This window comes from Argopecten irradians, chromosome 8 (assembly GCF_041381155.1).
Source record: "Argopecten irradians isolate NY chromosome 8, Ai_NY, whole genome shotgun sequence".
In the NCBI taxonomy this organism is placed as follows: Eukaryota; Metazoa; Mollusca; class Bivalvia; order Pectinida; family Pectinidae; genus Argopecten; species Argopecten irradians.
In genome coordinates, this window is record NC_091141.1 from 12934101 (window position 1) to 13222458 (window position 288358).

General features: G+C 35.6%; 12 protein-coding genes across 29 annotated transcripts in view; 7 read left to right on the top strand and 5 right to left on the bottom strand.

The window, feature by feature from the left end:
* Window positions 1-10063: 10063 nt before the first annotated feature.
* LOC138329013 (E3 ubiquitin-protein ligase RNF6-like) lies at window positions 10064-36446 on the bottom strand. Its single transcript, XM_069275713.1, has 11 exons — window positions 36356-36446; window positions 32745-32937; window positions 28968-30274; window positions 28076-28218; window positions 21471-21513; window positions 20106-20167; window positions 19756-19828; window positions 19088-19146; window positions 17919-18020; window positions 17122-17343; window positions 10064-14479 (listed from the first exon to the last, which is right to left on the bottom strand). The coding sequence occupies exons 2-11, from the start codon at window positions 32933-32935 to the stop codon at window positions 14417-14419; spliced, it is 2265 nt and encodes a 754-aa protein (XP_069131814.1). The 5' UTR covers window positions 32936-32937; window positions 36356-36446; the 3' UTR covers window positions 10064-14416.
* An 8841-nt stretch (window positions 36447-45287) lies between these two features.
* LOC138329412 (uncharacterized) lies at window positions 45288-93643 on the top strand. Of its 12 annotated transcripts, XM_069276389.1 has the most exons (19): window positions 45289-45474; window positions 49515-50438; window positions 52200-52289; window positions 53238-53426; window positions 57590-57869; window positions 58905-59030; window positions 59401-59621; window positions 62935-63311; window positions 64324-64458; window positions 65470-65659; window positions 67685-67753; window positions 72274-72349; window positions 74263-74493; window positions 74869-74956; window positions 75096-75365; window positions 75873-75979; window positions 77497-77532; window positions 79752-79867; window positions 91319-91457. In XM_069276389.1, exons 1-18 carry the CDS (start codon window positions 45455-45457, stop codon window positions 79848-79850), a joined length of 3528 nt encoding a protein of 1175 aa, XP_069132490.1. In that variant the 5' UTR covers window positions 45289-45454; the 3' UTR covers window positions 79851-79867; window positions 91319-91457. The 12 variants fall into 12 exon arrangements, with proteins under 12 accessions (XP_069132485.1, XP_069132484.1, XP_069132487.1 ...); XM_069276384.1 differs by lacking the exons at window positions 67685-67753; window positions 77497-77532; window positions 79752-79867 and adding exons at window positions 66745-66804; window positions 76800-76895 and having other exon boundaries at window positions 45288-45474; window positions 91319-93643; XM_069276383.1 differs by lacking the exons at window positions 77497-77532; window positions 79752-79867 and adding an exon at window positions 76800-76895 and having other exon boundaries at window positions 45288-45474; window positions 91319-93643.
* A 571-nt stretch (window positions 93644-94214) lies between these two features.
* On the bottom strand, window positions 94215-103731 carry LOC138329415 (RING finger protein 141-like). Of its 2 annotated transcripts, none has more exons than XM_069276403.1 (6): window positions 103654-103731; window positions 101592-101779; window positions 101154-101262; window positions 100182-100360; window positions 99178-99291; window positions 94215-98741 (listed from the first exon to the last, which is right to left on the bottom strand). In XM_069276403.1, exons 2-6 carry the CDS (start codon window positions 101735-101737, stop codon window positions 98579-98581), a joined length of 711 nt encoding a protein of 236 aa, XP_069132504.1. In that variant the 5' UTR covers window positions 101738-101779; window positions 103654-103731; the 3' UTR covers window positions 94215-98578. The 2 variants fall into 2 exon arrangements, with proteins under 2 accessions (XP_069132504.1, XP_069132505.1); XM_069276404.1 differs by having other exon boundaries at window positions 103628-103711.
* A 51-nt stretch (window positions 103732-103782) lies between these two features.
* On the top strand, window positions 103783-129652 carry LOC138329414 (uncharacterized). 6 transcript variants are annotated; one of them, XM_069276396.1, is made up of 4 exons: window positions 103783-103890; window positions 123060-124465; window positions 124868-125428; window positions 125771-129652. In XM_069276396.1, the coding sequence occupies exons 2-4, from the start codon at window positions 123157-123159 to the stop codon at window positions 125893-125895; spliced, it is 1995 nt and encodes a 664-aa protein (XP_069132497.1). In that variant the 5' UTR covers window positions 103783-103890; window positions 123060-123156; the 3' UTR covers window positions 125896-129652. The 6 variants fall into 6 exon arrangements, with proteins under 6 accessions (XP_069132497.1, XP_069132498.1, XP_069132503.1 ...); XM_069276397.1 differs by lacking the exon at window positions 103783-103890 and adding an exon at window positions 113089-113409; XM_069276402.1 differs by lacking the exon at window positions 103783-103890 and adding an exon at window positions 113479-113589.
* Window positions 129653-132058: 2406 nt separating this feature from the next.
* On the top strand, window positions 132059-175325 carry LOC138329416 (RNA polymerase-associated protein CTR9 homolog). The gene is made up of 24 exons (XM_069276405.1): window positions 132059-132115; window positions 132873-132971; window positions 133235-133474; window positions 133767-133856; window positions 134133-134311; window positions 134839-135034; window positions 135534-135641; window positions 136078-136197; window positions 136870-136986; window positions 137244-137333; window positions 137611-137739; window positions 138268-138451; window positions 138823-138911; window positions 139362-139547; window positions 140041-140128; window positions 161484-161632; window positions 163609-163725; window positions 165975-166120; window positions 169533-169604; window positions 170064-170199; window positions 170479-170610; window positions 171096-171244; window positions 174058-174270; window positions 174541-175325. Exons 1-24 carry the CDS (start codon window positions 132071-132073, stop codon window positions 174899-174901), a joined length of 3435 nt encoding a protein of 1144 aa, XP_069132506.1. The 5' UTR covers window positions 132059-132070; the 3' UTR covers window positions 174902-175325.
* Window positions 141625-143666, bottom strand: LOC138328781 (uncharacterized). The gene has a single exon (XM_069275520.1). The coding sequence runs from the start codon at window positions 142795-142797 to the stop codon at window positions 141709-141711; it is 1089 nt and encodes a 362-aa protein (XP_069131621.1). The 5' UTR covers window positions 142798-143666; the 3' UTR covers window positions 141625-141708.
* A 4719-nt stretch (window positions 175326-180044) lies between the features above and the next one.
* Window positions 180045-184026, bottom strand: LOC138329014 (uncharacterized). Its single transcript, XM_069275714.1, has 4 exons — window positions 184008-184026; window positions 183343-183582; window positions 180735-180815; window positions 180045-180549 (listed from the first exon to the last, which is right to left on the bottom strand). Exons 1-4 carry the CDS (start codon window positions 184024-184026, stop codon window positions 180068-180070), a joined length of 822 nt encoding a protein of 273 aa, XP_069131815.1. The 3' UTR covers window positions 180045-180067.
* Window positions 184027-204660: 20634 nt separating this feature from the next.
* Window positions 204661-207576, top strand: LOC138328782 (uncharacterized). Its single transcript, XM_069275522.1, has 2 exons — window positions 204661-204715; window positions 206112-207576. Exon 2 carries the CDS (start codon window positions 206112-206114, stop codon window positions 206922-206924), a length of 813 nt encoding a protein of 270 aa, XP_069131623.1. The 5' UTR covers window positions 204661-204715; the 3' UTR covers window positions 206925-207576.
* Window positions 207577-212771: 5195 nt separating this feature from the next.
* LOC138328783 (uncharacterized) lies at window positions 212772-215613 on the top strand. The gene is made up of 2 exons (XM_069275523.1): window positions 212772-212826; window positions 214147-215613. Exon 2 carries the CDS (start codon window positions 214147-214149, stop codon window positions 214957-214959), a length of 813 nt encoding a protein of 270 aa, XP_069131624.1. The 5' UTR covers window positions 212772-212826; the 3' UTR covers window positions 214960-215613.
* A 6923-nt stretch (window positions 215614-222536) lies between these two features.
* LOC138328784 (uncharacterized) lies at window positions 222537-224039 on the top strand. Its single transcript, XM_069275524.1, has one exon. The coding sequence runs from the start codon at window positions 222578-222580 to the stop codon at window positions 223388-223390; it is 813 nt and encodes a 270-aa protein (XP_069131625.1). The 5' UTR covers window positions 222537-222577; the 3' UTR covers window positions 223391-224039.
* Window positions 224040-229092: 5053 nt separating this feature from the next.
* Window positions 229093-243652, bottom strand: LOC138329418 (DNA-directed RNA polymerase I subunit RPA43-like). The gene is made up of 3 exons (XM_069276407.1): window positions 243348-243652; window positions 238747-239091; window positions 229093-230253 (listed from the first exon to the last, which is right to left on the bottom strand). The coding sequence occupies exons 1-3, from the start codon at window positions 243518-243520 to the stop codon at window positions 229563-229565; spliced, it is 1209 nt and encodes a 402-aa protein (XP_069132508.1). The 5' UTR covers window positions 243521-243652; the 3' UTR covers window positions 229093-229562.
* An 82-nt stretch (window positions 243653-243734) lies between these two features.
* The window catches only part of LOC138329417 (cytoskeleton-associated protein 5-like), a 45709-nt gene continuing 1085 nt past the window's right edge, over window positions 243735-288358 (top strand). The window contains exons 1-46 of the mRNA XM_069276406.1: window positions 243735-243879; window positions 248399-248507; window positions 248931-249124; window positions 251439-251565; window positions 252119-252198; window positions 252592-252763; window positions 253278-253413; window positions 253804-253898; window positions 257538-257651; window positions 258091-258195; window positions 258587-258676; window positions 259056-259220; window positions 259502-259630; window positions 260287-260430; window positions 260779-260814; window positions 261893-261994; window positions 267365-267475; window positions 267825-267917; window positions 268265-268450; window positions 268689-268780; window positions 269400-269457; window positions 269912-270037; window positions 270656-270795; window positions 271176-271350; window positions 271745-271858; window positions 272365-272493; window positions 272880-273074; window positions 273394-273621; window positions 273983-274087; window positions 274652-274801; window positions 275151-275354; window positions 276018-276153; window positions 276886-277079; window positions 277403-277533; window positions 277911-278081; window positions 278374-278500; window positions 278611-278790; window positions 279321-279508; window positions 281345-281420; window positions 281647-281835; window positions 283210-283332; window positions 285248-285340; window positions 285679-285835; window positions 286133-286263; window positions 286830-286898; window positions 288114-288358. The exon at window positions 288114-288358 is cut by the window's right edge and continues 1085 nt beyond it. Of these exons, the coding sequence (XP_069132507.1) occupies window positions 248451-248507; window positions 248931-249124; window positions 251439-251565; window positions 252119-252198; window positions 252592-252763; window positions 253278-253413; window positions 253804-253898; window positions 257538-257651; window positions 258091-258195; window positions 258587-258676; window positions 259056-259220; window positions 259502-259630; window positions 260287-260430; window positions 260779-260814; window positions 261893-261994; window positions 267365-267475; window positions 267825-267917; window positions 268265-268450; window positions 268689-268780; window positions 269400-269457; window positions 269912-270037; window positions 270656-270795; window positions 271176-271350; window positions 271745-271858; window positions 272365-272493; window positions 272880-273074; window positions 273394-273621; window positions 273983-274087; window positions 274652-274801; window positions 275151-275354; window positions 276018-276153; window positions 276886-277079; window positions 277403-277533; window positions 277911-278081; window positions 278374-278500; window positions 278611-278790; window positions 279321-279508; window positions 281345-281420; window positions 281647-281835; window positions 283210-283332; window positions 285248-285340; window positions 285679-285835; window positions 286133-286263; window positions 286830-286898; window positions 288114-288236 (5940 nt within the window). The 5' untranslated portion in view covers window positions 243735-243879; window positions 248399-248450 and the 3' untranslated portion in view covers window positions 288237-288358. The remainder of the gene's footprint in view (window positions 243880-248398; window positions 248508-248930; window positions 249125-251438; window positions 251566-252118; window positions 252199-252591; window positions 252764-253277; window positions 253414-253803; window positions 253899-257537; window positions 257652-258090; window positions 258196-258586; window positions 258677-259055; window positions 259221-259501; window positions 259631-260286; window positions 260431-260778; window positions 260815-261892; window positions 261995-267364; window positions 267476-267824; window positions 267918-268264; window positions 268451-268688; window positions 268781-269399; window positions 269458-269911; window positions 270038-270655; window positions 270796-271175; window positions 271351-271744; window positions 271859-272364; window positions 272494-272879; window positions 273075-273393; window positions 273622-273982; window positions 274088-274651; window positions 274802-275150; window positions 275355-276017; window positions 276154-276885; window positions 277080-277402; window positions 277534-277910; window positions 278082-278373; window positions 278501-278610; window positions 278791-279320; window positions 279509-281344; window positions 281421-281646; window positions 281836-283209; window positions 283333-285247; window positions 285341-285678; window positions 285836-286132; window positions 286264-286829; window positions 286899-288113) is intronic.

Sequence of the window (288358 nt, forward strand, 5' to 3'; positions counted from 1 at the left end):
TTGTACATGCAAATCGACATGTCTACAACAATGCATGACATATGTAAAATATAGCAGAAAAAAAACGAACTTAAAAAAACAGTCTAGACTACTGAAGTACAATACATGTATATGGAGATTCCCGCAATATATATATTTCATAAAATAACACTGATTTTAAAGTACTCTATAGCTTACATGTATGTAACGTTAAAAAATCTTTAAAGGCCCACTACCTTTCCGAAACAGCTTTTAATTTTTAAAATGGGAAAGTAAAACGAGATCGATATTTTTGTATAGTCGCTAAAGTTATTAACTTACCGTTAACGCTACACGTGTCATCACATTCTGAACAATTTGATTGAAATAAATAAAATGTTAATTTTCATAACGCGGGTCGTCTTATGTTTCCCGCCGTCGTCCTAAATACCGCGCGGTAGTTAAATATCACTGCGCCAGACGGCAAAACAGCGAAATGAATACTCCACAGTAATCATATATTACGCAGAAAATCTTGCATATGTTTGGTGTGTTTACCTCATCTTAGGCGATCGATATGTATTTTCTTATGTTATTAATGTCTTTAAGATACCTTTAGATTTTGCTTCGAAAAGGTAGTGGACCTTTAATGTAGATATATCTATTTTGGTGACAATTCGGTACGCGAATGCTTACTAGTAATTTGATCTATGTGATTTAATCCACTTGTTGCTAATTCCATTAATAGCCAAGAGACAGATTGATATACATACCAAAGAACATAAGCAGACGATCAAAAAGTCTTTCAGAGACAATATCAACAGTCTTGGATTCCTTGGATAACATTTGTCCGGATGATCCTCTGGCTACGATTCAGTTAGAAATGGAGAATGACCCGTTACGATTCGTCAGTTAAAAATGCAGGACGTTCTACTTATTAATAATAACAACACAGGAAAAAAACTAATGTTACATGTTATATAACACCTCAAAACAATTCAACAATCATTCATGCATATCATTCAAAGTTATGTGTATTGGTCATGCTATTCATCAAACATTTCACGCATCATATCAATCCACCATAGTGAAATCACATGCTGACAGTCACGTGGAGAACATAAACGTGTGTGGTGAGGTAAGTTTGTAACTTTTACTACATATACATTCTATATCCAACTAAAGACAGTATTCGTCTTGTATTACTGTAGTGTTCAATTTTCTATCTTCTCGATTAACAAATGTTCAGAAATTTAATTAAAATATTTAAATAATAATGAAAAAAAGGGGGGGGGGCTAGTGCCATATCATTTGATTTTGACTTTAATAAGAAATACTACTTATATACTCATAGACGATTTTATGGCCGAATATCGAGCACTGATTTGTGCAAATCTACAAGAAATGCATGTAAGCTATGCAAAGGACAAAACATATAAATGGCAACTCAGTGATTATTCAAGGGTTGAACTATACTATCCAAACGCATTATCAAAATGTTCGGAAGGCTTGGTGGTATGGTTTACATTATCAAGATGTTCGGAAGGCTTGGTTGTATGGTTTACATTATCAAGGATGTTCGGAAGACTTGGTGATATAGTTTACATTATCAAGGATGTTCGGAAGGCTTGGTTGTATGGTTTACATTATCAAGGATGTTCGGAAGGCTTGGTGGTATGGTTTACATTATCAAGGATGTTCGGAAGGCTTGGTGGTATGGTTTACATTATCAAGGATGTTCGGAAGGCTTGGTTGTATGGTTTACATGATCAAGGCAGTTCGGAAGACTTGGTGATATAGTTTACATGATCAAGGCAGTTCGGAAGGCTTGGTTGTATGGTTTACATTATCAAGGATGTTCGGAAGGCTTGGTGGTATGGTTTACATTATCAAGGATGTTCGGAAGGCTTGGTTGTATGGTTTACATTATCAAGGATGTTCGGAAGACTTGGTGATATAGTTTACATGATCAAGGCAGTTCGGAAGGCTTGGTTGTATGGTTTACATTATCAAGGATGTTCGGAAGGCTTGGTTGTATGGTTTACATTATCAAGGATGTTCGGAAGGCTTGGTTGTATGGTTTACATTATCAAGGATGTTCAGAAGGCTTGGTGGTATGGTTTACATTATCAAGGATGTTCGGAAGGCTTGGTTGTATGGTTTACATTATCAAGGATGTTCGGAAGGCTTGGTGGTATGGTTTACATTATCAAGGATGTTCGGAAGACTTGGTTGTATGGTTTACATTATCGAGGATGTTCGGAAGGCTCGGTGGTATGGTTTACATTATCAAGGATGTTCGGAAGGCTTGATGATATAGTTTACATGATCAAGGCAGTTCGGAAGGCTTGGTTGTATGGTTTACATGATCAAGGCAGTTCGGAAGGCTTGGTTGTATGGTTTACATGATCAAGGCAGTTCGGAAGGCTTGGTGATATAGTTTACATGATCAAGGCAGTTCGGAAGGCTTGGTTGTATGGTTTACATGATCAAGGCAGTTCGGAAGACTTGGTGATATAGTTTACATGATCAAGGCAGTTCGGAAGGCTTGGTGATATAGTTTACATGATCAAGGCAGTTCGGAAGGCGTGGTGATATAGTTTACATGATCAAGGCAGTTCGGAAGGCTTGGTTGTATGGTTTACATTATGAAGGATGTTCGGAAGGCTTGGTGGTATGGTTTACATGATCAAGGCAGTTCGGAAGGCTTGGTGGTATGGTTTACATGATCAAGGCAGTTCGGAAGGCTTGGTTGTATGGTTTACATGATCAAGGCAGTTCGGAAGGCTTGGTGATATAGTTTGCATGATCAAGGATGTTCGGAAGGCTTGGTGGTATGGTTTACATTATCAAGGATATTCGGAAGGCTTGGTGGTATGGTTTACATTATCAAGGATGTTCGGAAGGCTTGGTGGTATGGTTTACATTATCAAAATGTTCGGAAGGCTTGGTTGTATGGTTTACATTATGAAGGATGTTCGGAAGGCTTGGTGATATGGTTTACATGATCAAGGCAGTTCGGAAGGCTTGGTTGTATGGTTTACATTATCAAGGATGTTCGGAAGGCTTGGTTGTACGGTTTACATTATCAAGGATGTTCGGAAGGCTTGGTTGTATGGTTTACATTTTCCAGGATGTTCGGAAGGCTTGGTTGTATGGTTCACATTATCAAGGATGTTCGGAAGGCTTGGTTGTATGGTTTACATGATCAAGGCAGTTCGGAAGGCTTGGTTGTATGGTTTACATTATCAAGGCAGTTCGGAAGGCTTGGTTGTATGGTTTACATTATCAAGGATGTTCGGAAGGCTTGGTTGTATGGTTTACATTATCCAGGATGTTCGGAAGGCTTGGTTGTATGGTTTACATTATCCAGGATGTTCGGAAGGCTTGGTGGTATGGTTTACATTATCAAGGATGTTCGGAAGGCTTGGTGGTATGGTTTACATTATCAAGGATGTTCGGAAGGCTTGGTTGTATGGTTTACATTATGGTTGTATGGTTTACATTATCAAGTATGTTCGGAAGGCTTGGTGGTATGGTTTACATTATCAAGGATGTTCAGAAGGCTTGGTTGTATGGTTTACATTATCAAGGATGTTCGGAAGGCTTGGTGGTATGGTTTACATTATCGAGGATGTTCGGAAGGCTTGGTGGTATGGTTTACATTATCGAGGATGTTCGGAAGGCCTGGTGATATAGTTTACATGATCAAGGCAGTTCGGAAGGCTTGGTTGTATGGTTTACATTATCGAGGATGTTCGGAAGGCTTGGTTGTATGGTTTACATTATCAAGGATGTTCGGAAGGCTTGGTTGTATGGTTTACATTATCAAGGATGTTCGGAAGGCTTGGTGGTATGGTTTACATTATCAAGGATGTTCGGAAGGCTTGGTTGTATGGTTTACATTATCAAGGATGTTCGGAAGGCTTGGTGGTATGGTTTACATTATCAAGGATGTTCGGAAGGCTTGGTGGTATGGTTTACATTATCAAGGATGTTCGGAAGGCTTGGTGGTATGGTTTACATTATCAAGGATGTTCGGAAGGCTTGGTGGTATGGTTTACATTATCAAGGGTGTTCGGAAGGCTTGATGGTATGGTTTACATTATCAAGGATGTTCGGAAGGCTTGGTGGTATGGTTTACATTATCCAGGATGTTCGGAAGGCTTGGTTGTATGGTTTACATTATCAAGGATGTTCGGAAGGCTTGGTGGTATGGTTTACATTATCAAGGATGTTCGGAAGGCTTGGTGGTATGGTTTACATGATCAAGGATGTTCGGAAGGCTTGGTGGTATGGTTTACATTATCAAGGATGTTCGGAAGGCTTGGTTGTATGGTTTACATTATCAAGGATGTTCGGAAGGCTTGGTGGTATGGTTTACATTATCAAGGATATTCGGAAGGCTTAAAGGCCCACTACCTTTCAGGAGGAAAACATAAAGGTTTCTTAAAAACATTAACAACATCAGAAAATATATACCAATGGCCTAAGCTGAGGTTAGAAAACCAAACATATGCAAGATTTCCTGCGTAATGTTTGATAACAGTGGAGAGTTATTTCGCTGTTTTGCCGTCTGGCGCAGTGATATTCAACTACTGCGCGGTATTTAGGACGACGGCGGGAAACATAAGACGACCCGCGTTATGAAAATTAACATTTTATTTATTTCAATCAAATTGTTCAGAATGTGATGACACGTGTAGCGTTAACGGTAAGTTAATAACTTTAGCGACTATACAAAAATATCGATCTCGTTTTACTTTCCCATTTTAAAAATTAAAAGCCGTTTCGGAAAGGTAGTGGGCCTTTAATGGTATGGTTGGTTTAACGTCTTACGTCAGGGTCATTATAATAATGATAAGAATATAAACTTTATTTATTTCACATCGATTGCTAAACAGGTTATACAACTTATACAAATCACTTTCGATGGCCCGGATGAAAGCGCGCGAGGGATAATGTTGCGTGTGTGAATTTGCCTTTGTTTTGGAAGGCTGCGGTATATTCGTGTTGCGAAATAAGTGACTTTGTGTCAAGGAAGACGTTTTGAAGAAGACATTAATTTAGAAAGTAGAGAACTTAGATCAGATCCTAAATGACCAAAAACATTGTTTGATATGGTCAAAAGCATTACTGACGGTCTAAGGCGAACTTTATGGCCGATACCATCAGTGGAGATCTAAAGTATTTAGATCTTTTAACTTTAAAAAGTAGAACTCAGATCAGATCCTAATGGTCAAAAGCATTGTTTGATATGGACATTATAGGCGAACTGTATATGGTCGATACCATCATCGGTGATATAAGTATATCGAACTTTTAACTTTATAAAGTTTAATAGAGATCCAGATCGTATGGAAGGCCTGATTAAATATATGACATGAATAACTATAGTCAAAAGCATTGATTGTGATGTGCTGTTTGGAATTACCAAAAACACTACTATTTGCAATCAGTCTATACGATATGGACATTGAGATACAATGGAAATATGAGGCGTGTAAAGTTGGTTAAAATGATCTAAAAAATTAAACATTGTGAATTTCCGGTAGACAGAAGGTTTGGTGAAATGGTCAAAGACGTTAGTGGTCAACGAAGACTTATGGATTATGGACACAATAATCGAACGTATCATTGAGGACCCAAGATGACCAGAATGATATGGTTAAAGACATCGTAATATGTGTTTGGATACTAAAATTTCTAGAGATCTAGATGCGTTATCAAGTTGGAATCGTTTGGAATCTTAGTACATGCATACGAAAGACAATGGCGAAAGAATCTTTTGTGATCTTAGAACATGTATACAAAAGAGCAATGGCGAAAGAATCTTACTATACAAAGCATAAGAATTTTGGATCTAGTACTTTGCAAAGAACTTTGGATCTTAACATGTATACAAAAGGCAATGGCGAAGAATTAATTTGTTTGGGATCTTTAGTACCTGTATACAAAAGACAATGACTGAAGAAACTTTTGGAATCTTAGTACATGAATACGAAAGACATGGTGAATTGATTGAAAGTGTTGTTTGATAAGATACCGAGACAGTTAGTGGAACTATATAATATACAAAAGGCCGGATAAAATTGTTAAGGACTATAAGCGTTATAAGAGATTCAGGACGTATGGAGGCTTCAGAAATGCAAGCTGAAGTGGTCGAAAGCATTATTGTCAATCTCAAGTATACAAAGACTTGGTGAATGATCAAATGCTTAGTCGGGCAACGAAAGCGAAAATTCCTGGACACAGTAACCGAATGTATCGTTGTAGACACAGGACACACATATATGGAAGACTGAAAATCTATTGTGTACAGACGTCTGAAAACAATGTGTGACCTTTGGCGTACGTAACGGTGAGAAATATTGTTTGGGGTCTTGTTTTGTAATCTTTAGTAAAAGAGACATTGGTCACGTACATTGTTTTAGATCTCGAAGGCCGAATGAGTTGATCAAAATTGTTTCGAATCTTCGGCATAGTGAAAGGACAAATGTTCAAATGTATTGTTTGGGATATCCTGTAAACGAAAGGCCGGAGGAAGTGTTGGCGTTGTTTGGGATCTCTTGTATACGAAAGGCCGGAGATTGAGTGTTGGCGTTGTTTGGGATCTCTTGTATACGAAAGGCCGGAGATTGAGTGTTGGCGTTGTTTGGGATCTCTTGTATACGAAAGGCCGGAGATTGAGTGTTGGCGTTGTTTGGGATCTCTTGAATACGAAAGGTGGAGGAAGTGTTGGCGTTTAAAGGCCGTATACGACCTGGTCAAAGGTAGTGTTTCGGATACTTAGTATACGAAATGCCGTATAAATTGGTCGAAATTCTTTGTTATGAAAGACCGGATGAATTGATCGAAAGTTTTGTTTTGGATTTTTGGTTTTACGTTATCAAAGTACAGATGAATGGCTTAAATTTTTAACGTTGCTTGGGATCTGAGTAATGAAAAGCCGGATGTCGCAAGTATTGTTTGGGATCTTTGACATACGAAAAGCCGGATGCATTTTTTGAAAGTATTATTGTAGAACTTGGGAGTACTAATATATGTTCACGAAACTTCTATCACACTGAGTAATAGACAAAAGGCGTAAAACATGCTGAGTCATGGTGATTGTCAACAGTAAATGGACTCGTATATATTTTAAGTGCTGTGTGGAAACACTCAGGTTTTGGTGCTCTTTGCGATGACTACAAAGCATTGTTGAAAAAAACACACGAGGATCTGGGAATTAGTTATAAATCATATGTACATTCTACATGTACGATACTCCAGGGGTTAGTATAAATGACGTTATATCCACCCCTGGACTATCTCATAGTAAAACTGGAAGCTCATGAGAACCAGGGGTCCATATGCACAGTATACAGTAATGGCTAACAATTAAGGCAATACAAGGAACTCCTTAGTTGAATCGGTAAGTTTCTGAAATATTTTTGATGAAAATTTGATGACTTTGTCCTTAAAAGTAGGTAAAGTTAATTCACTTGAACAAACCTGGTAGCCATTCATCCTAGTATGCTGAACAGCCAATATCTGGGCCCGGTACCATAAAACTTACTCAAACAAATTTTTTACTCAAGCCTATGGAAAATCATATACTTGAGTTAAAAAAATCTGTCTGAGAATAGTTTTATGGTGCCGGGCCCAGGTCTCTAGGCCTCTTAATTATTCAGAAGAACTCGTTTAAAGATTTTATTCTATTTGGCCCGTTATCTTGAACGGCGATCAAGGTCATTCATTTAAACACTTTGCAGCACTTTGAACATCCCAGTATGTTACAGTCCAAATATTCGGTCTCTAGGCCTCCGAGTTATTCACAAGAAGTTGTTTTCAACATTTTAGCCATTTTGACCCACGTGACCTTGAATGTAGGTCATGGTCATTCATTCGAATAATTTGTTCCCACAAATGTGTTCCACAACAAATATGATTGTAACACATTCAAGGATAAAGACTGAGTTAGATTTAAAAGCCTTTCAGAAAGATTTCTTTTTGGAGCCCCGTCACTTTGTCCCTAGGGGTTGGACCAGGCTCATTTATAGAAAATATTATTGTCTTCTCCCAATGATGCCAAATTTCATCAAAGTTCCCCCTTCTGAGCCCTGCCCCTCTGTCCCCAGGGATCAGACCTAACTCATGTAAAATATGATTGTCCTTCCACAATGATGTTTCATACCAAATATGGTTGTTATCCATCCAAGGGTGGATCAGATGACCTAAAATAACTAACAAATCACAAGGCTGCAGAGACTTCCTTTGAAGATTACTGAGAAAGTGACACCCAACTTAAAGTAACAGTCAATCAGTGTACACAATTCCTTTTATTTACATCAAAGAATCAAATTACCTGTGTCTTCTGTTGCCTCCAGTTTTTCTATGATATCATAATTTCAGTGATAGTAACCTCTGGACTATTGAGGATGATATGAACTGTAACTTATTATCAAATCCCTATGGATGAAAGTAAAGGCTTTGGAGAATAACATCGTCAAAAGCAAGATTTGGTATCTATGGCTTTTGAAACTTTGATTCTAAATGTTGGATGAAACACACACACACAAAAAAACAAAAACCAATTTGGAAATACCATATTTATTTCAATAAAGTTCTATGCATATGAATGAAAATAGTTTTGTAGAATACATTCATTCCCTGATCATGTACAAGGTACAAAAACAAACCAATTCCAGTGGCACAGATTCATTTTGACCTACCAGAATTACTTCTCTAGGTTTCGCTTGTCATTATACACTCCAGTACTGACAAGAGTGGAATGAAGGGAAGTAACTCTGGTCATTACACACTCCAGTCCTGACAAAAGTGAAACGAAGGGAAGTAACTCTGGTCATTACACACTCCAGTACTGACAAAAGTGAAACGAAGGGAAGTAACTCTGGTCATTACACACTCCAGTACTGACGACAGAGTGAAACGAAGGGAAGTAACTCTGGTAGATCAAAATGAAGTCAATGGATCCGATACATACATTTATATAAATTAGTGGTCAGGTCAATACACTCATACCAACAATGGATAAGAAATCTACAGGACACAAACACCCATACAGATATATAGCAAACCAGAAACAGATAACATAGATTGCAACTCCATCTCTTATAATCAGCTAAGGATTTAGACAACAACAAAAAACGGAGGTCTCTCTGCTGCTATCAGCAAAGACAAGGAAGCAAGTAATGCACTAGATACAGGGTACATTTACAGGTATACCATTTACCTGGTAATGCACCAGATACAGGGTACATTTACGGGTATACCATTTACCTGGTAATGCACCAGATACAGGGTACATTCACGGGTATACCATTTACCTGGTAATGCACCAGATACAGGGTACATTTACGGGTATACCATTTACCTGGTAATGCACCAGATACAGGGTACATTTACGGGTATACCATTTACCTGGTAATGCACCAGATACAGGGTACATTTACGGGTATACCATTTACCTGGTAATGCACCAGATACAGGGTACATTTACGGGTATACCATTTACCTGGTAATGCACCAGATAAGAGGGTACATTACGGGTATACCATTTACCTGGTAATGCACTAGATACAGGGTACATTTACGGGTATACTATTTACCATTTGGTAATGCACCAGATACAGGGTACATTTACGGGTATACCATTTACCTGGTAATGCACCAGGAATTTAGGTTACATGGGTAATCACTAAGTCATTTACGGGTATACATTTACCTGTAATGCACCAGATAAAGGGTACATTTACGGGTATACTATTTACCTGGTAATGCACCAGATACAGGGTACATTTACGGGTATACCATTTACCTGGTAATGCACCAGATACAGGGTACATTTACGGGTGTACTATTTACCTGGTAATGCACCAGATAGAGGGTACATTTATGGATATACCATTTACCTGGTAATGCACCAGATACAGGGTACATTTACGGGTATACTATTTACCTGGTAATGCACCAGATACAGGGTACATTTACGGGTATACCATTTACCTGGTAATGCACCAGATACAGGGTACATTTACGGGTATACCATTTACCTGGTAATGCACCAGATACAGGGTACAATTTACGGGTATACCATACCATTTACCTGGTAATGCACCAGATACAGGGTACATTTAGGGTATACCATTTACCTGGTAATGCACCAGATACAGGGTACATTTACGGGTATACCATTTACCTGGTAATGCACCAGATACAGGGTACATTTACAGGTATACCATTTACCTGGTAATGCACCAGATACAGGGTACTTGTGCTTGAATTTTATAAACAGTATAATTCAATTAACTTTTCTTTGATTTAATTGGTTTAACGTCCTACTAACATCCAGGTTCATTAAGAAGGCTGAGTACCCAAAGTAAAACCACCAACCTGCAGTCAGTATAAGGCAACTGTCTCACATGGGATTAAAACCCACGATCCAGAGGTGATGGGCATGTGATAATATATCAGGATATCTTACCATAAGTCTTCCAACTCTAGGTCGTGAGTTTGAATACCATGTGGGGCAGGCTGGACAGTTGCCGTTAACTCATTATTCAAAACATTACATATTGCAGTACCAGTAGCAGTACTTTCTATGTCCTCTCAACACTATATACTCTGCTATGTCCCTTGTAGACAGGTTTGACTATACAATATACAGTACACCAGGAACCAAAATTACAAAATCATTGTTGGCTGGCTGAGAAGAAAATTTGTTTGATGATCCGAGAGCCAGCATCAGTGGATTAACCTCACATAATATACTAATTAGATGTTATTTTATAAATCCAAGAAATGACAGGTACAGGCATTGTAAAATAACCAAAAACATAAGACGTAACTAAATGATCTCTCCTCCATATAAAATCTAGTTATGTGGGGTGCAATATGTCAGATTCGATATACATACCAATATGAAAGGTTGGTAAATTAAAATTTACTTTTGATTAGTCTCACCTTCCGGTAATTACAACATCATATTATGACCGAATCACTGAAAGGTGGGACAAAGCAGCACTTAACTATACTTTACCAACGTCATTTTGGTAATTTGAAACCCAAGTATTGAAAACAATGAGGCAGGATGAATAAAAATAATACAATCCCACCTCCCATCCCATAAGCAAATACCTCAACAAATTAAAAATTAGCCTCTTTAACAAATAACGTCAAATTCCAAATTGTAACATGATTGCACAAAAGATCAATTAGAGCAAAGAGTCTGGTTTTGCTCCAAATTCCACGTTTTGGTGGTAGAGGAAAGCCAAAGGATCAGCATAACAAAGGCACATAAATCTGTACCCTAAATAATCGGAAAGGGACATAACTCTTGATAAACTGAAGAGAAATACAGTATGAAAGTTTGTCAATGTTAATTTGTTATGTTACATTTAGAATTTTAGTGTTTTTCAGCTAAATATAACATGGTCATACTATGTTCTGTATCACAAAACAGATTACACAACATAACAAGAGGCCCAAGAGGCCTTGACGGTCACCTGAGTGCTGCTACAGAAAGAGTATTGCAAAGTTGGTTCAAATCTGTAAAAAGTATTTACAAATCAGAATAAACTTTAAAGTTGAACCTTCTTATTAGAATTTTTAATTTTTTTTGTATTTCATTTTGATAGTTAGTGTATTATGTTACCAAACCTTATGCTTAAAATTCCAATTTCTTTGCCAACGATAAACAACAAAATCAAACTAGAAGTCAGTCAGTGTCAGTGATTTTATAAATTTCACTTTTTAATCTATAAAGATTATTTGGTTCCATCAAACCTGTGAATTCAGAAGCAGATTTTTGAAATTTTAGCCATTTTGACCCATTTTGGCCCCACCCCTCTGGTCCCTGGGGGTCAGCCAGGACCAATATGGATACGGTGTTAAAATGGTATCTCAGGCTAATAATTTTAACCCAGATTAGCTAATTTTCTATGAAAACTAAGCAAATAATGTTTATAAATGTGTTTTTTCCTATATAAACTATAGAAAATTTGACCCCCTCCCCAGGGGAAAATCTGAGATCCCAGGGCCATGAAATTCACAATTTTTGTAAAGGGTTTTATGACCTTCCAATCTATGAAGAGTATCTGGTTCCATCAAATCTCTGAATTCAGAAGATTTTTGAAGTTTTAGCCTATTTGACCCCTTTAGGCCCCGCCCCTAACGCCCCTGGGGGTCGACCAGGACCAATATGGATATGACGATAAAATGCTATCTCAGGCTAAAAATTCTAACCCAGTTTGACTACTTTCCTATAAAAAATAAGCAAATAGCATTCATAAATGTGTTTTTCCTCTATAAACTATAGTAAACTTGACCCCCTCCCTAGGGGGAAACATGAAACCCCAGGGTCATTTAATTCACAATTTTTGTAAAGGACCTTAAGACCTCTCCATCTATGAAGAGTATTTGATTCTACCAGTTCCAGAATTTCAGAAGAATGTTTTAGCCTTTTTGACCCCTTTTGGCCCCGCCCCTTAGGCCCATGGGAGTCAGTAATGGAAAATTTGTTAATAGGATTCAATGGCCATTTCATAGGGATAATTCTGACATTTAACTAATTTTCTATTATAAATGACCAAATAATGCTCAAAAATGTGTTTTCACTATAAAAACTATAGTAAACTTAACCCCCTCCCCAGGGGGAAACCTGAGATCCAGGGTCATATAATTCACAATTTTTGTAGAGGGCCTTAAGACCTTTCAATCTATGAAGAGTAATTGATTCAGCCATTTCTGAAATTTCAGAAGAAGATTTTTGAAGTTTTAGCCTATTTGACCCCTTTTGACCCCACCCTTAGGCCCCTGGGGGTCTGGGACCATATAATTCACAATTTTGGTTGACCTTTGCCAAAAATGCGAGAAATGCCGCGTGCAATGCTACCGCTTTTGAGTCAAAAATCTACCTCTTTTATGTCACCAAAGGTTAAAAGCCAAAGGCTTTGGCTATGGAAGATTTCTGCAAAATTTCAACAAATTTGGTTCAGCAGTTTTGGAGAAGAAGTCGAAAAAGTAAATTGTTTATCGCTTTATCGCACAATTTGATTAAAATACAGATCCCCATTATACACTACGTTATAGTGTATAATGGGGATCTGTATTTTAATCAGATTGTACGACGCACGACTGACGACGGACGATAACGGACAAAAGGCAATTAGAATAGGTCACCTGAGAAATTGTCTCAGGTGACCTAAAACACTTGGTCACACGATATGTTTATTACAGGTAACTTATGACTAAATTAAATTTTTTACAGCTTATTTTAACAAAATATACGTACTCTAGACCATCCACAAACAACTAGTAAAATGTGAGTTATAAAAATACTAGTTTCTCTTATATATCTGTGCACTATTAAATAACAAATAAATTCATTCTTTTTATAATATATATTTTTTTGTATTCAAGTAAGAATCTCAAATTAAAGCCTGCATCATTCAATTTAAGATTTCAATTAATTAAATATTACTGATTTATATCCACTCCAGTGGTAATTAAGTGAGACTGGAGAATATGTTACAGCACTAAAACTGAAACTAATGAGATCATATTCCTGATTTTTTAATCATCATCAACCTTTAGTTTGACAATTTGTGGCAAAGTGGAATTTTTAGCAACAGATATCTCCATTGATATGAAAACAGGACATTACAAAATGGGTAGATCATAGGTTACTATATTTTATGCCCACTGTTCCGGGGGCGACTCCCCTTTACGTTGATCGTGTATTAGTATATACGACTGACAGTAAAACCCCCTTGATCGTAAAGTTACATATTTGTAAATAATTTTGAAAACAACCAAGACACAAAATATTGTGTAGGTGAAGTTAAAATGGTTTACAGTACAGAAATGGGGCTGCACATAAACTTGGATTGGTCTACTGATAGATTTGGTTCAGATCACAACAAGGGTTGTCCTAGGACAAACAGATCACGACAAGAGTTGTCCTAGGACAAACAGATCACGACAAAGCTTGTCCTAGGACAAACAGATCACAACAAGGGTTGTCCTAGGACAAAAAGATATTTTTTGGAAATAAAATTAATATTAGCAGCATATGAAATCCTATCAATGAATCACAGTAGACCAGGAGCAACATTACCAATACAGTACTGTTTCCATGGAGATCAAAGTCTGTTTGGTTGACTTGGTTTTATTAGCTTAATGTCCTATTAACACCTGGGGTCATGTAAGGACGTGCCAGGTTTGTTGGTGGAGGAAAGCCGGAGTACGCGTCGAAAAACCACCGACCAGCGGTCAGTACCTGGCAACTGCCCCACATGGAATTTGAACCCAGTGGTGGAGGGCTTGTGGTTATATGTCTTGACATCTTAACCACTCGGCCACCATAGCCCCCTTTTTGGTTGGCACAGCCATTCTGAGGGATTTAAAGCCAAGCACTTCAACAAAGATTATCTGGTCTAGTATCACAGATAGACCGTCAATCGATACCAGGAACTGTTAATTGGACCTCGACACGACACACAGGACAGCTGGCATTCCCCTATAAATGTAAATGATTACAAGATCATAAAGGTATAATGATAAAAACATTTTAAAACTATAATTCCTAATTGCACAGTTCAAAGTTATATGATACGAATAAGGACCTAAATCCTAACTGTTTGTTGCAATGTTCCTACAGAAATATCTAAAAACTTAAAAACTGACATCACACATGCATGGAGATAACATTAAGAAAATCCTATGATTTACATTTCTCCTATTATCATGCTTAACTCCCAATACTTGTACAGTCAAATCTGCTGTAAAGGACATCTCTATGTAAAGGACACCTGTCTATAAAGGACTTTTACCCATTTGGAAGGACTTACCATAAGATTGACCTCTGTAAAAAGGACACCTGTCCATAAAGGACTTTTACCCATTTGGAAGGACTTACCATAAGATTGACCTCTGTAAAAAGGACACCTGTCTATAAAGGACTTTTACCCATTTGGAACAACTTACCATATAATTGACCTTTGTAAAAAGGACACCTGTCTATAAAGGACTTTTACTCATTTGGAGCGACTTACCATATAATTGACCTCTGTAAAAAGGACACCAGTCTATAAAGGACTTTTACCCATTTGGAGCGACTTACCATATAATTGACCTCTGTAAAAAGGACACCAGTCTATAAAGGACTTTTACCCATTTGGAGCGACTTACCATATAATTGACCTCTGTAAAAAGGACACCAGTCTATAAAGGGCTTTAACCTGTTTGGAGCGACTTACTATATAATTGACCTCTGTACAACTTGGAAACCTGTCTATAGAGGATAAGTTTCCGTTGGTGTCCTTTATAGTCCAGTAAAGATAGGGTGTTACCCCGAAATAATTGCAACAGAATTTTGTCTTTGTTTTTCATACAGATCTGACTTTGTTTTATACAAGAAAAAAAGTTGCCACAAATAAAAATTTGGGAAAGCGTTTTTCTTGACCCCCAAAAAATCAGAAAAAATAGGGATATTTGCATAATTCGCCAACTTTGAAGCCAAATATAAACTTACATGGTTATCATGAGATACTATAAAATTAATGTATGGCAATAACGTTATAAGGACAGCACAGATTGCCAAAAACATAAATTGTAATCAACACAGGGAAACAGTATGACAGCATGAAAATTGCATTGTTATGTCCTTTTAACAGCCAAATATGCTTTTGTTGGATTGTTAAGATAAACAAATTGTTATTATCAACAATACCATTGATACTCATTTTGATGGAATCTTTTTAAATAAAACTTGTTGATTAAAGGCTTTAAAAGTAAAACATTTTACTTTCACTACCTCAGATAACATGGTTGCTCAAAGTTGGTCTTTTGGCCTTTTCCAAGGACATCTTGAAGTCAAAATTGAATAATATGTCTTTTTCATTCAAGAATTATTCAGTAAGTACCGTGTCAAGTGTTTAGATAGTTATTAATTCAGATTTTATGTAGGCTATATTCACTTAAAAGAGACAACTATATCAATATATCCCCAAATATAAAAGACGTAAGGTCGATCAAATTCTCATTTAGTGTCAATTTGACGAAACTTCTCTAATTGGCTAAGTCCTTAAGTGGAAATGTCAAAAATGTGAATATCTATTTTGTGACTAATCAGATTGCAAAATCCTTTGGCAGATATCACCACCATAATGGAGCGTTCTTTATAAAGTGAGATTAAAGTTTCTTTCTGATCAAATATTAGCACAGGTCAGTTTTTCATTTTTCCATAATGGAACCGGATGGGGGTTATATAATTTTCAATGAGATAAAGGATTTAAATAAAAGTTCAAGTTCAATTTTATAGCTGAAAATCATCACAGCTCTGATTTATTTACTGGCAAAATTTTATGACAAACAAATAAAGAATATTCGAAAAATTAAGATTTTTGTATTGCAGATTTATGGACTTAGACATATTTTGGTATTCAGCCAAATTAACGTTTTTACAACAAATGATCAAAATTATAAGTACAAAATATACAAAAAAGGATATAACATATTAGGAAGCATTTGCTTTTTTATTTTCCGAAATATACCAAAATGGGTGTTTTGCCAAAAATCTAATTATAAAAACACTTCAAATTGGCACGATCAGTCAACTTGACATGTTGATATTTAGTTTTTTTTCTAGCTAAAGTATTATCAATCATGCATTAATACCAAAGAAAATGTAATTCTTTAAGACATAAAACATAAACTGATATTGTTCAGGGTAAGATTTTATAAATGTTTGCATCTAAAAAGAACAAAAACGGTAATGCTAGCTAAATTCAAAAGGTTTTGAGTCGTTTTCATCCTTCTTTATTTCTTGGATTAACTGAAATTATTATGGCATTTCAACTTGTTTGTACTAACCTAAAGTTTGTCTTACTATATACCCGATTTCATATTTCAAGTATTGCAAAAATAGCAGATATTGTACTTTAAAGTGTGATTTCTATTTATTTTCTTATTTTTCGGGTGTTGAAAAAATGACTTTCCGAACATATGATTTTAGGCGACTTTTTTCATGGTAAAATACTAAGATCCTCCAACCCAAAAAGCAGAAAACAAATTCTGTTGCAATTATTTGGAGGTTAGGCCTCAATTTTTTGTACTTTTACTGGACTATTATAGACAGGTTTCACTTTATATCAAACTCACCGTAATCCACTTGTCTATACACTGGGAATGGAACTCGTGGAAACATGGAAGCATTTTAAGCCTGTCTCCCTGGTCATACTCGGACATACAGATGAGACATTCCTCGGAGCTCTGTTTCTCACCGTTTGTTTGGTATGTACGTATCGGAAGGCGAGAACTCTGTGCCTCTGTCAGACCCTTATTCTTAACATCACCCAGCATTTCTGCCAGATTTAACAGATCCTGAAGTAACAGATAAAGCAAATTTATTGCACAGTTGAGGTTAAGACATTTTTTTCTCTATTATTTAATGGTAAACTGAAATAGCTCTATCAGAAAACACTAAGTCTTGTGATACACTGGTAGTTTAATGGTTTAACCATAACATTTATCAATGAACTAATATGACTGAATGACTGCAAACTGTACAGCATATAAAAGTTTAGACAAGAATTTAGCAATTCTGAACATTACATGCCTATCAGATGTCCAAATGCTAAAATTGTGTAGCTATACTTAGCGAAAAAATAGCCAATATTGACAAAACTTTCATAATGTATGCATGTTTAGGATAGTTACCATGGCAACTGCAATGACATACAACCATCCTATTGTATCACTAAACAACAGGTTTGAAAATATGTTGGATTTGGGGGCCAAAAAGTGCACAAACCATACATAGTCCTCTTGCAATTGCAAAACATTCTATAAATCTTGCAATCAGACATATTTGATGACCAAACTGGAATACCAACATGATGTGTCACCAGGAATCAAGCTGTATGTATTGGTAAAAAGTAATAGTGTTAGTAGCATACCTCATAGTCATTGCCATCTGCTGGATTGCCCATGTCAAATCCACGTGGATTGGCATTCCGTCTTTGTCCTCTTCGACGAGACCTTGAATTTCGTGCTACAGGCTGTAATATAGATAAGAGGGAATAGAAAAGAATTATTTAAAATAACCTTCCGAACATAATTATGATGGTAATCCTCTCTCTTTAAAGTGAAAAGTCGGGCAAAGAAAACCAGTCTAAATGAGTTCATTGGCCTTCCAAAAGTTCTCACATATTAATACGACGGTCAAGTTCTGCTCACGTTTCCCAGTTCTGACCATTGGAAAAAAGAAAGTTGAAAGCATTGAAAGCGAGGCTGCGTGGAAATGTAACCACGGACATAGTCAGCCGGGAGGACGTTTTAGGATTCCTACACTTTAAATTAATTTCTTCGTACGCAGACAATTTTTGAGGAGAGATTTTATTTTTCTATTTCATAAGAAATTATACTGGATACATTCACACCATTTTTACCGACTTTAGCTATCCTTGCCCGACTGTTCACTTTAAATAAAAAAAAAAGCAAATTTGTGGAATTTATATCCCCCGCTTTCGTTAATCAAAGGCCCATAATTCTGCCAAATAGGATCTGAGGAAAGTGCTGATCGAACTTGGCCAAGGCCCTGAGACATTTAACTATGTTATCAAGTTTGAAGAAAATCTGGTAATATTTGCGAGAGTTATTAAACATAAAAAGAAAAGATAAATGTCTTGACAATGCATACAAAACTACTGTCTATATCCTATTTGGCCCAGGCAATCCTAAAATGGGTTGTTGTTTGTGTTGACCAATATATATACATGTGCATATCATCCTGTCACCTGTCATGGTTCAAAGGCCCCCTAAATCTTGGTATACACCATTTATCACTTGTATCTTTGGTGTAAATCTGGGTATTCACCATTCCTCAATTAATATACAGATATGTGACCTAATTAATGGAGTTACAGGTATGTGACCTAATTAATGGAGGTACAGGTATGTGACCTAATTAATGGAGTTACAGGTATGTGACCTAATTAATGGAGTTACAGGTATGTGACCTAATTAATGGAGTTACAGGTATGTGACCTAATTAATGGAGTTACAGGTAGGTGACCTAATTAATGGAGTTACAAGTATGTGACCTTATTACAGGTACAACACTTACTGGAGATATAAAATGAGTGTCTCCTCCCAACATTGACAGCAGACTGCTGTTGAAATGAGCTGTAACAACACAATAACATATCAAATTAACACAATTAATTAAGCAAACCAGAACAGAGGCCCAGATGGCCTGTATCGCTCACCTGGTTTGTAATGCAAAGTAATGTTCTGGATACAAGTTCGCTGTTCTTTTCTAAAGGAATTTAAATATATACCTCCAATTCCCCTATTGGGCCCCGCCCCTCCTGCCCCAAGGGGATCAGAGCCAAAATTTATACAAGTTCTGTTCCCCTTCCCCTAAGGATGTTTGTGGCCAAATTTGGTTACAATCCATGCAGAACTCTATGACACATAACAATATAGATGTTGTTTATCATATGGGACTATTATTTGAATAGCCCCTTAGGGAAAATACGGTATGCCCATTGTTGGGGACTCATGTTTGATGGTAGTTTTATGCTGCACTTATTGTCCATTGGTCAACTCTGCTGAAAATCTTGACAGATTCAATATGATTGGCTCTGTTACCTTTTTCCAATTAGGGTTTTAGCCAATGAGATTGAAGTTTACATATAATAGATGGCAGGTACATATGAGCAATAATACGTCAAATAATGTACATTGTAAAATATATTTGAGATTCATATTATTAACACCAGTTTTATTTACCAAATTCATCCCGGAAATGTTGACCTTGTTGTGAGCGGACTCCATTCCGTGTCGTTCGTGTTGGCGGTGAATTCTGTAACATTACATGACCACATGATGTTATAAGAATGATTAATCATGTCGTTCAGCTAATTCAAAGAAAAGGTGTAATAGCGACATTATAGAGTAGCATTCTCTTCAACAGCTGTAGTAATTCTGAAGGATGGTTGTGTTCAAACATATTTCAAGTCATGACATTAATACCAGATAACACTCAATAGTAATATGTATACATAATCATTGTATAAGGTATTGTAGAACACTTCATTTACATGTGTTACAGATGTGAAACATATCCCAAACCTACACACCTGAAGTAATCGTTCCTCTGGTTCATCAAGGTCACGAAGCAGAGCCTCCACTTCGTCTAAATCTGAAACATAAATGATATAAATTCAGCTTCTGAATGAACACAGATAGACTGTAAATGCCATATTAACTGATGACATTGGAGCATAAACGATTGATTCTGAACACGCCATCCCATCCCCACATTTGGCCAATCCTGTAATATAGCTAGATCTCCAATAATATGTATCTAACTGGTGACACTTTTCTAAATCAATACTCATCCTACATTGGTATGTATCCTCGGCATTGTAACTCGTCATCTTTATCCCTCAACCAAAATGTTTGATAAAGTAGAATAGAGCGAGTATAGTTAGTCGGCGTGGTAGCATGGGCTGACCCACTATCTATACCTACCAGGATAGCGTGAGGTAGTTAGTCGCCATGGTGGGCTGACCCACTATCTATACCTACCAGGATAGCGTGAGGTAGTTAGTCGCCATGGTGGGCTGACCCACTATCTATACCTACCAGGCTAGCGTGAGGTAGTTAGTCACCATGGTGGGCTGACCCACTATCTATACCTACCAGGATAGCGTGAGGTAGTTAGTCACATTGGTGGGCTGACCCACTATCTATACCTACCAGGATAGCGTGAGGTAGTTAGTCGCCATGGTGGGCTGACCCACTATCTATACCTACCAGGATAGCGTGAGGTAGTTAGTCGACGTGATGGGCTGACCCACTATCTATACCTACCAGGCTAGCGTGAGGTAGTTAGTCACATTGGTGGGCTGACCCACTATCTATACCTTCCAGGATACCGTGAGGTAGTAGTTAGTCACCGTGGTGAGCTGACCCCCTATTTATACCTACCAGGATAGCGTGAGGTAGTTAGTAACCATGGTGGGCTGACCCACTATCTATACCTACCAGGATAGCGTGAGGTAGTTAGTAACCATGGTGGGCTGACCCACTATCTATACCTACCAGGATAGCGTGAGGTAGTTAGTAACCATGGTGGGCTGACCCACTATCTATACCTACCAGGATAGCGTGAGGTAGTTAGTAACCATGGTGGGCTGACCCACTATCTATACCTACCAGGATAGCGTGAGGTAGTTAGTAACCATGGTGGGCTGACCCACTATCTATACCTACCAGGATAGCTGAGGTAGTTAGTAACCATGGTGGGCTGACCCACTATCTATACCTACCAGGATAGCGTGAGGTAGTTAGTCACCATGGTGGGCTGACCCACTATCTATACCTACCAGGATAGCGTGAGGTAGTTAGTCACCGTGGTGGGCTGACCCACTATCTATACCTACCAGGATAGCGTGAGGTATTTAGTCGCCGTGGCGGACTGATCCCCTATCTATACCTACCAGGATAGCGTGAGGTAGTTAGTCGACGTGGCGGACTGACCCCCTATCTATACCTACCAGGATAGCGTGAGGTAGTTAGTCACCATGGTGGGCTGACCCACTATCTATACCTACCAGGATAGCGTGAGGTAGTTAGTCACCATGGTGGGCTGACCCACTATCTATACCTACCAGGATAGCGTGAGGTAGTTAGTCACCATGGTGGGCTGACCCACTATCTATACCTACCAGGATAGCGTGAGGTAGTTAGTAACCATGGTGGGCTGACCCACTATCTATACCTACCAGGATAGCGTGAGGTAGTTAGTCACCATGGTGGGCTGACCCACTATCTATACCTACCAGGATAGCGTGAGGTAGTTAGTCACCATGGTGGGCTGACCCACTATCTATACCTACCAGGATAGCGTGAGGTAGTTTAGTAACCACGATGGTGGGTACTGACCCACTATCTATACCTACCAGGATAGCGTGAGGTAGTAGTTAGTAACCATGGTGGGCTGACCCACTATCTATACCTACCAGGATAGCGATGAGGTAGTTAGTCACATTGGTGGGCTGACCCACTATCTATACCTACCAGGATAGCGTGAGGTAGTTAGTCACCATGGTGGGCTGACCCCCTATCTATACCTACCAGGATAGCGTGAGGTAGTTAGTCACGTGGCGGACTGACCCCCTATCTATACCTACCAGGCTAGCGTGAGGTAGTTAGTCACATTGGTGGGCTGACCCACTATCTATACCTACCAGGATAGCGTGAGGTTAGTTAGTTGACCCCATCATGAGGCTGACCACTATTATCTACCAGGGTGAGGTAGTAGCTGACTGACCCACTATCTATACCTACCAGGATAGCGTGAGGTATTTAGTCACATTGGCGGACTGACCCACTATCTATACCTACCAGGATAGCATGAGGTAGTTAGTCACATTGGCGGACTGACCCACTATCTATACCTACCAGGATAGCGTGAGGTAGTTAGTCACATTGGCGGACTGACCCCCTATCTATACCTACCAGGATAGCGTGAGGTAATTAGTCACATTGGCGGACTGACCCCCTATCTATACCTACCAGGATAGCGTGAGGTAGTTAGTCACATTGGTGGGCTGACCCCCTAGTTATCTATACCTATTATACTACCAGGATAGCGTGAGGTAGTTAGTAACCATGGTGGGCTGACCCACTATCTATACCTACCAGGATAGCGTGAGGTAGTTAGTCACATTGGGGCTGACCCACTATCTATACCTACCAGGATAGCGTGAGGTAGTTAGTCGACGTGGTGGGCTGACCCACTATCTATACCTACCAGGATACATGAGGTATACGTGGCTGACCTATCTATACCTCCAGGATAGCGTGAGGTAGTTAGTCACATGGTGGGCTGACCCACTATCTATACCTTCCAGGATAGCGTGAGGTAGTTAGTCACCGTGATGGGCTGACCCACTATCTATACCTACCAGGATAGCGTGAGGTAGTTAGTCACATTGGTGGGCTGACCCACTATCTATACCTACCAGGATAGCGTGAGGTAGTTAGTCACCGTGGTGGGCTGACCCACTATCTATACCTACCAGGATAGCGTGAGGTAGTTAGTCACATTGGTGATGGGCTGACCCACTATTCTATACCTACCAGGATAGCGTGAGGTAGTTAGTCACCGTGGTGGGCTGACCCACTATCTATACCTACCAGGATAGCGTGAGGTAGTTAGTCACGTGGTGGTGGGCTGACCCACTATCTATACCTACCAGGATAGCGTGAGGTAGTTAGTCACCAGGATGGTGGGCTGACCCTGACCCACTATCTATACCTACCAGGATAGCGTGAGGTAGTTAGTCACCATGGTGGGCTGACCCACTATCTATACCTACCAGGATAGCGTGAGGTAGTTAGTCACCGTGGTGGGCTGACCCACTATCTATACCTACCAGGATAGCGTGAGGTAGTTAGTCGACGTGGTGGGCTGACCCACTATCACTAGAAAGAGTACTTTTGTAAGGGAAGGCATTTACACTTACATCTACAATCTTAAATGATTAGGTTTTCGGCTCAACCCAAATAAATTTAATTTATGGCTTATTGTTAATGTGTCTTTAGTACGATCTATTTGTTATCAATGGACTGAACAGGTTATATGTTGTATAAAGATGCAAGAATATTATAAAATATTATCATAGTATTCTATGGTATTTTCTTTGTATGTGAGATGTATGTGAGGATTGAACTAATTGTGTCTTGTAATTACAAAAATTGTAGGTATTCTTTGATTTTATTTACGATGTCAGGACTGACTGGATTAGTTTGGATTTATGAAGCTTGCGATGGATAGGGTTGTTCAATGTTTTGTGCCATGCGGGGCATATGACGCTAGTTTCATACTTAAAAGTAATAAAAAATAGGCTGAACAAAGTGGTGTGAGAAAAAAATGTATCTGAATCGGCAACAAAGAGGAGGAAATTAGAATGGAATCGGCAGCACCCTAGGATATCTCTAGGAAATGAAAGTCAGGCATGTCATGTAGCAAAAGAGAAGAAAGAGGAGCAACATCTCATGCAGAGCTTGCCCGGATTCTGTTGGGACTCGTGTTGCACATGCCAGTGGACATGCAGTGGCAGACTTTTACTACATATAATGTTTGATGTACAAAGCTAGCGAGTGTATGTCAGTAACATGAAGTGTTGTTGATTATATGATATTATAACAATCCATCACACTTTGAGTTGTTGTTTTTTTTCAATATTTTATTTAACATATACCGTATCAGGACTGTCACTGCTATCTGGGACATTCTGTTGCAGTTGCAAGCTTTCGATGTGACCTCATTTTGGAAACAAGAGGCCCAGAGGGCCGGTATTGCTCACCTGGTTTGTAATGCCAAGCAGTGTTCTGAATACAGGTTTATTGTTTCTTTTCTGAAGGAATTTGAATATTTACCTCTCATGCCCTTATTGGGCCCCAACCCTCCTGCTCCCAGAGTCAGAGCCAAAATTTATAAAAGTTCTGTTCTCCCTTCCCCCAAGGATGTTTCTGGCCAAATTTGGTCACAATCCATGCAAAACTCTAGGGCAAGTAGCGATTTATAGGATTTACCTCTATTTCACCTATTGGGCTCCACCCCTCCTTCCTTGGGGGGTCAAAGCCAAAATTTATGCAAGTTCTGTTCCCATTCTCCCAATGATGTTTGTGGCCAAATTTGGTTACAATCTATGTATAACTCTAGGACAAAAATTTATAGGATTTACCTCTAATGCCCCTATTGGGCCCCACCCCTCTTGCTCCCAGGGGGTCAGAGCCAAAATTTATACAAGTTCTGTTCCCCTTCTCCAAAGGATGTTTGTGGCCAAATTTGGTCACAATCCATGCAGAATTCTAGGACAAGTAGCGATATATAGGATTTACCTCTAATTCCCCTATTGGGCCCCACCCCTCCAGTCCCCGGGGTGTCAGAGCCAAAATTTATTCAAGTTCTATTTCTCTTCCCCCAAGGATGTTTGAGGCCAAATTTTGTTACAATCCATGCAGAACTCTATGACACATAACAATAAAGATGTTGTTTATCATATGGGACTATTATTTGAATAGCCCCTTAAAATCACAATATGCCCATTGTTGGGGACTCATGTTTGATGGGTAGTTTTATGCTGCAATTATCGTCCGTTGGTCAACTCTGCTGAAAAAGTAACAATGTAAGGAAATGTTGACGGACGGATGATGGACGAACCGCCATGACATAAACAAGAGGCCCAGAGGGCCTGTATCGCTCATCTGGTTTGTAATATCAAGTAATATTACTGAATATAGGTTCATTGTTCTTTCCTGAATGAAAATTGAATATTTACTACCTCTACTTCCCCTATTGGGCAACACCCCTCCTGCCCCTGGGGGGTCAGAGCCAAAATTTATACAAACTCTGTTCCCCTTAACCTAAGGATGTTTTTGTCCAATTTGGTTTCAGTTCATGCAGAACTCTATGACTAGTAGCGATTTAAAGGATTTACCTCTATTTCCCCTATTGGGATATGCCCCTCCTACCCCCTTGCGGGGTCAGAGCCAAAATTTATACAAGCTCTGTTCCCTTTCCCCCAAGGATGTTCCTGGTCAAATTTAGTTACAATCTATGCAGAAATCTATGACTGGTAGTGATTTATAGGATTTACCTCTATTTCTCCTATTAGGCCCTGCCTCTCCTGCCCCAGGGGGGTCAGAGCCAAAATTTATACAAACTCTGTTCCCCCAAGGATGTTTCTGGCCAAATTTGGTGTCAATCCATGCAGAACACTAGGACAAGTAGCGATTTATAGGATTAACCTCTATTTCCACTATTGGGCCATGTCCTTCCTGCCCCTAGGGGGTCAGAGCCAAAATTTATACAAACTCTGTTCCCCAAAGGATGTTTCTGGCCAAATTTGGTTTCAATCCATGCAGAACACTAGGACAAGTAGCAATTTATAGGATTAACCTCTCTTTCCTCTATTGGGCCACGCCCTTCCTGTACCGATTAAATTTTGTATCTGTAGATTTTTGGCCCCTGAATCTCATTAAATTTTGTACCTGTATAATGATTAACCTCTAGTGTGTACATTTAAGGATACTGCAGCATTCTGATGTGTGCATTACCATTGTCTTATAACAATACCTGTACCTTTACTTCAATAAATTTTGTATCTGTAGTTTTTAGGCCCCTGTACTACCTCATTAAATTTTGTATCTGTATAATTTTTTGGCATCTGTACTATGTCATTAAATTGTGTACCTATTGTTTTTTTGGTCCCTGTAACCAATTAAATTTTGTACCTGTAGTTTTTTTGCCCCTGTATCTCATTAAATTTTTATACCTGTATTTTTTTTGGCCCCTGTACCTGATTAAAAATTGTACCTGTACCTTTACTTCATTAAAAATTGTACCTGTAGTTTTTTGGTCCCTGTACCTGATTAAAAATTTTGTACCTGTAGTGTTTTTTGGCCCTGTATCAGATTAAATTTTGTACCTGTCAACCTGTTCTAATCTTTGTCTCTTGAGGAGTTGACCCACCTGGATGTTTGAGGCCAAATTTTGTTACAATCCATGCAGAACTCTATGACACATAACAATAAAGATGTTGTTTATCATATGGGACTATTATTTGAATAGCCCCTTAAAATCACAATATGCCCATTGTTGGGGACTCATGTTTGATGGGTAGTTTTATGCTGCAATTATCGTCCGTTGGTCAACTCTGCTGAAAAAGTAACAATGTAAGGAAATGTTGACGGACGGATGATGGACGAACCGCCATGACATAAACAAGAGGCCCAGAGGGCCTGTATGGCTCATCTGGTTTGTAATATCAAGTAATATTATGAATATAGGTTCATTGTTCTTTCCTGAATGAAAATTGAATATTTACCTCTACTTCCCCTATTGGGCAACACCCCTCCTGCCCCTGGGGGGTCAGAGCCAAAATTTATACAAACTCTGTTCCCCTTAACCTAAGGATGTTTTTGTCCAATTTGGTTTCAGTTCATGCAGAACTCTATGACTAGTAGCGATTTAAAGGATTTACCTCTATTTCCCCTATTGGGATATGCCCCTCCTACCCCCTTGCGGGGTCAGAGCCAAAATTTATACAAGCTCTGTTCCCTTTCCCCCAAGGATGTTCCTGGTCAAATTTAGTTACAATCTATGCAGAAATCTATGACTGGTAGTGATTTATAGGATTTACCTCTATTTCTCCTATTAGGCCCTGCCTCTCCTGCCCCAGGGGGGTCAGAGCCAAAATTTATACAAACTCTGTTCCCCCAAGGATGTTTCTGGCCAAATTTGGTGTCAATCCATGCAGAACACTAGGACAAGTAGCGATTTATAGGATTAACCTCTATTTCCACTATTGGGCCATGTCCTTCCTGCCCCTAGGGGGTCAGAGCCAAAATTTATACAAACTCTGTTCCCCAAAGGATGTTTCTGGCCAAATTTGGTTTCAATCCATGCAGAACACTAGGACAAGTAGCAATTTATAGGATTAACCTCTCTTTCCTCTATTGGGCCACGCCCTTCCTGTACCGATTAAATTTTGTATCTGTAGATTTTTGGCCCCTGAATCTCATTAAATTTTGTACCTGTATAATGATTAACCTCTAGTGTGTACATTTAAGGATACTGCAGCATTCTGATGTGTGCATTACCATTGTCTTATAACAATACCTGTACCTTTACTTCAATAAATTTTGTATCTGTAGTTTTTAGGCCCCTGTACTACCTCATTAAATTTTGTATCTGTATAATTTTTTGGCATCTGTACTATGTCATTAAATTGTGTACCTATTGTTTTTTTGGTCCGTGTAACCGATTAAATTTTGTACCTGTAGTTTTTTGGCCCCTGTATCTCATTAAATTTTATACCTGTATTTTTTTTGGCCCCTGTACCTGATTAAAAATTGTACCTGTACCTTTACTTCATTAAAAATTGTACCTGTAGTTTTTTGGTCCCTGTACCAGATTAAATTTTGTACCTGTAGTTTTTTGGCCCCTGTACCAGATTAAATTTTGTACCTGTACCAGATTAAATTTTGTACCTGTAGTTTTTTGGCCCCTGTACCAGATTAAATTTTGTACCTGTAGTTTTTTGGCTAACTCTTCGTCCCCCTCAACCTGTTCTATCTGTCTTTGAGGAGTTGACACATCATCACACACAATAGGCTGGCCAGCACTTCCGTCTGGGGTTTTCTGTCTCTGGTCTAATCCAGCACCTAAGTGTGCTGTAACAAAGTTATTCTAGTGTAAGATCACCATCAGCATTACTCCTTTTTTGTTTTTCGTCTTGGCATATTACAGAGTTACCTCCCTTGCGGGTAGGTATTGATTGTGACTGGTTGTTTTGTGAGTGAAGTTCACATTATTTCCTCTGAAAAGAATATGATGTTACATTTGCAAATATATGACATCACAATCAATGTCTACCTTAGGGGCAGATAACTCTGTAATATGCAAAATACAGATACAGAATATTATACACTTAATTGCCTTAAACTATTAAATCTTATCAAATCTTAATAAGTAATTAACACAGAAAAATTATCTCTTTAATTTGTTCAGTCAACATCTTATAATTAATGTAATTCTGATCTTGATAAAACTTCTTGCTATGAGAATTTTTTTCCCCAATACATCAAGCATTTCAATGATTAAGAGCCTGAAATATCTCATTTCAGAATGTTTCAGCATCAGCTACGTATAAAGGTATGAATTTTAATAACTCAAAAATAGCTCTTTTTAATTGATTTTGCTCAAATTAGTTTCAACATATTAAATTTGGAGAAAATTAAAAGCAATACTCACTAAACAGTGGAAAGAACCAAAAAAAAATCAGAAATTGTCGAAATACATTTAGTGTCCTTCTTGGTATCCATATTTACACAGACTAGATGTTAAGCTTTCGGTAACTTCCTGTAATTGTTTATAATCAATATTTAATTGCCTACAAAGCATGCAAAATTAAATCACTTACTTCTTTTGTTCTTATGGGGTTTCCCCTCTAACGCTGCATGGGGGGTTAGCCTTCTTCTTTCTCCAGACACCTGTCTTGAATGTGACCTTGACTCCTCCATTGGTGGTTCTGTCACTCGGGTAAAGCCATCGTCAAACCAGCTGGACATCTTTTCTGTTTGATCACTTTTCTTTCTTATACGTGAGCTCTGTGCTTTATTTCCTTCTATGTTTTCTGTTATCTTTCTCGCTCCAGTACTGACATTGTACACATGGCCCTGAAGATTATGATTAACTGATTCTGAGGAAGTAATATCATGTAAAGACGATGCATGTGATGAATGGGGTTTGGATGGAGCATACTTATTGCTCTCAGTGTTATTGGCACATTTTATAGACTCATCCTGGAGCTTTCTATCTTGATCATGCCTTAAGTTTTTCGGAAGGGTGAGGTCTTGATTTGGAGCACTACTACAATCTATCATAGCCTTTAATGTCTGAGAGCTTATGGCTTCAAAGTCGCTATCATCTGAACCACTGTCTGACGATTCCGACGGCAAACCAATACGATGATATCCAGTATAAAATCTCTTTGATGAAAATCCACCATCCAAACGAGCACGTTTGCTTTTACCTGGAGAATTGAAATCCTCAGATTTTCTTCTCCCGGTAGTACATTTAATCTCCTTCTGAACTCCGTCCTCACTTCCCTGAGTTGTTTTCTCTGCTCTCTGTCTGATAACAGGTATCACAGAATACTGATGGTTGTCTGCTTTGGCACTGTCATTTAAATCATCACTTGTCGATGGCAAAGATTCCCTGTGAGTCCTAGAATGTTCTGAAGATCGGGACACTGATTTAACACTTCTTTCTGATTTCTTACTCCGATGATTTGATTCGTTTCTCGAGTTGTCACTTTTTCTTTCCATCATTTCTTGGAGAGCTGTTTTAAAATGGACACCGTGGGACGGAATATATGGACTAATTTTTACCTTTCCAGGACTAAGTGCAATCTTTGATTGAGCATCTAAAAATTTCTTTCTAAAACTTGATACTTTCGGCGAAACACATCTTCCATTTGCATTTGTTTCTTCAAAGTGATTTTGTCTCCATGACGATGACTGTTTTTCTGGTGTTAACATTGGCTCTCTAGGCGGTTGTGCCCTATTATGAGAACTAATCCCCGATGATCCTAGGCTGTCAGTGAACTCTGATGATTTACTCTTATTTGTTTTTGAATCTGCATATCCCCGACTGTCATTACTTATCTCATCATTTCTCCCTGCAGGATGTTTTCCTCTTTTACCAATAAATCTTGAAAAAATAGGACTGAAACAAATTATTTCAAAACTTTATCAACAGAGACTAAAAAATTTTTTTCTCTCTCACAGGAACATTTCATGTGTAACATAGTCTTATGAACTTTACTATGTATAATTTTCAAGTTATTCTTTCTTTTTACATGGACATATTACTTACCTTTGTGAAATGTATGCCAACCATTTTGCCTTCTACAAACACATGCAAAGATTTTTCCTTTTTAAATGCACAAAATAGTGCAGCATTTTTACAACTTCCTTATAATTTTCTTCTATTATTTCAAGCATAATATCAATATAGAAAACAATAACAGAAATTGACTATGAATGTTAACCATAATATAGCTTCATATTTCTCTGGGAAAGTAAATTTATTTAATCTATGACTTTGATAAGGAAAACTCAAACAATGTAACTAAATCACATACCATGTTATATCTTTTTAAGGTTTGTGTGAGATTATTGTTTCTATTGGCGATGAAATGATGCTAAAACATGATATCCCATGCTGAAGTCATTTCAGCAGGAAGATTACAATGAGTTACATTCCATCAGCACTTGAAATACTAGTACCGTACAAATGTTATAGAGTATTGCGTGGTAAATAAATTAATCCAAATCAATATTCTGACAAAAAAATAACAAAAATTATGTCATAGAGTTGAGAAAACACTATTATTAACGACTATAAGAAGATCACAATAGGGATAGCTAACCTTGGTACGTGTGAAATGAGAAGATTACAATAGGGATAGCTAACCTTTGTATGTGTGGAATGAGAAGATCACAATAGGGATAGCTAACCTTGGTATGTGTGGAATGAGAAGATTACAATAGGGATCGCTAACCTAGGTATATCGCTCTGAAATGAAAAGATTACAATAGGGATAGCTAACCTTTGTATGTGTGGAATGAGAAGATTACAATAGGGATAGCTAACCTTGGTATGTGTGGAATGAAAAGATTACAATAGGGATAGCTAACCTTGGTATGTGTGGAATGAGAAGATTACAATAGGGATAGCTAACCTTTGTATGTTAGGAATGAGAAGATTTCAATAGGGATAGCTAACCTTGGTATGTGTGAAATGAGAAGATTACAATAGGGATAGCTAACCTTGGTATGTGTGGAATGAGAAGATTTCAATAGGGATAGCTAACCTTGGTATGTGTGGAATGAAAAGATTACAATAGGGATAGCTAACCTTGGTATGTGTGGAATGAGAAGATTACAATAGGGATAGCTAACCTTGGTATGTGTGGAATGAGAAGGTTACGATAGGGATAGCTAACCTTGGTATGTGTGGAATGAGAAGATTTCAATAGGGATAGCTAACCTTGGTATGTGTGGAATGAGAAGAATTTCAATAGGGATAGCTAACCTTGGTATGTGTGGAATGAGAAGATTACAATAGGGATAGCTAACCTTGGTATGTGTGGAATGAGAAGATTACAATAGGGATAGCTAACCTTGGTATGTGTGGAATGAAAAGATTACAATAGGGATGGCTAACCTTTGTATGTGTGGATGAGAAGATTACAATAGGGATAGCTAACCTTGGTATGTGTGGAATGAGAAGATTACAATAGGGATAGCTAACCTTGGTACGTGTGGAATGAAAAGATTACAATAGGGATAGCTAACCTTGGTATGTGTGGAATGAGAAGGTTACAATAGGGATAGCTAACCTTGGTATGTGTGGAATGAGAAGGTTACAATAGGGATAGCTAACCTTGGTATGTGTGGAATGAGAAGGTTACAATAGGGATAGCTAACCACAGTGTATCTGGAATGAGAAGGTTACAATAGGGATAGCTAACCTTGGTATGTGTGGAATGAGAAGGTTACAATAGGACTAGCTAACCTTGGTATATCTGGAATGAGAAGGTTACAATAGGACTAGCTAACCTTGGTGTATCTGGAAGGAGAAGATTACAAAAGGAATAGCTAACCTTGGTATGTGTGGAATGAGAAGATTACAATAGGACTAGCTAACCTTGGTATATCTGGAATGAGAAGGTTACAATAGGACTAGCTAACCTTGGTATATCTGGAATGAGAAGGTTACAATAGGACTAGCTAACCTTGGTATATCTGGAATGAGAAGGTTACAATAGGACTAGCTAACCTTGGTATATCTGGAATGAGAAGGTTACAATAGGACTAGCTAACCTTGGTGTATCTGGAATGAGAAGGTTACAATAGGACTAGCTAACCTTGGTATATCTGGAATGAGAAGGTTACAATAGGACTAGCTAACCTTGGTATATCTGGAATGAGAAGGTTACAATAGGACTAGCTAACCTTGGTATATCTGGAATGAGAAGGTTACAATAGGACTAGCTAACCTTGGTATATCTGGAATGAGAAGGTTACAATAGGACTAGCTAACCTTGGTGTATCTGGAAGGAGAAGATTACAAAAGGAATAGCTAACCTTGGTGTATCTGGAAGGAGAAGATTACAAAAGGAATAGCTAACCTTGGTGTATCTGGAATGATAATCAAGCTATCATTTCCACTTGATGTCCCCTGAGCCTGCTCGGTTGGTTTTGTTGTAGTTGTCTCCCTTGTTTGCTGACGTCCATGGTTCATGGTTCCATCATCTTCTCCTTTACTTCCTGTTTTTATTTTTGGTTTGACTTTCAAATAAAGATTGCCATTTGGATCCATTTCTATAGTAAATAAAAAAGCAAAATTTGTTCTAATCTATATTCAACAAAATATCTATTATAGCTTTAACAAGAGATTCTAGGGGATCTTATTGGCATCCACTATTAAATGATCTATTTTGACGCTGGTAATAGGATAGAGCGATCTTTTCTCTGCTTTTCCATTCTTTCCCTCTTCCTTAAATCATTTGATACACACAGGGAATATATATACATACAAAGTCAATGACAAAGTGCTTCAATTATCAAAATGCTTCTTTTCCAATTGGTCCCAGATTGTGATATATGCAATGAATTATGCATAACTTTGTTTTTAACTACATATAACAGTAAAGTGAACCCTGACTTAGGTATCTGCCACCTCTGTATGAAGATCAACTGCTAAATAAAACTACTTTTTAGGATCCCAAATGGCCATTTCTAGTATTGCAAGAAAAGAAACTTAAACAACCAGAAATGTTTACACAGCTGGGCATTGAACCTACTACCGATGACCTCCAAACAATACTTTATTAAGTTACAAATTATCAGCAATGATGAACTCGGCCTTTTCTTTTCTTCTTTATCAAAGTCGTTGCTACTGAAGACAACTAAAGTACAAGCCCCTGTGTTTGCGTCTGGCACCATATCATTATTAAGCATAGAAAATGAAAAGGACTGCAATATTCTTTCTGAAAGTCCATTTTAATACAGGGGTTTTGAAATCCCAAAATGACGTGATAAAGTACAATTTATCGTTGATTTATCCCACCTCCTGGTGATTATAATGGCACAAAATTCATGTCACATAAAAAGTCACTATCACCAAAAGGTGGGATAATTGACAGTAAATTATACTTTACCCTCATCGTTTTGGAATATTGAAACCCCCATATTATACCAAGGGACCCCATTTTATCTGAAAAGGACTCCATTTCTGAAACACCCAGCACAACCCTCGAGATCTGCAGATATGTACCTTCGATGCTCAATTTGGAACGATGTAAAAATCAAGAGGAGGAAGTGAAGGCATCCATTTAAGGTTCATTAAAATCCAAGACCTCCCAAAGTAACATTACCAATAAAGCAAGCTTCCTTTAGCTAGCAAACAATTACATCAAAAATGTTAGAGGTATAGCATGACGAGACACTTTTGATCATTACGTCGTGTCAACCTCTAACAATCGAAGCAGGATTCACATGGCGCAGAAATTAGTGTTGGGAATCGGTTAAGATTTCATCATCGATGATCAGTTAAAATCGGTTGGTGTCAACCGATCGATTTTCGATTATTAATCGGTTGCTCTTTTGTCACATAATTTTCTTAGAAATTTTAGTTATTTTTAACGATGTCATGATTTTTTCTATATCATTTATCAAAATGACATATTCTTTTAGTTTTTTTTTTTTTAAACCTTTTCATGTTTTCAGTTGCTTATGATGTTACCTAATAAAAGAACTATTAACAAAATTCTTGACAAAAAGAAAAAAATATTAATCTTCAAAGTCAATTTACAAAGTTTGATAACGTTGACTTTTAAAATTCAATATCAGTTAAACAATATAAATATGGGCCTATATGAAGTGAAAAGCTTCAAGATTATGATGGCTGCCATTAAGGTATTCTGTTTTCACACTGGCTTTGTTCTGTATAGTTTCGTATCCAAATTTATTACCAGATTGACTCAAGTCAATGTTACATATAACAATCTTCATTAATGAACTAATTAGGCTTATAATGTTTATTTTGTTATCATATTTGTTTTAACAGCAGGTTTGGTAAGAAGTCATTGCTAAAGAGAAAAAGGCATAAACTCTGGACTCTCTAAGGGAAAATGAAAGTAGAATTCCCACTTCCTTGAAAGTAGAATTCCCACTTCCTGTTTTGATACCGATCATCGATGTTGATATTTCATTATCGATTACTCGAAATCAGTTGTCTTTTCGATTAGACATCAATTATAATCGATCATTGGGACAACACTAGCAGAAATGGGCTCGATACAAATTCAAAATTTCAAGTTGTGTTTACACTAACCTTTCACATCCTGAAAGAATTAACTCAAATCATGTTAATTCCAAAATACAAAACGTCACTATTGCACTTTTATACTGAATTTAGACATTTCTTTACCCCCACCACTCTTTGTACGTCTACCAGCTGGTCGCCATTTTTGCTTGGTAATTACAACTTACGGAATGATGACAGAAAGTAAAATTATCATTATCTACAAAATCAGTCTGTGACTTTAAGCACTAGTCCGATGCCCATATGCATGATTAGTAATTTTACGGCCGGACTATAGTGCCAATTATTATTAACTAATTGGACTAGTGGCTCCCCATGCCACCTGATTAAAATTGGTAAATACTATATTTACAAATTTTGTGGTCAATTGCATTTTTCAACACATTTTGAGTGCATTATAATGTATGCAATTATTTCAGTACAGATGCATCATTTTGTGAGAACTTGCGTTTGTAATTTAATTGGGTCAAACATTGTAAACTGATCATTACAGAAGTGCTGAAGCAAATCAACTGTATATTTAATTTTGACTAGTGATTGAATAGTCAGACTAATTAAATTTAGGGGTTTACTAGTCCAAATGAAGAGCAGCAAAAAATATTGACTTCACAGACTGCAAAATTCTTGCAATATTTCGACTATAATGTATTATTGTATTAAAATATCTCCAGAATTCATCAGAACTCATAAAAATACTTTTTTTATGCATTTAAATTGGATACCATTGTTAATATTATCTTTTCACCTTATACACTGTGCTATATTTTTGTGAAGTGATGAAAATTGGAATGTGATTTAACCTACCTGGTAGATTGTACAGCGCTGGACATGATTGCTATGGGTCACCTACAAAATGTGTGATTATTCTGTGGATTTATATTTTGGGGTCCATGGATAACTACTGATTCAAGCTATACATACTTTTTGGACATTCTGGTAAGTTTACACTTAGTAATTAAGCGTCAAACTTATGCCCCTAGTTCGAGGACAGAACTTGCGAAGACTCATAAAGGGGTCGGGAATTAGAAGCCGATATTGCCCATCAGAAGTTTCTCAATATTGACGTCTAATAGGCCTATTATTGGATTAGTAAACAATGTGTTTCGGGACTACAATTTGATTGATTATTCTGATGTAGCATTAAATGACAATCAGGAAATATTTACTTCTCAATGTAGACATCTCGCAACCAAATCCTGGACTTCACACTAATAAGTGTATCAACTTCAAATATTATTGTATCAACTTCAAATATTATTGGTGACTTTAGTCAATGTGACCCACTAAACCAAAATAGGTTAAATCGCGATTTTTGTTGCCTTCGATGTCTTATTACGTCGATATTAACGAAAATAACCTAAAACGCATACTGCAATAATGGTTCTGTAAAATAAAATCCCATAATATACTTACTATCGCTCCTAAATCTATTAAATTTGAGATTCGATCACTCTTGATCGAACAGTTGCCGCCATTGATACTTGACCTTTGACCTTCTGATATGCTGGTAGTGATCAATAAGATGTTTGAAACAAATGACTTCACCAACAAAGCGTTTTGGGGACAGCGATCTTTGAAAACGAAAGCAGATGGGGTTCCTGACTTGGATATGTTTGCTTTGTTTAAAGAAATACGCGATATTTTAAACATACTAGGCCTACTTGTTTTAAGTTACAACAAACGACTCTTTTTAAGTATCAACTAGTTATGTAGCTGACATATCATTGATTATCTTCGAATACCTGGGAAAATTGTAGACAGTCTGTTGTTCAACTTGTTGTAGCTAACGTAATAACCCCTTTCAAACACTAACTAGCCTAACATTGATATCCCCCTTTTTGCAGCAGATTAAATTAAACAAAAAATAATCTCTACTTTAAATTAACAAACAACAATGATTAATTTGTCAAGCTGAAGGTTTGATAGCGGTTTTCATTCGATACTTTGAAACTTCCCGCCGTCTTGTCAATCATGTACTGGTTACACCCCCTTGACTCTACATAGCAACAAGGCAACAAACGGTGGCCACGATGTTCTAATGATGGGCGGTGTGTTATGGTGATCTGTGACGGACCATACTTAGCAACTTTAGTCTGTCTTTTCTGTGTGTCACCTGTCCTTGTCACCTGGCCCAGTCAAACATCTGGTAAGGTAAGTTTTATTACTGCAATATTATCTTTTATACAGAATAGTCAAGATAGTCAAGATCTAGGACAATATAATAAAACAGGCAGTCGTTGATTGTAACATTTAAATGCATTGAATTATATCACTTCATTTGTACGTATATGGCTGTGTGTATAGAATTTCATGGCCGGCAGTGTGATAAACAGCGACTTGTCACCACGTATAGGAAAATTAGAGCCACCTTGTCATCAGGCCATGGCTACTTCCTCAATCCTATTGACATATTAAATATGGCTTGTACAGGTAGAGAAAGCTACATTCTTGTAATTGTTACGTTTGTAATGGTGTCAGAAAAAAGCCAGTGCCATATAGTATATGAATTGAATTGTATTTAACAATAGTTTGGTTCACTGATCATAATGTACATAGGATATGTATTGTTATGACTGTGTATAGGTGTTAGGTTGTCAAATAAGATACAGTCAGCACTATAAGTTTGTAGGTTAATATATACTTATTAAAGGTTATGGTTATTTATCATGAGGATTTAAAGTTAACTTTATGTGTGTCTGTTTGAAAGGTTAATGGATACTGCTTCCTATTATGATATTATATAGATCTTTATTATTTTTTAAAAATGATTCATATTTTCATGTATCACAAGCATTTAAAGTTAACTGTGCCTCTGTTTGATGTCATTAACTGTGCCTCTGTTTGATGTCATATGGATGCTTATTATTTTGTACGAATGAAAAAAAAAAATTCATGAACAATACCGGTATATGTGTATGCATCAGTGTCATACAGGTGACATACAAAGGTATATATATATATGCAATCATTTATGTCTAATCACACCTCCTTTTGAAATGCTTGATGATTGTCTTTAAGTGCATGTAGTCATGTACAATGAAGATTAACAGAAAGTGTATGTGTTTTCACAACTACCTGGAAGATGTATCATGGATTCATGTGACACCTGACCACAGCATTATTGTTGACTTTCATATATTTCCCTAGCAAGAATGTATGCTTAAGGATTTATTACTAAAGTTAATTTCACATTTTAACTCCTGATATTTTCTTTGATACTCTTATTTTGATTTTGGATTACAATACCTTTCCTAAGCTAAAATGAAAATAAACAAGCTTCAGAAATTTGTTTAGTGATTTAAGTTGTAAATATAAGACTGTAATAATTTTCCTAATTACATATATCACAATCAAATTATCATAGATGTCGAAAATGATCTATATGACTGAATTAGATCATTGACAGTGACTAGGTAGCTTAATTTTTGCACAACTCTGTAGAATTCAGTGGCTATGGAGAGTGTTTGAACTGATGTCTGGCATTTTACACTCATGTTTAACATACAGTCAGAATGACAATTTAAAAAAGATGGAGTTTACAGTTTACATGCTAGTCATTATATCACAGGTGCTCGTGCACCGGTGATATATAGTAATATTTTGTTTGATTTCACTGGTTTATAGAAATTACATCCAATAAACAGGCAGGGTCATAATTGATTAATTCATTTAAGAGTGTGCCAGCTGGTTCAGGAGGTGGGAAAATCAGAGTACGAGGAGAAAAGTCAAAGACCTGCAGTCAGTACCTAGCATCTGCTCCACATGGGATTCAAATTTGTGACTAAATGGTGGAGAGCGTGTGGTACTATTTTGGAACAACCTCAACACTCAACCACTGTGGCCCCTGTACTAATAGTAACTGTCTTTCTAACAAATTGTTAATAAGATAATCTTGCATTAAATGTTGCTGTAGCTAGTGTAGTTTTTTATATGAATTAAAGATAAATTCACTGGTATGCTACCATAGAAACAATAACTGAGGTATACAGTGTATTCTGTGGTAAACTTATGGTTGTCAAGACTAACACTCTAATGTATCATATAACATTTCTCGTGATAAGGTATAAAGAAATAATGGTTTGCCTGTGTAAGTTTGGAATTAGTACAGCGGTTAATCTACTTCATCAAAGATTGCATGCTGAAGTTTATGCAGTCTGAACAAGTTAAGATTTATTTAGAGTAATAGATTAAGTTTACATAAGGCTGTGTAAGTGCAGTGGGCAGGATATGTACTAAAACAATATTTATTCGTTGCTATAACCTCTCTTACACGTTGGAAAAACAACAGGTAAAGTCATTGTGTAGTTTTACCTTCAAAGTGAAATTAAATCCCCCTTGTTTCTCTATATGTATACACCTAATACCAACCTAGACTTGACTTCTGTTGATTTACTCACCAGAATTTTAATAATTAGGCTTTTGTTAGAATATCAACTGTTCCTTGTTGTATTACATTTTGTATTTTGGTTTCCACCCCTTATAACCATTTGAGCTGTTGACAGTGGTATTCGACGGCCGCTTGGCTATGGATTTCGTTGTGGAAGTGTAAACTTATTGGAAAGTTTTGGTTTATGTCGGACATTGGTTTTCTTCAAAGTTTGGATACAAACTGTTTACTTTGAGATCCGAGGCTGACCAAAGATATTGATTTTTCAGGTAAACACATTTCCTTTCAGTGTCTGAAAAGGAATGCCTGAATTATAGATCATACAGTAGTACATGGTTCTGTGGCCATGGATCTGTTAGCCTTTTGTAGTTTGGTTGTAATTTTTATTGAATAGTTGTGTTCATTTTCTGTCTGTGAAAGATTACATTGTAGAAAATGAAGATCTGAATGGACTTTACATATATATATTGAAGGTCAAAAAACAGGCCATCAATTTTCATTTTCATGATTAAAGATGAATGATTTTAAAAAGCTTTTCAGTTGATGCATTATAATTGTGTACTTGATTATTGACATCAGAGTGTCATTTTGAATTAATTAATGTATACATATAAAGTAACAAATATTGACAGAGTTTAGGTGTTGCTACAACAATTTGGTGGGAGGGGCTAACTAAAACTTTACCTGTTTACATACTGTAAGACATCTCATTTATAATTTTGTCTTTTTCTCAGATACTTGCACAGTGTATATACAGTAATAATGATTTTATTACATCTAAATCACTGTCTATACCAGAGATATAAATTATTTGGTGGGAGGGCTAGCTGAAATACATCTCATTTATAAAATATAATATCTGTCTCAGAAATCGTATTCGACCCAATAAGTGCCCAGGGCGCTTAAAAAAAATATAAAAATGAAAAGGTGCTAATAAGTCAAAATTATTGCAAATCTATACAGTTTTATGTAATTTTGGTCCTTATTTATGCCTTGGCAATTGAAATTGAGGCCTCAAAAAGGGGGAGCGGTGCTTATAGGGATATGGGCGCTTATTGGGTCAAATACGGTACTTGTACAATATATATTATAAGGATTTTATTACATCTAAATCAATGTCTTTACCAGAGATATAAATTTGGTGGTCTATACCAGAGATTTAGATTTTGTGGGAGGACTAGCTGAAAGACATCTCATTTATAATATCTGTCTATTTCTCAGATACTTGTATGTAACATATATGGTACCAGTATATAATTTTATTAAATCTAAATCACTGTCTTTACTAGGGATAAAGTGTAAGACCTCTGGATTATTCCTCTTTCCGTGTGGAATCAATAACATGCCAGTTTTGGTACTATAGATAATCAAATCACCAGGCTAATGATTTCTTGACTCCCCATATCCATATACATATACAATATATCTGTATAAAGGTATATATGTGTCTGAAGTCATGATTTATTTAGTTTCTTCGTACACAAAAAAGCAGGAAACCTTTGAATCACCATCCTTTTTATTTAATCATTGAAAACAGGTACTTCTAGAGTCAAGATCTGTAGTAAATATGAAGCAGGCATTGGGAAGGTTTGTTTGTATAAGCTAGTTTAATTTTGCTGTCATTATTCCTAGCAAGTAATATACCGTAATCGACCCAATAAGCGCCCAGGGCGTTTAAAAAAATTGAAAAAAAATGAAAAGGTGCTAATAAGACGAAATTATTGCAACGCTATCCAGTTTTGTGTAGTTTTAGTCTTTATTTAGGCATGGATATTTGAAATCGAGGCCTCATAAAGGGGGAGGGGCGGGTGCTTATAGGGACATGGGCACTTATTGGGTCGAATACGGTATGTATACTACCAATACCAATAATGCAAGATATCAACAGTTTAGAATTTTTTTAAAGTTATTTGAAAACTTTTTAAAAGTGTATTTCAAGCTCAATACCTGTTACAGGTATGACTGTCCCTACTATATCTAGGTTCCCAGACTGTTTAAACAGATTTTAAATGGTAGCAGCCAATTACATCTATATGTTGACAAGGCCACTACACCACTACAGTAAATGGTTAATAGACATTCTAAGGTTAAATAAACCAATTACTAGGTATACATACCTGTACATATAGGTATCAGCATGCAGGCATCTGATCTGCGATACTTCGTTTTAGCTTCCTTGTGTAGTAACTAGGACTGCAGTACAATTATCAAATTGAAAATTTTATTTCCTTTGGATAATTGATCAGCTTATTTCCTTATTGAATTTCAAAAGAGGGCTATTAAAATATGCATAGAATATGAATTGTGGTATCAGAACTGTAACATATGCATACAGTTTATGAAGTGATTATTATGACGGACAAAGAAAAAGAATGAAATTTTATTACAGATCTAAAGCTATTGCGTTCATAGAAGTTGAGCTTTCAATCTTTGATAGTTATTATGATTGATAGTTCCATAAAAGTTATACATGTATATGTGCCATAATGTCAATGAGGAAAAATTTTGACATGGTGTTTTTTCTTCAGTTATATTGAACAGTAGAACAGTATTGTAATGTCACAATATTGGCAACGTTTGGAATAACATAGTAACAGTTCTTCTTGATTCATGAGTATAACAATAACAGCACATATAGCTTTGATAACTCCGCGTTTTGGTGTTACCTTGACAACCATCCTTGTATGGTTACTGTTGTTGGTGTTACCTTGACACCCATCCTTGTATGGTTACTGTTGTTGGTATTACCTTGAAACCCATCCTTGTATGGTTACTGTTGTTGGTATTACCTTGAAACCCATCCTTGTACGGTTACTGTTGTTGGTGTTACCTTGACACCAATCCTTGTATGGTTACTGTTGTTGGTGTTACCTTGACACCCATCCTTGTATGGTTACTGTTGTTGGTGTTACCTTGACACCCATCCTTGTATGGTTACTGTTGTTGGTGTTACCTTGACACCCATCCTTGTATGGTTACTGTTGTTGGTGTTACCTTGACACCCATCCTTGTATGGTTACTGTTGTTGGTGTTACCTTGACACCAATCCTTGTATGTGTATTGCTGTTGGTGTTACCTTGACACCCATCCTTGTATGGTTACTGTTGTTGGTGTTACCTTGACACCGATCCTTGTATGTGTATTGCTGTTGGTGTTACCTTGACACCCATCCTTGTATGGTTACTGTTGTTGGTGTTACCTTGACACCCATCCTTGTATGGTTACTGTTGTTGGTGTTACCTTGACACCAATCCTTGTATGTGTATTGCTGTTGGTGTTACCTTGACACCCATCCTTGTATGGTTACTGTTGTTGGTGTTACCTTGACACCCATCCTTGTATGGTTACTGTTGTTGGTGTTACCTTGACACACATCCTTGTATATGTACTGTTGTTGGTGTTACCTCGACACCAATCCTTGTATGGTTACTGTTGTTGGTGTTACCTTGGCACCTATCCTTGTATGGTTACTGTTATTGGTGTAACCTTGACACCCATCCTTGTATGGTTACTGTTGTTGGTGTTACCTTGACACCCATCCTTGTATGGTTACTGTTGTTGGTGTTACCTTGACACCCATCCTTGTATGGTTACTGTTGTTGGTGTTACCTTGACACCCATCCTTGTATGGTTACTGTTGTTGGTGTTACCTTGACACCCATCCTTGTATGGTTACTGTTGTTGGTGTTACCTTGACACTCATCCTTGTGTAGTTACAGTTGTTGGTGTTACCTTGACACCCATCCTTGTATGGTTACTGTTGCTGGTTATTGGTTTTCCCTTGACTTTGACTGAATTTTTGGTTACTGGAAGGCATAGCTCTTTAAATGATCCAGGCAGTTGGTGTCTGCTGTACATCTTGTCTTTTATGACTTTGGTCATGGAAATGATTCAATCCCCAAAAACACACGAGGATACATCTTGGTTTTGATATTTGTGTTACTTCCCTTTGTACACTCCATCTTGTCATGCTGTGATTGATTTAGTCTTTCAGACATTTCTATATGGGTATAAAGGTATTACTCTAACACTGTTTAGTGCTGATGTTATCGACAAGATAAGATGTGTGAAAAGTGTTATCTGTTCAGTAATCTATACCTACTTATACAGAGGAGAGCAGGGATTTAAAACCAGTTTAAAAACTCACATAATGACAAAACAGTATAGCTCTATTGAATATCTGTTAACCTGTCATTTAAACAATTTAAAATGCAATTTGGAAAACACTACATTTCATCTTTCTTGAAAAAAATACATTTTAGAGACTTTCTTTATTTGGGAAAATATTTCCATGAAATTGGGAAAATACAGCAAAATTTCTCTAGGGGAAGGGCCTTTATTCGGCACCAAATGTAACTAAAAAAATCGGTAAATGTTATACGATATCATTGATAATGTCTTCTTGTAATTGTTTATGAGATCTAAACTTTTTAAATAGGGGTGTGGGGCGCTGTAAAATTTACATATTTAGGTGTAAATATAGTGTAAAGGTTCTAGATCTGATTGATCAGCAGTAACCAGCTATTTCTCCCACCATTCACTGATTTGTCACTAGTTTTAGCCATTTGAGAATTCTCTGTCAACCCCTAGGGTATGACATATTGCGCGTGCTAACCTTTTGAACCTGAAGACAAGTACGTGACGTCATGACTTCATGCGATGATCGTGGCGTGCATTGTCGATGACGTCATCAATATTGATGCGCAAACGACGGAATCATATTGCAGTGAAAATGCTTCTTTTTCCGCTTTTATCTCTTCGTTTTCTTTTGTATATGGGGGAAAAAGAATCATTCCCCACCTTTAAGGGTGTGACAACAAAATCACAACACTCAGGTTAGACGTTTATGAAATACCCCTCGGGTTGTGATTTCGTTGCCAAACCCTATAGGTAGGGAAAGATTCTTTTAGTCAATTGGTAGGGTTTCTGACTAGTATTTGGAGGAACCTATGTTCGAACTCCAGTCTAGCTGCTATTATTACAATTCTTATGCCCGAGTAACTTTTACCCCTGATAAAGTGACCAGTATATCATCATGATTATTCTCATCATCATCATCATTATCATTTATATCATCATCATCATCATCATCATCATCATCATCATCATCATCATCATCATCATCATCATCATCATCATCATCATCATCATCATCATCATCATCATCATCATCATCATCATCATCATCATCATCATTTATTATATTATCATCATCATCATATTCATCATTATCATCATCAAAACCATCCTTCTACTTATCATCATCATCATTATTATAATCATCATCATCGTTATTATAATCATCATCATCATTATTATTATGATTATCATCCTTTTCATTTACATCTTTTGAATACTTACACTTTAGTTCCACCTGTATTTCCTGTTTACCTGTTGGTATTTATCACAGAATTTTGTGTACCTGTACAGTACACATAGTACCTTTAATGCACTGAACCAAATTGTCAGATAAATTGATAAGTTAAGGCAGTGAACAGGGATGACATTACTGATGGGTGGATGGGTTTGAATGTGTTGAGTGTAAAGAAAAGTTAATCAATCTCCACTTTAAATGCAGTTAATTTTGAACGACTATATATGGTGTTCGCTTCCCACAGGGACGTTCTAATTAAACGTGATTGGTACTTGATCACCTATGTACTAGATTTACGATTGAATTTTAAATGGTCTGTATAAGTAATAAGGTTATAGTATTACAAATTTCTCACAGTAGGTTAATAGCTATTAATTAAAATATAAAATTTGATCACAGGTATTAAATGTGTTAGAGCCAGCTCAGTAGTGTGAGAAGGCACACCTATAATATAACACATGTAATGAAGACCCCCCTAGAACAATAGCCATGTAGGGTCAAAGGATTTAAAGTCCCAGATAGTTTGGCAGGTAGAAACGGTAGGCCGTGTTTGTTTGTACCGATATCTTCCGTTACTAGCCTGTGTTGACGGAGAGCTCGCGATAGGTTGAGGGCGGTTTCGTGATCAATGATCAGCATAATTGTACAACCCTCGAGACTCTCAACCTGTCTGTGTGTAATAATGAAAGTGGATTGTAACAACAGACACGTGTGTTTTTGTTCCCATTTTCTGTCCATTGTTCAAATGTAAATGGAAACACTAATCCAAAGGTAAGTAGTTGAACATTGATGTTCATCTCGTCGCCGACAGCTACTAAAGTGGTTGACTAATTACCTGTAAGGTAAAATGTCTTTTTGGTCCAAGTTCAAAAGTAGGAAACATATGTCAAGGAAATGGGAATATGCCAAGAGTTTTAGTCTGGTTATCAAAATCATGTCATGGATTGGAAATGTAGTGTGAGAATATTTTAGTAAGAGGTTTAAATGATGATTGAAGACTGTTGTAGTCAAACAGAAAGAATATTTGAAGTTATGTATTATTGTTAAAGATTGAACATTAGTATGGTGAATTTGCTGAACATTAAAGTTTTAGAGAGAAAAAATGATGCACTAAGAAATTTGTTGGTAAAAAAACCCCAAAAAAACAGTTTGTTGACATATATATATGCACTAGATATTTGGTTAGACTGTCAGTGCAATGAGATCTAGCAAAAGTTTGGGTACTTTAAGTTTCAGATGTTTAGAAGAATTATCCTAAATGAAGTGACTGCATAAGAGAAACCAAATTGTCATGTAATATGATGCAAAATTGGATCTAGAACAATACTTATCATTCATGGCAAAGGAGATATATGATAAAATGACAAAGGAAATTTTTATTTACTTACATAAATTTCAAAAAATCTTAAAGGATCATGAAAAGGTTTAGAAATAATTCTGAACAAGTTAGCGCAATCATAGGTGTATAAGTGGCTTTCAGATAGTGTAATTGGTGTTATCATGTTTTAGTGTATTTTTTTTGACGTGAAAAAGTACAAGTTAAAATAAGAAAACTGCTAAAGTTTGTATGTTTACATTAAGTTAAAACTTATGAGAGCTAGACCCAATATTGTATACTGATATATATCGTCCAGTGATCTTATATTGATCTTCTACCCTCTAACTCCAGGTCTAAGTCAACAAATACACCTGAAATCTATAGGGTCTACCACTTGACAAACGCTCCCCAAGTACAGTCAAATGACCAATAAAATATGTATAACAAGTAATCAGGAACCGGAAGGACGAAATCACAAGTACTGAATTTAAACAAACTTGGCATGTATAATTTGTATTAATTTGTTCCTCGATTGGAGGTAAATCATTCATTTTGACAAAGTGACCAAGTTTTTGACAGGTATGTAACAGGCCTTCTACCTGACCTTGCAGGATTTCTCTAGGTACATTAATATGGTTTTATCTCATGGTAAGACTTATCATGTTTCCATTAGGGTCAACAGATATTGATGTACTTTCTTATAGGCTTGTCTTTGAAATGAGGTTTGAAATGAACGTGAACTTTCACCATCTATGAAATAAGTTTTGAAATGAATGTGAACAGAGGATAAAAAAGTGAATTGTTTTAGAGGAAATAATTAATGACATATTCTTCCCTAAGGTTTTCAAGGAATATTCCTTTTACAGATTCAACCTGTTGTCCATAATTCTGTCAGGCAGATGAGGTTTATTTTCTGTCAAGGATGTACAAAAGTATTTGTTGTTCCCTTTCACTAATAAATGTGGTATTGCACAATATCCCTCTCTTTCAAACTATAGGTGCATTTAGAGATTTAAACATTTAGAATGTCTTCTATATCATTGATAAACTCTAGTAAATCTGATATATCAACTCTCTACACTAAAGCTCTGTCTTATTCTTTGAGACTTGTATTGTCAGCTATGTAAAAGACCCTACCTCAATACAGTACTAGAAATAAAAAAAAAAAGTTCAATATTGACTTGAACACCTTAAACCATTGATTAATTCTATACAAAAGGAAATGGTCTTTTGGTTTGCTGTTAGATTATCTTATGTGTACCAGTTTTGAAAACAGAGTTTGTTTTGAATGGAGATTTATTCTGGTGTAAGGCAGACTTCCACTGTATTGAATAAAATGTACAAGGTGCTTAATAAAACATTACAGATGAAGCTATATATAGGAGCTCTCGTATGATATTTCATAATGTCAGGATACCAGTAGAGTTTATGTATACTTTATTCATTTAAAGTAATTTAAAAAAAAAATCTAGGTTACTGGAAATGTATAAAATTACAGTGACTACCACCACCTCTCTTTTGGCCTTCAGTTGAGCACTAACCCCTGTGAGGAAGGCTCTGGGTTAGCTCACATGGCCGAAACACACCAAAGTCTATAAAAGTGATAGTTTCTGCTTCTGTTTAGTGCCCTGCATCAAGAAAGTGGACTAGTTTACCTGTTTTCAGTATATTTTGATATATGATTGGATGGGGTATGCAAGTCTTTGACAGTATGATTCAATGGCCTATTGGGATTGTGTTTTATAAAGGACAACAATTGCACTATTCTGTATTTGCATATTACAATGTTATCTGCCCTTACAGGTAGGTATTGATTGTGACATCACATGTTTACGAGCGTAATGTCATACTTTTCAGAGAAAACGACATGAATTGCACCCATAAAATAATAACGTCACAATGGATACCTACCTCCAAGGGAGCTAACTCTGTAATATGCAAAGACAGATTCAGTATTACAAGGGGACACAACGTAAATCTACTACAGCCTCCTTAAACATACATGCATTCATCACATTGTATACAGAGGGGATCCTAAAATGACCATAGCTGTTATTAGGAAGTTAAGCCAAATCAACAACATCCTATATTACAATCATAAAAAAAAGTATCGGATCCCTGTACAACACTCATGATTTCCTTGGCGAGATTTCCCCTGCTTCTGGTACGGGCCCTCTCCGGCCTATTTCATTGGAGATTAAAAGCCTATATAGCTATAGCTATCTATTAGAAGCTAGAAATGGAAACTTCTGGTTATTGTTATGGGAGAGTAAACTTTATAAATGCCAATAAAACAGGAAGTCAACATGGCTGGTGTAAGCTTTATGAATTAAGGATTATATTAGAAGTTCGAATACACAACACCATACCTTTGTGACATTAGACACTGCTGAGTTTACCTGTACCGTGAATACCTGAATACTGACGTTTGTAGACAGGGATCAGTTGGTTTATATATCTAATCTCCCCATATCTAAATTGGATTTGTATCATTACATTGTGGTAGTAGAATTCAATAAAACCACTGAGGTGTGACGATTATTCTAATATTTACGGTACTTATTTTTCAGTAAATATTTGATTTTTATTATAACATCCTTGCAAAGAATGTTAATTGGTTTTCGGAAAATATATGTTAAATAATTAATACCAGTAAGGACATTAATCAGCATTTAAGATCATTGAATTAATACATTAATTAAATTGCTAGTAATTAAGCTAATTGCTATTAAGTGAATTGGCCATGGATATTTGGTGACATGTCCTTGGTGCTTAGGTGTGTTTAGGATGGCTTTCCATGGCCTAGTTGTTTTGTATGTTTCAACTTTCTTTTCCCCAAATCTATATATTACTTGTCCCTGTGTGGCACTGTACTCCCCCAAATCTATTTTACATGCCCCTGTGCCTATACAAAGTATTAACCAGTTACTGCCTGTAGATTATTTTTCGCTGAGTGCTCTCCCCTCCACATTAAACCTAGCTTATCCTGAAATGACCAAACCAGTTGAAGAGACATAAAACAAAAACAAACCACTTGATATAAATAGACTTCTGTATTACTGTAGTCAAATAAATTATACAGAATGGCACCAAACCTAGCATATGTAATGTAGATGGGAACCAGTAACCACATGTATGGCTAAAACCACATATGGAGTTCAACGAGAATGTTTGGATGAAATTATCTATGTTCAAACACTTCTGGTAAATAGATGTTAATGATTGGTAAAACCCGGGACTGACCATGTCCAAAAATGTTTGTTTCTCATGTGAATCAATGATTGAATGCAAGATTGTATTTTATTGGTTGATAAATACTAAGGGTCATCACTGATGACCTAACCAGATGGCCTTGAGTTGTGACCTTGAACTTATTAAGAAAATAATAACAATAAGAAAACAACAAAATAAATAACTTTACCAGCCTATATTTATTTTCATTTGAATATCAGAATACAGAAGAATTCATCGAAATTTATTTTTTACATTACAGACTCGCGGGGAACTACAAAACTAGCAGCCCCCGTTACCTGGGCGACGATGACCCACAAATTCAGGCTTACTTGAGTAATCAAGCAACAAGCCCAGAGCCTGTGGAGGATATTTTTGATGAGGAAGGTGAGATACGTCTGTACATTCCAGAGTTAGACAATTACGGAGCTGAGGAAACAGAAAGGAGTGATCCACATATCCCCAGTAGTGACCCCTCTGACCCTGGTATCCTTGACGATCAAATCTCAGTTGACGAAGTTGTACATCAAGGAACTTTAGATCGCCGTGTAAAGTCAGCTCCCTCTGGTGGACGTAAAGATAATCAAAACTTTAGTGATAATTCTCCTACTTGTTCTCCAAAGGAAACAGGAAGAGCTTACATAACAGCTCATAACTATTTACAGAATTTATATCCAAAACAACAACGATACATTCATAAAACTGTATACGAAGTTACCTCCCCAAACAAGAGTGATCTGACCGATAACGTTCGAGGAAGGTGTACAAATGTTACTGCTGTTTTAAACAAACCAATAGCTTCACCTTCAGAAACAGTATTTAAAAAACGAACAAAACCATTTCGTCCCAGCTATAGTGCAAATACAATTCGAAAATTAGGAAAGCAAAAGGAAGCAAGAAAGATGAATTACATCGGCAGTCAACAGTATGCGTCCAATGGGATGACAGGAAATATGATGACAACACAATTTACAACGACGTCATCAAGTCATATGAACCGTGTTCAAGAAAAGGAAGAGTTACAACGTTTAAACGATAGATTTAGTGCTTATGTGCAGCGTGTACGACAGTTACGTGAACAAAGTGGACAAATAGACTCCTCATCATTCCTTAAGACCACAAAACAGTTAGAGGATGAAGTGGCCAATCTTAAAAACTTATACGAACATGAACTCAACAACATCAGGTAAGGTTTGTGAAAGTTACATCCAGGCCCATGGTGATTAAATAACTTAGATAGAGTGTCAGTATATAAATACTATAGCCATTTTGGCATTTCGCTATGAGCACTGTAAAAGATTTCTCTCTTGAGCCTTAGGGTTTGCAGATTGTGCCAATAAAATTGCGAGCCTGGGGGGAATTCACGAATGTCAAACCCTTGCCAAGCCTTGTGTTGGAAGTTCATGAATTACCCCATGGGTTGTGATTTCATTGTCAAACCTTCATGGTAGGAAAAGTTTCTTTTATCCATGCACTGATCATACAAACGTGTCTTAGATTCTGTACCTATAGTTGTTATCAGGATTTATAGAGAGTGTATGTTGTCATTGGTCGAGTATGGGTTCCAATACAAGATTTAACAAGCCATGCCTATATCAGTGTTAGCCATATTCAAATCACGAATGTAATAATGAAATGATACTGTATATCCTTAAGTTATATGTAGATTGTTGTTCCTAGCTACAACAGAATTTTCAGGCCTACGATAGATTAAACTAATGCTTTATTCATGAGTATTAAAAAGCACCAAGTTTGAGACTTTTGTGTATTGAGAGATATTTAAAACCTATATGGCAGCAGACAGATTTGTTTATTTATTATCAGTAAAGTTGACTTAGGTTACAGCATGTGTAATGTGCGTGCTTTATCAAAAGAATACATAATGAATTTAAAACATTTTACAAGGTACATGTAATTAATTTTCCAATGACACTGCCTTAATTCATTGGTCTGACAGAACTTTTGTAAAACGTACAGATCTTGGTTGGAGATTATTGCAAGGTTTAGCGAATGCTCATCGTAATATTGATCTTAATGAATGAACTAATACAACTAAATAGAAATAATGCACTTGTATGTTTATAGAAGCTTCTGATTTATCTACGCTGTAGTATACATGTAAAATTTAGCATTTTAAAACCATTTTCCAGATATAATAAATTTCTGTCAAGTTCCATTATTGACTCAAACAGAAGCTTTAAAGGCCCATTACCTTTCCGGAGCAAAATATAAAGGTTTCTTAAAAAACATTAATAACACCAGAAAATGCATACCGATGATCTAAAATAAGGTTATGACACCAAACATATGCAAGATTGCCTGCGTAATATATGAAAACAGTGGAGAGTCAATTCGCTGTTTTGCTGTCTGGCGCAGTGATAGTCGACTACCGCGCGGTATTTAGGACGACGGCGGGAAACATAATACGACCCATGTTATGAAAATAAACATTTTATTTATTTTAATCAAATCGTGCAGAAGGTGATGATAAATGTAGTATTAACGGTAAGTTAATAATTTTTAGGACTCTACAAAATTATCGATCTTGTTTTAAATTCCCATTTTAAAAATTAAAAGCCATTTCGGAAAGGTAGTGGGCCTTTAATGACCAAGTTTTCTAGTAAAAACTAGGAGACTTTCAGACTCTTGTAATATTAAATTTAACAAAGATTAAGTTTAAAAAATGTTCATGTTTTTAATCTGCATCCCCATCTTAATCAATTAACTGGTCAAACATACCAAGGAAAAAACTGGTTACAAAAAAAAGAGTAAGGCTAAATGTCTGACATTGGAGTTTCAGACACATGTGAGTCAAAGGACACTTGATTGATATTTTTTTCTAAAGGGATGCAAACTAAAATGAACCCAAATCAATGGAATACATAAACATGTGGTATTGTATGTTTGCAGCTTAATGGGTAGTTGATACAAATTTGAACCTTTTCAGGTGTCAATTAGATGAAGTAACGAAAGAGAAGAACTCGTACCATCTTCAGTTTAACAAGAGTAACCAAACTGCAGCAGACCTTCAGGACAGGTAAACATTTTAATGGGATTTCAGACAGGTAAATAGTTTAATGGGATTATATAGGACAGGTAAACATTTTAATGGGATTATTTAGGACAGGTAAATAGTTTAATGGGATTATTTAGGACAGGTAAATAGTTTAATGGGATTATTTAGGACAGGTAAACATTTTAATGGGATTATTCAGGACATGTAAATAGTTTAATGGGATTATTCAGGACATGTAACTAGTTTAATGGGATTATTCAGGACATGTAACTAGTTTAATGAGATTATTTATGACAGGTAAATAGTTTAATGGGATTATTCAGGACATGTAACTAGTTTAATGAGATTATTTATGACAGGTAAACATTTTAATGGGATTATTCAGGACATGTAAATAGTTTAATGGGATTATTCAGGACATGTAAATAGTTTAATGGGATTATTCAGGACAGGTAAATAGTTTAATGGGATTATTTAGGACAGGTAAATAGTTTAATGAGATTATATAGGACAGGTAAAAAGTTTAATTGGATTATTTAGGACAGGTAAATAGTTTAATAGGATTATTTAGGACAGGTAAATAGTTTAATGGAATTATTTATGACAGGTTAATAGTTTAATGAGAATATTTAGGACTGGTAAATATATTTACATGGTCATTTAGGACAGGTAAATAGTTTAATTTAATCTGAAACTTTAATGGGGTCACTTCAAGTTTAATGGTAGCTTGGATTTTAACAGCATTGGAGTTAAATGTCATCTATAAGACTTGAATGATATTTGAAAAATCATGAAAATATATGACATAATGACCTACAGTACTCACTTGTTAGTGGTAACATAATACTGTAATACTCTGTAACATGCAGAGCCGGAATAGTAATCTGGTTGTTCAGGCTATTCTGATGACAATGCATTGTACTATTGCTAGAACGATTGATTAAATTGTTGGCCTTGTTTTTTTCTCAGACTCTCAGTTGAAGTGGACAAGAACAGAAAGATAACAGACGACATAAATGTATGTCAGCGAAGGATTGCGGCTCTGCAAGCAGAACTAGACGATGCCAAGATGTCCTCAAATCAACCGTATGAGGATATTAACCGTCTACAGCGAGATATAGATAACCTTGTACGGGAAAACGAAAACTACAAGAGAAGGTAAGATCCTATTAACCGTCTACAGCGAGATATAGATAACCTTGTACGGGAAAACGAAAACTACAAGAGAAGGTAAGATCCTCATAATTAATTGTGTGTGTCCCCAGGTCTCCTGTTATGGTTATTTAACATGCAGCATTTTCTGTTGTATTGGAAATATGGTAATTAATGTCACCTTTATGAGTTTTACATTACATGATTTTTTGAACGAATGTTTTGTTTCTAACAGTGCGGTGAAATAGCTGCAATGTTTTTTTACTAGAAGGTTTTAGCTTTGTACTACATGTTGTATATTTGGTAACAGTTGCGTTTTTGGAGTAAAGTCTTTTTATAGTGATAAAGCCATGTAAAAGCTACTGTTTGCATTTGTGATAGACATTATTAATAGAGCAGCAGTATGCCTTTACACTGTCCACATAATTTTGACATGGCTGTCATCTCAGTCGCTTCCTTACATTTGCCAGGGGACATCATCAATACTATACATTGTATTGGAATGGGAAGGTTGTTATTTTGGCCAAACTATCTAGTGCTCTGCCACTTTAGTGTTTGTTAAAAAAATCAGGAAAAACAAATTTGGTCCAGTTTTGGATTAACTAACTCAGTTTTGGTTCATTCAGTTTGATAAAGGCCACGTGGGATGAACTAAAATCAATTTAGGCTATTAATTTTGTTAAACAATTAACCAGGCCTTTATATTTAGATGACCAGACCAAAACGTTAGTTTTGTAATACTATTACAACTGTACATAATTGTGATAGATATTCTTTATCATCGTTAGCTACTTTGTTATGATATTTTAATAAAGGCTTAAGTAGTCTGTGAATTTCCAGAGTATCAATATTTTCTGCTATCCTAGCTCCAAACCAATACATGTTATGACAAAGGAAGGGAAAATGTACAATAAAAGTAAAAACAATGAAGTTAAATAATTAATAATAGACCAAGTCTAGTATTGATTTTGATAATAGCTGATATTTGAATTGGATACATAAACAGTATTCGGGTCAATAAACTTTCCCATCTATATACAACCACCCCTCTCCATTTTGAGGCAAAAATTTCACCTACCTCAACTTAAATACTTCGTGCAGTAATTTTGTGAAAGATTAGTCCAAATTCTGGTCCTATTACTGGTAAGTTTTTTTAGGTCACCTGAGACAAAGTCTCAAAAGGGATAAAATTGACTAAAATTTCAAAAATCTTCTTTTCTACTCATAGATGTGGTAGAATCAAATAGTATTCATAGATGGAAAGGTCTTAAGGCCTTTTAGAAAAATTGTGAATTATGTGACCTTGGGATCTTACATTCCCCCCTTGGGAAGGGGTCAATTTTACTATAGTTTTATTTAGGGAAAACACATTTATGAGCATTTTTTGCTAAATTTTCAAAGGAAATGAGTCAAACTTGGTTAGAAGTATTAGCCTGAGGAAGCATTTTAACATCATATCAATATTGGTCCTGGTCGACCCCCTGAGGGCAGAGGGGCGGGGCTAAAATAGGTCAAATAAGCTAAAACTAAAAGCCTTCTGCTAAAATTCTGAAATTGTGAATTAAATGACCATTAGGTCTCACCTTACCCCTGGGGAGGGGGTCAAGTTTTTAGCTCACCTGGCCCGAAGGGCCGGTGAGCTTATGTCATGGCGCGGCGTCCGTCGTCCGTCCGTCCGTCCGTCCGTCCGTCCGTCGTCCGTCCGTCGTCCGTCCGTCCGTCAACATTTCCTTTAAATCGCTACTTGTCCTAGAGTTCTGCATGGATTGTAACCAAATTTGGCCAGAAACATCCTTGGGGGAAGGGGAACAGAACTTGTATAAATTTTGGCTCTGACCCCCTGGGGGCAGGAGGAGCGGGGCCCAATAGGGGTAATAGAGGTAAATCCTATAAATCGCTACTTGTCCTAGAGTTCTGCATGGGTTGTAACCAAATTTGGCCAGAAACATCCTTGGGGGAAGGGGAACAGAACTTGTATAAATTTTGGCTCTGACCCCCAGGGGGCAAGATGGGCGGGGCCCAATAGGGGTAATAGAGGTAAATCCTATAAATCGCTACTTGTCCTAGAGTTCTGCATGGATTGTAACCAAATTTGGCCACAAACATCCTTGGGGGAAGGGGAACAGAACTTGTATAAATTTTGGCTCTGACCCCCCGGGGGCAGGAGGGGCGGGGCCCAATAGGGGTAATAGAGGTAAATCCTTTAAATCGCTACTTGTCATAGAGCTCTGAATGGAATGTAACCAAATTTGGCCACAAACATCCTTTGGGGAAGGGGAACAGAACTTGTATAAATTTTGGCTCTGGTCCCCCGGGGGCAGGAGGGGCGGGGCCCAATAGGGGAAATAGAGGTAAATCCTTTAAATCGCTACTAGTCATAGAGTTCTACATGAATTGTAACCAAATTCGGCCACAAACATCCTTGGGGGAAGGGGAACAGAACTTGTATAAATTTTGACTCTGGTTCCCCTGGGGGCAGGAGGGGCGGGGCCCAATAGGGGAAATAGAGGTAAATCCTTTAAATCGCTACTAGTCATAGAGTTCTGAATGGAATGTAACCAAATTTGGCCACAAACATCCTTGGGGGAAGGGGAACAGAACTTGTATAAATTTTGGCTCTGGTCCCCCGGGGGCAGGAGGGGCGGGGCCCAATAGGGGTAATAGAGGTAAATCCTTTAAATCGCTACTAGTCATAGAGTTCTACATGAATTGTAACCAAATTCGGCCACAAACATCCTTGGGGGAAGGGGAACAGAACTTGTATAAATTTTGGCTCTGGTCCCCCGGGGGCAGGAGGGGCGGGGCCCAATAGGGGAAATAGAGGTAAATCCTTTAAATCGCTACTTGTCATAGAGTTCTGAATGGAATGTAACTAAATTTGGCCACAAACATCCTTGGGGGAAGGGGAACAGAACTTGTATAAAATTTGGCTCTGATCATCCGGGGGCAGGAGGGGCGGGGCCCAATAGGGGAAATAGAGGTAAATCCTTTAAATCGCTACTTGTCATAGAGTTCTGAATGGAATGTAACTAAATTTGGCCACAAACATCCTTGGGGGAAGGGGAACAGAACTTGTATAAATTTTGGCTCTGACCCCCCGGGGGCAGGAGGGGCGGGGCCCAATAGGGGTAATAGAGGTAAATCCTTTAAATCGCTACTTGTCATAGAGTTCTGCATGGTTTGTAACCAAATTTGGCAACAAACATCCTTGGGGGAAGGGGAACAGAAGTCGTATAAATTTTGACTCTGGCCCCCCGAGGGCAGGACGGGTGGGGCCCAATAGGGTAAATAGAGGTAAATCCTATAAATCACTTCTTGTCCTAGAGTTTCGTTTGGATTGTAACCAAATTTGGCCATCAACATCCTTGGAAGAAGGGGAACAGAACTTGTATAAATTTTGGCTCTGACCCCCTGGGGGCAGGAGGGGTGGGGCCCAATAGGGGATTTAGAGGTTAATATTAAAATTCCTTCAGAAATGAAACAATGAACCTGTATTCAGAACATTACTTGGCATTAAAAACCAGGTGAACGATACAGGCCCTCTGGGCCTCTTGTCTTTAGTATATATAGGAAAAACACATTTATGAACATTATTTGCTGAATTTTCATAGGAAATGAGTCAAACTTGATTAGAATTATTAGCCTGAGATATAGCATTTTAACATTCATATTGGTCTTTGCTGACCCCCTGGGGGATCAAAGGGGTGGGACCATATGGGGTCAAAATGACTAAAATTTAAAAAAATCTTTTTCCGAGTTCATAGTTTTGATGGAAGCAAATGCTCTTCATAGATTAAAGAGTTTAATTTATGAAAAAATCACTGACCGACTTCAAGGGCCAGTATATACTGTTTATATGTCTTTGTTTCATTCTATATCCAAACTCAGGTGACCATTCAGGCCCATGGGCCTCTTGTCTTCAACTTCAAATGCCCTGAGCGCTTATTGGGTTGAATACTGTACATGTATGTGGAAAAAAATATGCAATGGAATTAACTTCACAACAAGAATTGGGCTATGGTTTGTGACACAATGAACATTGATGTTACTGAATTTTATCGTTGTCATGATTTTTATACTGCCCTTTATCAAGTCTGATAGACTTATCAGATATAGATTGATATATTATTTCACAGCTGTTAAACATGTGACAAACATTTCTTTCACAGATCGGAGAAGGAACAGTTGATGAGGCAGGAATGTGAAGACAAACTCACACAGTGCATCAAAAAGGCTGAGTTCAGTGAGCAGGTGTTTAACCAACAAATGAACGAGGCCCGTGAACGACTGAACGTATCCACGGCAACCATTTTATCACTGGAGGGCCGTGTGCGGGACCTGAGTAAGACTGACACCACTGTGCCTGAAATGATACGTCAAGTGCGTGAGGCTGCAGAGGAGGAACTTACCCAGTATAAAATGAATTCTGAAAACGAATTTGCCCGCAATGTAAGTACATGATGACATGCTGTTTGTTAAACCTTAATTATTTAAGCATTTTTATTGTCACATCAATATGTAGCATTTCTTTAAGGTTGACTTTGGAATTATCTAGACAATTACACACACTAGCTGAAAAAAAAATGCATTTGGATTCAAATTTCTTGCACATTTACCCAGTGGTTTGAGCAGTCATGGACTGGAGTACATATAAGTTACTGTAAACATGTTTATTTTAGTAATGAATTTGCATACTAAGAGACTGCTTCATCAAAGTTTTTGTGCGGGATTATTGTTTCAATTGGTGAAGGAATGACGTCAAAAGATGATATTCTGCACTATCGTCATTTTAGCAGGAAAATTACGAATATATGTAGTTATGTTCCATCACCCCTGGAGATACTAGTCCCACACAAACGTTATCGGTTATCACGTGGTACACATCGTCGAAGACCCATGGGTGATCGCACTTCACTACGCTACACTTATCACGTATTAACATTAGTGTATATATCGCCTGGGTTACTGAGGATGTGTGGTACACGAAGTGGTCCCATTTAAGTGTAAAGCTAATGACATGAAATGTTCTAAAATATAATTACATGGATATGTACAACTAAAATATGTACATTTACTGTAGATAAAATATAGACTATAAATGGCACCATGAAGTCTTTATAGTTTTTATTTATGTTGATGGTGATAGACTACTTTTAATATACTTCAACAGAGCATAAACGATACCAATCATTTGAACAATAATTAGTGTTTAATCATGTACATAGATGTCCATTTGAAATAATATAAAACAAGTTATTTTGCTTTTGGTACATGCTGAATTAGTACTTCATTCCATACAGGACATATAGTGTCTGGAAATTTTTCGGGACACAATTAATTATTCTTAATGTTTTATCTTGATGTAAAAATTTTTAATAGAAGCTCAAACTTTTCAATGGTGGTAATGGTGTAAAGTAAGTAGCATTACTGCTAAAAAAACATTTTTTACAGTTTGTGTAAGTAATTATAAATCTTTGTGTGCAGATTAACTCTCTGAAGGCCCAGATGGAAAGTGACGCCCAGACAGTGGAGAGGATCAATCGGGAGAAGTCCGATCTGTTAGGTAGTACAGGAGAGTTAAAGGCTAGGATTACCTCCCTTGAAGGACAGGTACGTCTGCTCAGTGTAAAATGTGATCAGAAGTTTCCTAAGGATAATAAATCAATAATCTTCTTCGCTCATTATGCTTTATTTGTTGTGTTTGATTTCAAAAGAAGGCAGGCCATTTAAGTCTTATAGACATTTTGATTTTACTTTTTTTTTTATTTATTATACATTATATACTGAAAATGCTTTTAGAAACATTACACTATTATTTTTGGTAATAAAATAATTTTCATGCTTTTCAAATTCTCCTGGTATGACACAAAAATGATTACAAAGGTGTAATGCATTTCTGAAATATCAATATTCATCCCCCTATTGATTTTGTTGTGATTAAATCTATTCATGGAATCATAACTGTCTTCTCTGTTAACAGATACAAATGCTGGAACACCAGAAGAGATCTGCTGATGAAATGTTACAGCAAGAAAGACAACGGTCTGCTGAACAAATCCGAATCATGGAAAAGAAGTTCCGAGAAGTCCAGGATATACTTATCGTGAAAATGAGGGAAGTGAATGTATCACGTGACACAAATCTGCCACTGAAGGCCGAGATTGAGGCCATGAAAGTACTACTGGAGGAGGAGGAGCGCAGGTATACACGATATACACTCATCATTATACATTGTAACATATATACACTCATCATTATACTTTGTTATATATACACTCATCATAATACTTTGTAATATATACACTCATCATAATACTTTGTTATATATACACTCATCATTATACTTTGTTATATATATACACTCATCATTATACTTTGTTATATATACACTCATCATTATACTTTGTAATATATATATACACTCATCATTATACTTTGATATATATACACTCATCATTATACTTTGTTATATATATACACTCATCATTATACTTTGTAATATATATACACTCATCATTATACTTTGTTATATATATACACTCTCATCATTATACTTTGTTATATATACACTCATCATTATACTTTGTTATATATACACTCATCATTATACTTTGTTATATATACACTCATCATTATACTTTGTTATATATATACACTCATCATTATACTTTGTTATATATATACACTCATCATTATACTTTGTTATATATACACTCATCATACATACATCATCATACTTTGTGTATATATATACACTCATCATTATACTTTGTTATATATATATACACTCATCATTATACTTTGTTATATATATACACTCATCATTATACTTTTGTTATATATACACTCATCATTATACTTTGTAATATATATACACTCATCATTATACTTTGTATATATATATACACTCATCATTATACTTTGTAATATATATACACTCATCATTATACTTTGTTATATATATACACTCATCATTATACTTTGTTATATATATACACTCATCATTATACTTTGTATATATATACACTCACATTATACTTTGTTATATATATACACTCATCATTATACTTTGTATATATATACACTCATCATTATACTTTGTATATATATACACTCATCATTATACTTTGTTATATATACACTCATCATTATACTTTGTTTATATAATACACTCATCATTATACTTTGTTATATATACACTCATCATTATACTTTGTTATATATACACTCATCATTATACTTTGTTATATATACACTCATCATTATACTTTGTTATATATATACACTCATCATTATACTTTGTTATATATATACACTCATCATTATACTTTGTTATATATATACACTCATCATTATACTTTGTTATATATATACACTCATCATTATACTTTGTATATATATACACTCATCATTATACTTTTTATATATATACACTCATCATTATACTTTGTTATATATACACTCATCATTATACTTTGTATATATATATACACTCATCATTATACTTTGTTATATATATACACTCATCATTATACTTTGTTATATATATACACTCATCATTATACTTTGTATATATATACACTCATCATTATACTTTGTAATATATATACACTCATCATTATACTTTGTTATATATATACACTCATCATTATACTTTGTTATATATATACACTCATCATTATACTTTGTATATATATACACTCATCATTATACTTTGTATATATATATACACTCATCATTATACTTTGTTATATATATACACTCATCATTATACTTTGTATATATATATACACTCATCATTATACTTTGTTATATATACACTCATCATTATACTTTGTTATATATATACACTCATCATTATACTTTGTTATATATATACACTCATCATTATACTTTGTTATATATATACACTCATCATTATACTTTGTTATTATATATACACTCATCATATATACTTTGTAGTATATATATACACTCATCATTATACTTTGATATATATATACACTCATCATATTACTTTGTTATATATACACTCATCATTATACTTTGTAATATATATACACTCATCATTATACTTTGTAATATATATACACTCATCATTATACTTTGTATATATATACACTCATCATTATACTTTGTTATATATACACTCATCATTATACTTTGTTATATATATACACTCATCATTATACTTTGTAATATATATACACTCATCATTATACTTTGTAATATATATACACTCATCATTATCTTGTTATATATACTCATTTATACTTTGATTATATATACACTCATCATTATACTTTGTATATATATACACTCATCATTATACTTTGTTATATATACACTCATCATTATACTTTGTTATATATACACTCATCATTATACTTTGTTATATATATACACTCATCATTATACTTTGTAATATATATACACTCATCATTATACTTTGTTATATATACACTCATCATTATACTTTGTTTATATATACACTCATCATTATACTTTGTTATATATACACTCATCATTATACTTTGTTATATATATACACTCATCATTATACTTTGTTATATATACACTCATCATTATACTTTGTAATATATATACACTCATCATTATACTTTGTAATATATATACACTCATCATTATACTTTGTTATATATATACACTCATCATTATACTTTGTAATATATATACACTCATCATTATACTTTGTTATATATATACACTCATCATTATACTTTGTTATATATACACTCATCATTATACTTTGTTATATATATACACTCATCATTATACTTTGTTATATATACACTCATCATTATACTTTGTATATATATACACTCATCATTATACTTTGTTATATATATACACTCATCATTATACTTTGTAAAATATATACACTCATCATAATACTTTGTTATATATACACTCATCATAATACTTTGTAATATATATACACTCATCATTATACTTTGTAATATATATACACTCATCATTATACTTTGTTATATATATACACTCATCATTATACTTTGTAATATATATACACTCATCATAATACTTTGTTATATATACACTCATCATAATACTTTGTAACATATATACACTCATCATTATACTTTGTAATATATATAGACTCATCATTATACTTTGTTATATATACACTCATCATTATACTTTGTTATATATACACTTATCATTATACTTTGTTATATATACACTCATCATTATACTTTGTTATATATACACTCATCATTATACTTTGTTATATATACACTCATCATAATACTTTGTAATATATACACTCATCATTATACTTTGTAAAATATATACACTCATCATAATACTTTGTAATATATATACACTCATCATAATACTTTGTAATATATCAAACATTTATGCAGACTTTTGTTTGCATATTTATTTTGCCTAAACTTTTGAATGAAAACCTGTTTTACTTGTGATTATCTCCCCTTACTATCTCTGTGATTCAGTGTCTCTGATGTTTCAGGCTTTCTAACTCTGCTGTTTTCACTACACAACAAACCACAACTACGCCAGCTACTGTGGCCTACACGACCACCATGCGACCTTTGACTCCATCAGCTCCTCCCATGTCCCCAGCTCCACAAGCCCTGTTTTCTACCATGCAGCTGACTGATGTTGGTCCAGATTCTCTTGTGCCTCAGAATGAGCTGCTTGACCCTGTAGTGTCCTCAACTCTAGCCAAACAAGAGTACGAAACCATGGTGACCTCACCCGACATTCCTAGTGCTACACGTTATACTTACGAGGCCAGTCCTAGTATGAACCGACTTCAGATTGAACCGTCGCCACCTTGTACAGCACGACCTGTTGGTCCCATCGCCAGGGTCAAATCAGCCCCAGGTAACTAGAAATTAGGCTATATTGAAGTTTTGAGTAAGATTGAATAGCATCCCTTGGTATTGTTACAGTAACAGGGTCCCCATCTTAAATCTGTCGTAACATTTAGTTGGCTTTATTGAATGCAAAAAATTATAAGATGCATAGTTTTTGCTAAAAATTGAAAAATGCAGGTGTAAGGAAATAAAATAAAATCCAACTTTAATTGGTTGGAATTCTTTTAACCATTACATATGGCGTGCCGAACGTTGCAAAATTCAATAAGTAAAATAGAATGTGTACAGAAAAAAATGTTTTGTAATTGACGTTATAGTGTTCAATACGTTTAATTTGTGTGTAAAAACAATAAATGTTTGTGTATTTTTTTTTAATATTTATATGTAAAAATGAAATATTTGTTCAATATTTTTTTTTATGTGTGAGAAAAATATATTTGTGTGTAAATATATATAATTATGTGTGATTTTCACACAAACATAAAACAACATCACACACATATATATTTTTTACACACAAACCACTTTTTCACACACAAATATAAAAAAAATTACACACAAATGTATTTTTCACACACACAAAGAAATTTTGTTCACACAAATATAAAACAAAATCACACACAAATATATATTTTTACACACAAACCATTATTTTCACACACAAATATAAAAAACAAATACACACAAATATTTTTTCACACACACAAATAAAAATAATGAACACATATAACGATATATTACAAACACATTTTTTTCGCACAAATGTTTTTACTTCTTGAATTTTGCAACGTTCGGCAATAATTACATGTATTATTATTTTTTAACTTTGCCCATTTTGTTATACAGACTTTCTTTTTCTTTCAATTTTTTCTTATATTTTTTTCTTTTGCGATGTTAGAATTATATTGGTATATATTTTCTGTGATTGATTTTGTCCTTTATGATATATTGCTATTGTAGTTTTGTATCAATTAATTTTGTATGTTAGTTATATCATCTATTGAATGTTTATATTTCAGATAATTTTAATGTATATCCGAGGTATAAGCCAACTGTGTATACATTTAAACCCCGCTATGTGAATCCCAGCTATAAGCGTTACCTTGGTAACAGTAGTGTGAATCCGAGTTATTCACGTTACCTAGGCAACAGTGGTACGTCTTGGAATGTCATAGATAGAATTCCACACAGCAGTTTATTTTAGAAAAGTCAAATTTAATTTAAAAGGAAAAAGAATAAAATTCCATTATGAAATATTTTGATAATAAGAATAAGCTGGAAACACAAAAGCTAATAAGTGATATCAATGTTCAGAGTCTAGGATCATGAACAGTCTTAGATTTAAGTTTTTGCTTAGCCAATCAAATATGATGTCATGCTTTGTAACATCATTTATTATTGGCTAAATATCAACTGTTTCGTGATTTTTGGGGCCTGATCGTTAAAAAAATTTCCTCCTATCATATGAACTACATGTATATTTGGAAGCAGAAAAAATGAGAGGGTCACGCTTTTCCCTTGAACATTCACACTGGTATGAAGCTATCACTAGTTTGTTAAATGCATGATGACCAGTAAAATTGACTCCATATCTGTGATTCGATCCAATCTCTCTACAGTTATGATCTTTGATTTGAATAAAAGATCTGAAAGTACACAATGTATTATGTACAATTGAAAGTGTCCGTTTCCCTATTTTTACCCATTAATATTGCATGCAATAGACTAAATGCTACAAATGCATATGCATGTTAGATTAGACTTTTATCAACATTGGTTCGTAAAAAATCTAATTTCATGAAATATTTTAAAGTGTTATTATAAATGTGCAGGTACTACTAAAAATATTTAAGCTCCAAAATATCGAGGAAATAATAAAAGTTGTATATAAACTTTAACCTACGGCTGGTCAAAAAGGATTGCGATATAAGGGAGTTGTCCTCATGAAAAGAATTTTAAAATACCAATTATGATTTAGGGGAGGTAACTCATTTTTGTTGAAATATTTTTTCGTGTCTAATGAATGAAATATAACTGTTGAAGACTTGGTATTATTTTTCTTTCCAAATCTTTCATTTATTCTCTTAATAACATTTACAATTAATAATGTTTTGTCTGTGCTGTAATTGATCGATACATTGAACATATTTTTCTTGTGTCCCCAGCCTCCAACCAGGGTAGAATCACTGCAGCAGGCCTTGTACCAACCAGTCTCGGCCAAGGAAAGGACTACTTTGATGAAATGTTCCGCGACCTTACGCGAGAAACACTTTACACACAAGTACGCCCAAAAAGTAGTCCGACAGAACGACAACCAGCGTCAACTTACCACGATTATAACACCTCCACCTCCAGGTAAGCTGACCTAATTACAAATATTTCACTCACCTGTAAAATGTGGTCAGCTGTGTCCACCTTTGTAACTATTACTAATGACTTTGGATAAATAAGAACCATGATTTGATGAATGTTTTTTTTAAGGTGTGATTTTGTCTGCGGTTGATTCCTTTCATTTACTTTGTTGAAATGTTAGCATCAGAAACTTTTTCTTTTCTTACTGGACACCATCCATATCTTTAGGTCGTACTTAGTATCAGTAAATTATGTATTTGGATATAGAGGTTGTAGGTGTTGGTTTTTGATAATTACAAACAAACAAAATCATAGCACTGGCATTTATAGAAATGGCTAAAGGACTAGGTATGGTAGGGGTCTTATGTGACCCCCAAATCCGCTTTTTTTCAAAGTCTGTTATTTTAAGATGTTAATCTTGTATTTCAAATATTAACTACATACCTGACATATTTGATAGTGCCATTAGGTAATATAGCAGTTCTAGTTGCCATGGCAATTATTATACATAAATTATGCAAAATGTAAAATTTCATCAAAATTGGCCTTTTTTATGCAGTTTTTCATCTAGTTAACAAAGCGCATTCTAGAATAAACTTTATATTTCTCAAAATGATGTATTCTTCGTGTCTGCTAATTCCCTTAAAATATAAAGTTTGTTCTAGGTTGTTCTGTATTGCTTTAAAAAAAAACTATCAAAAATATGCCAAAATTGACCAAATTTTCAATTTGCATAACTTATGCAATGTTACCATGGTTATATAGCAAAAACATACTTTCAGTTAACAAAAATGTCATTCAGTTTTTATCAGAGGCGTATTTAATATTTCAAACGCAGCAACTTAATTTCTAAATACTTAATTTAAAATTTGGTAGATTTAGGGGCCAAAAAGAGCCATTACCATACCTAGTCCTTTACCCAAATCAATCACTAGAAAACTGGATGTACATTTTTGTAAAGCTACAGATGCATAGAATGTGCTGATAAATAATTTCTCTGAGATTCATGTAATTAACAACCATCTTAAGATAAAGACAATTATTGTTGACGAAGACACAAACATGAATTTGTGACATTTTTCCTGCAGCATAAATGAGAGTGTAGGAATCCCCGAGTGTGAATCTGCCGACAACACATTTACATTTAGGTACAACCAACACGTTTTTATACTATTACCTAGTCAGTTATTTATTTACTAATTTTGTTTTCCGTTCCTGTGAGCCAAAACTCTTTGTTTATTTTTTTCCTTCCAGTGTTTGCTTTATTTTGTTCCAGACCTGAAATATATTTTTATGCTAAAATTAATAATTAATTCTAACGAAATGGCTTGAATATCATTACTAATTAATATCTATAAAATGATAGAATTATGTTTAAATGTCATGAAATTCTTATCTAAATTAGAGATGCTTGAGCTTTTTTATATCAACTTCCTAAAAGCTGCTCTTTTCATTAATTTTGAAAAAAAAAAAAATTATAGCAAATAAATGAAAATCCTGCTTTGTTCATGTGCTTTTTTGAAATTATTGCTTTAGTTTTTTATAAACTCCAGTTATTGTTATCACCAATCGTTGTGGATATTTTATTACACACACATACTCAGTTGATGATATCATAGTAATGTAGTGCTCACTCACATCTCCTGACAAGTATTCTGTCTTTGCATGTTACTGAGTTATCTGTCCTGTCATGGCATGAATTTTGCTAAAAAAATATTGCTACAACAGATGCCTCATGCAGATAACTATCTGTAATATACAAAGACAGATTTTTTAAAAATATAAGCCATATTAGTTATCCCCATCACACACAGTCCTGTTATGTAGTACAGTGTATAATGTATTTTTTTCCCTGTATGCTGTTGTGTTGTACTGTTTACTTATTGTTTGTTAAGATTGACAGAAAAAATCAAGCTGTTAATGAAATAAGACAAATTTAAGCTAAGCCACCACCAAAAAGTAGTAGTTACGAATGAGAAGTCACTTTGGTAGTATGAATTGACCGAATTTATAATGTCTATCTCACAGCGAGAATAAGAAATCCCAGAAAGGCAAGTTAAAACGCAAATTGTGTGGTGAACAGTATTACTACGCCAGGTAAGGAGGGGTCAAGCCTGTCCACTATAGCACGCATGTCCACCTAGTCAGCCCTAACCTCAGCATGTCTGTTCTAATACCATTGTTCAGGGTCAGTGTGTAATGGGCCTATGTGAAAGTCTGCAAAAATTTTTGAAAAACAGTTATAAGCAGTATTTGTAACAATAAATATTAAAATTTCTAAACTATTTATCAAGATTTTTGTTTCAAACCTAAACATTAACTAAATTACTTGCAAGCACCGTAATCAATTCAATAAATTACTATATATGGCAAAGGGAAATAACTCCAGAGTGCTTGTATTGTGATACCTATCTACCGGAGGGTATTAGTAATTAACAAATGCTAGACAGAATGTATTGTATTTTATTGAATGCGGGCAGAGGGGTTATATCATACACATGTACATGGACATTGTGGTAGATGTATATAGTCTTTTTCTTTGGCTAGTATATTTATTTTACCCATGCTTTTAAAACTACTGGTACACAGTATAGTTATATTTGTAGCCAAGATAATATACCCTCCCCATTATTAAGGAATTTATCTTCATTGTGTATGTATTTGACTTTGAAATTATAGAAAAATTAAACATCATTAGCTTTCCAGTCGATGAAAACAGAATTCAGTGTTTCGCTTCTCTTTTTGAGAAGGTATTTATCTTTTTCACATCTACTTTCTTTAAAAAAAAAAAAATATATTAATATTACCAGAATGATGTCAATTCATCAAATAAATAATGTAGAAATTCATGCTAGGTTACTGACAAAAGTAAATAACTGAGTTTAACCATCTCTTAAGGAAAGGCAAATATAGTAGGTGTGATAACGCCGGCCCAGAGGATAGGTATAGATACAGGATATAGTTTAGATATTTTTACATAGATAAATTAGAAGGGCTTCAAAATTATAGAATCTATATACCAAATTGATAGGCTAGGTTCCTTCCTTTCCCCCTGCTCTTGATGGGTAGGGCTAGTTACTGCTAGACGATGCCACGATAGGACCTTTTAGGATCTAGGAGTCGTCTTCCAAATTAATAGATATATAGGTATAGCAAACGACTCCTCACTCTATGCGTTCTCTATATACTTTGCTCTTCCTACTCCATTTCCTATCTTTTCGCGTGCCCCGAAACGATATATATAGCGTGACGGCACGTAAAACTCTTCACTTCTTCTTCTAAGGCAAATATTTTGAAAATATAGAAGAGTTCATGGTATAGGGATACTTATAGGAAAGAAGGGAATTATGCGTGTGTTAATTTTGAATATACATATTTTGTATAGCCCAAAGTACCACATACTTATTATATAATCCATTTTCATTGAAGTGTGACACTGCCCGACTTCTGTTCACACATCACAGAACACGACCTTCACAATACTGCATGGATTCTGATTTACAAACACGACAATTCAAATCCTTCAGCCCATCCTCTCCATCTTTTCTGAAGTTAACTGTTTTGATTATCTCATTTTAATTCTGTTTATATTTAGTTTGAAAACTTAATCCTATTTAATTGTTTTATAATATAATGGATTTATATACTTACCTTTAGAAATAACTTTTTTTTCTCTTTGACTACCATAATTTATTATATAGAAATGATAAACCTAGAAACAAATATTAAAGGCATGTGTAGGTCAGGTTCTGATTAAAAAATATATATTTGTATTAATTGCTCATACATATTGAAATACATACTACCATAGGGATCTTAATTATACTCTGATCTCTAATACAGGATAAAAGTATAGATCTATCAAGCTGATATTGTGGGTGGATAATTCGGTCACATCTGTTAAAGTTGTATTGTTTTATATAAAATGACTGAGTATTAGCTATATGGTTTATAATTAAGGTAAATATAAGTCTATAGATCCCTATATCTGGTTACACTATACCTGTATAGCCTTACCTGGTCGTATCACCTTACGGTGATAGGAAATCTTTAAAACACATTATTGAGATATCAATAATCTGGCGTGTGTCAATTACGGAATGATACACTAATTTCAGATGTTAGATTTAATTTAGAAATGTTCTTTAAGTTTGGTAGGATTATCTTGAGGCATTTTGTCTTTGGTTTTGAGTTCAGCATGTTAAACAGAGTTGTTGCCCTTGTTTAACATATTACTTAGAATTTCTCTTGTGCATTACCAGTATTGCACAAAGTACATTTTAGATCTTGTACTGCATTGTATTACAGAGTATTACCTAGTTAAATACTTTGGTGTATGTGTTAATTAGCTTCAAGAGTTCTGTAACAAAAAGGCTACAAAAAGTAGGCTAAAACAGGGTTCAAACTCAGAAACCTCCAGACCCTAAACTGAGGTGCAACTATTTGAGCTACCTGGTCACCAATGATCACCTAAGTAAAAGTTTAGTCTTGTTTCAGTTCGGTTAATATGTGGTCCTCTTTCATGAAATTAATTGACCATTTGTCAATTTGTCCATGAGTCTGAAGGTCTTTGGATCAAATCCCAGCCTGGTGTCAGTCAGTTTGTAGGTTAGTTAAACAGACTTTATATATCTCTTTTGTGATAGCTATGTCATCATCCTCTTCTCACTTGTACATATATTTATTCAAATGTTCTGTTAGCATTGCTAAGCACCCATACATTCCATATAGGTATTCCAAGCAGGTACCAACATGGTGTATTATCAGGGTTATTTATACTGTGGAGGCCTATGGCCTGGACACTGCCTGGTAGAGATTAGCTGATTATAGTATTTACATTAAGAACTTTCTCCCTATTCTCCTTATATATAAAATGTCTTTGAGACAAAGCTCAGGTATAGAAATCATAGTGGGGTAAAGGTTTGCTTAACTCGATGTTCAAAAACGACAATCGGTAAGATGTACTTGGTTCTGTTTGTAATTTGTTGGTTTTCAAACGTAACTTTCAGTTTCCTGTAAGAATACATATAGAAGACTGAATAGAGGCTGACTGGCTAAGTAGTTAAGGATTCTCCCCCAACACTCACACTTTTGGGCACTGAATTTAATTTCAGGCAGTTGTTAAGTACTGTCCATAGGTTGATGGTTTTTCTCCTGGTACTCCAGCTGTCCTCTACCTCTTAGACCTAGAACATCCTTTAATGACTAGTATTACCAACCTTAGGTGAGGAAAAATCTGGTGATCACCATTGAAATCAAGAATAAAAGGTTTAAAACAAGGATCATGTGTGTAATAATATTTTTGCATCATTTTTTTACCCCTGAGTGTTAATAGGACATTAAATCTGTATCACCTGAACACCTATCCTAGACTCTCGGTAGAGTAGTTTGTCATTGTTTCCTTTATCAATTTCACTGGATACTGATTTGTCTATAATGTTTCCTTGTCATTGTCCCATTGTTACATTTTATGGATGCTAATTGTTTTGGTTTGACATATTCAATCTATTTCACTGCAAACAAAGGATCAATCAATCATGCTTATATACATATATCATATCGGTACTGGTAGTAAAACTTTAATTCTCATGTCGATGTTGTTTCAGACTCCTGTTAAGTTTAATGTAGTCAATATTATATTGGTTTTGATGTCAGGCGTTCTGTTTGGGCATTCTACTTATTGTGTTGAGTGGTTGTCAAAAGCAGCTTTAGATTCATTTATCAATAAACTACAGTAGTAGCAACCAGTTTGTCTATCAATAAACTTCAATATTACAAAAAATTTTCATTGCTGTTATGCCTGTTATTATATTTCTATATCAGTAAGTTATGTGATGGTGAAAAAATGGAACTTCTGAAAATGTAGGAGACTGTTAAATTTGTTCTTGTGGTAAATATTGATTGTAAACAATAAAATTAACCATTGTAGACAGACACATGCAGACATTAACAGACTGACAGATAGATATCTGATAAATGATATTCATATGGTCAATGTGATTTCAATTAATATCTGAATAATTTGTTGAACTTTTATTCAAATTTAAAAAAAGAAGTGATGAAACACATTGTTTACAACCAACTGGTATAATGAGATTGTAAGTTGGTATTCTCATGTCTAACAATGGTAGGGTAACAATAATGAGATAATTGTTAATTCTACTTATCTATAGAGGGTAGATTAGACTTATCAAATATCAATGGTATTTACGCTAGGTCTATAGGGAACACCTCTGATTGGCTCTATATGTAACGTCTGGGTTTTACAATCTCAATAGCACCCTGATCCGTGCATAAGACCTTCAGAATTTGAATGACATTACGATTATTAAATCATTGAGGTTTTATCCCTGTGTTACGGTATACGACAATTGTTTAAGTATTAAACTGGCCAGCAGTACTGGTGATACATATCATTGAACCGACAGGTAAATCAATACCGAAAAGTTTACATAGAAACCACCAGTATACACCTGTATATCCGTACACCCTTCACATAGCAGGAGGACGAACACACAGGTAAAACAATGTGTATGTACCTGATGTTACAGATGTGATAACAAGATTTTGTGTTAATTGTGACTTATACTTTTCTTCATGGATTATCAAATTGACAGTGCCATTGGAGACATCAAGATCCTTGAGGTGAACCAGGAGGGCAAGTACGTCCGGCTCTCTAACGATTCCGAGCAGGTAAGAGATTCATTACAGGTGTGAACTATACTCCCAGGTAGTAACTACAATAGGTGGGAATCTTCATTCACAGCCTATCATTATTGTATCTTAGGCTGCTTGACAAAATAGACACAGTCATTGACGTATATTAATTTATATTCTTTTGTTCATTTTGATTTACACAGTCATGTACTGTAGAAATAGTATATTTACCGTGTGAACATTTTAATGAATTTTACCATTGTTTTAGTGGCATTTCACAGTACTTCAACACAAAAAATAAAATCTGAAAAATGAAATCATGCTAATGCTGAAATTTTTCTCAAAATTTTCTGTTTCATATATAATTCTGTATCTACTGGGAGGAATGTGAAGAACTAAATAATTCTTTGGTTGAAAAGTTACTTTCAATGACAATTAGAGTGAAACTTTTAACAAATAAAACTATCTGAAATTAATTTGGTAAATTAAATATAGTAAAACTTATCTTAAAGGAGCAGTACCATCCATTAGAGTAGTACTTGATTATAGGGTAATCCTGTCATTTATATTAGAATTCAGAAATTCATGGTCTTGATATTGTTGTTAGATAAAATGCTAGAATTTAATATTACCTGTAGCATTATGGTATCCATTGGCCATTTAATTCAGATAAATCTCTAATAAATTTGAGTTTAAATTTCCAATACCTAGAGCTTACAAAAATGTGTATAAAACTTGACAATTGGAGCATAAGTATGACATGGACATTTTGAAGCAGACGATATTTCAATCTATTTGAAATCCATGCATGAATAGAAAATTTAAAATGGATAAATTTCAGATGTCGAGCAATTTTTTTACATGATACCTAGGTAAAATAAAATGTTCCAATGTTGGTATATTAGAGAAAGAAAGCTTATTGTTCATATGAGCTACAGTGAAACCTGTCTTAGTGACCACCTCTGTATAAAGACCACTTTGTTTGTGCTAGAGTCCCAAATGGCTATTTATAACACAATTTGACCTGTGTATAAAGACAACTATGCTATATAGACCATTTTCCCCTTGAGAGGTCTTTATAGACAGATTTGACTTTGTTCATTAGTTTAATCATTGCCCTTTCAAAACATTGATATGAAGCAGCTAGCACTTATAAATATGTTCAATATCTTGAACTGCCTGGCATGTGTGGAACATTATTCTGGCAAATGTTTACATGTGGTACATTCCCTTTTACTTACATGTACTATATGGGGATTTCTCCTTGCTGGATATGGTATTATGATAATTGAACTGACTTTATACTTTAACAGTTAACTCTGATCCACAACCACATGTTATAGTTTATTACCTGTATACAAAGCACACCTGCTATTATCAGTCTGACATGTTTAAATCTACAATTCATACAATTTCTTCCCTTTACTGTCCAATAATGAATCCTAACCCTATCTATTGTCCCGGACAATAGTGTTACAATCTGTTGGCCATATTGTATGATAGACTGCCGTCACAGTCACAGTTATAGTCGGGGTGAGATATGAACAGTTTGTACACCTAAACGTTATTGGTTTGTATAGAGACTTTATAACAGTTTACTAAATTGTTGAAATATATTTGCTTTAAGACTTTTGAATTAGTTTTATTGAATTTTGTTTTCACACGTCAGTGTAATTAAAGTTCAATATATCTCAAAATATGTTTGCTATTTTGAAGTAAATTTGACAAGGCCCCAACATCATGAAAGGGTCTTAAATTTAAAACATTCTTAAGTTTAGACATAACCAGTCACTGATGACTGATGTTGCAAAAATTAAGTCATTTTTGATTAGCTAAGCAAAAACTTATGTCTAAGACTGCTTCATGCTCCTGGGACTAGGTGTTGTTTAGAAAAATATTCTTGACCATTTTTTGAAACAATTGAAATTTTTTATACATTTATTATTCAGGAAGCAGAGTTTGGTGGGTATATGATTCAGCAGAATGTTGGAGGACACCCAGTAGCTGTCTACAGATTTCCATCACGCGCAAAATTCCCCAAACAATCCACAATTACGATTTGGTCTGGCAGTAACGAGGCTATCCTTCACCAACCCCCCACAGATTACGTGTGGAAGGAACAGAGCAAGTGGGGCACAGGACCCGAGTGTACCACCATCCTGTGTAAACCTAACGGACAGGTAAACATCTTACTTCTTATTGTAGTAATATGCATCATCGTTTATACCGGTAAATAAATTGGATTTTAGGGAGATCAGGTATAGCCATCCTATCCCTTTTTGATTCTGTGGAATCCATTGCTATTTTCAATAATGTAATTTATCAGTGATATGCCTCCAACTGTAGAAGTAATTGATGGGATTAAAGATGAGGGGTCTTGTTATTGAATGTAGCTCTAAGTTTTTTTTAAAGCACAGAGTTAGATTTCTAACAGACTTGGTAAAAAGGGGATGGGGCTTATTGAAGCTGAATTACGATAACCCCTGATGCACTAACTTAATATTTGTGTTGTATCTCATTTCTTACATTACCAAATTTCATTGCTAACATTTCAGGCTATTGCATGGACTACTGCTGCTCACAGATTCACGAGAAACGCGTTTGAAGATACACGGCCCAACTCAGACTTAGACGACTGCCAAGGTATGTACCAATAAGTACAGTTCAAATTCCAGACATATTTCTTTTACCTTTTTTCAAATTAATGTCAATGAAAAGTCTTCCAAAGTTTTAGCGGTCTTATGAGTTTTTCACGTCGATATTGTTTTTCTTTCTGTAATAGAAAACATAGAACCAGCCATGAATGCTGACCAGGAGAGTTTAACAGACATGACCGTAAACATCAACGAACCACGGCCAGATCCTGTTTACTTACGCAGAGAGAAGCAAGCTCCACCCACCCTCGCGCCACAGAAGCATCCACATGGCATCAGCCCCGGCCGAGAATCTCATCCTCATTCTGGACAGGCGCGACCTCTAACGTACGGCAATGACAATAGTACTCTAAACCGCCAGTCTAGGTCACAGACGACACGGCCAGATCCTGTCCCAGGTGAGCTAGCCATATATGGGTTTATTTTGTAGTATACTGTACATGTATTTCTCTTTAAAGTTATATCTTCCCTGTAGAATCAAATTTGAAACTGAAAGTTTGATTATACCCTCCTCTTTATACACAGGTTTTTGTTAAATAAAAAGTGTCCACATTGTGGTTGCCATGGTAACCGGATCATTATATAAAGATTTTAAAAATCAAAATGGCTAATAGCTTTTCCATCAAAGATCGCCAGCTGTCAATCAAACCGCATGTGACTTTGCATTTTGTATTGTGTATGCTACAATGTTTGCTCAGACATTGAATAGGTACATTTGCTTTTGTGGGCACAAGACGTGGCTATATTACACCTGGCGATCATGGTAATGGAATGTTTGGGTTAAGAACTGGTTTCCTTTAAATCTGTAAAAATAGGGAGCCGTCGATTGATATTATAGATATCAGTTCGGTAGTGAGTTAAGATTTATAACAATATGTAATAATTCTTTGTTTTGTGTTGGATAGGCCAACCATACGCAGGAGCTGCAGCTCAGAAGATGGGTAGTGCACCACTGCGCAAGTTTTCACCAAACCAGATGACTCGCGGCAACACCAACATGTCTAAACAATCGGTAGGTACACTGGCTTATAACAATGTTATCCTGACTGGAGTTTTATTTACAGCATGTAGTTTGATCATTGTGGTATCAATTTTGATCTAAAATTGTTAACCTTTTCAATAGAATTTCTGTATGTATTTTAATGCAGCTATATCTAAGTTTTGCCCCGATGGTATCCAACTGTGTAATGCCAATGTAAAAGTAAAGTTCTACCATTGCCTTGATGATTTTATTGTTTGTTCTTAAGTCAATTACTGCGAGAATCATATTTTCACAATTACATGGTTTCTTGCATTATTCTTATGTCAACTGTTTAATCATATATTTTAATTCACAATTACAATTTATTTCCTTCACTTTTTTATCACAGTATATTTTTTTGGTATTTTTGTGACACTAGTGTAAAGTGATATTTGGATTCCAATACTTATATACAATACTGATAACTTGTCTTATGTAGCTTTAGGGAATGTGTAACTTAAGTTATCTGTGCATGTTGCATGTCAATCTAAGCATGTCTGTATGTTGTTCACTTCCTGTTCCCATGAAAGTAAAATCTGGATCTGAGTGACTAAGGCTCTTTAACTCCTTACTGAAATACCACTACTAAAACTTTAGATTCTGAACTATTGATCTGAGTTACTCTTAAATCCCTCATAGAGCTATCCAAGTTTCTACAAAAAAAAAAACAAAAAAAAAAAGATCCTGGTTGAATTTTCTAAGAATTCTTTCATTCCATATTAGATTTTCAAGTGACTGGAATTAAAAAAAACAACCTAAATTCTACTTAACCTGTTACAATAAGCCTTCAAACTCATTAAGAAGTGTTCAGTTTGAAGGGCCTGGGGATGCCATGATAGATCTGCTGTATTTAGAGGAGGCCATTAGAAGCTGTAATCCACGGAAGAGATCAATGATTTCCTCTAAAGTATATATTTCTGTGATATTGGTGATAAGAGGCTTTAGGGTTCAGCTTGAAAGTTGTTTTGTGAATATATCAGTGTGCTATCCTTGCAGAATTTGACAAGCTAATTATATATATGATGTTTAACATTTTTAACAAATTTCTCACTTTTGAAAGCTTGAAGTTTATTTAAAACTCAACTTACATTTCCTGTGATGTGTATATTTTTCTGGTTTGGCCATTTTGCTTCATTGACAAAAAAACAACTTGATACTTTTTTGACTCTAATAAAAGATTACCTTTGATTTAATAGATTAAGTTAATATGTCAAATTTCAAAAGTCAAGGTTAAAAAGATAATTTTAGTGTTAATTCAGTAAATTTCTAGCTTTATTCTGCAAGGATACATTACTGAAATATGGTTTCTATGGTGACAGTAATCTCCATGGTTACCAGACGGTGGTCTACTGGGTACGTACTGTCTATATATAGCAACAAAATGGTGTCTTGTCCAATTTTTCATTATGAACTGCTGATAATTGTTTGACTTGGAGTTTTCACATGTTTTTAATGACAGGTTGATAATTATATATGTTGTAAATTAATTGTGCTGACTTTATCCCCAGTCGTTTTGGAACAGCTCGACAAGAAATAGAAAGACTGTGAGTTTTGCTTGATATAGCAATGCCGGACACTGTCACGGTACAGTCGTATACAGAACTAAGTAGCACAGCACCGAGTGGTTTTAGATGTGCATGTCACCTTCACAAAACAAACTAGACCTTGGATACACTGATGATAAAACATCTACATTATATTGCAATATTCCACACAAAGAGCACATATTAAGCTATTCTTTCTTTACAAAACTTTTTTGGGAAAATATATTCATGAATGCAGAAAGATACCTGGTATGCTTTTTGTTTGTTTGTACCCTATTGTCATGATCAGAGGCTGTGATTTATGAAAATTTAATGTGAAGGTTTCACTTCAGTAACAAAAAGTAAAATAGCACAATAAGGTTCATAAATTATTGGTAGAATAGTTCTTTCTCCTTTTATCCAAGGACAACAAAACGTTAGCCATTCAAACGAACACAAACAATCACCTAGACATTTATACAAGCCCTCTATAAATAGCACAGAATATATATCATGGTTTTTAGTGAAAGAAGATAAAAATAAAACAAACGTGCAAAAACCACAAAAACGAAACATACAGTTCTTTGATACATTAATTCCATGGTTACCCAATATGAGAGACTATATTTTGCTACGGTTCCATGGTTTCCATGGTAACATTTTGGAAAAGTCTATATTTTGCCTCACTTTTATGGTTTCTATGGTAACCTATTATAAGAGTCTATGTTTTACCACACTTTCAGAGGACACAGTCCAGTTTCCTGAATTTCCTGTTGGCTTCTGCACCTGAGCACTGATTCTCACTGTAAACATTTACACTATATATAGCCTTGTAACCCTGTAACCATGACAACCTGTGGTGTGATTACCCTAACAATCACATGCATGACTTGTGTGTTTATAAGAACAGTGTGCCAACCAAGACAATGATCATATATTGTGACTAACGTTAGATTTAGGGGATTAGGGTATTCTATTGCCAATGGTTACCATAATAAAAGGTCAACGTGTTGTAGAGGTCAAGGTTATTTAATATTTATGTAGTTGCACTTGTAGTAGATTGGAGTATTAGGTTGACTAGCTCCATTATCGCTTACTTACACATTAAAATTGTATATGATATTCAGCCACAAGTAAAAGAAGCTCTATTAGGTTATATCAATAACATGTTTTATATAGTTTTACATAATTTGTACGTGCAAATATCTTTTGTACCATAATTTAGCTGATACAATGCTAGGTCAGTTGTACCTTGCTTAGTATATACAGTAAAAGCTGCCAGAGTGACCACCTGTATATTATGTCCTGTCAAAACTGCTATAGTGACCACATGTATCCCCTACCGTATATATACACTTTGTTACTTAGGTCAGCCTACAATATGACCTATGTTACCTTGGATACATTTCACTATGTCCTTTAGTTCCTTAATGAACCTATGTTGCGATGCCATTTATACTCATGATTACCAATTACTAAAATGCCCTTTACATCCTTGATACCCATTGTTATATTTACATTTACTAGGATGTCTTTTGAATTCTTGTATGACCTGTAAAAATTGCCACTGCTTCCTTGGTTACTGCATGAAATCCTCGCCCTCTGGCCATGCATGAGATATTTTCACCTTGACCCTTACATTTACATAATGGTAATCCAGACCTATTGATTCTTCAGATTCTATCAGTTTGCACCAGTTTACCCTTGATCCCTTGCCTTAGATAAGCTTTTTTGATAATCTGTCGTCACATTTTAACTTGATTTAAGTTTAATTCTATTCTTCTTTAGTTTAGCCACCCTTCTTATTTAGATCTAAACTTTTTATCTATCTACCATGTTCTGTAACAAATATTTATACCAACAGTTCTCATACACTAAATATTCATTTGATTGTTCACTAATAACATGAATTAATTGATATCATGAGGATTTTGATCTCTAGTTACCTCCCTTTGGCTAATGACCTTTGTTTTGACCTTTGCTTGTTTGACCTCTGTACACAGCTATGGTATATTCACATATCCTGGAACTTAACTGTCTATCAAGGAACTTTATCCTGTATCTAAAGTTGTTTTTCAAGTATTAACATATCGATTATATACTGAATACACTGTTCGCTGTTTACAAGTCTAACATGCAACACTCGTGACTCAAAAGTCAGTTAAAGGGAGACTGTTGATCAAGTCCGAGCTCTGTCAGTGACAAAATGACAAGGCGCTGCCATTTTGTTTCTATTTTAGGCTGGTACTATCCGGTTTGGACCACCGACTCCTTTCTTATCTCCCTTGCAGCAAGAGTTCAACAGCCGTTCCACTTCACTTGTTCGCTTCACTAGTTAAATCACAATCTACCTTAGGTGTGTGTTAACAAGTTTTCATCTTAATATTGCAAATACATTCCTGTTAGAACCGCAACCCCAAACATTTTCAAAACATTCAGGTTTTGGCTGAAATTAACAACAATTGTTTTGACATTCTGAGAAATTCTAGGTAGCCATTGCTAGTTTTTTCTAGTTGGGGGGAGGGACAATCTTATATGTTTATGTATCACCATGTTACAACTTTTGCCATGAAAGGCTATAACTTTAAAGTGTATTTAGTTTGCTGTGATCCCACAATACCTAAAATTAAGTTTGAATATAAGTTTGCTGTGCTGCATCATTAAATGGTTTGATATTGTTTGTCCCGTGTGTATGTGTGTGTTGTGCTTTATTGGTAGATAATTTTGTGAATTTGAGGCTTACATTACCAGATGGTATGTTATTGTATAATCATTTGTGATTGACTTGGTTTGGGTAATTATATGTTTATATTGATGGACATCAGAATATTAATTATATTTGATTACATAGTATCACATTGTCCATACAAGAAGCATTCCCTTGTAAAACCATTGACAAATAGATACATACTATAAGGAATTTCAATGAATTATTTTGATATCTTATAGGCTAAAAAGCTAATATTTATGATTTATTAACATTATCAAGAGAAACTTTTTCTTTTTCTTGCTTTAAAGTTGATATTTCTTTTTTTTCATTTTCTTAAAATCTAAATTCTTTTAAAAAGAAAAATAAATGTACTGCTTTTCTTTTCTGCCATTTTATAGGATTAACCCCTTTTATCTTTTCTGATGGAGGAATCCATGTCTGATTATGAGTTATGTCCCTCCAGTGACCTACGGGTTTGAAGGAAAAGTTAGATCCCTGATTCATCTTTCAAAAATAACTTATGAATACCTTCTTTTTCATTTTTTGTCAAAGTTCATATTGTGCATAGTTACATTAGGGAGTGTTATACCGTCCATAGTTACAGAAGGGGTTGTTATATTGTCTATAGTTACAGTAGGGAGTGTTATACTGTCTATAGTTACAGTAGGGAGTGTTATACTGTCCATAGTTACAGTAGGGAGTGGTATACTGTGCATAGTTACTGTAGGGAGTGTTATACTGTCTATAGTTACAGTAGGGAGTGGTATACTGTCTATAGTTACAGAAGGGGTTGTTATACTGTCCATAGTTACAGTAGGGAGTGTTATACTGTGCATAGTTACTGTAGGGAGTGTTATACTGTCTATAGTTACCGTAGGGAGTGGTATACTGTTTATAGTTACAGAAGGGTGTTTATACTGTCCATAGTTACAGTAGGGAGTGTTATATTGTCCATGGTTATTGTAGGGAGTGTTATACTGTCTATAGTTACAGTAGGGAGTGTTATACTGTCTATAGTTACAGAAGGGGTTGTTATACTGTGCATAGTTACAGTAGGGAGTGTTATACTGTGCTATAGTTACAGTAGGGGTTGTTATACTGTCCATAGTTACAGTAGGGAGTGTTATACTGTCTATAGTTACAGTAGGGAGTGTTATACTGTGCATAGTTACACTAGAGAGTGTTATACTGTGCATAGTTACAGTAGGGAGTAGTATACTGTCCATAGTTACAGTAGGGAGTGGTATACTGTCCATTATGCATAGTTACATTAGGGAATGTTATACTGTCCATAGTTACAGTAGGGAGTGTTATACTGTCCATAGTTACAGTAGGGAGTGGTATACTGTCCATATGCATTTACATTAGGGAGTGTTATACTGTCCATAGTTACAGTAGGGAGTGTTATACTATGTCTATAGTTATACAGTAGGAGAGTGTTATACTGTCCATAGTTACAGTAGGAGTGTTATACTGTCATAGTTACAGTAGGGGATAGTGTTATACTGTCTATAGTTACAGTAGGGAGTGTTATACTGTCCATAGTTACAGTAGGGAGTGTTATACTGTCCATAGTTACAGTAGGGAGTGTTATACTGTCATACTGTCCATAGTTACAGTAGGGAGTGTTATACTGTCCATAGTTACAGTAGGGAGTGTTATACTGTCCATAGTTACAGTAGGGAGTGTTATACTGTCCATAGTTACAGTAGGAGTGTTATACTGTCATAGTTACAGTAGGGAGTGTTATACTGTCCATAGTTACAGTAGGGAGTGTTATACTGTCCATAGTTACAGTAGGGAGTGTTATACTGTCCATAGTTACAGTAGGGAGTGTTATACTGTCCATAGTTACAGTAGGGAGTGTTATACTGTCCATAGTTACAGTAGGGAGTGTGTTATACTGTCCATAGTTACAGTAGGGGTGTGTTATACTGTCCATAGTTACAGTAGGGAGTGTTATACTGTCCATAGTTACAGTAGGGAGTGTTATACTGTCCATAGTTACAGTAGGAGTGTTATACTGTCATAGTTACAGTAGGGAGTGTTATACTGTCATAGTTACAGTAGGAGTGTTATACTGTCATAGTTACAGTAGGGAGTGTTATGTCTATACTGTGAGTGTTTACTGTCATAGTTACAGTAGGGAGTGTTATACTGTCCATAGTTACAGTAGGGAGTGTTATACTGTCATAGTTTACATAGTATGTAGGGAGTGTTATACTGTCCATAGTTACAGTAGGGAGTGTTATACTGTCCATAGTTACAGTAGGGAGTGTTATACTGTCTTAGTTACGTAGGGAGTGTTTATACTGTCCATAGTTACAGTAGGGAGTGTTATACTGTCTATAGTTACAGTAGGGAGTGTTATACTGTCCATAGTTACTGTAGGGAGTGTTATACTGTCTATAGTTACAGTAGGAAGTGTTATACTGTCCATAGTTACAGTAGGGAGTGTTATACTGTCTATAGTTACAGTAGGGAGTGTTATACTGTCCATAGTTACAGTAGGGAGTGTTATACTGTCTATAGTTACAGTAGGGAGTGTTATACTGTCCATAGTTACAGTAGGGAGTGTTATACTGTCCATAGTTACAGTAGGGAGTGTTATACTGTCTATAGTTACAGTAGGGAGTGTTATACTGTCCATAGTTACAGTAGGGAGTGTTATACTGTCCATAGTTACAGTAGGGAGTGTTATACTGTCCATAGTTACAGTAGGGAGTGTTATACTGTCTATAGTTACAGTAGGGAGTGTTATACTGTGCATAGTTACAGTGGAGTGTTATACTGTCATAGTTACAGTAGGGAGTGTTATACTGTCCATAGTTACAGTAGGGAGTGTTATACTGTCCATAGTTACAGTAGGGAGTGTTATACTGTGTCCATAGTTACAGTAGGGGTGTTATACTGTCATAGTTACAGTAGGGAGTGTTATACTGTGCATAGTTACAGTAGGGAGTGTTATACTGTCATAGTTACAGTAGGGAGTGTTATTCATAGTTACAGTAGAAGTGTGTTATACTGTGCATAGTTACAGAAGGGATTGTTATACTGTCCATAGTTACAGAAGGGGTTGTTATACTGTCCATAGTTACTGTAGGGAGTGTTATACTGTCTATAGTTACAGTAGGGGGTGTTATACTGTGCATAGTTACAGAAGGGAGTGTTATACTGTCTATAGTTACAGTAGGGAGTGTTATACTGTGCATAGTTACAGTAGGGAGTGTTATACTGTGCATAGTTACAGTAGGGAGTGTTATACTGTCCATAGTTACAGTAGGGGTTGTTATACTGTCATAGTTACAGTAGGGAGTGTTATACTGTCTATAGTTACAGTAGGGAGTGTTATACTGTCCATAGTTACAGTAGGGAGTGTTATACTGTCTATAGTTACAGTAGAGAGTGTTATACTGTGCATAGTTACAGTAGGGAGTGTTATACTGTCCATAGTTACAGTAGGGAGTGTTATACTGTAGCATGATAGTTACAGTAGGGAGTGTTATACTGTCCATAGTTACAGTAGGGAGTGTTATACTGTCCATAGTTACAGTAGGGAGTGTTATACTGTCCATAGTACAGTTAGGGAGTGTTATACTGTCCATAGTTACAGTAGGAGTAGTTTTATACTGTCCATAGTTACAGTAGGGAGTTGTTATACTGTCCATATGCATAGTTACATTAGGGGTTGTTATACTGTCCATAGTTACTGTAGGGAGTGTTATACTGTCTATAGTTACAGTAGGAAGTGTTATACTGTCCATAGTTACTGTAGGGAGTGTTATACTGTCTATAGTTACAGTAGGGAGTGTTATACTGTCCATAGTTACAGTAGGGAGTGTTATACTGTCCATAGTTACAGTAGGGAGTGTTATACTGTCCATAGTTACAGTAGGGAGTGTTATACTGTCCATAGTTACAGTAGGGAGTGTTATACTGTGCATAGTTACAGTAGGGAGTGTTATACTGTCCATAGTTACAGTAGGGAGTGTTATACTGTCCATAGTTACAGTAGGGAGTGGTATACTGTGCATAGTTACAGTAGGGAGTGTTATACTGTCCATAGTTACAGTAGGGAGTGTTTATACTGTCCATAGTTACAGTAGGGAGTGTTATACTGTCTATAGTTACAGTAGGGAGTGTTATACTGTCATAGTTACAGAAGGGAGTTGTTATACTGTCCATAGTTACAGTAGGGAGTGTTATACTGTCCATAGTTACAGTAGGGAGTGTTATACTGTCTATAGTTACAGTAGGGGTTGTTATACTGTCATATGTTACAGTAGGGAGTGTATACTGTGCATAGTTACAGTAGGGAGTGTTATACTGTCCATAGTTACAGTAGGGAGTGTTATACTGTGCATAGTTACAGTAGGGAGTGTTATACTGTCCATAGTTACAGTAGGGAGTAGTATACTGTCCATAGTTACAGTAGGGAGTGGTATACTGTCCATTATGCATAGTTACATTAGGGAATGTTATACTGTCCATAGTTACAGTAGGGAGTAGTATACTGTCCATAGTTACAGTAGGGAGTGGTATACTGTCCATTATGCATAGTTACATTAGGGGTTGTTATACTGTCCATAGTTACAGTAGGGAGTGTTATACTGTCTATAGTTACAGTAGGGAGTGTTATACTGTCTATAGTTACAGTAGGGAGTGTTATACTGTCTATAGTTACAGTAGGGAGTGTTATACTGTCCATAGTTACAGTAGGGAGTGTTATACTGTCCATAGTTACAGTAGGGAGTGTTATACTGTCTATAGTTACAGTAGGGAGTGTTATACTGTGCATAGTTACAGTAGGGGTGTTATACTGTGCATAGTTACAGTAGGGAGTGTTATACTGTCCATAGTTACAGTAGTGGAGTGTGTTATACTACTGTCCATAGTTACAGTAGGGAGTGTTATACTGTCCATAGTTACAGTAGGGAGTGGTTATACTGTCCATAGTTACAGTAGGGAGTGTTATACTGTGCATAGTTACAGTAGGGAGTGGTATACTGTCCATAGTTACAGTAGGGAGTGTTATACTGTCCATAGTTACAGTAGGGAGTGTTATACTGTCCATAGTTACAGTAGGGAGTGTTATACTGTCCATAGTTACAGTAGGGAGTGTTATACTGTCCATAGTTACAGTAGGGAGTGTTATACTGTCCATAGTTACAGTAGGGAGTGTTATACTGTCCATAGTTACAGTAGGGTGTGTTATACTGTCCATAGTTACAGTAGGAAGTGTTATACTGTCCATAGTTACAGTAGGGAGTGTTATACTGTCCATAGTTACTGTAGGGAGTGTTATACTGTCATAGTTACAGTAGTGTTATACTGTCCTATAGTTACAGTAGGGAGTGTTATACTGTCCATAGTTACAGTAGGGAGTGTTATACTGTCTATAGTTACAGTAGGGAGTGTTATACTGTGCATAGTTACAGTAGGGAGTGTTATACTGTGCATAGTTACAGTAGGGAGTGTTATACTGTCTATAGTTACAGTAGGGAGTGTTATACTGTCTATAGTTACAGTAGGGAGTGTTATACTGTCATAGTTACAGTAGGGAGTGTTATACTGTCTATAGTTACAGTAGGGAGTGTTATACTGTCCATAGTTTACAGTAGGGAGTGTGTATACTGTCCATAGTTACAGTAGGGAGTGTTATACTGTCCATAGTTACAGTAGGGAGTGTTATACTGTCATAGTTACAGTAGGGAGTGTTATACTGTCTATAGTTACAGTAGGGAGTGTTATACTGTCTATAGTTACAGTAGGGAGTGTTATACTGTGCATAGTTACAGTAGGGAGTGTTATACTGTGCATAGTTACAGTAGGGAGTGTTATACTGTCCATAGTTACAGTAGGGAGTGTTATACTGTCTATAGTTACAGTAGGGAGTGTTATACTGTCCATAGTTACAGTAGGGAGTGTTATACTGTCCATAGTTACAGTAGGGAGTGTTATACTGTCCATAGTTACAGTAGGGAGTGTTATACTGTGCATAGTTACAGTAGGGAGTGTTATACTGTCCATAGTTACAGTAGGGAGTGTTATACTGTCCATAGTTACAGTAGGGAGTGTTATACTGTCCATAGTTACAGTAGGGAGTGTTATACTGTGCTATAGTTACAGTAGGGGAGTGTTATACTGTCCATAGTTACAGTAGGGAGTGTTATACTGTCCATAGTTACAGTAGGGAGTGTTATACTGTCCATAGTTACAGGGAGTGTTATACTGTCCATAGTTACAGTAGGGAGTGTTATACTGTCCATAGTTACAGTAGGGAGTGTTATACTGTCCATAGTTACAGTAGGGAGTGTTATACTGTCCATAGTTACAGTAGGGAGTGTTATACTGTCCATAGTTACAGTAGGGAGTGTTATACTGTCCATAGTTACAGTAGGGAGTGTTATACTGTCCATAGTTACAGTAGGGAGTGTTATACTGTCTATAGTTACAGTAGGGAGTGTTATACTGTCTATAGTTACAGTAGGGAGTGTTATACTGTCCATAGTTACAGTAGGGAGTGTTATACTGTCAATTACTGTTATAGTTACAGTAGGGAGTGTTATACTGTCTGTCATAGTTACAGTAGGGAGTGTTATACTGTCCATAGTTACAGTAGGGAGTGTTATACTGTCCATAGTTACAGTAGGGAGTGTTATACTGTCCATAGTTACAGTAGGGAGTGTTTATGTACTAGTGTAGTAGTTACAGTAGGGAGTGTTATACTGTCCATAGTTACAGTAGGGAGTGTTATACTGTCCATAGTTACAGTAGGGAGTGTTATACTGTCTATAGTTACAGTAGGGAGTGTTATACTGTCCATAGTTACATAGTGGGAGTGTTATACTGTCCATAGTTACAGTAGGGAGTGTTATACTGTCCATAGTTACAGTTAGGGAGTGTTATACTGTCCATAGTTACAGTAGGGAGTGTTATACTGTCCATAGTTACAGTAGGGGTGTGTTATACTGTCCATAGTTACAGTAGGGAGTGTTATACTGTCCATAGTTACAGTAGGGAGTGTTATACTGTCCATAGTTACAGTAGGGAGTGTTATACTGTCCATAGTTACAGTAGGGAGTGTTATACTGTCCATAGTTACAGTAGGGAGTGTTATACTGTCCATAGTTACAGTAGGGAGTGTTATACTGTCCATAGTTACAGTAGGGAGTGTTATACTGTCCATAGTTACAGTAGGGAGTGTTATACTGTCCATAGTTACAGTAGGGAGTGTTATACTGTCCATAGTTACAGTAGGGAGTGTTATACTGTCCATAGTTACAGTAGGGAGTGTTATACTGTCCATAGTTACAGTAGGGAGTGTTATACTGTCCATAGTTACAGTAGGGAGTGTTATACTGTCCATAGTTACAGTAGGGAGTGTTATACTGTCCATAGTTACAGTAGGGAGTGTTATACTGTCCATAGTTACAGTAGGGAGTGTTATACTGTCCATAGTTACAGTAGGGAGTGTTATACTGTCCATAGTTACAGTAGGGAGTGTTATACTGTCCATAGTTACAGTAGGGAGTGTTATACTGTCCATAGTTACAGTAGGGAGTGTTATACTGTGCATAGTTACAGTAGGGAGTGTTATACTGTCCATAGTTACAGTAGGGAGTGTTATACTGTCCATAGTTACAGTAGGGAGTGTTATACTGTCCATAGTTACTGTAGGGAGTGTTATACTGTCTATAGTTACAGTAGGGAGTGTTATACTGTCCATAGTTACAGTAGGGAGTGTTATACTGTCCATAGTTACAGTAGGGAGTGTTATACTGTCCATAGTTACAGTAGGGAGAGTGGTTATACTGTCTATAGTTACAGTAGGGAGTGTTATACTGTCCATAGTTACAGTAGGGAGTGTTATACTGTCCATAGTTACAGTAGGGAGTGTTATACTGTCCATAGTTACAGTAGGGAGTGGTGTTATACTGTCCATAGTTACAGTAGGGAGTGTTATACTGTCCATAGTTACAGTAGGGAGTGTTATACTGTTCCATAGTTACAGTAGGGAGTGTTATACTGTCCATAGTTACAGTAGGGAGTGTATACTGTCATAGTTACAGTAGGGAGTGTTATACTGTCCATAGTTACAGTAGGGAGTGTTATACTGTCCATAGTTACAGTAGGGAGTGTTATACTGTCCATAGTTACAGTAGGGAGTGTTATACTGTCCATAGTTACAGTAGGGAGTGTTATACTGTCCATAGTTACAGTAGGGAGTGTTATACTGTCCATAGTTACAGTAGGGAGTGTTATACTGTCCATAGTTACAGTAGGGAGTGTTATACTGTCCATAGTTACAGTAGGGAGTGTTATACTGTCCATAGTTACAGTAGGGAGTGTTATACTGTCCATAGTTACAGTAGGGAGTGTTATACTGTCCATAGTTACAGTAGGGAGTGTTATACTGTCCATAGTTACAGTAGGGAGTGTTATACTGTCCATAGTTACAGTAGGGAGTGTTATACTGTCCATAGTTACAGTAGGGAGTGTTATACTGTCCATAGTTACAGTAGGGAGTGTTATACTGTCCATAGTTACAGTAGGGAGTGTTATACTGTCCATAGTTACAGTAGGGAGTGTTATACTGTCCATAGTTACAGTAGGGAGTGTTATACTGTCCATAGTTACAGTAGGGAGTGTTATACTGTCCATATAGTTACATTGTTATACTGTCCATAGTTACAGTAGGGAGTGTTATACTGTCCATAGTTACAGTAGGGAGTAGTATACTGTCCATAGTTACAGTAGGGAGTGGTATACTGTCCATTATGCATAGTTACATTAGGGGTTGTTATACTGTCCATAGTTACTGTAGGGAGTGTTATACTGTCTATAGTTACAGTAGGGAGTGTTATACTGTCCATAGTTACAGTAGGGAGTGTTATACTGTCCATAGTTACAGTAGGGAGTGTTATACTGTCCATAGTTACAGTAGGGAGTGTTATACTGTCCATAGTTACAGTAGGGGAGTGTTTATACTGTCCATAGTTACAGTAGGGAGTGTTATACTGTCTATAGTTACAGTAGGGAGTGTTATACTGTCTATAGTTACAGTAGGGAGTGTTATACTGTGCATAGTTACAGTAGGGAGTGTTATACTGTGCATAGTTACAGTAGGGAGTGTTATACTGTCCATAGTTACAGTAGGGAGTGTTATACTGTCCATAGTTACAGTAGGGAGTGTTATACTGTGCATAGTTACAGTAGGGAGTGTTATACTGTCCATAGTTACAGTAGGGAGTGTTATACTGTCCATAGTTACAGTAGGGAGTGTGTTATACTGTTCCATAGTTACAGTAGGGAGTGTTATACTGTCCATAGTTACAGTAGGGAGTGTTATACTGTCCATAGTTACAGTAGGGAGTGTTATACTGTCCATAGTTACAGTAGGGAGTGTTATACTGTCCATAGTTACAGTAGGGAGTGTTATACTGTCCATAGTTACAGTAGGGAGTGTTATACTGTCCATAGTTACAGTAGGGAGTGTTATACTGTCCATAGTTACAGTAGGGAGTGTTATACTGTCCATAGTTACAGTAGGGAGTGTTTATACTGTCCATAGTTACAGTAGGGAGTGTTATACTGTCCATAGTTACAGTAGGGAGTGTTATACTGTCCATAGTTACAGTAGGGAGTGTTATACTGTCCATAGTTACAGTAGGGAGTGTTATACTGTCCATAGTTACAGTAGGGAGTGTTATACTGTCCATAGTTACAGTAGGGAGTGTTATACTGTCCATAGTTACAGTAGGGAGTGTTATACTGTGTCCGTAGTTACAGTAGGGAGTGTTATACTGTGCATAGTTACAGTAGGGAGTGTTATACTGTCCATAGTTACAGTAGGGAGTGTTATACTGTCCAGGGATTATATGTTACAGTAGGGAGTGTTATACTGTCCATAGTTACAGTAGGGAGTGTTATACTGTCCATAGTTACAGTAGGGAGTGTTATACTGTCCATAGTTACAGTAGGGAGTGTTATACTGTCCATAGTTACAGTAGGGAGTGTTATACTGGTAGTTACATGTATCTAGTAGTAGGGGTGTTATACTGTCAAAGTTACAGTAGGGAGTGTTATACTGTCCATAGTTACAGTAGGGAGTGTTATACTGTCATAGTTACAGTAGGAGTGTTATACTGTCCATAGTTACAGTAGGGAGTGTTATACTGTCCATAGTTACAGTAGGGAGTGGTATACTGTGCATAGTTACAGTAGGGAGTGGTATACTGTCCATAGTTACAGTAGGGAGTGGTATACTGTGCATAGTTACAGTAGGGAGTGGTATACTGTCCATAGTTACAGTAGGGAGTATAGTAAGTAGGAAGTGTTATACTGTGCATAGTTACAGTAGGGAGTGGTATACTGTCCATAGTTACAGTAGGGAGTGTTATACTGTCCATAGTTACAGTAGGGAGTGGTATACTGTGCATAGTTACAGTAGGGAGTGTTATACTGTCCATAGTTACAGTAGGGAGTGGTATACTGTGCATAGTTACAGTAGGGAGTGTTATACTGTCCATAGTTACAGTAGGGAGTGTTATATACTGTCCATAGTTACAGTAGGGAGTGGTATACTGTCCATAGTTACAGTAGGGAGTGGTATACTGTCCATAGTTACAGTAGGGAGTGGTATACTGTCCATAGTTACAGTAGGGAGTGTTATACTGTCCATAGTTACAGTAGGGAGTGTTATACTGTCCATAGTTACAGTAGGGAGTGGTATACTGTCCATAGTTACAGTAGGGAGTGTTATACTCTCTATAGTTACAGTAAGTAGTGGTATAATCGCTAGTGTTAGTGTTCGTAGATACCGTTCTACTATCAGAAACCATAGTAATTTGTACTTTACTGTTCATGGATAGAAATAGAATATAGTTAAAATTTATAGTTTAGATAGGCAGTGGTATATCTATTTTAGAGAAAGTAAATAGTGCTATACTCTCCAAAGTATTTAACTATCCATAATTTATAGCAGCTATATAGAACAAAATCAGGATACAATCATTGACATAATACTATTGACCAGAAAAACAGTTAGTTGTACACTTCATTTTACTAATAAATCCTCTTTTTTTTTTCTTTCAGGAGAATGAGCGTCCATCAACTCCTCCCAATTCCTTCATGACTCCCCACAACAGATTTGAGAAGGGGTTAAAACAGATCCAGTCCCAGCACAACATGGACTTTCTACCCCCGATGCCACGCCCCCCTCTCTTCTCCTCATGGTAGAGTCACGCCCATTATCATCATCACCGTCTCCAACAACTGGTGTCAAATTTTAATCAGAGAATGTTGCTAACTGTAACTCGTAAATGTTAGCATACCCATCTTTTGTATTCGTATCTGTCAGTGGACCATTTTGAAAAATGGAGTCTTCCCTAATCTTTCGCTCTATTTCGTGTATCCTGTATGTTGTTGGTGATGTGTAAATCGTCACTTTGAATTCTATATCCCTGCCGTTCTAAGCTATGTAATGACCAATCTGTGTCACCTGTCACTGTCAGTATACAAGTCTTTATGGAAGATTTTCCTGTGTCTAACAGGATCTTCAAAATGGTCCATTTTATCAAAATAAGGTAAATGTTCAGGCAAATGAATTGTGTATATCTAAAAGATGATGCTGTGATTAGAAGTGAAATCAAAATGGTTTTATACAACTTTACTATTTATCACATTAATGTGCTGTTACAGAATATTACTCTGTTAAATGTGAATATTGATTTAAATGGATGTCCATTATACATTATATATATACACTTATCGCCATGACAACTTGAGGATGAGTCTTACTGCCATTAGGGACTGTGTCAATTGTGATGCCGACACGACTGGATCAAGAATCATATAAATCACCAAGTGTAGTGATCACCGGTGATCAGACACAGTATTAGATCTTTGTTTTTATTGTGTATACATGATTTAGTTACATGTCAATGTATATTGTGTTTCTGTTCATTATCTTCAAATTATACCTATAAACACCTGTAATATTGGGTCAATACCATAGTATGGTATGTTATCATCATTGGCTATATTGTTACCTGGCACCACATCATATCGTACGATATATATCGTCACCATTACGTATAGTTTTACCTGGTATCATAACACCAGATAGCTAGTAAGGTATATTTTATCGCCATTACTTGTACCTTAGTCGAACACTAAAGTGGCTTATACTAGAAGATATTCAGGGAACTTTGAACACGATATTGATATGCATAATTATAAAAAATGTTATATTGGAGGTAGTTTACATATTATATCAGATATTTATTTAGATATTTTCATTTAAGAAAGTTCTATCTTTACCTTGTGTTTCCGTCCATATTTAACATCTGATATATCTGTTCATGTAGAAAGTATTTTGATATGCAGAATTTCATTCCTTATAAGGAAATATCCAATTATATTAAGCAGAATTTTATTCCTTATAAGGAAATAACCCAATTAGTTCATCTATACAATAGAGAAGCTTATTTTATATTTATAAACTTAACCTATAGACATATGAACAAAATATTGTCTATAAAGCCAAACATTCAATTTATCTGTCCAATAATCAGAAGTAATTCCTTATCAAGGGAGATAACCCAATTTGGTTTGTCCTAAGATGAACATTCTATATTTGTAATTTTTGTGAGACTTTTAGACTTTAGATATCATTTATGTTATGTAGACGTAGACGGCTATCATTTTCATCCCGTCACCAACTTTATACTGTTTATTGTGCCTGTAGATTTCATTTTATTTCATTCCATCCAAAGGAACCTGTGATATTTACATATTAATGCTGATTAGGATAGAGGAAGGATCACTCGGAGTATAGCCCTTAATCTTGTGCTATAAGTTGCTTGTTATAACAATTTTATGTTTTAAGGGAAAATTGTATCATGTATATGTAACTTGTTTCATCAAATGAATTTGATGCTTGAGGGATATTTAGGGTAACACAATTAGTAATTTTACCAAATCAAGAACACGTTATGGTATGATTTCTCACTATTAATTAATTCATGATTTTTTTTTTTTCTTTTTATAAAATTTTATGTTAACATTGTTAAAATAGTAATTATGGTGGAAATGCCGTTTAACTTGGCAAATATATTTATCAATTTTTGTTTTTTGTTTTTTATGAGTTATAAAAATATCATGTGAAAGGTTTTCTGCAGTGCTATTTGGATGGTAAATATTGAATTAATTATCTGTCAAACTGACCACTAGGTCTTATTTACAACTTCATTTTCAAGTAATCATATTTATCAAAGGGGGATAACCACATGCTTTGTAGAAATATATATATATACTTTCCGTCCAGATAGTCGAGAGTTCTGCATTGAATGATATGGAGAGGTTTATTTTTAGCATTATCTTCTATCAAATTTAAAATAAATATGGAAGCAATCCTAAGACTTGTTTTTTTGTTTGTAACTTTTGTGGAGCCAATACCTTTATGTGGTCAATGCCGGTGATTTGTTGACCTCTTGGATTAATACTACACTGAGTGAAGATAGTTCAATAAACTACTGTATTTCAGTATAACATGAAATGGGTTGGAGCTTAATCTTCATTCCTCCCATAAAAGACAACTTTCAACTCATCTTGCTCTAAGGCTAAAACATTTCATGATGTTTGTGATTGTTTGAGCTTTCAATGTTTTTTTGCCAAAAAATGAAAGAATATAAAAAGAGTGAGTTTTACCCAACAAATATTTCATGTTATGCAGTATACATCCTAGCTATGATCTAAGTAGAATGTGACTGGGTGGGGTGTGCTGTTCAGTGTCTTTGGCAGCATACTTCAGTGAGACAGCACTACAAAATAGGCAACAGTTCCACTATCACAAGGAGACACAACACGATGTTGGCTGCTGTTAGATACATATGTTCGGATATGTCAGGAACAGTATTCTACAGCATTAAATTTTGTAAGCAATGAGCTTAATGATGGATCACAAAGAAAAAATTACAAATCAAAGAAAAAGTGTTAACATTTTATTCATGTTTTTACATCAGTGTGGTATGAATAATGGTTAATGGATGACAAACATACATGTATCCATGTACATCACAACAATCCACATACGGTAAACAAGGTCTTAACTAGTTAATATAATCTAGTATAAAAGATACATATCTGAAAACAGACTTGTGTGGTCGCTATTTCACGACAACACGATGATGACCTAAACATACAGGAATTACACCTATACATGTAGTACATTCTGGTCTGTTAGAGTTACTTCCCTTTGATTCCCTCCATCGGTACTGACAGAGTGAAATGAAGGGAAGTAACTCTGGTAGATCAGAATGATAAACATATACAAAAGGGTTTTTTCTGTTTTTTCCAAATGGTAGAAACATTTATCATTAACTATAATTAACATCCTATCTGGATTATTTTGTATACATTATTAATAGTATCACAATACACTAACTGGACATAACAGTAACCACATTTCTCAAGTCTTGTGTCATAAAGAAATGTCTTCATGCACGGTAATCAGAGTGAGCTCCCCTTAGTAACATCAGGGACAAATATCTGAGAGGACATCAAAGTAATTCCACAACATCAATGTACCAAAAATATCAAATGTGCAAATACAACAAACCAAAACAAGAATAAAAAATAAAAGAGACCATCATCTAATGTGATCTCATTAATTGTCAGGACTTGTCAATTTGTTATTTTTGCCTCAAAACTGCTGATATTATATCTCTTTAAGGAACTGAGACTTCAGTGAGATGGACATGATTGTCATTTAACGCAAGACTTTGTCAAAATTATGGCATTCAGCGTAGAAAAAATAGCATGAAAAACAAAATTTGTTGATAGCCCCAGTATTAGTAAACATAGGATACTGTAGTTGTGAATGATATCTTTCTCTGATTAAACAAAGGAACTTTCTAGTGCTTCTAATTGGATGATCTATTTTCCAAAATGGTTCAATAATATTACAAATCTAAGTACAATAAATGTTTGATTTTCCATAGGAAATTGAGGAATATCCAGACATGATATCAACCACTAAACAAAAGGTAAATACTGGTCTCTTAAGTAGCAACAGGTTACTGAAACATACATGAAATAAATGACAGAAAATTACAACACAAATATACATGTACAGTGAATTACTTGTTGGACATATTTCTGTTTACAAAATTAAAGTGTAAGAACATTGCATACATACTTGCAATGAGGAAAACATTCTGGCTACACACAACAGATGATAATTAATATGATACATTTGGATTTAAATTCAAATTAGGATTACTTAATGAAACTGGTACCTATAGAAATGTCCATATCTAAATTTACCATACTCCTTCTGGTATATTGTAGTGACTTAATTGTGCATTTTCATGTCTAAGGCTTTTTATGTCATCTAACCCGAATAACTAAGTTTGTTTAACTGAATGTCCTTGACAATCATTCAAGGTCACAGAGGTCAAAAAGGCTAAAAACTAAGAGATCTTAAGTCACCTAGAGACCTGATATTGGACTTGTAGCATACTAGGATGATGTCAAGTTTGTTTAAATGAATTACCTTAACCTTCATTTAAATGATTATCAGATGACCGTTGGGCTTTTGTTCTTGATAATTTAATGTTGTCAGGCAACTTGGTCTTATATTGAAAACTAGCTTATTTCCCTCCAACTCTGGGTTGCAAGGTCAAATCCCATGAGGGGCAATTGCCAGGTACTGACTGCTGGTAAATCACTCGGCCACTATACTGCGGCCCATACCCGATATGGAAATGACATCACAAACATATGCAGTCAAAGTGAACAACAAACAACTGAAATAAAAACAGTACTATCAACATTTTAACCCTGTTTTTCCAAATCTATGTGATCAGATACCAGGTAATGGTAACTGGCTCAAAACTTACTCTAAACTAGTGTGGCCTTCATCAGCATACGAAATATGGGTCTAAAGCTATAGTAAATTGACTTTAAAGCACCCTATGTTTATGATGCAGACATTTTATACATTGTAATGACCATCAAAACCTTTCCTTTTTGATATTTACCAAGCCAATTATAGAACTTGTTAAACTTTAGAAATACATCAATCACTACATGATTCAAACACATCAGTATTTAGATGTACTGTACATTACGTTTATCACGAACATGCACATAACCAAATCACGATTATAACGTAGTACTTTCCATTCCCTGTGAAGGTTATTATAAGATTCTGTAGTGTGTATAACAAACTATACTTATAACGAAGTAATGTCATTGGTTCCTAGAGGTTCGTTATAGCTGTGTTTTACTGTATTTATATAAGCATGGACAAAAGCAGCATTTGACAATAACAAATATCATAGAATATCACTAGGTCTATGGTAAACGCCCTTTGCTAATGCCCATAGAAAATTCAATCATAAACCTTAGTATCTATCTCAAAACAGTTTTAACAAGTCTACATTTAATTTCCAAAATTGTTTTGTTTTGTCAAAAATATATTGAAATAGCTAAACCAATGAGGTCCTACTTGAAAAGTCATAAACAAGAAAGGAAAAATTTTTAAAAACAAATTTTGGTTTTAAACCACAGATGAACACTAGTAAAAGTAATTTTCCTGCGCATTAAACTTTTGTGGTACATCCTATATACTATATACATCTACACTCTCAAAATAATCCCCAAAATAATACTCAGGTTTTAATCTTGAGACAAAATCTAGTAATATGGAATATTCTGCAAATGGTAACCAAGGAAATAATTTCCCTTAGATTATCTCCATATAAATAATTTACTCAAGATAATAATACCGGTAATTGATTTAATATCACATTATCTTGCATAAGAATAAGAATAGTCAAGACATTTACACAGGTCAAAATTTTCCTGAATTTAACTAAAAGTTAGAAAATTGAATTTAAGCAGTTTTATATTTTTGCGATCTGGCTTTCAGAGTATTCTATATATATTTCAACCATTTCTAAATGTTAAAGTGGATCAAATGTTCACGATCGTAGCAATGTCCTATGAAAAATAGAAAATATCATACCTGCAAAATATTTGGCTATACGTTCAGTAACAATCTAACACCTTGATATATCAATAACATTTAAAAACATTTGTAAGATACAAATTAATAATAAACTTATCACAACTCTAGCAATGGTCACCATTTTACAATATACTGGCAAATAAGTAAACATACATATACCTGAATAATGGTACCACAGAGCGGAATCGTCGAACTAATTCATCCAAGTTTAATAATGTTATGTACAATCATCATACACCAAATACTTCTGTAGACAATGAGTATATATGATTAATTTTTAATGCCACAATATAAAATTTTTCGGAATTTTGATTAATTCTGATAATTCTACTCTTATGAAATACACATACACCCGTTATAAGCTTGAAGTAAGTCTGAACACAAAGTCAGAATTTATCCTCGAGTTCTGAAGTCATGAACTCCAGGCTTCCATAGAAGATTCGATAATTCAGAGTTTCAAACTAACTGGAATTTTAGTTCTTTGTGTAAGTTTGCCCGTTAACATTCCATTCTATTTTCATTCTATTTTGAAAAGATCATTCTTGAGCTAGTGGCAGAATCTTGGTTTAATGCTTACCGGTAGAGCCTATTATTACTGACACCTATCTGTGATATTCCGTTTTTGCATATTACAAAGTTAGCTCCCTTGCGGGTAGGTATAGATTGTTATGTCATTATTTTGTGAGCGCAATTCACATCATTTTCTCCGAAAAGTATGACGTCACGCTAGAAAACACATGACGTCACAATCAATACCTACCCGCAAGGGCAGATAACTCTGTAATATGCAAATAAGGAATACATTTTTTGAGACGTTTAAATCCAAATTTGGAAACAATAGCATTAGAATGAATTTCACATAAGACATTACTGTTTCAGTATTCATCAGTCAATATCCATAACAATTGTTGTACAGAGTGCCATATATTAATTCTTCCTCAAAAATCTGCAGAGGTGTGTTAATGTTTATTGGATTGTACCCCTGACACAGACAACACCATAATAACCTAATTATACAGATAATGTAATAAACCCACGGGAATAATTCACGTACCACGTGATACCGATAACTTTTGTGCAGTACTATTGTTTCTATTGGTGATGGAATGAAGTCAAAAGATGATATCCCGCGCTAAAGTTATTTCAGCGGAAAGATTACAAAAAGTTATATTCCATCACCACTGGAAATACTAATCCCACACAAACGTTATTGAGTATCACATGGTACATGAATTAGTCCCATTATGTATTACTCTAACAGTATCTAATCATAGCACTAATTTACATCCAGCACTGGTATTATCATAGAAGTAATATCACTAATGTGAGTCTGGATGGCCCTTATTGTCTACCATTCCCAACAGGTAATCCTTCACCTCAGACTGGAACTCGTTAGCGGAGGGCTTCTCGGTCAGCACCCAGGTATCATCTGTACTGCGTACTTTAGCACGACATATTGGACAGGTTTGACTTGAGACATTCCTATAAAACAAGTTTATAAGAAAATGTGAAAAACTAAAGCAACCCTAACCCTGATCTTCCCCAATCTCTTATCTACTTACTTTTAGTACAAGACGTTTATTCTCACTTATATTATCTAATGGCCTAAATATTAATGAAATTAATAGTTTTGGCATGTCACACATTTTCTTGCCAAGATGAGTTCTAAGGGATGGACAGAATAATGGTAGACAATATGCAAATCTATAGTTTTCCTATCTACATGTGGGAAACCGAAAACCAATTTTCATCGTCAACCAGACTCAAACCCGAGATTCTGATCTGGCCTGCCCCTCTACTTACTGTGCTAAAGGGAAAATCCCCCAACTACGGCGAAGCTATACAGTGACTGTATCATTGTACACTATTAACAAATAAAACCTACTACAATAGATGAAATATTTTATCTACAACTTACCATTGGTCGATACAACTCTCACAAAACTTATGGCTGCATGCGAGGATGATCTCGGATTTATTCTCCATACATATACAGCACTCCAATTCTTCTGGGTCAACCTTCCTCGCCGCCCTGAAACACACATTGCTTTGGAATCAATATCAATATCACAGAAATCATGTTACTATTGAAGAAGAAATAGTTTTAAGGACATGTGAAATAATAACTTCATAATGCTTTATATTTCTAAATCTTCATAGCATTACAGCCCCTCCCCTTTCCCTCGGTCAGTAGAAAGCTTTCCACTTCCATCAAAATGACTAGTATAACCATGATCTTTGTACTGTCTGATCATATACTGTAAATGTGGAAATTTACTATAGGGGGAAATTTGCACTAACTACACGAAGGTCGCTTGATCACAAAAAATTCCCTCACGCATAATATTTTGTACATATAAGGACTTTGTTGTTTAAGTATGAGAGTGTATTTTTGGAAAAAATAAGAACACAGTGAAAGGTTTATGCATGCAAATTGTGAAATTAAGCACTCACAAAAACATTCATGTTTACAGTATACAGTACAATCTGCTTCAGAGACTGTATAAAGATCACCTGTTTAATAAGATGACTTTCTCAAGGTCCCAAATGGCCACTTATAACACAATATGACATGTGTATGAAGAATACTTTTGGATGGTTTAGATCTTTATAAACAGGATTGTCAGAACATTGTAAATATCAAAATGTCAGCTATGTTTAGATGCCTCACAACTGCCATTTTCTATGCACTTCCATCAAAATTAATAAACCAGATACTGTAAACCAACTTTTTTTCGTGTGCGAATTATTGTTTCAAATATCGTGATCAATGTAAATTTGCGAAAGTTTATCTCCATGAATTGATTTCCGAGACAATCCTTGTACAATTAAATTCAAAGATATATTCATTACTTTCAAATCCATGATTGTTAATGGTAAAATCATTTGTTCCCTGGGTTAGAAGTAGTTTAAATCTCTTACTCTTCAAATATAATGGAGGCTGATATATCACTGGAGGCTGCAAGGGGCGAAGGCATGTCTGTTTGGTCTGAGGCGAGTGAGAGACTAGACACTTGGTCTGTTATCTCACTGTACACCTCAATGTACTGGCGTAGATTGAGGATCCGCGACGACTCAATGAGGTTACGTCGTGTGTTTACCTGGAAATGGAATCATACTCTTTAGTAATACAATGATGTAGATGATCATAAGTCTCCTTACACAAATCTTTCAAATCATCTTTTGGTTGAAAGAAAGATCACAATTATTTCTGAATTTAAATATTGCTTACTTATCTCCCCTTCTGAGAAGATATCAATTATTTCCCCTTCTGAGAACATTTTCATTATTTCCCCTTCTGAGAACATATTATTAACTCCCCTTCTGAAAGGATATTGATTATCTCCCCTTCTGAAAGGATATTATTAACTCCCCTTCTGAAAGGATATTGATTATCTCCCCTTCTGAAAGGATATTATTTATCTCCCCTTCAGCGCCACCTGTCTTTAACGTTGAGATAACATTGTGACCAAGCTATCGAGAGTGTACCAACAGCCTGCCAGTCAATAGCAACAGCATGCTGATGTAGTGATCAACCGAAACCGTTCACACTATTATTGCGTCGACAGTAAATGGATGGTTTAACGTTCCATTAACAGCCAGAAATTTAAGGATATGCCAGGTTTGTTGGTGGTGGAAAGCAGGAGAACCCATAGAAAAACACCAACCAGCAGTCAGTAATTGGGAACTACAGGTACCCCACATGGGATTCGAACTCTTGACCCAGAGATGGGGGACTTGTGGTAATATGTTGGGACATTTTAATTATCCACTTGCAATTGGCCACCTCAGCCTAAGGAGGTATTGATTTATGAATGTAAAACCATATACTTTTAGAGTAAATAACTCTTTAATTGAAACTCATTTATGCATATTAAACTGTTCTGCTCTTACCTTCTGACAACAGATGCGTATGGTGTGTTTCCAAAATATGGTTGTATCTGTTCCAGCTTCCACAGAAAACAAGAGCTGTTTCCCTTTGTGGTCTGTAAAGGTTGTAGTTCTGAAACAAAAGTTCTTAACTATTAAATATCTTTTCTATCAAATATTTCAATACAATTTTCATTATTTTAGATTCACAAACTAGTATTGATATATTTTATATGTTTTAGTGTTTACATAAAATCAGAAAAAATATCTAATTATATAGGATGATGTAACATTTTGTGAAGGTTTTTTCCTATAAAACTGATCATAATTAAACCACACTAATCTATTATCTAATTAGTGATCCAATATGATTAATCAGCTAGATTTTCATATATATATGTACACTACTTATTACATGACAATTGACATACTTATATTTGGGTTTGATCTAAATATACTTACAATTCATTAATATCCTTCACAGATTGTATAAGGTCATTGTATGACAATTTGGCTATCTTTGTAATGGTCCCTAAATGCAATTTCAGCTTGCCATGGAAAAGTCCCACTGTTTTCTCTGGGTCGGGAAAACTCTTTCCCTGACCCATCTCTACGTTATGACACCACGCATCCCTTTCACTAAGAAGAATCTGTAAGAGAAACAAAGCCATGTCTCCATTTCTGATGACTGGCAACTTAGCAATCCTGTAATTATTCTAAGTGAACAGATTTCACAGAAATCAAAATATGTATTAGACAGCGAGTATGACATGAATGCTGAGCATACTGTTGTCATTAGGCATGGTCAGTCTCACTCAGGGGCAAGTTACTTCACCAAACTTGGTGGCTATAATACACTGCCAGATTTATTAAATAATGCCTAATGATATATCTGGCAATCTCAGCCAAACTTTAATGAAATTAGAAGAGGAGGAGGTCAGTATGCCAGAGGATGTTCTGGGCGAGGTCAGTCAGGTGCCTATATGTATAGTCTTAAGCTTTGAGAATCTCCTCCCTTGGAGATCACAAGTCTGAAAGCAGAGCTGGTGATGGCTTCGTCGCTGCAGGAGGACATCCCAATTTTGTTAGAATATCCAGCTACTGAAGAATCCAGTCCCCCTGCTGGCCCAGGTATCCTCATCAATATTGAGGACCCTTGCTTCAACATACCAAAGGGACCCAGAGATACTAAGTCAGCATGATGTTGAAATTGCTGAGCTGCAGATTATTATCACCCGGTGATAAGTGTAGCATAGTGTATCACCCATGGGTCCATGGCGATGCAGATTATAGACCCTTTAGATTCCAGCAGGGATATCTCCACTGTGAACCAGTGTCCCCAGCACACCCTCAGTAGATAAGCCTTTCTGTCTAATTCCCATCAGACAATCCCGAAAGTGAACAACATGCACATATCTCCCAAACAATCTTGCAGATCTGCTAAGGCCTATAAATGAGCAGATTCACAGCCTCCAACAAAAAAGAAGACCTGTCAGAGACTTTGGTCCGATTGAGACTGCTCACAAAACATTACCACCGAGAAGAGTCACTTAACTTAGTCTTTTCAACAAATGAATAATTTATCTACCATCATGCAAGTTATATTATGTCAATACAATAGTTTCCTTTACGCAACTTTAAATCTTCCTCCTCGTTGTCGCAATTTTCTCATAGTATGCAAATCGTCCCTGATTTCGGAGGATCGCTATGTTTGGGTAGATAAATTATTCATTTGTTGAAAAGACCAAGGTAAGTGAGACTTCTCAGAGGTCAGTCTGAATTAGGAGATGACCTGGCCCGACACCAAATGGTGTCGGCAAGTTCCACCTTTTGATGTAGCACTGCACTCTAGCCCTACACCAGATATCTATCTGTCATTATGTCGAAGTCTGGTGTCCAGGCTAATCCCTATTGAGATTCCTCCTATAGACTCTTTTATACTCGGACGTTTGATAGATGTCTCTATCAAACGTCCGAATATAAAAGAGTCTAGAGGAGGAATCTCAATAGGGATTAGTGTCCGGGCCAGAGTATCTCGGGCTAATATTACTCGTTTGTAACAGGGCGAGAGTAGTGTGCCGCCAGTCAGGCTCTAACCTGCAACCCAGGACTATAACCGACTTAGCTAAAGGGAAATTTCCCCCTAGCACGAAGCTAGAGGCGACCGTATCACTATGTACAATTAAAACCTGCTACGCTACGTACTCCCCACTTTCAAATGTGTTCGCCCCAAACACAGACCAGCCTAGGTTCTCTTTCCAAGGAAGCATATCAATACTTCGATTTGAAGTGGTCTACGGCACCAAATGTAAAAGGGCGATAGTATATACATGGTATAAATGCAGTAGCTGTCAGTGTCACATGTGCTGTGATATTTCATAATCGTCGATTTTTCTTCGCGCTTTCACACCACACTAGACAAACATACATAGAGTTTAAACATGACATTATTTTGTTTCTGAGGATGTTATTCATGTACGGTGGTCACAACCACTTACTTGTCAATTTCTTAAAACTAACTCACATGTTGATGGTTTTGTGATCACCATGATTGTTTCGGTCTTGACTGCTTCTAACTGTTTACAGGTAAACTCTAAAGGTGTTCCTAATAAGAAGACATGTGGAACTCCTTTAGGGTTTTCGTTCATAATAATGTGTATGTGTTATACGTCATCAAATTGGGCGTAGTATTCACCGGAAGTGAAAATAATCAACAAGCCAAGCAGGTAGACGAAAGGAAAGTCTGGAGATAAGAAACCAGGTACGTATTTTTAAAATAGTTCGATATTGATTTGTTTAATCAAGTTGGATAGATCAGTGAGATAGTTTGATTGAATTATTTGAAACACATGAGTTAGAACGAAAACTGCGATTGTACTGAAACAGTCTCGTTTCATTTGACATCTGTGATTCACCTGTGTCCAGGTATGTGGGGGTTATGAGGTGGTAATATTGTGTCATAGTTTAGACAACCGCTGGTTCGCACTCAATTAAAGACGTCTAGACGTTTTAACCTACTCACCTGTTTGACATCTCTATTGAAGCAAGTGTACTAAGTCAGTATACCCAGGAGTCTTGTCGTGTAAGTAAACTGCATGCTGATCAATACTGGATCAGGTATGGTCAATTTGGTTTCATCAATTTCTCTTCTGGATTGTTTTTATGATATATTTAGAGTAACTTAGTTCAGAACTGTGTGTGACAAACACTGAAAGTAGAAAAACTCTCAACTGTTAATTACTATTTTAATGATATCTGCAATTAACAATCTTCTTACATGGTGCTGTAGCTGTAAACTTTAATTTACATAATTTTGTATCACAGTCTGATTTACGACCTACCCATTTTAATAGTTTTAGCACATATATAACCAACTGGCAAGTATCTTGTTTTATCCTGATGTCAGAAACAATGGGCCATGAAAATGATCACATTTAATCAGACATAACTATTATTGTCTTTACCATGTAGTTATGGAACCAAATACTAATAACTAGCTCAGATAAACAAATGAGACCCAAGCAAAATAAAACAACAGGTATTTGTCATTAATGCTTGGATTTTTGATGGAGTGGGTGGATCGGGTTTTTCTTTTAATCAGATTAAAAGATCCTATTTATTTTAAAGCCTCTGAAATAATTATATAATCTGCCACAATATGTGGTGAATTGTTAAAAGCCAAATACCGAATTTGAACTTATTAATAAAGATCAAATAAACGAAATGATGAAATAATGGGACAAAGGAAACATAGATAATCTTTGAAATTAATCTAGTATAATTACCAGGTAACATATTACAATATCTGTATTAATTGTACAATATTATATGTTAAATTTGAGGCCAAAGAGGAGTATTAAATACTGTACAGCAAACAAACTTATCAGTAAACTTTATTCATAAAATTGTGTGGATCTATAATTCAATGATAGATGTTGGGAATTTAATTTAGAGATACATATGTACATGTATCTGCAGTGAAAACTTGATTCTTGTTTAGTGTTTACTTAAGAATAAAAGTGTCATGGCACTATATATGCCCTTAATGAGGTTCTGATTATGCAGATAATAAAAACAAAATAAATGATTTTATAGGTACAGTATTTTTGTGTTGATCAGACATATATATATATTTACACAATTAAATATCTGCAATTATTGTACAAATGATAAATGTGTTGTTTATGCTCTATCTGTAATTAAGTGGTAGATAATTTTACATAATTATGTATTTATGACAGCTAGCATCTGTTTAATGATTTATGATTCATGTGAAGGAAATGTGGCATATTTATGTATTCATTTACAAAATTCATCAAGACTGAAATATCTCCATAATGGTACTGCCTAGTTATCAAACACAGCCCACTTGAGCCGATTGATCCCATGGTCCTAGTCCACAGATAAGGTAACCTACCCGCTCAGGTAAACAACAAGCCTAATTAGGGAACAAAGAGATTGTGTGGACATAGCATTAATGCTATCTCTAGTACACAGTTAATCCATAATTGGAGTGACCATAGGAAGACTCCAGTGTACATGTTTACTCTGTGATTTCTACCTGTGGCTGCCCACCTGTTCATCATGCATTAGTTTCAACCAGGTACATTCCTGTGTGTGTAACTGTATATACCTATCCATTACACATCTAATCGCTGGACTTTAACTTGGCACATCCTCTATAATTGCAATAGTGTGTATATTCCATGGGAAAACTGTGCTCAGATACATTAACTTTGATTTGGATCTGTCAAACCGACAGTTGCCTAAGGATATTTATTACTGCATGACCCTTTTCAGTGGTCAAGTCTTCAGCAGTCATTTATAAAATGTGATACATATACACATTCAGCTGACCACAGGCCAAACTTCATATACATGTAGGTATTCATGTTCACCGGGTTTGTATATAATATTTATATGGTGCTAAATTATCATATATCCTTAAATCAAAATAATCTTTCAATTCTTACTATATAATTACAAAGTTAAAATACCAGTATGCAAATTAAAAAAAAGAGAGCATTGCAGTTTTCATTTTTCATTTCATTATTTAAGACAAACATATAAATTTAGACTATTTTACTTGTGGCATGATTAAAGTGATATTGTTAAATGTACTCGCCCAGTATGGTTAAACATTTGAAAAAGATAGCACCAAATTTAGGCTAACATGTTATTAAATTATTGGACAGAGTAAGCCAATAATCAATTTACAAAATAAATTAAATAGAGACATCTTCACAGTTGTCATAGTTTCAGTTTGTGTTTAAGTCAATGTCAGTGAATTTGAGGCCTCAAAAGGGGATCAGGGGTGCTTATTAGATCAGGGTACTAATATTTGGGTCAAATATTGTATGTTCTGTAAATACAATGTCCTAGCTGGGAAATTCATGATCAGTATATTCAACAACACTAGGTAAATTCCTTTTTTGTGTGAAGTAAACCCTGATTAATCCTGTTTGTATACACTATGCTTGACCCAGAGTGTTTATAAAAGATTAATTAATTCAACTGAAAGGAAAATAATGATGTAAGATACAAAAGTACTTAATGTTGATCAATAGGTTTTTTATTCACTGGAATTTTTTTACTAGGGTGATTATGTCAGAACCTGTGAAATTCAAAACACTCTGACTTAGAGCTCGGTAATAATTTAAGATATATAAATAAATATAAGTAAAGGTTGAGGATTTCTCTTCCAATATAAATATAGCACTCCATTGAGTTATAGGAACCTGGCCCTTATTATCTGATTAAGTCTGAATACCCTCGTATATTTTGATGGGATTATAGGTCAACAGGTAATTGGATTCCGTTACCTGTATTTACATCTCTGTCAGTACTTCATTATCAAAATATGATGATTATAATGGGTTGTGTGATTATTTTCAGTCTGAAACGGAAATTATGCTATAGAGTTGAATGTATACTGGGAATTAATACAGATTAAATATATTGATCTAGAGATAATTAATCATTTAATAATGCAACAAGGCAAAGATATTTAGGTCATCTATTTCATTTGTTTATTTTTGGTAATTACAACATGTTTCATCTGTATTAGTGTCTGGTTACCTTGACTGCAAATCAATTCATTATTTATGTTTGTTTTCTCTATCTTGTCTGCTGAAGCATATATGCGTGACAAATATACATATATAGAAACATGCATCAATATTCATAGAAATTTGAATTGCCACACTCAATTATAATTTTGATGTGTTATCTGTGCATACTTAATTCAATTACCTGATTGCTTTAGAAAATGGAATACTCAATATAATATGTATACCCTATGTGAAGTAATCTTTCAAGGAAGTAAGATATTTTGCTAGTGTAACTGAGAGATTGTAAATCAATCAAAATATATATATATATATATATATATATATTTTATATATATCATAATTATGTATGATGATGGTATGATGGCTAGGTAGTGTTGGTGAAACAAGGGAGATAATCAAATACATGTATTTTGAAACATATTATTGGTGGGTGATGTGCATGTCATTTTGATGACGCCAAGAGAGGTATACAGTATCAGACTATAAAATTGGGAATTTTCTATTAGAATGACTAGACATTGTAGTGTCAAATGTCTGTGTGTATTGTTGGTAGCTAATGGAAATGGAAATGACAAGATCTGTCAATAAGGACGCTTATTGTTTGGTCGCTAACAGACCGGTATATAAGTATTTATAAACATAGCCCCCCAAAAAAGAGCTTTCTTTATTACTGCATGGCTATGATATAATAGATATTTAAAACACCCAGTAGATATTATCTGAATGGACTGAATCATGTTTAAATCTACTGGTGGGTGGAGTGGGATCTATAGTATACCCAATGTTATTGTACATTTATCATCAATTAGGATCTAAATTATAGACAAGAAAGTGGATCTGTGTGGGAATATATAAGAAATGGATGTACTGATATTTAAAAATGAAAGCTATTCAACTTCAGATATTTTATTGGTATATGTTTTGTAATTAAGTGATCTGTAAAAGTTGTTTTATCACCTGATCTTGCATAAACATCATAGAAACTTTAAGACCATGCAGTGTTCTAGTTTATATGAAAAAAAGAAGAAACGAAATTGAACCGTTGTAATTGTATATATGCCTTAGGACACCAAAGGCCTATGCATACAATCAGAAAAATATGCATTTATGCAATTGTATACAAATATCATTTCAATGATAATTACTGCCAATAAAAAATAATGAACATGCACTATCCAAATAATGCACATATTTTTTTTATTGTACATAGAACATTTCCTATGTGAATAATAGTTAACTAATGTAAATAGTGTATCTAAGATATAAATTAGTTATACCAGTCAGAAATACCACATTACATGTAAGATATAAATTAGTTATACCAGTCAGAAATACCACATTACATGTAAGATATATAATCTAGTTATACCAGTCAGAAATACCACATTACATGTAAGATATAAATTAGTTATACCAGTCAGAAATACCACATTACATGTAAGATATATAATCTAGTTATACCAGTCAGAAATACCACATTACATGTAAGATATAAATTAGTTATACCAGTCAGAAATACCACATTACATGTAAGATATAAATTAGTTATACCAGTCAGAAATACCACATTACATGTAAGATATAAATTAGTTATACCAGTCAGAAATACCACATTACATGTAAGATATAAATTAGTTATACCAGTCAGAAATACCACATTACATGTAAGATATATAATCTAGTTATACCAGTCAGAAATACCACATTACATGTAAGATATAAATTAGTTATACCAGTCAGAAATACCACATTACATGTAAGATATATAATCTAGTTATACCAGTCAGAAATACCACATTACATGTAAGATATAAATTAGTTATACCAGTCAGAAATACCACATTACATGTAAGATATAAATTAGTTATACCAGTCAGAAATACCACATTGCATGTAAGATATAAATTAGTTATACCAGTCAGAAATACCACATTACATGTAAGATATAAATTAGTTATACCAGTCAGAAATACCACATTACATGTAAGATATATAATCTAGTTATACCAGTCAGAAATACCACATTACATGTAAGATATAAATTAGTTATACCAGTCAGAAATACCACATTACATGTAAGATATATAATCTAGTTATACCAGTCAGAAATACCACATTACATGTAAGATATATAATCTAGTTATACCAGTCAGAAATACCACATTACATGTAAGATATAAATTAGTTATACCAGTCAGAAATACCACATTACATGTAAGATATATAATCTAGTTATACCAGTCAGAAATACCACATTACATGTAAGATATATAATCTAGTTATACCAGTCAGAAATACCACACTACATGTAAGATATATAATCTCGTTATACCAGTCAGAAATACCACATTGCATGAAACTATATAGCTTAATGAATATTACATGTTGTTGTCCTCCTAAACTTTCTGACTCATTAATAAATGTAACAACCAACTCGAGTTTCGTATGTGTAAATGACTTCCTGTAAATAAATTACTTTAATTAGAACTTGGCAGACATAACGACTGACATAGTGTGCCCTCCAATGCATAAAGTGCAAATGTATGCGCTTCTACAAGGATATGGAAGTTGCTTATAAGCTTTACTTAATATAGTTTTTGAGTGAGTATACCATATTGAGCTGTTTTCAGCTCCTAAAGAAAACAGAATCATCAAAATGTTATTGCACAGGGGGAAAAATGCAGTAAAATCTAATCTTCTGTGTTTATCTAGAATCTCAACTAAAGCACATTGAGATATTGTACATCATGATCATTGTATGTACGTAAAGACATTTGTAGTCTCGGTGGCCGAGTGGTTAAGATATCCAAATATATTACCACAAGCCCTCCATCTCTGGGTTCCGAGTTCAAATCCTATGTGGGGCAGTTGCAATTTGCTAGATACTGAATGCTGAGGACAGGTAATTGGTTTTTTCTCTGGGTACTCCAACTTTCTTCTACCATGTAAATCGATATCTGGCACATCCTCAATGTGACCCTGGCTGTTAGAATGTTAACTAAATGTAAGGCAGATAAATGTTTGTTGTACAGACATAAAATTTTGTTTGTAAAGACATAAAATTGTGTTTGTTATGTCATAAAATTTAAAGAGAAATCCCAGTCCTGTCATAAAGATGTAGTTAACACAATGCCAATATTTAGGGTTTTAGATCGTAGCATGAAAAGATAACATATTTTGATAAATTTGAAAAACAAAAACATTAATCTAATACATCTGATGTTTTATGTGTGAGCACCCTATTCACCCCTGAGGACACATTTGAACTCTTCCTATCTAAGACTGGGACAGTTCATTATGGAATTACAGGGGTGAATGAGTAAAGCAGCTTTGAGTTTGAAATTAAACAGCTAAATACAAAAGTAATATATGCAGACTCAGGGAGATGAAGATTGAAAGCATGTTGTAGTCATTTAGGATGTTTGATGATTTCCGTTTGATGTTCTATCTGCCTCATTTAGTTTTAATGCTATGTAAAACAGACAGGATGCATTCTCCTTTAATGAGTTTTTATCATGATTTAAATTCCCTTTAGTTTAACATGGTTGATTTGCATCCGGCCTTTGTAAAATGTGTTTTTATTGTTTTAGACAATGTTTGCCATGGGTTTTACCGTTTAACAATAGTGGCAATTCACCATTGTTTATAGTAACTTTGAATGACAAATACTGGTTGGCTATAAAAAAATCTGAATTTAAAAAATTCATAACTGTTTTTAAAATATTGATGGGAACACTTGTATATCATAAACATCAGTACTAGTGTTTATGTTATAGTCATGTCTATCATCGCCCATAGGTTTTCTAACTTTGACCTTCATTGTTTGTAAATCGGGTCAACTCATTGTTTAGTTGAACAACTGAATTTTTTTTGTTTGTTGAAAAGCGAAAGAATTTTTAAACATACATGTATTCCACCAAGTGAAACAATAACATGATTTCCGGGAGGTCAAAGCCTGAGAACATACATGACTGTACAACTAACCATAAAACATGCGAGTCTGCATATTGTACTAATTTTGTGCATCTGTTTCCTGTTTTATAAGTTTCCTTAGATTTCAAATTTATCAATGCATAGTAAAGCTATCTTTTTACTCTCCAGTACGTGTTATGATATTCATTAATTTGAATCTATAATTAATATTATCTGATTGCATCCTTTGTAAATTCCAGATGTGATATTTTCTCAACGGTCTAGAGAACTTTCTGTCCAAACCTGGCCATGTCTGCTTTATTAGAGTAACTCAATGAAGATTATGCTTATTGCAATAGCGTTTTGTATCCTCTATAACCTTGATAAGTTTGTTAATGTGTTATCTGCACCTACATGGCCCCGTCTATTGCCAAAATTTGATTTCACTGATCTTCAATTTATTCTGTTACATACTGTATACGTATATACTCATGCATGGTAGAATATTCTTGATGACACCATTTTTGAAAAAACAACACCTTCCAAAGTAAACTTAGTTAGAAGTCTTGTCTTCTTTAAAGGCCCACTACCTTTCCAGAGGAAAACATAAAGGTTTCTTAAAAACATTAATAACATCAGAAAATATATACCAATGGCCTAAGATGAGTTAACAACACCAAACATATGCAAGATTTCCTGCGTAATGTTTGATAACAGTGGAGAGTTATTTCGCTGTTTTGTCGTCTGGCGCAGTGATAGTCAACTACCGCACGGTATTTAGGACGATGGCAGGAAACATAAGACGACCCACGTTATGAAAATTAACATTTTATTTATTTTAATCAAATTGTTCAGAATGTGATGACATGTGTAGTATTAACGGGAAGTTAATTAATAACTTTAGCGACTATACAAAAATATCAATGTCGTTTTAATTTCCCATTTTGAAAATTAAAAGCCGTTTCGGAAAGGTAGTGGGCCTTTAAATGTGGTTCACTTTTGGCCATAAAGAATTAACCCTTGCTGAAGTTTTTTGAAGGTTTGGTCCTTGTGAGTAAATATAATGCAATAGATGGTCTTGTGCAGAATGTTTCAGTAATTATAAGATAGCATTATCAATTGAAGGTAGCTAGTTTCACTCTATCACAAGAAGACAAAGATACCACAGCCTCCCAAAACATTACCAGTTGTCTTGTATCCTACTTATAGTGTAACTTGTCCTTAAACAACCCTACTGTTAAACTAAAAGGATGTATAGCAATGTAAAACCAACAGTACGTTCCTGTCACATATGGAAAGATTATTGTACTTTAGGCTGTTAAACAAATTTTCTATTGTTTAGTTTCCTATAAACACAGTTGTTTATGGGGAGGAAGCTATAAATGTTCTTCACTAGAAAATCTCTTTAAAGTCATGTTTTCTTTCTAAACATATATAGGTGAACTTTATTAGCTGTTATCACAGTGAGTGAGCTTGTTAAGGTGAACTGACTGATACATCTATGTAACCTCACTAATTTGTTGTGACTTTTCACTATAGATATCAAACTCTTAACTTGTAACTTTTTATGTGAAGTATTTTGCTAATCCTAACAAAGAAATTAATCTTTCTCTATTTATTCTATTAAACTGATGCAAGAGTTTGAATTTGTGGTTCTGTCGAATTTGTGTGAACAAGGTTTGACGTAGGTAAGTAGGAATAAGATCAACTTGAAGGTTTTATAAAGCAGTTAGCATACAGGCCCTTTGGGCATCTTTCTGACAGCTACATGGTTCTTTTCTAATAATTGCTTGACAATTGAAAGAGAATTCTTCTAGATAAGTTTCTCTGATAATTTGTACAAGGCTTTCATATATGTAATTGACCTATTTTGTTCCGGTTGAATGACCATGCAATATTTTACTCGAGTGTATTACCTTATGTTGGTCACTTCACACAGGTAAACATGGCCATATGCTGTGCCTGTAATGATCTGTGTGTGGGGGTATAATTTATAATGGATTTATAGAGTTGGACATAAAATGTGTATCCACATCTCACACCTAAGCCTATGAAGCGGAATCTCACGGTGTCTGCTTGATTCTATTGCTGGTCGTCGAGGCGTGGAAATCATGACAGCGCGCAGGAAGCACTTGTTACATGGTGTGGAGTTTGTCATAATTTCATTGTAGTGTAGTGATTTAACAGGGATCAGAGTGTATCAGGCTGGCCGTCTTCCTATTGTTGTGTGGAGTGTTTGTTGACATGCAGGGCCAAAGAAAACTGCAGGGGGCAGGACTTAGTCCGAGTATCTATAGGTAAGGAGGTCTGTAGGGTATATATACCTATTGTTGAAGCGTCGGAAAATCTTTACAAAGACTGATATAGGTATGACTAGGGTCTGGATAGTTCACATGTGTCATACTATATACTCATACAGACAAGTGTAGGTGTCAGTACTAACACAAACTGGATGTATACATGCTGACACACACAAGGTAGGCAATTTAGAATTCATAAAAAAAAATCCATATTTGTATATATGATAATCTGTAGCATTTTGTTTAATACAAAAGCATTAGATACATTTCATGTCGTATCTATTACTTTTGTTTTAAAACAATTTCATTAATATATTTAAATTTGTCGCTGTGAGGTTACAGACATGCATGACATGCGTCATTTATAATGTTAATCAAAAGAAATATCAAATTATAAATTATGTATATGCACAGTGCCAGGGCCTTTGTATGTCTGTTGGCTATTTAAATTTACCTACGTTGATATATATATATATACCAGCAGATATATACTGGTATATTGTTAGATACAATCATTTTTAGGTCAGTCTTTTCAGAGTCTCATATGGACATAGTTTAGTCTATGTGGTGATAAACAGCTGTAGAAATGGAGCTATTGGACTTGATATAACAGAAATTCCCTGGTATATAGGTATACGGAAGGTTTGTACAAAAGTTCCAAAGACAACAACGGTAAATATAAGCCTAGAACTTGTGTTATCAAGGTTAAACGTTTATACGGTACAGGTATATATTGTGTAGCTTTACGTCACAACATTTAAATGTTTGAATGAAAATGAAGTGTTTTATGCAAACTTTATTTTGAAATGGATTTTATCTACAACAGTAAATGTGTGACTTGTTGGGATTTTCTGAACACGCTCTATATGGTAGATAAATAAAAGGAATTCTGGGCATGCTATTTATTTCTAATAAAGGCTGGTGATATTTAATCTTATTGACATTCAGGCTATGTATCCCTTTCAAAAATAACTCTGAAAATCTTCAGAGTAAATTCGCTATTTATAGCTGATTTGTTATTTCAAAACTTCTAGAGACTGCAAAAGACGTATTTACAGTCAAAACATAGGAAATATACACAGAAGAATAGGGTGAGGAATTTTGTCAGTCACGAAAACATATTTTTTTGAAAGTCATTTCAATTATACAATAACGCCATAATTAAAACAACTTGGGCATACAATATCATAGGGAACTGTTATTTTTCTATCACAAACTACTATATATCCAGTATATATATGTTAATTAAGTCTGACTCAAAATTGATATCAATAAAAACAGATCCTTAGTCTGGGATGTTGTAGCTTCAATTACTGCTTATAATTACAATTTTACAAATCGCATGCTTACAAATTTTGAATTGTATGTTACAAATGTTGACCTAAACATTTTCATATGTAGACTTGACATGCAATCACATGTACATCACATACTGACTCAAAACATATGTTACAGATGCTGACTCAAACACATGACAGATCAAGATCTTATTCAAACACATCACAGATCTTGACTCTACCATGTCACATGTTTTGATCCAAACATGATTGACGAAAACTTATTACCTGGTATGTCAGTTATACTGACTCAAATTCATCACAGTTGTTGACACAATTATGAATGTCAAAGCAGTTGACTAAAATGTGTATTACAGATGTTGTATGAATATATCAGATATGTGTCAACCAAATCACATCACATGTGCTGGTAGACTCTATATAGCTATCACAGATCACAGACAAAGACTCAAATCTGTAACTAATTAAGGCAGACCCAAATCTATAAGGGTGTTTAGCTGAATCTTACTATACATCTTGCGCAAAAGTAGGTTCATATTTGAATTTGACTTAAAATGAATAAAAGGCAAAATTTTCAGACTGTCTTTTCATCGGTTATATTTGAATACCAGAACAGGCTGGTGCGATCATTCAATAATTATAACTGTATATTAACTCAGCAGCCATTAATACTACCAGTGGGTAGAAATTGGAAATTAAATTTCCTGTACTGACAGCTTGATTGGACTGATTAATACCAGACACACAATAGCCTTAACTGTTTTAGAGCCAAGATTAGGGTCCTGCGGGACTCCACTATAGAGCCTAGTTAGGGCCATGAGTAGGGTAGGGCTTCTTGTACTAGGCACAAGCACCTGGCTGATGAAAAATTGATGGGCCTGCACGGTTCTAATGTATAGAAAAAAAACATTAGAGTTGTAACACACATCAGCATTAATATTTAACGACCCCCTCTCTTTGTTGATCGTATTAGTAAAACAACAACTTATAAATGAATGGTTTTGAAAATGAAGATTACAAAGCTGTTTATCCGTGAAAGCAAATTGAAATCATGTGATAGAGCGACTTTTTATTTAAATCTGAAAAAGACATTTATTTATGCATGTGTTTGTGTGTTATTCTTTGCCACATCATTGAACAATAGCTTAGCTAATAGAAATACTGTAACATTATTGTATTGTTTCCATGTGAATAGAGAGCACAGGGAATTAATATCATTTTACCTACAAAACGTGTGATTCTTTAAAGTTGCATGTCTGGGATGTGTTACTTATATGTTACATTACAATGCTGTACATGTGTTGATGGCGATGCTATAGACACCATAGAAGTGTGTGTTGTTATACAAGTCAACCATTGTTTCACCCCTCTGGGCCCTGATCATTCAGGCATGAAAGAGATAACATTCCGCATAGCCTCTGGACCAATCAACGCTCACTATTTCCTGTACGATATCTCCAAGGGTAAAACTACCCTATCATCTAAAGACAGGCTTGTCACCTTGGGTGTCAGGTTCTATCCTTAACTCCTCACACAATAGAAAAAGACATTTCAATGTCATTGACAGTGGTCATGCCAACCTCCATGACCTTGTGGATAATAAGGGGAGGTAACTTGATGCTGTCATGTTATTACATGGTGTTATCTTTTCTCTAGATGGAATCTATAATCTCCTTAACAGTTTGAATCCCTTGTTATTACCTTTTCATCATTGGTTCTAATGGAACTCTTGCATGCCTGGAGGTAATAAACATCGTAACATTTAGAAGTTTTCTAATGTCGTGTAGCCTTTGTCAAAGTATTCTTTTCTTTTGGATGTCTTTGGTGCTGGTGATGATAATTGAAAAGTAAAATGTGATATTTTAATCTTTGTAATATTTTCAGTTGAAGCAGTACAAATCTTTTTGGTTATAATTATGAAGTTTGTTTTCTAAGGAGAAAACAAAATAAGCTTTTTTTCTAAATGCAAACTTATAATCAAATTCAGTTCCATTTCTATTCATGTTGCAGAAGTATTTTTCAAGTGTACCATAGGTTAAATCTTTTTACAGTCATTGTAAATGGGTGGGTAATTAGTACAATGCGATAGTGAGCTTAGTTTCCACAAAAAGTCTGATATTGCTTAGTAACGTCACTATATATGGACTCATTTCACAACTATGTTGATAAGTACTGCAGTGAGCTAATTTTATATGACCAGTATAATTATTCTGTCGGCATGTTTATTCAGTCAACCATTTAAAATGAGGCATGCAACGGGTCTTTGGTACATGTAGATGTGTTTTGATAAATTTAAGCTGAAGATAGCTGACATTGTATTTTCTGTTCTCACAAAATCTAGATCACACTGTATTCGATGACAGTGATGTAGTCCAGTTGTCCTGTGCTGGGCGACTAATCTGGTCAGGATTTATTACTTTATCATGCAGTTAGGTTCTTCAGGGGACAATTACTATGTTCTCCAGGCCAGAAACGCTATGGAATTGATCTCCTGCCCAGGGATGCTCAGGGAAATGATACCTGGAAGACATTTCAGAAATTTTCTCCTGCTCCACAGATAATCATATATTCTCCAGGACAAAGTACATGGAAAATGTTCTCCCACCTAGCTTTGCACACAAAAATGTTCTAATAAAGGGACATTTTAAGGCTGTGGAGTGTTCTCTTATCCAGGGAAGGTCACCTATCTTCTGACACTTGTGGAAAAGTAATTTATTGATGTGACAGCTAAGGTCATGAATGAAAAAGTTATGGAAAGCCAGAAAAATATTCAAACTTAAAACCTAAAATGATTGAACACCTAAACCACTCAGTCACTGTTAGTGGCCCCTTTGAGCAATGTTATGAAGAAACTGAAGTTTGTGACGATAGTTGTATTATTGATAGCATTATTTCGGAAGTCTTTGAGAAAAAAATTTACTTGTCTGTTTTATGAAGTTTAAGATTATTACTTTTATATATGAATGAAGTAATGGTACAGATATCTGGTCATCCATCTGTCCACATTTAGCATTATACACTGCTTGAAATCCCCCATCGCATACCTTGTCTATGTTGAGAGTGACCTCCCTTTGGTGCCCCTTGGGCTGGTCCTGATACAGACCAGACACTGTGGTCTATAAGGACTAGATAACAATGCTAATTGACAGTGATCACCCATTGTTGTAGGCCTCCCTTATCTCTCCCTTCCGACCCAGTCTCCTTATGTTCTGATTTCTTATTAGGATACAGACTAGTACTTCATTACTGTGGTAGGTACAGCTTATTTATATTTATCCATTCATGAATATTTCATTTAAACTCTTTATAATGTTTACAAATTTTTTTGAGTAAATGATAGGTGATAGTTAATGAATTTTTCTATGGTAATTAACTGCAAAACAATTCTGTCACAAATCAAGGCTGCAATCACTGAGAGAATCAGTTTGGTCTTAACACTTATACTACAAAAAGCTTTTAACAATTACGCTTTTCTTGTTTGATATTTACTCTTTTCTTATATTAATTGTATGTTCAATCAACTGAATACGTTTAAAATCATATAAGTAGAATCTTTTAATTTGAAACATTTTAAGAAGTTAATTAATGTACTAAAATAAGTAATAAAAACCTAAAATGTTAATGAATGATAAAGGGTAAATTAACAAATAAAATACCAGCTGGCTTACTGCTGACTTTACACATATCAGGTCTAAGTTCACTTTATTAGAATCATTACTAATTAGTAGGGCTTTGCCTTATCTGAACATAAAATTCCTAGGTTTAATGGTCATAAAAGTTCTTGCCCTCAATATAAAATAATGTACCCTGGGTACTATATGCCACCTGTCACCATCTCTCTCTCCCCCCCCCCTCCCCTCCGCACTCCCATTAATAATTCAGTAATTATATCGGGATGGGGGGGGGGGGGGCACCGACCTGACCTATTTAACAGCTTTATTGATAGAATGCTATCCTTGATATAAGTTAGAAGGAATCACAATTAAAGGATTGAAGGTACCCGGGTACTACATGTGTATACACCCGATATACAAATTAGATACCCTGTACAGTATATATTACGGTACATATGATATCATTATCATATCAGAGAGAACAATGGTCAATAGATATTATGTTTTTTAATGTCACCGTGAAGGTCACATCAATAATACAATACTTCCTGCATATGTGTGCATTACATGTTAAAATGTCTCAAATGTCATTTTGTTCGTCTTCAATGATAACTATGGATTTAATAACTGCTTGAGATAGGACAACTGATCTTAGGCGTACGTTAACCCGAGATTAAGTTTGTATGCGTTCAATAATTAAATGTAAATACTATCTCACGGAGAATGATTATTCACAAAGAAGGAATTAAATCCTGTTTGGTAAAAATCACCCAAGTTTTGAATGAGTACTTTCTGTAAAATTCCAAACGGCTTTTACTCGCAGTGAAGGACTGACAAAGACTTTCGATAATGCACAGGAAGCGGAGAGTTTACTAATAATGCCTTTAATGGAAGCAATTATATAAACTAGATGGTCACTGTATTGTGAAGTTGATCTGTCACAGGAAATATTAAAGTTCTACTGTGTTTTGATCTCTAGGTTTTAGTTGTGAAGTAAATTTTGAAGTATGTCTTTGTAAATTTGTAGTAATTCAGCATATATAGGCCCCATGTTCACTAATAAGCCCCCTCCATTTAAATGTCATTTATGAGCTGTTTCCATTATACATAAGGATATAGCACAGTATTTACCATAATAGATGCCTCTTGTCAACTTTTTTCCTCTTTTTCTTGTGATTATAAAATTTCATATACAGTGTATTATAGATATATAGTTGTCCCAACTACTTACCATTAGTTAAAAATATACTTCAATACTATGTCAATTTGTATTTTAGGTTTTTTTTAATATGATTGTCCAAGTCACTATTTACTGTAGTAGTAAAATGACTGTATAGGTCAAGAAAGCTAAAATTTGGAGTTGTTAACACAAAAAAAAAAATCTGTCAATTACACTGAAAAGGACTTATTTGAAGGATTTGCCTTTACGTATATTTGTATAAAAACATGGGTGGAGACATGAAAATACCACTGATTCAAGATTCATATAAAATAGGTACTTAGGCAGATTCCTTTATAAATGAAATAGATAGATATGGGGGTGTATTCCAGATATTTTCATATAAACTTGGGGATATGAATCTCACGGAAGGTTGTTTTGTTAAGATTCCATATAGCACCTGGGTATAAAAGCTATAAGTTTGACTAGTCAGTATATATGCAGACCTATTCTAATTCTGGCAGCATGGATATTGTGTTCTGGGCTGTAAAATGCTGTACCTAGAATTCTATACCTGTGATATATTGGAGGTGTGGACATTATACCCACATGTACACCACCTGTGTGAAGTATTCCTCATTGTGGATCTCATCTCGTCAATGACTCATACAATGTTTCCTCCTGTGATAGAAGTTTCCTGTTTAAAAAACAACAACAAATATAATCAGAAGGTTTTAAGGTGTAGACTAAGTGGGTTATTCGTAGACATAGGGATTGCCTATATCCCCGAGATGATTCTATCTGTCTTAATACATTAAGGACTGTCCAAAGTAATCCTGGCCACAATATCCATTAGATGGGTCGTACTGGGCTGAGGAAAGCTTTTCCATCAAAAGGTATCTTTTTTATCTTAAATACACAAAGGGCTTCAAACTAGAGTCTATATTGACTACATATATATAGCCTGCTGAGAATGAGCATCTGTAAATATTGTAAAAATATTTTAATGGACAAATTTTTCCTTTTGTGATGTTTCACTATCATCTACATGCATCTATACAGGCAGTATTCAATCTACAGGACAGTGGCTTCATCCTCATGATATATGATCCTAATTTCCTAAATATATTAAACAGGACCGAGATGGCCGAGTGGTTGATATTTCTCCATATATAATTACCACACATGCCCTAGGCTTCCATCTCTTGGTCACAAGTTTGAACCCTGTGTAGGGTAGTTGTCTAGATCTACTACTGACTGCTGATTAGTGGTTTTAGATGTTGGACCAGGAGTAAAGCCAGAGTACCCAGAGAAAAAACACTGAACAATGGTCAGTACCTGGCAACTGTCTAACATGGGATTCAAACTCGCTACCCAGAGATAGAGGCCTTGTGGTATTATAATATATCATCTAAAGAGATAAAATTCTAGTAAAAAGACGGTCCTAAATAAGGGTATACATCTTTTGGAACTAGAACCTAATCCTAAAACATCTATGTTAAGATCTTGATCCCTACAGCTATTACGTCTGTAGATATCCTATAATCCTGATACATTCTCAAAATACTATCCATGTATATCTTTATATAGTTAGATTAATCCTATTGCTAGAGTATATCTAATATATATTGGCCCAGGTCCTAATGTAAGCTACAGAGTCCTGGCTCTCATCCTGATAGATCGGTGTAGTACACCCAGGTAAAAAAGACATTAATTATACAGCTAGTGACCGGTGACAGACCCGGTTCATCCCAGGCCAGTAAGAAGATTGTTGTCATTCCATGGAGAGACATATATGTACAGTACATTTTACCTATGTAGATATAAAGGCAATCTTTGATGTCGCTGGTGCATTGTGGTTTGAATCAATCAGCGGATTTCTGACATTAACTTTCGTAAGCTTATCAGAGTGTAACTCACAGATGTGTCACAAGACAATGAGCTCTCACCTTTACCTATACCTGTATATTGTATGTCTATAGTATCACTACCTATATACAGTGTATGTTTGATGTCACTAGCTTCCTATATATTGTATGCCTAGATATAAGTACATTTTTATGTGTTTCTTTGAGAATTTAAACCTTTTATGCAAATGTTGTTACTCAACACTAGCTATACGATACTGCGTGCGCTTAAAATCTACAAACATCAGACACGATATTAGGGGTAATTTACATAGTGTGCATGGGATCCAGGAATAATTTAAATAATGTGTATCACATAATTAGTATACAGTATCTTCTTTATATTGTTATATCTTGTTACTGACGGTTTTTTTTCTTTATTTTGGAAAAAGTATCACTGTATACTATTAGTGACACGATGTTTACCTAACTTATTACTTAGGTATTCTCTGTTGGAGTTCTGTTATAAGTGTACCTTTACTATATACATTTACATACATGACTGGTTATATTTCTGTTTTTATCATCAACATACAGTTTGTATTATACTAATTGTACTGACTCGTTGTATTTTGATTATCTATTTTGCATTAATTCTGCAACAGTACACTAATTATGCATGATTAATGTACTATTTAATGTATAACTAGTAAAATAAAGCTATTTTTAGTATTCTTGTGTAACAGAATTTTGAGTTACCATACCAAATTAAATATAATCAGTCGAATATAATGGAATAAAATGAAAAAAGACATACTTAATTACACAAGAGGAATATAGTGTTAGAAAAAAACTACAGGAAGTTAATGGAAGGAAATTTATTTCACTTAAAAAAGTGAAAATCATTATAAGGTAGAACTAAAATACTATAATAAAACAGAGTTATAACAAACCTTTAGGGACCAACAAAAATATTACAACATATCATAGACATCTTACAGGAAGATAGATGGGACAGGAAAATTTCTATGTTATTACCATGAATTTTTTGTGAGCATGTTCGTTATAAACATGTTTTATGTACTGTATAAGCAAGGAGTTTTTAGTAAGAATGGTAATACAGATTGCAGCTTGTATTATAAGCAAAATGTAAGTCCTTGAATTACAAACAAAATATGATGTATTTGGTGGATTACAAGCAGAATATGATGTATTTGGTGGATTACAAACAGAATATGATGTATTTGGTGGATTACAAACAGAATATGATGTATTTGGTGGATTACAAACAGAATATGATGTATTTGGTGGATTACAAACAGAATATGATGTATTTGGTGGATTACAAACAGAATATGATGTATTTGGTGGATTACAAACAGAATATGATGTATTTGGTGGATTACAAACAGAATATGATGTATTTGGTGGATTACAAACAGAATATGATGTATTTGGTGGATTACAAACAGAATATGATGTATTTGGTGGATTACAAACAGAATATGATGTATTTGGTGGATTACAAACAGAATATGATGTATTTGGTGGATTACAAACAGAATATGATGTATTTGGTGGATTACAAACAGAATATGATGTATTTGGTGGATTACAAACAGAATATGATGTATTTGGTGGATTACAAACAGAATATGATGTATTTGGTGGATTACAAACAGAATATGATGTATTTGGTGGATTCATATCTTACTCTTTTCTATTTCAGGTAAAGAACACAACTGGATCTCCAACATGAGAAAACAACCTACTTCCTCCAATGTTTTACAAATCTTCGATGAATTCCATGTGATTGTGTTTTCGTAATGGAGTTAAAGGTGCGTGTAGATGGAATACTTCGAGTTGTGTGTGGAGTAACAGAGAACTCTACCTGCCAGGATGTGGTGATAGCACTTGCCCATGCTATGGGCAAAACTGGCCGTTTCACACTCATAGAGAAATGGAGAGAAAATGAACGACCACTTCTACCGGATGAATGTCCAGTGAAGATTTTACAGAAATGGGGAGAATATTCCACAGAGGTCCATTTATTATTGAGACACTCTGGGAAACAAAAGACAGACATTTCACCTGCGGAAATTCAGAAGGAGAATGAAAAACCAAAAGTAAATTTCACGTCTCCTCCGCGGGATACAGCAATTCGTAGGTCATTAACATTTAGTGGTGCTCACAATGTTGTACCTGAGGGGGCAAGGCAACGACAAAGATATTTACAGACAGGAAAGAGCTTGGACAAACATGAGACAAGTTCTGTGAATTCTCAGCCAGTCTTGCCTCGACACCGGGAGGCCCAACAGAACCAAGTGTACGGAGTTGGGGTTCGCTTGAAAGCTACACATGGAGGAGAACCCCAACCGAACATTCAACCCCTTAATAACCATAATGGTTATAACCCTGACCTTGACCCTCGTGTGAAACCTGACCTTGACCCTCGTGTTCAGCATCATTCCCAAATGAAGGGGAAAAATGTGTATCCAAGGGAAAGAACTCATGTAAATCCAGATCCACATCCTTCTTATCCACAACATAATGGACCTCGCACACGGCAGGCTCAACACAGAACTGAACATCACAGAGTTGCCTCCCCTTACAACCCTCAGCAGACTGGAGGTAACCATAGCAACACAACCAGTCATTCATTTTCTCATCATCAAAAACCTGGTATCTCCAATAACCATGGAAATGTAAAACCCAGTGTAGGTAACCATAGTAACAATGGACCTAGTATTTCTATCTTGCCATTGGTGCAAAACAATGTTTCGCGACCTTCAGCATTCCAACCAGTTCCGCAAAAACAGAGGACAGACAGCCTCGATCTGACTCAGCCAGCACAGGCAATAGGCAGTCTCCCTGTGTACCATGCACGACCCGTCACTAGTGAAGTTGAGGAATACGACCTTGACAGTAACTTCCCAGATATCCTGAAGTCCTCACGTAAGGAGGTACTTATAGAGGAGTACACCATGCCTGATGAACGCCAGAGTGGCGACGGGTTCGTCGGTGTCAAAGAGGTCATTGAACCTGACCCTCAGGTGGTCAAGATGCAGAGGTTGTTATCACAGCAGAAGGAACGGATAAGGATGCAGGAGTCACAGTTACAATTAATCGATACAGGTATGACATATATATATCATTGGTACTTTTATGCAAATTAAGGAAAATGTTTATCGGTAGACAACTAGGCATTCAAATACTGTGAAGATATTTGAAAAGTATATTGAACTTATTGATAAGCAATCAATTTAAATTGCTTTTCATCAAATCTTCCTTTTCTTGCCACCACAATCCCACACATTTATATACTTCATATATACATAAAGATGTAATAATATAATAATTTTCATATCGTTTGACCAAATTAATTATGTCAGTATGAAATATCAATATCTCTAATCTTATATTTACTTTAACTATCATAAACAAGATAAACAATCATTCTGTTAAAATGCAATTTTATAATTATATAAAAGAAAATGAATAAAAGGTGATATTGTATGTGATTTTATATTATAACAGAACTGGTAACTCTAGAGGATGAGGACCGTAAGGCTTTGGACCAGAAACACAGCATTGGGGAGGAGATCACACGATTACAGCAGACGTACAATCAGAACGAGGCTGAAGTGGTCCAGCTTTCTGCAGTCAGCTGGGTCGATGTTATAAATGCTGAGCAAACTCGGGAGAAATCCTACCGGTCAGACATTCTTCTTATAAAGGGTAAAACAGATACATGTATCAAAGACTTGGCTGTGAATAATGACAGAATTTCCGAACTTGATAAACAGGTGACTTCCGAAAAACAACAACTTGAAGAGTGTAAACAGGAGCAGGAAAGGGAGATAACTCTAATAGAAAAAGAAACAGAGGAAATGAAAGGGGAAATAGAAAAGGGGGTAGAAACATTTGATACAAACACAAAATGTCTAGAGGAGGTAGAGGAGGAACTGAAGTCACTGGATGTTAAAAAGGAAAGCCAAAAGAAGGAAGTGGATTCTCTAGAGAATGAGATAAAGGAAGTAAATATACAGGAACTGAATTCTGTCAGTAAGGGAGAAAAATCAGGCAAAAATGGTAAAGGTATGTAAACTTTTTTATTAGGAAGTATCAGTCATATAATTAACAACATATTTTTTAAAAACAAGAATTTATACAATACCAACATTAACAATGGCAATTTTACTACCTGGTGCCTACATTATTCTCTTGGGCATATAGTATTATGACATTACAAAATTGGTACATGTTTATATACTCGCTTATATTTTATAAGTGCAAAGAACAGAAAAAGATCAGGATACAATATTGTTCTCATACAATGAGTTCATGCATATCTTAAGCCATTGTTTATAATTTGATGAGTTGAAAATTTGTTGAAGTTGATAATTTGTTTAAGTTGATAATGTGTTTTTCTCTTTACAGCTGTGCTACAAGCCTTAGAGGGTCGACTCTCGCCACACCCCGGTCTGGGAGGGAGGAAATATATTACAAGTCCACTCAGTAAAGTCCTGTCTGTCAGCAAGAACCCTAATGGTGTGTGGGTGTGAGGCTGTGCCACAAAAACTTCACTTGCATTTGGACCAGGACTTCACTACCAGGACCACTGTCAGATTGAATCCCTTCATGGACCAAGACAGACTCCCCCATGGCCAGGACTAACCAAACCAGCATGGAGAGAACATGTCCAACCAACCAAGCTGTTACTTCCAAAGTCATAACACCAGACCAAGTCCTAGAGGACACAATCAAACATTCTAATAGTGTGAAAGACTTTGGATTTCTGATGGGTTACCTCCCTTGTACAATTATTTCAAATGGAATATAATATACACAGTTGTGTTTTGGAAGGAAAGTAGGATTCCTACAGAATATCACACAACTTATTATGTTGTTTGTTTCTATTGTCTTGTCAATGAACATTCCAGGTTAACAGCACCTTTAAGAATTCCTTTACAATTGTGACCAAGGTTATAAGGCGAGACAAGAAAAGAGAATATAACCATAGATACAGCAGTACATTGATGTTCTTTAATCAGTTGGGAATGAGATTACGCCGGTCTTTCTCTGGCAATTATTGATAAAACATTAATTCTGCAGAAAGGGGAGGCCTAGGTAACTTTGTTAAAAATAGCAAAAGAAGAAACCAGAAAAAAATTTGCATATCAAGTTTTAATGTTGTTAGATTATAAATATGTTATTTTTTGTAATTTTTGGCTTGAATATGTCTGCTCTACACAAAACCTCATTCCAATATGTTTCTGTTAAATTTGGATTGTTGTTGTTTTCATGTTATTGTTTAATTCATGATTGTTTCATAATTTCAAGTTGATAAGCAGTTAAAACTTAACTTTCAGACACATATGTATACATGTACCAATAAATGGTAAATATCAGACACATATGTGTTCATGTACCTATGCATGGTAAATATCAAACACATATGTATTCATGTACCTTTACTGGTAAATATCAGACACACATATGTATACATGTACCTATACATGGTAAATATCAGACACATATGTATACATGTACATTTACATAGTAAATATCAGAGACATATGTATACATGTACCTTTACAAGTCTCAACATTTTGACCAAGATGAGAGAGAAATGGTGACCCTGATCAATTGTCAAAAAGATGAATTCTTTAGAGTACTATTTCCCTCTTGTTATCAACCATAGATGGCTTCCTTTTTTTACAAAGCTTTTATAACACCACATTTGTAAACCACTGTATGTGCAGGTAGATTGGGAATGAGTATACATATTATTTAAATATTATGATACTTAGTGTTTTGAATTTCACTAACTACATTGGAAAACTTCTGCTCAGTGAAAACCATTTTTGATATTTATTTAACATATTTTTTTCTGATATGACTGTTTTACGTACTTAATAATTTATCTAGTGTAAGTCAGTGACATGCCACAGCTTCTTCAGAAAAGTTAATATCTACTATCATATACTAGGTATCAGATCTATGTGATAAAAGCAGTGGTTATATGGAATTGATTCCTCATTGTTAATGGATTGGTAGAAATTTGAAATTTTCTTAATATTTGAGCAAAGTATTGTATTTTCAGTCATTTTATCACAATTTTGATAACGACATTCCTCTTTTGTTTATTTAGTATGACTATCTGTCCCTGTTACCAGGTAAATAAAAGTGTTGTCATCGATTGTGAAAAATGTCGTCCTTGCCAACAAGGACAGATAACTCGAAATAAATGTATTGCTAAATAACCAATATAATAATAATGCTGCTTAGTTAAGAGAATGTATAACACAGATGTAGAATAACTTAATAACATTATCTTTCCTAGCAAAGTTATAAAGCTTTTGCTTTTAAGGACAGAAAACCCTACTGTCTACCGGTGTTGATGAATTACTAATTATCTTATCGTTTAATTAAGTTGACTGTTATATTTAGAAACATTTTATCCAGACGTGAATGACATTGTTATGTATATTTAAAGAGTATATTCTACAAACAATTGTAAACTATATGATGATAGCTACCTATATATTTAATACAATTTAACACTTCTCATTATTGTACTATGTGAATCTGATTTGTATGAAGTGTTTTCTACATATTTTCTTATTATTTCTGATGTACCGGTCTTATTTTTAATGTATTGAAAATCAAGTCAAATTTCCATGATAACTAATAGGAACTTTATAAAATTGATACTTTATATATAGGCTTGAAAGTTCATTATCAAATTTTAGGAGCAAAGAAATTAAACTTTCATATATCAGAGACGCCAATAGATACAGTATAGACCATATAGATATTACATTGTCATAACCAAGACAAAGTATATAACCCTCTTATCCTTTATTTATAACTCAATCACGATTAATATAATGACACAACCATATATTATGAAATCCCATCAAATTTGGCGAATATGTGATGTGTAAAAAAAACTGGTAATTTTTTCAACAACAACATTTAAGAGGGCAATTTTATATCTTTCTTTTTATTAGTGTCCTAAGATCAATAAAATTGGTTGATGATGTAATCTTTGGCGTAAAGTTGAATATGATCGGTACATCATTTGTTTGTATACTAATCATTTAAGATACAATTAAAAGCAGTTGGAAAATGGTCATAGTATCCCATTCCATTTTTTTCCATTAAAAAGCAAGTACCTAAGTAAGATTATAAAATGTTTGTTAGAATCCTTTTCTATAAAATTTGTATTTTGAAATTCTGGTAAGATAATTTAAATAAATTTTCATTCTACTAACATTTTATATGTATTGCCCTTAAGACTAAGGGAGATAATCTACTTTTATTGCTCCTGGATTATCATGGCTTAGCTATTATGATGATGATATTTTAGTGTTTCCTACTATGATGGAACAAATTCGTAATTGATACTAAATGTACTTTTATTTATTTATAGTTTAAAGTATTTTTCTATCAACCAAATGTTATTATACTGTAACTATGTGGGCTTATGCAAATATACTTGTAAATCATTTGAAAATTTCTATCATCATATTTTCTATATATTCCGTACGTTGAAGTTTTCCCCAGAAGTATGTTATGTGAATTGGGGAGGGATTTAACACAGAATATCTTTGTGGTTATATCAAACCATACAAGGGAGAAAATCATATCACACCATATCTAGTCTTATCAACAGAACCAAATTGCCTTAGCTATTACCATATCGGAATATTGTAAACTAAAATTCATAATTCATACTGTACGGTTGTTAAATTTTCATGGCGTAAAATTTTGTGATTTACTGGAGGAACTTACTTGTGAAATTTTATTTTTTGAAAATCATCATTGTAACATGTTAAAGTATAATTGATGTGATTTGAATTTTGCAAGGTATTATATTTTTTTTTATTTTTGGTGAATCTGCAAATAATGAAAATTAAAACCCATAAATGTAAGAAACTGTACAGTATGTCTTTTGTCTTATTGGTAAGATTATTTTGAGATTTGTTGGATTAAATATGAAAAAAATGAGGTTACACTATTAAATTTGTAGTTTTTAAAACATCTGAAAACAAAAATTTAGTGAATTTTTGTTTTCATTCTTCAAGCAATTCATCAATCATTTTGAGACCTCTCTAAACAGATAAGAAGCAATTTGGTTTTGGCATTTGTTGATATTGTTACCATTGTTTATATAGAGTACTGTTTATAAACGGTTCATTTGTGTATGTCACTGATACATCTACGTGTTTTGGGGGCAGCAGTGCAATTGGGATATGTACCAACCCAGAGGTTGCAGCGATTACAATATTGGAATAAAATATTCATATAATTATATTCATTTGTTGTTTTATGTTTGTGAAGGAGCATTCTGATATAGCCGAAATAAATGTCAAGTAACTGTCACATTACTCTACCAATTCAAACCAGTAAATTGTTGGTATAAAAAATTTCCATCAGTCCACACGAGTCAAATTTTTCATACCAAGTACCTACTGTATAACTGGTTATTTTTGGGGGGTTATGTAATCAAGATTTCACAGGACATTGCTATCATCAGGGAAATTTGATCATCAAAATATTGAAAAATAGAATCATAAATAATATTGTTCCCTGAAAAACAGATCGCGTAATTTTAATACTCAGCTTAAAATAATTTTTTCTGTTTTATCTATTTTACCAATTTTCACCGTGTAAATTGCTGGCTATATTATTGTACTGTAATCCCTAATTGAGATGGGAAACATATATAAACACTTGCCAATAAATGACCAGATATTGTGTATGCTAACCATGATCGACATGGATCTTTCATTTCGAAAACAATTAACTTGTTCACTTTCATATACCCACATTTACAGTCTCACTAAAATGCAACCTTACCAAGCTTGCGCAATGTGCATTCATATAGTTTATGAACCACAGCCCCTTATTATTACGTTATTATCATTGTGACTTCACAATTGTCGTGCCAGGGATCATGGAAAATGACTGTTCAAATGGCTGTTCCATCCTTGATAATAACGAAAGATGTATTCATTAGAGATGCAAAATTCTTTTGGATTTCATCATAAAATTGTAACCAAATGTAAATATAAGCATTAAACGTCTTTTAGTTGGCATTTATAGAACATATGAATACCAACTGAAAGACGTTCAATGCTAATACTTATTGTAAAAATGATCATAAACAATGCTCTTTTGTCTGATGAAGGTGATACAATTTGTGACATTGTACAGATCTGGGATGCTTATAGTCATTGAAACATCACACATGAAACATCCACTGGTTGTTTGACAAATATCATTACACCATACTAAATTCCAACCTGAACAAAATAAAAAGTGAAGAGTGGATATTATGCTTGCATAATGTATATTTTCTTTTACTTTCTCATCAGCATTTCGTACAAGTCTAAAACTAGAGTCTCCAGAAGATACTGGATGTTTTGCATTTTCAGTCACAGGTGCGCTATTAACACAAGTTTTTACAGTCAATTTACACAATTAATGTGTATAACACTAGACATTATATATAACATCTGTTTGGACAATAAAGAACAAGAAAAAAGTTGTTTGTAAAAAAAACCTACATAATCTTGGTTAAAATTTATTGATTTGAACCTTAAATAAGAAAATTCTTCTTAAAGTGCACCTATATTGTTAGTATTTGTAGATGTAGTTGAAATTAAGATATATTAAAGAATATTTGTAATGATTTTTTTTAATAACTTTAGTACAGCAGTTGCTGAAAGTCGATACATGTAAACATGCCTTCATCTTAAACTGGTCGCCATAGAAGTTACGATTATTACCGAACGGAAGTCGGAAAGTTCATGACCCGTTTTCGGAAGAGTTCAGACAGACGTTACGTAGTAACGGTAGTCACATGACGTTCTCGGCAACAACGTTACAATGTCGGCTAACTTCGGCTTGTTTGACTAAGTGGGACCCACCTAGCGATGTTTAATATTTATTTGATTTTTTATCAAAGTATTCCGAATCATAGTCGCTCATCTTGACTTCGATTTAGTCCTGTCTCTGCATGATTTACAACAGGATTTTTTTTCAACATTCTCCTAAATCATGAAAAAAATAAGAAAGATGCGGATATTGGGCTTTTAAAATTTATTGATTTGAACCTTAAATAAGAAAATTCTTCTTAAAGTGCACCTTTTACAATTTTATAGAAATATTAGTATGAAAATTACTCTATAATATATAAAATACAAGATGAAAAACATGATCTTTTATGAAAGCAACTGGTGAGTATCACTTCAAAGTTTTGTAGTACTAGGCAGAACTTTAAATTTAGAATTTTTATAATGTAGATTCTACTGTAAGTTAACTATGATAAGATAATGCCATATGGTTTTAATATCTTATTATTATATTTTTACTGTCGTGTGAAAAACATTTTAGATCATTATATCTACGGTAGAAATGAATTAAAAACAAATAAAATTTTCAAATATTGCCACAGAAATAGTTTCAAAATGGGGTTGTTTTTTCTTAGTTTTATGATGCGCCTATAGATGTCGCTTTAGAATTGATCATTCATTATTTCTTCCTTATTAAATTTCAATTTTAAAACATGTGACAATATTATTGATTTTTTATTGTGTCTCTACCGATACTTAATTATTCTCTTATTTTTTTAAGAGTATAAGACATCTTTATTTTTCAATCATACGACAGATATTTGTTCGGAGATTCGTCAAAAACTAATTTCACGCACCGCTCCCAGGAAGCAGCATGGCGGCCGGCTCGATCGAAATCCCACTCCGGGATACAGATGAAGTAAGTACTCGTTCTCCTGATAAGTCTATGCACTACAATGACATTTTATCATCGCAGCTATGCATCATTTTATTGTAAAAATACATTTCACTCGCCATCGTTAATTCGAACTACGACCAGCAATGAACAAAATCCATAAACACTCTTCCTCGTTTAAAACTTAACAAACAGTGACAAAAGCAAACATCTGAATCTGAACAGACGCACTAGTCATACGCTAGGTAAAAGAAATTATATTTGTCGCAAGCTAGCTTTACATAACATTTATGAGGTTATTGTTTGTACATATTTTTGTCAAATGTCAACATTCTTGATTTTGATACAGACGCAAATAAATTTTGTACTTACATCGATCATTGTACAAACAATGCATTTGTAAGTGTCAGGTGCGGTAGCCAGATTTAGCGATGCTACCGGACCTGAGTGTTTGTTGATGAAATGATATTGGTGATGCAAGGTACCTATAGGAAAATTATGACAGACTCTTCAAAATACTGCAAATCATGAAATTAATGCATGTTATTCAGATAACATCACAAATTGTATGGGTAGTATTTTAATTTGAATTGTATTGTGTTTCCATTTTGTAGATGGAAAAGAAAAATCACTTGACATGTCACAAATTGTAATATCTACTGAGTAACTCATTGCTTGGTGACAGATCTCCAGATGACATATATATTGTGTGGAGGGGTTGACAGTGTTTACTAGGTATATACCAAATTGTAAGATCATGGCCGCTCTGTTTTTATTTTAGGTGATCGAGCTTGATCTTGACCAGCTACCAGAGGGAGATGAAGTTCTCAGTATTCTACGCCAGGAAGTGGCTCCACTTCACATCTGGGTCACACTTGCGGTAAGTTGATCAGCACTTAAATAATTAACAACAGAAATTCTAAAGTTTTGGTCAGTCGATCACTTATGTATTAATTTCAAGTTGTCTATCCAAATTTCAATAGTCTATTAATTGTAAAATTATACTTTACCAACAACATTTTCCTGGTTTAGATCTTTCACAATTACTGAATAATTGGATGTGATGTTGATTGATCTTTTCATTCTAAATGCTCACATGATTTTTCAAATCACTAAATTAAACAAGGTATTTTATTATTTCAGTTGGAATATTACAAATCCAGTTATGTAGAAGACTTTGTAAAGATCCTGGATGCCTCCCGAACAGATGCAGGGCTTGACTATCCCAACTTTGAGCGAGACCAGATGCGAGCCCTGGATACCTTAGCTGCATACTATGTACAGAAGGCCCATAAGGAGAAGAACAAGGATAAAAAAAGGGAACTCTTCACACAAGCCACGCTTCTGTACACTACAGCAGACAAAATCATCATGTACGATCAGGTAAACAGATAACTAATTGATACTTTTAATGGATCTTGTTAAACTTTTATCCTAAAAGCTAAAGATTCAAGAACATTAGCTTGCTGCAATTTGTTTATGGTTGAAATGATTTTTTTTTAAAGATAACTAATCTTTCCATCTACATGATGTATTAGTGCTAGATGAAAAGGGTCAAAATTGTATAAATTATAATTATAGTATTTATGGTAATTCTCAATATTACTGAATTTCTGCAGTTTTACAAGCATAGACTCAACTGATCCATTTTTTTTGACATTATTTATTTTTACAGAGCCATTTGTTGGGAAGAGCCTACTTTTGTCTATTGGAAGGAGACAAGATGGACCAGGCTGATGCTCAGTTTAACTTTGTGTTGGGACAGGTATAATTGGTTATCATTTTGGAATAGCATCTCATTTCATTTCAAAATATTTACTTCAAAATGAAAAATATTTAACTTGGATTGGGCAGCAGACAAAGCATATGTATGCCCTCTCCAAAAATTATAGGATAGTATCTGGTAGTTCAACATTGTTTAATACAAAAATATTATGATACAAACATTATGATACTTGTTATTTAGATGCAGTTAAGGATTTTACTTTTAAATTGTACTTTTAAAAAACTATGATTATATATTTAATGTATTTCTTTATAGACCAGTAACAATATTCCATCATTACTTGGGAAAGCTTGTATTGCTTTCAACAAGAAGGATTATCGAGGAGCACTTGCCTATTACAAGAAAGCATTGAGGACAAACCCAAGTTGTCCAGCATCTGTCCGGCTGGGAATGGGGCACTGCTTCGTCAAACTCAATAAGCTGGAGAAAGCAAGGTAGGTATCATATAGATCAATAAGCTAGAAAATGCAAGGCTAGTGTTGTATATATCAGTAAGCTAGATGTAAGTGTCATTGGGGTGTCATAAATAAAATCAAAGAACTGTTAAAGACAAATTGAAACTTGAGACCGTTTCTTAAAAATGGAACAACTCAGTCAAACTTTGGATAGTGTTAAATGAAGTATTGAAATTATTGGGTGTTGAAAATGCTGTTTTGGAAGAAACTCTTTTTCATAATTAAGCTATACATGTGTCTTCTATTGGATAAAATACATTAGTAAACACAATATGCTGAGGTCAGAGTTGCAAAATCATGTCCATTAGAAATATTTTGACTTTACAGTTCAAAAAATTTTATCTGAAAGAATTAATCTTTCATTGTGATGGTGAACTTCAAAAAATCTGGATTTTTTTGTAACAAACAAGAAGACCTATCTTTCTTGAGCATAGTTAAGTGTTCATTTCAGCAGAATGATCAATACTGTCGTTCTATTTTGACATTTTGAGTATTTGACATTTCAGAATGGCGTTTGAGCGAGCGCTCCACTTGGACCCCCAATGTGTTGGTGCCCAGGTTGGAATGGCTATCCTTGAGGTTAATGCTAAAACACAAGAGTCCATCATGGCTGGTGTCCAGCTCCTGTCCAAGGCTTACACAATAGACTCCTCCAACCCAATGGTCCTCAACCACCTTGCTAACCACTTCTTTTACAAAAAGGTTAGTACAATACATATGTACTGTCAAACCTGTCTATAAAGATCATTTCTTTTTCACCAAATGTTTTTTTTTATATACAGGCCAAATTGTGTTGAAATTGGCCATTTGGGACCATGAAAAAGTGGCTTTATTAAGCATGTGGTCTTTATGCAGAGGAGGTCACTAAGGCAGGTTTTACTGTATATTGAAAAATATCCACATAAAGCATATTTAATACTTGATTTTACTTCTAAAGCAATTTAAATATTGGTGTTGTTCCACTTCAAATATTGCAGATTCAGAATTATGTTAAGATTTTTTTAATGACACCTTCCACACAAAACAAATACTACTACTGTAAACGAAGATACTGATGTGTAAATAAATTCCCTGTGTAAATCATACCCTATCTGTTATACTCAGTTTTCTCAAAATGACAGGGTATATAAAAGGAGTGAACAGTATAGTGTTGATTTATTTTCTTGTAAAAAAATGAATATTGTATTTATTTTTTTAACAGGATTACCAGAAAGTGCAGCATCTTGCCTTACATGCCTTCCACAACACAGAAAATGAAGCCATGAGAGCAGAGAGCTGTTACCAGCTGGCACGGGCTTTCCATGTACAGGTATGTTGATTCAAAAGGTAAAACACTTGGTCTCGTACCTTCTTAAGTAGGGGAGCAGAAATTTAATTCCAAGGTGGGGAATGTAGTTACCTGCTCACACAAAAGCCTTAGGATTCTTAAATTCTTGGTTGTGTGTAACACTTTTGGATTGGGTCAAACGCTGTGACCAGGTTGCTCAATCAGTAGAGCATCTGGCTTGTGTTTGCAGGGTCCTGGGTTTAAGCCTCAGTCTGGTTGTGCATTTTTCCACTCCTGCTACACATACTTCCATTTAAACTCTAATAACTACCAGATATCTGCTAACATAAGCTGGCATACTTTATTTTGTTATTGTCATAATTCTTTGAATCTGCAAGAATAATTATTTTTATTATTCAATAAATTGTGCTGATTATAGTGTTTTGAGTTGATAACAATTTGTTATTGTTCCTTTCAGAATGATTATGACCAGGCCTTCCAGTATTACTACCAGTCTACACAGTTCTCACCCTCCAACTTTGTCCTGCCTTTCTTTGGTCTGGGACAGATGTACATCTACCGTGGAGACAATGAAAATGTAAGGATGTGTTGCTGGCAGGGATGGCAGTATTGATAAGATAAGGGAACTCAAACTGGTGGGGGTTGGGAATGTATCTTGAACTGACATATTCATGACATTGACATTGTTCTAAAGCTTAAGTCTTTAACTTTTTATGCTGATAAAATAGAGTCTGCAGGATATTTTCAAGGTCGCAAAAATTTTAACCTGGATTAAAACAAAATTTGGTTAAAACCCATGTATTCATAGTTCCCGATTACAAAATTTTGGTTCACGAACAAAAATTATTTACTGAAGTCAAAATTACTAGATCTTTTGCCAAAATAGCTGGCTATCTAATATTGACATTAATTAAAATGGTGATTTGATAATGAAGTGAAAAAGTTGAATTTCCGTTGTGAAGTCATTGTATTTTTCTGTGATCAACAATTTTAAGGTACTAGCAGAAAGCATGTATGTGTCATTTAAATCCTAGAGGGATCAAAAGTCAGAAAACTTTAAATCAATATGATTTTTTCATGTCAGTAATAATGGCGATAGAAATCAATATATTGATAATTTGTCAAGAAATTAAAAATACAGAGGAAATAATTGAAGTCCGAATTACTTCCCTTTTTGCTCTTGCTGTGAATCCTAAGCTTTATAATAAACTCCTAATAATGCATACTTGATACTTATTGATATTTTCAGGCCTCCCAGTGTTTTGAGAAAGTGCTGAAAATCCAACCTGGGAATTATGAGACAATGAAAATCCTTGGATCATTGTATGCAAATTCACAGGATCTTGGAAAAAGAGACATCGCCAAGGTAAGCTTCATGTGTAAAGAGATCCGGCTACAAAGAGGAGCTTCAATATTTATATATATTATACATCTCACTACATTATAATAAAAAAAAATCAGTTAATATTTGATTCTGTTAAAAAAAATCTCAAGATGATGGTGTGATATATCTAGAACATTTTGTCAGTCAGCTGTACAAAACAAACGTCTGGATCCTTCCCATCTGTTTCTATACATGGTTTACACCTCTTTATCTTCCAATATGCTTCATCTTGTTTGCAGCAACATTTGAAGAAAGTAACAGAGCAGTTTCCAGATGATGTGGAAGCATGGATAGAACTTGCCCAGATTTTGGAACAGACAGATGTACAGGTAAAGATGTAGTTATAACCTTATACCGTGCATTAGAGTACACTAGAAACTGCCTAAGGTCCTGTAAATGTATATGATAATATTTCTAGACCTGGTTGATATCTTGAATGTTATACACTAAATGGTTAGCATTTAAGATTTATGTGCATGATATAGAGACCTTATTTTTTCGGTAAAAGTTGATACTTTTTAGCAGTTTCTTCAAAGAAAAAAACAAAACATATTAATGGGTATCATTTCATTGCAATGAGTGAAAGTCTGTGTACACTGTTTATAGGGAGCTTTGTCTGCTTATGGTACTGCTACACGTATCCTAAAGGAGAAAGTAGAAGCAGATGTACCACCCGAGATCCTCAACAACGTAGCCGCTCTCCATTTTAGACTCGGTAATCTACAGGAAGCCAAGGTTTGTAGAACTCATTATAAGATATTCTTAATTCTTCAATCCTGTGTAAAAACTGAAAAACACTTCATACAAATCACTTTAACAATAGGACCTGTCACTGTAGTCAGAGCTTAACTGTATAGCTCTATAAAGGCTGGGTCAATTTTTGCATTTTCCCATATGGGACATGGGACATATTCGCTGAGGTTAAATTTTGCGGTTCATGTTATTTGTAAAATATACAATACTATTGTTATCTTATATGTCAATGAACTACTGAATTTTTCACTGGTGTCTCAAACTGCAAATATTGCAAAAACAAACCAGTCGTGAAATTAAGCTGCATCGTGTATATATACATGTCATAATCTTTTGTGATTAAGCTGCATCGTATATATACATGTCATAATCTGATTTTAACATTGATCGTTTATGCCAGTTTAATCAGTTTTCTGCAGATCAGGCATCATGAATGAATAATATTCACTTTAAATGATATCTGTTGTATGAGTTCAGTCCAAAAAAAGTTGTAATTTTTGTGGTTGACAGAAATGTTATGAAGCATCTTTGGAAAGATCCAAGAGTGATGCCCAGCATGATGAGACATATTACAGTGCAATATCAGTGACAACAACCTACAACTTAGCCAGATTACACGAGGCTACTCACGAGTACGACGAGGCTGAGAGACTTTACAAAAACATTCTACGAGAACATCCCAACTATGTTGATTGTAAGTACTCCTAGGTAACATAGATTCCAGTTCCATGGCTATGCTATAAAATGGGGATATATTGAGTTTTATTCATGTATGTTCGGTATTAAGGCCGGGCTTTTTGCCTAACATTTCCAATTGTATAACAAAGTTGAATTACTTGCTATTGTAGCGGGATTGGGTTGTGCCAATCATCTGTGATCTGGTAGCTCAATTGGTAGAGTATCCAGCTAGTGTTTGAAGGTCAATATGTGATAGTGTAAATCAATTTTTATGATATTTACTTGGACTTATTCTGTCTAGTCTTTAGTGAATCTATTGACTTTGAAACCGTTACTCTCAGTGATAGTGTATTTACTGTATCTTATATTTGTTTGCTCTTTTTGTAGGCTATCTACGACTTGGTTGTATGGCCAGAAACCGTGGACAGATTTACGAAGCTTCTGATTGGTTCAAAGAAGCATTGCAGATCAATCAGGTACATATTACATTAAAACGCATATAAATCACAAATACTATAGGAATACTAAAATATTGTTCATTGAATTGACTGATTGCCAGGCAGAATGTTTCCATGCCTCATGTTCGCATACATACCAATTGAATGTCGGAGCAAACTTTGTAACATACACAATACAAAATGTTAAGTCATATGCGGTGTCTGGTGGTTTATTAACAGCTGACGATACATCACTTTCTATAATGTTGAAAATGTATTTCAAAGAATGATCTTAAAATAATTATTTTGGTATCTCTATTTTGAATTTGTTTTATTATTCTGGTATCTCTATTTTGAATTTGTTTTAAACTGGAAATTGAAATGAACAATAAGTCTATTCAGACAATTACTAGTGTTAATTTTGATATCATAAAAATGTGTTTATTTTGATATTATAAAAATGCGTTAATTTTCTGATGCACTGATCAGGACCATCCAGATGCTTGGTCATTGATTGGAAACCTGCATTTGGCCAAACAAGAGTGGGGACCCGGACAGAAGAAGTTTGAACGTATCATCAGCCGTCCCAACACCAAAAACGATGCTTATTCTCTGATCGCCCTCGGTAACGTGTGGCTGTCATCTCTTCATCAGCCAATGAGAGATAAGGACAAGGTTAGAAAAGTTGACTTCACTGCTGTGTATTTCACCTGTTTACCTGATTCACTGTGGTTTTCTCTCAATAATAACACCTCAACAGACGATGGCATGGGTGTAGCATCTTTGAGATACAAGAAAATTAGAATTCTAATTCTTATGCATAGCATAAAGTTATATATACTGCAGATATTATTGGAAACCTATATATGTTTTAGTGGTAATCGGTTTTAGCATTTTTTGTACAAAAAAAAATATTAATTTTGAGTAAAAATATACATATGTTGATTTTACATATATATTATGATATTTAAAAAAAATCTGATTTGGTGAATTCATCACTGTCCTTTTCTATTAGAAATCAATTTTACACTAAGATTAGGTTTAACCAAAATTAAATATGTTTATAGTATATCCATATCATATTAAATGATTTCTGATCTGTGTAACCATGAGACTTTAATTAAATACCCTTTCTAGTTTTGTTCTTTTTAACATTAAACTATTGTAGGAGAAACGTCACCAGGATCGAGCTCTGGCCATGTACAAACAAGTCCTGCGAAATGATGACCGCAACATCTGGGCAGCCAACGGAATTGGTAAGGACCTATCTCATATCTTATCATCAATACTGTTACTCAAATTACCATTTAGGGCTATTTTATGTAAGATTTGATTCCTGAGTCACTAACAGGAAAAAATACCTTTCTGATTGACAACCTTTTAAAAAGTATCTACTTAATACATTTAGACTTTAAGAAAATGTTAAATCAATACATTTAGACCCTTAGAATACTCTCTTAATCAATAATCACCTGAATAGTGTTTTCTTGCTGATTTAAATTAATCACTCACCTGGTGTTATATAAACACACCTTACAGGACAGCCTATGTAAACATACTTTGGCAGTCACCTGTTTTTACAGGTCAAGTGTCAGAGGTCAAGGTCATAATTTCAGATATCTTCTGCTCTCTACTTTGTGATAAAAAAATGAGATAAAAAAAACTGCTGCTTGGTAAAAACGGTATTACAATGCATGTTGATTCTTACCTGCAAAACCCATCAATTTTACTTTCAATGTTTTATATTTTCAACATATGATCTGTTTCTGTAATATATATATATATATATTTTTTCCTGTCCTGCTAACAATTCCTGTTGCAGGGCCTTGATAAATCCACCAAAACCAATCATGCTAGCTCTTTTTAGACTTCAATGTAGAGTTTCACCCATTCTAAAATCAATGATTTGAATTGTCTAAAAATTAACAGCAGTATTAGACCATGAATGTCAGTACTGTCTTGGTTTTGTACATTACAGAGTTATCTTTCCTTGCAGATAGATATTGATTGTGACTTCATGTGATAAAATCGTGTAACATCTTAATTTTCAAAGAAAATATCGCAAATTAATGACGTCACCATGGATACCTACCTGCAAGGGAGGTAACTTTGCAATATGCAAAGACAGAATTGTGGAAGTAAAAAAAATATCCATCCATTATGGATACAAGTTTTGTCCATGTTGTGAGATGAAATAGGATCTAGCAGTTTTGTCCATGTAATTACATTTTCTTAAATTTGAAAAATGTATTTTGTTCTGCTATAAATGAACGAATGTGGCTGTAAATTTAGTGATGTTGATACAATATTGCTATTAAATATATACCTTACATGGACAGTCATGCAAAATCCTCTATGATATTCCAGTTTATAAAATCATTTGGAACAGTTAGGATACTTATGTCACAGTAGTGCTTTCGTTACATAAAAGTATAAATTTATTTCTACATTTCTTACTCTTGTTCTAGAGTATCAATATCGTCAAATTCTGTTTAATAGCACTGTCCAAGTATCCTAACAGTATCCGTATGATTTTTGTTTTGAAAACTAAGAACAAAGCCATGGTTCTATTTCCAACTTTAATACGTACAAAACAAAGTAGTGTACAATGTTGTTTGGCACAAAACTGTAATTAAAATGTGAGAGAGTTATGTACATAGCACTTATCTTGGATACACACTATCATTTCAACAGGTCGAGGCTATCGTTCAGAGGATGTCAGTGTCACTATCAGCTATCTGTTCCACTATATAAATGTCTGTACTTGGCACAATGTCCTAGTTTATAATCACAAATTGTATCTGCTGACTTATTTTAGAAAAACAATATTTACAGTTTATAAAGCGGCCATCTGACGTTTCCTCTTGGCCTTGGCGATCTCTGTCAGGGTACGAGTGTTGTTAGATCTGTTTCTCTTGTTGGCGAACCACTTTTTCACCTGTTCAGCTGTGATGTGTCCTTTTTCTGCCAGTAACTCTACTGTAGATGCCGTCGGGTAAGGATGTTCTAGGTGGCTTTGGTACCATTCCTCCATCACTTTTACTGACTTCTTAGAGAGAAGTGGACGTGGCTTGATTGGTCGACTGGAGCCTTTGTTGATGGACGACTCCTCTAACAAAGCAAGACTTTGTTCTACTCGGGTCATAATCTGATGTAGCTGGGAATCATAGTGAAGGTTGAGTGAACGTTGGTAGTCTGTCGAATAATTATTTAAGTGTAGTGAACGAAAGCGTTCCGTCTCTACTACCGCTGCTTGGTAACGGTAAAAACTAGACAGTTGTTGCACATCCTCTGGAAAAGTATTTGACAACTGATTGAAGCGTTCCTGTAAGTCCTGTTCACGATTAAACACATCAGCCTGTGGCTGGGTTGTCATGGTAGCAAGCAGTGACTGTGGTAACATGTCCTCACGACAGTCATTGATGAGGGTGGCCTGGAGGTCACTGAAGAATGGATTTTTGGCTAGTGGACTATCCGGTGGTGGACTTCCTAGTAAACCACTCAAGGAGTCATTAAACCGACTGTCTACTCCTGGACTTGTGTAAACTGGCTCACATAATGCCTGGTTCTTTGGGTCTCGGGCTGGAGTTGTCTGCTCATTGTAGATAATAGTATTCACAGGGGATACCTCTGGAGGTGATGCAGCAACACTAGAAGCATAGCCCTCAAGGTCAAAGTTCAAATCACTAGCACTATTGTCATTGGACGATGCCCATGTATATGATTCTGGACTTCGGTAATTAGTTATTGTGGCAGTACACTCGTACTCGGATAATGATGCCCGATCTGGTAGCTCATCTTTCAAAGTTTGTGAGATCACTTCATCCAGCAGGTCGTGAGGTGACATGCTCAAGGTCGCTGGCAGGTCGAGAACATCTGGCACAGGAGATGATGGCTGATTAAGAGAGTCAATGAAGGCATTCATGATGCAGCACCAGGTCAGAGGCACTAGTTACTCAAAGTGTCCAAGGCTAAGATTCAGAGGTCAGAGTTAACTCAAGCAGTGTCAAATGAAAGTGACATGACCCCGATGAGAATGTCAAGGTTTTTGTATTGAGTGGTCTGAGATCTGAATACTGTTCACTTTTAAAATGCCATTTTACGATTGGCTAAGGTAAAAACAGCTGATTTCTCATGTTAAAAAATCTTTAAGGGATCATGTGTATGGTTTCAATTTTTGACCCCACCTACCAAGCTAACCCCCTGCTATGCCTCTGATTGGTCCTAGGGTGAGTTGATGGGCGGGGCCTATTGGTCACACTTGCCTGATCTGAAACAGGTGATTACTAATTACCTGTGTTGATTAGAGCTACTGGGGGTAATCAGTGAAGTGTGACACCCTGGTGTTGTTGTTGTGTAAACAAGTCATGGTAGTGGTGTATGTCCAGTAATAGCATGTCACTGATGACACTTAATATGGAAAAATCATTATATATATGTATATAAATAAAATACAGGGGATTTTACATAAAATCATAAAAACCCAACAAATCTATTACAAATAAAAAAAAATACAGGGAATTTACATAATTCATAAATGCCAATTAAATCTATAACAAATTGAAAAATACAAAGAATTTAACTTCAAACTATAAAAACCAATCAAAAATGATACAAATGAAAAAAAGAAAAAAAAAAACCTCAAGGAATATAACATAAAACAAGAATTCCACGAAAGTGGATGTGTCGCCTGCACAGCATCACAAAAAATAGTTATTTACAGTTGAAAATATTGTTATAACCAGCTTGTTTGGTTGAAATCGGACAATATAAGTCATCAAGCGGAAACCATGTTTCCACTATTACAATGTCCTGTAACTCTTGCAAATATTGATGGATTTTGACCATCATTAAAGTCATCCGAGATCACATTGATATAAAACATTTCATAAAATCAAGTTGAAATTGGATGATAAAAAACATACAAAATCAATGGATTACAAATGGAAAATAAATCAGTGAATTCTAAATAAAAATATTGGTAAAAAAATAAAACGGGGAGAAATTAAATTAGACAGATCACGACAAAACGTTACTTATTGAAAATAATACAGATTTTAAAAACTGCTTTACAGATAGATATGGCATGATTGTGTTCAACTTTCCAGCTGAAACCAACAAATGCCAATCTTTAATCAAGAATATCAAGTTGTATCTTAACTTGAAATTTGATAAATATAAACATGTGCCATTATGTCTTTAAATCAAAGAATTATTTAAAAATGAAAACATTCTCAGTGTTGTATTTAACCTATTCATTTCAAAATGATTTATAATTCCCTGTACATACATGCTAGATATGCACTGTACAGACACTAATTCAACATTTCATTTCAAAATATTTTATTGTCAATTAATTTTACACATGAAGGTAGACATACTATATTGTATATGAGGCTAGTCCTATACCAGTCTTTTTCTATGAAATTTGGTTACCTAGATTATTATAATCAACATATATTAGAGTATTTCCAGACTTGTGATGTGGTAATCTGTAAAAAAGGCGACATAACATATATTAGAGTATTTCCAGACTTGTGATGTGGTAATCTGTTGAAAAGGTGACATATTTTGCAACATAAAAACAGTATTTTAAAACATAACATGCATTTCATTTATGAAAAGTTAATAACACTGTTACAATTCTAGTGAATCAATATAAATCATATTTACTGAGGAAATAAACCAAATTCATGAAATACATGTATTTCACTTCTGATGGAACTTCATTTCTATATATGGAATCCAAACATTCTGAAATATGATAAATGAATGGGTGATTAAAAATAATACAAAATCTTTATTGATAGTTGTAGTGGTAGTTTGAAATATCTTGATTTTACAAGTATGGTTTAAAATAATTATTGTAAAATAAAAAGGGGGGAAAAAGATTAAAAAAAAAATATATATATATATATATCAGATGTATGTATTAGCTAAATACATGTAAATGACGGATCAAATATGAATTACCCGTTATTCACATTTTTAGGCCATGTTTAATTAGGAGTACAGAGAAATATTTCTGTCAAAGGATTGGGAAACTATATTTTACAAACAATAAAATATTGTAAGGATTTAATTTTTATGAGACATTTGTTTCATTATAAATTGATTTGAAAAATTGTCCTCATACAGGACTTCATACTTCGTTCGAGATACCTCAACAGTTTTTAACTTGGGATAAAACATTAAATTTTAATTTGTATGAGGTATTTATTTTACTATAAGTTGATTGAAAAATTGTTCTCAAACAGGACTTCAATCTTCGTTAGAGGTACCTCAACAATTTTTAACTTGGGATCCAACATTTAATTTCTACAATAAGGTTGATGTTTTGATATCAGCTAATTTCTATCTATACACAAGCTACTCAGTGAAAGTTTCCAAATCATGACTACAGTTGAAGTCTATATTTAGAGTAGTATTGATAATGAGAAGTAGTATTTGTAAAGTACATGTAGATGGGAGTAAGGATGATTGAGTTAAACTAAAGGTTTATACAACAAAATAAAAACTTATGCATGTTCAATTTATGAACATATCAAAACATCTGAAAGAATATTCGATTCCCTGTAGACATAATTGATTTTGAGTACAGGTAGATCATTTTAATGCGTCCCGAGTTATAGTCTGGTTTCCACAGTACAGCCACGCCTCGAGATCAAAGACGAACGTGATTACTGCTTGGACTGTTTAATTAAAGCCTTTATCTGTCCTCCTCGCGATCATTATTACCCGTCACAAAGCCCTGATCTGCTGGAGAAAGTGTTTACACAGGTAATTACTGCTCATTACTGTTAGGTAAGGACTGGGTTATAGTTAGCTAGTGGTCTGGATTCATTAATGTCAGAAAAACATTTATCACCGATGAAGAATAATTAAAATATTTTGATTCAATATTTTTAACATTTTTTTTATTTGACAATGTGTATTGTGAGTGAATAAAAAATTACACAAATAGTTTATTTTAAGAGAATAAAAAAATTACACTTATGGGCAATGCCAAAATCAATTCTGTTGTAGGTCTAGTTCAAACTTGCATAAATGAGATATTTTACATGACATGTTTATGATATATATTTTTTATCAGCATAATACATCTTGTGAATCCTTAATCTGACAAAATTAAAGTCAGCATCGCTACTTAGCCTGTTCTACAAAGAAATATTTTCACATAAAAAATTTAGTTTTAGCAGCTACAATATGGAATTCTTTACCTGATTGTTTCAGATCAACAACATCTTTTAGAAATTTTAAAAACATTATTTCAAATTTGAGTGGTGCAAAATTTAAATGTACTATGTGAAAAAGAATTTTTTTATAACATACTTAGCTGTAGCATTTTACTCAAAAAGTCACCTCTCTCTTATCTCTTTATCTTGTTTGTAAATTATGTCAGTGACCTAAAGGATTATATGTCCATATCTTAACAGAAATTGATGTCGTTTTTTAAAGTCTCAATATCCGTATCTGTCTTATTAGGTCACCTGAGACGAAGTCTCAAGTGACCTATTCTAATCGCCTTTTGTCCGTCGTCGTGCGTCGTGCGTCGTCCGTCGTCCGTCGTATGTCCGTAAACAATTTACATTTTCGACTTCTTCTCCAAAACTGCTGAAGCAATTTCAATGAAATTTTGCACAAACCTTCTTAGGCATAAGATCAATCAAAATTGTGAATTATATGGTCCCCACCCCCCAGGGGGCTGTGGGAGGGGCCAAAAGGGGTAAAATTGAGTAAAATTTCAAAAATCTTCTTCTCTACTCACAGATGTAGTAGAATCAAATACTCTTCATAGATAGAAAGGTCTTAAGGTCCTTTACAAAAATTGTGAATTATATGACCCTGGGGTCTCTAGTTTCCCCCTGGGGAGGGGGTTAAGTTTACCATAGTTTATATTGGGAAAACACATTTTTGCGGATTATTTGGTCATTTGTAATAGGAAATGAGTCAAATGTTGTCAGAATTATCAGTATGAGATGGCCATTTAATCCTATTAACAAATTTTCTATGACTGACCCCCAGGGACTTTAGGGGCGGGGTCAAAAGGGGTCAAATAGGCTAAAACTTCAAAAATCTTCTTCTGAAATTCTGGAAATGGTAGAATCAAATACTTTTCATAAATAGAAAGGTCTTAAGGTCCTTTACAAAAATTGTGAATTATATGACCCTGGGGTCTCGCGTTTCCCCCTGGGGAGGGGGTCAAGTTTACTATAGTTTATATAGGGAAAACACATTTATGAGCATGTTTTGCTCAATTTTCATTGGGAACGACTCAAACTTGGTTAGAATTATTAGCCTGAGATAGCATTTTAATATCATATCCACATTGGTCCTGGCCGACCCCCTAGGGGCAGAGGGGTGGGGCTAAAAAAGGGTCAAATAGGCTAAAACTTCAAAAATCTTCTTCTGAAATTCTGGAAATGGTAGAATCAAATACTTTTCATAAATAGAAAGGTCTTAAGGTCCTTTACAAAAATTGTGAATTATATGACCCTGAGGTCTCGCGTTTCCCCCTGGGGAGGGGGGTCAAGTTTACTATAGTTTATATAGGGAAAACACATTTATGAGCATGTTTTGCTCAATTTCCATTGGAAACGAGTCAAACTTGGTTAGAATTATTAGCCTGAGATAGCATTTTAATATCATATCCACATTGGTCCTGGCCGACCCCCTGGGGGCAGAGGGGTGGGGCTAAAAAAGGGTCAAATAGGCTAAAACTTCAAAAATCTACTTCTGAAATTCTGGAAATGGTAGAATCAAATACTTTTCATAAATAGAAAGGTCTTAAGGTCCTTTACAAAAATTGTGAATTATATGACCCTAGGGTCTCGCGTTTCCCCTTGGGGAGGGGGTCAAGTTTACTATAGTTTATATAGGAAAAACACATTAATGAGCATTTTTTGCTCAATTTTCATAGGAAATGAGTCAAACTTGGTTAGAATTATTAGCCTGAGATAGCATTTTAATATCATATCCACATTGGTCCTGGCCGATCCCCTGGGGGCAGAGGGAGGGGCAAAAAAAGGGTCAAATAGGTTAAAACTTCAAAAATCTTCTAAAATTCTGGATATAGTGGAATCAAATAATTATAGATGGAAAGGTCTTAAGGTGTATTATAAAAATTTTGAATTATATGACCTTGGGGTCTCACGTTACCCTCTGGGGAGGGGTCAAGTTTACTTTAGTTTATATAGGAAAAACATATTTGTGAACATTATTGCCCAATTTTCGTAGGAAATTAGTCAAACTTGATAAGAATTATTAGCCTAAGATATAGCATTTTAACATTCATATCCGTCCTCGAGGACCCCTTGGGGGACCAGAGGGGCAGGACCAAAAAGGGTCAAAATTATTAAAATTTCAAAAAATACCTCTAAGTTCACAGGTTTGATGGAAGCAAATACTCTTCATAGTCTAAAAAGTGAAATTTATAAATCACTGACCAACTTCAAGGACCAGCATATAGTGTTTATATGTCTTTAATTTGTTTCATTATATATTCTAACTCAGGTGACCGTTAAGGCCCATGGGCCTCTTGTTTTTTTCATGATTTAGAAGAATGTTGAAAAAAAATCCTGTTGTAAATTATGCAGAGATAGGACTAAATCGAAGTCGAGATGATCGATAATGTTTCGGAAACTTTTGATAAAAATCAAATAAATATTGAACATCGCTAGGTGGGTCCCACTTAGTCAAACAAGCCAAAGTTAGCCGACATTGTAACGTCGTTGCTGAGAACATCATGTGACTACCATTACTGCGTAACGTCTGTCCGAACTCTTCCGAGGACGGGTCATGAACTTTCCGACTTCCGTTCGGCAATAATCGTAACTTCTATGGCAACCAGTTTAAAATGAAGGCATGTTTACCAGTATGGGCTTTCAACAACCGCTGAACGAAAGTTATTAAGAAATCATTGTAAATATTCTTTGATATAACTTAATTTCAACTACACCTACAAGAGGTTGAATCTAACTTGACTATTTGTTGATAGTTACGTATAGTGTGCCTTTCAGTTAAATACATGCAGTACTGCGATAATGAACAGATGTGATCAGATAATGTAAATAGTTAAGTATTTTATTGTTATTATTTTTACCCTGTTAAATAGTCGGTTTTAAAAGCCATAATGGCTTGTGTTGATATGTTTTACCACTTGTACCGACTCTAAATAAAGATTACTTGACTTGAAAAAAAAATTTCACAATCTTCTTCCAATCAAATCTTGTAGGACAATTTTGCGACCACAGCATTATTAAAGTATTTACATTATGGATATTGAGATTGAAAATAATTCACACATAATTAAAGGAAATAAGAGAGACGTGTACAATTCATCTCCATGACATCAGATGATGCACTGTCCTTCAAGCCTTGGTCTCTTCATCCTCTTGACAGTTGATATAAATAACTTAATTACTACTGTTTGATTCTCCAAGGTTTTAATGATTTAAAAAAAAAATGTACAAAAACTGACAGCATGGAAATTAGTTTCAAACTCAAAATTTGCTAACATGTTTTAATTGCATTGAGTTTTGAATGATTAGGTCGAAGTTACTGAAGATAATGTTTCCATTTTCTTAATCTTTGTCTTTTAATAACAAATATAACTATTTTGATAGGAAGACATCATAATTCATTCAAAACAATTTATAGTTATTAGGTGGAAAGAGTCTGGATGATCATTTGCATTTTTAGTAGATTGTCTTATGTTGAATCGCAATTGACCAACCGTAGCCATGTCTCATGCCTGCAAACACCTATTAAATGTCAGAGAAAACATCTTATGATAGCATACACAATAAAAAAAAAAAAATGCCAAGTCACGTACGTGCGGTTTGATTGACAGGTGGCAATTTGTCAAATTATTTGAAACTAAATCTTTGGAAAAGTAATGTAAAAATTAAAAAAAAAAAAGAAATTACTTGTCCTTAACATCAAATCAGAACTTTTTTGATTGTTACATTTAATTTTGCATTTACAGGCCTGTCAACTGCAACGTTTTTGGTATAATTATTACCCTGTTTTTGCTGAAATTATGCTGTGACGTTTTTCCGGAAGTAGTTGCTCTTTTAGAAAAAAAAATTAGATTTCCAGATTTTTGTCCCCTTCTGACTTATATTTTAATGTAGCCATCACGCTTTGAATCAGATATGTGAAACACTTGTATTGCACAGTACATATACTATAAGCGTCTAGGCGGTTACATTGTTGATACCATGAGGTCGCAATGGCCGATGATCCAAAAGAAACAACTGAAAATGCGGAAACACCTACAAAAAACGCAGAATTGTGTTCAGTATTTCAGGGAAGTGTATTCTAAGAAATATGCTGACATTGTTTCTTCTAAAGGGTCAAACTATGCCAGATGTGTGACGTGTACATGTGATTTGTTGATAACCCACAATGTGGTTTTTATGGCTTAGTTTTAAGCATCGATGGATATGACCCTATTTTTTCCACTGAAAATATGTTTATTTTGCAACCTTTTATTGTCCCCTGAAAACAGCTTAGAATGCACCACAAAGCTTCTAGAATTTCAAAAAAAAATTCGGGGATACCACCCCGAGACCTCCTTTTCATTTCTGTGTTACATTTATTCAGAATTTAATGTTGACAGATTTGCATTTGAAATCGAGTTTGATGTTCAAAGATACTTGATACTGATATATTTTTAAAATTCAAAGTACGACAGTATTTCCCAAGTCCTTTTCTCCATTTGTACAATATTTGTTTTTCTTTTCTTTTCTTCTCTCGATATTTCACAACAACAAAAAAAGGTGTTGAAAATGTAAATGAAAAAACTGTTATATCAGGGAACGATTTATCAGCTTGAGATGTTTTTCAAGGTATCATTGCTGACATCCGCATCTTACGAAGGCTATTTTAACGATTGATTGAAAATTTTACAGTTTGATTCCGACTATAGAACACACATGAGAAGCTAATTAGGTATTTATCGTAAAGAATAGAAAAAGTTGCGAAAAGCAAGGCTTTGGCGTTCATTTACTCCTGTCAGAAACAACAAATTTGTGAAAGTCGTGTTTTGATCCATGTAATTTGTGATTAAATTGATACTCATATTACTGTAAAACTAAATCTCTTGCCTCCAATTACAGGGAAACTATTTTACAGGTTCTCTTAAGGATGCTCCACCGCCGACAGAGCATAAATGATTAGCATCCTTTACACAATTTCTGATGTTTATTCATGTAAATATGTTTAAAGATGCTCCACCACCGACAGAACATAAATGATACGCATCCTTCAAACAATATCTGATGTTTATTCATGTAAACATATGTTTAAAGATGCTCCACTGCCGACAGAACATAAATGATACGCATCCTTCAAACAATATCTGATGTTTATTCGTTTAAATTTAAAGATGCTCCACCGCTGACAAATGCTATTTTTTTCACTATCAAAAACAGGATCAAACGATTTAATATTTTTCTTCTCTTACAAAAGTTACTTACTTTACACCATTACCACCATTGAAAAGTTTGAGCTCCTATTTCTACATAAAGTTCAAAATACAAAAAATAATTAATTGCATCCCGAAAAAATTCCGTGTCACTATATCCTACATGGAAGGTAATAGTGATTGCGCATGCACCAAAGGCAAAATGAAGTATTTCATTATATTTTTCGTGTTAATTAGACAGATATATACACGATTACACGCCAATCATTATTCAAATAATGAATGCCATTTATGCTCTGTCGGCGGTAGAGCATCTTTAAGTTTAAAGATGCACTGCTGCAAACAGAACATAAATGATACGCATCCTTCAAACAATATCTGATGTTTATTCATGTAAATATATGTTTAAAGATGCTCCACTGCAGACAAAAACATAAATGATACTCATCATTTGAACAATAATTGGTGTTTAATCGTGTATAAATATGCCTAATTAACACAACAAAAATAATAATAAATAAATTATTTATTTAGCTTTCGGTGCATGCGCAATCAGTACTTCATACCATATAGGACATAATACCATCAAATTTTTTCTGGGTGCAATTAATTATTTTTAATATTTTTATCTTGAAGTAAAATAAGAAGCTCAAACTTTTCAATGGTGGTAATGGTGTAGATTAAGTAATTTTTGTAACTGAAGAAAATGACTAAATTATCTGTTCCTTTTTTTATAAGTGAAAAAATATGATTTTTCAGCGGTGGAGCATCTTTAATTAACACAAAAATAATATAAAATGATTTATTTTTTTTTGGTGCACGCACAATTAGAACTTCATTCCATATAAGACAGAGTGCCATGAATTTTTGTTCGCGATGCAATTAATTATTTTTAATATTTTTTTTTCTTGAATTAAAATAAGAAGCTCAAACCTTTCGATGGTGGTAATGGTGTAAAGTAAGTAACTGTTTTAACTTAAGAAAGTTACTATTTTGTCTATGCTCATGTTTATAATATAGAAAAATACCATTTGTCAGCGGTATCTTAAAAAAATTTGTAAAAACGTGAATCAGCAATTTCAAGAATTGACATTGAACACAAACGCTCAAAGGATCATTGATATCTGATTACGTCTATGCTTAACCATATATATGTTTAGGGTAATATTGAACACAGTTCATTCAGCACCAATATTGGCATGAATGGATTTCTGGATTTTTATTAACGTTCATTTTCCTATAATCTCAATATATTCAAATGAATCAAAAATTGTTACATTTAAAATGAACGTTATGATAAAACAAGAAAACGCCAGAGATATACTATTATAAATTTTGTGTGTAACCACAAAGACGAAATATTTATAGCTTTTGATTGACAAAATATTTGGAAAGAAATGAAATCTCTATCACCAACCTTGGACAACTACATGTATATATGATATGTAATTCTAAGAAATTTCATATGAAACTGCACTCAATGTTAAATGTTTTTAATGATAAATGTTAATATTACCATGTATCTAGACAAGCCAATAGGCTTTCTGTTGGTATTTGAGTGATGGGACAGAGTTTGAAAATGAAATATGAGCAATATATCTTTGACATTTTGTCTGAACTTAAGTCCTAAAATGAACACTGTAGTATTACTGTAAACTGACTTAGGTATTCAACAACTTGATTTTGTGTTTTCATCACTAAAGACTTAATGTACAGGAATTACAATTCTTATTCGAAGAATAGGGGGAGCTAATGTTGTCACCCCGGCGTCGGCGTTGGCGTCAGCTTTGGCGTCCCATTTCACGTTAAAGTTTTTGAGCAAGTTTCTGTTTTGTCAATTGTTTAAGCTTAAGTCATCATAAATGTTTGTGATTTTATTTTCCTAATGTGTATGGATGCTGAACATGATAATACAACCAATTTGGGGCCCTTTAGGGCTTTTTTTGAGTCTGTTAATTTGTCATATTTCCATGTTAAAGTTTTTGAGCAAGTTTCTATTTTGTCTATTGTTTAAGCTTAAGTCATCATAAATGTTTATGATTTTATTTTCCTAATGTGTATGGATGCTGAACGTGATAATACAACCAATTTGGGGCCCTTTAGGGGGTTTTTGAGTCTGTTAATTTGTCATATTTCCATGTTTAAATAGTAAATACTTGAACATCAACTTCTTCTGAATAGGCAAGCTTTGCTGTTCTCCAACAGCTCTTGTTATTATTCTAAGACTAACAACTTTTATTAATTTTATCAACTGTGCTGGAATTTATCAAAGTTACTACGACAGTTATGATAGAATTGCAGCAGTTGGATGAACAGATCTAGAGAAAGCATGAACATTGATATTTTGAGTTGTTTTCACCTATAGAAATAGCTTCTGGACTGAGCATTAGTTGTAAAAACAGGTGCATTTCTCCTTGAGTACCACTGGGTACTCTGTACAAAGTGATATGCAATACATATTGACTTTGTAATAATATATTAGATTATATAAAAGCTTGACAAATATTTGTTTTAAGAATTCATAAAATGCAATATATAATTAGATCTGACTTCAAGAAATGTGGAGTTTACTGTCGTTGATTTACAGTTTTATCGACTTATAAACCTTCCTGTGTCTTTTGAAATAATATGCATCCAGTTTGATATACATAACATGTTTGGACAATAAAAAAATGCTTGATTCATTAAGCACTGATATATCCGGAGGATGGGCTTCTTTGATGATCAAAGACCCCTAGTAAAAGACGAGATAAAAAATCACAAGAGTTGATTTTTATTGCGAGCAAATAATTTTTTTTTTTATACAACTATTGTATTCCAGAATGGTTACAAAATATTAATCAGTCAATTGATATCATTAGCAATGGTATAAATTGATGCAATACTAATAAAAGATGAAATGATATTTAAATTTTTACATTCATTAAGACTATATTTACTTGTAGAGTTTATTATTTCGAGACCTATTTCGTTTGTTTGCAAACCACTTTCGTACCTGTTCAATAGAGAGACCACAGTCCAGTGCGATATGTAGAGTCTGGTCGCGAGACGGATACGGATTACTAAGATTCTCCTCAAACCATGTATCTAATGTCTTCACGGCATGTTTAGGTAGCAGACGTGTCTTTCTGACCTCTGTACCACCTGACGGCTTGTCTAGTTGTCTATAACCACACACACTTATCTTCTGATGAACCTGCTGGATGATCCGCTGGACCTGAAAATCATAGTCCGCAGACGTTAACCTTTGTCCTGTAATGTCACATCCATCCTTTCTATATCGGTCGTATTGTTGTTGTATCACGGCCATATTGAATTGGAAAAACTCCTGTAGCTGCCTTGCCTTTCCTGGATCTGATTTCTCTAGATCCTGAAGCATTTTCTTCATCTTGCGTTCTTGTTTCCTGACATGACTTGAGAGTTGGAACACGTTAGTCCTATCTCCATGGGATGGAGCAGGCATCTGGAACACACTGGGTCTTTCACTACCATTACTCTTTGTTGACATTATGTATGGCTGTTCTTGTGCCCTGATTTCCGAGTTGTACATCTCCTCGTGCTTGGGTGTATTTTTCTGGTAAAATGAGACTGGATCGTTTATCTCTGCCGGTGTTTGATTTGTATCCTTTGTAACTGCTAATCTCCTTATTGCCCCACTACTGCCGACAGCAGCCATGTTGTCTTTTCCTGGCGAGACACATGACTTATTATCAGTACTATAGTCATTTCTATACTGACCTTGACTTGTGTTACTTAGGTCGTCCTGAGATGTTGAATAATTTGTAAATTGTTCTGAAGTTATGTCTGCATGATATTGGCGATCACTTGCAGCAGTGGGTCGATCTATGCCTGGATACAGTATTGAGTCCCGTGTCTGATAATATATTTGTCCGTAGTGGTCAGGGTTTCCATGGTAACTAGAGTCTGACCCATATGGGAGGTGCCAGCTAGGGTAATACTGCTGAGGGGTCACCACGAGTGGGGATGGCTGGAAAACCTCCACACCATCCTGTTGACCGTATCCATGGTAATATGGATGCAGTGTGTAATTGTACGATGACCAGTGGTCATTCTGTGCTGCCGATACATTTTGAAGGTCATAATGTCCTTCTAGAGGATGAAAACTGGTGTGATCTGGGTACATGGCGTTGCGATGACGGTTACGATGATGGTCAATATCCATGAAGGATGTTTTGTGTGCCGATGATGGCCAAGTGTCAAATCTACAAAACGAATCTGAGTAGAAAGGATGCTTTGACTGTTTGGATCGCAGAGAGACTTGGCAGTTGAAGTGAAGGTCAAAAATGTCCATAGTCGCAACACTACAATGCTTTAGCAACGTTACTTGTGTTGAATGTTGATAAATCTAAATGTTCCCATGATTCAATGTAAATTAATGGCATAAATCAGATGGGATAGAGATGATTTCCAATTACATCAGTTATCCATGTACGAAGCAAATGTACCGGTCTTGTAATACAGAAAACACAAATATTGTTTTCATTTTGATATAAATACTCCGAGCATTTTAAGCCATTTTGGTTAACTGGAAGTGCAGAAATTGTCTTTGATTCAATGCGTAAAACACAGAAATTGTCTTCGTTCTGATGTGTATCGTCGTCTTCGTTATATATGACAGCACGAGTGAAGAGACTCGTTCAGATTGAACTGCGTCCACACAGCAGTGACGACTTATAGTTGAACGAGAGATTATTGAAATAATCCATTGTGTCCCTTGTATGAATGAGATAATGGAATTTTCTGTATTATAGATTTCAAAATGGGTCACGTGCTTTACGTGTTGAAAAGTGTTAGAAAATATTAATTAAAATGATACACGTAAAAAGAAAAAACTAGTTTTGAACATTTGTTCCATTTCAAGGCCTCAGTGAAGGGGCTGAGGTGTTAAAGAGGGTCAATGGAATTGTACTCGCTGCCCGAAGAAATCTGATACTTTGATCTTTTGTCCCCTAAACGTCTTTGAAGTCCCCTATTCACCCCCAATTCTGCCATTAAATTAGGCAGCTTTGATGCAACAAAAATGCAAGACTATTTCTGACCTTTCCTTATTTAATGGACACTTGTTTACACATCGGGGCTCCACAGGAGTTTGTCGAGATAAGTGGCATTGCTTTTCATGTTTTTAAAGACTTCATTAAACTGTTATTCTTAATGCAAATATATCCATCCGCTACCCATCATTATTAATAATAGGAATACTACAACCACAAAATAACTGTACAACTGATCATTTTAAAAGATTCATATGAAACAGGAAATTATAAACGGCAAAACCACAAAATAACTGATCATTTTTCCATATGTAAAAGGAAACAAAAAATGGCTATAGGATTATTATTTGGAAGGTTTTACCTCATCCAATATGAGAAGCAATAGAGGTAGAGAAATCATCATTTACAACCTTATGTTGTATGTATATAGACGATGGGTGCTATAATAGGATGTCATACTAAATACTACCTGATCTTAGTGGTAGTAGTAGGGTTATAGAGTCTAATGTGCCTTAATTAGTTCTAGTCACCCCCCACACCCCCGCCCATGCATCCCTACCCCACCACCAATAAAAAAAAAAAAGGGTAAGGCCTGAAGGAATTTGTTAATCAATTTCTAATAGTTTTAGTTCTAACCCCTCTTCCCTGTCAATAAAGTCAGAGCTAGATGATTTTCTTTAATCATTTATTCATAGTGTTAGTCCTCCCCTCCCTCCAAAAACAAATGTAAGAAAAGCTAAAAAAAAAAAAAACACACAAAAAAACAACAAAAATATCGGTTGTAAATATGCAAACAGAGCTTCACAGATAGAGCATGGAGAATTACGTCATTGCAATTAGAGTTCATGCAAAAAGTACGTTGTCGACTTACAATGTTATGTAGCACATGATGATCGGTGGACAATTTCTATTGGATTTATTGTGAATTTATTTAAAACGTTATTTATTTTACATATATTGCGAAACATAAAGTTATACAACTTATGCAAATCACTGATGGCCCAGATGTAAGCACGCGTGTGGCTGTGTGGGAGGAGTGCCCAGAGAATACCCACATGATGGGGCAGGTGATCCCTAACCATTTCATGTCTGTGCCGGGGATCGAACCCTGGCGGCTAGGTGAAAGGCGAGCGCTAAACCACTACACCACCCGATCAAAATATTTGGTTACCAAAAAGTATTATAAATTTAGTTCATTGTGCTCCAGCCCTATGCCATCCCTTATCAATTTCATATGAAAATGGTAGTATATGTATTTCATAATATTTCGTAGACGTTTCTAACATCATAAAGAACACTAACGATCACAAAGACATTGTTGAGAAAACATTTCTGACATTTAACACTTCAAGAATCGACGTGATACCTATTATCAGTTAGGTGGCAATGACGATTGTTTTTCATAAGTTAGCTTGTTACTCAACACGTACAAGTATTTTTTCAGGAAATTCAGAATCCCGAAGCGAAGAGATTATTGCGTCAGTGACATATGGTGACATATAGATTTCACTGATTACCGGTGTAGCATGGTAGTTTGAATCCTGGTTGTCAGAAAAAGTCAGAATTAACATGACACCATTCAATTGGTACTTTTCACAATGGTGTAAACTGCCATGCAATTTAAGATATGGATACATCAAAATACTTAAAGAATTAGAGGATGATTAAGGTCACTTAATTTAGAGGACGTTCAAGGTCAATGGTAACAAGAAAAAAATTTCTTTATTTGATGAAACTATCTATTGCTACATGTATAATTGTGTTGGTGATATGTTAACTGTTCTTTTTTCACTTTTTCCCTGGATTTTAGTTTAGCATTACCAGAAAATAACACTGACATTTGGTTACCAAAACAACACTTTGAAATTGGTTACCAAAATAACACTTTGAATTACGTTACCAAAATAAAACTGACATTTGGTTACCAACACAACACTTTGAATGCAGTTACTAAAATAACACTTGATATTTGGTTACCAAAAGAGCTCTGATATTTGGTTACCAAAAGAACACTTGATATTTGGTTACCAAAATAACACTTGATATTTGGTTACCAAAAGAACACTTGATATTTGGTTACCAAAATAACACATTTGGTTACCAAAAGAACACTTGACATTTGGTTACCAAAAGAACATAAGATGTTTGGTATACCAAAAGAACTGATGTTTTGTAACCAAAATAACACTAATGTTTTTTAAATTCTTTCAAGAAGGTTTATTAAACTACTTTTTCAGAAAGCATTAAATATCTCTTTCCCATATTTCAGGTGGATTTCTCATGATGCATTCTGTATAGAATGTTAATTATGGTGGGTTATTTAGATCTCTTTTCATTTATGGTCCATCATCCTTCGTCTGCCTGTCTGTAAACAATTCTTGTTATCGCAATTTCTCAGAAGTAATGAAAGGTTCTTTCGATTTCCCCCAGTGCCTAGTTATACATATTGGAGCTGATTTGAAAAACAAGATGACTGATAGGCAGCCATCTTGGATTTTGACAACTGATATTTTGTATTGCTACTGAAGGAATGATTTCTCACAATATACCAAAGCTTAGGGTTCTCTTTTCCAATTCGTTTCAGAATTATAGGTTAAACAATTTTATTATAATGCATATCAATCTTGGACTGATCAGACCATTACATGATCAAATGTTTCAAAGGAAGAGGGGAAAGCAGAGTTTGTATTTTAAATACCCTATTGCTCTGTTTGTTACTGATGCTACTTAGTTTAGGGATGTGGTACTATACTGTTGTATATGGGTGGTGATTGACAATGTCAAATTGGTGAATAATACTTTATTCTGCTCACCTGCGTTTATTTACTTTTGTAGAAAGTTTATTATTATGCCAGAAACAGATTATTTTACTGTATAAAAAAAGAAGAGAAATGATAATTTTATGTCTGTTTTTGTGAGAAAATTCAATGAACATGACCACTTCATTTAGGAAAATGAGCCGATTATCACTACACAATTTACTGTATATTTACAGTAAATACCAATCTTAGTAGTAAATATGCTAACAGAGCAAGGAGGATTACTTAAATGCAATCAGAGTTCATCGTCTTGTATTTATTACAATATTTTATGAGTTATGTAGCACATGAAGATGAGAGCAATTTCTATAATTTTGCAGGATGGCAAAACTACATGTAATGATATTTTCAAACATTTCTCGCTGGTGGGCATCTTTGAAATATGATTGCATGTATATCAGATATCTTGAATTATCCTCTCCGCTGACCTATTCAAAATAAATTTTATAGCAACATTTTATCGCGCCAAATAGTTATGTTACAATTTGTTACACTGTACGTCGTTGTGGGCGACTTCTAGAGCCCCGTGTTGGATCATTTAGTACATAATCGTGGTGTGGGCCTACAGAAAACAAAGGTCCGCTCCACAGCTATTGTCTGTGATAGGGTGGTACCCCGCCCCCAGTAACCGCGATTAAATGCAGAATGCAAGTGCAATTGTCAGGATGTATGTGGCCTTTTCTGAATAACAAATGGCAACTTTTTGATGGCCAATGATTGATCCTATTCATATAAACACTTGATTGGTGTGAAAAGCTCAGCTACTTAAACAGTGGGGTGCCTTAATAACAGGCATCATTTATTTGATATATAACTCACTTGTATAGATCTAAGGGACGCGTATAATAAAACACTTATTTGAATGAGGTGTTCTGTAATTCTCCTCCAATGAATGGAGTTCTTTCAGTCTCATTGTTAAGTCTACATCGGGTTCGGAATGAAATACCACTAACGGGATTATATCATTAGGGAACTGGGGTCAACAACGACAAACGAAACTGAACTCAATTATCGCTGATACCCAATACCTGGTCGACAAGTCGACCCCTCGCAATGTTTTCATTTTATAACCGATCACCTGTGTTGAACGATGCACCAATTGACACGAACTGAAGATGGTGCGGATTGTTCGGACAAGTACACTCACACTATTTGTCCCTGTTTGGAGCTAAATAAGCAGGTCCCTCCCTCACTCCTGTCCACAGCTGTAATTAGAACACAAATAGTACTTCAAAGTCCCAGGAAAGCTTGACTTGCTATAGAATTAGCTCCTAAGTATAGCCTGTTTGGTATCTCTATAGGGGTGGAGGCGTCTAAGAAGGGTACGTTTTAGGATATCGATCGGCACTAAGGGGTCATATGGGTACAGAACATGTGTTCTGGCTCACATATTACAGGAACAATCCATGTCGAAGAAAAAAGGAAATTACTTCGTCAAAATTCAAGTGCACTATTCATTGAATTTTATAATGAGGAGAGGAAAAAAAAGAAATCAATTTGATATTGGCATGTTTGAATTAGAAATGTAAATACCACCACGTAACTATTATGGAATTCTGGTCGGAATTGTTTTTTGTTTCTGACACTCCCCCTGTCGTAAAGCATTGTTTATACAGTAATAATTTGATTAAGGATATTATTGTTATACAGAATTGTCTACCGATTAAAACTGTTGTGTTCCAGAAACCATATTTAGAAAGAATGTCCTTTGTACTGATGCAAAAAAAAAACCTTTATGATCTTGCTGTATCGATATGCATTGCGCATTGTTTACCTAGTTCTTGGACAACAGAGAGGCACAATTACGATTAATGTAAAATTAGATATATGTGTACATGTACTTGTGTTTTACTCCCAATATAGTAATGGGGTTTAGTGATTATACCCCCCACGTCCTGTCCTGTCGCAGCCCACCTTGGTCTCTATAGAGACTGGGGCATTTAAGTCTGTCTAAGATAGAAAATGAAACTGTAATTTCAACTGAACTTGTTTATAAGCCATGATAATTTTAGTCCCCCTGTCAGTGAAACCAGGGGGGGGGGGGGCTATAGTGTTTTGCCCCGTCTGTCCATCCAGAATGAATTGATCACTTTTGACCAAACTTTGGGATTGAATTCGGGATCAAAAGATCAACTACAAGTAGGTCACTGTTACTAAAAATAGATTGTTTCACAAATTAGTTTTCAGATGATAACTTAAGAACACATCAACAGAATTTGTTCAAACTTCATACAGTGATAGCATAATTATACAATAATAACTTGACATGGATTAGTAAATGTAATTGACAGCAGGGGACGTAAGTAGCTTACAACACTTACTGTAAGCTTGTTGTGTCTGTTTGTTTTAGGTTGCGTCCTGGCTCACAAAGGCTGTATCAATGAGTCCCGTGATGTTTTTGCCCAGGTTCGTGAGGCTACTGCAGATTTCTGTGATGTCTGGCTCAACATTGCCCATATTTATGTGGAGCAAAGGCAGTTTGTAGCTGCAGTACAAATGGTGAGTCTGCAGAGAAAATCTCAAAAAATGAAAAGGGAGAAATCTACAACAGTGGACCCCTGATAATACAGACACCGATAGTCCAGAAAACTCTCGCTCTGGTTTGGTTTTATTCTTTTAACGTCCTATTAACAGCCAGGGTTATGTAAGGACGTGCCAGGTTTGTTGATAGAGGAAAGCCAGAGTATCTGAAGAAAAAACACTGACCAGCAGTCAGTACCTGGTAACTGCTCCACATGGGATTCGAACCTGTTTCCCAGAGGTGGAGGGCTTGTGGTAATATGTTGGGACAGAAATATCAGGGAACAGATTATTGTAATGATGACTAAGGGCACTACGGTAAATTCGTCAGTCCTGAAAATTCATAATCCGACGGTTTAGGCTGGGATCACAGGTGTCCAGATCATCAAGGGTTCACTGTATATGTTTGTTGGATGGCATAACAGTCTCACTGGACAAATGTTTACCTAAATCAACTTTCTAGTGATCAAGATTATTTCATGCTCAACTTTTAAGATTATGTCATGGCGCGACGTCCGTCGTCCGTCCGTCAACATTTCCTTTAAATCGCTACTTGTCATAGAGTTCTGCATGGATTGTAACCAAATTTGGCCTGAAACATCCTTGGGGGAAGGGGAACAGAACTTTTATACAATTTGGCTCTGACCCCCCGGGGGCAGGAGGGGCGGAGCCCAATATGGGAAATAAAGGTAAATCCTATAAATCGCTACTTGTCCTGGAGTTCTGCATAGATTGTAACCAAATTTGGCCAGAAACATCCTTTGGGGAAAGGGAACAGAACTTGTATAAATTTTGGTTCTGACCCCGGGGGCAGAAGGGGTGGGGCCAAATAGGTTAAATAGAGGTAAATCCTATAAATCGCTATTTGTCCTAGAGTTCTGCATGGATTGTAACCAAATTTGGCCTTAAACATCCTTGGGGGAAGGGGAACAGAACTTATATACCGGTAGATTTTGGCTTTGATCCCCTGGGGGCAGGAGGGGCGGGGCCCAATAGGGGAAATAAAGATATATCCTATAAATCGCTACTTGTCCTAGAGTTCTGCATGGATTGTAGCCAAATTTGGCCAGAAACATCCTTTGGGGAAAGGGAACAGAACTTGTATAAATTTTGGCTCTGACCCCGGGGGCAGGAGGGGCGGGGCCCAATAGGGGAAATAGAGGTAAATCCTATAAATCGCTACTTGTCCTAGAGTTCTGCATGGATTGTAACCAAATTTGGCCTTAAACATCCTTGGGGGAAGGGGAACAGAACTTGTATAGATTTTGGCTCTGATCCCCCAGGGGCAAGAGGGGCGGGGCGGGGCCCATTATGGGAAATATAGGTAAATCATATAAATCGCTACTCGTCCTAGAGTTATGCATGGATTGTAACCAAATTTGGCCAGAAACATCCTTGGGGGAAGGGGAACAAAATTTGTATAAATTTTGACTCGACCCCCCGGGGTAGGAGGGGCGGGGCCCAAAATGGGAAATAGAGGTTTATCCTATAAAATGCTACTTGTCTAAGAGTTATGCATGAATTATAACCAAATTTGGCCAGAAACATCCTTGGGGGAAGGGGAACAGAACTGTATAAATTTTGGCTCTGACCCCCCAGGGGCAGCAGGGCAGGGCCCAATATAGGAAATAGCGGTAAATCCTATAAATCACTACTAGTCATATAGTTCTGCTTGGATTTTAACCAAATTTGGCCCAGAAACATCCATGGGGTTAACAGAATTTGTATAAATTTTGGCTTTGACCCCCTGGAGCAGAAAGAGTGGGGTCCAATAGGGGAATTAGAGGTAAATATTCAAATTCCTTCAGAAAAGAAACGATGAACCTGTATTCAGAACATTACTAGACATTACAAACCAGGTGAGTGATACAGGCCCTCTGGGCCTCTTGTTAACACTTTATTGCCTGTGATGATTGTCTTTAAGCCACTGAACATTTTGAGTTATATGGTTTCAGTACGAGAATTGCCTGAAGAAGTTTTACAAATACCACAACATGGAGGTGATGGTTTACTTGGCCAGGGCCTACTATAAGTGTGGTCGCCTCAAAGAGTGTAAAAACATCTTACTAAAGGTATGTGTAACACAGATTTTTAACAGGTTGCTTCATATCATTACACTTATATGCCTTAGCTTAGAACATTCCGATATATTACTTATATTTACAGAATGTATAACCCATATTTCAAACACTCCATATTCCCTATCCCTCAACCTAAATATTTCAGACATATTTCCCACCTCTCAACCAAAATATTTTAGTCACACCATATTCCCCTAGTGACAGTATACCAAACCAAAATATTTCAGACACACCATATTCCCCTAGTGACAGTATACCAAACCAAAATATTTCAGACACACAACATTGTATTTTTGGACTGATCCGTCAACTAGATGGCTGCACGGCAGCCATCTTGGATTTTGATAGTAATAGTTTGTTATCGCTATTTCTCAGAAAGTAATGAAGGGATCATTCTCAAATTTCATATGTAGGTTCCCCTAGGGCCCTTGTTGTACAAATTGTGTTTTGGGACTGATTGGTCAACAAGATGGCCACCAGGCAGACATCTTGGATTTTTAAGGTCATCTGACCCAAATGGTCAGGATGACCTATTGTCATGCACCGTCCGTCGTCGTGCGCCGTCCGCCGTGCGTAAACCTTTCATTCAAACGAATTCTTCTCAATAACCGAAAGGCCTAGGGTACTGATATTTGGCCTGTAGCATGCTGGGATGAGGGCTACCAAGTTTGTTCAAATGAATGACCTTGACCTTCATTCAAGGTCACAGAGGTCAAAAAGTCTAAAATCTTTAAACAACTTCTTTTCAAGACCCAGAAGGCCTAGGGTACTGATAGTTGGCTTGTAGCATGCTGGGATGAAGGGCTACCGAGTTTGTTCAAGTGAATGACCTTGACCTTCATATAAGGTCACAGGGGTCAAATAGGCTTTTACTTCTTTAAACAACTTCTTGTGAATAACTAAGAGACCTAGAGACCTGATATTGGACCCGTAACATGCTTGGATGAAGGGCTATCAAGTTTCTTCAAATGAATGACCTTGATCTTCATTCAAGGTCACAGGGGTCAAAAAGGCTAAAATCTTTTAAACAACTTCTTCTCAAGAACCAGAAGGCCCAGGGTACTGATATTGGGCATAGAGTATGCTGGGATGAAGGGCTACCAAGTTTGTTTAAATGAATGACATTGATCTTCAGTGAAGGTCACAGGGGACAAATAGGCATAACTTTTAAAACGACTTCTTCTCAAGAACCAAAAGGCCCAGGATACTCATATTGGACCTGCAGCATGCTGGGATGAAGGACTACCAAGTTTGTTCAAATGAATGACCTTGACCTTCATTCAAGGTCACAGGGGCAAAATAGGCTAAACTCTTTAAACAACTTCTTGAGAATAACTAGGAGGCCTAGAGAACTGATATTGGGGCTGTGACATGCTGGGATGAAGGGCTACGAAGTTTGTTCAAATGAATGACCTCGAACTTCATTCAAGGTCACAGAGGTCAAATAGGCTGAACATTTTAAACAACTTCTTCTAAAGAACTGAAATGCCAGGGATACTCATATTGGGCCTGCAGCATGCTGAGATGAAGGGCTACCAAGTTTGTTCAAATGAATGACTTTGGCCTTCATTCAAGGTCACAGGGGTCAAATAGGCTAAAATCTTTAAACGACTAGGTTGTAGTGTGCTAATAGTCAGATGACCGTTAAGGCCCATGAGCCTCTTGTTATAGTTATAGTTTGCTATCGCTATTTCTCAGAAAGTACTGAAGGGATCATTCTCAAATTTCATATGTAGGTTCATTTGGGCCATTTTTGTGCATATTGCATTTTGGGACTGATCTGTTGACAAGATGGCCGCCAGGCAACCATCTTGGATTTTGATAGTTAAAGTTTGTAATCTCTATTTCTCAGAAAGAACTGAAGGGATCTGTCTCAAATTTCATATGCAGGTTGCCCTAGGGCCCAGTTGTGCATATTACATTTAGTAACTGATCGGTCAACCAGATGGTCGAGCGGCCGCCATATTGGATTTTGATAGTTACCACTTTTTCTCAGAAAGTATTCAAGTGATTTGTCTCAAATTTTATATGTTGTATGTTTGAAAAAGTTTGAAAAGCAAGGAAAAGATCCCTCTTTCCATTGTCAGACATAGATCATTCATTGGAGGCACCAAGATTCCTCTGGGATCTCTTGTATTTTAGACACACCATATTTTCCATCCTGTTATATTTCAGACACACCATATTTCCATCCTTTTATATTTCTGACACACCATATTTTCCATTCTGTTATATTTCAGGCACGCCATGTTTCGCCCAGTGACACTGTACTTTTGTACAATATCGCCCTGGTACAACAGAAATTAGCCACCTCTATTCTGAAGGATGAGAAGAGTAGTTTGAAGACAGTACTTTGTGCTGTTCGTGATCTGGAACTGGCTCACAAGTAAGTCATATAGTTATCACTTAAAGTTGTATGCTCTATGACTATGACTTTTATGATTTGTAAGCATGTTTTGTTTTGGTTTTGGTAATGTAAAAATGTATAATTTTTCTATACTGGTGACTTCTTGAAATTTTATGAACATTAAAGTAATTAAAAGACCTTTCCAGACTATCTCCTACCCTGCTATTATCTTCATGTCGGAATGATGGGTTCATCTAGGGCAGTATGTATCATTTACCAAAAGGAAGTCGTTGTGATCTACATTACCTATGACCTTTTTCAAATACCTCAAAGGGATAGTTGACTGTTTTTCACAGAATCCTCTGGTTTTAGCATAAATCTTGCCAACCCAGGGTGTTGATAACAGTCACTAACCAAAGCCCACACCCACTCACCTCATATCCACATCCTGTATGTGTAATAAGATATGGTTTTATACCTTTATGATCTTATTTCTTTGTTTTTAAGATCATCTGTGCCAATGTACTCTACTGTCAAACCTGTCTATACAGACCACCATGTTTTTAAGATCATATGTGCCAATGTACTCTATCGTCAAACCTGTCTATACAGACCACCTTGTTTTTAAGATCATCTGTGCCAATGTACTCTACTGTCAAACCTGTCTATACAGACCACCTTGTTTTTAAGATCATCTGTGCCAATGTACTCTGTCAAACCTGTCTATACAGACCACCTTGTTTTTAAGATCATCTGTGCCTATGTACTCTACTGTCAAACCTGTACATACAGACCATCTTGTTTTTAAGATCATCTGTGCCAATGTACTCTACCATCAAACCTGTCTATACAGACCACCTTGTTTTTAAGATCATCTGTGCCGATGTACTCTACTGTCAAACCTGTCTATACAGACCATCTTATTTTAAGATCATCTGTGCCAATGTACTCTTTTGTCAAACCTGTCTATACAGACCATCTTGTTTTTAAGATCATCTGTGCCAATGTACTCTACTGTCAAACCTGTCTATACAGACCATCTTGTTTTTAAGATCATCTGTGCCAATGTACTCTACTGTCAAACCTGTCTATACAGACCATCTTGTTTTTAAGATCATCTGTGCCAATGTACTCTTGTCAAACCTGTCTATACAGACCATCTTGTTTTTAAGATCATCTGTGCCAATGTACTCTACTGTCAAACCTGTCTATACAGACCATCTTGTTTTTAAGATCATCTGTGCCAATGTACTCTACTGTCAAACCTGTCTATACAGACCATCTTGTTTTTAAGATCATCTGTGCCAATGTACTCTACTGTCAAACCTGTCTATACAGACCATCTTGTTTTTAAGATCATCTGTGCCAATGTACTCTACTGTCAAACCTGTCTATACAGACCATCTTGTTTTTAAGATCATCTGTGCCAATGTACTATACTGGGTCTCTATGGGGTCTCTAGTTTCCGCCTGGGGAGGGGGTTAAGTTTACTATAGTTTATATTGGGAAAACACATTTTTGCGCATTATTTGGTCATTTGTAATAGGAAATGAGTCAAATGTTGTCAGAATTATCAGTATGAGATGGCCATTTAATCCTATTAACAAATTTTCTATGACTGACCCCCAGGGGCCTTAGGGGCGGGGTCAAAAGGGGTCAAATAGGCTAAAACTTCAAAAAATCTTCTTCTGAAATACTGGAACTGGTAGAATCAAATACTTTTCATAAATAGAAAGGTCTTAAGGTCCTTTACAAAAATTGTGAATTATATGACCCTGGGGTCTCACGTTTCCCCCTGGGGAGGGGGTCAAGTTTACTATAGTTTATATAGGAAAAAAACATTTATGAACATTATTTGCCTATTTTTCATAGGAAATTAGTCAAACTGGGTTAGAATTATTAGCCTGAGATAGCATTTTAACATCATATCCATATTGTTCATGGCTGACCCCCAGGGGCCAGAGGGGCGGAGCCAAAAGGGGTCAAAGTGGTAATTTCAAAAATCTTCTTTTTGAATTCACAGATTTGATGGACCCAGATACTCTTGATAGATTGGAAGGTCTTAAGGCCCTTTACAAAAAATTGTGAATTTCATGGTCCTGGGATCTCAGATTTTCCCCTGGGGAGGGGGTCAAATTTACTATAGTTTATAAAGGAAAAAACACATTTAAGAACATTATTTGCTTAGTTTTCATAGGAAATTAGTCAATCTGGGTTAGAATTATTAGCCTGAGATAGCATTTTAACATCATATTCATATTGGTCTTGGCCGATCTCCAGGGACGAGAGGGGCGGGGCCAAAAGGGGTCCAAATGGATAACATTTCAAAAATCTTTCTTCTGAATTCACATAATCTTCATAGATTAAAAAGTCAAATTTATAAAATCACTGACTGACTTCAAGGGCCTGATGGGCCAATATATAGTGTTTATATGCATGTCTTTGTTTCATTCTGTATCTGAAATCAGGTGACCGTTAAGGCCTATGGGCCTCTTGTTAAGATCATCTGTGCCAGTGTACTCTACTGTCAAACCTGTCTATACAGACCACCTTGTTTTTAGATCATCTGTGCCAATGTACTCTACTGTCAAACCTGTCTATACAGACCACCTTGTTTTTTAGATCATCTGTGCCAATGTACTCTACCATCAATTCTGTCTATACAGACCACCTTGTTTTTAAGATCATCTGTGCCAATGTACTCTACTGTCAAACCTGTCTATACAGACCACCTTGTTTTTAAGATCATCTGTGCCAATGTACTCTATAATAAAACCTGTCTACACAGACCACCTTGTTTTTAAGATCATCTGTGCCAATGTACTCTACTGTCAAACCTGTCTATACAGACCCTCTTGTTTTTAAGATCATCTGTGCCAATGTACTCTCCGTCAAACCTGTCTATACAGACCACCAAAGTGACCAAGACAAAATGGTCTTTATACACAGGACTGATTGTGTTGACCATATGGAGACCCAGAGAATTAATTAGAGTTGGTCTTTATATGATACTGAAAACCAACATATTTTCTTTCATATGTTATTAATTTTCACATGTTCAGTAAATTGTGAAAATAAAATTGTCACGTTATTGTTTCAAATACAAGTATAAAAAATCATAAGAGTTTATATTGCAAATTTAGATCATCATGAATAAGTTGTTCAGCAGAAAAGTCTGAAATTAAATCGCCATGATAATAAGTTGGTTTATAGTATATAAATATATGATGAATTAATGGTTAAGATGTCCCGACATATCACCACAAGCCCTCCACTTTCAATCCCATATGGTGGAGTTGCCAGGTACTGACTGCTGGTCGGTGGTTTTTCTTCAGGTACTGTGGCTTTCCTTCACCACCAAACCTAGAGTGTCCTTTAATGGTCCTGGCTGTTAATAGGATGTTGAACCAATATAACAAATGTACATCTATGTGACTGTTCCTTTCCCCAGGTACTTCAGTTATCTCAGTCAGCATGGAGATAGGATGAAGTTTGATCTAGCACAAGCTGAGGCTGAAGCCAGGTAAGCCACAGAACTTTTCATTACACTCACATGTCAGGCCTAACTAAAATCAAGATAGAATAGTACACAATAAAAGTAAACATTAGATAGAATTTGAATAGAAATTTTAACAAATTTACATAATCATAATTTGCCTAAGTACACGTATGTTTAACTTTGTTAGCTTGATGTCAGTAGTACCATGGTAACGCTTTGGTTTATTTATGCATTCAAGTTATTTATGGCAGATCTTCAAGTTCAATTAAATTATTTTATGGATATGTTTAGTTTTATAGTGACATGCTCAGTAAAACATAAAACAGCTTGTGTTGAACCTTCTGTGTAGACTTCAGGTATGAAGGTACTGTTTAAAATAATCTACGTGTGATGGAGTATCAAAGCTAGATCATCCATGCTGGCTCAGTCTTAAGTTGTCATGTGAATAAATTACAAGTACTACTTTAATTAAAAAAATTTCAGACAATGTTCAGATCTGCTGAGTCAAGCTCAATACCACGTAGCACGAGCACGCAAGATTGACGAGGCAGAACGTGAGATGAGGAAACGACATGAGGAAGAAAGAGAAGCCATCCGCGAGAAACATAGACAAGATGAGGTGAATTTGGCTGCAGGGCACTAGCCACCAGCTACTACACTAAACTGTACTTTATTATCGTTCTGGCAGTCTGGGTTGTTTATCATGACTCACTGCTATAAACACTACAAAAATTTGATGTTGTGTTTAAAAGATGGTAAGAAGTTTAAAAAAAATTAAAAAGAAGAAGAAGAAAAATTACTCTTGCTGAAATACTCTCCAATGTTCTACTATTTGCTTACCTCTATAAATGTGTGAATGTACTGTAATAGAACTAACAGGTTGTTTTACCATTAACAGGAAGAGAAACAGAAGGTCAGAGTGGAGAAGGGTCGCAGGATGATGGAAGAGCGTGCCAAGATTGTGGAGAAGGCCAAAAAGATCGCCCTGGAACCAGAAATGGAAGACAAGCCTCGTAAAACTGGTGGCAGAGTAAGTGTGATATGTTTTTGTAGATTGGAAAAATATGCAGTGAAGGAATACATATTATCACATAATAGGCCCGATCAGCCATGTCATAAATATTGTAATCACGTCATAATAAAAATGTGACATCGTAATCAAAATATGACATGGCACGATTGTCTCAGCAGTTTGAAATGACAAATCCGAGTCTGATTTCCTCACTCTTATATCGAAATGTAATTAATAGTTTGGTCTATTCTTCCATAAATACTAGTTATGTGATAACTGTAATCTTGCAGTCATGGCTTCGTAATATATGAAATTTATCTCACTAACTCATTAAATAATTTGATATGCAACCTTCTAAACTTAAGGCTTATTGCATATCAAATGATTTAACTCGTTTAATAAATTTCAGATAACACAACCATTCATATTAAATCCTCCATAATTGACAAGTAAATACAGACAAGACAAAAAATATGTTTAATGCTTTAATTATACTCTTGCAGAAGAAGAAGCACAATGATGATGGTGAGATTCTGTCTGAGAGTGGAGACGAAGCACCAAGGAGGAAAAGGAAAAAGAAGCTTGACAGTGGATCTGAGGAGGAAGGAGGCAGAGAGAGGGGCAAGAAAAAACGGAAGAGAGCCACAGGAAAGTAAGTTAAATGTAAAGGGAGCAGAGAGAGGGGCAAGAAAAACGGAAGAAAGCCACAGAAAGTAAGTTAAATGTAAAGGGAGCAGAGAGAGGGGCAAGAAAAAACGGAAGAGAGCCACAGGAAAGTAAGTTAAATGTAAAGGGAGCAAAGAGAGGGGCAAGAAAAAATGGAGAGAGCCACAGGAAAGTAAGTTAAATGAAAGGGCAGAAGAGGGCAAGAAAAAAACGGAGGAGCCACAGGAAAGTAAGTTAAATGTAAAGGGAGCAAAGAGAGGGGCAAGAAAAAGAGAGAGCAAATAATGAGACAAGGGCAAGAAAAAGTTAAATGTAAAGGGTAAAGCAAGAGAGGGGCAAGAAAAAACGGAGGAGAGCCACAGGAAAGTAAGTTAAATGTAAAGGGAGCAAAGAGAGGGGCAAGAAAAAACGGAGGAGAGCCACAGGAAAGTAAGTTAAATGTAAAGGGAGCAAAGAGAGGGGCAAGAAAAAACGGATGAGAGCCACAGGAAAGTAAGTTAAATGTAAAGGGAGCAGAGAGAGGGGCAAGAAAAAACGGAGGAGAGCCACAGGAAAGTAAGTTAAATGTAAAGGGAGCAGAGAGAGGGGCAAGAAAAAACGGAGGAGAGCCACAGGAAAGTAAGTTAAATGTAAAGGGAGCAGAGAGAGGGGCAAGAAAAAACGGAGGAGAGCCACAGGAAAGTAAGTTAAATGTAAAGGGAGCAGAAGAGAGGGAAGAAAAAAGGAGAGCCACAGGAAGTAAGTTAAATGTAAAGGGAGCACAGAGAGGGGCAAGAAAAAACGGGAGAGCCAAGAAAAGTAAGTTAAATGTAAAGGGAGCAAAGAGAGGGGCAAGAAAAAACGGATGATAGCCACAGAAAAGTAAGTTAAATGTAAAGTGAGCAAAGAAAGGGGCAAGAAAAAACGGAGGAGAGCCACAGGAAAGTAAGTTAAATGTAAAGTGAGCAGAGAGAGGGGCAAGAAAAAACGGAGGAGAGCCACAGGAAAGTAAGTTAAATGTAAAGGGAGCAAAGAGAGGGGCAAGAAAAAACGGATGAGAGCCACAGAAAAGTAAGTTAAATGTAAAGGGAGCAGAGAGAGGGGCAAGAAAAAATGGAGGAGAGCCACAGGAAAGTAAGTTAAATGTAAAGGGAGCAGAAAGAGGGGCAAGAAAAACGGAGGAGAGCCACAGGAAAGTAAGTTAAATGTAAAGTGAGCAGAGAGAGGGGCAAGAAAAAACAGAGGAGAGCCACAGGAAAGTAAGTTAAATGTAAAGGGAGCAAAGAGAGCGGCAAGAAAAAACGGAGGAGAGCCACAGGAAAGTAAGTTAAATGTAAAGTGAGCAGAGTGAGGGGCAAGAAAAAATGGAAGAGAGCCACAGGAAAGTAAGTTAAATGTAAAGGGAGCAAAGAGAGGGGCAAGAAAAAACGGATGAGAGCCACAGAAAAGTAAGTTAAATGTAAAGTGAGCAAAGAGAGGGGCAAGAAAAAACGGAGGAGAGCCACAGGAAAGTAAGTTAAATGTAAAGGGAGCAAAGAGAGGGGCAAGAAAAAATGGAGGAGAGCCACAGGAAAGTAAGTTAAATGTAAAGGGAGCACAGAGAGGGGCAAGAAAAAATGGAGGAGAGACACAGGAAAGTAAGTTAAATGTAAAGGGAGCACAGAGAAAGGCAAGAAAAAACGGAGGAGAGCCACAGGAAAGTAAGTTAAATGTAAAGGGAGCACAGAGAGGGGCAAGAAAAAATGGAGGAGAGCCACAGGAAGATCAAAGTAAATGGGTAGAAATAGAGAGAAATGAGAAAACGGAAGAGAGTCAGTGGAGAGCAAGTTAAATATAAACTTACCTTATGTCATTGCACCACGTCTGCCGTCAGTCATTATTTCTTTATCATCAATTCTGCAATTACAGCTAGGGAACATTAGTTACATTTTAACTACTACTTTAACCAGTTTGAAATTATTGTTCTGCTTTAGTGCTTTTGTTGTGACGGAAATTAAATACATTATTACATTATCCATAATTATGATACATGTTCAACTAATTCAATTTAAGTCCAATATTTTCTTTTACTATTCCATGTTAATAAAGTAAATATTGTGATGTATCAAATTTTTATCGTCGTTTCTTTTACGACCCTTTGGTAACCTGTATATTGAGACACCTGTATAATCAGACCCATTTTTGTCTGTCCCTTGGGGTGTCTAATTGATGTTTACACAGGTTTGACTGTAATTCTTTAAAACCCTTGAGGAAATAAACACTTTACCTGTATTTATCAAATTGCCTGACAATCACCTGTTGGCATCAGATTGTGTTTAACACATCTAAGTTTGTTTATTCTGTTTTGACCACATCTTTGTATATTTTCATCTCAAACCTTTTTTAGCCGACAGCTTTGTTGCTAGAGCAATTGTTTTTTGGATTTAGCTTTCAGTGTTTAACAATGGTAACTGTTCATATACACATTAAAGTGGAAAAACTTTTATATAATTTATCATGATTATGAAAGCAGTTTTCCTCAAATTAATTTTGACATCCTGAGAAAAAAAACCTCATTGAGAGGTTTGGGAAAAGCTGGAAGATTTGAAGATGTCATTCTGCATTATATTTGTTTAAGATCCCATCATACTATAGATACTGGTACTTTTACAAAAGATCATGTTCATAAAAAAAAAAACAGCTATTAAATCTGTTTCTTCATGTCTAACACTGCCACTTTGTAGAAAGTGGCAGTGTAAGGGAACACTGCCACTTTGTAGAAAGTGGCAGTGTAAGGGAAAATAGTTTGTTATTTTTAAAGGAGTGTTGTTTGTTATTTAGATCAAGACGAGGAGGTGGCGATGACAGCGATGATGAGGATGATGACCGACCACCAAGAAAACGAAAGGGAAAGAAAGAAAAAGTGTCAAAGAAAAAACTGGACGAAGATGGGCTCACAGCAAAACAACGCAGAAAGGTTGTCTCCAAGGAGATTATATCATCCAGCGAAGGTTCAGACTCTGACGGAGCTAGACGACTCAAAATTGATGACCCGTATGTTCTTATCTTTAACTTGGAGTTACTATAAATTCACAATTTTTACTTCAGATTATGCAATCTTTGAATGTCTTCCTGTTTCAGGGATCATTGAAAATGTCATTCATGTGAAATTTATCAGTTGTTTGATAGTATAACTATCTATTTAATTTACGCAATTATTCTGATAATACATTATGCATGTACAATGTGAACCAGTAATAAGTTGAATTGTTACTAACAAAGCTGTTGATTATGAATTTATTCTATTGCCAATCGATGTTTCAGTGGCAGTGACTCAGAGAGAGAAGAGGGTGTCGGGAGGAATCGAAGAATCCTTTCTAGTAGTGGGGAAGGTAGTGGCTCAGATAACGAGAGACGCTCCGGCTCTGACAGTGGACGTTCACGTAGGAGCTCGCGTTCAGGAAGAGGCTCTGGCTCTGAGTCCAGTTCAGATAGAGGTTCACCTCGTAGGTCAGGTAGCGAATCTGATAGAGGAAGAAAAAGTGGATCTGGAAGCGATTCTGATGGAGGTGGAAGGTCACCTGCAGGAAGTGGAAGTGGGGCTGGTTCTGCTCCAGGTTCACCGGCAGGGTCAGGGAGTGGGGGCGGATCTCCGGCTAAATCTGCCTCGGAGGACAGCGATTGATAGGAGTCACTAAATCAGTATCTAAGGACAAAGATCGATACAAATACTGAACCAAAAAAAATGACACTTTGGATGATGACCTGTACATAAAGCTAGAAAAAAATATCAAGCCTTTGTTTCATACCTTGGTGGCATGCGCCCCAGTTAAAGACGTTATATAAATATGTTTTATCGGAGGGAACACAACATTTTATTTCCCTGTCATGTGATGTATTTCAAATTATTACAGACAAATGTTATTCACATCAGATGTATTGATACCATTTACCAGATTAATTGAAAGTGTACAACTGGAGATTCCATTTCTGAAGTGGAACAGTATTTACCTTTAAGTTTGCAGTCACAATAAAAAATTTGGTTATATGATGAAAATGTGTGTAGTATAATTAGAGGAATGTTAAAAACTTTGTGTAGTTACATGTTGTATAATGTATAATTAGAGGAATGTTAAAAACTTTGTGTAGTTACATGTTGTATAATGTAAAACAAAGATGTGAAAAAAATTTACTGGTATGAAATCAGAATTTTTGTGGATTTTGAGAATTGTGTTATGACAATATTGGCAAGAACAAACAATGAAACACTAGGTCTCGGATTTTAACGAGGGTTCACTTTTATTTGGTACATTTATCTTGTTATCAGATGCCTTTGGCTATAATGTTACTGGAATAACTAGTAGCTACAGTCAAACCTAGTTAGCCAGATGAGGATAAAACTACAAGATGTATGATTAATGAATGGTCTGAGGACTTTACAAGTACAAGAGTTGTGAGATATTTTGTTCTGATGTCAAGGATAGTTTAATGTTTCATAAGTACTTTTGTAGCTGAGCTCCTAACCATCAGTTAAAGGACAATGTTTTACGGTTCCTTTACTTTGGTACAAACTTGAGCTTTGATATATAGTGATATATCATTTATGATATTCATATGCTGTAATTATAATTTCTGTGCAAGTATACAATTATGTTCATGAATATGTCTCAGTTTATAACATTTTGTTGTGTCTTAAATGCATAAAGAAATAAAGAAAAATGCAAATAGCATGGTCAAATCTGTAGTAAAGCTATGTTTGTGTACTACCACAAGGTCACTATAACCTTGACCTCTATATCAAATGTCAAATCCACATGAATTTTCTTCAGATTTCATTTGCTGACCTATTTAAAATCTGTTTACAATACAGTAATAGAATCCGTATCATATACTTGAATCACTCGAAGATGATACCCAGTGCACTGTAAATAGCTCTTTTAAGGCTAAAATATCATGATTGTTTCAAGTATTCACAGGTCCATGCCAAGGTAATGCAATGTTCCTAACTTTACTTTTCAGCCATTTATGGAAGATTTGTTTTTATTCATAATCTCTCTTATTTTTTGTGACCTCTATAAAAAGTATGCTAAGATTGGGGATTGATTTGACATTGATGTAAAAAAAAAAAAAAAATACAAATTTAATGTATTGAAGTTTATCTTATTATGGCAATAAATTTCATATCATAATTCTGTTTACATTTTCGTGGGTTTTTTTGTTTTGTTTTTTGGGTTGTTTTTTTTGGGGGGGGGGGGGGGGGGGGGGGGGGGGGAGGGGGGCGGTATTTTAACCAGTATTGCCAACTCGCCCAATTTCCCCGGGTTGACCCGTTTTTTTTGGACATTTTAGAATGTATAACCCAATTTTCAGCATTTGGACCAAAGTGTCAAAAAGCTTACAAAATATTCGCCAGATAATGATATTAGGGCAATTTTAATTACATCTCAGGGCTTAACACTCATATCAGGCCCTTGTATAATGCAGGTAGCTATGTTTGTGTTTACACAAACTTTAAAAAGGTGTGAAATTGTAGCAATTAATCTATTCAGTCATGCATCACGATGTCCATGATTTTTTTTAGCCAGAGCCAGCTAGTAAAATCAGACATGACCAATTGATACTGTTCAAAATCAGAAATTATCTCTTCAAAATTCTTCAAAAGCACAAACACTTGTGATCTCGGACAAAGATTTACTCACAGTCAATGTGAACGGTATCCTGTTTCAGTAGGCATAATGGCCGCCATTTTGTAAAAAAATTTAACCCACCATCATTAGATGATTGGCTATTCAAATCACCTTTTTCCCATGATCTGTCATCAGTTGTCATTCCGTCCATTAACAATTCTTGTTACCGCTCTTTCTCAGGAAGTGCTGAAGGGATCTTTCTCAAATGTAAATTAAACTCGAGGCCTAGTCATGCATCTTACAATTTGGAACCAATCGGTCAATAAGATGGCCGACCAGCAGCCATCTTATAATATGATATTTGAAGTTTGCTACTGCTTTTCTCAGAAAGTACCGAAGGTGTCTCTCTCAAATTTCATATATAGTTTGTAGATGAAGTTTGAAAACCAGAGAAAATATCCTTCTTTCAATTGTCATACATAGATCACTTTTAAATGCTTTAGTGGGATACAACTTGGTCACTTAGTAACGGTAATATGACTGGTGGTCTTATTTACCAAAAAAAGTCATGCTAACGGACGAACATGATGATCAAGACGCTTGAGAAAGGGAGACCAAATGTAGAGACCGAGACAAACATTGCACGCCACCACCACCGAGAAATGTCACAATTAACCCTACTGAGAAAATTACTCCCAACGCGCCACCATAAAGCATCAAGCTTCATTCATTCTCAGAACTGACGGATCGCCAGCTGTCAATCAAACCGCACGTGACTTTGTATTTTGTATTGTGTGTGTGCTACGATGTTTGCTCCGACATTGAATAGAAACACGTGCGTTTGTAAGCACGAGGCGTGGCTATATTACACCTGGCGATCGGTCAGGAAAGATAACACAGTTACTGTAGTTCCCACTAAAAGACTTTGGAGAAACTAGATTGACGATGGCATCTCAGTCAAATGTTTGGAGAAAATAGTATAATGAAAGCCTCAACGACATCAGTTGCATTTGAAACAAGTGATTCCAGAGGGATCTTGGCGCCCACCAAAAAATGATCTACGTCTGACAATGGAAAGAGGTCTTTTCTCTGCTTTTCATACTTACTTCATACTACTTATTAAACTTGAGGAAGATTTTTTCAGTACTTTCTGAGATATATAGCAGTAACATACATCAATTATCAAAATCCAAGATGACTACCTTTCGGCCATCTTGTTCACAATCATTCCAAAATTGAATTATGTATAACGAAGGCCCTTGAGGAACCTACGTACATGTATATAATTTGAGATAGATTGCTTCAGTACTTTCTCAGAAATAGCAGTAACAAACTTCAACTATCAAAATCGAAGATGGTGGCATATCGGTCCTCTTGTTCTCCAATCGGTCTGGAAATGCAATATGCAATATGCACAACTAGACCCCTATGGAAAATTGCACATGAACTTTGAGACAGATCCCCTCAGTACTTCTGAGAAATAGCGGTATCAAACTTCAATTGTCACAAGAGATCCCAGAAGGATCTTGGCGTCCACCGAAGAATGATCTATATCTGCAAATGAAAAGAGGGTTCTTAACCTTTCAAACTTTTTCAAACATACAACATATAAAACTAGGGCCCTAGAGGAACCTACAATTGAAATTTGAGAACCATCCCTTCAGTACTTTCTGAAAAATAGCGATAACAAGGATTGTTAACGGACGGACGGACCACGGGTGAAGAGCGATTTACAAAACACCAACCAAGGGGATGAGGAGTAAGAACTCGGATGGTCTTAATCATCTAGTGTAGGCCTTGATATTTTAGCACTATATAACAAGGTGTTGCGTAAACCAAAACTATTATATAAATATGGCAAAAATCGACATTTCTCGTCCGTCGAGAAGTACAGGTGTAATAATGGGTGCTCTGCAATAATACCAATGCAGCATAACAATGATCGTTTAAAAGACAGAAAAGAAAACGTTGTCTGATTTGATTTTGAAACAGACTGAACCTTGAAGGCCCGAGCGCGCTTATTCAGATGCCCTACATGCGCAATACAACCGTCGTTTCCGCTACATCTGCGCAATGCATTATTATAGATTATTACCGATTCGTAATATTTCCGTTACAATCGCAATACTTCCGATCTGTTTCCTCAATATATGCGTTATATATTCGTAATTGTTTAATTGTTACGTATCCGCATTGATTGGTAATCTTACCGATTGTACCCCTCACGGGAGAGCATCCATTATCGTATTCGCTTTTATTCGTGAAATACCCGCATTTGCGTTTAATTGTTAAATAAATTCGCAGAATTTTATTTATATATCCGTAATCTATACTTGGAAATTTGTTATTTTAGCCAATTTTATTGCGGATGACAACGAACGGCCAAAATTTGTAAACTAAATTCATACGTAATTTATTCGCTCGTCAGTGGGACCGGGCCTTATGGAGACTTATTTGTTCTGTCTTGCAAAGCAAGATACATGTACACAATACAAATAATAACGTGTAATTCTTGTAGATTAAATGAAGGCATTTGGAGCGATATAAGAGATACATCTGCAAGAAGCATTGATGAATTGGATATTCTACCACTTGACCGCAGTGACCCTGCACGTCTTGACTATATAGTCTTCGCATTACCAAATTGTTCGATATCGAAAAGCTATCCCTCCATATCTGGGCCACTGTGGTGGATTGCTGAAAGTGTCTGACATTGTAACACAAACTCTCAACATCTACATACAATGTAAAATTGCATATTATACTGTACTAACCGAGTGGCTTGACATGGACGATGATTCCACTAGCCCTCCATCTCTCGGTTGCGGTATCAAAAGGCTTCCTGACATAAGTTTGAAACATACACTGGGCAGTAATCTGAGCTAATTACACACAAGTAGTAAATTTTTGTAAACTGTAAAACAATAGCATCAGCAGATATTATTTGATCTTGATTTGTTATTAAACTGATTACATTTTGAACTCTTTGGCCCAGACATTTGGATATATATGTTTCAATAATGGTATCGGCTTATTCAATTGACACAAAGGAGGTAAGCAAATTTGTGCAACGTTTCTTTGTCATATTCTAAACGTTAGCCACATGAAACATCTAAAAAGTGACTAATCGAATGAATACATATATTTGGTTTGTTACCCGTCTCGTATCAGGTCTTTTAGGAAAGAATAAATACAGATCTGTTTACTGCGAAACACTTATGTTTTTATTTCATGCAAACTACACAGGCTATAAATGCATCCTGCTTGTATGGAGGACACCTCAGGGAGCCACAGAATGCCTTGACCCCATAAAACAAAAGACCGTTATCATTTCGATCCGCTCCACCAACAATGGGCTCGTCATTCTCATCCATACACACGTACTCGGTAGCAGCTGGGTGGTCGTAGTCCCCGGAGACTAATGTCCCGCTGTACGCCTTCGTCCAGCCGCTGTAGCATGTCTTTCTGGCTGGTATCATCAAAGAGGAGGCAAAGAATGTAGGTCTACAGACCGCACAGGGGACGTCTTCGTCACGAGTAGAACCGAACATAGTGTGTCCCATATTTCCTTGGTATTCTGCCCCGTAAATTCGCCCTGTGTCGTCGTCTGGTACCACCGTGGTATTTAACCATTCTGGATCAGATGGCAGACACAGATGTCCTGCTGCAGCTCCTTGGTGATTGTACCAGGAACCGCCGGCATAACCTAAATGGAAGATAGGATAAGTGATGTCGTGTTATGTGTGACCAATCTGACATTGAATACCACGGTTCGTGGCTGCTAACGTCATACAATTTGCACGATTAACATTTCTAATTATATTTTGGTTAGGAATTTTAGCATCATCATATGGAAATATTATTTACTAAAGAAAAGATGGTTGAACATACCAGAATACACGAGCTCTGTTACATTGACAGGACAGTCGGTCCGCCCCCAGCGAACGAAGGTGGACCCGGCTTTATTGAAAACTATTAATAGGGGGGGCCTTTCTGTATCTTTGTTCACTATATGTATTGAAAATATAATGGACATTCTGTATCCTTGATTCCTATATGTATTGAATAATATAATAAGTCATTCTTATCCTTGATTCCTATATGTATTGAAAAAACTATAATTGACATTCCTGTATCCTTGATTCCATATATATATTGGACATTCTGTATCCTTGATTCCTATATGAATTGTAAACTATAATGTATATTGAAAAAACTATAAGACATTCTGTATCCTTGAAAACTATCCTAGATTCCTTTGTATTGAAAAAACTATAATGGACATTAGGGAATTTTGACTTATGGAAAACTATAATGAACGATATTCTGTATCTTTGATTCCTATATGTATAGAAAACTATAATGACATTCTGTATCCTTGATTCCTATATGTATTGAAAAACTATTATGACATTTTGTATCCTTGATTCCTTTGTATTGAAAACTATAATGACATTCTGCATCCTTGACTCCTATATGTATTGAAAACTATAATAACATTCTGTATCCCTTGATTCCTTTGTATGGAAAACTATAATGATATTCTGTATCCTTGATTCCTATATGTATTGAATACTATAATGACATTCTTTATCCTTGACTCCTATATGTATTGAAAACTATAATGACATTCTGTATCTTTGATTCCTATATGTATTGAAAACTATAATGACATTCTGTATCCTTGATTCCTATATGTATTGAAAACTATAATGACATTCTGTATCCTTGATTCCTATATGTATTGAAAACTATAATGACATTCTGTATCCTTGATTCCTATATATATTGAATACTATAATGACATTCTGTATCCTTGATTCCTATATGAATTGAAAACTATAATGACATTCTGTATCCTCGATTCCTTTGTATGGAAAACTATAATGACATTCTGTATCCTTGACTCCTATGTATTAAAAACTATAATGATATTCTGTATCCTTGATTCCTATATGTATGGAAAACTATAATGACATTTTGTATCCTTGATTCCTATATGTATTGAAAACTATAATGACATTCTGCATCCTTGATTCCTTTGTATTGAAAACTATAATGACATTCTGTATCCTTGATTCCTATATGTATTGAAAACTATAATGTCATTCTGTATCCTAGATTCCTTTGTATTGAAAACTATAATGACATTCTGTATCCTTGATTCCTTTGTATTGAAAACTATAATGACATTCTTTATCCTTGACTCCTATATGTATTGAAAACTATAATGACATTCTGTATCTTTGATTCCTATATGTATTGAAAACTATAATGACATTCTGTATCCTTGATTCCTATATGTATTGAAAACTATAATGACTATAATGATATTCTGTATCTTTGATTCCTATATGTATAGAAAACTATAATGACATTCTGTATCCTTGATTCCTATATGTATTGAAAACTATTATGACATTTTGTATCCTTGATTCCTTTGTATTGAAAACTATGATGACATTCTGCATCCTTGACTCCTATATGTATTGAAAACTATAATGACATTCTGTATCCTTGATTCCTTTGTATTGAAAACTATAATGACATTCTGCATCCTTGACTCCTATATGTATTGAAAACTATAATGACATTCTGTATCTTTGATTCCTATATGTATTGAAAACTATAATGACATTCTGTATCCTTGATTCCTATATGTATTGAAAACTATAATGACTATAATGACATTCTGTATCTTTGATTCCTATATGTATAGAAAACTATAATGACATTCTGTATCCTTGATTCCTATATGTATGGAAAACTATTATGACATTTTGTATCCTTGATTCCTTTGTATTGAAAACTATAATGACATTCTGTATCCTTGATTCCTATATGTATTGAAAACTATAATGACATTCTGTATCCTTGATTCCTTTGTATTGAAAACTATAATGACATTCTGTATCCTTGATTCCTTTGTATTGAAAACTATAATGACATTCTGTATCCTTGATTCCTTTGTATTGAAAACTATAATGACATTCTGTATCCTTGATTCCTATGTATTGAAAACTATAATGACATTCTGTATCCTTGATTCCTTTGTATTGAAAACTATAATGACATTTTGTATCCTTGATTCCTTTGTATTGAAAACTATAATGACATTCTGTATCCTTGATTTCTTTGTATGGAAAACTATAATGACATTCTGTATCCCTATATATTATGATATAGTAAGTTTTATAAATTATTTATATGCATTATTATGACTAACTATGTGTCTTGTTTTGTCGATATATTTGCCGAGATGCTTGTGCAAACAAAATGTGCAACATAATGTATGTTATAGGAGAATATAGAAAAGCTCGTTTTGATTACTACATGTTAAATGAGGGTCAATCTATGGCATTAAATGCACAGATATGGGGACAACAAAACGACCAAATATACATTGTATGCTGATCTTAATTGCTACGCTGCATTTATCATGCATGAATTTGCATTTACAGGCAATTACATTACATGTAATAGCTAAAATACATTTTACCATTTTCTGCCTGGATCAATTGATGTTTTAGAGATGATATTTCATTAGTCTGAGACTGTACCGTAGCCTTCATGGTCTGCATTTCTTCGTTTTGTTTGTGAATCGTGTCCTGATGTGATTGTAGCTGTGAAGTTTGGGACAGTACCGTCGCCTGAAGTGTTTGTAGTTCGCTCTGTAGGTGGGTCAGCTGTTGCTGGACGTAGGCAGGGTCACTCAGGAGTATCCTCTTCTTAGGATTGTCTTCACAATTTGTACATATAAACAATATACAGAGTATAATGCTTCTTAGAAACATTTTCTGTACTTACTGTTGATCTTTCCAGGCCAAGCGGAAACAATGGTAGGCGAAAAGGTTATCGCAATCCGAGGTATGTTGTCAAACTGTGGGAGTGCTGCCTGATGGAAAGTACAAAACAAATCCCACTGTAAATGGTTTTGTCAAGGTCATAGATGTCTTTCAAGCGATCAAGCGCGCATGTATTTACAAACAATAATTTGGTAGAGTAAAACGAGACTAATAATATCTGCGTCCATCCAGTTGAATATATGGAATTAATTTTGATAGGCTTTGTTTTGAAGGCAAGTTTAGATATTTAGAAATAATATGAAATTAGAAGCTTCAAGCGGATCTTACTTCATGCAAACCACACAAGCTACAAATTTACCTTGCACGTATGGGGACATCTCAGGGAGCCACAAAATGCCTTGACCACATAAAATAAAAGACCGTTATCATTGCACCTCCGTTGACAGCCTGGCCATTCTCATTCAACAGCTGGCCGGGTGGCCGTAGTACCCGGAGGTCAATGACCCGCCGAACGCTTCGTCCTCGCCGGTATCGTCACAGAGGAACGAAAGGATTGAGGCTACAGACCTCACAACTTCTTCGTTGTTCAAGTTCAACCCAAACGGAGTATTGGGTGACCTGTACTCCGCTTCTCTGTAAAGTTGTCCAGTAGAAGTGTCTGGTACGATTGTTGTGTTTAACCATTCTGGATCAGGAGGTAGACAGAGAGGGTAAGCTGTGCAGCTCTTGTATGACTAGACCAGAAACCGCCTGCATAACCTGTGAGAGAATAGGTACGCAGTAGGCCTAGTAGTTTCTGGAATTCTAAATGCATTACAGCAATATGGCATTCGCTCTCCACTCCTTAAATCTTACACATTCAATGGTTTGAATCATCAAGTGACTTCAAAAAGCTCTTCCGTGTAAGTCATTCTCATCCAGTGAGTGACAGATTTCCTGAATTACAGGCGAAACCTCTTTTCCAGACAAACATACCGGAATAAACGATCTTTGTCACATGAGTGGGGCAGTCTGTCCAGCCCCAGCGAACGAATGTGGACCCGCCCCAATCTGTAACGCAGATATGAACAGAGATCATTTCAAAAGTTAATTTCATTTTCATAAATGTAGCTTGAACAAATACAATTTCATATCTGGAAGACATTGGTCATTACTGATTTTCAAAATGACTATAAAAACATCTTTTCTAAAATCCAGAAATCACATAATGCAAACAAGACTTCCATGTGTGGATTAGATTATCATGTACAAATTCAGTTTTGCTTGTAACAAGCATTTTCATTGACTTAAAAATCAGCCCATAAAGGAAAAAATAGCGTCGCCGTTTGTAACGTCGCTTCTGATTGGCTGATATAATGGTGTAATGATTTCATTGAAGAAAATAATCCCAAAATGATTTCGAAAGTTTAAATAGATTATCGTTAGTAAACTGCTTCGCGGTTTATTTAGACTATACTCAGATGTTTGTGTTATAACTCCATAACATAAAATTATATCCAAGTTAATCCTTAATTAGTTAAACGTTTTATTGTCAGCTGGGCGGGGCACGCGGTAGGGTGGATGGGTGAATGGATGGTAGCATCAAGTCGTATAAAGCAAACATGGTCATTTTTCATGTAAACATACAAATAGATCAGAATTTGGCATATATATATTTAAAATTGTCGACGAAGATGTGTACGAGTTACTAATATATAAATAATTATTATAAATGTATATGGTGCTTAAAATAAAAAGAAATGAATAATGTGCATTACATACCTATACCCTACTAAATAATGTGCATTACATACCTATACCCTACTAAATACACTGCATTATTTCTGCCCTAAATAATTGATTATGTGAATGAGAAGTATTCTCAAATTCACTTCATTGGATTCATAAACTCCTTTGCGGGAACCTGTCAAAATAATTTTACATCTTTCATGAAAATGAAAATTGAAGATTTTAACATCGAAATACCATATTTTCAGTGTTATTTATGATGAGGAAATTCTAAATTCCAGGAGTAATATGAGTAATAGTTTCTTGGGATGCAATTAATGATTAGGAACGAAGCGGCAAAAAATCGAAGCTGCAAAAAGAGGCTTTGCACGTCGCCTGCTTTTATCCAACAATTGAATTTCTTAGGATAGCCGAGCCATTTCACGTAAACTTCTTTTATTCCATATATTTTTTCTCAACCATTTGCAGCTCGCTATTGTAGAACGTTCCTGTTATTGGATCTCCATCATAATCTACAATTTTGTATATTCCTTGGCGCAAGTATCGTGTTTTTATCCATTTTTGCTCATAATCTCTTTGAAACTTCGTCTTGTACTCGAGATGCGCACCACATCACCTACTTTGTACTTGAAAGACTTTGTCGTTGTTTTTCTGCTCACCCTTCCTGGCCTCTTAGAATCGTCGTTTATAAGGGTTTCCACAAGAGTGTTTCGTTCGACTTTACGATATCATCGGGTGATTTCCCATCTAAAGCGCTGTGAGGTCGGTCATTGTTATTCCTGACAATGTCCTATAAAACGTCCAAGTAGTGGTGAGTCCGATTGTGAGTGAAATAGCGGTACATCAGCATTTTCAATGTTCTGATTACTCTTTCGGCATAGTTTGCCTGTGTAGGGTTATTGATGACATAATGTTGTACTCCTTTTTGTCTAGATACTGTTTGACCCATCTATTTTTCCATTCGTTACCTGGGTCTGATCTCAATTCTTCTGGTTTTCTTTCTTGGCTGAATATTGTCTGGAATCCGTCTATGATGGACTCGTGGTGTGTTTATTTTTCAATAGAATCACCCATAAATGACGTGTAAACACATCAATGGCAACAAATAAACATCGCACTCCATCGTTTTCTTTGCAGGGTTGGACACATCGGCAAGGTCTACGTCCCATAAGACATCGATACCTTGAGATATTACTTCCCTAGTCTTAAATTGCAACGCCAGTGGACGCTGTAAGCTACATGTATAGACGTCAATGTACTGAAGGAAGCGACGAATGGCATAAAGACCAACCTTGTATTTTCTCTTCTTTCTTTAGATACCTTTCTTTTCTGGTCCTGCATAGCTAATTGGGTTATTTAAGTCAAAATATATGTCTTCCGAGTGATCCTTTTAACTCATGAATGAGAAATGAAAATAGAGTAACTGAAAGTGTTTATATAAGATGACATAGTGCTTCTCATGCTATGGAAAATTCACCGAAAAACACTAAAATAACCATGATGAAAACGAACACGTCTCGACATATTAGGATTACAGTAGGACTGACGCGATACGCATCGGATAAAAATAGTACCGGACCCTCCACATATACATAAAGAAGACCCCTGCTCGATTCGTCAAGAGCGGGCGCCCGCCGGCGACCCGCCGAGGCGGCAAAGTCACTCGATTCAAAGAAAAAGTGCCCCGGTTGCGCGACCGGCGTACGCCAAATCAGCCGGTTTTGGAATCGCCGGCTACTACCGGCGCAAGATGGCGGAATAAAGGTTAGATATTTGTTGACGAAACTCTCTTTAAGCAAAACTCATTCCGTTCAGACATAAATTCTCCAAAGATTATGAGTTTCTTGTTGTATATTCATTAACGGACAGGAATTGAAACCTCTTTTGATACACACAGGTATGTAGATATACATTTATGAAGCGTATACATCGAAATGTGCAGAAATGCATAGACTTAGATATATATATAGCACAGGTTTTGTTCTATAGATATTTTTCTGTATATAGAGTAATACGTACGGTGTCACGGCATTTTATAGAACCAAATGCCTGTGCATGTACATTCTATTAGTCTGATTATAATAAAGTTTGTAGATCTTATGTATACAAAAATTAAATGTTTTATTCCAAGTACACAAAGTTTCAATGACTTCTCTTGGACTGTTTATCAATAACAATAAAAACAGAGTTTTAAGGTTTTACACAGAAAACGTACGAAAAGCATGTATGTTCGTGTATACTACCAATTCTACTACGAGCAAAATCGTTCCGATTCAAAACTTTGGTCAGAATGTTACAACTAAGGTATCGGTTTGTCTAGAATAATGTATAGCATATGTCACTCGTCTATAAAATCAGAATGTTACAACTAAGGTATCGGTTTGTCTAGAATAATGTATAGCATATGCTCGTCACTATAAAATGCCGATATAAAGGGTATTTTCAATGAATTACCTCCTTTTCTGGCAAAACTGCTGGCGGGCGCCATTTTGGCCGCCATTTTGTTTCGTGTAACACACCAACTACAGACCACGTGATTCCCCACCGTGTAGGGGGAAGGACTGGGTACGTGACGCAGAACTGTCATTTTCTATTCATCACATATCTTTAAATATATCAAGTGGTTTAAAGTCACCATCAACTAGTATCATAAAACAAAACAAAAAGAACAAAACAAAAAAATGCCACGTGTTCTCTTTTTTACAATTAAGGAGTATTTTAATTTGCCACGATCAAACACAATACGTACAGCAAAACAAAAACCCTATACGTACAGCAAAACAAAAACCCTAAAACACCGTCTGGTCAATGTTACGTTATTTTTTACCAACACCCACATTCATATTATTCAGTCTATCAATATCAACAGTTTGTTAGGTTGTACTAATTAGCCCACCATCATTTCGTCTGTGGGCTTCCGTTTGTCCGTCTGTCCTCTTATAACTCTTGCCACCACTCAGTCTCGTCAGAGAGTAAAGAATGGATTTTTCTAAATGAAGGAGTATCACTTTGGACTCAGTGATAAGCAAAATAGTTTGCATGATGATACTTTAGGGTCAGCTGCATAGTGTATGCTAATCAGAATATCCTATCCTGGTAATTTATAATTTCAGAGGTCAAAATATCACAGGGTTAAAATTCATATTTTAATTGTTTAAGTCCTTATTAATTAAATACTATATCGTTGCTAATATTCGAGGGAGTTTAATTTCGATAATTCGCGAGTCCATCCAAAATCGCGAAATTTAATACCTCGCAAAATTTATCAAAATCATGTTGTTGTTTTTTTTGACATATCATAGCCTGTCATAAAATTGGGACTTTAAAAGATAATTCGAGAAAATAAACCCCCGCGAATATTACACCCGCGAAACTAACAACATTACAGTATTAGAGTATATAGTATGAGAATATCTAGATGATATGTTTTGAAGTTTTTTATGCAAACACATTTGTATTGGATACAGTATTAGAGTATATAGTATGAGAATATAGATGATATGTTTTGAAGTTTTTTTATGCAAACACATTTGTATTGGATACAGTATTAGAGTATATAGTATTAGAATATAGATATGTTTTGAAATTTGTTCATGTAAATACATTTGTATTGGATTTGTGAAGTTCGGTTCTTAAGATATCTATCTTACACGGCCCATTTCTAAATAAAATATTTTCAATGAAAATTTCTTTCAACGATATGATGCCTGAAAACACTTTTATCAGAACAACCCCCTGCTCAACATTTTGTTGACACTCATTAAAATCTCGACTTAGCCAGTCATTTATCATTATTGAATTCTACATCCGCGATATTCCAGGGGTTACTATCACTATTACTATCCATATATCATAAGACAGTGATAGTAATTCCTGGAGTATCGAGGGTGCGAATTCTATAACCAGACAATATTCAGGAATCTGAAAGAGAACCGAGATGAGTTTTACGATGCATTTTGATGATTTTGCGAGCGCCGAAGGCGCGAGATTTTGGTGTTTGGGGGACCGGGGTCTCCCCCGGGAAAAATGTACGATTTAGGATGGCAGAGATAAGTTTTACGATGCATTTTGTTGAATTTGAAAGATCCGCTGGCGCGAGATATTGTTGTTTTGGGGGTCCGAGGGGTCTCCCCCGGGGAAAAATTACGTTTTATAATGGCGGAGATGAGTTTTACGATGCATTTTGTTGAATTTGCGATCGCCGAAGACGCGATATTTTGGTGTTTGGGGGGGGGGGGGGGGGGAGGGGGGTTCGTTGGTTTCCCCCGGGAAAAAATTAAGATTTAGAATGGCTGAGATGAGGTTTTTGATGAATTTGTGAGCACCGAAGGCGTGATATTTTGTGTTTTTTTGAATTTTTGTTTGGGGTTTTGCGAAATTTGGGGTCGGAAATTTGTTTGGGGGGTCCGGGGGTCTCCCCCGAGAAAAAAAATTACACACATCGGCACATTGTTGTGTAACTAAAAATAATAATGAATTGAAGACATATAAACAAAATAATCTTTTAAGAAAAGAATTTTTTTTGGAAATAGTATAATCCCTTGGTGGATTTTTTAAGCATAGTTCCTGTGTACTGAATTTTCATTATTAAAAGTTTGAGCATTACGTGCTTGAATTTGAATGTTTTAAGAAACGCGCCGCGCAGCGGAAAATTTTCTAAAATGAAGTACAAAAATGTACAGGAGGACCCTTTTTTCTTTCAAATGTGCATTTTTAGAACATTTCAATCGGCGAAAATGGTGTGTGTTTGTGTGTGTGCAAAAAGACATGTTTGGTGTGTGTGCAAAAAGACATGTTTGCCCCCCTACACCCCCACCCCCCCCCCCCCCCCGCTTCCTACGCCCCTGCATATCAGTTATAGATCCCTATCCCTTTACACTCACAAACTATGTTAACGCCGTGTCAACTGTTATGTTTACCACATAACAAATAATTTCCCAATAATCTGTAATAACAGCGGGAGTTCGATGTCCTCCCACGTTATAGATCTATCATGCTGTGTTTTACAGAAATTTCGAGAAAACAATTTCCGGTGTAATCGCTTTGTCTAAAACATGATGTTCCGATAAGTGCTTAGATTTTCTATCACTTTATCAAGCAGTTGGTCGCTATAAAACTGTCATCACTAGATATCTGTGAACAACAAGACAAACTTCCGTTTTACTGCTGGTATAAAGGGCAGCTTTCCTAGAAAGTACGGCAGCACGGACGATAGGAGTTTTCAGCCTGTTCATCATCAAAAGCTTCACCGATCCATCCAAGGTAAGATAGATATAGAATTAATGTAGAAATCGCCTTAAGACTGTTTATAATCGATTTTTAAAGAAAAGCGACATATTGTAATATAAAAATAAATTATTAGGCGGCAATTATACAGGTAGATATTTAAATTAAAACATATTATTGTAGCAAAGACAGATCTTAAAGTGCCGCTCACTACGTCCTATCAAAGATTTAAATGTTCAAGTCTCTGGTTTTATATTTGAAAATGCATATAGTTTGCTACAAGTATGACTGTATTTTAATATTGATTCCTGCACATTGTGTACTACTAACTAGAATTACATCATACACTGCTATCTTGGTAGCTGCAATGTAGCTCACAAGACTTTTAGACAGAAAATGGTGCCGTCTTAAAGATGCTCCACCGCTGACAAATGGTATTTTTTCATTATCAAAAACAGGAGCAGATGATTTAGTATTTTTCTTCAGTTGCAAACGTAACTTACTTTACACCATTACCGCCATTGAAAAGTTTGAGCTTCTAATTTTACTTCAAGTTAAAATATAAAAAAAATCATTAATTGCATTCCGAAAATATTCAGTGGCACTATATCCTATATGGAATGAAGTACTGATTGCTCATGACCCAAAGGCAAAACAAATTATTTATATTATCTTTTGTGTTAATTAGACTTATGTATACACGATTAAACACTAATTATTGTTCAAATAATGAATATCATTTATACTCTGTCGGCGGTGGAGCATCTTTAAGAGCTACAATTGGTGCCTATTACTGCTAATGGAACAAAGTAATAATTATGCAAACCATTACATTACGTTTGTTTCCATTTTATCGTACTTGTTTTATATCGCTACTAGGCAATCACGCTGAATCGCATAAAATATCAAATTCTCATCGAGGCATTTCTTTTTTTACATTAAACATACATTTTACATTTTGGACAAAAATAATATGTAAATGCGTGTATACGCATCAAATACTTGGAAACCTTCAAAGAAGGTATTGAAAATTATGCTAGAGTGGTTTACAGAGGCACTGCTCCAATAGAATACATAGGCACTATTTCAGACCCAACCGAAAAGTATATAGTGGGCCGGGTACGTAAAACTGTAAAAGTTGCTTATTTTAAGAGATAGATATTAAGTACTGCGTGATAAAAAGTTTTAAATAATGAATGGGGGAAAAGACCAACACTCGTGTTGGATATTTTAAACAAATGCAGAAAAGTGGTCTTATTAAGCAGATATTTTTTTATATAGAGGTGGTCGCTAAGACAGGTTTTACTGTACTTTCATAATGTGTGCTTATCGCTAATGGAAATATTTTGTGGTAACTGGGATTTTTTTCCTTTCAGATGTCGATGTGTTTTGTTCTAGTTGCTGTTAACTTTATCATACTCCTGGTAGATTGCATTAGCGGGAAAGTGGCTGTTGGTGATAATGGCCTCCAGGATGGCGAATTAACAAACGATCCAATGATTAAAGTCAATCATTTATCATCGCCAGATATAGCTGAACCAATTTTTACAATCCAACAGGAGATTCCAGGTGACTACTATCGTACTATGGCCAATAGTCCAATCGGTGACGAGGGAAACTCGACCCCACAACAGGGCAGGACGGAGCCACATTACCCTGACATCATCCCGAATAACGTCGGGGGGAAAGGATCGAATCCCGTTTCTGATGTAGATATCATCCAAGATTATGTTGATGATGTCGCCAAAAGCATCACCGAAGAAATATTGCAGATCTTTAGGAGCGGGCAAGATTCTAGATCTATTATGATGGCGAAACTACTGGGAAGTTTCATGTTCGGCGATCTACATCAAGGGAAGTTTGGGCTTACCATGTCAGGAAACATTAGAGACGGTACTAACGAAAGTGATACGGCTAAAAGTCCATTGTTCAAGCCAGTCAAGACAATAGCAGACGTCATGGCCCTGGGGAGACCAAAGGCTCCGGAAGTAATTCGTACACAGAAGAAAGCCTTCTTTTGTCCACTGATGTACCGCACGGCATTCTCCGTCAACCAATGTTGGAGGCTCGCAAAGATCTTCAAAGCGAGGCAAATACGCATGCGTAAACAAGCCATCGCAAGAGAAAAAGCTATGAAGAAAAAGCTTGCCTATTTAGCATATCGACGAATGAGGAAGCTGTCTGCTTGAATAGATTCAAATTCATCGCCATCACTTGGCAAAAGCAACTGCTTGTATACAACATTGCAGCATATCATACAACATCGAAAAATAGTTATAAGCAAATCTACCTTCTTGAGCACAGGGACCTGGCACGATTTTTTTTAACCAGCAGTATACCTATCTATTACTATAATATATATACATGTATGTATGCTATTGGTTAAAAAATTTCGTGTCAGGTCCCTGTATTCTTAAGAGTTAAAGAAAAGACAGACATCCTAGTGGTCCAATTCTGGTTCTTGTTTCCACAAACTAACGCGCACTGTAGTTAATGTTATGGTATATATAGGGTATGACTTTTTACACAGACAATGTACAAGACAGATCATTTTTATATTAGATAATTTCACTGCTTTATTAGGGTGTAAACAATATTGTAAAAGATGTACCTTTCGTATGTTGAAAGTCTTGCTGACATACAAGGCTAGAGTAATCACAGATGGGACTGGATCGTTTGAACGAAATATTCTTCTATCACAAACCTGACTTTGATTTGTCCAAATTGGATGATACGGTCATAAACGTGTGTATTTTATAAATCATATACATGTTATAATGTACAATGATGTTAGCAGCTGTCATGTTCAATGTGACTTAATTTCAATAAAATTTATTTACCAGAAAATTATTATTTTTTGTCTCTTTTATTATTCCAAATGATCATGGGTTATATAAATACTTAACATTTGTTTAATTTTGTGGAGAACATTTCACGGTTGAGATACTTGAAACGGGGAGAATGGTTCGCGCATTTGTCGTTAAACGCATCCTTGATATTCCAAGGGTTACTATCACTGTCGTTATATCCAGGGTTTTCTCTCCTAAACTGCCTTCCGTTTTGCTATTACATTTTCCAGTGGTGTATATAACGAGATTGATAGCAACCCCTGGAATATCGAAAATGTAATCATCTATACTTTCCCCCATTTCATTCGCGGATATTTACCTGACCACAAATATAGCGAAACTTAATCTTCAGCGACTAAAACCAACTATACAGTGTTACGTATACAGATTGGGATGACATTGTTTGTCACTACTTCTGGGTTCTTGTACAAATAATCGCCTTGCTCGACAACGACTAATGCCTTCCATATATGGCGTGAACTCTGCACCAGACAAACAGTGCAGTATCGATGTACCTTTTATGTAGTGAATTTCGCGAGAAAATCTAAAAATCGAAAAAAAATGTGTTTATGCCACGTTTATTCTTAACGGTGTCAAAAGTAAGGTTATATTGACATACAGTTATCTGCCTAATTAGATTACTACGTTACATACATTGAATATCAAATGACATTTGGGTGCTAAGCAATGTTTGGTTACCATGTTTAAATGATCAGACATCGAGTTTCTCTTTACTTCAAAAATCTCTGAGTAAGTAAGGTTTGTCCAGTCGCGAGCTGATACTCTGCCTCTCGCTAACCTTTGATAAAAAAACCACTGAATGTTTTATCCCACCATCAGATGATGGCTATCGCCTTTTGTCAGTCCGTCCGTCCCTCCGTTCATAAACAGTACTAGTTATCGCTATTTCTCAGAGTGTACTGAATAAATCTTTCTCAAAATATGTATTTCCCTTAAAGGCCCCAAAAAAAGACACAAGAAGCAAACGTTTCTTAAAACAACATTCTATCAGAAAATACAACCATACAAATACAATATCAAACAATTGCAAGACTCCGTGCGTAATCTATGTTAACAGTGAAGATTCATTTCGCTGTTTGGGTGTCTGGCGCAGTTGTAGGGAACTAACGCCCGATAATTAGGAAGACGGCGGTAATCAAAAACGGTCAGCGTTATAAAAAATATCATTTAATTTATTTGCACTAATATGTTCCAAAGATGATGACAGGTGAAGTATTGACAAGTTAATGACTTTTGCAACTCTAAAAAAATATCAATCTCGTTTTTACATTCCATTTTAAAAATTAAAAGTCGTTTTGAACAGAAAGGTAGTGGGCCTCTAATGCCTAGTTATGCAATCTGCATATATTTTATACGAATCGGAAATGATGACCAACTGACACCCATCTTGTATTTTGACAATTGAATTTTGTTAAATGTTATTTCTCAAAAAGTACTATAAGGTATAATTATCTTTTCATAGTTAGTTTCGCCTAGATGCATATTGCATTTTGGGACGGATCTGAGAAGATGACCGACAGACTGCCTGCCATCTTGGATTTTGACAATAAAATTTTGTTTTTGCTTCTCACAGAAAGGGATTTTTTTTTTCAATTTCTATCATCACTGTTTCTGAGAATAAATTAAGGTTCTTATTTCAAATTAGTTAGAAATACATGTACTAGGCAGTCAGTGTGATCCTAAAGCTTGACAATTGGCGTTTGTTACTGTTATTTCATTCTCGTTCCAAATCAATCGAAGTCATCTTTATCTACTTTATGGTTTTTTTTTTCTTTTTTTTTCGCCTGTTTCTAAATTGCATAATTGGTATGCAAAGATAACGGTTTAAGACAACTACCTGGTTTCATAAAAACATTAATAAAGAAAATATATATCGTTAGACTAAGACGAGGTTACAACACCAAACATATGCAAAATTTCCTGCGTAATATTATAATAAGTTTTGATAATACATCATTGCCTTGTACTCTAATTATGCGTATGCAGTGAATAATCCACACACAGTGTTAGTCCCGACCAAATGATAATATAAGGTAATAATTTTAAATTAACATGTATACATGTCATTAAAAACTTGGAGCATATATGGATGGGCAGTAGCGTAATTCTGACATTCAAACAAGATGCCCATGGGCCTTAACGGTCATTTGACTATTGGCACAATACATTACACCTCAAAGAATATAGTTGTGGAACTCTTTGAATTGAAGAAGTTCAGGTTCTGATATATTTGATGAATTTTAAAGATTTTAGCCTATTTGACCCCTGTGACCTTGAATGAAGTTCAAAGTCATACATTTGAACAAATTTGGTAGTCATTCATCAAGCATGTCCAGGTCCAATATCATGTCTCTAGGCCTCTTAGTTATTCACAAGAAGTTGTTTAAAGATATCTGCCTATTTGACCTTAAAATGAAAATCAAGGTCATTCATTTGAACAAACATAGTATCGCTTCATGGCTTCATCCCAGCATGTCACAGGCCAACAATATCATGACTCTAGACCTCTTAGTTATTCACAAGAAGAAGTTTAAAGATTTAAACCTATTTGAACCCTGTGTCTTCACTGAAGATCAAGGTCATTCATTTAAACAAACTTGGTAGCCTTTCATCCCAGAATGCTACATGCCCAATATCTGTACCCTGGGCCTTCTGGTTCTTGAGAAGAAGTCATTTAAAGATTTTAGCCTTTTAGACCCCTGTGACCTTGAATGAAGGTCAAGGTCATTTATTTAAACAAACTTGGTAGCCCTTCATTTTAAAATGCCATAGGCCCAATATCAGGTCTCTAGGCCTCTTTATTTATTCACAAGAAGTTGTTTAAAGATTTTAGCCTATTTGACCCCTGTGATCTTAAATGAAGGTCAAACTTTGTAGCCCTTCATTTTAGCATGCTACAGGCCAAGTATCAGTACCCTGGGCCTTCTGGTTCTTGAGAAGAAGTCATTTAAAGATTTTAGCCTTTTAGACCCCTGTGACCTTGAATGAAGGTCAAGGTCATTTATTTAAACAAACTTGGTAGCCCTTCATTTTAAAATGCCACAGGCCTAATTTCAGGTCTCTAGGCCTCTTTATTTATTCACAATAAGTCGTTTAAAGATTTTAGCTTATTTGACCCCTGTGATCTTGAATGAAGGTCAAACTTGGTAGCCCTTCATTTCAGCATGCTACAGGCCCAATATCAGTACCCTGGGCCTTCTGGTTCTTGAGAAGAAGTCATTTAAAGATTTTAGCCTTTTAGACCCCTGTAACCTTGAATGAAGGTCAATGTCATTTATTTTAAACAAACTTGGTAGCCCTTCATTTTAAAATGCCACAGGCCCAATATCAGGTCTTTAGGCCTCTTTATTTATTCACAAGAAGTTGTTTAAAGATTTTAGCCTATTTGACCCTTGTGACCTTGAATGAAGGTCAAACTTGGTAGCCCTTCATTTCAGCATGCTACAGGCCAAATATCAGTACCCTGGGCCTTTCGGTTATTGAGAAGAAGTCGTTTGAATGAAAATTTTATGCACGACGAGGGACAGTGCATGATGACAAAAGGTCTTTGGGTCAGATGACCTAAAAAGATGGTTAGCTTTTTTCACAAATGTTGCCACCGTTTATACAGATAGAGTCTAGTGCCAAGTTTACACAGAAAAGGTAATCTCAGAGAAAACTACACTGATGTCTTACTTTAGTATTGTATAATGTTAGACTTTCTTTCATCATAATTTAAGAAACATGGCAGACTAGTAGAAATAGGTTGGGAAAGAGCAAGTTTAAAAGAAGAAAAATGTAGGGATTTAATATTGTCTTCCAAGTTGTTCCAGTTAGCTAAAGTAGTGGGAAAGAAGGATTTCATTGTAGAAGAAAGTCGATAATTTGGAATTTAGAAGTTTTCTTTATTCAAAATTCCAAATTATCAATTCTCTACCACAAATTAATTGTGCTTACCGGGTAGTAGATCTACCATATAAGGTGACTTCGCGTTCCAACAAGATCTACAGAAATCTCATGTTGCGTCTGTAGCATGTGTAATGAAGGACTACAAAGTTAGTTAAATGAATAATTCAGGTCACTGGGGTCATATGCAAAGAGGTCCTAAGCATGTGATCTTAATTCATTACACACATTATAGCACATTGAAGTACATTGTAAATCGTAATTCATGGTATTTACTGGAATTCAATTAGTACAGTGTGAGCGAGGGAGCTGACTAGGGGGTGTTTGTTACAAATCGTCAAAACACAACAGGTGGTTAAAAGATGTTTGCAGCCTTTTTATGCTTAACAGGATGTATGAATCTGTATCCCTGTCAAAAATAACAATGATTCTAGACAGGATGTTGAACACACTAGTCAAAGAAACCGATGTAAATGTAAACTGTTTGTATAAAACGATATCCTGTATACAGTACAACCCGGTTATTACAAATTTCTGGAGACCCTTCGGATACGTTCGTATTATGAGGGTTCCATACTAATTAGGTTAATATTTGTACAACAAATACAGAAGTAAAACAAAGTGGGACTTTGGACAGGGATATACTATTGTTTTATTGCTTATTTGTTAAAGATGCTCCACCGCCGACAGAGCATAAATGAAATTCTTCATTTGAACAATGATTGGTGTTTAATTTTGTATATATATGTCTAATTAACACAAAAAATAATAATAAATAATTTGTTTCGCCTTTGGTGCATACGCAATCAGTACTTCATTCCATATAGGATATAGTGACACTGATTTTTTTCGGGATGCAATTAATTATTTTTCATATTTTTAACTTGAAGCAAAATTAGAAGCTCAAACTTTTCAATAGCGGTAATGGTGTAAAGTAAGTACGGCAGTACGGCAGCACGGACGATAGGAGTGTACTCTCAGCCTGTCAGACTATTTTCTGGTTCATCAAAAGCTTCACCGATCCATCCAAGGTAAGATAGAGAGAATTAATGTAGAAATCGCTTTAAGACTGTTTATAATCGATTTCTAAAGAAAAGCGACATATTGTAATATATAAAGGTAAATTATTAAATTATAACATATTATTATTAGCAAAGACAGATCTTAAAGTGCCGCTCACTACGTCCTATCAAAGATTTAAATGTTCAAGTCTCTGGTTTTATATTTGAAAATGCATATAGTTTGCTACAAGTAATGACTGTATTCTAATATTGATTTCTGCACATTTTGTACTACTAACTAGAATTACATCATACACTGCTATCTTGGTAGCTGCAATGTACGTAGCTCACAAGACTTTTAGACAGAAAATGGTGTCGTCTTAAAAATGCTCCACCGCTGACAAATGGTATTTTTTCATTATCAAAAACAGCAGCAGGCGATTATATATTTTTATTCAGTTGCAAACGTAACTTACTTTACACCATTACAGCCATTGAAAAGTTTGAGCTTCTAATTTTACTTCAAGTTAAAATATAAAAAAATCATTAATTGCATTCCGAAAATATTCAGTGGCACTATATCCTATATGGAATGAAGTACTGATTGCTCATGACCCAAAGGCAAAACAAATTATTTATATTATCTTTTGTGTTAATTAGACTTATGTATACACGATTAAACACTAATTATTGTTCAAATAATGAATGTCATTTATGCTCTGTCGGCGGTGGAGCATCTTTAAGAGCTACAATTGGTGCCTATTACTGCTAATGGAACAAAGTAATGATTATGCAAACCATTACATTACGTTTGTTGCCATTTTATCGTACTTGTTTTATATCGCTACTAGGCATTTCGCTGAATCGCATAAAATATCAAATTCTCATCGAGGCATTTCTTTTTTACATTAGACATATGAAGGTCTTTCTGGGGAAAATTTTAACGGCAAGTTTGAAGTCTTGTGAGCTGTACGGCAAATATTAAGAATGATAATTATGTTTGTTTTGGACAAAAATAATATGTAATTGCGTGTATACGCATCAAATACTTGGAAACCTTCAAAGAAGGTATTGAAAATTATGCTAGAGTGGTTTACAGAGGCACTGCTCCAATAGAATACATAGGCACTATTTCAGACCCAACCGAAAAGTATATAGTGGGCCGGGTACGTAAAACTGTAAAAGTTGCTTATTTTAAGAGATAGATATTAAGTACTGCGTGATAAAAAGTTTTAAATAATGAATGGGGGAAAAGACCAACACTCGTGTTGGATATTTTAAACAAATGCAGAAAAGTGGTCTTATTAAGCAGATATTTTTTTTTATATAGAGGTGGTCGCTAAGACAGGTTTTACTGTACTTTCATAATGTGTGCTTATCGCTAATGGAAATATTTTGTGGTAACTGGGATTTTTTTCCTTTCAGATGTCGATGTGTTTTGTTCTAGTTGCTGTTAACTTTATCATACTCCTGGTAGATTGCATTAGCGGGAAAGTGGCTGTTGGTGATAATGGCCTCCAAGATGGCGAATTAACAAACGATCCAATGATTAAAGCCAATCATTTATCATCGCCAGATATAGCTGAACCAATTTTTACAATCCAACAGGAGATTCCAGGTAAACTACTACCCCACTATGGATAATGATCCAATCGGTGACGAGGGAAACTCGACCCCACAACAGGGCAGGACGGAGCCACATTACCCTGACATCATCCCGAATAACGTCGGGGGAAAAGGATCGAATCCCGTTTCTCTGATGTAGATATCATCCCAGATTATTTTGATGATGTCGCCAAAAGCATCACCGAAGAAATATTGCAGATCTTTAGGAGCGGGCAAAATTCTAGATCGATTATGATGGCGAAACTACTGGAAAGTTTCATGTTCGGCGATCTACATCAAGGGAAGTTTGGGCTTGCTAGGTCAGGAAACATTAGAGACGGTACTAACGAAAGTGATACGGCTAAAAGTCCATTGTTCAAGCCAGTCAAGACAATAGCAGACGTCATGGCCCTGGGGAGACCAAAGGCTCCGGAAGTAATTCGTACACAGAAGAAAGCCTTCTTTTGTCCACTGATGTACCGCACGGCATTCTCCGTCAACCAATGTTGGAGGCTCGCAAAGATCTTCAAAGCGAGGCAAATACGCATGCGTAAACAAGCCATCGCAAGAGAAAAAGCTATGAAGAAAAAGCTTGCCTATTTAGCATATCGACGAATGAGGAAGCTGTCTGCTTGAATAGATTCAAATTCATCGCCATCACTTGGCAAAAGCAACTGCTTGTATACAACATTGCAGCATAGCATACAACATCGAAAAATAGTTATAAGCAAATCTACCTTCTTGAGCACAGGGACCTGACACGATTTTTTTTAACCAACAGTATACATATTTATTACTATAATATATATACATGTATGTATACTATTGGTTAAAATATTTCGTGGCAGGTCCCTGTATTCTTAAGAGTTAAAGAGAAGACAGACATCCTAGTGGTCCAATTCTGGTTCTTGTTTCCACAAACTAACGTGCACTGTAGTTAATGTTATGGTATATATAGGGTATGACTTTTTACACAGACAATGTACAAGACAGATCATTTTTATATTAGATAATTTCACTGCTTTATTAGGGTTGAAACAATATTGTAAAAGATGTACCTTTCGTATGTTGAAAGTCTTGCTGACATACAAGGCTAGAGTAATCACAGCTGGGACTGGATCATTTGAACGAAATATTCTTCTATCACAAACCTTACTTTGATTTGTCCAAATTGGATGATACGGTCATAAACGTGTGTATTTTATAAATCATATACATGTTATAATGTACAATGATGTTAGCAGCTGTCATGTTCAATGTGACTTAATTTCAATAAAATTTGTTTACCAGAAAATTATTATTTTTTGTCTCTTTATTAATCCAAATGATCATGGGTTATATAAATACATGTACTTCACATTTTTTTTTAATTTTGTGGAGAACATTTCACGGTTGAGATACTTGAAACGGGGAGAATGGTTCGCGCATTTGTCGTTAAAACGCATCCTTGATATTCCAAGGGTTACTATCACTGTCGTTATATCCAGGGTTTTCTCTCCTAAACTGCCTTCCGTTTTGCTATTACATTTTCCAGTGGTGTATATAACGAGATTGATAGCAACCCCTAAAATATCGAAAATGTAATCATCTATACTTTCCCCGATTTCATTCGCGGATATTTACCTGACCACAAATATAGCGAAACTTAATCTTCAGCGACTAAAACTAACTATACAGTATTACGTATACAGATTGTTTGTCTCTACTTCTGGGTTCTTGTACAAATAATCGCCTTGCTCGACAACGACTAATGCCTTCCATATATGGCGTGAACTCTGCACCAGACAAACAGTGCAGTATCGATGTACCTTTTATGTAGTGAATTTCGCGAAAAAATCTAAAAATCGAAAAAATGTGTTTATGCCACGTTTATTCTTAACTGTGTCAAAAGTAAGGTTATATTGACATACAGTTATCTGCCTAATTAGATTACTACGTTACATACATTGAATATCAAATGACATTTGGGTGCTAAGCAATGTTTGGTTATACAATGTTTAAATGATCAGACATCGAGTTTCTCTTTACTTCAAAAATCTCTGAGTAAGTAAGGTTTGTCCAGTCGCGAGCTGATACTCTGCCTCTCGCTACCTTTGATAAAAAAACCACTGAATGTTTTATCCCACCATCAGATGATGGCTATCGCCTTTTCTCAGTCCGTCCGTCCCTCCGTTCATAAACAGTACTTGTTATCGCTATTTCTCAGAGTGTACTGAATGGATCTTTCTCAAAATATGTATTTCCCTTAAAGGCCCCCAAAAAGACACAAAAAGCAAACGTTTCTTAAAACAACATTCTATCAGAAAATACAACCATACAAATACAATATCAAACAATTGCAAGACTCCGTGCGTAATCTATGTTTAATTACAGTGAAGATTCATTTCGCTGTTTGGTTGTCTGGCGCAGTTGTAGTGAACTAACGCCCGATAATTAGGAAGACGGCGGGAATCAAAAACGGTCAGCGTTATAAAAAAAATATCATTTAATTTATTTGCACTAATATGTTCCAAAGATGATGACAGGTGAAGTATTGACAAGTTAATGACTTTTGCAACTCTAAAAAAATATCAATCTCGTTTTATATTCCATTTTAAAAATTAAAAGTCGTTTCAGAAAGGTAGTGGGTCTCTAATGCCTAGTTATGCAATCTGCATTTATTTTATACGATTCGGAAATGATGACCAACTGACACCCATCTTGTATTTTGACAATTGAATTTTGTTAAATGTTATTTCTCAAGAAGTACTACAAGGTATAATTATCTTTTCATAGTTAGTTTCGCCTAGATGCATATTGCATTTTGGGACGGATCTGAGAAGATGGCCGACAGACTGCCTGCCATCTTGGATTTTGACAATAAAATTTTGTTTTTGCTTCTCACAGAAACGGATTTTTTTCAATTTTTATCATCAATAGTTTGAAATACATGTACTAGGCAGTCAGTGTGATCCTAAAGCTTGACAATTGGCTATGTTACTGCTATTTTATTCTCGTTCCAAATCAATCGAAGTCATCTTTATCTACTTTATGTTTTTTTTTTTCTTTTTTTCCGCCTTTTTCTAAATTGCATAATTGGTATGCAAAGATAACGGTTTAAGACAACTACATGGTTTTCATAAAAACATTAATAAAGAAAATATATATCGTTAGACTAAGACGAGGTTACAACACCAAACATATGCAAAATTTCCTGCGTAATATTATAAAGTTTTGATAATACATCATTGCCTTGTACTCTAATTATCCGTATGCAGTGAATAATCCACACACAGTGTTAGTCCCGACCCAATGATAATATAAGGTAATAATTTTAAATTTACTTGTATACATGTCATTAAAAACTTGGAGCATATATGGATGAGCAGTAGCGTAATTCTGACATTCAAACAAGATGCCCATGGGCCTTAACGGTCATTTGACTATTGGCACAATACATTACTGATAGAGTCTAGTGCCAAGTTTACACAGAAAAGGTCATCTCAGAGAGAACTACACTGATGTCTTACTTTCGTATTGTATAATGTTAGACTTTCTTTCATCATAATTTAAGTAACATGGCAGACTAGTAGAAATAGGTTGGGAAAGAGCAAGTTTAAAAGAAGAAAAATGTAGGGAATTAATATTGTCTTCTAAGTTGTTCCATTTAGCTAAAGTAGTGGGAAAGAAGGAATTCATTGTAGAAGAAAGTCGATAATTTGGAATTTAGAAGTTTTCTTTATTCAAAATTCCAAATTATCAATTTTCTACCACAAATTAATTGTGCTTACCGGGTAGTAGATCTACCATATAAGGTGACTTCGTGTTCCACCAAGATCTACAGAAAACTCGTGTTGCGTCTGTAGCATGTGTAATGAAGGACTACAAAGTTAGTTAAATGAATAATTCAGGTCACTGGGGTCATATGCAAAGAGGTACTAAGCATGTGATCTTAATTCATTACACACATTATAGCACATTGAAGTACATTGTAAATCGTAATTCATGGTATTTACTGGAATTCAATTAGTACAGTGTGAGCGAGGGAGCTGACTAGGGGGTGTTTGTTACAAATCGTCAAAACACAACAGGTGGTTAAAAGATGTTTGCAGCCTTTTTATGCTTAACAGGATGTATGAATCTGTATCCCTGTCAAAAATAACAATGATTCTAGACAGGATGTTGAACACACTAGTCAAAGAAACCGATGTAAATGTAAACTGTTTGTATAAAACGATATCCTGTATACAGTCCAACCCGGTTATTACAAATTTCTGGAGACCCTTCGGATACGTTCGTATTATGAGGGTTCCGTACTAATTAGGTTATATATTTGTACAACAAATACAGAAGTAAAACAAAGTGGGACTTTGGACAGGGATATACTATTGTTTTATTGCTTATTTGTTAAAGATGCTCCACCGCCGACAGAGCATAAATGAAATTCTTCATTTGAACAATGATTGGTGTTTAATTTTGTATATATATGTCTAATTAACACAAAAAATAATAATAAATAATTTGTTTCGCCTTTGGTGCATACGCAATCAGTACTTCATTCCATATAGGATATAGTGACACTGATTTTTTTCGGGATGCAATTAATTATTTTTCATATTTTTAACTTGAAGCAAAATTAGAAGCTCAAACTTTTCAATAGCGGTAATGGTGTAAAGTAAGTACGGCAGTACGGCAGCACGGACGATAGGAGTGTACTCTCAGCCTGTCAGACTATTTTCTGGTTCATCAAAAGCTTCACCGATCCATCCAAGGTAAGATAGGGAGAATTAATGTAGAAATCGCTTTAAGACTGTTTATAATCGATTTCTAAAGAAAAGCGACATATTGTAATATATACAGGTAGATATTTTAAATTATAACATATTATATTAGCAAAGACAGATCTTAAAGTGCCGCTCACTACGTCCTATCAAAGATTTAAATGTTCAAGTCTCTGGTTTTATGTTTGAAAATGCATATAGTTTGCTACAAGTAATGACTGTATTCTAATATTGATTTCTGCACATTTTGTACTACTAACTAGAATTACATCATACACTGCTATCTTGGTAGCTGCAATGTACGTAGCTCAAAAGACTTTTAGACAGAAAATGGTGTCATCTTAAAAATGCTCCACCGCTGACAAATGGTATTTTTTCATTATCAAAAACAGCAGCAGGCGATTTTATATTTTTATTCAGTTGCAAACGTAACTTACTTTACACCATTACAGCCATTGAAAAGTTTGAGCTTCTAATTTTACTTCAAGTTAAAATATAAAAAAAAATCATTAATTGCATTCCGAAAATATTCAGTGGCACTATATCCTATATGGAATGAAGTACTGATTGCTCATGACCCAAAGGCAAAACAAATTTTTATATTATCTTTTGTGTTAATTAGACTTATGTATACACGATTAAACACTAATTATTTTTCAAATAATGAATATCATTTATGCTCTGTCGGCGGTGGAGCATCTTTAAGAGCTACAATTGGTGCCTATTACTGCTAATGGAACAAAGTAATAATTATGCAAACCATTACATTACGTTTGTTTCCATTTTATCGTACTTGTTTTATGTCGCTACTAGGCAATCACGCTGAATCGCATAAAATATCAAATTCTCATCGAGGCATTTCTTTTTTACATTAGACATATGAAGGTCTTTCTGGGGAAAATTTTAACGGCAAGTTTGAAGTCTTGTGAGCTGTACGGCAAATATTAAGAATGATAATTATGTTTGTTTTGGACAAAAATAATATGTAATTGCGTGTATACGCATCAAATACTTGGAAACCTACAAAGAAGGTATTGAAAATTATGGTAGAGTGGTTTTCGGAGGCACTGCTCCAATAGAATACATAGGCACTATTTCGTACCCGACTGAAAAGTATATAGTGGGCCGGGTACGTAAAACTGTAAAGGTTACTTATTTTGAAGAGATAGATATTAAGTACTGCGTGATAAAAAGTTTTAAATAATGAATGGGGGAAAAGACCAACACTCGTGTTGGATATTTTAAACAAATGCAGAAAAGTGGTCTTATTAAGCAGATATTTTTTTATATAGAGGTGGTCGCTAAGACAGGTTTTACTGTACTTTCATAATGTGTGCTTATCGCTAATGGAAATATTTTGTGGTAACTGGGATTTTTTTCCTTTCAGATGTCGATGTGTTTTGTTCTAGTTGCTGTTAACTTTATCATACTCCTGGTAGATTGCATTAGCGGGAAAGTGGCTGTTGGTGATAATGGCCTCCAAGATGGCGAATTAACAAACGATCCAATGATTAAAGTCAATCATTTATCATCGCCAGGTATAGCTGAACCAATTTTTACAATCCAACAGGAGATTCCAGGTAACTACTACCCCACTATGGATAATGATCCAATCGGTGACGAGGGAAACTCGACCCCACAACAGGGCAGGACGGAGCCACATTACCCTGACATCATCCCGAATAACGTCGGGGGAAAAGGATCGAATCCCGTTTCTGATGTAGATATCATCCCAGATTATTTTGATGATGTCGCCAAAAGCATCACCGAAGAAATATTGCAGATCTTTAGGAGCGGGCAAAATTCTAGATCGATTATGATGGCGAAACTACTGGAAAGTTTCATGTTCGGCGATCTACATCAAGGGAAGTTTGGGCTTGCTAGGTCAGGAAACATTAGAGACGGTACTAACGAAAGTGATACGGCTAAAAGTCCATTGTTCAAGCCAGTCAAGACAATAGCAGACGTCATGGCCCTGGGGAGACCAAAGGCTCCGGAAGTAATTCGTACACAGAAGAAAGCCTTCTTTTGTCCACTGATGTACCGCACGGCATTCTCCGTCAACCAATGTTGGAGGCTCGCAAAGATCTTCAAAGCGAGGCAAATACGCATGCGTAAACAAGCCATCGCAAGAGAAAAAGCTATGAAGAAAAAGCTTGCCTATTTAGCATATCGACGAATGAGGAAGCTGTCTGCTTGAATAGATTCAAATTCATCGCCATCACTTGGCAAAAGCAACTGCTTGTATACAACATTGCAGCATAGCATACAACATCGAAAAATAGTTATAAGCAAATCTACCTTCTTGAGCACAGGGACCTGGCACGATTTTTTTTAACCAGCAGTATACCTATCTATTACTATAATATATATACATGTATGTATGCTATTGGTTAAAAAATTTCGTGTCAGGTCCCTGTATTCTTAAGAGTTAAAGAAAAGACAGACATCCTAGTGGTCCAATTCTGGTTCTTGTTTCCACAAACTAACGCGCACTGTAGTTAATGTTATGGTATATATAGGGTATGACTTTTTACACAGACAATGTACAAGACAGATCATTTTTATATTAGATAATTTCACTGCTTTATTAGGGTGTAAACAATATTGTAAAAGATGTACCTTTCGTATGTTGAAAGTCTTGCTGACATACAAGGCTAGAGTAATCACAACTGGGACTGGATCATTTGAACGAAATATTCTTCTATCACAAACCTTACTTTGATTTGTCCAAATTGGATGATACGGTCATAAACGTGTGAATTTTATAAATCATATACATGTTATAATGTACAATGATGTTAGCAGCTGTCATGTTCAATGTGACTTAATTTCAATAAAATTTATTTACCAGAAAATTATTATTTTTTGTCTCTTTATTAATCCAAATGATCATGGGTTATATAAATACAATACTTCACATTTTTTTTTAATTTTGTGGAGAACATTTCACGGTTGAGATACTTGAAACGGGGAGAATGGTTCGCGCATTTGTCGTTAAACGCATCCTTGATATTCCAAGGGTTACTATCACTGTCGTTATATCCAGGGTTTTCTCTCCTAAACTGCCTTCCGTTTTGCTATTACATTTTCCAGTGGTGTATATAACGAGATTGATAGCAACCCCTGGAATATCGAAAATGTAATCATCTATACTTTCCCCCATTTCATTCGCGGATATTTACCTGACCACAAATATAGCGAAACTTAATCTTCAGCGACTAAAACCAACTATACAGTGTTACGTATACAGATTGGGATGACATTGTTGGTCACTACTTCTGGGTTCTTGTACAAATAATCGCCTTGCTCGACAACGACTAATGCCTTCCATATATGGCGTGAACTCTGCACCAGACAAACAGTGCAGTATCGATGTACCTTTTATGTAGTGAATTTCGCGAGAAAATCTAAAAATCGAAAAAAAATGTGTTTATGCCACGTTTATTCTTAACGGTGTCAAAAGTAAGGTTATATTGACATACAGTTATCTGCCTAATTAGATTACTACGTTACATACATTGAATATCAAATGACATTTGGGTGCTAAGCAATGTTTGGTTACCATGTTTAAATGATCAGACATCGAGTTTCTCTTTACTTCAAAAATCTCTGAGTAAGTAAGGTTTGTCCAGTCGCGAGCTGATACTCTGCCTCTCGCTAACCTTTGATAAAAGCCACTGCATGTTTTATCCCACCATCAGATGATGGCTATCGCCTTTTGTCAGTCCGTCCGTCCCTCCGTTCATAAACAGTACTAGTTATCGCTATTTCTCAGAGTGTACTGAATAAATCTTTCTCAAAATATGTATTTCCCTTAAAGGCCCCAAAAAAAGACACAAGAAGCAAACGTTTCTTAAAACAACATTCTATCAGAAAATACAACCATACAAATACAATATCAAACAATTGCAAGACTCCGTGCGTAATCTATGTTAACAGTGAAGATTCATTTCGCTGTTTGGTTGTCTGGCGCAGTTGTAGTGAACTAACGCCCGATAATTAGGAAGACGGCGGGAATCAAAAACGGTCAGCGTTATAAAAAAAATATCATTTAATTTATTTGCACTAATATGTTCCAAAGATGATGACAGGTGAAGTATTGACAAGTTAATGACTTTTGCAACTCTAAAAAAATATCAATCTCGTTTTATATTCCATTTTAAAAATTAAAAGTCGTTTCAGAAAGGTAGTGGGCCTCTAATGCCTAGTTATGCAATCTGCATTTATTTTATACGATTCGGAAATGATGACCAACTGACACCCATCTTGTATTTTGACAATTGAATTTTGTTAAATGTTATTTCTCAAGAAGTACTACAAGGTATAATTATCTTTTCATAGTTAGTTTCGCCTAGATGCATATTGCATTTTGGGACGGATCTGAGAAGATGGCTGACAGACTGCCTGCCATCTTGGATTTTGAACAATAAAATTTTGTTTTTTGCTTCTCACAGAAAAGGGATTTTTTTTCAATTTTTATCATCAATGAGTTTAAAATACATGTATTTCTAGTTTGCATGTCAGTGTGATCCTAAAGCTTGACAATTGGCTATGTTACTGCTATTTTATTCTCGTTCCAAATCAATCGAAGTCATCTTTATCTACTTTTATGTTTTTTTTTTTTTTTTTTCCGCCTTTTTCTAAATTGCATAATTGGTATGCAAAGATAACGGTTTAAGACAACTACATGGTTTCATAAAAACATTAATAAAGAAAATATATATCGTTAGACTAAGACGAGGTTACAACACCAAACATATGCAAAATTTCCTGCGTAATATTATAAAGTTTTGATAATACATCATTGCCTTGTACTCTAATTATGCGTATGCAGTGAATAATCCACACACAGTGTTAGTCCCGACCAAATGATAATATAAGGTAATAATTTTAAATTTACTTGTATACATGTCATTAAAAACTTGGAGCATATATGGATGGGCAGTAGCGTAATTCTGACATTCAAACAAGATGTCCATGGGCCTTAACGGTCATTTGACTATTGGCACAATACATTACACCTCAAAGAATATAGTTGTGGAACTCTTTGAATTGCAGAAGTTCAGGTTCTGATATATTTGATGAATTGGACCATGAATGAAGGCCCCTTCATCCCCGCCATGCTACAAGTCCAATATTGACAAGAAGTATTTAAAGATTTTAGCCTATTTGATCCCTCATTCAATTTCATTCATTTGGACAAACTTGGTAGCTCTTCATCCCAGCATGTAATAGGCCCAATATCAGTACCCTGGGCCTTCTGGTTAGTGGGAAGAAGTCGTTTTAAAGATTTTAGCCTATTTGACCCCTGTGACCTTGAATGCAGTTCAAAGTCATACATTTGAACAAATTTGGTAGTCATTCATCAAGCATGTCACAGGTCCAATATCATGTCTCTAGGCCTCTTAGTTATTCACAAGAAGTTGTTTAAAGATATTAGCCTATTTGACCTTAAATGAAAATCAAGGTCATTTATTTGAACAAACTTGGTAGCGCTTCATGGCTTCATCGCAGCATGTCATACGCCAAATATCAGGACTCTAGGCCTCTTAGTTATTCACAAGAGGTTATTTTAAACATTTTAGCCTATTTGACTCGTAACCTTGAATGAAAATTAAGGTCATTCATTTGAACAAACATGGTAGCGCTTCATGGCTTCATCCCAGCATGTCACAGGCCAAATATCATGACTCTAGACCTCTTAGTTATTCACAAGAAGAAGTTTAAAGATTTAAACCTATTTGACCCCTGTGACCTTGAATGAAGATCAAGGTCATTTATATGACCAAACTTGGTAGCCTTTCATCCCAGAATGCTACATGCCCAATATCAGTACCCTGGGCCTTCTGGTTCTTGAGAAGAAGTTGATTAAAGATTTTAGCCTTTTAGACCCCTGTGACCTTGAATGAAGGTCAAGGTCATTTATTTAAACAAACTTGGTAGCCCTTCGTTTTAAAATGCCATAGGCCCAATTTCAGGTCTCTAGGCCTCTTTATTTATTCACAAGAAGTTGTTTAAAGATTTTGCCTTTTTGACCCTGTGATCTTAAATGAAGGTCAAACTTGGTAGCCCTTCATTTAGCATTTTCAGTACCCTGGGCCTCTGGTTTTAGAAGGAGTCGTTTAAAGATTTTAGCCTTTTAGACCCCTGTGACTTGAATGAAGGTCAAGGTCATTTATTTAAACAAACTTGGTAGCCCTTCATTTTAAAATGCCGAAGGCCCAATATCAGGTCTCTAGGCCTCTTTGTTTATTCACAAGAAGTTGTTTAAAGATTTTAGCCTATTTGACCCTGTGACCTTGAATGAAGGTCAAATTTGGTAGCCTTTCATTTCAGCATGCTACAGGCCAAATATCAGTACCCTGGGCTTTCTGGTTCTTGAGAAGGAGTCGTTTAAAAGATTTTAGCCTTTTGTACCCCTGTGACCTTGAATGAAGGTCAAGGTCATTTATTTAAACAAACTTGGTAGCCCTTCATTTTAAAATGCCACAAGCCCAATTTCAGGTCTCTAGGCCTCTTTATTTATTCACAAGAAGTTGTTTAAAGATTTTAGTCTATTTGACCCTTGTGACCTTGAATGAAGGTCAAACTTGGTAGCCCTTCATTTCAGCATGCTACGGGCCAAATATCAGTACCCTGTGCCTTTCGGTTATTGAGAAGAAGTCGTTTGAATGAAAAATTTATGCACGACGACGGACAGTGCATGATGACAAAAGGTCTTTGGGTCAGATGACCTAAAAAGATGGTTAGCATTTTCACAAATGTTGCCACAGTTTATACAGATAGAGTCTAGTGCCAAGTTTAACACAGAAAAGGTCATCTCAGAGAAAACTACACTGATGTCTTACTTTAGTATTGTATAATGTTAGACTTTCTTTCATCATAATTTAAGAAACATGGCAGACTAGTAGAAATAGGTTGGGAAAGAGCAAGTTTTAAAAGAAGAAAAATGTAGGGATTTAATATTGTCTTCTAAGTTGTTCCAGTTAGCTAAAGTAGTGGGAAAGAAGGATTTCATTGTAGAAGAAAGTCGATAATTTGGAATTTAGAAGTTTTCTTTATTCAAAATTCCAAATTATCAATTCTCTACCACAAATTAATTGTGCTTACCGGGTAGTAGATCTACCATATAAGGTGACTTCGCGTTCCAACAAGATCTACAGAAATCTCATGTTGCGTCTGTAGCATGTGTAATGAAGGACTACAAAGTTAGTTAAATGAATAATTCAGGTCACTGGGGTCATATGCAAAGAGGTCCTAAGCATGTGATCTTAATTCATTACACACATTATAGCACATTGAAGTACATTGTAAATCGTAATTCATGGTATTTACTGGAATTCAATTAGTACAGTGTGAGCGAGGGAGCTGACTAGGGGGTGTTTGTTACAAATCGTCAAAACACAACAGGTGGTTAAAAGATGTTTGCAGCCTTTTTATGCTTGAACAGGATGTATGAATCTGTATCCCTGTCAAAAATAAACAATGATTCTAGACAGGATGTTGAAACACACTAGTCAAAGAAACCGATGTAAATGTAAACTGTTTGTATAAAACGATATCCTGTATACAGTACAACCCGGTTATTACAAATTTCTGGAGACCCTTCGGATACGTTCGTATTATGAGGGTTCCGTACTAATTAGGTTAATATTTGTACAACAAATACAGAAGTAAAACAAAGTGGGACTTTGGACAGGGATTTATACTATTGTTTTTATTGCTTATTTGTTAAAGATGCTCCACCGCCGACAGAGCATAAAAATGAAATTCTTCATTTGAACAATGATTGGTGTTTAATTTTGTTATATATATGTCTAATTAACACAAAAAATAATAATAAATAATTTGTTTCGCCTTTGGTGCATACGCAATCAGTACTTCATTCCATATAGGATATAGTGACACTGATTTTTTTCGGGATGCAATTAATTATTTTTCATATTTTTAACTTGAAGCAAAATTAGAAGCTCAAACTTTTCAATAGCGGTAATGGTGTAAAGTAAGTACGGCAGTACGGCAGCACGGACGATAGGAGTGTACTCTCAGCCTGTCAGACTATTTTCTGGTTCATCAAAAGCTTCACCGATCCATCCAAGGTAAGATAGGGAGAATTAATGTAGAAATCGCTTTAAGACTGTTTATAATCGATTTTTAAAGAAAAGCGACATATTGCAATATAAAAATAAATTATTAGGCGGCAATTATAAGGTAATTATTGTAGCAAAGACAGATCTTAAAGTGCCGCTCACTACGTCCTATCAAAGATTTAAATGTTCAAGTCTCTGGTTTTATATTTGAAAATGCATATAGTTTGCTACAAGTATGACTGTATTTTAATATTGATTCCTGCACATTGTGTACTACTAACTAGAATTACATCATACACTGCTATCTTGGTAGCTGCAATGTAGCTCACAAGACTTTTAGACAGAAAATGGTGCCGTCTTAAAGATGCTCCACCGCTGACAAATGGTATTTTTTTCATTATCAAAAACAGGAGCAGATGATTTAGTATTTTTCTTCAGTTGCAAACGTAACTTACTTTACACCATTACCGCCATTGAAAAGTTTGAGCTTCTAATTTTACTTCAAGTTAAAATATATAAAAAAAATCATTAATTGCATTCCGAAAATATTCAGTGGCACTATATCCTATATGGAATGAAGTACTGATTGCTCATGACCCAAAGGCAAAACAAATTATTTATATTATCTTTTTGTGTTAATTAGACTTATGTATACACGATTAAACACTAATTATTGTTCAAATAATGAATGTCATTTATGCTCTGTCGGCGGTGGAGCATCTTTAAGAGCTACAATTGGTGCCTATTACTGCTAATGGAACAAAGTAATGATTATGCAAACCATTACATTACGTTTGTTGCCATTTTATCGTACTTGTTTTATATCGCTACTAGGCATTTCGCTGAATCGCATAAAATATCAAATTCTCATCGAGGCATTTCTTTTTTTACATTAAACATACATTTTACATTTTGGACAAAAATAATATGTAAATGCGTGTATACGCATCAAATACTTGGAAACCTTCAAAGAAGGTATTGAAAATTATGCTAGAGTGGTTTACAGAGGCACTGCTCCAATAGAATACATAGGCACTATTTCAGACCCAACCGAAAAGTATATAGTGGGCCGGGTACGTAAAACTGTAAAAGTTGCTTATTTTAAGAGATAGATATTAAGTACTGCGTGATAAAAAGTTTTAAATAATGAATGGGGAAAAGACCAACACTCGTGTTGGATATTTTAAACAAATGCAGAAAAGTGGTCTTATTAAGCAGATATTTTTTTATATAGAGGTGGTCGCTAAGACAGGTTTTACTGTACTTTCATAATGTGTGCTTATCGCTAATGGAAATATTTTGTGGTAACTGGGATTTTTTTCCTTTCAGATGTCGATGTGTTTTGTTCTAGTTGCTGTTAACTTTATCATACTCCTGGTAGATTGCATTAGCGGGAAAGTGGCTGTTGGTGATAATGGCCTCCAAGATGGCGAATTAACAAACGATCCAATGATTAAAGTCAATCATTTATCATCGCCAGGTATAGCTGAACCAATTTTTACAATCCAACAGGAGATTCCAGGTGACTACTACCGCACTATGGACAATGATCCAATCGGTGACGAGGGAAACTCGACCCCACAACAGGGCAGGACGGAGCCACATTACCTTGACATCATCCCGAATAACGTCGGGGGAAAAGGATCGAATCCCGTTTCTGATGTAGATATCATCCCAGATTATTTTGATGATGTTGCCAAAAGCATCACCGAAGAAATATTGCAGATCTTTAGGAGCGGGCAAGATTCTAGATCGATTATGATGGCGAAACTACTGGAAAGTTTCATGTTCGGCGATCTACATCAAGGGAAGTTTGGGCTTGCTAGGTCAGGAAACATTAGAGACGGTACTAACGAAAGTGATACGGCTAAAAGTCCATTGTTCAAGCCAGTCAAGACAATAGCAGACGTCATGGCCCTGGGGAGACCAAAGGCTCCGGAAGTAATTCGTACACAGAAAAAAGCCTTCTTTTGTCCACTGATGTACCGCACGGCATTCTCCGTCAACCAATGTTGGAGGCTCGCAAAGATCTTCAAAGCGAGGCAAATACGCATGCGTAAACAAGCCATCGCAAGAGAAAAAGCTATGAAGAAAAAGCTTGCCTATTTAGCATATCGACGAATGAGGAAGCTGTCTGCTTGAATAGATTCAAATTCATCGCCATCACTTGGCAAAAGCAACTGCTTGTATACAACATTGCAGCATAGCATACAACATCGAAAAATAGTTATAAGCAAATCTACCTTCTTGAGCACAGGGACCTGGCACGATTTTTTTTAACCAGCAGTATACCTATCTATTACTATAATATATATACATGTATGTATGCTATTGGTTAAAAAATTTCGTGTCAGGTCCCTGTATTCTTAAGAGTTAAAGAAAAGACAGACATCCTAGTGGTCCAATTCTGGTTCTTGTTTCCACAAACTAACGCGCACTGTAGTTAATGTTATGGTATATATAGGGTGTATGACTTTTTACACAGACAATGTACAAGACAGATCGTTTTTATATTAGATAATTTCACTGCTTTATTAGGGTGTAAACAATATTGTAAAAGATGTACCTTTCGTATGTTGAAAGTCTTGCTGACATACAAGGCTAGAGTAATCACAACTGGGACTGGATCATTTGAACGAAATATTCTTCTATCACAAACCTTACTTTGATTTGTCCAAATTGGATGATACGGTCATAAACGTGTGAATTTTATAAATCATATACATGTTATAATGTACAATGATGTTAGCAGCTGTCATGTTCAATGTGACTTAATTTCAATAAAATTTATTTACCAGAAAATTATTATTTTTTGTCTCTTTATTATTCCAAATGATCATGGGTTATATAAATACTTCACATTCTTTTTAATTTTGTGGAGAACATTTCATGGTTGAGATACTTGAAACGGGGAGAATGGTTCGCGCATTTGTCGTTAAACGCATCCTTGATATTCCAAGGGTTACTATCACTGTCGTTATATCCAGGGTTTTCTCTCCTAAACTGCCTTCCGTTTTGCTATTACATTTTCCAGTGGTGTATATAACGAGATTGATAGCAACCCCTGGAATATCGAAAATGTAATCATCTATACTTTCCCCCATTTCATTCGCGGATATTTACCTGACCACAAATATAGCGAAACTTAATCTTCAGCGACTAAAACCAACTATACAGTGTTACGTATACAGATTGGGATGACATTGTTTGTCACTACTTCTGGGTTCTTGTACAAATAATCGCCTTGCTCGACAACGACTAATGCCTTCCATATATGGCGTGAACTCTGCACCAGACAAACAGTGCAGTATCGATGTACCTTTTATGTAGTGAATTTCGCGAGAAAATCTAAAAATCGAAAAAAAATGTGTTTATGCCACGTTTATTCTTAACGGTGTCAAAAGTAAGGTTATATTGACATACAGTTATCTGCCTAATTAGATTACTACGTTTACATACATTGAATATCAAATGACATTTGGGTGCTAAGCAATGTTTGGTTACCATGTTTAAATGATCAGACATCGAGTTTCACTTTACTTCAAAAATCTCTGAGTAAGTAAGGTTTGTCCAGTCGCGAGCTGATACTCTGCCTCTCGCTAACCTTTGATAAAAGCCACTGCATGTTTTATCCCACCATCAGATGATGGCTATCGCCTTTTGTCAGTCCGTCCGTCCCTCCGTTCATAAACAGTACTAGTTATCGCTATTTCTCAGAGTGTACTGAATAAATCTTTCTCAAAATATGTATTTCCCTTAAAGGCCCCAAAAAAAGACACAAGAAGCAAACGTTTCTTAAAACAACATTCTATCAGAAAATACAACCATACAAATACAATATCAAACAATTGCAAGACTCCGTGCGTAATCTATGTTAACAGTGAAGATTCATTTCGCTGTTTGGGTGTCTGGCGCAGTTGTAGGGAACTAACGCCCGATAATTAGGAAGACGGCGGTAATCAAAAACGGTCAGCGTTATAAAAAATATCATTTAATTTATTTGCACTAATATGTTCCAAAGATGATGACAGGTGAAGTATTGACAAGTTAATGACTTTTGCAACTCTAAAAAAATATCAATCTCGTTTTACATTCCATTTTAAAAATTAAAAGTCGTTTCAGAAAGATAGTGGGCCTCTAATGCCTAGTTATGCACTCTGCATATATTTTATACGAATCGGAAATGATGACCAACTGACATCCATCTTGTATTTTGACAATTGAATTTTGTTAAATGTTATTTCTCAAGAAGTACTACAAGGTATAATTATCTTTTCATAGTTAGTTTCGCCTAGATGCATATTGCATTTTGGGACGGATCTGAGAAGATGGCTGACAGACTGCCTGCCATCTTGGATTTTGACAATAAAATTTTGTTTTTGCTTCTCACAGAAAGGGATTTTTTTCAATTTCTATCATCACTGTTTCTGCGAATAAATTAAAGTGAATAGTCGGGCAAAGAAATTCAGTCTAAATGCGTTCATTGGCCTTCCAAAAGTTCTCACATATTAAAACGACGGTCAAGTTCTGCTTACGTTTCCCAGTTCTGATCATTGAAATAAAGAAAAGTTGAAAGCATTGAAAAAGAGGCTGCGTGGAAATGTAACCACGGACATAGTCAGCCGGGAGGACGTTTTAGGATTCCTGTATGTACTTTAAATAAATTTCTTCGTACGCAGACAGATTTTGACGAGATATTTTATTTTTCTATTTCATAAGAAATTCTACTGGATACACTCACATCATTTTTACTAGCCATCCTTGCCCGACTGTTCACTTTAAGGTTCTTATTTCAAATTATTTTGAAATACATGTACTAGGCAGTCAGTGTGATCCTAAAGCTTGACAATTGGCGTTTGTTACTGTTATTTCATTCTCGTTCAAAATCAATCGAAGTCATCTTTATCTACTTTATGATGGTTTTTTCCCCCGCCTGTTTCTAAATTGCATAATTGGTATGCAAAGATAACGGTATAAGACAACTACCTTACCGAAGCAAAGTGTTAAGGTTTCATAAAAACATTAATAAAGAAAATATATATCGTTAGACTAAGACGAGGTTACAACACCAAACATATGCAAAATTTCCTGCGTAATATTATAAAGTTTTGATAATACATCATTGCCTTGTACTCTAATTATGCGTATGCAGTGAATAATCCACACACAGTGTTAGTCCCGACCAAATGATAATATAAGGTAATAATTTTAAATTTACTTGTATACATGTCATTAAAAACTTGGAGCATATATGGATGGGCAGTAGCGTAATTCTGACATTCAAACAAGATGTCCATGGGCCTTAACGGTCATTTGACTATTGACACAATACATTACACCTCAAAGAATATAGTTGTGGAACTCTTTGAATTGCAGGTTCTGATATATTTGATGAATTGGACCATGAATGAAGGCCCCTTCATCCCCGCCATGCTACAAGTCCAATATTGACAAGAAGTATTTAAAGATTTTAGCCTATTTGATCCCTCATTCAATTTCATTCATTTGGACAAACTTGGTAGCTCTTCATCCCAGCATGTAATAGGCCCAATATCAGTACCCTGGGCCTTCTGGTTAGTGGGAAGAAGTCGTTTTAAAGATTTTAGCCTATTTGACCCCTGTGACCTTGAATGCAGTTCAAAGTCATACATTTGAACAAATTTGGTAGTCATTCATCAAGCATGTCACAGGTCCAATATCATGTCTCTAGGCCTCTTAGTTATTCACAAGAAGTTGTTTAAAGATATTAGCCTATTTGACCTTAAATGAAAATCAAGGTCATTTATTTGAACAAACTTGGTAGCGCTTCATGGCTTCATCCCAGCATGTCATACGCCAAATATCAGGACTCTAGGCCTCTTAGTTATTCACAAGAGGCTATTTAAACATTTTAGCCTATTTGACTCGTAACCTTGAATGAAAATTAAGGTCATTCATTTGAACAAACATGGTAGCGCTTCATGGCTTCATCCCAGCATGTCACAAGCCAAATATCATGACTCTAGACCTCTTAGTTATTCACAAGAAGAAGTTTAAAGATTTAAACCTATTTGACCCCTGTGACCTTGAATGAAGATCAAGGTCATTCATATGACCAAACTTGGTAGCCTTTCATCCCAGAATGCTACATGCCCAATATCAGTACCCTGGGCCTTCTGGTTCTTGAGAAGAAGTTGATTAAAGATTTTAGCCTATTTTTAGACCCCTGTGACCTTGAATGAAGGTCAAGGTCATTTATTTAAACAAACTTGGTAGCCCTTCGTTTTAAAATGCCATAGGCCCAATTTCAGGTCTCTAGGCCTCTTTATTTATTCACAAGAAGTTGTTTAAAGATTTTGGCCTTTTTGACCCCTGTGATCTTAAATGAAGGTCAAACTTGGTAGCCCTTCATTTTAGCATGCTACAGGCCAAATATCAGTACCCTGGGCCTTCTGGTTTTTAAGAAGGAGTCGTTTAAAGATTTTAGCCTTTTAGACCCCTGTGACCTTGAATGAAGGTCAAGGTCATTTATTTAAACAAACTTGGTAGCCCTTCATATTAAAATGCCGAAGGCCCAATTGCAGGTCTCTAGGCCTCTTTATTGATTCACAAGAAGTTGTTTAAAGATTTTAGCCTATTTGACCCTGTGACCTTGAATGAAGGTCAAATTTGGTAGCCTTTCATTTCAGCATGCTACAGGCCAAATATCAGTACCCTGGGCTTTCTGGTTCTTGAGAAGGAGTCGTTTAAAAATTTTAGCCTTTTGTACCCCTGTGACTTTGAATGAAGGTCAAGGTCATTTATTTAAATAAACTTGGTAGCCCTTCATTTTAAAATGCCACAAGCCCAATTTCAGGTATCTAGGCCTCTTTATTTATTCACAAGAAGTTGTTTAAAGATTTTAGTCTATTTGACCCTTGTGACCTTAAATGAAGGTCAAACTTGGTAGCCCTTCATTTCAGCATGCTACAGGCCAAATATCAGTACCCTGTGCCTTTCGCTTATTGAGAAGAAGTCGTTTGAATGAAAAGTTTATGCACGACGACGGACAGTGCATGATGACAAAAGGTCTTTTGGTCAGATGACCTAAAAAGATGGTTAGCATTTTAACAAATGTTGCCACAGTTTATACAGATAGAGTCTAGTGCCAAGTTTACACAGAAAAGGTCATCTCAGAGAAAACTACACTGATGTCTTACTTTAGTATTGTATAATGTTAGACTTTCTTTCATCATAATTTAAGAAACATGGCAGACTAGTAGAAATAGGTTGGGAAAGAGCAAGTTTAAAAGAAGAAAAATGTAGGGATTTAATATTGTCTTCCAAGTTGTTCCAGTTAGCTAAAGTAGTGGGAAAGAAGGATTTCATTGTAGAAGAAAGTCGATAATTTGGAATTTAGAAGTTTTCTTTATTCAAAATTCCAAATTATCAATTCTCTACCACAAATTAATTGTGCTTACCGGGTAGTAGATCTACCATATAAGGTGACTTCGCGTTCCAACAAGATCTACAGAAATCTCATGTTGCGTCTGTAGCATGTGTAATGAAGGACTACAAAGTTAGTTAAATGAATAATTCAGGTCACTGGGGTCATATGCAAAGAGGTCCTAAGCATGTGATCTTAATTCATTACACACATTATAGCACATTGAAGTACATTGTAAATCGTAATTCATGGTATTTACTGGAATTCAATTAGTACAGTGTGAGCGAGGGAGCTGACTAGGGGGTGTTTGTTACAAATCGTCAAAACACAACAGGTGGTTAAAAGATGTTTGCAGCCTTTTTATGCTTGAACAGGATGTATGAATCTGTATCCCTGTCAAAAATAACAATGATTCTAGACAGGATGTTGAACACACTAGTCAAAGAAACCGATGTAAATGTAAACTGTTTGTATAAAACGATATCCTGTATACAGTACAACCCGGTTATTACAAATTTCTGGAGACCCTTCGGATACGTTCGTATTATGAGGGTTCCATACTAATTAGGTTAATATTTGTACAACAAATACAGAAGTAAAACAAAGTGGGACTTTGGACAGGGATATACTATTGTTTTATTGCTTATTTGTTAAAGATGCTCCACCGCCGACAGAGCATAAATGAAATTCTTCATTTGAACAATGATTGGTGTTTAATTTTGTATATATATGTCTAATTAACACAAAAAATAATAATAAATAATTTGTTTCGCCTTTGGTGCATACGCAATCAGTACTTCATTCCATATAGGATATAGTGACACTGATTTTTTTCGGGATGCAATTAATTATTTTTCATATTTTTAACTTGAAGCAAAATTAGAAGCTCAAACTTTTCAATAGCGGTAATGGTGTAAAGTAAGTACGGCAGTACGGCAGCACGGACGATAGGAGTGTACTCTCAGCCTGTCAGACTATTTTCTGGTTCATCAAAAGCTTCACCGATCCATCCAAGGTAAGATAGGGAGAATTAATGTAGAAATCGCTTTAAGACTGTTTATAATCGATTTCTAAAGAAAAGCGACATATTATAATATAAAAATAAATTATTAGGCGGCAATTATACAGGTAGATATTTAAATTAAAACATATTATTGTAGCAAAGACAGATCTTAAAGTGCCGCTCACTACGTCCTATCAAAGATTTAAATGTTCAAGTCTCTGGTTTTATATTTGAAAATGCATATAGTTTGCTACAAGTAATGACTGTATTCTAATATTGATTTCTGCACATTTTGTACTACTAACTAGAATTACATCATACACTGCTATCTTGGTAGCTGCAATGTACGTAGCTCACAAGACTTTTAGACAGAAAATGGTGTCGTCTTAAAAATGCTCCACCGCTGACAAATGGTATTTTTTCATTATCAAAAACAGCAGCAGGCGATTATATATTTTTATTCAGTTGCAAACGTAACTTACTTTACACCATTACAGCCATTGAAAAGTTTGAGCTTCTAATTTTACTTCAAGTTAAAATATAAAAAAAATCATTAATTGCATTCCGAAAATATTCAGTGGCACTATATCCTATATGGAATGAAGTACTGATTGCTCATGACCCAAAGGCAAAACAAATTATTTATATTATCTTTTGTGTTAATTAGACTTATGTATACACGATTAAACACTAATTATTGTTCAAATAATGAATGTCATTTATGCTCTGTCGGCGGTGGAGCATCTTTAAGAGCTACAATTGGTGCCTATTACTGCTAATGGAACAAAGTAATGATTATGCAAACCATTACATTACGTTTGTTGCCATTTTATCGTACTTGTTTTATATCGCTACTAGGCATTTCGCTGAATCGCATAAAATATCAAATTCTCATCGAGGCATTTCTTTTTTACATTAAACATACATTTTACATTTTGGACAAAAATAATATGTAAATGCGTGTATACGCATCAAATACTTGGAAACCTTCAAAGAAGGTATTGAAAATTATGCTAGAGTGGTTTACAGAGGCACTGCTCCAATAGAATACATAGGCACTATTTCGTACCCGACTGAAAAGTATATAGTGGGCCGGGTACGTAAAACTGTAAAAGTTACTTATTTTAAGAGATAGATATTAAGTACTGCGTGATAAAAAGTTTTAAATAATGAATGGGGGAAAAGACCAACACTCGTGTTAGATATTTTAAGCAAATGCAGAAAAGTGGTCTTATTAAGCAGATATTTTTATATAGAGGTGGTCGCTAAGACAGGTTTTACTGTACTTTCATAATGTGTGCTTATCGTTAATGGAAATATTTTGTGGTAACTGGGGTTTTTTTTCCTTTCAGATGTCGATGTGGTCTGTTCTAGTCGCTGTAAACTTTATCATACTCCTGGTAGATTGCATTAGCGGGAAAGTGGCTGTTGGTGATAATGGCCTCCAAGATGGCGAATTAACAAACGATCCAATGATTAAAGTCAATCATTTATCATCGCCAGGTATAGCTGAACCAATTTTTACAATCCAACAGGAGATTCCAGGTGACTACTACCGCACTATGGACAATGATCCAATCGGTGACGAGGGAAACTCGACCCCACAACAGGGCAGGACGGAGCCACATTACCTTGACATCATCCCGAATAACGTCGGGGGAAAAGGATCGAATCCCGTTTCTGATGTAGATATCATCCCAGATTATTTTGATGATGTTGCCAAAAGCATCACCGAAGAAATATTGCAGATCTTTAGGAGCGGGCAAGATTCTAGATCGATTATGATGGCGAAACTACTGGGAAGTTTCATGTTCGGCGATCTACATCATGGGAAGTTTGGGCTTACCATGTCAGGAAACATTAGAGATGGTACTAACGAAAGTGATACGGCTAAAAGTCCATTGTTCAAGCCAGTCAAGACAATGGCAGACGTCATGGCCCTGGGGAGACCAAAGGCTCCGGAAGTAATTCGTACACAGAAAAAAGCCTTCTTTTGTCCACTGATGTACCGCACGGCATTCTCCGTCAACCAATGTTGGAGGCTCGCAAAGATCTTCAAAGCGAGGCAAATACGCATGCGTAAACAAGCCATCGCAAGAGAAAAAGCTATGAAGAAAAAGCTTGCCTATTTAGCATATCGACGAATGAGGAAGCTGTCTGCTTGAATAGATTCAAATTCATCGCCATCACTTGGCAAAAGCAACTGCTTGTATACAACATTGCAGCATAGCATACAACATCGAAAAATAGTTATAAGCAAATCTACCTTCTTGAGCACAGGGACCTGGCACGATTTTTTTTAACCAGCAGTATACCTATCTATTACTATAATATATATACATGTATGTATGCTATTGGTTAAAAAATTTCGTGTCAGGTCCCTGTATTCTTAAGAGTTAAAGAAAAGACAGACATCCTAGTGGTCCAATTCTGGTTCTTGTTTCCACAAACTAACGCGCACTGTAGTTAATGTTATGGTATATATAGGGTATGACTTTTTACACAGACAATGTACAAGACAGATCATTTTTATATTAGATAATTTCACTGCTTTATTAGGGTTGAAACAATATTGTAAAAGATGTACCTTTCGTATGTTGAAAGTCTTGCTGACATACAAGGCTAGAGTAATCACAGCTGGGACTGGATCATTTGAACGAAATATTCTTCTATCACAAACCTTACTTTGATTTGTCCAAATTGGATGATACGGTCATAAACGTGTGAATTTTATAAATCATATACATGTTATAATGTACAATGATGTTAGCAGCTGTCATGTTCAATGTGACTTAATTTCAATAAAATTTATTTACCAGAAAATTATTATTTTTTGTCTCTTTATTATTCCAAATGATCATGGGTTATATAAATACTTCACATTCTTTTTAATTTTGTGGAGAACATTTCATGGTTGAGATACTTGAAACGGGGAGAATGGTTCGCGCATTTGTCGTTAAACGCATCCTTGATATTCCAAGGGTTACTATCACTGTCGTTATATCCAGGGTTTTCTCTCCTAAACTGCCTTCCGTTTTGCTATTACATTTTCCAGTGGTGTATATAACGAGATTGATAGCAACCCCTGGAATATCGAAAATGTAATCATCTATACTTTCCCCCATTTCATTCGCGGATATTTACCTGACCACAAATATAGCGAAACTTAATCTTCAGCGACTAAAACCAACTATACAGTGTTACGTATACAGATTGGGATGACATTGTTTGTCACTACTTCTGGGTTCTTGTACAAATAATCGCCTTGCTCGACAACGACTAATGCCTTCCATATATGGCGTGAACTCTGCACCAGACAAACAGTGCAGTATCGATGTACCTTTTATGTAGTGAATTTCGCGAGAAAATCTAAAAATCGAAAAAAAATGTGTTTATGCCACGTTTATTCTTAACGGTGTCAAAAGTAAGGTTATATTGACATACAGTTATCTGCCTAATTAGATTACTACGTTACATACATTGAATATCAAATGACATTTGGGTGCTAAGCAATGTTTGGTTACCATGTTTAAATGATCAGACATCGAGTTTCTCTTTACTTCAAAAATCTCTGAGTAAGTAAGGTTTGTCCAGTCGCGAGCTGATACTCTGCCTCTCGCTAACCTTTGATAAAAAAACCACTGAATGTTTTATCCCACCATCAGATGATGGCTATCGCCTTTTGTCAGTCCGTCCGTCCCTCCGTTCATAAACAGTACTAGTTATCGCTATTTCTCAGAGTGTACTGAATAAATCTTTCTCAAAATATGTATTTCCCTTAAAGGCCCCAAAAAAAGACACAAGAAGCAAACGTTTCTTAAAACAACATTCTATCAGAAAATACAACCATACAAATACAATATCAAACAATTGCAAGACTCCGTGCGTAATCTATGTTAACAGTGAAGATTCATTTCGCTGTTTGGGTGTCTGGCGCAGTTGTAGGGAACTAACGCCCGATAATTAGGAAGACGGCGGTAATCAAAAACGGTCAGCGTTATAAAAAATATCATTTAATTTATTTGCACTAATATGTTCCAAAGATGATGACAGGTGAAGTATTGACAAGTTAATGACTTTTGCAACTCTAAAAAAATATCAATCTCGTTTTACATTCCATTTTAAAAATTAAAAGTCGTTTCAGAAAGATAGTGGGCCTCTAATGCCTAGTTATGCACTCTGCATATATTTTATACGAATCGGAAATGATGACCAACTGACATCCATCTTGTATTTTGACAATTGAATTTTGTTAAATGTTATTTCTCAAAAAGTACTACAAGGTATAATTATCTTTTCATAGTTAGTTTCGCCTAGATGCATATTGCATTTTGGGACGGATCTGAGAAGATGGCCGACAGACTGCCTGCCATCTTGGATTTTGACAATAAAATGTTTTTGCTTCTCACAGAAAGGGATTTTTTTTTTTCAATTTCTATCATCACTGTTTCTGAGAATAAATTAAGGTTCTTATTTCAAATTAGTTTGAAATACATGTACTAGGCAGTCAGTGTGATCCTAAAGCTTGACAATTGGCGTTTGTTACTGTTATTTCATTCTCGTTCCAAATCAATCGAAGTCATCTTTATCTACTTTATGTTTTTTTCTTCGTTTTTTTCCGCCTGTTTCTAAATTGCATAATTGGTATGCAAAGATAACGGTTTAAGACAACTACCTGGTTTCATGAAAACATTATTAAAGAAAATATATATCGTTAGACTAAGACGAGGTTACAACACCAAACATATGCAAAATTTCCTGCGTAATATTATAAAGTTTTGATAATACATCATTGCCTTGTACTCTAATTATCCGTATGCAGTGAATAATCCACACACAGTGTTAGTCCCGACCAAATGATAATATAAGGTAATAATTTTAAATTTACTTGTATACATGTCATTAAAAACTTGGAGCATATATGGATGGGCAGTAGCGTAATTCTGACATTCAAACAAGATGCCCATGGGCCTTAACGGTCATTTGACTATTGGCACAATACATTACTGATAGAGTCTAGTGCCAAGTTTACACAGAAAAGGTCATCTCAGAGAGAACTACACTGATGTCTTACTTTCGTATTGTATAATGTTAGACTTTCTTTCATCATAATTAAAGTAACATGGCAGACTAGTAGAAATAGGTTGGGAAAGAGCAAGTTTAAAAGAAGAAAAATGTAGGGAATTAATATTGTCTTCTAAGTTGTTCCAGTTAGCTAAAGTAGTGGGAAAGAAGGAATTCATTGTAGAAGAAAGTCGATAATTTGGAATTTAGAAGTTTTCTTTATTCAAAATTCCAAATTATCAATTTTCTACCACAAATTAATTGTGCTTACCGGGTAGTAGATCTACCATATAAGGTGACTTCGTGTTCCAACAAGATCTACAGAAATCTCATGTTGCGTCTGTAGCATGTGTAATGAAGGACTACAAAGTTAGTTAAATGAATAATTCAGGTCACTGGGGTCATATGCAAAGAGGTCCTAAGCATGTGATCTTAATTCATTACACACATTATAGCACATTGAAGTACATTGTAAATCGTAATTCATGGTATTTACTGGAATTCAATTAGTACAGTGTGAGCGAGGGAGCTGACTAGGGGGTGTTTGTTACAAATCGTCAAAACACAACAGGTGGTTAAAAGATGTTTGCAGCCTTTTTATGCTTGAACAGGATGTATGAATCTGTATCCCTGTCAAAAATAACAATGATTCTAGACAGGATGTTGAACACACTAGTTAAAGAAACCGATGTAAATGTAAACTGTTTGTATAAAACGATATCTTGTATACAGTCCAACCCGGTTATTACAAATTTCTGGAGACCCTTCGGATACGTTCGTATTATGAGGGTTCCGTACTAATTAGGTTAATATTTGTACAACAATTACAGAAGTAAAACAAAGTGGGACTTTGGACAGGCATATACTATTTTTTTATTGCTTATTTGTTAATTTATTCTTGTGTCTTGGCAAAGGGGCAGATTGCCTCGAAAATTTGACAATCTTTTGTCCACACTGTTAGAATTACTTCTTTGACCTATATTTACTACTTTAAGTAATTCGTATCCTACAGACATATGTCTATAAGGATCCAGTGTTATACGGAAAATAACTGTTGATATTACTTCCTTGACCCACATTGTTTTATTGCTTCGCGGGATATTTAATTTGCAATCCTGGGAGAATTATATCTTTGTGTATCTTTATATTATCTTTGTAATTATTACGACAATAAAATATGTTTATGTCAAGTCACAATTTAGGCTCCGTATAATACCAATTGGTCTTATAAGTTGTTCCTGAAAAATGCTGAAGAAATGCTGTTTTAAAGATATTAGAGTAATTACCCTCTGGTCTTAAATTAATGTCATGGCCAAATCTGAAAAGCATTGTACATGGCAGTCCTCAGCATGCTTAGTTCCCAGCCCCTAAAGCTCTTATTAAAACGATTATCAAGTCTAATATTTGTAAGACCCAATATCAGATATCTGTGAAATATCATCAAGAATTTAATAAGGTTAAAGTGTGCCAGGTAACCTACTAGGCTACAATTAAAATTGTAATTGTTTCAACACCCTTAAGTCCACTCTCGGAAACCAGTGAGATATACTTCACTTCCTATGTAGACGGCAGAATAATGTAGGCAGATTACGTGGGTAACTGATGATGCTTTATTCAGGTGTTATTCTGGTACCAGTGGTCTAATACAATGTACATGTATGATGTATTTCTATCAATGAAGGAAAACTTATAAAGTGGTTTTAATAGGTGTTAAGATAATCCGTTTTATTGAATCTATATTGCAAAGATAATGTACAGTAATTTCTCTCATTTGACTCACGAATCCGTAGTATTTATCTACATGTATATTATTTGTAAATCAATTATAAGTCATTGTTATAATACAGTTATTAATTTTTCATATTTACCATAAAAACTTTCAAATGAATTTGATGAAAAGGGATTAGTTATCTCTTAGTTATATTGAATTCATGAAGTCATCCTTTATCATTCTGAACAAAGTTCAAGCGTTTCTAAAGTTATAGTACACTGTACTGTATAACTGCTTTTGTTTGCAGGGGATTCAATTTTGCTTATTTGCATTCATGTTATTTTCTGCGATATAAATACCTACGAATACAATGGAAATACATGTAATCAGGGCACCCAGTAGACCCCTGGGAGTATGTTTTTAACTCTCTTGGGTTGGAACAAGGATGTATATAACTTATAAGTCCTTGGGTAGGAAGCACATGTTTATTTGTCATACGTTTGGACTCTTCAGATTTCTAAATACACTGAATCTACTAAAAGTTAAGGGTCAACTGGAAGCTCTGGTAATGACATGTAAGACCACTTGTACTGAATATTACAATTAGAAATTAACATTAAATGAACATCTCTCCGTTTGAATTAGTATCAGACAGCTGATCACATAATGTTCTCCTTGCAGGTAGGTATTGATTATGACATCATTATTTTGTGGGTGAAATTCATGTTGTTTTTTCCGAAAAATATTTTGTTACCGTATTACGCTAGGAAAACACATGACGTCACAATCTGTTAATACTTACCCGCAAGGGCAGATAACTCTGTAATATGGTAATATGCAAATACAGAATAATCTGAACGCTGATAGTCCAGAAAACTCACAATCTGGACAGAAGTATCAGGGAACGGAAGGGATTATTAACTACAAATGAAATCTGGAAGTCCGGAAAATTCGCTATCTGGACAGTTTGGACTTGGGATAGAAGAGTTCAGATTAACAGGGTAGTCAACTTAGGTATTGTAACTTTTAATCATACAGTAGAATAATATGCTAAATTTAGTCGATTTACAGTAAATAAAGCAAAGGAAAATGTAATGTTAACATAGTGTCTTTATTAAGATATTCAATAACTGTATAAAACTCCTATACCAGAGGATATAACAGATCACATCAAGTCTGCACAACATTACTAAGGTTGAAGGTACATTGGGTTTGTTTAATTCATACATAGTGTTTCATATATCGTGACATTTTTCTGCACCAGTCCTTATGATTAGCACCAAGAACAATCTATCTAGGTTTTTTCCCCCATCCCCCTTTCTTTTTTTTCTCCATAGGTTTCTGCACAATAAGACATTTCTCTCACATGTCTTACTAACAGAGAGTATCGGACGAAATCCTATTTATCCTCAAATACACAGAAAAAGAAATAACTTCAGTCTAAAACCATTCAGTCACTTTATAAGGAATACGGAAGTGACGACAGATAAATGAAAGACACTATAAAGCATAAAATCCACTTGAACCATGCAAGAGAAAAAATGTAGCACAGAAAAATGTTGCTAGGAATTAGTATCAGTATCTTTTTCCTTTTTATGCTTTTTAGACTTCTTATGTTTCTTTTTATCAATGTTTGAATTTTCATCGACATCTTGACTGGAAAATAACAAAGGAGAGTTTGGTGGATCAATGTCTGGCACGTTTTCTGTATTTCCTGTTAATGAGTTCGGTTTATTGGGTTGCTCCTCTCCATTACACTGTGTATCAGGCTCCTGTTCAGACTTTCTAGATTTTTTGGCTTTCTTTTTCTTTCTACATGTACTACTACTCATGGGGGAGGCCTCTAATGGATACACCCCTGAAATGTCTAGTGATCCATTCATTTTTTCCGAGGAAGCCACGACTTCCTCGTTGTACAATAAACTTGTATTCAGACTCTGGGTCTCAATGTTACAGGATTCATCCAATCTTTCTTTCTTGCGTTTCTTCTTTTTGTGCTTTCTGTGAGAAGAATCACTTTCATTGGCCTGTGTGTCACTAATTTGTGAAAAGGAAACATCATTAACACTCTCTTCCTCCTTATTATCTCGATGCTTTTTCTTTTTCTTAGATTTTGGTTTTGTTAAGGTAACATCTGTGATATCATCCGTGTTGTCTTGACTGCCAGTTGTTGCTATGTCAACCATGTCGCCCGAATCTGGAACTTCTTCTACATCATCCCATGTCCGCTTTTTGTTTAATTTTTTGGGCGATCTACAAAATCATATGTTAAACATATTTAATACCAAGTATGAACTGCTTAAACGAAACAGTAATCATCAATTTATATTAGTTCATTAGTTTCAGACAAGAATTCCATGGAAGTGGATGTGTCGCAAAATATAGTTAAAGTTGAATATATTGTTAATAATTAGGTGAAGTTATCAAGTCCCGTAACTCCTGCAAATATCGATGGATTTTGACCAGTATCGTATCACTCCGAGATCTCATTAATATAAAGCATATACCAAATTTGGATGAAATTGGACAATAAATGCTTAAGTTATCGAGTGGAAACCATGGATTTATCTGCACTGACAATTTTAAAGTCCTGTAACTCTTGCAAACAAGAGGCCCAGAGGGCCTGTATCGCTCACCTTGTTTTTTGTTAGTAATTATCACAAGACTCTGACAATTAGAACAAGAGATCCCAGAGGGATCTTGGCGCCCACCAAAGAATGATCTATGTCTGACAATGGAAAGAGGGATCTTTTCCCTGCTTTTCAAACTTTTTCAAACACACTACATATAAAATTTGAGACAGATCGCTATAGTACTTTCTAAGAAATAGTGGTAACAAACTTCAACAATGAAATCTAAGATGGCGGCCGGTTGGCCATCTTGTTTACCGATCAGTCCTTGAAAGGCATTATGCATCAGTCCTAAAAGGTACTATGCACAACTAGGGTACAAGAGGAACCTATCAATGGAATTTGAGAAAGATCCCTTACGTACTTTCTGAGAAATAGCTATAACAAACTTAAACTATCAAAATCCAAGATGGCCGTCGGTCGGCAATCTTGTTCATTGATCGGTCCCAAAATGCAATATGCACAACTAGGGTCCTAGGGGAACCTATATATGAAATTTGAGAAAGATCCCTTCAGTACTTTTTGAGAAATAGCGGTAACAAACTTTAACTATCAAAATCCAAGATGGCCGCCTGTCGGCCATCTTGTTCACCGATCGGTCCCAAAATGCAATATACACAACTAGGGTCCTAGGGGAACCTGAATATGAAATTTGAGAAAGATCCCTTCAGCATTTTTTGAGAAATAGCGGTTTCAATATTTAACTATCAAAATCCAAGATGGCCGCCTGTCGGCCATCTTGTTCATCGATCGGTCCCAAAATGCAATATGCACAACTAGGGTCCTAGGGGAACCTATATATGAAATTTGAGAAAGATCCCTTCAGTACTTTTTGAGAAATAGCAGTAACAAACTTTAACTATCAAAATCCAAGATGGCCGCCTGTCGGCCATCTTGTTCATCGATCGGTCCCAAAATGCAATATACACAACTAGGGTCCTAGGGGAACCTGAATATGAAATTTGAGAAAGATCCCTTCAGCATTTTTTGAGAAATAGCGGTTTCAATATTTAACTAGAAATTGTCACCGGGACAATTTGACGGGCTTTTCACCTAAAACCTACTCCGTTCAAGGTCTTTCATAACACACTTGGTAGCGCTTAGTTTCAACGTACCAAAAGTCCAATACCAGGTCTTAGGCCTTTCAGAACTTTACAATAAGTCATTTGAAGATTTTAGGATTGTTAGCCCGAGTGCCCTTTGATATAGGTCAAGGTCAATCACATTAACAAACTTGGTAGGCATTTATGTCAGCATGCTTCATGCTTAATATTAGGTCTCTAGGCCTTCTAGAAATTGAGAAGAAGATTTTTTTAATGATTTTGTCGAAAAATTGCATTTTTGAACTTTGTCCCTAATTTCCAACCGGAAGTTGACGTTTTACAGAAAAGTTGTCACAAAATGAATTGTTTCATTTTTGATTCTACATAACATATCCAAAAATGAAAGTAATTGGATTTGTGGTTTACGAGCTACGGCTGTCTCAATGAGCTAAATTTTCACAGGATAATTTTCATAACTCTACAATCACATGCACTCTGTGACCTTGGATGAAGGTCAAGCTCGTTTATTTTTTCAAACCCGATAGTCACCTACCTAAGCTTACTTCATGCAAAACATAAAGCCTCTATACTATGTAGAACTTGACAAGAAGATTTTTTTCGTGATTTTCACCAAAAATGGCGAATTTCCATTATGAGTCAATGATCAACCGGAAGTTGACATTTTAGAGAAAAATGTACAATTACAAAGTTTCTCAGTATGCTATTCTACATAACATACAAAAACATGAAAGGAATTGGCTCAGTGGTTAACGAGTTATGGATGTCTAGGTTAAACCGGAAGTGACGTCATTGCGGCCATATTTGAATTTGAATCCACACCATATTAACAAGAATTGGTCACGGTGACAAGTGGAAGATTTGTAGTGCGTTTGGGCTTGATCGCACTGGTGGAATCAGAGGAGATGTTTAAAATATAATTGTCGAAATTTGAAAAAAAATCTTAGTTAAATATTAATCACGTCATAAAAAATTATTTAGTGGACTAATTTTTAATTTGAAGACATCAAAGCCTTCAGAATGAGATACTGCATCGATGCAATGGACAAAATTTGGAAAAAATTGAATAATAAAAAAATTCTAAAAATAGTCACTTTTTTGTAAACTTTGACCTCTAGCGAGCTTTTTAACAAGACATATTTTGTGGAAACATGTCATGGGTAAAAGTTAGATATGTTCATTCCCTACAATAAAATACCTTCAGATTTGCAATAGCTTTGTTATTTTTTGAGTTATAGCAGTTTTTGTGGTTTTTAGGTTTTACGTCATGGCGGCCATTTTGGAATTTTTGACCTACTTAATTTTGTTCATGGAACACCTTCAGATGTTTGCTTAAAACATACTGAAATCATTTTTATCCTATGTCTTACCGTTTGACCGATAGAGCGTTCACAAAAACAGGAAGAATAATAATAATAATAACTAGAAATTGTCACCGGGACAATTTGACGGGCTTTTCACCTAAAAGCTACTCCGTTCAAGGTCATTCGTAACACACTTGGTAGTGCTTATAAGTTTCAACATACCAAAAGTCTAATACCAGGTCTTAGGCCTTTCAGAACACTACAATAAGTCATTTGAAGATTTTAGGATTGTTAGCCCGAGTGCACTTTGATATAGGTCAAGGTCAATCACATTAACAAACTTGGTAGGCATTTATGTCAGCATGCTTCATGCTTAATATTAGGTCTCAAGGCCTTCTAGAAATTGAGAAGAAAATATTTTAAATGATTTTGTCGAAAAATTGCATATTTGAACTTTGTCCCTTATTTCCAACCGGAAGTTGACGTTTTACAGAAAAGTTGTAATTAAATGAATTGTTTCATTTTCAATTCTACATAACATATCCAAAAATGAAAGTGTTTGGCTTTGTGGTTAACGAGCTACGGCTGTCTCAATGAGCTGAATTTTCACAGGATCATTTTCATAACTCTACAATTACACGCACTCTGTGACCTTGGATGATGGTCAAGCTCGTTTATTTTTTCAAACCCGATAGTCAACTACCTAAGCTTACTTCATGCAAATCATGAAGCCTCTATACTATGTAGAACTTGATAAGAAGATTTTTTTCGTGATTTTCACCGAAAATGGCGAATTTCCATTATGAGTCAATGATCAACCGGAAGTTGACATTTAAGAGAAAAATGTACAATTACAAAGTTTCTCAGTATGCTATTCTACATAACATACAAAAACATGAAAGGAATTGGCTCAGTGGTTAACGAGTTATGGATGTCTAGGTTAAACCGGAAGTGACGTCATTGCGGCCATATTTGAATTTGAATCCACACCATATTAACAAGAATTGGTCACGGTGACAAGTGGAAGATTTGTAGTGCGTTTGGGCTTGATCGCACTGGTGGAATCAGAGGGGATGTTTAAAATATAATTGTCGAAATTTGAAAAAAAATCTTAGTTAAATATTAATTACGTCATAAAAAATTATTTAGTGGACTAATTTTTAATTTGAAGACATCAAAGCCTTCAGAATGAGATACTGCATCGATGCAATGGAAAAAATTTGGAAAAAATTGAATAATAGAAAAATTCTAAAAATAGTCACTTTTTTGTAAACTTTGACCTCTAGCGAGCTTTTTAACAAGACATATTTTGTGGAAACATGTCATGGGTAAAAGTTAGATATGTTCATTTACTACAATAAAATACCTTCAGATTTGCAATAGCTTTCATATTTTTTGAGTTATAGCAGTTTTTTGTGGTTTTTAGGTTTTACGTCATGGCGGCCATTTTGGAATTTTTGACCTACTTAATTTTGTTCATGGAACACCTTCAGATGTTTGGTTAAAACATACTGAAATCATTTTTAACCTGTGTGTTACCGTTTGACCGAAAGAGCGTTCACAAAAACAGGAAGAAGAATAATAAGAATAATAATAATAAGAAGAATAAGAAACTTAACGAAAACAATAGGTCTTTTCACCAAAAAGTGAAAACCCCTAACTATCAAAATCCAAGATGGCCGCCTGTCGGCCATCTTGTTCATCGATCGGTCCCAAAATGCAATATGCACAACTAGGGTCCTAGGGGAACCTATATATATGAAATTTGAGAAAGATCCCTTCAGTACTTTTTGAGAAATAGTGGTAACAAACTTTAACTATCAAAATCCAAGATGGCCGCCTGTCGGCCATCTTGTTCACCGATCGGTCCCAAAATGCAATATGCACAACTAGGGTTCTAGGGGAACCTGTATATGAAATTTGAGAAAGATCCCTTCAGCACTTTTTGAGAAATAGCGGTAACAAACTTTAACTATCAAAATCCAAGATGGCCGCCTGTCGGCCATCTTGTTCACCGATCGGTCCCAAAATGCAATATGCACAACTAGGGTCCTAGGGGAACCTGTATATGAAATTTGAGAAAGATCCCTTCAGTACTTTTTGAGAAATAGCGGTAACAAACTTTAACTATCAAAATCCAAGATGGCCGCCTGTCGGCCATCTTGTTCACCGATCGGTCCCAAAATGCAATATGCACAACTAGGGTCCTAGGGGAACCTATATATGAAATTTGAGAAAGATGCCTTCAGTACTTTTTGAGAAATAGCGGTAACAAACTTTAACTATCAAAATCCAAGATGGCCGCCTGTCGGCCATCTTGTTCACCGATCGGTCCCAAAATGCAATATGCACAACTAGGGTCCTAGGGGAACCTACATATGAAATTTGAAAAAGATCCCTTTAGCACTTTCTGAGAAATAGCGGTAACAAGAATTGTTAACGGACGGACGGACGGAAGGACGGACGGACGACGGACCACGGACGAAAGGCGATTTGAATAGCCCACCATCTGATGATGGTTGGCTAAAAATAAGCAAATTTGACTCCCAAAGTTTAATTTTGAATACAAATATGCCATCCAATACATAGGTTCAGAGACAAAGTAATTTATATGAAAATAGTAGCCTAATTGACCTTTTTGACCTCGCATCTATTGCCGTTTAAGGCCCCGGGGGTCAGCCCTATCATTTGTACAATTTCAAATCCCAAACCTATTAGGATGCTACCATTGCATTATAAGTGCTCTTCCATTCTTAGTTGCAGAGAAGAAGTCGTTTATATGGAAATAGCCAAATTGACCCCTTTTGACCCCTACCTTCAGGCCCCCGGGGGGGTCAGCCCCATCATTTGCAAAATTTTGAATCCAAACCCTATAAGGATGTAACCATTGCATTATGAGCGCAATCCCATGTTAAGTTGCAAAGAAAAAGTCATTAATATGGAAATTGACCACTTTTGACCCCGCCCCTCAGGCCCCCGGGGGTCAGCCCTATCATTTGCTCAATTTGGAATCCCCAGCCTACAAGGATGCTACCATTGCATTATGGGTGCTATACCATGCTTAGTTGCAGAGAAGAAGTCATTTATATGGAAATAGCCAAAATGACCCCTTTTGACCCCGCCCCTCAGACCCCGGGGGGTCAGCCCTATCATTTGCTCAATTTTGAATCCCCACACTATAAGGATGCTACCATTGCATTATGGGTGCTATACCATGCTTAGTTTCAGAGAAGAAGTCGTTTATATGGAAATAGCCAAATTGACCCATTTGACCCCGCCCCTCAGGGCCCCCGGGGGGTCAGCCCCATCATTTGCACAATTTGGAATCCCCACCCTATAAGGATGCTATCATTGCATTATGGGTGCTATACCATGCTTAGTTGCAGAGAAGAAGTCATTTATATGGAAATAGCCAAATTGGCCCCTTTTGACCCGCCCCTCAGGCCCCCGGGGGGTCAGCCCCATTATTTGTACAATTTTGAATCCCCACCCTATAAGAATGCTACCATTGCATTATGGGTGCTATCCAATGCGTGGTTTCAGAGAAGAAATCGTTAATATGGAAATAGCCACATTGACCCCTATTGACCCCGCCCCTCAGGCCCCCCGGGGGTCAGCTCCATCATTTGTACAATTTTGAATCCCCACCCTATAACGATACTACAATTGCATTATGAGTGCTATCTTATGCTTAGTTTCAGAGAAGAAGTCGTTTATATGAAAATAGCCAAATTGACCCCATTTGACCCCGCCCCTCAGGCCCCCGGGGGGTCAGCCCCATCATTTGTACAATTTTGAATCCCCACCCTATAAGGATGCTACCATTGCATTATGGGTGCTATCCAATGCGTGGTTTCAGAGAAGAAATCGTTAATATGGAAATAGCCACATTGACCCCTATTGACCCCGCCCCTCAGGCCCCCCGGGGGTCAGCTCCATCATTTGTACAATTTTGAATCCCCACCCTATAACGATACTACAATTGCATTATGAGTGCTATCCCATGCTTGGTTTCAGAGAAGAAGTCGTTTATATGGAAATAGCCAAATTGACCCCTTTTGGCCCCGCCCCTCAGGCCCCCGGGGGGTCAGCCCCATCATTTGTACAATTTTCAGTTAGTAGCCCATAAGGATGCTACCAGTCAAATTTTGTTGAAATCCAACCAGCGGTTATGAAGAAGAAGTCGATTGACGCCGGACGCTGCGGTATCCCATAAGCTCACCTCGGTCCTTTGGACCAGGTGAGCTAAAAATGATGGATTTTGATCGGTATTGATCCCATTTAAGATCTCATTGATATGAATACCAAATTTGGTTGAAATCGGACAATAAATAATTCAGTTATCGCACGGAAACCATTTCCCAGATGCCACTGCTGATGTCGACATAGTGATACCAAGTGTCGCCCTTGCGTTGCAGGCGACACAAAAACGAGGTTGGAAGTAAGTGCAACATATTTTAAGAATGGAAATGAAACACAATCATTAAATGTAGAAATGTTTTCTTGCATAAAAAAAAAATATTTTATTGTTTGTGAAAGCAGACAACCTCAATGCTGAATCAATGGATGACATTATTGAGATAATTTACTCCAGGACGATCAGATTGACTTTGTAGAACTTATTTTTCCTTAAAAATATGATAAAACATTACAAATTAAAGATGCTGTACCTTTGACAGAGCATAAACTATAATCATCAATTCATATGAACTACGTAATTGGTGTTGGTGTTTACATAATCCATATAGGGCATAGTGCCATGGATTTTTTTTTGGGAGCATACACAATTAATTATTTTTAATATTTTCATATGAAGTAAAACAAGAAATTCAAACTTTTAATGGTGGTAAGGGTGTAAAGTAAATTTTGTAACTGAATAAAAATAGTAATTTGACTGCTCCTGTTTTTGATACCATTCATCAGCAGTGTAGCATCTTTAAAATATTGTGTAATTCTAACATCATTGTAATCTTTGTATCTTCTAATATTTCTCTTTTAACTCTTTAATAAAGAGTTAAAAGAGGCATATTAGAAGATACATACACTTCAATTCTTCAAACAAGAGGCCAATGGCCTTAATGCTCATCTGAATATTGACACATTACAACATAGTCGTTTAAAGATTTAAGCCTATTTGACCCCTGTGAATGAAGATCAAGGTCATTTAAAAAGAACAAATAATATGGTAGTCCTTCATCCCAGCACGTCACAGGCCCAATATATAGTGTCTAGGCCTCTTAGTTATTCACACAAAAAATATTTCAAGATTTTAGCCTATTTGATCCATGTGACCTTGGATGAAGGTCAAGGTCATTCATTTGAACGAACATGGTAGCTCTTCATCCAAGCATGTCACAGGCCCATATCGGGTCTCTCGGTCTCCAAGTTATTCTCAAGAAGTCTTTTAAAGATTTTAGCCTTTTTGACCCATGTGACCTTGAATGAAGGTCAAGGTCATTCATTTGAACAAACTTGGTAGCCCTTCATCCCAGCATGATACAGGCTAAATATCAATACCTTGGATCTTTCGGTTATTGAGAAAAAGTTGTTTGAATGAAAAAGTTTCCCAATTTTATAAGGTCTTCCTGACCTTTGGGTCAGATGACCTGATAAAATGGGGTTATCAATATCATTATGATATGTTATTTAAGAGTTCAAGTCAACCAAGTTCAACATTATCTAAAGTGTTAAATCTTTTTCAGCCTAAACACCAAAATGAGACCTGGAATAGCATACTGATTGTATACCTACCCTTCATTTGTAAGTTTGCCTTTGATGGAGAGGAACTTGTTGTGGGAATAAACATGGGTCACTTGGAAGATGAATTCCTCCCCGACGGACATATGTTGGCCTGCCCATCCTTTCCCTGCTTGGTTGGGTCGTGCCAATGAAGCATTAAAGCGGTTATGAACAAGACAGCCGATGTGATTCTTGCTAACTTTGTTCACCACTCCTCGTAGCAAACATCCAACCACTGGTTTGAATACTATAAAATCGGCCTGTATTTTAAAATGGATGTATGGCTGCTCATCTAATATCTGGCCCACTCTCTGTAACAGCTGGATGTTGCTGTAGGCAATCAGAATTCCATCCAAACTGTAAAAGAAGAAAAGAAGAAAATTAGGAATAAACTATACAGGGTAATTAAGTGTTTAATGGAACATATACTGTTAACATACTGATTTTAGTGGTGATCTTATTTTGGCACTTTTTACACATTACTGCACTATTCAAAATATTATTTAGTAATGTTTTGATCAGTATATCGTTTATATAGCCAGATATTTCCAGCAGGTATTAGCTAAGCATTCAAAAGGCAGGTCGCAGGTTAATGAGGCTATGAAGACCTGGGCAAGGACTTGGGGAGCAAGTAAAATAATTATCAAATCTATCGGTAAATTATCTTGGTCTCCACACCTAGATATCATACTTCTCTGCAATACCTACACTTCTGCATGTATGAAATGTACAAATTATGAGACAGTTCAAACGCTTTTAAGTTATAATATGCACTTCTAGCGCTAGCTGTCACATGTGGAAAATAATTTTTTGTATGCAAAGGGAGATAACTCAAATAAATGTCAGCTTTATTTATTGCAACCTAAGATTTTAAAACATGAAATTCAAGGCAAGAATACCTTTCTTACAAGTACTTGTGGTGGATAAAATATAAAGGAAGGAAACAGATGGACACTAATCAAAATTCATCCTTATTCCTACATGTATGTATTTGGACAATAGGAAAGGGATAATTTATAGAGTTCCTTAGATAAATTTAATTTCATAAAGTCTCCATTTTAGGCTTCAAGTTTCCCGGTTTTAAATTTCCATCAAACCCTATGTTCTCTTTTTGGATCTGGACAGTGCTGAAGTTTGTGGTATTACCAGATAGGTTTATGATTGGATCTGGACAGTGCTAAAGTTTGTGGTATTACCAAATAGGTTTGTGATTGAATCTGGACAGTGCTAAAGTTTGTGGTATTACCAGATAGGTTTATGATTGGATCTGGACAGTGCTAAAGTTTGTGGTATTACCAGATAGGTCTATGATTGGATCTGGACAGTGCTAAAGTTTGTGGTATTACCAGATAGGTTTGGTGTCTTTGAGTTCCATCTATGTTGCCAGATTTTCTCATCTCTAATCTTATGCATAGGAAGTTCTATCAAATACCAAATATTTAGTTAGGATAATACCTCAAATTTTCATACAGCTCTAGAAGGGAAAATACACACACGATTCCTGTTGAGTGCTGGGACCAGGAATCGAACCTGGGTCTCTGGTGTGAAAAACTACGACTCTACCAACTGAGCCAAAGAAGCATGCTCAGTCAGCTGAGTGACAGAGACTGTACTTAACGCTACGTACAAACCACACCGACCCGCTCCTTTTACACTGCTAATGAGCTCAGACTTGTCATCTATCTTACTATTTATAACCAGGTTTTTCCCCCAGCATGATTTGGGGCCAATTTTTCGGCCCCATTCCCCATGGCAAAACCTCTAAATCTTTCCCAATTCAAGCCTAAAATTTCCCAAAATCAAAGTTTCTTGAAAACTATCCAAAAATAGTGCATGAGCTTAGCTGGTAAAGGCTTTAACTATATATTAATTGGCTTCAGAAATGTACATAAACTACACTGGAAATAAAAAATTTTTGTTATGCTTTATTTCATCTTTCATATTTTTCCCAAATCTTGCTTTTGGTGCACCATTTTCCCAAATTCAAAGCCACAGGCCCTATTCCCAAAGCAGTGAGAAAAAGCCCTGATAACAATTATAATGTTCAAGTCTGACATATAGTGGTAGTTTACTAGGGCCCTGATACTGTTTTGCCATTAATTTGCAAATATCTATGTCATGTATGTGTGTAGCCAGAGTGAGAGTGTGCGACCATATGAATGTTTGAACATAATGAAATAAACTGCAGTCAGTTTTTTTTTCTGTTCAGCAAACACAAACTTATACATATATATATATAATTACCGCCCTCAATTTTGAATTAAATGCAGACAGAAAATACTAAAGACTGTAGCTTTCTTTATTGACTTTGTTTTAACAAAGCTTTATTGTTTAATTACCTAGTGCAATAATGTTATGAAAGGATGTCCAAATTCGGTTCTATCAATTCAAGTGTCCCTTATTCGTTTCATTTTTAAACACCTGGGCGCTTATTGGATCAAGTATGGTATGCCATATGCATAAATTGAATACAACTGACTTTAATACAGATTTTCATATTTTCTACACAGACACATGTCTGTCAAAACATCAATTATGGTTTCAAAGTGGTAGTTCAGAGTAAACTCAGAGTAACCCCAATACGAGTCCTCTAATGAACTATCCCCAACCCCTCCCCCAACATAGGTGTTTAGCACACTGGTAAGTCAAAGACCCACTATAGACTAATACACAAGTTTCGTGGCTGTTGGTGAACAAACTAGACTAGTTCAGTATGACTTCTTGCTATCATATTGAAGTTTAACATCTTAACTTTTAATTAAGACCAAAGCTGTTGAGATATCTGGTCTGGATATTTTTTTTTACAGCACTTTGAACAAAATTACCAAATTTTGCATCAAGGAGGAGATCCTTACCTTTCTCTATATGTTAGAGAGCGCAGCGAAGCAAACTCTTGTGATAGAGGTGCCTCGATCGGTAATGTTATTCTATGTAAATCATCCAATATATGTAGAGTTGGAAAACTTTCTCATAAACCGGAAACCGGAAGTAAAAACAAGATCCAGTATTGCGCAAGACAGTATTCAAAGTCACACTCTCGCTTGATTACAAACAAGTTATACTTGGAAAAACTTCAAAATGAAAACATTAGTGAAAGATGAACCTCCCAATTTATTGTTGTCTGAATCTAACAATTATATTTGGTCCTGAATCTCAACTTAAAAGCCGTTGTATGTGAGCAGTTGCTTCGGAATTTTCCGTCTGACAATGGAGACGTTGAGATATATTTTGTAGCCGCAGTCACGTGTTTTTGCATAAAGTGAAAGTAGAAGAATTCAGTGTTCAACATTGATTTTCTTATTATAAAATCAAATGCCTGTAAATCAGCAAAGCTATGGTTCTAGTAGTTTAAAAGTAAATAAATGTTTCTAGCAGTACAGTTAGTCAGCGCACACAATAAGCAATAAAAACAAAGCATATGTCAAGACTGATGGGTCAGGGGAGATCACACTTTCGCCGTTGGAAATCCTTTACTTACCTGGCATATATCTATTTAGTAACACAGTTAAAATACAACGAAACAAAAGAATGGATTAACTGCTGCACTCTCAGAAAGCCTTTGCCCAAAATTATGTTAGACACCCGTGACCAGTGCTCGAACAAAAAACACGGTTTTCGGTTGTTAAAATTACAATAGTAAGCAATGGTTGATGTTTGTATTATTGTAACTTAGGACAGACTTATGAAGAATAATTTCAACAAAATCAAAATTAAGTTCACATGTTGGTTTTTTTACGACAGCGAGTCAAAGATCACTGTCAAAATGGTGGAAATTACGTAAGAAGGGACCAGTCCTCGAACACCCCCCCAAAAAAATAAAAACTTTGTATTTATGACAAGTTTTCTACCTATTCTGGTATATTTAGATCTCTATTTCATAAAACAGCAACAAACAATATTTTCCAAATCCCCCAACCTGTTCATATTCGACAAAAAATTAAGTCAACTATTTCATGGGTAATACACCGAAAATCATGGATTAACACATGTTTTAACGGGGCAGGAAGTGAACCAAAATTGATGAAATCACATTTTTTCATTATTCATGCCAAAAACATGTTGCTATTGTTATTTTTCTCTAAGAAGAGAAGTTTTGTTATCATTTTAACATAATTGAATATTTTTAGAATATTTCTAACTTTTCATGCGATTCTGTTTATTTTGGCGTTTGTCAATTTTGTGATTTGCCGTCAGATGTTGTCTGCTCATATTCAAATTACGGAACTACTTAGCGAACTTTTCTTATTGGCAGAAGAAAAGTGTCAACACACACCCTAATTATTATGCACCATGAACAAAAGAATCGACTGATTTTAGGAATGAGAAGCGAAAAATAAAATAGATGTTCGAGCACTGTCCTGTTCGAGCACTGATCAGTTGAGTCTGGTCTATAATGGTTCTTTGATCATGACCTACCAGCGTGCTAATACCTATGCCCCAACATGCAGACAAGGTAACACATTGGGATGTTGATTGTGCATTTCAGTGTACCGACATATAGGGAAATTATTATTTACTTGTATTCTAAATTGAAATAACATGATCAATCATGATTTAAAGAAAAATGATAAAAGGAAGTTGATGTTTCAGTTTCTATATATAACAGTAATCACCTTTCTGATGAGAAATTCAACTCTGAATTGAGTTGCTCAACAATTCCTGTTTTTACCCGACCTAGATACTTCGGTGACAACACAACGTGTTTAGTCGTTGATACTTTTTCAAATTGGGCATATTTGTCGGTTTCTATTATTTGAATGGCATCTTCAAATCCAAACTGTTTCATTTTCTTCCAAAAACTTCACACGTGCATAAACATCGTCATGTGGGCAGACATATTGAATTGCAGTCACGCACTTTATATGCAAAAATATATATGTCAACAAAGTGAATTATTGATATACATACACTTATTACAGGATGTAGGTATTTTTGTGTGCGTTCTGCTAAAATTTTTGGTGAATGTTTATAAAATAATAATTTGGCAGTGCCCGAAGTGCCCGTCCGATAGATGGCGTTACCGGAAGTGAAGTTTATCCAATCCCTGGGTCATGACAGCCGATTTTCAAATTTTTGTCACTGCTGAAGAGACCCTCTGATGGTGATATCATTCTGATATCTGATCACGATTATTTTTTAATACACGTACGTATCACAGAAATTTATTTTACTTGTAATGATTTTAAAACATTCACGAATCAATATGGTGATAAGTTTGAAAATATTGCATTAGGCCTACTGGTGCTTGACAGTTCTTGAAAGGCGGTCAAGATTTTGGTACTGTTGATTTAGTTATGTTGTTACATGCATTGGTTTAGTGATGATAATTGACATATAGTGCATACTGCAACATGTTTTGGTAAAGTGAAAACACAGATATGCTTATTATATGTGGATCTACTCGATTATAGAATATAGTAGTTACAAGATTTCAAAATATAGACTAAGACGTTTCTCAACACATATTATGATATACAATTAGGCCTATAATGTCATCTTTTTGATTAAACAGAGTGATGGCTGACAAATGTATAATATGAATAAGGTTTTGTCTGATGCCTACATGCCTAAAATTGTTTCATTCGCTGCTTATGCTGACATTTCAAAAAAAATCCCATAATGACTCATGGTCCTGATGCTGAATTATAACAACATGGTGTACGTGCATGTGATTTTCATGTACAATCATGTACCATGTACATGTTACCTTGGTAAATACTATCAATAGCAAACTGGAGATCATGATCATGTGCAGTATCAAATGAACATGAATTAAGAAAAAAAAAGAAAAAAACACATTGGTAAAATTATCATTAAACATGCATGCTTAGGTGTTAAATCATTTTATAGTTCATTCATTAAAATCAAAATAATGGTAAAATCATGTCATAGTTATTTAAAAGGTGCAATATTTAAGTTATACATTTTAAGAATTGAAAACAGATTTATCAAGGATTTATGAATGAGAAGGATTTGTCACTGTCTTGACATGATCTTATTCTTAATTTACACCGGCCACGTGAGAGTGAGACACCTATGAACTGGAAATAAAAACCATTTTTCTCAACAAATTAAATACTTGTCTTATCAAGTAAAATGAAACACTGATGTAAAGCTTAATATATTTCATGATATAATCCTATAAGTCTTCTGTTTCAAACTTTGAGATTTGAATTGTTTTCTTGAATTTTTGGAAGTCACCAAAGCTATATACCTAGGTGGAAATTTACTGGTATGAAATATAGTCTGCAGATATATCCATCATATATAGGTATTGCTTCACTGATAGGTTAATTTTCCTCATCCAGGTCAAGTTTGATCTGTCTCTGAGGCTGTGATTTAGTTGATTTTTTTTTGTAAGAACTTTAACAGGAGGTTCCATTTATCTAAAGGTTTAGCAAAATCATTTTGGAATTATCTGATATCAAACCAAACATTTTGATATGTCTTTTGTCCCTGTGACACCTTGAAATGGAAGGCAAACAGTATTTCCGATGTCTGCAGATGTTTTGTCCTTATATGTATATGGAGATGGGGTAATCTATACTGAAATATTTTAATAATTTAGGGTGATTTAGTTGCAAAAATGTTTTAATCAATATTAATTATACTTCAAGTAATTTCTAAGGTATAGCATTTATAGAATAAGATTAATTAATGATATTTATTTGCATATTTATAAATGTATAAAAGTTTAATAGGTTATACTCTAAATTGGATGTTATAAACAATTCACAAGCTGTAGAAATCACTCAATGTGAATGAGAAAATCTATTAGGTACGTATACTGTAACAATATGTAGGACCGTCAACATTGACACTGTAAATCAGGTTGTATATTTTTAGCCCACCATCATTAGATGGTGGGCTATTCAAATCGCTTTTTGTCCGTGGTCCGTCGGTCCGTCCGTCCGTCCGTCCGTCCGTCCGTCCTTCCGTCCGTTAACATTTCTTGTTACCGCTATTTCTCGGAAAGGGCTGAAGGGATCTTTCTCAAATTTCATATGTAGGTTCCCCTAGGGCCCTAGTTGTGCATATTGCATTTTAGGACCGATCGGTTAACAAGATGGCCGCCAGGCCGCCATCTTGGATTTTGATAGTTAAAGTTTGTTACCGCTATTTCTCAGAAAGTGCTGAAGGGATCTCTCTCAAATTTCACATGTAGGTTGCCCTAGGACCCTAGTTGTGCATATTGCATTTTGGGACGGATCGGTTAACAAGATGGCCGCCAGGCCGCCATCTTGGATTTTGGTAGTTAAAGTTTGTTACCGCTATTTCTCAGAAAGTACTGAAGGGATCTCTCTCAAATTTCACATGTAGGTTGCCCTAGGGCCCTTGTTGTGCATATTTTATTTTGGGACCAATCGGTCAACAAGATGGCCACCAGGCCGCCATCTTTGATTTTGATAGTTAAAAGTTGTTACTGCTATTTCTCAGAAAGTACTGAAGGGATCTCTCTCAAAAAATTTCACATGTAGGTTTCCCTAGGGCCCTAGTTGTGCATATTGCATTTTGGGACCGAACGATCAACAAGATGGCCGCCAGGCAGCCATCTTGGATTTTGATATTTAAAGTTTGTTACCGCTATTTCTCAGAAAGTACTGAAGTGATCTCTCTCAAATTTCACATGTAGATTCCCCTAGGGCCCTAGTTGTGCATATTGCATTTTGGAACGGATCGGTCAACAAGATGGCCACCAGGCCGCCATCTTGGATTTTGATAGTGTAAGTTTGTTACCGCTATTTCTCAGAAAATACTGAAGGGATATGTTTCAAATTTCATGTGCTGGTTCCCTTTGGTCCCTAGTTATGCATGATACATTTTGGGACCGATCGGTCAACAAGATGGCCGACAGGCCACCATTTTGAATTTTGATAATTGAAGTTTGTTAACGCTATTTCTCAGAAAGTACTAAAGTGATCTGTCTCAAATTTTATATGTAGGTTTTCCTAGGATCTGCATATTGCATTTTGGGACCGTTCGGTCAACAAGATGGCCAACAGGTTTTTGACAATTGAAGTTTGTTAGTGTTATATATCTCAGAAAGTACTGAAAAGATCTTTCTCAAATGTCATATATAGTAATATGTAGTAAAAATTTGAAAGCAGAGAAAAGATCCCTCTTTCTATTGTCAGACGTAGATCATTCTTTGGTGGGCGCCAAGATCCCTCTGGGATCTCTTGTTATTTATTACATAATTCGTTTACACCAATCTATATATGAAGAAATATAATATTTTCAACTATTACACCGACCGTTCAATAAAACCTTGTTATATTGCACGGTTCAAAGTTATATTGCACGCTCCCATGGAAACGTTATATTGCACGGTTCGAGATGTTATATTGCACGGCTTTAGGAACACCTCGCTGTTGTTGTCTAGTTTTGTAGAAAACCTCCGAGGAATCGCGCGTAACAGTGAGTTACGTTATTATGACGTCACAAAGGTTCACGTTCAATTTCGCGCTAGCTTTATAGATCTCGAAACAAGCACGTCATGTAGACGTTTATCGAGTAGAGGACGGACACGGCGAATGTATTAGATCAAAAGGCTGCATGCAGGTCTAATATTGTTAAAGAAGACAATAAGACATCCAAACCGGAGTTACAACGTGACGTACGTGGTTTATACGTCAATCTTCAATAGGATTTGAAGCTTTTCCGTACGGTACGGTGCTGATGATTTTGTTAAGTGATTGTCGTATTCATTTTATAATAATATTCAACTGAAAAACTTGTGATTATGTAATAAAACAAATATTTCATGGGTTACTGTGCTCTAGTTCATAATATTTACCCCTCGGTGATGGTAATCAACAAATATTATATTGCACTCGGCCTTCGGCCTCGTGCAATATAACATTTGTTGATTACCACCACCTCGGGTTAAATATTATGAACTAGAGCACAGTAGGCCATGAAATATTTGTATAGTATATTACTTATAGAGCACATAAATATTGCAATTTAATTCAGAGCCAGGGGAATGAATTAAAACAAATTGCAATGGGCTTTTAATGACATGTTTGCCTTTTGATATTTTATGAGTTGAGGCTAATTAAATGTCATTAGCTCGATCTGCTTATATTAATTGGTTTCCAGGTGTAATACTGTCAGCGATGTCTACATGTGTACCTGACCTGTTCCTCATGAACTTGGTATTGTACTACAGTGTACCATATGAAATAAACTCTAGATCTTAGCTAGCTAGCTTACTTTTGGTTATACGCCAAATCTCAAAAAACTACAGTAACTTAATATAATGAAAGAAGGTAAATAAAAGCTGTAAATAAAAGCTGATTCATACATCATATTATTGGACCTAGCTTTAACTAAGGTCTTTAGGATAAATAACTGAAAAATTAATACACATAATTGTCATATGGAACAACCAGAATGCACATTTAACAGAGAATAATATCTGTTCAAGAAATTGAGATAAGAATTCAACAAGGCATTCCATTTGAAGAATTCAACAAGGCAATTCCATTTGAAGAATTCAACAAGGCATTCCATTTGAAGAATTCAACAAGGCATTCCATTTGATGTATCTTACTAGTATATATCTAATTATCATCTGTATACCAACCGTGAATGGGTCACCTACATACATGCACTATTATAAATGTACAGAGAAATTTCAAGTGATTTCTTCTTGTTTCAGATGTCCAATGCCATAGATCTGAAGTAGCAGTGGTTTTCAAAGAGCTGACAAAATGGGGGACGATTCTGAATGGATGAAGCTCCCAACAGAGGAGAAATGTACCCACAAGGTATGTTATCTTGGTGTCATCTGTAATCTCACAAGTGGTGAAATGCTAAATTTTACAGTTTTAATATTATTATTTTTACTGAAGTATCAAGTTGTTATAAATGTCTCAACATATTAGCGTCTTAGTCGCAAGTTTGACTCCCATGTGGGCCGATTTCGAGGTACTGCATGACTACTGGTTGGTGGTATTTCTCTGTGTACTCTGGCTTTCCTCACAATTTAAACCTGTCACGTCTTCAAATGACCCTGGCTGTTAATAAGACGTTAAAAATCATTCAAACCAAACACTGAAGTTTAAAATTGGCTTAGATACAGATATAACAATATATTTAAAATGTTAAGAAAAAACAGTATTAATTGTATGGTAAAGTTGTAAACTGTTGCCACATAACCATAATAAAGTGTTTAATAACTTTGTGTTTAGGTTTGGAGAGCAAGACTGACAGGTTATGAGGAGGTGACTAAGCTGTTTAACGGAATCACAGATGAGAAGAGTCCAGAATTCTCTAGATATGCTGGGTTGTTGAAGAAGTTTGTAACAGATAGCAATGCTGTAGCTCAGGAGAAAGCGTTGGATGCTGTCCAAGTGTTTGTCCAAAATGCTGCCATCGCTAACAAGTATGTATTATTATTAGTTATATTAGTAAGGGGTAAATGAATGTACGGGGTGTGTGGATGGCAATTTAAAATTCATGCATGCCTGTCACAATTGGTGGTTGGTTTAGGTCACCTGTAAAAAAAGTTGCACAGGTATGGTTACATACCTTTATCATGTGTATATATATCATAACAAGTTAAAAGCTTTCTATCATCCTTCAAATAATTAATACTGTATACTATTAATTGTTTTTGAAGCAATTAAAATGCTGTTGATATGAACCCACCCCTTGGTTTTGTGCATATTTTGTGTATAATGCACAGGAGATAACTGAATGAAACACATTTGATTAACTATATGTCTCTTACTTATGTAAAAAAATGTCACAAGGGACACAGATAATTGTTCTTTGGCTTTGAGACTGTTATTTTTTCCACAGATAATTATTTCTAGAGGTTTTGTGGCTGTTAATTGGCCCAATTCCTAGTGAAGGTTATTTCAAATTTTAGTCAATTTAAAAAATGCCAGTTTTCTCTTGGAAATGACCTTTCCAATATGAAATTAGAAAGTTAACCACACTACCACTACAAATATTGTTTTACTACTAACGAGGGAAAAATGAAATATGTGATAAAATGTTTGATTCATTGTAAAACTGATCAAAAGACGTCAACGAAATAATCACCTTTATATAAGTATTACATTATAGTAAAATGGTGCATCGGTGATCATGTATTTTCTTATATACTTGAATTTCTGTGTATTGTAGTGTAGTAGCTTCATATACATAATTATCTAGTTATAGAGTTGTGTTGTTGTTTAAAGTCCACCAATATAATTTTGCTGTATTTGTTTTGTCAAAAGAGTTCTCTAGTAGTACTTTAATGTATTGAATTAACCCAGGTTGATTATACCTGAAGTAATGACAAAGCTATTTACACCTGTTACCTGTAATTGCAGACATCTGTTTCATTCTGTGAGATTTTCCTCATATAGTAAACAATATGATTATAATAGTTGTTCTTTTGTACAGAATTGATTTATCTTAAGGCTTTAAGCCATTAATTTTATTGATAGATTATTATGCAAAATATCAAAATTCATTGTCGCCGAAATTATGCAACAGCTTGTCATTAACAAGGAAATTGGGTAAATAACAATATTGTCTTAAAATTTTGGAAGATGTGTATACAACATGCAAACAGTCTTATTAATGCATGTATAAAATAAGGTAAAGGAAAACAATCATTATTTGTCATTTGAAAATAGTAGGCAAATTGTAACGCTGTAATGACATCACATTTTATAGAATCCCCAAAAAATCGAGAATCAAATATGTGGTAGATCTTTATTGTTAGATTAAAAGGTTTAATTATATAGCAGTTACTTTGTCGTTACTTAGTAATTTACAGGTATACATGTAGAGGTTATTTCTGGTTTAATACTTAATGTTATGTAATCAGTGATCAAAGACAGATGAAAAGAAATTTGAGCCTTTGAAATAAACTTTTGATTGTATCTTACACACAAATTGGTATTGATCATATTTGTTGCTATTTATAAACCAGGTAATTTCAGCAGTGTCCTTAAGATTGCAGGCTACAACAAGTTTAAAGGTCCTGAAATTTTAAACTCATTTACCGTATATTGAGGTTTTTATAGTCATATATAATGATAGCATGTTAGTTACACTTGGTATTTAAATGTCTTATTTAATGTAGCTCACAAACTGTTAAAGAAAATAATGACTATTCAAGTATTCATATTTTACTTGTAAATTTACACCTGTTGTCATTCATTAATACTAGTTATGTATATCTTAATGATCGTTAGATTTCTACTTTTGTACATTTACAATTGCTTCCTCTTGTACATAAAGCTTGACTTAGGCAGTGGATGTTGAGCAAACAGCTAGATATAATATATAGTGGATATAAATAAATGTTTATTTAATATAAGTCCAATAAATGTACTGTTTATATAGTATAAGTGTGACAGTAATAAATGGGAATTTTCTTACTCACATACTGCTAGTACTATTATTCTAGACCTTTATCTAAATATCCGTAAACAGTTTTCTTACATGTACCTAATTAAATTGAGCAAATTCACTGTCAGAAAATCTTTCCATTTAATATGATCATATCACAACTTTACTTCATAATATCATTTTGTATCATTATAAAAGGGGCGTTCATCAGGCAATTTTTTATCAATCTTGGGTTCTTAGTAGGTCAAACATGGTACTAATTAACTATCATTCCATTGTAATGTGTCAGTTGATGAAAGATATATAAAAATCCATTGTTAATGAATAATTTTGTTGGTTTTTAGGACGGCTGGAGAAGTGGTGTCGGCTGTTGTTGCTAAATGTCTCAATTCTAGTCGACAAAAGACAAAGGAAAAGGGCACAGAAATCATCATGTTGTATATAGAGATTGAGAAAGCCGATGTTGTTCAGGTACGGATAAGATGTAACCATGATAACCAGTTGTCCTGTTCATGATGTTTGATCCATTGAAGGTAGCTTCTGGTAGATGTAACAAGTAATTTTGTTTTAGGAGTTATGTTATACTAGTATTGACTCACCTGGCCCATAGAGCTGTTGATTGTGAGCATATGTCATGGTGCAGCCTCAGTGTCCATATCATGTTGTCCGTCCATCCATTCTTTGTTTATCCTCATTTCTAAACTATACTAGTTATTAATGATTACTAGCACTGGTTAGGAAATGATAATGAAGTGTGGAATGAAATTTGACCAAATTTTGTCAAAAGTATCGTTGTAAGAAGAGGAACACTTTGCAGACTATATTTATAAACTCTTTACCACCAAAGGACAGGAGGGGAAGATCAAATAAGGTCAATAAAGGGTCAAGGGTGTCTTAGTTTAGTGTTCATACTTCATTGTTCTATAAATTTATTGCATTCCTAGCATTTTAAATGCACTTTCATTCTGTTGGTCTTTTGTTTGCAAATCTTATTGAACTTTCTCTTTTGTTTTCTAAACTAAAGGAATGCTTGATACAAGGCTTGGAGAACAAACAACCCAAGATAGTAGTGGCCTGTGTCCAGTGTCTACGGATGGCCCTCAGGTAATAGTCATTCATGGTGTGATGGCAGGCTTATGTTCGAGTTCAAGTTCTTTATTGCTTTGAGCTTATAGCTTATCAATTTTAGATGCAAAACATAATATTTACATGAAATGTTGTCATTTGTGTCATGTCTGTATTCTGGTTTCAGTCTAAAATGGCTGATGTCAAATTATTCGCTTTGAATACTATATTTTGGTGTTAAAATTACATAAATATTGTGTTTAGTATGATTTATTGTAGTGACATCAATTCAGATGTGTTCAGTATCTGATAATGTTGAAAGGGTCTTTGTAATTCAATAGTATCAAACTCATACTGTTTACAGAGTTAACTTCATAACTGGAATTTGTTTCTGCAGAGTTCATAAGTCATGTTTATAATTTTTGTCTACAGGGACTTCAGCAATAAAATAATGCCTATCAAGCCCCTGATGAAGTTTCTGCCCAAACTTCTGGAGGACAGAGACAAAAATGTCCGAGAGGAGACAAAACTGTTGGTGATCGAGATCCATCGGTGGATAGGACCAGCCCTCAAACCCATGATGACAAATTTTAAACCCGTTCAGGTACATAAGATAAAAAACACCCATGTTATTTCCCATTCTCCAGATGCTTAAATTGTTTTCAAAAAAAAAAGAGGCAAGACTATTTTAGGGCCGACGCTGTTTGGAAACAGCGTAGAGACTATTTTCAAATTATTTTCTTGTCACTTGAACCACAATTCATATACCTGAATTGTTTCCTACCCATCCTCAATATTGAATGATTTCCTCCCATTTTGTCTCATTCTTCCCTTTCCATCTATCAGCTACTGATACAGTTATACAGTTTATAGAGAAGGATTATATTTCTGATTACAGTAACCTAATTTATCTTCCTGTATTATTAAATTTCAAACGTTTCTTTGGTGATAAGAATTGCAATAGAGTTTGCTGCTAATAAATTTAAACTGTAAATACAACAGAGCTTTTCAACTCTAAATTACAAAAATAGTATTTGCTGCAAAAATATCCATAGAAATACAATTGTCTTGCTTAAAAGTTGTTTAACTTTTAAATTTGAATTTGCTTGTTTTTATAGGTAACAGAAATGGAGGCTGAATTTGAAAAACAGCCCAAAGAGAAACCACACCAGCAAAGGTTTATGAAATCTCAGCAAGATCTCAAAGCTAAGATGGAGGAGCAAGCATTGGAAGGCGGGGCTTGTGCTGACGATGGTGAGCAGGGAAAATTTTCTTTAAAAAAACCCTTCTTATACGATTGCAGCAAATTAGAGAATTTTATAAAAATAGCTTTGTATAATAAAAAAATTATTGAACAAGCTCAATCATTTGTTATGACACAAGCTTCTAATAAATTCAAAGTCATGGGTATAAGATTCTATTTATCACATTACTAGTACATAGTTATAGAAATATAGGGAAATCTTTCCATTTCATTTCTGTAGGACAAAATCTGCCTCAGATGTGACATTTCCATCTACTGAGATAATTGTACAAAGATTTATGGCATGGTCATACTACATGGCCAGTTATGTGATAAATTCAGTATTCTTTTGTAATTAATTAATTAATTACAATACTGAAATCCAGCTTTATTGTGTACAGATGGCGGTGATGGAGAAGATGAGGTGGATGCTTATGAGATGTTACCAGAGGTGGATATTCTATCTCAACTCCCCAAAGATTACTATGATAAAGTGGTAAGTGTTACTGGACATCCTGACTCAACTCCCCAAAGATTACTATGATAAAGTGGTAAGTGTTACTGGACATCCTGACTCAACTCCCCAAAGATTACTATGATAAAGTGGTAAGTGTTACTGGACATCCTGTCTCAACTCCCCAAAGATTACTATGATAAAGTGGTAAGTATTACTGGACATCCTGACTCAACTCCCCAAAGATTACTATGATAAAGTTGTAAGTATTACTGGACATCCTGACTCAACTCCCCAAAGATTAATATGATAAAGTGGTAAGTATTACTGGACATCTTGTCTCAACTCCCCAAAGATTACTATGATAAAGTGTTAAGTGTTACTGGATATCCTGACTCAACTCCCCAAAGATTACTATGATAAAGTGGTAAGTATTACTGGACATCTTGTCTCAACTCCCCAAAGATTACTATGATAAAGTGTTAAGTGTTACTGGATATCCTGACTCAACTCCCCAAAGATTACTATGATAAAGTGGTAAGTATTACTGGACATCTTGTCTCAACTCCCCAAAGATTACTATGATAAAGTGTTAAGTGTTACTGGATATCCTGACTCAACTCCCCAAAGATTACTATGATAAAGTGGTAAGTGTTATTTGACATCCTGACTCAACTCCAAAAAGATTACTATGATAAAGTGGTAAGTGTTACTGGACATCCTGACTCAACTACCCAAAGATTACTATGATAAAGTGGTAAGTGTTATTTGACATCCTGACTCAACTCCCCAAAGATTACTATGATAAAGTGGTAAGTGTTTATCCTGCTAACTCCCAAAGACTATGATAAAGTGAAGTGTTATGACATCCTGACTCAACTCCCCAAAGATTACTATGATAAAGTGGTAAGTGTTACTTGACATCCTGACTCAACTCCCCAAAGATTACTATGATAAAGTGTAAGTGTTACTGGACATCCTGTCTAACTCCCCAAAGATTACTGTGACATCTATCAACTCCCAAGATTACTATGATAAAGTGTAAGTGTTACTGGACATCCTGTCTCAACTCCCCAAAGATTACTATGATAAAGTGGTAAGTGTTACTGGACATCCTGACTCAACTCCAAAAAGATTACTATGATAAAGTGGTAAGTGTTACTGGACATCCTGACTCAACTACCCAAAGATTACTATGATAAAGTGGTAAGTGTTATTTGACATCCTGACTCAACTCCCCAAAGATTACTATGATAAAGTGGTAAGTGTTACTGGACATCCTGACTCAACTCCCCAAAGATTACTATGATAAAGTGGTAAGTGTTACTGGACATCCTGACTCAACTCCCCAAAGATTACTATGATAAAGTGGTAAGTGTTACTGGACATCCTGTCTCAACTCCCCAAAGATTACTATGATAAAGTGGTAAGTATTACTGGACATCCTGACTCAACTCCCCAAAGATTACTATGATAAAGTGGTAAGTATTACTGGACATCCTGACTCAACTCCCCAAAGATTACTATGATAAAGTTGTAAGTATTACTGGACATCCTGACTCAACTCCCCAAAGATTACTATGATAAAGTGGTAAGTATTATGGACATCCTGACTCAACTCCCCAAAGATTACTATGATAAAGTGGTAAGTGTTACTGGACATCCTGACTCAACTCCCCAAAGATTACTATGATAAAGTGCTAAGTGTTACTGGACATCCTGTCTCAACTCCCCAAAGATTACTATGATAAAGTGGTAAGTATTGGACATCCTGTCTCAACTCTCCAAAGATTACTATGATAAAGTGGTAAGTGTTACTGGACATCCTGTCTCAACTCCCCAAAGATTACTATGATAAAGTGGTAAGTGTTACTGGACATCCTGACTCAACTCCCCAAAGATTACTATGATAAAGTGGTAAGTGTTATTTGACATCCTGACTCAACTCCCAAAGATTACTATGATAAAGTGTGTTACTAAGTGTTACTGGACATCCTGACTCAACTACCCAAAGATTACTATGATAAAGTGGTAAGTGTTATTTGACATCCTGACTCAACTCCCCAAAGATTACTATGATAAAGTGGTAAGTGTTACTGGACATCCTGACTCAACTCCCCAAAGATTACTATGATAAAGTGGCAAGTGTTAGTTGATATCCTGTCTAAACTCCCCAAAGATTTCTATGATAAAGTGTTAAGTGTTACTGGACATCCTGTCTCAACTCCCCAAAGATTACTATGATAAAGTGGTTTGTACTGGACATCCTGTCTAAACTCCCCAAAGATTACTATGATAAAGTGGTAAGTGTTAATGGACATCCTGTCTCAACTCCCCAAAGATTACTATGATAATGTGGTAAGTATTACTGGACATCCTGACTCAACTACCCAAAGATTACTATGATAAAGAGGTAAGTATTGGACATCCTGACACAACTCCCCAAAGATTACAATGATAAAGTGGTAAGTGTTACTGGACAACCTGTCTCAACTCCCCAAAGATTACTATGATAAAGTGGTAAGTATTGGACATCCTGTCTCAACTCTCCAAAGATTACTATGATAAAGTGGTAAGTGTTACTGGACATCCTGTCTCAACTCCCCAAAGATTACTATGATAAAGTGGTAAGTGTTACTAGACATCCTGACTCAACTTCCCAAAGATTACTATGATAAAGTGGTAAGTGTTACTGGACATCCTGTCTCAACTCCCCAAAGATTACTATGATAAAGTGGTAAGTTTGACATCCTGACTCAACTCCCAAAGATTACTATGATAAAGTGGTAAGTATTGGACATCCTGACTCAACTCCCCAAAGATTACTATGATAAAAAGTGGTCACTCCCAAAGATTACTATGATAAAGTGGTAACTGGACATCCTGTCTCAACTACCCAAAGATTACTATGATAAAGTGGTAAGTATTGGACATCCTGTCTCAACTCCCCAAAGATTACTATGATAAAGTGGTAAGTATTGGACATCCTGTCTCAACTCCCCAAAGATTACTATGATAAAGTGGTAAGTATTGGACATCCTGTCTCAACACTCCAAAGATTACTATGATAAAGTGGTAAGTATTGGACATCCTGTCTCAACTCTCCAAAGATTACTATGATAAAGTGGTAAGTGTTACTGGACATCCTGTCTCAACTCTCCAAAGATTACTATGATAAAGTGGTAAGTTTGAACTCAGGACTCTGGGTTACGAGTCTAAACCAACTGATCGAGCTAAAGAGAAGTTCTCTCTAGCCGAGTGGTATATTGCGACTAGTATTCACCAGGGTTACATACTCCCGCCTCAAGGACAGAACTCGTCCTCAAGTTTCCAGGGGTTAACAGCAATACCTGTGGGGCATGTCTGAGTATTTTCTGAGTCCCTACATGGGCGCCAATGTAACAGAGCACATGATTTGATACAAACATAAACACTGCCTCTGCCAGCATTTGAACTCGGGACCTCTGGGTTACGAGTCTGATGCCCACCAATCGAGCTTAAGAGAAGGTCTGTCTAGCTGTGCCATATATTGCGACTAGTAATCACCAGGGTTACATTTCTATTTCAATATAAGAAATTGACAATCTTTATCTAAAACCTACCATAACAAAGTTGGGGGAGAGAGATATATTACAATATAAGAAAAAGTATTTAAGAATTCTTTATCTTATCCCTTTATAGGAAGCTAAAAAGTGGCAGGAGAGGAAGGAAGTGTTGGAAGCCCTCCAGAAGTTAACAGACAGCCCCCGTATAGCAAGTGGAGATTACGGCAGTTTGGTGAAGACCTTAATCAAAGTAAGTCTGTACACAGGAAAATTATAAAACCAGTTGTTTTCTCTGAGATGATGTTCTGGAGATTTTGTGGGTCATTACAAAAATCTGTTCGCAATATGAACTTTTAGCCTGATCGCCAATTTTGATTTGTTTTGAATTTAAATTTCTTGAAAAATTTGACCAACAAAAATGTAATAATTCTCAGGAGTAGCCAGTAAAACAACTGATTTAATATGTAATTCCTACCACTTGGACATAAGACTTACTTAGTGAAACAAAACCTAGTGATAGACAGTCATGTAGGCTGTAAAATACTAACCAATTCCTACAAATCCTGATTCAGTAGCATCACTCAAACAATAATATTAAGGAGTTTTGTTTCTTATTTAGAATTACCTTATAAGATACAGGACAAACCAGCTTTATAAATAAAAATTGATGAAGCCTTTACTAATGACAGGTGGTCGGTAAAGATACCAATGTGATGCTAGTAGCTGCCGGCGCCAAATGTATGGCTGGACTTGCTAAAGGTCTGCGAAAGAAGTATGGGCCCTATGCTCTGAATGTAAGTATGGAACTTGGATAGAAGTATGGTTAATCATAAGATGGTACCATTGTGCTATGTTGTCCAATGTCTGCATTAACCAAGTGTTGAGCAAACTTGTGTGATATCAATTACATATTCTTGACTGGGACGGTAGTATTTCACCAGTTTCATGAATGTACACAACAGTATCCTTCCTTTGTTCCTAAAAAAACAACTGAAACAGAAATTTAGTAGTTCTGCAGTTTCAGACTACATCCCAAATATTTTTTGTGATGAAGCTGAACAAGTCTTTTGATGAAATATTCAGGTTTGTAACCAATTTAAAAAAAAACCATAATATAACTGTTATACTCAGGTTTGTAACCAATTTGAAAAAAAAAACCATAATGATTGTTGTTTATTTTAACAGACTATACAGGTTATTCTAGAGAAATTCAAGGAAAAGAAACAGATGGTGGTAGTTCAGCTCCGTGAGGCTGCAGATGCTGCTTTTATCAGTGTAAGTAACAGAAACCAGAGTCACAAAATAGCAATAACAACCATATTATGTATGGCCAACTGACATTAAACCATTCACATCAAGAATATGTGCTTTGTCACAGTTTTGATATTGTAGTCAAACCTATTATTTTTGAGTTGGAAGGAAAGTTTTAAAAGTTATCTCTAACTCATTCAGCCCTGACATTTCATAATGGACTGGTCTTGTCTTTGAATAAGAAGAGCCTAAATTAGTCTCTAGAGATGAATAAGTTAATGAAATTAATTGAAATCTGATGCAATGTAAAGCTTCACTATGACCAGCAAACTACCTAGATTGGAATAAGGTTGTACAAGTTAAAGATCAACTGAATAACGAGATGACATTGACTTGTTTACAGACGACATTAGATGCCATATCAGAAGATTTGGTTGCGGCTTTAGAAAATAAGAACCCATCCATCAAAGGAGAATCTGCCTATTTCCTGTCGAGATGTTTTGCCAAATCAACAATAAGCACATTGCCAAAGAAACTGTTAAAGCTGTTCTGTGCCAGTCTGTTAAAGGTAGGTCGTCATTTGAAATTATGTGATTTAAGATGTGATCTTTTAATTAAAATAAGTTATAGATTGATAAAGCGTGGTTCTATAAAATACATGCTACACATTTTGTTGCTAAATCTTACATGCAGAAATAATTTAGATTTTATCATAGGAATTTTAATGAGTGCATTTCTCATGTGATTGTAATATGATTTGTTTGAAAGAAATATTGAATCTTAATTTTATAATTTGTGAGTTGGGAACAGAATATTTGGTTTGGTTTTTGACAACAAAGTTTTGTACAGACATGTAATGACACTGCGCCTGAAGTGCGAGAACGGTCCTATGAAGCCCTGGGGATGGCAATGAAGGTTGTATCGGAAAAACACATCGTACCATTCCTCGTTGATGTGGACGCCATCAAAATGCAAAAGGTATGAACTCATTTCGAGCTTAACTAACACAGATAAAAAAAAACTAAAGGTATGAACTCATTCCGAGCTTATTATTATTATCCAAATGGTGTCTTGTTCTGTTTGGCAGGGCTTAAAGTGTTACCATGCATGTCTGTCTGATCCTGTCATGTCCCATCGGGTCATGTAGCATCCCACTTTGAAATATGGCATTTATTTCTACAGATATTGCTGGTTTTCAATCCATGTATTGAAACATCTATGTAGAAATGCAAAGGTGGGATAGGATGATTATTGAAAGACTGTTCATTTCAGAACTTTGTGAGAAATTAATTTATATATAAACCATAAAATGAAGTTATGAAATGCGTGGTGTCATGGCTTCATCAAATAAAAAATGAAAATGAGCTCTTTAGTTGCATTACATCTTTTTCATATTATGGAGTTAACCAATATGGGAAGATATCGATTGCGACGTCACTATTTTGTAAAAGAAGAAAGTCACATTATTTTATCTGAAAAATATGGCTTTATGCTTGAAAATATATGTTGTCATAATTGTTTCTTCTAAAATCTGTAATATGCAAGTACAGAATTGCTTGTCTTGGACCCTGATCACAGAATAAAAAACCTGTGATGTCAACACTTAGATTTATAATATGATTTCTTGATAACAGATCCAGGAGTGTTGTCAGGCTGCTGTTCTCCTCAATATGTATGGTGAGCCTCGTAGTGGTGGTGCGGCTGCTGCAGCACCAAAACCAAAGAAAGAAGAACCCAAACCAGTACAGAGACCCAGTACTGCACCAGCCAAAACTGCTGTAAGTTTCATACGTTTTATCTTTGAAATCACATATTTTGTATTCTTAGTAAGTTGATATTGTGTAATTTGATTTATTTTTTATAGATATCTTTCGATGTATACATGAAAGGTCCATTTATGAAATTTACATACAGTTTGAAGATGTTTGTGTCCTCATCAGCTTACTACAAATTAAAATCGCTATAGCATTCCTTTAATTGTATGTATAAAATGGAATTGGAAAAATATTTTGAAAGATCAAATTATGACTATCTAAAACATCTAGAATAAATGTATTATAATTGTGTTCTTAATTAATAATTTTGAAGTTCATTGATTTTGTAATGATTTTTCGTTTCTTTCCCAGTCTGCTGCGTCAAAACCAGCAGCAAGTAAAGGAGGGGTGAGTATTGACAACATCACAGTCAAATGAAAATTTTGTAAATTTTCATCAATATTATGTACTCAAAACTTGAAGAAAAAAATCAATTTGTAAAATAAATCAAATAAAGAAACCTATGCAGCTTTCATATTTTCATTCTTTAAATCGAGGTAAGTGAAATTGAGGTCTCAAAAAGGGGGAAGGGGCTTGTAGTCTCAAAAAGGGGGAGGGGGCTTGTAGTCTCAAAAAGGGGGAGGGGGCTTGTAGTCTCAAAAAGAGGGAGGAGGCTTGTAGTCTCAAAAAGAGGGAGGAGGCTTGTAGTCTCAAAAAGGGGGAGGGGCTTGTATGGGGGATAGTCTCAAAAAGGGGAGGGGATTTGTAGTCTCAAAAAGGGGGTGGGGGCTTGTAGTCTCAAAAAAACTGGAGGGGGGCTTGTGGTCTCAAGAAGGGGGAGGGGGCTTGTAGTCTCAAAAAGGGGAGGAGGCTTGTAGTCTCAAAAAGGGAGGGGCTTGTAGTCTCAAAAAGGGGGAGGTGCTTGTAGTCTCAAAAAGGGGGAGGGGGCTTGTAGTCTCAAAAAGGGAGGGGCTTGTAGTCTTAAAAAGGGGGAGGTGCTTGTTTAGTCTCAAAAAGGGGGAGGAGGCTTGTAGTCTCAAAAAGGGAGGGGCTTGTAGTCTCAAAAAGGGGGAAGGGGCTTGTAGTCTCAAAAAGGGGGAGGGGGCTTGTAGTCTCAAAAAGGGGGAGGAGGCTTGTAGTCTCAAAAAGAGCTAGGAGGCTTGTAGTCACAAAAAGGGAGAAGGGCTTGTAGTCTCAAAAAAGGGGAGGGGCTTGTAGTCTCAAAAAGGGGGAGGGGGCTTGTAGTCTCAAAAAGAGCTTGGAGGCTTGTAGTCACAAAAAGGGAGAAGGGCTTGTAGTCTCAAAAAGGGGTAGGTGCTTGTAGTCTCAAAAAAGGGGGAGGGGGCTTGTAGTGATAATGAAACTTATCAGTTTGAATAGAATTATTATTCAATATAAAATTTTATTGCAATAAACTTTCAATTTTTAATGACATATTCAAAATTAATTAATTTATTGAAACCAATTGTACATTTCATTGCTATAGCCACCAAGAAAGAAAGCTCCAGCCAAAGCAGCAGCCAAAGGAAAAGACAAGAAAGGAGGAGCACCGGACGGAAGTAACGAGTTTACAGAGAATGCACTGTCGGTAAGACACACAGTAGAAACAGAAAAACAATCCTTTACTTCAGTATTGAGATTATCCACTTGGTAAAACACAATTTTGATTATTACATTTTGACAAGACTAACAACCAGGGACCAGTTATTCGAAAGATGATTAAGCTAATCGGTTTTTGCATCAAGATCAAGATCCACATCAAGAAAAGAAATTTCCAGCTAATATAAATTGAACATAATTTGATATTCCATTCTCAACATACTTGTATATCTTTGAGAAAAGTTACATATGTATTGTATGTAATTACATATTTGTAGTTGAATGTGTGAATTTACAAGCTATTTGTAGTTCTATGGTGTGTGTTGACAGGCTATTTGTAGTTCTTGGTGTGTGTTAGATGTATTATTGTTCTTTGTGTTCTATGGTGTGTGTTGACAGGCTATTTGTATTCTATTGACTATGGTGTGTGTTGACAGGCTATTTGTAGTTATTGACTATGTGTGTGTTGACAGGCTATTTGTAGTTCTATATGTGTGTGTGTTGACAGGCTATTTGTAGTTCTATTATGACTATGGTGTGTGTTGACAGGCTATTTGTAGTTCTATATGACTATGGTGTGTGTTGACAGGCTATATGTAGTTCTATATGTCTATGGTGTGTGTTGACAGGCTATTTGTAGTTCTATGGTGTGTGTTGACAGGCTATTTGTAGTTCTATATGACTATGGTGTGTGTTGACAGGCTATTTGTAGTTCTATATGACTATGGTGTGTGTTGACAGGCTTTTGTAGTTCTATGGTGTGTGTGTTGACAGGCTATTTGTAGTTCTATGGTGTGTGTTGACAGGCTATTTGTAATTCTATATGACTATGGTGTGTGTTGACAGGCTATTTGTAGTTGACTATGGTGTTGTTGACAGGCTATTTGTAGTTCTATATGACTATGGTGTGTGTTGACAGGCTATTTGTAGTTCTATATGACTATGACTATGGTGTGTGTTGACAGGCTATTTGTAGTTCTATATGACTATGGTGTGTGTTGACAGGCTATTTGTAGTTCTATATGACTATGGTGTGTGTTGACAGGCTATTTGTAGTTCTATATGACTATGGTGTGTGTTGACAGGCTATTTGTAGTTCTATATGACTATGGTGTGTGTTGACAGGCTATTTGTAGTTCTATATGACTATGGTGTGTGTTGACAGGCTATTTGTAATTCTATATGACTATGGTGTGTGTTGACAGGCTATTTGTAGTTCTATATGACTATGGTGTGTGTTGACAGGCTATTTGTAGTTCTATATGACTATGGTGTGTGTTGACAGGCTATTTGTAGTTCTATATGACTATGGTGTGTGTTGACAGGCTATTTGTAGTTCTATATGACTATGGTGTGTGTTGACAGGCTATTTGTAGTTCTATATGACTATGGTGTGTGTTGACAGGCTATTTGTAGTTCTATATGACTATGGTGTGTGTTGACAGGCTATTTGTAGTTCTATATGACTATGGTGTGTGTTGACAGGCTATTTGTAGTTCTATATGACTATGGTGTGTGTTGACAGGCTATTTGTAGTTCTATATGACTATGGTGTGTGTATTGACAGGCTATTTGTAGTTCTATATGACTATGGTGTGTGTTGACAGGCTATTTGTAGTTCTATATGACTATGGTGTGTGTTGACAGGCTATTTGTAGTTCTATATGACTATGGTGTGTGTTGACAGGCTATTTGTAGTTCTATATGACTATGGTGTGTGTTTGACAGGCTATTTGTAGTTCTATATGACTATGGTGTGTGTTGACAGGCTATTTGTAGTTCTATATGACTATGGTGTGTGTTGACAGGCTATTTGTGTTCTATATGACTATGGTGTGTGTTGACAGGCTATTTGTAGTTCTATATGACTATGGTGTGTGTGTTGACAGGCTATTTGTAGTTCTATATGACTATGGTGTGTGTTGACAGGCTATTTGTAGTTCTATATGACTATGGTGTGTGTTGACAGGCTATTTGTAGTTCTATATGACTATGGTGTGTGTGTTGACATGGTGGTGGACAGGCTATTTGTAGTTCTATATGACTATGTGTGTGTGTTGACAGGCTATTTGTAGTTCTATATGACTATGGTGTGTGGTTGACAGGCTATTTGTAGTTCTATTCTATTGACTATGGTGTGTGTTGACAGGCAGGCTATATTTGTATATATGACTATGGTGTGGGTTGACAGGCTATATGACTATGGTGTGTGTTGACAGGCTATTTGTAGTTCTATATGACTATGGTGTGTGTTGACAGGCTATTTGTAGTTCTATATGACTATGGTGTGTTGTTGACAGGCTATTTGTAGTTCTATATGACTATGGTGTGTGTTGACAGGCTATTTGTAGTTCTATATGACTATGGTGTGTGTTGTAGGCTTTGTAGTTCTATATGACTATTGTAGTTCTATTTGTAGTTCTATATGACTATGGTGTGTGTTGACAGGCTATTTGTAGTTCTATATGACTATGGTGTGTGTTGACAGGCTATTTGTAGTTCTATATGACTATGGTGTGTGTTGACAGGCTATATTGTAGTTCTATATGACTATGGTGGTGTATTGACATATTTGTAGTTTCTATATGACTATGGTGTGTGTTGAGGCAGGACTATTTGTAGTTCTATATGACTATGGTGTGTGTTGACAGGCTATTTGTAGTTCTATATGACTATGGTGTGTGTTGACAGGCTATTTGTAGTTCTATATGACTATGGTGTGTGTTGACAGGCTATTTGTAGTTCTATATGACTATGGTGTGTGTTGACAGCTATTTGTAGTTCTATATGACTATGGTGTGTGTGTTGACAGGCTATTTGTAGTTCTATATGACTATGGTGTGTGTGTTGACAGGCTATTTGTAGTTCTATATGACTATGGTGTGTGTTGACAGGCTATTTGTAGTTCTATATGACTATGGTGTGTGTTGACAGGCTATTTGTAGTTCTATATGACTATGGTGTGTGTTGACAGGCTATTTGTAGTTCTATATGACTATGGTGTGTGTTGACAGGCTATTTGTAGTTCTATATGACTATGGTGTGTGTTGACAGGCTATTTGTAGTTCTATATGACTATGGTGTGTGTTGACAGGCTATTTGTAGTTCTATATGATATGGTGTGTGTGACTAGGCTATTTGTAGTTCTATAATGACTATGGTGTGTGTTGACAGGCTATTTTGTAGTTCTATATGACTATGGTGTGTGTTGACAGGCTATTTGTAGTTCTATATGACTATGGTGTGTGTTGACAGGCTATTTGTAGTTCTATATGACTATGGTGTGTGTTGACAGGCTATTTGTAGTTCTATATGACTATGGTGTGTGTTGACAGGCTATTTGTAGTTCTATATGACTATGGTGTGTGTTGACAGGCTATTTGTAGTTCTATATGACTATGGTGTGTGTATTGACAGGCTATTTGTAGTTCTATATGACTATGGTGTGTGTTGACAGGCTATTTGTAGTTCTATATGACTATGGTGTGTGTTGACAGGCTATTTGTAGTTCTATATGACTATGGTGTGTGTTGACAGGCTATTTGTAGTTCTATATGACTATGGTGTGTGTTGACAGGCTATTTGTAGTTCTATATGACTATGGTGTGTGTTGACAGGCTATTTGTAGTTCTATATGACTATGGTGTGTGTTGACAGGCTATTTGTAGTTCTATATGACTATGGTGTGTGTTGACAGGCTATTTGTAGTTCTATATGACTATGGTGTGTGTTGACAGGCTATTTGTAGTTCTATATGACTATGGTGTGTGTTGACAGGCTATTTGTAGTTCTATATGACTATGGTGTGTGTTGACAGCTATTTGTAGTTCTATATGACTATGGTGTGTGTTGACAGGCTATTTGTAGTTCTATATGACTATGGTGTGTGTTGACAGGCTATTTGTAGTTCTATATGACTATGGTGTGTGTTGACAGGCTATTTGTAGTTCTATATGACTATGGTGTGTGTTGACAGGCTATTTGTAGTTCTATATGACTATGGTGTGTGTTGACAGGCTATTTGTAGTTCTATATGACTATGGTGTGTGTTGACAGGCTATTTGTAGTTCTATATGACTATGGTGTGTGTTGACAGGCTATTTGTAGTTCTATATGACTATGGTGTGTGTTGACAGGCTATTTGTAGTTCTATATGACTATGGTGTGTGTGTTGACAGGCTATTTGTAGTTCTATATGACTATGGTGTGTGTTGACAGGCTATTTGTAGTTCTATATGACTATGTGTGTTTGACAGGCTATGTGTTCTATATGTGGTGTGTGTTGGACAGGCTATTTGTAGTTCTATATGACTATGGTGTGTGTTGACAGGCTATTTGTAGTTCTATATGACTATGGTGTGTGTTGACAGGCTATTTGTAGTTCTATATGACTATGGTGTGTGTTGACAGGCTATTTGTAGTTCTATATGACTATGGTGTGTGTTGACAGGCTATTTGTAGTTCTATATGACTATGGTGTGTGTTGACAGGCTATTTGTAGTTCTATATGACTATGGTGTGTGTTGACAGGCTATTTGTAGTTCTATATGACTATGGTGTGTGTTGACAGGCTATTTGTAGTTCTATATGACTATGGTGTGTGTTGACAGGCTATTTGTAGTTCTATATGACTATGGTGTGTGTTGACAGGCTATTTGTAGTTCTATATGACTATGGTGTGTGTTGACAGGCTATTTGTAGTTCTATATGACTATGGTGTGTGTTGACAGGCTATTTGTAGTTCTATATGACTATGGTGTGTGTTGATAGGCTATTTGTAGTTCTATATGACTATGGTGTGTGTTGACAGGCTATTTGTAGTTCTATATGACTATGGTGTGTGTTGACAGGCTATTTGTAGTTCTATATGACTATGGTGTGTGTTGACAGGCTATTTGTAGTTCTATATGACTATGGTGTGTGTTGACAGGCTATTTGTAGTTCTATATGACTATGGTGTGTGTTGACAGACTATTTGTAGTTCTATATGACTATGGTGTGTGTTGACAGGCTATTTGTAGTTCTATATGACTATGGTGTGTGTTGACAGGCTATTTGTAGTTCTATATGACTATGGTGTGTGTTGACAGGCTATTTGTAGTTCCATATGACTATGGTGTGTGTTGATAGGCTATTTGTAGTTCTATATGACTATGGTGTGTGTTGACAGGCTATTTGTAGTTCTATATGACTATGGTGTGTGTTGACAGGCTATTTGTAGTTCTATAAGACTATGGTGTGTATTTGTAGTTCTATATGACTACGGTGTGTGTTGACAGGCTATTTGTAGTTCTATATGACTATGGTGTGTGTTGACAGGCTATTTGTAGTTCTATATGACTATGGTGTGTGTTAACAGGATGAAGCTGTAGAAGAGAAGGCTACAGCAGTACTATCTGCAGAGACAGTGGCTCAGTTATCTAGCTCCAACTGGAAGGAGAGGCTAGCCAGCATGGAGAAGATAGCTACGGTCAGTATATACTCTATAGTGTCTGTTCTGTGATGTATGTAGGGCCACAAAACAATACCTTATAAACTGATGATCGACTACTCATCCAACCTAATGGTCTCATGGAGTGATGAATTGATATTAAAGGAATTAATATATTAAATGAGGTTTAGATTTTATATAGATTATCAACTAACAGGTTCAAGTGTAAAAGTTTTGTTTTCAAACATAAAAAGTCACTCAACTAATTGTTTCATATTTTACCATATATTTTTTTACGCATGTAAAAGTAAAGTAATAAAAAGATAAGAAGTTATTTGGTCTGCACCATGAGAGTGAAATAGTGGGAACTTCTAATATGTGATTTCAGACTCTGAAAGGACTCAGTAGAGACGAAATACCCTGTCAGGCGGTGCTGCGTACTGTGTGTAAGAAACCTGGTCTCAAGGACACCAACTTTCAGGTCCGCTTCAGTTTGTTGGTCATATGATATAAATACAGTTATCTTTAACAAACTCTCTTTCTTGTGAGATTTATCTGTTTACAATCCAAGTAAATTCACAAAAGTTCATCTCTGCAAATTAATATCTACATGTATATTGATAGCAGTATTTGCACTCAGTTTTAAAATTTTTAAATAAAATTAATTTGGGATTGTTAACCTTCGCGAACTTATTCTGAAATGGAAAGGAAATTGGTTTACAGTTTTTAATTCATCAAATGTTTTATTTGAAAGAGAAAAGCTTTATTTGTTCATTAAATTTTAATAGAATTATTATCTCTTCCTACCGTAAACTTTTCATACATCAGGTGCTGAAGATACGTGTGGAAGTAGTGGGGAGCTTGGCAAAAAATGCCAAGTTTTCTCGAGTATCTGCCGAGTATTGCCTGTCAGACCTTGTGGACAAAGCGGGTGATGTGAAGAATGGAGCGGCTGTTCAGGAAACCCTAAGTTGTATAGCTGAGGCCTTGTCTCTCGACTTTGTCGGCAGAGAGGTAGGTTGTCTTGATAAAACTGTCTCTATCGTCACTGTAACCACAGAATTATTACCTTGTTTGTAGGGATTAAACAGTTCAAGTCAACCAATATGTTTATTTGGATATTGATGCTGTTAAATGTTTCTACATTATCAACTCCTGACAACAATTGAGGACCATATCTAAATGTGCATCAAAAATTCCAAAAATTGCTTGCATTGTAATTGATGAAATTTTCTTGCACCATTTTTCGTAGGTAATGAAACTTGCGTCCGAGCAGAAAAATCCCAAGAACAATTCCGAATGTATGAACTGGCTGGGGAATGCAATAAAAGAGTTTGGATTGAAGTGAGTATAAATCTTGTTGTAAATAAATGGAAAAATGGAAGTAAAACAAATTTAAAGCAAAACAAATTACAGTAAAACCCTTATAACTTCTAACAGCTGTGGACCAGATCAATAGTTCAGGGAATAAAGGGTATTCAACTTATCTGAGGTTGGTCACGATCGATCATCCACAGTTAAATTGTCTGGTCTTGAACTATGACAAACAATATGTGTCAATAACATTTCAATTACCATGATTTTCAGCATTTAGAATTTTTTTTTTTTATAGCAATATCAAGTTGAGAAAAAAAAAAATTACATGAAAATGAACATTTGATTAAATGGGGATATATTTCTGTTCGAGGAATAAGGGGTATTCGACGAATAACTGTTTCAGCCCTCCAAGGTTATGTATTGAATTAATGAAATATATAGCGACATGAATTATATTTGACCTGGGGAAGGGGTTGTGATCAGTTGGATGAATAGGGTTGGGTATACTGTCGATAGGGGGTATTCGAGGATTTTGAGTAAAATGAACTTGTTCTGCTGTGGCAGTATAAGTATAATTGTAGAAGAAGGTCTTTTAAAATCAAAACAAGAAGACAAGTTATCTCATGTTTACAATTTTTACTTTCAGGATAAATGCAAAACCTTTGGTGGCACAGATAAAGAAATCTTTTGGAGCTACAAACCCCGTAAGTTTGTTTTTCACTTCATGTCTCCAGACCAAAACATGTTACAGTACAACTTGAAGAAAGCACATCTTTATATAAAGGACACTTGCCTGTAAAAAACAGATTCATCAATCAAATTTTTTCAATTTACTTAATAATTTACCTTATTTTGGTGAATTTTCGCGATTGAGGTGAAGCTTTTAAGTTCATCCCTGAGAGCTTATATCTACAATTAAACTGAAAGGTATTAATTTCCATTCAACTTTGAATTTGGGAAGCTTAATTTCTTTGAAATGGATATTGTGAAAATTCAGGATCTGTGAAATAAAGTTGGTTTTACAGCATAGATGGATAATAATGGAGAAGATAACTTCAAATGAATAAGATTTGGACGTAAAGTGTATGTCCAAATTAAGTTTAGTTTCTTCTTGAAAGTGCTAAGCGAGTGACAGAATATGATTTGTTGTGTTGACAGGCTGTAAGAACCTCGGCCATTAATTTGGTGTGTGTCCTATACCTATACATGGGGGCCGCTGTCAGGACGTTCTTTGAAGACGAGAAAGCAGCACTTCTTCAACAGATAGATGCAGAGATTGAAAAGGTATGCGACAAATATTCATATATGGTTATCAAATAACTGTAGCTAATGTAAGTTTCAGACATATTCCGTAAAACTGCTAACTCTGATCTTTGTAAATGTCCCTTGAATTGATATTTATGCACATGTGCTTTATATGTAAACAGATTGAAATTCTTATTATAATTTTAGTGTTTCCAACTTTCACTCTAAAGTCCCATAAAGTCTGTTTCATAGTTTACATTCACATCATTTACTTGATTTGGAGATTTTACATTATTATAAAGCAGGGCACTATTAATTAGGGTCACGGTGGGTGAGTGCTTAAGATGTCCCGACATATTACCACAAGCTATCACCTGGGTTGCAAGTTTAAATCCCATGCGTGGCAGTTGCCATATTCTGACTGAAGGCTGATGTTTTTTCTCTGGGCATTCTGTCTTTCCTCCACCATCTAAACCTGGCACATCCTCAAAAGACTGTTAATAGGATGCTAACTCGATCACCCCTGATGGCATGTTTGAACTCTTCTTATTTAAATGGTAGAAGAGTTCATTATGAATTTTTAGGGGTGAATGAGTTAAAAGAAACCAAATCAAACCACCGTAGCATTATTTAGGCTACTACTATGTTACTTTACAGGTAAAGGGCGAGAAGCCTCCAGCTCCAACTAGAGGACCAGTCACGTCTACTGGGGGTGACGAGGAGGATGAAGACGAGGAAGAGGGTGGTGAGGAGGGAGAAAGTAATGTGGCGGATCTCATACCAAGGAATGATATTGGGTAGGTAACAGAAACCAGGGCAGTTTCTGGTCAAGATATGATTACTGTAAACCATCTTATTTTAGTGTATGAACTGAATGTACAGAAGTAAATCAATACAAATATGTCTAAACTACAAAAACGATAGCATTTTTAACTATAAATCGCGAAAATAAATAGCTGCAGAAAAGTCATTATACATGGTGTAAACATGAAATCAAGTTGACATGGAAATCAGCTGGGTTTACTCTATAACACTGAAAGCATGTTTGAACCTTGTCCTATATCAACATATGTTATCCTAAGGAGACAGTGTTGAGATCTTATTTGATGAAATTGATAATTGATTATTGCTTCAGTCAAACCCTGTTTAGTTGTTCAGTGTATGTTTTATTCTTTAGGGAGAAATTTACCCCTGAATTCATGGCAGAGATGGCTGACAAGAACTGGAAGGTCAGGAAAGAATCGCTAGAAAAAGTGGCCGCCATTCTAAATGAAGCCAAGTTCATAAAAGCCAACCTTGGCCCTCTACCTGAGTCCATTAAGCTCCGACTTGGGGATTCCAACAAAGTACTGGTAGGTTTGATTATCACACTAGTTGTAGGGCATTTTATTCTGTACATGTTGTTCTGTGACCATCTCCCCAAAGGATCTACCGGTATATGTCATTTTGTCCTAGAAGTTCTACATTTACCATTTGGTGTAGCCAGTAGAGTACTGGTAGCCGGTAGAGTTCATGTTGTGAGTAATTTATTGTAAGCATGCTAGGGTGCGAGATACACTTTATAAAAATAAAACATGAAGAAATCATTAAAATGGCTTGAAAAGGTGTTTTGCTGAAAGTATACAATTATGGAGAGTCCACCACCTAATGTCTTACTAATATTCGTTTTGCTCTTCATTAGTGTTAAATCCTACCAATATTATTCCAACAAAAATTATATAGAAGTTTATGTTTCTTCTGTTACAGGTGAATATGACAATAGCCATTTGTTTAACCTTGGCCAAAAATATGGGACCTCACTGTAAACATCACATCAGAGTCATTGGTCCAGCTCTCATCAGTTGTCTTGGAGACAGTAAGGTAAAGGAAAAGTTTAAGGGACCGTAAGATAAAGATCAAAATGTAGGGGTCAGTAAGAAAAAGATCAAAGTGTAGGCGACAGTAAGAAAAAAGGTCTAAGTGCAGGGGACAGATAGAAAAAGGTCAAAGTGTAGGGGACAGTAAGAAAAAAGGTCAAAGTGTAGGGGACAGTAACAAAAAAGGTCAAAGTGTAGGGGACAGAAAGGTAAAGTTTAAAGTGTAAAAGACAGTAAGATAAAGGTCAAAGTGTAGGGGACAGTAAGATAAAGGTCAAAGTGAAGGGGACAGTAAGGTAAAGGTCAAAGTGTAGAGATTAAAAAGTCAGAATAGCTGTTGTAGCATATAGACCCCTTTTATTGATGTAATTGTAATTTATTTTATGACGAGTTCATTTTAGATGAAACTTTTTCATGATAATTTATTTTTGGGAATTCTAATTATATGCAAATTTCAATGGCATGCAAACATGTGTTGTTTTTACAGTATTGTGTATTGATTTGTTACAGCCTGCATTGAGGGCGGCGGCCGTAGGAGCACTCAATGCCTGGGTGGACCAGTGTAACTTGGTACCATTGGTGGAGTCGGAGGCTATCCTCGATGCTTTACGGTTAGAAAACCCAAACCTTAGGCAGGAGGTAAGGGGACCTATTATTTCAGGGTAGAGATTGTAATTCTCAAAATCTTGTAGTTTACCTGATCCAATTGTGTGGCTATTATTTGTTACTTTATACTGTGTAGCTGATAATTCATGATTTTATTTTATACTGGTATTGTCGCCAAAATTAAATTGGAAATGATGAATAATGGCTAAATCTTTGCTATAATAAGGTAGCAAAATATTTATTTCTTGTTTTAGTAATTGATTTCTTGCTTCAAATGAAAATTACTAGGTATCTTGACCCTCAAATATATGGCAATGCAATGATTCTAGAAATGCTCAAAAGACCCATTTTAAATTCTGCTGTTCTGTCTGCATTAAGATATGAAATGATAAGTAGAATTTAATGTGTTTTGTGTACAGTTGCTTGGTTGGCTGACAGAGAGACTGCCAAACCATAAACAGCTACCACCAGAGTTTAAGCAGTGTACACCTCTAGTTCTGAACTGTCTGGAGGATCGAAATGGTGACGTCAGGAAAAAGGCACAGGAAGCACTCCTACCTTTCATGATCCATGTGGGGTTTGAAAGCATGTTCAAAGCGACCTCAAAAATGAAGGTACCATATTGATAGTTAGTCTGTTGAAAGACTATTTGAATTTCTCTGTAAACCATGTGTTATATTTATTTTGTAACTATGGAACAGAAAAAAAATAAAGTGAGATTTTTTGAGTCTATTTTAATACTGTTATTGTTACAACAGAACTGTAGTTTAAATGTTAACATTAGAAAATATGAAAAGACAAAAGAAGCAAATATGATAATAAAGGTTAACACAATAAACCGTTTGGTGAGTCCGACCGTTTGGTGAGCGGAGGTTGAAGGCAGACTCTTGCAAATCTATTGATTCCTGAAAATATGTATTTTGAACCTGACAGCCTGGATCCAAAGATACCATCATGGCCCTGATAGAGAAGGCTAAAGCAAACCTACCAGCCAAGCCACAGAAGGCCAAGAAAGCGGCCCCACCGGCCAAGGCTAGTACGCCGGAATCCTATGATGAGCCTGATACTAAACCAAGCAGACCACTGTCAACAGCCTCACAAGAGAGTGTCCCCGAGAGTAAACCTGCAGCAAGTAAAACAGTCCGTGGCAAGGGAAAGCCTGTAAGATATTTATCTACATCAGATTAAGGAAAAGTTTACCCATTCTTCTTTATGAAGAATTGCACAAATTAATAAAATGAAATAAATATATAACATTTTTATCGTAAAATAAACAACATGTATATTGATATCCTTTAGTACTGTCTTAAATAAAAAAGATAAACAGTTGATAAAACCAAATTACTATGTATTTATTTTTGTATAATAATTTATTATCATAAAATGAAGGCGAGGTTCATTTTGAGCAAATGTTGAGAGATGTAAATGAAGGAAAAAAAATATGTACAAAATGTAAAAGTTGTTGAGTGTTCAGAAAACTAGAGTGAATTAGGAAACTGAATTAAATGTATTATAATAACAGGCCCCAGCCACAAGTAAGAAAAAGAAGGAGGAGGAGGACGTGGGGCCTCCCATGAATACAACAGTACCAAAGGAACAGCGCTTTAAAGATGAGAAAAACATGAAGGTAAAGACACACATTTTCTCTTTGTATTGTAGAATACTTGAGGATTCACAAATATATTCTCTTAGTCCTTAGCCCAGAAACAAAACTAGAATTTGTCATTTATAGATTCACAAATATATTCTCTTAGCCCTTAGTCCAGACATCAAACTAGAATCCGTCACTTATAGGTTCACAAATATATTCTTTTAGCCCTTAACCCAGAAGCAATACTAGAATTTGTCATTTATGGGTTCACAAATATTTTCTCTTAGCCCTTAGCCTAGAAACAAAACTAGAATTTGTCATTTATAGGTTCACAAATATTTTCTCTTAGCCCTTAGCCCAGAAACAAAACTAGAATTTGTCATTTATGGGTTCACAAATATTTTCTCTTAGTCCTTAAACAAAAGTAAATCTTACTTGATGGTTCACAAATATATTATATTTGCCCAGAAACAAAACAGCTGGTAAATTAGCTTTATTTTGTGTAATGTAAGGTCCAACTTGAGTTAAATAAAAAAAAAATATATTAATTTTGCAGTCTTGCTCCAGTCCAAATACATTCTATTAATTTGTTTATTGTAGGTTTTGAAATGGAATTTCATTGAAATACGTGGAGAATATATTGAACAGTTACGGACACAGATGGAAAAGAATTTCAGCAAAACTATGATTGATCTACTCTTCCACTCTGATTTCAAATGTCATACCAAAGCAATAGAAACTCTCATCAAGGTAAATTGCGAAAAATGACCGTGGTGAATATTACACTTTACATTCATCAAGGTAAACTTGAAAATATTATTAACATAACACTCTTCATTATCATTCAGGTAAGCTTTTAAGTCACTCACAAACCTTTAATGAGTTTCAGATGTCATTAATTAACTTGTGATATTATACAATTCAAATTTCATTAATATACTTTAAAGGTTATCTCAGTAAACATGTCATTAATGAACTTTTAATGATCTTCATTAAACTTCAGATGGGATAGATGATCTTTAGGTCTGCAAGTTTGCCTTAAGTCATGTTATAAGACTGAAGATGTTCAATGTCTTATTTCTTTCCTTTTACACCCCAGTGTCTTGAGAGCCAACACGATGCTACCATGGTAAATCTGGACATCATCCTGAAGTGGTTTACTATCCGGTTCTTCGATACTAACCCTAGTATGTTGAACAAGGCCCTGGAGTATCTACGCTTACTCTTCACCATGTTGGTGGAGGAGGACTACCATCTGGCTGAGTATGAGGCGACGTCCTTCATACCGTATCTCATTATCAAGGTCTGTAATGATTACTATTCTGTATTTACTAAGTTCTTGTGTAGGAAATGGATATATTATTGCTTCCACTGATGAAAGATGCTCCACCGCCGACAGAGCATAAACGATGTTCATAATTTGAACAATAATTTGTGTTTCATCGTGTGTATATATGTATAATTAAGACAAAAAGTAATATAAAATAATTTATTTTGCTTTTGGTGCACACGCAATCAGTAGTTCATTCCATATAAGAGATAGTGCCTTGGAATTTTTTCAGGATGCAATTAATTGTTTTAAATATTTTAATCTTGAAATAAAATTAGAAGCTCAAATTTTTCAAAGGTGTTAATGGTATAAAATAAGTAACTTTTGCAACCGAAAAAAAATACTAAATTGTCTACTCCTGTTTTTGATAGAGAAAAAATACTATTTGTCAGCGGTGGAGCATCTTTAATATTAATAACTTAAAAAAGGTATTAATTATTAACAAGTGTCCTTCTATAGAAAAGTCAACATTTACGTTTTAACACAAAAAAAGAGGGAGATATCTATTGAATTATCATATCTGCATTTGTGAATTGCCAAAACACATGTCTAGATTTAAGAAGTTTAGCTATACATTCTGCCATCAGTTTTGATTTCAGTGTGTTTACTAAATTTTTTTGTTTTTCCCCTCTCTAGGTAGGAGACTCAAAAGATGGTGTGAGGCGAGATGTCCGTGTCCTTTTCAAGCTTCTCCATAAAGTCTATCCAGCTAGTAAGACCTTCAGCTACCTCATAGACGGTCTCAAGTCCAAAAACTCCAAGCAGCGTATGGGTATGTATTACTGGGGTTAGTTTGTTTAGGTAGGAAATTTGGATAACTAGCTGTTTTTACAATATTAATTCAGTAACAGATATCGGGTGATTTATTGAATGTATTGGTATAAATACAGACCATGTCTAGGGATAATTTTTGTTATGCTATCTGAAAATATACCAGATATCATCACATGGTACATCATTATTGAAAGATAATGTCTGGGGAGCTGGGATAGATTGAAACATTTGGGCCAGGATATTTTGGCATGATGGAGAGTAATGAAAAAATACTGAATTCAATGTTTCGAAAATGTTATATTTAATGTTGTCTATTGTATAAATACAGACCATGTCTAGGGATAATTTTTGTTATGCTATCTGAAAATATACCAGATATCATCACATGGTACATCATTATTGAAAGATAATGTCTGGGGAGCTGGGATAGATTGAAACATTTGGGCCAGGATATTTTGGCATGATGGAGAGTAAATGAAAAAATACTGAATTCAATGTTTCGAAAATGTTATATTAACTTTATCAGCATTTCCAAACTGTAATACCAGGTAATCTGTACACCGATAGTCCAGAAAACTCGTAATCGGAATGGAAATGTTTGATAATTGTCTAGGTTGATGGAATTTGTCAAACTGGACGTTTGAGTGTTGGATTTATTGAGGGTCCGCTATTTCTGATTTGTTAACTGAAAAAAAAGGGAAATAAAAGGATTTCTAATGCTGTGTTTCAGAGTGTCTGGAGGAATTAGGAAGTCTTATTGAGGCTTACGGAATCACCATCTGTCAGCCGTCACCTGGACAAGCCCTGAAAACCATCACAGGACAGATTGGTAACCGTGACAATGGTGTTAGGAACGCAGCACTGAATACTACAGTAGTGGCCCATACCATACTGGGAGACAACCTGTACAAGTACACGGGGGCGGTGAGTTCTATTGTAATGGTAACATGTGCTGCAACGTAATGTAGATTGTGATTTTAGGTGTTTTATCAAAAATAAAAAAACATGAAGTAATGTTATCATATTTGTAAATGACTGATGACTTGGATGTATATACAATATATTAGTAGACTTCATGTAACATGATCAGCTACGATATAAACAAATATTGAATATGTATGAAAATGTCTTATTTCATTATAATCTCATTTTATTGGTTAAAGAAATAGATTAACTAGTGATATTTTTCTGTATATTGGAGACTTTGTACACGACCATTCCTGATATTGAGCCTGCTTTCTCTATAGCTCAATGACAAAGACCAGGACCTGCTAGATGAGAGAATTAAAAGATCGCTGAAAAATAGACCAGCTCAGTCTAAGGCCCAGGAAGAGCGACCTAAAACAGCTCCCCAACAGCCACAGAGATCGGCCTCCCAGTATGTATATTGTAATCCCCTGAAGAAACATTTCAACTCTTCTAAATCAAAGATTGGAAGAGTTCATTATGAATTTTCAGGGGTCAATTAGTTAAAAGCTTGTAATATCATAGAATTTCTTCTTGAAAGAACATCATGTTATAAATTGAAAAGCCTACAGTTTTGGGGATTGGACTGCACAACTTTTAAAAGATATTTTATGACAATTTTTCAATACATGACCTTTTTTTTATAAAAATCATGTTATTGAAGCTAAAGGATAATTTGCTATAAGTTCACAAGATTATCTTGACACACTTGTAAGTTTTGTTACACTTCAATGTATATTACATGGTAACTAAGGCTTCCACTTTGACGTCATCTATCCTGTGTTACAGAGCTACGATACAGAGACCCGGTACTGCCATTCCGAAGTCGGCCTCGTCCAACTCCGTTAAGAAGTACACAATAGATCAGGTTGAGGACGTCCAGACGCCAGAGTTCCCCAAACTGTTCCAGTATGATCTGGATGAATTATTCCAGCCTGTCAAACTACCACAGATTGTCAAGTAAGGCCTTCTAGACTTAATCTGTCAAATTCATCCTCTGGATATAAAATAATACCTACCCACCCCCAAACTGTTCTTGGCTTAGGGGTGGGTGGATATTTTGGGTTCTTGGTATATGTGGCCATGGTGGTTACAATATAGTAACCCTAACCCTAAACCTTGACAGTCAAACTTTATGATTTGAAAACCATACTTTGTATGCACTGCAGAATACAGGAAGAATTTCATCTTTGTAGCACCTATCTCTGACATAAACAGAATTGATTACAATGTATGATGTGTGTGTTTGCAGCCGTAACAGACCTCCATCTCCATCATTGAGGATGGCCAAGTCAACTGACGCAGCCACAACAATTAGCATGGTAATTTCTCAAATCACCAGCGCCGACATCACTTTGTGTATCCAGGCTCTCGCACAGGTATGTACACATAGATGATAGGTGTATAGGTTATCTGTAGGCTGTAGTTTGTGTTTATGGGAAACAATACAACAAATTTATTTCTAACTGAAATGTAACTTGTATTACAGATAGATGAGGTACTGAAAGAAGAAGGTCGAGCGGAGGTGATGGGTAACCATGTCGATCAGCTTCTGTTGTCCATGTCAATGCAAATGAAGATGGTGTACTCTACCCACATGGGTAGTAAGTCCACGCCCAAGGACAATGTCATACGTCTGTACAGATGTCTGTTTGGAACTCTTCTGGCCGTGAGTATCCTATCACAAAGAAAGGTCATAGTCCATGGGTTAGATAAATCAAACATGTCATTAGATACAGTGTAAGGGTAACAAAGGTCATAGTTCGTAAGTTATGTACAGTCAAACTTGTCTATAAATACCTGTTAAGGGTCACAAAGGTTATGATTCAGAGATACAGTCAAACATGTCTATAAATACCACACAGCGTCACAAAGGTCATAATTCATAGGTTATATACAGTCAAGTTTGTCAATAAAAACAACTTAGGATCAGATAAGAAAAAATGGATTTAATCATACAAGTAGTCTTTAAACACAGGGCAAACTGGCCATATAAGACCCCAAGAAAGTGGTAATTTGAAGCAGATGGTGTCCGAGACAATACTGTAGTTAAGTATAGAACTCGTCTTACTACGCTAATTTTATCTTAGTTCTATACTTGTGTCATATTTGGGCACACTCATTAAGATTTTATCACACTTTTGTCGAATCTTGTTTTGTGAATATATTCTATCCATTATATCGCCTTTTTTACCACAGTTGTTTCAAAACCCTAGTCTCGCAGCCAAAGCCTCTAAGGATATACTGAAGGATCTTATACATAACCTAGTCACTATTCTGCTGGACAACCGACTGGCCGAGCTGGACGAGGGGCCACAGGTCATTCGGTCAGTCAACGTGATGGTGGTGAAGATTGTGGAAAAGGCTGACCACACCGCTGTAATGAGGTATAAACACCACAACTTTATCTGTAGGGAATACAGTGACCAACAGACCTTTGATAAATTGAATTATTCCAAATGTCAACCCGGTCTATTCCTGATTAAGAGGATGCAAAACTGATGTTAGTGCATAGTCAAACCTGTCTATTATGAACCCTGATGTTAGTGCATAGTCAAACCTGTCTATTATGAACCCTGATGTTAGTGCATTGTCAAACCTGTCTATTATGAACCCTGATGTTAGTTCATAGTCAAACCTGTCTATTATGAACCCTGATGTTAGTGCATAGTCAAACCTGTCTATTATGAACCCTGATGTTAGTGCATAGTCAAACCTGTCTATTATGAACCCTGATGTTAGTGCATAGTCAATCCTGTCTATTATGAACCCTGATGTTAGTGCATAGTCAAACCTGTCTATTATGAACCCTGATGTTAGTTCATAGTCAAACCTGTCTATTATGAACCCTGATGTTAGTTCATAGTCAAACCTGTCTATTATGAACCCTGATGTTAGTGTATAGTCAAACCTGTCTATTATGAACCCTGATGTTAGTGCATAGTCAAACCTGTCTATTATGAACCCTGATGTTAGTGCATAGTCAAACCTGTCTATTATGAACCCTGATGTTAGTGCATAGTCAAACCTGTCTATTATGAACCCTGATGTTAGTTCATAGTCAAACCTGTCTATTATGAACCCTGATGTTAGTTCATAGTCAAACCTGTCTATTATGAACCCTGATGTTAGTGCATAGTCAAACCTGTCTATTATGAACCCTGATGTTAGTGCATAGTCAAACCTGTCTATTATGAACCCTGATGTTAGTGCATAGTCAAACCTGTCTATTATGAACCCTGATGTTAGTGCATAGTCAAACCTGTCTATTATGAACCATGAGTATAGTTCATAGTCAAACCTGTCTATTATGAACCTGATGTTAGTGTATAGTCACTTCCTATGTTAGTTCATAGTCAAACCTGTCTATTATGAACCTGATGTTAGTATAGTCACTGCATGAACCTGATGTTAGCATAGTAACCTGTCTATAATGAACCCTGAACCTGATGTTAGTGCATAGTCAAACCTGTCTATTATGAACCACTGATGTTAGTTCATAGTCAAACCTGTCTATTATGAACCCTGATGTTAGTGCATAGTCAAACCTGTCTATTATGAACCCTGATGTTAGTGCATAGTCAAACCTGTCTATTATGAACCCTGATGTTAGTGCATAGTCAATCCTGTCTATTATGAACCCTGATGTTAATGCATAGTCTAACCTGTCTATAATAAATCTCGATAATAGTGCATTGTCAAACCTGTCTATAATGAACAACCAAAAGACAAAGTTGAAATCCTAATAGCCAATTGATCTTTATAAACTGGTAAAATTGTGGTGAAATTGACCTTTAGGAGTTCTAAAAAGAGTTCTATTAGTAAGCAGGTGGTCTTTATACAGGGGTGACTTTTAAGAAAGGTTAACTGTGTGTTGCTATCTAAACCGTAGATAAATGCATGTGTTCATTCACAGGTATTTACTCTTTTGTATATCAGTAATTCAGAAAAAAACAATTTCAAGCTTATAATTAGGAAACGAAAAATAACAATAAAAAAGAATAAATTCCACATGTACCGTAGTCGACCCAATAAGCGCCCATGGTGTTCAAAAAATTTTAAAAAATGAAAAGGTGCTAATAAGACGAAATTATTGCAAAGCTATAGTTTTGTGTAGTTTTGGTCTTTATTCAATTGAAAAAGGGGGAGGTGCGCTTATTGGGTGGAATATGGTATATTGGATGGTAAAGAAAATGTAAATATACTAACTTTTTATGTTTCAGTGCCTTGATAACTTTACTACAGGACTGTGTGGCTAGTGAGATGTGCTCTGGAAAGTTTCTGGAATTGATCATGAAGGTACAAGAATAGTTATCTAAATTTTTCAAGGATTGAAAACTGAGTTCTTTAGAACAGACAGATGCGTCTAATGAATGAAAAAAAAGAGGTGATTTATTTCAAAGTGCAAAGTTGTTAAAGTTTGTTTTTTAAACGAATTTGCTTAGAGATTGCAATAACATAAAGATAGGATGTTTTAAAACATGATAACTGAAGTATTCTATTGAAGATTTTGATTTTGTTTTAGTGTTTGTGGAAGATAGTGCGGATGCTACCGGAGATCATCAATGACATGAATCTAGACTGTATATTACTGGATATCCATACGTTTTTGACAACTTTCCCTGGCCCGTCGTGGAAGTCGCGTCCCAACGACTTACCGATACGAACAATCAGAACAATTATCCACACCATCAGTAAACTTCAAGGAGCAGCGGTAAGTACCAAAAGCTGAGCTAGTTTTGGTGTGACATTATGAACTGTTGCAGCATTTTTGCTTTTCATGTGGAAGTTGTTTTTAGGTCATCTGACCCGAAGGGTCAGGATGACCTATAGTCATCATGTTTTGTCCGTCGTCGTCCGCCGTACGTTAACTTTTCACATTTTGAACTTTTTCTCAAGTTCTACCAGTGCGATTTGACTGAAACTTGCATGAAATGATCCTGACATGGTCCTGACAAAGTGTTGTTATTTTTCGGGTCGATCCGAAATCCAAGATGGCCGCCACAGCCGCTATCTTGAAAACACATTTTGAACTTCTTCTCAAGTTCTACCGGTGCGATTTGGCTGGAACTTGCATGAAATGATCCTGACATGGTCCCGACAAAGTGTTGTTATTTTTCGGGTTGATCCGAAATCCAAGATGGCCGCCACAGCCGCCATCTTGAAAACACATTTTGAACTTCTTCTCAAGTTCTACCGGTGCAATTTGACTGAAACTTGCATGAAATGATCCTGACATGGTCCTGACAAAGTGTTGTTATTTTTTAGGTTGATCCGAAATCCAAGATGGCCGCCACAGCCGCCGTCTTGAAAACACATTTTGAACTTCTCAAGTTCTACCGGTGCGATTTGGCTGAAACTTGCATGAAATGATCCTGACATGGTCTCGACAAAGTATTGTTACATCTCTGGTTGATTACAAATCGAAGATGGCTACCATGACACTATATCTAATTAATTTCCTATATGTTAAGGCCCTTGGGCCTCTTGTTTGAAATAAAATTTGTTGAAAGAAATTGAAAATGATCCTGAGATGGTCCTGACAAAGTGACACCATATATAATTAATTTTACTATTGCCAAGGTAGTCAGATGACCGTTAAGGCCCTTTGGGCCTCTTGTTCTAAGTAAAACTGGCTATGATTTCTCGAAATAAAAGTGCAGACTTTAAACAAAAATTAAACAAAATTTAAGTATTTCTCCTTATGTAACTTATGTGAATAAAATGGCTGAAGTTATATTTGACTAAAGTTTTTTTTGAGGAATCTTGGCCTGATCTGTTATACTAATGCTAAGGCATGCCTTGGATTCCAAATTCTGTATTGATATCTGGATGGTCACAATAAATGACCAACATATTTTATTTGCAGCTTTGATAGCTTGATTTGTTAGTATGAATGAATAATCCTGAGAACCAGAGCAAAATTTTCATGAAAAAATGCTGACTACACAAAATGAGGAAATTTCCTATTGAATCAGAAGCGTAGCACTTGTGATAAAATGTTAGGACATTTTAACCACTCGACCATCAAGCTATCAAAATGATGTGTGACTTTGTTCTGTTTTCATGTTTGCTTGTTTCCTCCCAGATCCTGAATCACATGGCGACGATTGACAGTAACTCAGAGCTGAGGACATACCTTGGCAAATTCCTGAAGACCACTGAAGCTCAAAATGGGAGCATGGAAGAGGATTCTCGGGCTCAGAGAGGGGTAGGTTGATGACAGCAGGCAGATTCTGGGGCTCAGAGAGGGCTAGATTAATGACATCAGACAGATTCTGGGGCTCAGAGAGGGCTAGGTTAATGACATCAGGCAGATTCTGGGGCTCAAAGAGGGGTAGGTTAATGACAGCAGACAGATTCTGGGGCTCAGAGAGGGCTAGGTTAATGACATCAGACAGATTCTTGGGCTCAGAGAGGGGCAGGTTGATGACATCAGACAGATTCTGGGGCTCAAAGAGGGGAAGGTTAATGACATCAGACAGATTCTGAGGCTCAGAGAGGGGCAGGTTAATGACATCAGGAAGATTCTGGGGCTCAAAGAGGGGTAAGTTAATGACATCAGACAGATTCTGGGGCTCAGAGAGGGCTAGGTTAATGACATCAGACAGATTCTGGGGCTCAGAGAGGGGTAGGTTAATGACATCAGACAGATTCTGGGGCTCAGAGAGGGGTAGGTTAATGACATCAGACAGATTCTGGGGCTCAGAGAGGGCTAGGTTAATGACATCAGACAGATTCTGGGGCTCAGAGAGGGCTAGGTTAATGACATCAGACAGATTCTGGGGCTCAGAGAGGGGTAGGTTAATGACATCAGACAGATTCTGGGGCTCAGAGAGGGGTAGGTTAATGACATCAGACAGATTCTGGGGCTCAGAGAGGGCTAGGTTAATGACATCAGACAGATTCTGGGGCTCAGAGAGGGCTAGGTTAATGACATCAGACAGATTCTGGGGCTCAGAGATCAGGCAGATTGATGGCTCAGAGAGGGGCAGGTTGATGACATCAGACAGATTCTGGGGCTCAGAGAGGGGTAGGTTGATGACAGCAGACAGATTCTGGGGCTCAGAGAGGGGTAGGTTGATGACAGCAGACAGATTCTGGGGCTCAGAGAGGGCTAGGTTAATGACAGCAGACAGATTCTGGGGCTCAGAGAGGGGTAGGTTGATGACAGCAGACAGATTCTGGGGCTCAGAGAGGGGCAGGTTGATGACAGCAGACAGATTCTGGGGCTCAGAGAGGGGTAGGTTAATGACAGCAAACAGATTCTGGGGCTCAGAGAGGGGTAGGTTAATGACATCAGGCAGATTCTGGGGCTCAGAGAGAGGTAAGCAAACAGATGAAGTTCTTCACCAGTACAAGGATAAATATAGTTTTGGCTGCAATATTGTAGCTCAAAAGACTTTAGACAGAAAATGGTGTCATCTTTAGAGCTACAATTGGTGCCCATTACTGCTAATGGAGCAAAGTAACGATCATGATTATAACGTTTGTATGCATTTTATCATACTTGTTTTGTATCTCCTACCTACTAGGCAATAAAACTGAACCGTATAGAATATAAAATTCTCGGCGAGACATTATATTTTTTTTTACATATACATATGAAGGTCTTTCTAAAGGGAATTTATACGGCAAGTCTACAAATTGTGATTTTCACATCTTGTAAGCGGGACGGTAGATATTAAGAATGGTAGTTATGTTTGTTTTGGACAAATATAATATATAAATGCATGTATACGCATAAAATAATTGGAAAACTACAAAAAAGTATCGGAAATTGTGCCGGAGTGATTTTCTGAGGCACTACGACACATAGGCACCATTTTGTACCCAGCCAAAAGATATAGTTGGCCGGGTACGTATATTCGTTCTAATAAAGTTTCAGTTATTTAACAGTTACAAGTGATTTTGTTCTCGTAGCTGTAAAAATTCCCCTCACAACCATGTGGAGATTTACCAAATTCAAATCCCTAATCAACTGATATGGTCAATAATTTTTGTCTTATCGTGACTTTACAACTCCATTAACATTTATTTTTAACTAACTGTAAGCTATGATTTTAAATAATTTAAAAGTCATCTTGCTGTATTAAAGTCTGAGGAATGAATGGTCTGGTTTACAGAGTACCCAGAAACAGAAGAGACTGACTAAGAACACACACGATATGTTAGCTGTCATCTTCAAAAAGATTGGATCCAAAGAAAACACAAAAGAGGTATCAATTGAGCTGGAATAATCTGACTGCTGTTGGTCATGGAGAACATTATGTACTGCGTTTTAAATTCACGGGTTCAATATCTTGTGGTTTCAGATTTGTAGCATATTTATGGAGAACATTACTTAGAATGAGTATATAAGGTGTTATCACATGGTTACACATTTGACTGTAAAAAAAAAATTAACATAATTGAAAAAATGTTTTATATCTTCATAAGCTGCTTCATTTTTCATAGTGAACTGAATAGGGATTGAGCTTGGAATTTCATAGTGTAATAAGATTATCTAAGGGTTAATTTACACATCTGTTTGATTCGGCAATGTTGATTTTAACAGGGCCTGAATGCTCTGTACGACTTCAAGAAGAAGTATCCTGACGCAGACCTGGAACCGTTTTTGAAGAAATCCTCTGAGTTCTTCCAGACATACATAGAGAGAGGACTGAACACAATTGAGCAGGAGAGAGAAGGCAAACAACCCACATCAAACACAGGTACACATGTACTAAGATATATTAGACTTTTCTATATGGGAGTATGAAGTATGAGGATATTCCTTCTGAGTCTGCAGATGGGTTGTCTTATTTAGTGACTCCAAGGTCTTTTTGGGTTCATTTGATACAGTTTAAAGGTTAAAGTTCAAACTTGTGAAAAAGACATGTACAAGGTTTGAATAAAATAGATAATTTGTACTGGTCATTTTAGTACTCTGGGCCTGGAGTCTTTATTTATACAGAGTAAGTAAGCATTTATGGATACAAATTATATAATGTCATATTTTTTCTGCACAGGGTATATAAAGTCAGATATCCAGGTAATAAACAACCCCACCACCACTAGTGAGACCTCAGAAGGACCAAACGACTTCCTACGCAGACTCAAGGTGTTACGAGCTAGATGTGGACTCGATAATATTGAAGAGGTATGGTTCTCCCAGACTGCAGCTTTTATCATTATACCCCACTCAACAAAGTTAAGGGGAAGAGGGGTATACTGGAATCGCGGTATCTGTCTGTCTGTAGACAAACCTTTGTCTGGCAAACTCCTTCTGAACTACTTGACAGATTTTGATAAAATTTGGTACACATAACCCTGATATAAAGGAGAGTTGAGTTAACTATATTGGGTTCTGTAATGTCCCCTATTAATGGAGTTATTACTAGATTTGTGCAGCAGAGTGTATTAGTAGTCCACTCTGGCGACACTTTCGTTGTTTTCTGTCAGGTGCAGGTTTACAAATGAACCTTTTAATAGGATATTAAACGAATCAATTCAAACTTAGTGTCATTTTCAGATAAAACGGGGCACCTTTTAAAGATAGGAAAAAGACTTTCAGAAAGAACTTCCTTTCCATGTTCTATGCTTATAAGTTCAAATCCAAAGTTAGTTTGTATATGAATCTAATCATGCCACGATATGTCAGCTGGAATTTCTATTGTACGACTAGACAAATAGAAATATACTTAATGGCAAATCAACGTGTTTCAGCCCAACAAGACAGAAATGTCCAAGCCAGATATTGAGGCCCCACCACCACAGGAAACAGACAATGCCGTGGTAAGACAAGTTAACTCTTAATATATTTATGTGAGCTAAGATGGTATGCTCAGAAAATTTCCTACTAAATTCGTGAATATCAAAACATTTGATAATTAGCCAGAAGGGGAAAATATTGAAACTATTGAAATAAATATTCCATTATAGATGTTTTCTGGATTGTTTCCTGCTTTATCAGTCTTTACCTTCCATGTTTTGAACCAACCTGATGAACCATTCGCTCAGCCTATTTTACTGGTATTGGAGAGTTCCTTAGGCTGGCGTTCAGACCATGGGGAGAGTGTTCACTTTGACTAAGATCTTAGGTTCTGCAGTTCTTTTGAGACTTTTGATAATTTGCATTTTATATATGGTCAAGTGCCCTAAATTCATCAGGGACCTGTTTTCGTCATGTTTTCAATTTTGCTTATATTTATATCTCATGAACTATCCCGTGATTTCATAAAGAGTGTCGTCTGCCAAAGAAGATTTGATCAAGGAAGATTTGTCTTGCTTAAAAAAGGTTGTGTGCTTAGTGATTTTATAAAAACGATGCAGCAATATTCCCCAAAATGAAGGTATTTTCTTAAGTCCATTTTAAATGAAACTTTAAATCCCTAGCGTCAGCGTTCGACTGTCCATGTGTACTGATCAGCAGAATGTCAACAAAGTACCGGAAGTTACGTGTCTGATCATGTGATTCATAGCCCAGATTTTAGGTTATTACAAATTATTTTGGCGATTCAACGTACCCGAAATTTTTGGGCGGTACTGTTGAAAACATAACGTTATTCTATGTAAACAGAGGTGGTCGCCACTTTCCATGACCAAGAGGTTTAAAGACTTAAAAGCGATGTAACAAAAAGAAATTTTCAGCTTTAACACTGTCTCACAAGCGCTTGCTGCTCAACATTTATTTGGAATTACGTAAATTTTCATGATAAGACAAACATCCCCCCTGACGAAAATAGTTCCCTCTTGTGTCGGCCATCACCCAGCGACCGGCAGGTAGAAATCTTTCGTATCGCGATAGATAAATAACAAATTGATAGACAACTTGTTGTACAAGTAAGACAAAATATTATATATTTGTGTTGATAAAATTGGTACATTTTATTTCTTGCTGGTTTGTTGATATACGGAAGATTTGATTACCCTGACCAATATTGGTCTTTCAAGGGTACTTTTAATTGAAATTATTAAACAAAGGTAACCGAGAAAAAATTTCCTTTACAGATAAATGATGTCCCTTCAACAGCGCCCTCTACAGAAGACCAGCCTGCTTCCACAATGTCTGCTGCAGACATCAACGAACTCAAAATGAGACTCGAACGTATCAAAAGACTTGCCAACAGTTGAGCAATGGACATGATATAAAATGGTGTGCTTAGTGGTGCCAAAAGTATTTGTTGTAATGAGGGAGAGTCTCATAAGGGGTATAACTCTAATGATGAAAACACTGGACATTGGACTTAGGGACA

Excerpts from the sequence above, each read along its gene's own strand:
- LOC138329013 (XM_069275713.1), bottom strand. The coding sequence starts at position 32,935 with ATGGATCCAAATGGCAATCTTTATTTGAAAGTCAAACCAAAAATAAAA. Across the intron at positions 30,275-32,744 it reads ATCATTCCAGATACACCAAG|TCCTATTTTTTCAAGATTTA; the intron begins GTTAGCTATTCC and ends AATTTGTTTCAG. Across the intron at positions 17,344-17,918 it reads CAGATGGCAATGACTATGAG|GATCTGTTAAATCTGGCAGA; the intron begins GTATGCTACTAA and ends CTGTTACTTCAG.
- LOC138329412 (XM_069276383.1), top strand. The coding sequence starts at position 45,455 with ATGGAAACACTAATCCAAAG. Across the intron at positions 50,439-52,199 it reads CATGAACTCAACAACATCAG|GTGTCAATTAGATGAAGTAA; the intron begins GTAAGGTTTGTG and ends GAACCTTTTCAG. Across the intron at positions 75,980-76,799 it reads CCAACATGTCTAAACAATCG|TTTGAAGGGCCTGGGGATGC; the intron begins GTAGGTACACTG and ends AGAAGTGTTCAG.
- LOC138329415 (XM_069276403.1), bottom strand. The coding sequence starts at position 101,737 with ATGGGTCAGGGAAAGAGTTTTCCCGACCCAGAGAAAACAGTGGGACTT. Across the intron at positions 99,292-100,181 it reads GCCTCCATTATATTTGAAGA|GGCGGCGAGGAAGGTTGACC; the intron begins GTAAGAGATTTA and ends TGTGTGTTTCAG. Across the intron at positions 98,742-99,177 it reads GAGAGTTGTATCGACCAATG|GAATGTCTCAAGTCAAACCT; the intron begins GTAAGTTGTAGA and ends CTTGTTTTATAG.
- LOC138329414 (XM_069276396.1), top strand. The coding sequence starts at position 123,157 with ATGGAGTTAAAGGTGCGTGTAGATGGAATACTTCGAGTTGTGTGTGGA. Across the intron at positions 124,466-124,867 it reads GTTACAATTAATCGATACAG|AACTGGTAACTCTAGAGGAT; the intron begins GTATGACATATA and ends ATATTATAACAG. Across the intron at positions 125,429-125,770 it reads ATCAGGCAAAAATGGTAAAG|CTGTGCTACAAGCCTTAGAG; the intron begins GTATGTAAACTT and ends TTCTCTTTACAG.
- LOC138329416 (XM_069276405.1), top strand. The coding sequence starts at position 132,071 with ATGGCGGCCGGCTCGATCGAAATCCCACTCCGGGATACAGATGAA. Across the intron at positions 137,740-138,267 it reads GTAATCTACAGGAAGCCAAG|AAATGTTATGAAGCATCTTT; the intron begins GTTTGTAGAACT and ends TGTGGTTGACAG. Across the intron at positions 169,605-170,063 it reads CAAGCTGAGGCTGAAGCCAG|ACAATGTTCAGATCTGCTGA; the intron begins GTAAGCCACAGA and ends AAAAAATTTCAG.
- LOC138328781 (XM_069275520.1), bottom strand. The coding sequence starts at position 142,797 with ATGAATGCCTTCATTGACTCTCTTAATCAGCCATCATCTCCTGTGCCA.
- LOC138329014 (XM_069275714.1), bottom strand. Across the intron at positions 180,816-183,342 it reads ATTGATCCAGGCAGAAAATG|TTTTCAATAAAGCCGGGTCC; the intron begins GTAAAATGTATT and ends CCCTATTAATAG. Across the intron at positions 180,550-180,734 it reads AACAGAGCTCGTGTATTCTG|GTTATGCCGGCGGTTCCTGG; the intron begins GTATGTTCAACC and ends TCTTCCATTTAG.
- LOC138328782 (XM_069275522.1), top strand. The coding sequence starts at position 206,112 with ATGTCGATGTGTTTTGTTCTAGTTGCTGTTAACTTTATCATACTCCTG.
- LOC138328783 (XM_069275523.1), top strand. The coding sequence starts at position 214,147 with ATGTCGATGTGTTTTGTTCTAGTTGCTGTTAACTTTATCATACTCCTG.
- LOC138328784 (XM_069275524.1), top strand. The coding sequence starts at position 222,578 with ATGTCGATGTGGTCTGTTCTAGTCGCTGTAAACTTTATCATACTCCTG.
- LOC138329418 (XM_069276407.1), bottom strand. The coding sequence starts at position 243,520 with ATGAAACAGTTTGGATTTGAAGATGCCATTCAAATAATAGAAACCGAC. Across the intron at positions 239,092-243,347 it reads TTGAATTTCTCATCAGAAAG|TTTGGATGGAATTCTGATTG; the intron begins GTGATTACTGTT and ends CTTCTTTTACAG. Across the intron at positions 230,254-238,746 it reads GGCAAACTTACAAATGAAGG|ATCGCCCAAAAAATTAAACA; the intron begins GTAGGTATACAA and ends ATGATTTTGTAG.